The sequence below is a fragment of the Hippoglossus stenolepis genome, chromosome 22, assembly GCF_022539355.2.
Source record: "Hippoglossus stenolepis isolate QCI-W04-F060 chromosome 22, HSTE1.2, whole genome shotgun sequence".
Lineage (NCBI taxonomy): Eukaryota > Metazoa > Chordata > Actinopteri > Pleuronectiformes > Pleuronectidae > Hippoglossus > Hippoglossus stenolepis.
This window is the reverse complement of record NC_061504.1, coordinates 14,403,355-14,691,712: the sequence shown is the minus strand read 5'-3', so window position 1 is coordinate 14,691,712 and position 288,358 is coordinate 14,403,355. Positions and strand designations below refer to the sequence as shown.

Below are 288,358 nucleotides of genomic sequence, written 5' to 3'. Positions count from 1 at the left end.
TCCGTATTCACACTCTGGAGGTAAAATAAACAGCCGGCAAGTGTCCTCGTCTTCACCCTGGACGTTTCGCCGCTCCCTGCATTGTCCCGACGCGCCTTTGTTTTCCTCCGCAAGAAACATGTTGATGATGAAGAGCTGAGCGAAAACAAAGAAAACAGAGATTTATTGTTCCCCCCGGTCGCAGTTTACAACAGAACAGTCCGATTTTTGGAAGAAACAGATGTGTGTCTTCACAAAGTGGCTGCGCAGATGCTTTTAGTTTGATGGCACAACTACGCTCGACACACACACACACACACACACACACTCGCTGTGAAATGTGGGACTGAGGCTACATCCATACCACTACATTATCATTTTAGAACACAACAGCTCTGCTATGGATTTGCCAGGCGTCCACTCCAATCCTGAGTTTTAAAGCCACTTAAATGGAGTTTGGAAACGCTGCCCCGTTTTATTTTGAAACCTTCAGGACTGCATTTTAGGACAGGATTCAACAATGAGAAATAATTACACGTGTTGCTGAGCTTGTTGTCCTTGCTAACAGCTGTTAAGTTAAATTCTGCTTTTTACGATGATACAACTGCAATTTTTTCGAGCAATCTGCAATAACTTTTAGATAAACAGCCAAAACGCTCAAGTGGACCGAAATCGTTTTAGTGGGAAAATGGCCTTTTCCCACTAAAACGTATTTGCATGGAAGTAGCCTGAATGTTCACTGCTTCTTTTCTCCACCTCATTCAACTCCTTGTTTTTCTCCAGATCGACTGAACTTTTAACTTTAGTGTCACGGCGAGGGAACAAGTGGCATCTTTCTTCTTCCACAGTAAATCTATAATTTATATTTAATAAAATAAGAGCATATAGGATGAAATTCCTCCGGTGTTGTTGTCTGCTCTCAGGGAAAACCCGACTATACCCAGGAAATCCTCGTCTGCTGCAGCTTCAGAGACACGGGCACATGCTTCTCATCTGTGTTTCTGCTCCCGGTGAACTTTGCATTTAATCAAACAAAAACAACAAAACCAGCTAAAAAAAACTGAATGAATGAGAATAATCAACATAAATTTGATGGTTTATTAGCGTTGACCTCAAAACGGATCATATGCTTCATTTGCATTATTTCTCAATGAGCACTAATGCTGTGCATGGGGGCTCGGTGTGGCCGATGTTTTGAAATGTATGCAAGAATGTGCAGTCAATACAGAGCTGCCAATAAACTGGAGCTAGTATAGATATAGCTCGAACTGTAGGACGATTAATTGTCGCAGGTCTTTACCGTAAGGTCGGTAAATAAAAAATACCATAATCCATTTAAGTGAGTCGATAAAATCTGACGGTGCAGATTTGCACGTTATTTATTTGCTGATTCAGTAACACTGATTATCCTTGAGGCTCATTTATGCTCATTGTTTCAAACCATTCATTTGGTCCATATTTGTGCACGTCCTCTGAAAGTGCACGGATACGGAAGAAAAAGCTGTACCACCACAACTCATGGGGGGGGGGACGACAGTGTAGCCAATAGTTTGAGCGAGACGACCATCGCACACGAGGAAGACATTTCAACTATGGCGGAACTTTTGAAAAGAGACTTTGAAAAAGAGTTGGTAAGTTGGACCATAGTTTGTTGTCGTCGGAAACTCTCGACTCTAGCGCTGCCCTCTAGTGGATGTACTGCTTAACAACAACAAAGACTTTGAGACAATAACTTTACACTCACCCACACGATCAATGTGTCCATCAGATGCTTGTGGACGTCCCGAGGTCCAGATTGAAGCATAAAGCAGATCAGCTCTTAACCCTCCACATCAGGACTATGTCCTATTTTTGTCTTCTTGGCTGTTAGCTTTATCGTTTTATCTCTATTTTAGCTGAGCAGCACTTCGGTCAACGTGGCCTTTGAATGATTTGGTTTTTGAGTGTTTGGCAGATGCGAAAAGCTTCGAGGCTGCTCCAGATTATTTTGTTTTTCTCCACAGAGATTCGCTCGTGATCTGTTCTTACATAAGAGCGAGTGAGTGAAATTATGTCCAGGTCCCTTTAGTATTTCTTTAAATAATATTCAACGGCTCAGTCCGCATGTCAAAGTGTCCTCGGGCAAGATACTGATCCCCAAATTACCGGTGATGGTCGTATCATCAGCGTGTGTGTGAGTGAGTGAGTGGACGTCATGTCGTATGAAACACTTTGAGCCGTGGATTGGACGAGAATAGTGGGATATAAGTGCAGTGCATTAACCATTCTGTGGCATCGTGTTTCAGCTGGTAATAAACAACAGGTTTTCCCTTTGGAACAGGCTGCAGAGGCTGTCGGCTCCGTGAAGAGTCGAGCCGTCGAGCAGCTACCTCACGTCGGCTCCTTTCAAACGCAATTATTTCCCCCACACTTTGGTAGTTTTTGTTGCTTTTTTCAACTGAATATCTTTTTCTTTCTTTTCCTCTTCTGTTCTTCTCTCCACTTTCAGCTCACATGGTCGAAACGCACCATTGACTCCTCTTTGTGATGCTGACCGTGCATTTGTCTACAATCATTCCCTGAAGAAATTAAGCTTCCAGGCACTGAATAAAAGATTTTATTAATCAAATTCCTCCACTGTTCAATTTAAACCTATATCCACACTGACTCTGCACAATTTGAAATTTCAGAAGTATATCAGAGCTGCAGGACGTGGCGTTAGGAGATAAACTCCTTTTTCTTTAAAACCTGCTTTCTCGTGATCTTACCATATATTTAAATATTTAAATAAGTAATTGTTCAAATGTTTTTACTCTTTACTCATCTGTAACACTGTTTATTTCTATATCTGTGTTCCCATTGTGTTTTAAACTGCTTTCTATTGTTTGCCTTAAATTTTCAAAACTTGCACCTTGTAACTATGTTTTGAACGGTGCTATATAAAATAAAGTTTATTATCAATTTTAATATAAAGCAGAGTGACCGGTTCTCCTGCTCTAAGGATCGACCCACTTGCAGCAGACAGACGTCCGCACCCTACACCCCCACTCCTCCTGGGGAAACGAGTCCACTGGTTAAATGCAAGCCCGATCAATCGGAGCCTGGATTGGCTTTACCTGCGAGTATCCCTGATCTTTCACTCACCTAATTAGCACTATTCATCTACTTGGGCTGGGGACGGTCCCCTGGCACTCAGAGGATGGAACTAATTAAACATCTCGTCTCTAAACAGCCCTTTCGCTGCTGCTGCTGCTGCTGCTGCTGCCCTCCTCCTCTCTTTCTGGGACGCTCCCCGGAGGTTGGGGCGGTGCAGTTCTTTTGCTCTGCAGACGTCCACTGGCTTTGATTATTGATCTGGACCTGAAGTCATCCCCCCGCTTGAATGTTTAGATGTTCTGCAGGGGGTCACCCCGCGGAGGTAATCAAGAAAATGGGGAGTGACAGGTCAGAGACCCTCGTTGTAATTGAATTGTCGTGAGGCAGCGGGAAAAAGCAACAAACAACTCAGAGTGATACAGACGAGGGAGGGTCTGGTCAGAGTTCAGTGTTTTTACTGCATTTTAATAATTTGTCTTCGATTGAAACGATTGCTGCTGAAATGAAACAATAACTGACACTGATGGGAAAACCACCACATGTGTTTATATATTGAAATGGAGGGAAGCAGTGTTTCAGTTTTAAAAGCTCCGCCTCCCATCGAGCAAGGCAGTAAGGATAATTAAAAGTTGCAGTTAATCAGGTGACGTCTTTTTTTTACAACCAATCCTGAGCTTATTGATTGAACTGTCTGAGCAGCAATCAGGGTGTCACTCAGGGTTCGATTGGCTTGGTCTTTAGATGCATGTCAGCGGCCTGCACGGCTTCACTTCAAACCGCTCAATCTGAAGTTGATGTAGCTTTTTCTGAAATCACTGCAGCTCTAATGAATAAGGAGAAATCACACAGAAAGTGAGCCAATAAAATAAAATCATTTGAAACAAGCTGCACAGATCTGCGTGACTTTGTGAGTCTGTATTTCGAGCTTTGTGTAACTTTTGTGAGACTCGGGGGCGGAGAAACTCACAGGAGGAAAATTTTAAGTTCAACAAGACTTTAGTCGAAAAAACAGGTGGTCACACACAGGAAGTCCGTCCGGAGCAGGCACAACTCCAGGAACCTAAAGTCACAAACCGTGGAAAACAACGTTAACATGAGGTGAAACACAGAATACCGGCAGAGGACAAAAGAAGCAGGAGGAACGAGGTGGGTAGGTAAATTGATAAAGTGAAGGTGTGGACCATTAAGAGGAGGGAGACAGGAAATGAAACGACAACGGAATATACAGATACAGCTATACAGATAGCTCAGATACATCATGTGCAATATCATCATCTATTATAGGTTTTGTGGCAAAATTGCAAATTTTTATCCAAGGAGCAGAAATCAAACTGGTAAAGAAATATCAAAAATATCAAGCGAAGTCGAAACTACGTGAGCAGAGTAATCCACTTGTGATGTAACTCTTAGCAAACGCCACGTTTCCACACTTCCAGCTCATGCAGTGTTGGCCGAGTGTATATTTAAGCCCACCATTAAAAAACGTCATCCATCAAGATGAGTAACTTTTGGGGAAAAAATGTGAATCTTTACACACGAATAAAAAGCAAAGTTGAACTCTACTGTGCTGATGACAGAGCGTTTTCAGATGTTGATTTATCTTGAGATCAGTCACGCTCATCAGCTGACCCCTGACCCCCAGGACCCAGCATATAAAACAGCAGGAAGTTTACACAAGGCCCCAATTTGTAAGTGAAGGGTGACACAGGACAAGTGGAGCCTCCCTGTTTCTGCCATGCAGCCACTCTCATCTGATAAATGAGCCTTTGTTTCGCATTCATTTATTCGTTAAGTGGACGTAATAAATAGACGTCGACGAGTCTCACTCGTAACGAATCTGAATCCATAAAAAGTTAACGCAATTAACTCTTTTCAAATTGGAAAAGTAGTTTTCAGGCACATTTTAGGAACTTTATATTCTTGGTTTCCAGGAATAGAATTTTGAAGTGGAAATTGGAGAACAAGCTGCGATTCTTTGGGAATCTGAGTATCGCTTGTTTAAAGTGGAGTCTCCCAGTCGGGGGAGCAGCTGCGTGAAATCAGCTTTTATCCAGTAACGATGCAGATAACACATTGTTCAAATTCAACATCTGCTGCATTATGAAGAAGTCGTCCATCCATCACCGGAGCTGCAACACAAAGTGATCAGATTTGTGACTGTTGAACATGTTGAGTCATTTCTCAAGGTTTTCACAAAAGGTTTTAGTGAAAAGGCTGCAGAGTGCAGCGGTGCCTGTTTTTTAAAGGGTGTATTCACTAAGTGGCGAGCCTGTGTAGTGTTCCATAAATAATAAAAAGGAGCTGCTGTGCACCAGGTTTTTACAAGGCCAGGGCGCTGCTGGAGCCGTGACCTACAAGCTGCGACATAATTTCAACCCCTGCTTGTAGTATATACGCTCCCTTCCACAGGTGACTGGCTTTGGTGGGCGTCTGGGGGGCTGGGATTGAGGTGAAAGGCGGGTGAAGGTGAATGGAAGAAAGCGAGCAGCTCCTCTGGGATGGAATAATTTGAACAGGGGTATCTGGGATCTGGAGGTTCATGGTGAGCAGTTGCCTGGTTTGCAGTGAAGTGAGGGGGTCTCAAAGGGGGGTTTGCAGTCACCTTCCTGTTGTAGCGCAGGGAACTGACATCATGCATCTGCGTCTCGTGCCATGGCGAGGGTAAGGGATACAACTTGACCCTTGACCTTTGGTGAAATTCAGCCATTCGTCATGCATCGCCGGATCAGGGGCTCGGGCTCCTGGCACATCTGCTCATAATGCAGGTAGTGTGTGAGTGGGTGTGCGTGGGGGGTGGGGGGGTCGCAGCCTCAATGAATCCGAAACAATCTGCTGATGTATATAAATTGATGGCAGTTGAGCCGCTGCCTGTAGAGAGACTGCGGCTCTCAGCGTAATGAGGTTATATATCCTCTGGTTTCTAGCGACTCCAAGAGAGGCGGCGCCCCCCCTTTGAACCTCGACAAGCGCAGGAGAATCCCGACCAGACGCACTGAGGTGGTTTTGAAAACGTACAAAACATCGGGAGGGGTTGTTTCAGCCCGTCGAGGCTCACGCGGTCCAATCCATCCTCATACTTCAAACAATGCCATGATTGCTGCAAAGTGTCCCATTTAGCTGTCCGCCGGTGTTTAAAATGATCGTGAGTAGGAGCCTTTAGGGAACTTCAGGTGTTTACATTGTCCGAGATGGATGACGCTGGCTCTCTTCGGCTTAAACACTCTGTGGGCATTAGGTTTTTTTAGTTTGGACCCCTGTAATGCCAGACCCTCCTTGTACTGTACGCTCGCACAGCACAAGATGTTCCTTGGGCTCCGTTTAGCGAATCAAGCGAAGAAATTACATTAAAGGTCTTTTTTTAGTTTGGAACTGGCTGGTCAGAACACAAAGTAGTTTTGACTCCACGAGCTATTTTGAGCCCTGATGAAAGTCTTGTGAGGTCGAAAGCAGTTTGAACCAATCTGCCAATTCAATTAAAGATAAAAGGGTAATTTTATCTATATGACAATAATTAGACGCAGCCCTCAGGGACCTGTGTGCACGCTGGAAAAGCAGATGCACACAAAATGGAGAGTGGCGCGGAAACGACAACGAAATAATATCAAACAAAAAGCATTTTTAATGACTGTCAACAGTAGCACATTCGCTGAGATTAGCCTCAGAATGTTTTTCCCGTTGCTCGGCAGCACCGTCAGCTGCTCCGCTCTCTCCGTCTGTCTCATCGTCTGTTGTGGTTCCGCCCGGAAAGTACTGACATGATCATCCTGATTTTTAAATCCTAAATATAGAACAGTGTAGTGCGGTTTTAAGACGTGAGAGGAAAATGTCTGTAGCGTTCAGGAGGCGTCTGGGTTCAGCAGCAGGAGGACAGGATGTGACGTTTAATTTCCGGGTCAACACGGGCGTATAAGCCTTTATCACCGAATCTCATCAAATCACTGACATCGTCGTCGTCTTCTGTGAATAAGACATCCTGGGATATTCGTCGTGTGTGAGAAATGTCATCGACACGCCGGCTCATCGCTCCGACATCATATTCTCCCCTGGGTTAGGGTCCGGTCACGTCTGACAGCAAAGAAAGACGCCCTTCATCTCTGCTCGAGGCTATTGTTCCAACCCTACTCTCAGTATTGTGGTTGCATTGTGGGTAATACAGGTCCCAGAAGGCTACTTGGTTCCTTGAGCTACATGTGAACCTGACATCTTGGTCTTTTTTCCTTCTTCTTCGCTCTCCTCTTCCTCAAAACCACTCTCCCATTGACAGGCACTGTGTTTTGACTCGTCAGAATTGGCATCTTCTCCGTTTTCTCGTCTCGGTCACAGAGGTCAAACCTGTGATTGACACCAGGTCGATGACGGACAGGTGACCTCCGACCCTTTGATGACGGCTCAATCTGACAATCACGACCGTTCGGGCCCGACTCTGACATGATCTCCTTAAAGTCAGGTACGCCGACAGAATACATTTTGCAAATCGAACGCTATTGAGTGACCTCGTTGTTCTGAGCCGATTCAGGGGGGATACGCCCCAATAGAGCCCCCCCGCCCCCCCGCCCATTGACCTGATAGTAATGCATGTGGAAGAACCACATGGAGATCTGGACTCACTGAAGATATCCGCAGTGACAGTCAAATTACAGGAATTCAGATGGAGATAAAGGAAGTAGCTCCGCCTCCATCCTGGACTATCTACTTAACTCATTTGAATTATGACAAATGGTGCAGAGGAGGAATGAGCTCGTTGCAACAGGCCGGGGGTTTTGTTTTTTAGAATCTTTTCCTTTTGAGGATTTTCCCAGCTTGGTATGTGGTAACCCTGTATCACTCACGGAGGGTGTTTACTGTCAAAGCAATCGCCGCAGATCTTATCGCAGTTTCGATTCACTGGTCAAATCGGGCACCCCCGCTGAGCCGAGAGTTTAACTGCAGGTTAAACCAACACGGTCCTGACGTGACGTAACCAACTTTTCCCGATCAGCGGATTCTCCTCAGAGCCTTTCTTTGTTTGTCGGTTCAGTACGTGTGAGATTAAGATAAGATTTACCCATTTTCTGGTTTCAAAGCATTATAATCATTGGTGCTCGGTTGTTTATGTTTTTTGTTTGAAGACGCTGTCGTGTTTAATATCCCAGTTGAAGGATGCATCTCTTAGTGATATTTTCCCCCTGTTGGAAAAAAAAAACAAAGAGCGATGGAGGCAGTGACACTTCAGGGAAATGAGGTTTGAAATTTAATAAAATACAGCAGGAGGCAGAGTAACGAGACGGGAACTGCCGCGGCAAGTTAATGAGCTTTAGCTGACAGGCCGAAATGGATTCGCCTCAGCGATGATGATGTTCGACGAGAATGCAAAGCCGGGGAGGATGGGAGTATCTCGTGTGTGTGTGGCATAATGTTCCATCTTTCCTACTCGGTCGTCAGGCCCCCGTCTTTGTCTCGCTCATCATTTAAATAACTTATTTAGCTGATAACATCTGCTGAGTGGCTGTGTTCGCTCGGTGAACGGACGTCTTTCATGATGAGGGAGCGTGGAGGCATATGGAGGATTACAGAGTTCACACATTTTGGAGATGAGGCCACGACACACTTACGCACATAAAAACAACCTTATGAGTCATTTTCAAAAACGCTGGAGCTTGTAAAAAGGCAGGAGCTGCAGTTCCAGCTTCACTTACCTCCTCCTGATAGTTTGACGTGATATGATGGGAAAGGTGATTTAATTCAGAAACGCAGTGACACAAGGAAAACTAAACCAAAACCAGCTCCAATCAACATCGATCAGTGCTCTGCAGAACATGTAATTGCAGGTGAAATCCAGTCGGCTTGCTGTCTGTGCTCAGGCATGAGGTGGTGAACGGGTCCAAATTCCTCTGTGCCACACCTTTGTCTTTTCTTATCAAACAACTCGCCGGCGCTCAGTTGAGTTCACACTTTGAAAAACGACTAATTCAGCAGCATTGTTTTTGGATTAAGCCAAAATCGGTGGAAATATTCTAGAGCTGGAGTCTCTACTCAACCAGACATATCACTGACCCTCTGATGTAACATAGATTTTTGACTTATCACCATCTGCTCATAAAATGGTAAAACGGCCTCATCCCACCGTGGAACAATGACACCTTCTGTCTCCTCCAGCAGTGAGGAGGTCACGTCTTCAGTCTGCAGCATTTGGTTCAGCCAAGTGGATTTAAATCCATCCAAAGACCTCATGTAGGGGGCATGTAGCCTCCTAATTCTCCCCAGAGATCTTCAAGCTTACTTTTATCTTCCAACATTAAACCTGGCAGGACCAAGTGTCTTCGAGTGAAAGTCTGGACGTCAGTGTTGTCACATTTTCTAATTTCAGGCTCAAATTTACTTCCAACACTTCCTTCTTACAACTCCAGTCTGCTCCCAGTCCCTCCGTAACTGCCTCAGCGGCAATAAAACATCAGACACATGACAAACCTGAAATGGCATCCAACATTTTCTGTCTTCCAAAAGCCCAATTTCTCTACATCTGTCCTAGCCCCGTCCTAGCCACTGCCCCCCCATTGAGATAATCCCCATGCCTGTAGCCAGCAGCTCTCCTGGACCTCCTCACTCTTACAACCTCTCCACCTTCCAGCAACTCCATTACTCCAGGGTCTGCTTCCAGGACTCTCCTCCCAGCAGCTGTCACCCGTCCGAGTGCAGCCGCTCGCTCCAGGAGTGAAGTCTCTCGGGCCGATTGTCTCATCGCGTCGTTCCCCGAAGTGATTAGCCTATCTGCACCGCGAGCCAAATATCCACACACACACACAACACTCCCAGCTCTTTCTGTTTCAATTTCCCTGGAAATCCCTGTTACCCATGTTCTGTTATTCATCTGAAAACTGTCCAGCCCTTAGGAAACACTATTCAGACAAAAAGCTGCTGTATTTTTCATGTTTCAATTAATTCTGCCCCATGGAAAAGGGGCTGAATCTAATATCGTATTGTATTTTACATTAAACAATACGTCCGCTCACTGACTTTTAATCTGAAAGTACTATACTAGGTTATGTGTTTGTCTGGTAGTTAGCAGGATTACGCAAAAACGAATTACAGGGAAACTTGGTGGAAGGAAGCAGTTTGGGTCGGGGAAGAAACCACTGACACTGGGTGCAGATTCAGGAGTTTCTTTTCAGGATTTAGGGCCTTTTGCTACATTCTCAGTGATTTCTCAAATAGTTATTCATGGGTTTTTGATGAAAAACATCAGGCATTAGGGGAGAGATATTTATGAGGGTGAAAAACCTAAATCGAGTGCCCAATTTAAATGAATCCCATGCCCCTGGCTGAGTTACTGACTTACTGTTTCTTACCTCATGAAGATCTGCCACAGTATAAATAAACTTTAAGATCAAGCATTTTCCAAAAAACACCATAATGTGTCTACGGTGGGCTACGATCGATCAGATGTGGAAATCCTTACTTAAGTTTACTCTGTTTGAAGCAACTTAAGGTGAAAACTACATTTAAGCATTTGGCTGTAATCTTTTTGGAAGTTTTCCGCTTGATCTCTAAAGATCGATTTACGAGTCTGTATCAGCAAATCGGAAAGACAAGCGTCAATAAGTGATCATCACAGAGCGCCGCTAGGTCGTGATCTAGAGCTTTTGAGATTTAAATAGTAGAAAATAGCCTGGAGACGAGTTGAAGTCCAGATTGAAAAGCACGACAACTGTAGCAGTGGTTTATTAAACTGACTAATTAACTTGTAGACGGTGCACTGACGTTAAAAGATCTCACCGTGAAGCTCAGCATCACAAGCAGTACAGAAGCTGCAGAACACAGGAAGGAGGATAAATCATAACCAGATTCCATTAGTTACCACCGGTGGTGGAAGTTAAAGGCCTGAAGGAGAAAGCTTCTAATTTGATTTATCGTGTCCTCCCGCCAACCGACATGGAAGTGTGCAGGACAGGAAATGATGTGCAGTGGGGGTACTGTGTCAGGTAAAGCAGCGACATTGTCCACATTGGACATTTTCTGACCATAATGCTGGATTTCCTGGTCAAAAAACATTGTTTAATAAATGCAATTTAACCATTAACCATATTTACTCATTTTTAGATCCTCATATTATTTATTCCCAGATATATTAAGACCCAATAACAGATTTACCCTCATTTCATACCAAGTGGAATCAAGGATGGTTGGTGCAGTGTGTTGTTTTCTTTCTATCTAAGTTTAAAGTCGTACACCGCAAAGCTTGTACAATCATGTGTTTTAGAAATGTTCTAAGAAATATTTCAAAAACATGTTGCATCATAACTTTTAAAGACACAGACACAATCCTGTCTCCTGCATGTCTCCGTCGTGTCTGGACGTCAGCCATTTTACCTGCCTCAACCAAACATCTCCAGACAGACTGCAGACAGCTGCCAAATATGTTTTAATAGCTATGATGATGATTATATGATTTCTTTGTTTTAATTGCTGCCTTGTAATCTGTATTATTAAATGTGCTCTATATGATAAAGATTATAAGAATTTCTATATTATTATTGTTATATTTTAGAGAGTTCTTGTACTTTTAAAAGCCAAAATGAAAAATGTAATGTTCTTTCCTTGCCAAACTTTAGGTGGTTTTGACCGTCAGATATTTCTATTGTTTATTTGAGGCAGGTCTTTTCTGAGCGAACTGGGGTTTTCTATTCCTCTGTTGTTTTGTCCTTTGTTTAAACAGTGTGTGGCTTCGTACCATGTGACACAGTCAGACTGAAAACTGACAGAAACATCATTTCTGCACCACTGTTGTTGTTGCTCTTGGAAATGCATCGACCGGGTTTGGACAGAACTCAGCGACAACATCTGGGTCTAGGTGTGTTTTAGATTCGGAAAAAGTCTCGGAATAAAAATAAGTGAGTCACTTTGATGAGTTTTCCACTCATCACCAGCTCGTCTGTTCTGTTTGTCCTCTTCTCTGTACCGGACCATCACTTTCATCCGCAGCGTGAGACTGTGCACCGCCGCCGTCCCTCTCTTATGGAAATGAGCGTCTCACGGCGAGGCCACACTCCGTCTCACTTTCCACCCTGCGTCAGTCCACATTACCCGAGCCCAGACTCCATCACTGTACTGTTACAGTAACGTGTGAATTCCAGCTGATGCTTCGACAGCCGAGAGGTGCAGGGAAACGTCTCCGGAGCTGCTTTGACGCAGAGCGTGACTTTGGCAGGATTCCTCACCTCTGGCTGCAGAGGCGGCGAAAAACCTCTCCGATTAATCTCCGGGAGTGAGGCTGTTGAAAGTGAAGGACGCTGCCTGTTCCTGTTTAGCATTTATCAGATTTGCCCTCTGGTGCCTGGCAGCCAATTAGCGGTGCCATTATTCACGTCTGTGCCCCCTTTTCTTTTTGTTTTTCCTCCCTCTCGCAGGCTCACACAAGTGTCGGCCACAAGTACACACCAGCTGCACAGATGGAATGAACATACGTAAAAAATCACAGCAGCTGCCCTGATGGGAAAATATAATCTGTTATGGGTTTTCTTCTTCCAGAAGCATTATGGGAAGCACACAGATCGTTGAATTGGGGGGTTTACTCTCACACCAGGCTGGAAATCAACACCACCGGTCGCCCCTGATATTTCAATAATCATTATCAAGCAATCGTCAAACACGTTAAGTCACATGTCTCCCTGCATCGCGTTGACTGGAATCTGTATCAGCGCTCACTTACGGATTAAATGGAGCAACACTTTACTACTGTACAAGATAACCGCCCCGATGGATCATTGGGGACGAGATGGAAAATCCATTAAAGTGCAACAGAATAAACCTGTCAACGCTGAGACTGGGGTTTGGATTGAAGCAGGAGAGGAAACAGCAGTTTTGGATATAAAACCAGATTTGTGTTCACAGATATGGACTCTTTTCTTTTGTTTGTAAGGGCGGTGCAGGGTTTTAGGAACCCATAAAGTATTTTTACGTCATTTATCGAGTAAATCTACAACAGATACTGGTTCCAACCTCTTAAATATACATTTTACGACTTCTCATTTTCACCTATACGCTTTAAAGACCTAACCCTGTGCTCTGGTTATTTATCGAGCTTAGTTTGACCAACAGAACAATAGCAACTAGAATGACTCTCAGTAGAGCCCACGACTCCACCAAGGTCCAGCTGGCGCCTTAAATTCAATCACGTTGTACCAAATTTCACTTCTCTTATATATAAGTTCCCTTAAAGTGCCTGATTATTTGTTTTCATCAAGATCCATGAATTATTTCCTCGGAAAATGTTGAAAAACCTTCCAATGTTAAAGAAAATTCATGGATCCACACCCAAAATTCAATTGGTTCTTCCCTGAGCCATATCGCATTCATTCACCAAGTTTCGTGGTAATCTGTTGAGATGGTTTTGTGTTATCCTGCTAAAAAGCAAACCAACAAACGGACAGGGCTGAAAACCTCCTTGTCATTACTTGTGATCAACCAAAGCTTGAAGTGTCAGTGATTGTTTCCTTACATATCTTCGTCGTACAGGTTTCCCAGGACGACCGATGTTAGGCAAAGAGAAGCCGGATAATGAAAACATATCCTGGCTGTGTTCAACCTAACTTCGTGGCACAAGCCCCTGCTTCTTGAATCTCATCGGAAATAAACAGACTTCCTGTGTTTGGTCGATCATGTTTCTCACAGCGAGACTCCGCAGGAAAGAGCAGAACCGTAAAAAAAAAAGAAATGTGAGCAGTGACCCCGCAGTGAAATATTACAGCAGCGGTGGATGTGTATTAGTATGTGACGGTTACCAGGCGACTGAACACCGTCTTACAAAGTGCATACATGTGCACGTGATGTGGCGAGCATCACGGGAGGGCCTCCCCTGACCTTTTAACATCACTGTGACAAACGTGCAACATCTGCAGCGCTAACAAGCACAGATGTTGCATGACAAGAGACCACGCGGCGTCATTTTTCGGAATGAAATGGAAAAAACATTTGACAACACGTTTTCATTTAACTCGCCGAAAGACACAATCCTCTGCAATCATGTCTCCTGTCAGACGTCCCACCTGTTTGCGAGACCCTCTTTGCGGCTCACCACACTCATTAAGTGAATTTACAGCCGAGGCTCCGTCGCGGGGATAGTAAAGGATGCGCCTCGTCTCCATTTAGCGCTCACCCACCTCCTTTCCATTCTTCTCCTCCTCCCAACATGTGATGGGCATGCCAACGGGGCCAATGAATACCCTGCACCGCTCTGGTGGGCTGACATTTTAATTGAAGAGGCGTAAATCACGCTGCATTGTCAGGGACAGAGGTAATTATTTCCCTCTGGCGGAGACACCAGCGATCCCCCCTGTTTTCCCCTCTTTCTCCTGTTTCACACATTCTGATTTAACAATAAGCTCCACTTTTCAGCTTTGAGGCCAAAGTGCTAAAAGTGTAAAAATCCCTTCACGTCCCGGGCTCGTACCTGCAGCCGACTGACATGTGACACTCAGGCTCGGGGAGAAACACAAACGCACCCATTCATGAAAAATGCAAGCGGAGCATAATGTCTCCCTGCGGAGCTCAGCGTGGAAACACAGTTAATCAGAGACTGCGGCGATCGTTCATCCAGCCGAGCCAAGTCGTCCGAGACTCCTGACTCCTCTGGTTTGGGCTCGTGTGGAAGCTACGTCTGTTTTGGAACCAGGGATCGTGTTGATGCAGGTTTGGCTTGGTCCAGGATTTCATTCTAAACTCTCTCTCTCTCTCCAATGAGCCCATTTAAAGGGGGCTGAAGATTATATGTACAAGCTGGGTTTGCATGCTTCTGGTTTGTGCTTCGGTCGACAAAACCATCTCCAAATCTTCTGTTTTTCCTGGTTGACCACATCGGATGACGATTGTTATTACTTTTACGAGGATGACAGTTGAACGTACTAAATGGTTGAGGGGGTTTGAGAGGGAATGTCGGTAATATAGGGACAGATCAGCACTTTTTGGAGCCATGCTCGCTGTGTGGTTCTTGGGATGGCTGTGTGGTTTCTGATGGTCAGTCCACCACACTGGTCAGGGTTGAAAAATGTCAACAGCTACTCACAGCAGTATTGAACATTCCTTGTGCCCAGACGATAGACCCGACTGACTTTGACAATCAAGACCCCCTCAGAATAAAGTGTTTTAACTTTGGAGATCCCCTAATATTCCCAATGGTGTCGTCATCAGGCCAAAATATTTAATTTGTTTTGCAGTTTTGCAAGTATTTCGTCCCTTAAGTTCAAGTATTGCAAGTATTACTCCCTTATCTGTACTCTGAGTTTAGTGCTAATAAGTTGGCTAATGCCACGGATTTAGCATAGCATCCCTACAAAAAGGATGTCTTTTTTAATTTCCAACATTACCCATAATGCAACACTGACCATTTTTTATTTTTGTAGGGGGGGCATTTTGCCTTTTTGAGGAAGGGGGGGCAGTCTTAAAGAAACAGGAGCTGAAACCAAGTGTTTCAGACAGAGGCTGAACAGAGGAGCTGCAGCAGTGGACGGTCTGAGGAGAGTGACGTGTTTCCTGAACATTAGAGCAAGTAAACAGTTTTTGTTTAACAAGAATATGAGCAGAATTTTTATTTGTGGATGGAATTTGATGGAAAATCTGATTTCATTCATATCAAGGAGTGAAAATTAGATGTTGTTAAATTTGGCCTGATTGTGTTTGAACTCTCAGGCTTCACCTTCTCTCTCTCTCTCTCTCTCTCTCTCTGTGTGTGTGTGTGTGAGGTACGTGTCCTCCACCTCATGTTCTGAGCTGTACATGTAGTTAACAGGAGGGAGGGGGGGGGGGGTAGGACGATCATGTCAGGGAGGGGTAGGTGGGAGGAGAAGAGGGAGGCGGAGGGGAGGACGGGGGCTTGAGTTGGAGAGTGTGTAATAGGACACCAGCCCTCTCTCTCTGTCTTCTCGCTCTCCTCCCTCTCTCCTCTCCTCCTCTCTCCCTCTCTCAGTCAAGCCTGCTGTGTGAGCACTTAGATGGAATAGCTGCATTTTTCTTCTGTGGTGTCACTGGAGGAGACTGGAAACAAGGTGGTTGTGAGAGAAAGGGATAAATAAGGACCCAGGTCTGGTTTGATGCCTGGCTTTCTTCACATCTGATCCACACTGGAGCGAGCTCCTGGAAGGTGAGTCCCGGTCCGAGGACTGATCTTAAATCCCGTCTCTGTCAGGACAGGGTCTATCTGCTGTTCTGAGGCAGGATGCAGAGAGGCGCTGGTGGGCTTCAGGCTTAACAGGTGCAGGGTCCCACCAGTGAGGATAAACTGACTCAATCTGACGCTCTCACACATTTCACCTCAAAGATCTCGTGTGTTATTACATTCGTCTACTTGCTACACGGCTTGATTTCCCTCATTGGATGCACCGTCTATAAATGTCCAGAAAATGAGTCATGACTTTGTTGCAGCTGCTTGGTGATTGAACTTTTTAAAAGTCAACCTTTGTCTTCTACTATGAAAAACGCTCTTATTTGTGAATGTGAAAGAGGATTGTCTTAGATCACAGGGTTTGAATGCTGCCATCACAAGATCCACATGCTGGTTTTGAAGTTTTGATACTTCAAACACTCTCACACACACACACACACACACACACACACTCTTTGCTGTGCCTGGTATGTGTGTGACTGTAACAGATCCACTGACATCTGAATGACAGGGTGTGGTATGAACACACATCGTCCTCTCAGAGACGGGACAGGGAGCAGCTTGTTTACGATTTCAGTGTTAATTCTCGTGGGCAAAAAAATAGAGCGACATTACAGAACAATTTAATCCCTCGAACTTTCTCTCTCAATTTCCTGTCCCCAAATTGTGTTCATGTGTTTAAAGCATTAACACGAGCCAAACAATTACCGAGCCAGTTTGGAAAAATGAAGGGGAAGGGGAAAAAAGGAGTATTTGCTTGTACAGCGCTGCAGTTTTCTGCTATCAATATCAATCAATATTAGTTTTTGAGCGGCGCTGGTGGAAGAGAAAGTGAGATGGAAAATTAATTAGGCTGTCGACCAAGGGAATGCACCATAAACACAATTATCATTACACTGGAAATACAGCTCTGACTCTCTGACCTCCCTTGAGGAAAAGCATTTAATTACCTTTCCAGAGATGCTAAGAGTCGCTGCTGGAATTTCTGGATTTTGATGAACTCCAGACAATAATTTAAAGTATTTATTATCTTTTTCATTCCTTGGCAACAAACCGGGAAGCATCTCTTTAATGGGAGCCCATTACACAGGGGGGCTTCCCGAGAGGGGTGGCGAGCACGTTTGCGTCCTCGTGTGACGATCATCAAAGAAATCGAGGCGTTTGTGAAACTGAGGAAGTGTCAAAACCTGATCTGGTGGGGATGTCACAAGACGCTCAGAAGGCGACTAACTCCCCGGATGATGTGTTTAGCAGCTGTGGGACCCGACGTTTCTGTGCCAGAGCTTCTGCCGGGGAGATCACCCACCTTTCCCAGCCTGCATGGGGGCAATCCATGTCAATTATGCCATTTGTCACAAATCCCCACATTGGACTCATTTTTATTTTCTATAACGTCCAATTCCTAAAATCCCCCAAAACACACTTGGTTAGGATTAGGGAAAAGCTTGTGGTTAAAGTAAACAATGTGACGTGCCATGAAGGACAAAAGGGCGACCAGCCAGCCAACTTCAGCCCCCGGTCCATACCCTGACGTGTTGCCCCGATAAAAACAATAACAATACACTGTTTACTGCACTGGCACTGATCTGTGGCATTGGATATAAACCCGTGACATATGGAATTAATGAATACGGATGTCATTTTTTTATTTTTCCGGACCCATTACTGAGGATAATTCACAGACCACAGCGTTTTACACTGGAACTAATGTGCACCAGAGAAATTGGTCTTTTTCCCCAAAAAATGCAGAGTTAAAACGCTCGTCAAACTTTAAATGACCCTTTTGTTAAATGTGGATTTTGAAACGTGGACTTTGTTAAGTTGAAAAAAAAAAAGAGAGATTAATTTAAGACCTGGTAAGAAGTCTTGTATGGCCGCACAGCTCGGATATTTATCAACAACTGCTGCATCTTTTTGGAAGAACCTCAGCAAGGAATTCCTCAAAATGTTATCACACTAGAATCAGTGGAGCACAAACCTCCAGCATCAGTCCCCTTTAATTCAATCAAGCTGCAACAAATTACACAAACTCATGGATATCAGTTCTCTAAATACGCCTGATTTTTCACAATCTGTGAATTATAAAATGTTGCAATGGCAAAAAATCCTGCATCTGCACCAATATGTATTGAGTTCCTCCCTCACTCGCGCTGCAGCCTTCCAAGTTCTCTGGATATCTACTTATTTATCTGTAATCTCGCTTACAAACATACAAACTAACCAACAAAACTGAGACCCAAGCTTTGTGCAAGGACGAGACACCACGAGAGGCAAGTGAGGACATCAGAGACATAGGTTTTTTGTCATTTTTGGCAAACCAACCCCGTCAGAATGAGGGACAGAAGCCAGAACAGGACGAGGGCTGTCCTGAGCCTCGGGCTGAAGCTGCAGACGCCCGAGCTGAGGGAGGCTCTGGGGGAGGGAGGTGTGTGTGTGTGTGTGTGTGTGTGTGTGTGTGTGTGTGTGTGTGTGTGTGTGTGTGTGTGTGTGTGAGAGATGCAGTAAGACGGGGGCTGCAGTACAGCAGCCGGCTGGTTAAACCCCATGCTGCTTCATTCCTCCTCATGCAGCCAGAGAGAGATTCCTTTCCTCTGCACTTCTCCACATGTTGTCCTCATGCACCTGAACAGTGGACGTCTGCCTCTGCTGTAAATCAGTCACGCTGCACTTCACCACAAACGCCCATATCTCAACCTATTTGTACGCTACACCCCGAGACTGAAATGTTCATTGCAAACGTGCAGCTTTCTTATCTCCGGTGCCCATCAATTTTTCAGTGCACATCAATAAGCCATGAGAGCCGGGATCCGCCCTCTTGTTGAAAAACATGTCTTTTTCTTTTTGGCATTAAAAGTTAAAAAACAAAAGGGTCATTTTCAACTGTATAGTGCAAATGTCATTGTTGTAGCACTCGGGCAGCGCAGCAGCCAGTTTGGGTTGAAGCAGCCGAGCGTTCCTCCAGCAGTGGACTTTTGGAATCGCAGGAGGGATAGCGCCCCGCGGGCAGCACATTACCTGCCGCCATCAATTATTGAGCTTCTCCTGCCCTGATATAGAAAAGGAACCAGAGAAGGCCGAGGTGGAGAGTTTCTCCGGCAGCTCTTTTGTGCAGATTTAACTCATCCATTTTTTAAGAGGGGTGCATCTGCAAGATTTCTATCATGAAAGCTCTTCTGGTGCAAGGATAGTTGTGTTTTACATTCCCAATCGCAGAAACACTGAAGAAGTGGCTTGTTAGTAGTTAGTCAATTTGCAACAGTATGCTTGTTTGGACAAACTTTCAAACTAGGTCCCTGACTTTCTCTCCAACAGGCAGCGGTGACCGGTCCTAGTTCCTGAGTGGCGGCGCAGTCATGGGCAGGCCGGAGGTGAAGGCCAGGCCACCTCGGGTGTCAGCTGTGGTTCTCTCCCTCCTGGCTCTCTCACTCCTCCCCACCGAGGTCTCCTGCCTCCCTCAGCCTCTGCCGAGAGTCTTCCTCACATTCGAAGGTAAGAAGAAACACATGAAAATGATTGTAAACCGTCCACATGGCCTCTGTCCGCTTGTTGTGACTCGCCGCAGATGGAAGGAGATTACACTGGAGCCATGTGTTTAGCGCTAATGCTAAACAAATGGCCGATAATCAAGGTTAGCCAGGGGCTACGTGATAATGGAATAACGGCTTACTCGGACTTTGCAGATCTTATGAAACGATGCTGTTTTCTTGGATTGCAAATAGTTTAACTAACTCCAACTCAAACACACCTCAGGCCTTGACGCTTTGTTTTCGGACCTCATCCATTCGTTGTGGGTAAGCAAAGAGTCAAAGCTCTGCAGGAGGTGGAACTGCTCATCAGACCGTCCCTGGATCTGTTCCTAGTTAAACTTTAATCACAGCACTCTGCGCTATGTGCCTGTGGGTATTGTTGCTGCCTCTGGTTCGGAATCTCCTGTTTTATTTAATTTCTCTGACATGGATTATTTTATGAATTTTTGATGATCCCTTGAACTGAGAGTGTACTTTGGTGGTAAGCAGGTTAAGGTTTAGTGTGGATGAGCCGTGCAGAGTGTTGGAGAAACCTTATTGCAGTGGTTGGATCGTGTGCAGGCGCTGACGGAGACATTTGATCCCCTCCCTCTACCTCTTGCTGTTGATTAGGCCTGGAGATGTTCTGATAACAGTTAATGCTGAAGATTACGGATCAGGCTTCGGCGAGTATCCAAATCTATGGTCCGAGCCAATGCCACGTCTTCGGAGTATATTAGTTTCACCCAGATAACGCTGCAATCTTCTTTTCCTGGAAATTACTTCTACTTCAGGAAGTGATTTCCGTTGGAGTAGCGTTAGCCAGACTTAGCTAAAATGTGACGTATGCAAGACTCTCGTTTTGAGTGGTGGCGCTAGTGTTGCCAATTACAACTCCAGCAATAGGCCATAGAATAACAGCAATCATCACTTACATGCAGGGTTAGTGGACACAGCTGTTTTTAGTTGTTATTCTTATCGGATCGGTGCGCTGCGCAAATTCCAGGTATCCAAATCGGTATCCGGAGAAAATGGTATCTAAACATTTCTAATTAGGCCTCACGGAGCAGATGAGACTGTCACTCATCCATCACTCAATCAGACAGATAGAGAAGTCAAAGAATGTGAAGCTGAAGCAGCCGCACTCCTGTTTTGGTTTCCATCCTCAGACTGAGACTAAATATGCCATGTGCCACGTATTTCCCCAATTTGGAGCTCGTTCTTTCCTCGCACGCTTATACTGTCATTCCTGCATATTTCTCTTTTGTTCTTTTCTTGGATTATTGTTTGTTGTTTCATTCTGAACGTCTGAACCAGCCTGTCCTCACGGCCCACTCTGTTTCAGCTCTCCACGCCGTGTGAGTCATTAAATAACCGCAGAGGGGAAAATAAAAGCCCAAACCACTGACTGCCTAAAAGGGAAACCATCACTATCTTTGGTTTTAAGGACTCGAGTCACGTTATCCACTCTCTCCCCAGTTTCCAAATAGCCATTCCTTAAAGGTCAAAGGTCACAATGCTGAAAATACAATCTCTGTGATCCTGCAACACGTTATTCCCTCTGAGTGCAGATTAGATTTGATGTATTTACTGTAAGCGTGCATCTCCTCAGGGAGCACCATAAAAGGAGAGTTTGCCTGCAGAGCACCATTTCTTTTACAGACTCTTTGACTTCGGTCTTAATGAGAGTTTAGATGTGTGTTTGTTTTTATTGAGCTGTAATTAGAAGAATGCATTTAGCTGAATTTATGAGTCAAGACCCAGCAGACGATGGGTTGTAAAGTAGCAGGGTGTATATCCAAAGCCATAAACAGCCGACTTCCCTGTAAATTGATATTGTACTGCAGCTCAGGATCGAGCACTTGAGCTTAAAAAAATGCGACGTATGAGTCGATACCCATTTTCGAGCTGAGGAGGATGAGGGTCATAACTCCCGCTGTCTGCAGGGGAGAGTTCAGCATGGGTAAGCACCAGATGTATGGAGACTCTTAAGGCCTGAGGTGGAGGCTCGTTTAAACACCGGCCTCTTTACTGAGGGAAGAATTCAGGGAGTCTGGGCTCCGGCCAAAGCAGCCAGAAAGATGGACGGCGAGTCATAGTGGAGGACGGTGGGCGGTGTCCCTGTGGGGGAAGAGAGCGCAGGTGTTTTGGCACCTGCCGGGTGGCCAAAAATGTAGTCCCGGAGTGTGAATTCTTCTACCCGCCAGATGTGAAAACCCGAGCTGGAACTAACTAAACCAAGAAAATAAACTGGCGAGTCAGACGCCCGTGTTGTACATAGATCTGGACGCTTGGATATCCTCACCCTTTTCCCTCTTGTGTCACTGCTGAAATCCAAACCAGGGGTAAGGCAGGTTCATGGGACTCCCGGCGTAAAGCCCCCCGACCTGCGGAGAAGTTGCTGTCTCTGACATTCCTCTCTGCCTCGCTCTGCTTACTCGTGGGATCTGGAGGCGAACGCAGCCAGGCCACAATTAAAACCCGCATAATAAACAGGGAAAAATGCAACTAACCCAAATAACGAACTCTCAAGCAGTGCCTTGTCTCTTCCGTGCCTCGGATAATAAACACGGGCTCACAGCAGCACTGTTCTGATAAAAGATAATAACTCCTCAACATTTGTTTTGGCCCGTTTCATGGTATGTTTGATGTATTGACTGTTTAAGAACGAGGCCGAAATACGACACAAACATTCAGATTAATTTGAGAGATTGCGTAAAGCCTTTTAAAAGCTCTTAATATTTATCGATAATAACAGAAGTGGTCTCATCTTGACTAAATTGTCAGCGATTGTTTTATTGCAACGAAACCACAGCACACTCAAGAAGTCTGGCTTGTTTTAGAAATGGAGCAGCTTTTTAACTTTTTTATCCGGATTAGACTCCGACAGAAACTTGACTCAATTACACTAATCTGACAATTGAAATGATGCTTCCACATGTTACTTCTTAGATGAGTAGCGTTAGCATAGAGTGCTCATGGTCTCATGGAGCCTCGTCAATAACTAGCCTACCGAAAGCTGTTAGCAATTAGCAATCAAGAGTTTTCCAATGGTCTGGAGTCGGCTACAAGAAGGTGTAGCCCGTTGTACTTACTTGTCATATTCTATTGGACTGTGGGGACTGGAAATTTAACTTGATGCCTGTTTAGTACAACACAAAATCTGTGTTGTATCAAAAATCTATTATCGTCAATTATCGAAAGCGTCATTGGTTTTAGTCAATAAATTCCCAATGGTAGACAATTTAATTCAGGCTAAAGTTGAGGGTACAGCTGCTAACGTTAAGATCATGCTTTAACATTTGGCTTATTTTGTTAAATGGAAAAGTTTTGTAGAGGAAAAAAAAGGTTATATTCCTTTTTTTAAGAATATGTATCAGTCCTGAAATCCTAATATCGATTTCCGGCCTTATGAATCCGCAGCTTAAAACTAATAACACTAATAGTGAGTTGTGTCTGTGATGATAGTGTTAACATGGTACTGCTGTTAATTTTAACTTTTCCGATTTTTCAATACTTCTAATGTTTGCTCAGACAACGTACAGCTTCACCAAAGACATTAAGCTACTGTTCTGTTTTGGTATCGTATTAACACTGCCATATTACCTCCTGCTGGTCTAATACTGTAAGGCAATATGCTGCTTATTAGTTTTGCTACTGTATCCGCAGTTGGCCCCACTGATGCCAAAAATTCCTTTCTAGAAAATGTGGATCAACAATCCGGCCTCATTTTTTCCCCGTGAAGTTGGCAGCTGGGTGCAGTGGTCTGCGTTCAGGATCAGGATCATTTAATCTCATCAGTGGTCTCACCCTGCTCTGGCAAACCTCCAGTATTCAATACAGAAATACATATACAGTATGTGTGTCGAGCCCTTAAAGATGTTTATTTGAGAGTGAACGGGGCCATTCATGAGCTTTCGTGTGGATAATGTAGATTTTCTGGACACGCAGGAAACATTGATTAAGATGATGTGTGCGGTTCAATTAGCGCTCGCTCGCACCGGTACGAGCCACATGGGCCTCGATAGCGGCCTGAACAGAACCAGGCACGGGCGATCAGGAACCAGGCTTCGGAGAGAGCAGATACACCGGATCCCTCCGCACTTTCATCATGCCTCATTACTCCCGATACTCCACTCGCTCCCCATTATTCAAAGGGGAGTTCAGACGCTGCAGTTGGACGTCAGTCTTTTAAGCATGTTTACTCGGCGGTGAGGGTTTTCAGCAGTGAGTGTGTGTCAGTATAGTCTGAGGGAGATTGTGTGTGTTTGCTCGTACTAAGAGCCTCAATGTGCATTCCTTGACTTTATTGAATTTCGCTTGTTTAACTTTCTCCTGAGTCACTGTTGAAACTATGTGGTTTTTAGCTTTGCAAGCTACGTACAGTTCTGAAACAAAATCTACAAGCTGGTGCAGCAGTTACTTTAAATACAGGGTTTCCACAGATTTCTTACAGGATTTAAAGCACAACAGAAATAGCATTAACATAATTCAAAAATAATTAAGACCTACCTAAAGAGCTTTAAGACAAACTATAGGTCTTTAATATAGTTAACAATCAGATTTTTAAGACCCCACAGAAATCCTGAGATATCAGAATCTCTTACAATTTAATTGAAAGCATTTCTTTAATCTTAAAAAGGAGTCTTTGCTGATTTTACATCAACCTCTAGGTGATGTAATGTCCCAGCTTTAAAACCAAAATGAGCGGAAGACAGAATAATGTGATGCAAAACTCTTCTTTTCCTACTGGAATGAGTCAGATCGCTTCCTAGCCCCTTGAAGGATTCTTTAAACCGGCTGTTTAATGCATCCAGTGAAACAGGCAACAGACGTGGACGAGTAACGGTATGCCGTGGTCTTTTGGGGTCAAGACAAAGGTCAGAGAGTCAAAGATCAATGCTGCCAAAGGCCGATGAGAAGGTCTTTAGTCTGTACCTCCAGGTTAAATCTTTCCTACCTCTGTCTTACATTAGACCTGCACATTAGCATCTCTATTTTTCCAGTGGTAAACATAATTGAGCCTGTGAAGCAGAATCAGTGACGCTCTGTGGTTATGGAGAATTCCTGGGAGGGCAAAGCATGGGCCTGTCAGAGCTGTCAGCGAGGGCATACAGAGACATGCTGCAAATAGCTGTAGGTTAGCGATGCATGCGTGTCTTCTGAGCCTGAATACTGCTGTGTACATGGCATGAGGAGAGCTAGTTCTTGTGTGAATGAGTTTGCATTTTCCCCCCAGACCAATGTCCTGGGATCTCCATCTAATTACCTGAGTCGCAGCATGGAGGGTTTTCTGCGGGAGGCTTGGTGAATGTGATGAGCCCCAGCTTGCACCGCCTCGGGGCTGACAGCGTATGAGTTGTTTGACAGCCTCCTCTCTGTCAGCCTGTCGTCCTCCTGCCTCTGTGTTAAGCCATTCCTGCGTCTGACCTCGCTCCCCCTGTTGAATGTTTCATTATTCCTTCTCGGCAACATGTTGAAAGGTAATCAATGGTCATCAATACGAACAAAAGACAGAAACTCTTAGCCAAGGTCAACTGGAAAATCCTTGGGCTGGAGGTTGGCATTATCTCAAATCAATAAACTGATCCTTGAAACCATTTATGCAAGTTTGTTTGTATTTCAACCTCTGTTGTAAAGTGCATATATTCTAAACTGAGGTTATTGAACTGCTACTCTCATACCGAAGCTCTTCCATTGTAAAAGGCATTGATTCCATTTCCATTATTCCAAACAATCTTACGACCTGAATACACTTAAGCAGCTCGATCAAAACCGAAAGGAAACATCATTTTCCTGATGTCGACAGCCAACTCCGAAGGTTTCTAACAGGTGCATTTGTAATTGTTGCACTCGCAGCAAATCTTAACCTTCACTCAACACCAACAGAAACAAACCCATGACCTCAGTGACATCACGCCACATGGGAAGTGTAGCTTATTTTAATATATGACACAGTTTCAGCCTTGGAGACGCCAGACGAGTCGCACCTGGTGGAACCGGTGGTGAATCCCCTCGCACTGAAAGACTCGATGAGACAGTAGAGTCACAGATTTACTGTGAGAGGTAACTGGAGGCCCCTGGTGAGGGCAGGTGACGGGTCAAGGCTGAAAGCCAGCGGCTGAACGGGACAGTTCGATTCCGTGTGTCAAAGACCAGCGGCTGGTGACATGTGAAGGGGAGGCCAGGTGCTAATTGGGGCATCAGGAATGAGAACTAGCTGGCCGTCGGGCAGCATGATGAACAGGTTGTCATCTCGAGTTTCAGCTCCCTATTGGGAATATTATCCAACACCTTAGCAGGTCAGCCGTGCACGGAGACCAGGAGTTGACATTGGTGCTGGATAACATCACTCTGCCCAGACATATACACATAGCCGAGGGGGAGAATACACCCGGGGCTCACATGTCATATTTAGATGTGTCGTCTGCATCAGGGAAACCAGTATGAGAGAGAGCATGCATAAGTGGTTCGGCATTCGGTGTCATATGATTCTCATTATGAACGTCTGGATATAGATGATTGCTGATAGACAACAATTGGGACACGAACGCAGCATTTATAGTTTTCCTTTTTTAAGCTAGTGCTGGCGTCTGTCCACGACAAGTAGTGGCAGTACAGTTTCTTCGAGCATGCTGTTTCCATTTTGACTGCTGCCTGCCAGGGAATGTGGAGTATGTCTGTTGGACAGACAATCGGACGACTCTGTCAACCAGCGCCGGACGTCCTGGGTGGTCTGCTCACACTGAAACGGCACCTTAACTTCCCTTTCTGCCAAATGTATATATGCCACCAGTTATTATTGTATACCCTTTGGCTGAGTTCCCCCCCAGGAAAATAGATGGCCGCACCATTCGGTCATTTTTTATCTGGAGAGGCGCCCGTCAGTTGCTGGGATAGGGTCTTTTACTGGTGCAGCATGCATGAGCGGGCCAGAGCTGTGTCTCCTAAGTGCAGCCATCTAGAACTGAACCCAAGAGCTCTTAGCATTGTCTGGACAAAGAGCAATGGCATTTGGCACCGGGTTCGAAGTCAGGCCTCCACGATGAAACCCACTCCATCTTGTGAGGGTGGATTAATTGGGGGGCAGTATAAGCCCCAGCCTCAATATTTATCAAGACAGAGGGATTGGGGGTGCTCCCACCAGCTGCCCCTGACAACCACAGAACAGGTTCTCCTTGAGCTGAATAGAAATCAAACCTCATTAGCATGGAGTTAATTTATTCATGCCGGCCTTTCAGGTAGAAAGCCAATTGATGAGGGCTGATTTGCATCGGAGGCACTGAGGTCGGTTTGTAATTGGCCCACTGTCCGACCCTGAAGTGTTAATAAGGTGCAGGGACCTTTTTGGCTTGTGTTCAGGCACTGGTGTTAATCATAAAAACCAATACTCCAGATTCCCAGTCAAAGCTGTTCATCCCTGCTTCACAGTGGCTAAGCTACTGTTCTGACAAAGCCGTCCCACACTGTTGCACCACGCGGTTTTTATCACCTTCTCTTGTCGGGAGAAAAGTCTCCACAGATGGATTTTCACGAGGTTACTCCCCAAACTGGCAAACGGTTGGAGGGGAATCTTACAAACTACAGCTGTTTTTCAGGGTCAACCACTCTTCTGCCACCACATTTCCCTTCAGAATAAATCTCGTGCCACACTGTTTCCTTCCGTGTTCCACCACATCTAGCTGCTGCTTAAGAAATTGGAAGAAGACGCATGGGCTGTTCAAGTGACACCAGCTCAGTGAGTTGGCGCATGCTTCTTAAATGTCAGACCCGGGCCGTCCAAAACTACACTTGCCTCTCTCATAAAAGATTCAGCATACTTTCCAGCCACTGTGAATCCTCGTTTTATGGTGTGGCATTACAACAAAACATTCCTTGTACGGACATCCCGAATCGGAACCACAGAGGCGTTGTTTACTGGGAGAAGATTTATTGTAAAACCTGGTTATCGGATCATGCAAATAGTTTTGGAGGTCTAGACTGTCACAAAGTCCTGTGGGTTGAAAACCTGAGGAACGCTTCCTTGTGGTTGTTGCCTTTCCTCTCATGGCTGTATAATCACACCAGAGCACCGCAGTCTCCCCTGTGCTTTAATTGCTCCCACACAAACAGCGCCACAATGACAGGTCCCTTCCTGTTGCCGGCATTTCTTTCTATTTCTACTTGGCTTCTCACCACAGACACATAAAAGAGGATGTTCTTCAACTCTGTGGGACGCGATAGCGCGCCGCCTCTCTGGATTATCACACCCAGCATCCGTGTCCGTGACCAATCCACTCTTTCATGGTTTACAGGATGTTGAGTTACCTGCCACAGTGATCACAGCGTGCAGTTTTCAACAGATATCTTTTTTTCTTCCGAGGTTGTCGTGACAGCGCAAAGTTCACTCTGCTGTCGTGAAACAAAGGCTGCATTCAATTTTGAAAGTCCAAACTGCAATCAGCCATGGATCATTTCATTTTACATACAGCACATGTTTAAAAGATGGATGTGCCGTCATCAGGCCAACTGTGACAACACCAGACCGCCTCTGCCGATTTCACTTTAATCTATGGCTGCAACTTCTGCTTATTTTTATTATTGATTGATCACTTAATATTAAAATGTCAGAAACGTAGGAAAAAAAAAAATAGAATGGAAACTTCGAACATAATCTGTTGAGGAAAGTCAAATAAACTGAATGTACGCTGCAGATTAGCTACTATTGGACTTTAATGGGATAGTGAATGTCAAACACACATTTATTGTACTTTAAAACAAAGAAAGGCAGCATACATGTGTAAAGGGGCATTCCGCCAGTTTTACACAAAAGGATCGGTTTAAGCAGTAAAATAAAGTTTTATTCAGACTTCTGTCTCCCAGGAGGATGTTTCAGCCTCTTGATCTTCAACACTGAAGTGCAGTTTGTTCGATGGATGTTGTTTTTTTTCCCAGCAAGATTAGACATATACAACAGGACAGACTTCTATGAAAGTTTGGGGAAGGGTGGGACATGGGCCAAGAGAGACCCCATAAACTTTGGCACGGATCCGGACAAAAGGTCGGATCCAGTAATTTTCTGATGTGAGATAGGTTGTTTTTTGACTTTTTCACTGATTTCATTGAAACATTCATGGGTCTTGACGAGGGGATCAGGATTAAGTTTATTTAGAGGACTGATTTCAGTGTTTACAATTTGGTGCAGCTTGATTGAATTTAAAGGAGGCGGTTGGGCCTGGGCGAGGGCACACCCTTCTATTTTAGTTATTTGTATTCTTTAATCAACCCTTTTTTAAAAGAAAAATGTTGATATACTTGCTCTTTTTTCATTCATTTACTTCCCAGCTCATTCACCAACATGCGAGGTAATGTTTTCTGCCTTTTCTTCAGCAGAGAAAAGCAACGTGCTGTTTAATATTGAATGACTTCGGTGATTTCAAGGCAACAAAAGGCTTTTGTGCTGCTTCCGCTCGACCGCCTCACACAACATCAAAGAGAGGCAAAGCCTCGGTGCTCCAGACGCCACCTTGACCTTTGTGGCTGAGCCCGCCGTCCATCGCGTGGATCAGGGTGGATCGGATCACCGCTGGTCCGCCAGCCGACCAATAGGGCACCATGGGTCAAAGCTCAAAGTCAAAGGCCCGGCACTGGGGACTGCTGTGAGGTCGGAAGGGTGGTGTAAGGCCCACCTGCGCCCATACATAATAGAAAAGCCCAACTGTCGCCAACCCCCCAAACCCTGCCACCTTTGTACCTTCATTCAGTTTCTTTCTGCCTCTCTGCCTGCAACGAAGACAACAGGAAGGACAAAACCACGCAAGATAAGAGTGTAGACTAGTCTTTGCATTGAGGAGGACAGTTTTATTACTCCACTATCTTTATTTCATCCCTCAGCGTAGACAGATTATATACTGTAAATCTATAAACAAGATGCTGGAGCCAAAGTGATGATGTCCACACACACTTCTGTCTCGGGAGAGGGGCGATGTCAGCATTGAAGAATGCATATGAACTCATGACTAACAAGCCACATGTGGTCCAGAGGATTTCTTCATACACACACACACACACACACAACAACCAAAACAGTTGTGCTCCTGCTTTTGTTTTCTGTTTTGATAAATCGCCCTTCGTGACATTCAGTTTGGACAGTTGTGTGAAAACCTGATCAAAGTTAGACACTCTACAAAGACGTCATACGAAAGTTATGAGTCTGTAAACACTTTGTCTTGGAGCACATATTTAATGACCCTGAAAAATGTTGGTGATTGCTCCGAGCAGCTCCTCTGCCCGTGATCGAGCAGGTGCACTGGAGATGTGAACTTTGTCTACGATGCCGCAGAATCCACGAGTCAAAGATTGAAAGCAGAGCACAGATGAGATAGTGTTTCCAAAGGCATGTGGTGTCCCGAGGATTCTTCGGTTTGTCTTAAAACTCGACACGACCCTGCTGCAGCCGGCACTTCCACCCTCAGGAGGGAACATGAAAGTCTCCTGTTCCCGTCCCACTGACTAAACAATACAAAGTTCACCACAACATTAAACCGTTGTTTCACCCAACACCACGCCCCTCTCAACGATGCGTTCCCCTCGTGGAATGTTCTGGATAAATGCTGTCAGATACCGATCTGAGGAGTCAGGAGTGAACAGTCATGGCAGAGTCAGTTAACAGTGGGGGGTTAAAAGTCGGTGAACCTCATTTTGCAGAAGATAAACTAACAAACACACTCAGTTAGCGTCAAGAAACATTAGTCGTTAAACAATAGAGCAGAAATAACTCATAAGTGCATTTTAAGAATTTGAAATTATTAACAATTGCATTGGTAGAGACTGTAGCATCTATATTCACCTTTTTGTCATAAAATCTTGAATTATTAATTGATATTAAAATACTTACCTTTCTCTTGTGGTAACCGTGACTCAGCTAAGCTAACGGCAGCTCGAAAATCCTCTGTAGCTGTTTCCCATCATGTAGTTTGGATAAATACCTAAACTTCATAACGGCCACTTCCTCTCTCACCTCTCGCCGTTCTCACAGACTTGTGTTAGATAACTTAAAAAGCTGCGGTTCCCCTCGATTGCCCGTTTCGCTGCCCTCCGTGGTTTTGACTCAACCGCTCGAGATTCCTTCTGCCTGTAGGAGCTATAAAGTCGGGTTGTAAAACTCGAGTCGTGCTCGGATCATCCAATTAATGTTGTTAAACGACAGCTGGTATGTTATAGTGTAGAACTGAGGTGGGGTATTGTGGTCTGAGAAGGTTTCCTGAAACTGTCTTCATGGACTTATTCTGGGGGAAGATGGATTAAAATAGATTGGATTGGAATTGGAGCCCTGCGTGTTTTTGATTAGCTGTAAATGAGGATTTGACCTGTTGATGGTTTGCAGTCTGGCAGCGCGAGGCCTTAATAAATCTCTGCACGCTCTCTGTGATGTCTGCGATGCCATCTCCTCAGCTTTGAAGCATTAGACCGATGCAATCTCTCTTTTTCGAAGATTTATTCTTAAGCGCACATCTGCTTGACAGGACACCTTAACTTTTAATTTTGTTTCTGGCAGGTCAGGTAAACCAGAGTCGTGTCTGTGCGAGCGTTCTCCGCAGATGACGCTCTCGCCTCTGATGATAGAAACTTTTCCAAAATACCCTCAGCGCTCTCACTTGAAGACATTAACCATATTATTGCCTAAAGATGGCAAACAGAGAGCGAAGAGTCGTGGGAAACTCGCCCTGTGCCTGAAGTGGTTAACTTCTCTTTATTCAAAGTTAAACACTCCAGGCTTTAATGTGGCGAATGCGCCGGACAGCGGCCTGTGATCAGAGCGAGTGGGGGGGGAAGCCACTTTCCTTCGAGATAATAGGCCCCAGCCTCAAAAGCGTACGTCGCACAATAATGAAAATGTGACTTTCGCCCGAAGGCATTGAAGCTAAGCAACCTGTTTGTTGATTAGAGGAGGGAACACAAAGAGAGCTCAGAGAGGATCAGCGGAGGGGAGGAAACGGAGGGTGTGGATCCACGTCGCCCCCTGCTCTCAGCGCAGATTGGAAAAGTGATAAATATGCATGAGTTTGACTTCGACAGTGAAGTTCTTTGATGGCACGGTGGAGAGTTCTCTACCTCTGGAGCAAATAGGCTGAAAATAACTGTCTGAGAATGTTTACATGTGTGTGTGTGCGAACAATGTCGGCTTTTAATGAGTAGAAGAGACTCTTTTACACTTCACAGTTTCCCTTTTCCCAACGAGTTCTCCGCAGCCACAGGACGGGAATAAATAAACCAATAAATCATTGTGAGGTCAAATTCAGGGGGCCATTTATTTTGTGTTCGTGATGTGTCAGTCCACGATGTTTCGACCTGGCTGCTGGTATCATTTTCATCATCCTTCTGAACCGGAAAACATAAACATCTATTGGAGTTATTTGGAATTTAAAGAGGTAGTCCAGTCTGGAGATGATGTCTTCAGACTTATCTGGATGCATTGACTTGATCCTTTTATGTCCTAATATGTCTTTTCACAGGTTTATCACTATTTTACTTTGCACGTATTCGGTTTCATTTTATATTTCTGTATTTCTATTTATGATGTCCAACTCACCTTCTGGCACACACAGTGTTTAGTTGGACTGATCACACCACTCGTATCCTGTTCCTGTCATATTCAAAACTTGAATTGCACTCAAATACCTCTGTCAAGACCCAACATATCCCTGTCGTACATTTAAATCCACTAGATCCGGGCTTTTATTTGGATTCCGCACCAAATTGCACGTCATAAATATCAGTCCCATAAATATCCCTGATTATATCCATCAGACTCCTGGATCGTCACTAAGTTCAACTCAGGAACAGTCATGTGTTTTAAAAGTATAACAGTGTGGCTGTAGCTGAGCTTGATTTCCAAACTGGTCTGAATAACAAGTCTTTTCCTAATCGGTCAAGAGGGATAAAGGTTGTTATTTGAACTTAACTGACTAGAAACTTTGCTTATACGATAAAATATATATTGTATATAATAATGATAATGATCTGGATTATACTTGTAACTCCTGCTGCCTTGCACCCTAAATGTATATTTGCAGCAGTCCGAGGCATGTTTTCAAAAACCAGCGTCCAAATCCTTAAAGTCACGAAACGGTTCCCTCTGAGTTTTCTTTTCAGATCTCTTGGGCTCAACCCTGGGCACAATTTGGCGATCTCTTATTTTGATCTTGATGAGATTTATGCCGGCTTGTGGGGGGGGATTCTTCTCTCGGGTTTAATTTCGCAGGAACCGAGAGGAGAATGCCTCTCGTCCTCAGTGTGGATAGAAGCTTATTGGGTGTTTTTTTCTCTCAGACCTGCAGGCCTCGCAGTCCTTTGAACACTACAGCATATCGGACAAGGCCATGGACTACCGGATCCTGCAGATGGACGAGGACCAGGACAGGATGTACGTGGGCTGTAAGGACAACGTCCTCTCCATGGACATCAACAACATCACCCATGGCTCCCTCAAGGTCAGCGGGCGCTTATTGTTGTATTCTAATGCAACGCTGGCACCCGGGTTTTTAAATCTAGCAACATGTGCGGCCCATTATCAAACAGCCAGAGTACACATTATTATAATCTGACCGATCATATGCAAATTATCGTGCATTTTCCATCACCAGAACCATTTGGGGGTGTATTGAGAAGAGCCGTGTAAATGCTGGAGCTCTCTGGTGCCTGGTTGCGTTTGCAGTGAAGCAGTTATCTGCAGAGTAATTGACAGCAATGAAATGCATAAACAGATGGAAAAGCATTTAGGTTTCCCCAGGGGAGCGCTCCACCGCATCCATTTCCCTGAGTAAATTGCTTCATATGTTCATTGAGCTGGACCTTCGAGCACCTCTACAGGGTTTGATAGAAAAAACACACAGCGCATTTACCGCAGCCGACAGTCGGCTTCTATCGAAACAGAAACTTTCACAACGTTTGTTATATTCGCTTGCAAGAGAATTTACGATCAAACCTCAATATGCTGCTTGTAAACGTCCGAGCTTGTTTAAAATGTTTTGTTCTTTTGCCACCAGGTGTTTTGGCCTGCGTCCACCAGCAAGATAGAGGAGTGTCAAATGGCAGGAAAAGACCCAACGGTAAGAACGGACTTTCCAAAACCCTCCGATTGGATCACTTTTTATGACTCAAACAATAAATAATCATCCATCCATCCATTATCTTTCCATTCTTTCCCATTCATTACACCACTTGTCCTTTAAGTGATACATTTTATGAATGATTGCTATATACATCGGACGATATCAGGATCGGAAACTTTAAATATCATATGTATTACATGGGAAAATCTTTTTTAAACCACCTTCTACATCACTATCAATATTTTTCTTACTTTTCTGAAAGGTAAAGCAATACTTTATCGTCCCAAAGGAAAACTTTTTACTAGTATGCATGAATATAAATACATCAAACAGTAATGCTTTAATAAAAGAAAGAGAAACCATTTCTGTGGGCAACTAAAAGCACTGAAATACTGTACTCTGCATACTTATTCATGTTTTTATGTTTTCCTGATTTGTCGGATTTCCTCTCTTTAACCCAAGACTATGTTACATTGAGAAGAAATAACAGATTCTTCCTCTCACAAATGAAAAACTGATTTCATAACAACCCGAGCGGTAAGAAAACCAGGCCTCGTGTTGTTTTTTTGCCACTATGGTCCGGATGCAGACGGAAGGTTTTTGCCGGTTGTTTCCAGATCCGTTCCTCCAAGTGGGTCCGCCGTGGGGGGGCGTTGTGCGTGCGTGCACCTCCTGGGATTTCCCTCTTCCCATCTGTGGGCCTGTGTCGGCTCCAGCCACATGTGCGGCAGGCTGCAGATGTCCACAGGCCGGGGTCCTCCTGGCATCGGCGCGGTTGGTCAGGACCCGAGTGTGTGGCGTGGGAGGATGGAGGGCCGCGGTAGAAAAAACAAACCAGAATCAAAGCTTGCAGACGGGACGCAGCTCGTTGATGCCGAGGTTTCGCAACCGGGCCTGATTCTGAGAAGCACTTGTTAGCTGCAGCTTTAATGAAGCCACACAGCGGGACTCCGATTCCTCCTCCGTCCTCTGTTTGCCTCTAATTGGCTTGTTCTGAAACATGCACAGCTGCCTATAGACGCTGCAGCGCAGAGGACGGGGGAATAGCAGGATCAAATAAGGGGTTTTATTTTTAGAGGAGCATCTTCACATGCATCGACGGCCTGATTTCTAAAGCCCAAGTTAACACTAAGAAGTGTCTCACTATACGAAAACAGGCACTGCTCGTTTGTCCTCCGCCCCGTGACAGCAGCTGTGGTAATAGAGCCACACTGTTTTGCGGAAATAGAGAAGAAGCTGTTTCCAGTCAATGAGTGATTTGTGCTGCGCTGAGTCACCGTCCGCCTGCTGCAGACAGGCTCCCACAAATATTTGGGTGAGCCATCACCGTGTGGAGCCGCTCGATGGCCGCCCTTCCCCTTCGGTCATCCCGTCTCCTGCATACCGCTCCGTCAGAGTCGTGTCTAAAGATTCCACTTTTGGTCTTGGTTGCTTTTTTCAGTTTTCTCAAACTTCAGTTTTCTGCTGTTTCTGAGAACGCACATGTCGGTTGCTCTGGACATTCTCCGGAACGCTTTATGCCAGCCCCCTTGGAAAATGTCCGGAGAAATGTCCGAGTGGATTCAAAGTAATTGACGACGTTTAAGTTGCAAATATCGTAGGATGATTATCCTGATGTTGTGAACACGTCCGACCCACACAATCTCCTGCTGTGTTCTTTATATGTAAAAGGCAAACTTCAGATATTGTCCAGATCCAATTGTCCTGACTTTTACGTCTGCAATCGGAGTCTTTTATTGTCTCTCCTTCATTGTTCAAGTTTCTTCATTTTAATCCCAGCCCTCCATCCTTCTGTTATTCTTACCCTCCCTGTCTGTTTATATAAAGTTCCTCTTCACTGATAAAATGTGTGCCAAGTCTGGGTAAAACCAAAAGCCTGAAAAGGTTGATCAAGTGTGTTTGCTGCTCACTCAAAAGCTTCCACTTTAAAGTCGGCACGATCGCTGCTTGAACTCGAGGCCACGAGTCTGGATGCTGTTTATCCGGCGCAGTCGTGTGTATGGATAAGAAACGTGAGAGGAAAAGAAAGCAGGATGCGCTACGTAGGTATCTGTGAGGCTAACATCAGATACGGAGCGAAGGCCCCGAGAGACGTGACGAGATCGATCAGTGATTAAAAGTGAGGAGACAGCAAGACGGATGGAGGGAGATAGAGAAGAGCAAGATAAATAACGAAGGGGTGTGTGACAGTTAAAGTTCTCTTGTTTTTCCTCGATGGTTCCCAGCGGAGCAGCGCGTCCGACCGTGAGCTGCAGCAGCTGCCATTCCAGCAGCCGCGGCCAAGTTCCTGACGGCTCCCTGGACACGTCTTCCTCTCCTCCCCGCCTCTTCCCTCGCTCTCTCTCTTCCTCTATCCACTCGTTTTCTGTAAGCTCGGGCCTAATTAGCTCCTTTAAGCCCTGCACTGCGTCTTCTGCTGCTGCAGGGTTGGGGGGAAGTGGAAGCGGGACATCAGGAATCTGTCTCACCTCCACGTCACGTTCAGTAAAACACCGACACTGTTTTTCCACTGGCCTTTGATTCCAGACCAATGAGATCTGGGAACATGTGCGATTGTGTGACCGTCATAACAAGTGAGAAGTTTGAATTACTTCATCGCATGAAAGACGATACTGCAGGAGAGATAAACAGGTTCTGGATTTCTGGATCTCACCTTGGCTGCGAACCAGGAAACAGACTTTATCCTCTGCTACGTCCATTGTGATTGCTGAGATTTAGATAATACGAAAACATGGTGCTTTATGGTGCTATAACGACTCCAGCAGAATGGATGGGAGCATGTGTTATTCATATATTTTCCTTTTTTTAAGTTGTGATAACATTAAAGCGACAAGTGTGTTTGCTGAACAGTGGCCACAAGTGAAGATGATGAGAAACATCTGGATAAAGTGTTTAAAGGGTTGTAGCTGCAGCTCAAACGAAGATGACTCAGCAAACTAAGACACTGATGAACATTATAAAGCATCACACATCAGGTCAGGTGCAAAATAACTCGGATATGAACGCTGCCATCTTGTGCTTTTGACGATATTTGCTGCCAGAGTCGGGTTAGTAGTGATTAACGGATGGAGCCGCGGCCGGTCTTTACCTTATAATAAACATTTTACCTGTAATTATATTTTTATTCTCTTTATTCATTTCCCTTTTTTTCAGCACGGCTGTGGGAACTTCATCCGGGTGGTGCAACCTTACAACAGAACTCATCTGTTCATGTGCGGCAGCGGAGCGTACAGTCCCGTCTGCGTTTACGTCAACAGGGGACGAAGACCAGAGGTGAGCACACGAGGACACGTTCACTGTCACAACACCTTCTTCTTATCTGTTAAGATACTTATAAGATGACACAAGCATGAATATCCTCTCAATTTATAAGAATATTTAGCCCCTCCATTGCTAAATTATAAGAATTTATACATAATCTAAGAATGTGGTGGTATTAAAATGTAAAGGGATTTGTTGATGGGAGGATAAAACATCTCCATCGTTCAGAATCACAAAATACTGGATGTGTATGAACTGGATGACAACCAGTACATTTTATCTCAAACTATAAATATCTTAAATTAAACATGTTCTTTTACTTGTCTACAGATTATGATATGAAAAGGACAAAGTATAAGACTACATAACTTTATATGAGCAAAGTTTAGTTCCTGTGATCAGTCTGATGACACATTAGACTCAGGATGAGTACAAGCTCCCGTGTCAGCGATGGGCGGCAGATTCTCCGGCCAAACGGCTCTGGAGGCGAGTGCAGGGAAACCCTCCAGGAGAAAAGTGCTCACCGAGTGAACAACGTTTAGCCGCAGACGGCCGACTGCTGCCAAACACTAATAAGCCGAGTGGGAGAGCTCCCGACCAGGCTCTTTCCGCACCGCGGTGCCTTTTGTCATTTGGGGGTTTTGTTTGAAAGGCAGACTCCTCTGTTTGCAATTTCTGAGCTCAAACATGTCAGCGTCTGAAGAGAAGGGATCTGTTAAGTGTAACAAGCTGCCGCAGCGAGAAGTTGACTCTGAGCTCACAGTTTGCACCTTTGCCCCCGAGAACGTGCCCCAGACTCTCGTGTTGTTGTGGAACCTGATAGGACGACGGCAGCCGACACCTTATTCGCATTTGTCTGTGTTTTTGTGTTGTGATGTTGTGTCTGACCTTTGCTCCTCGGATGCAAAGTGAGACACACATGTGCACTTCAATAAAACATGCAACAATAATCTTCCTCTGAATTAATTTGACTTTATTCTCAACTGTTTTGACTTTATTCTCCAAAAGAGAAACGTGAAAACGGCCTAATAGTTTCACCTCTGCACATAAATGATTCTGCACAGGGAAACGTCCAAGTGAAGTAATAATAAGAAAAGGTCTTTAAGATTAATTGCAACGTTAAATAACTTGTGAGAAATAAACTCTGTCTACATATTAGAGGTTAAGGACAGAAGCTACCAGATGGAGTCGGTCCATTTCCAGAACCTGTTGGCAAACGGCAACATTTTCCTGTTAGAAATTCTTCTCGCCTGACGACACTGGCTGTTTTTTGTTGAAAAGAAGCAGCAGCAGCACCTTCGTGGATCAGGAGGATTTCTAATTTACCCAGTTTATTCTCAGAGGGGCTCGGACTGTTCAGTTCGCCACCATGAGGACGGGTGGAAGGGGCGGGGCGGGGGTTGAAACTTGGCAGTACATTTCCACCTGAGATGGAGGAACGACTATCCAACACATTAGCGGGGACATTCCTCCTCTCCTCCCTCAAGGAATGTTCTTTTTTACCGTCCCACATGGACCAGTTACCGTACACCAGACCTGCGCCGCCTTTGTTCCTCCCTAAAACCGAAAGGGATGGAAAGTCGAGCAGGGCCAAGCCATGGGACATTTGGTGCGCTCATAACATGCGGTTTTATTGTGGCAGAGGCCACTAGACGCACTAACGAATCACATAAAACTGTCTTCAAAGCCTCTGACTTCCTCTTCTCTCTGCGACAGGAACAAGTATTTCACATCGACTCCAGGACCGAATCTGGAAAGGGGAGGTGCTCCTTCAACCCTCAAGTGAACACGGTCTCCGTCATGCTCAGTAGGTGCCTCCTTCCTCTTCCTCTTAAAATCCCCCGAATACCTCATAAAATAAATCTCATCTTCAAAAGGGAGACACTTTGATGTCGTCCTCTGCAGTGACAGTACCAAACGTGGTCTTTGATAGTTGTCTGTTTATACCATTGTCTGTAAAGTGAGTCAAAGTGTCTTGATCGCCCTCTGGTGGCTGGCTGCAGAATAAACCCCGTCTCCTCCATGTTAGTAGATGGGACATGGGCCGAATTAAAAAAGTCTAAATACACCTCAAATAAAATGGTTTCTGTCATTCCAGATGTGTTTTTCTGCCAAGTTTGGTTTTTAATTGGTTGATTGATGCTATAGAAACGAGGTGAAACATCTTGATTGACAGCTTTAAACTGACTCGTGATTGGTTGAGCTTTTGTTTCAATGGCACCTTGATATAAAAGCTCCATCCCCCAAACACTACTGCACAGACTCTGGCCCAAAATGACGTCATTGGCTCAATTTGGCATCGTTCGTATTCTGGAACATTTAAGCTGAAACCTCCTTCAGGGTCAAGCTCAACCCCTCCCCCCCCCTCCCCTAATTCTCCATCCTTTTGATCTCTGATTGGCGGAGGAGTGTTGGGTTGCCGTCGACACGTCCAAAAGGTGAGACATTGCCCCCACAGCTCCGCTTTCCGACACCTGAACCCGAGCGCTGCCGCGTCAGCAGCAGCAGCAGCTCTGCCAGCGAGCGAGAGCGACCTCGGAGGTGCCCAGGAGGGGGCGAGAGCTGGGGGGGAGGACGGTGGATTCACCTAAAGGGCGGAGGAAGGAAGGAAGGTGCTCAGAGTTAGCGACGCAACACTTCACGCCTCCCGAGCACAATCACAGGCAGTGTCTCCTCCAGATGAATATCTGTGCTTCATCTCCCCCCCACCAATCCTTATGTTGTGGAGCCTCTGCGGCCGCCTGAGTACTGTCGACACTCACTCCTTAGCGAGCCAGGTTGGATGAGGGCCACATTCCTCAAATCCTCTCCTAACTTAACCCACATCCTCCCCGAACACATGGTCTGGAACACATGGATGGTGTGAGAAGCGAAAGTAAAGGAACGATGGAAAGCATGAAGCGTTATTAGTAGCAGACGCAAACCTGTCCTGAACCCCGACTTAAATATTCATGGTAGAGTGTTTTATCTTAGTTCCCTTAAGCGTGTTTCTTGGAGAAAATTGTTGATTTTGTTGGTGTGTGTTTGTCGGTGTGTGTGTGCGTGTGTGTGCGTGTGTCTGTGTGTGTCTGTGTGTGTCTGTGTGTGTCTGCATTCCTCCAGACCAGGAGCTGTTCTCAGGCATGTACATTGACTTCATGGGGACAGATGCTGCCATCTTCAGGAGCCTGACCAGGCGAAATGCAGTGCGGACAGACCAGCACAACTCTAAGTGGCTAAGTGGTGAGCACACACACACACACACACACACACACACACACACACACACACACACACACAAATTCAAGCATGTAAACCTTATCAAGTAATAACCCAAATTAAGATTAGGAAACTTAGCACAATATGTCTCCTTTAATTTATTTATAACTGCTGTAAAAGTCTCAGTTAACCGATGTCTTTCACTCAGAGCCCATCTTCATCGACGCCCACCTGATCCCGGACGGAACAGACCTCAACGACGCCAAATTGTACTTCTTCTTCCGCGAGAGGCTGACGGACAATAACGGAAACACCAAGAACATCCACACGATGGTGGCCAGAGTGTGTCCAGTAAGTGTCGCTCGCCTGCTGCCCAGATAAATCGGCGCTGTTTGTATTTGCGGCCTCGAGTTTCCATGAGTTTCTGTGTCTGCAGAGCGACATCGGAGGACAGCGGAGTCTGGTGAACAAATGGACGACGTTCCTCAAGGCCAGGATGGTGTGCTCAGTCCTGGAGGAGGACGGCACCGAAACCCACTTTGATGAGCTCGGTGAGGGGAAGCACCACATTTATATTTATTGCATTTCCTCCAGTTGTTGTGCAACTTCCAAGCTCTACAAAACAAAGTTAAAACAAAAAAAACATGCAGACAACTACCAGAGACCGAGCCAAGACCCTTTAATCTTACTATTTATGTTCCTCGGTTTCCAGTGATTTCTTTCTCCGCAAAAGATCCACAACGCTTCCTCTGTTTGGTCTGGATTTGGAGGATTTTAATAACCACGGCTCTGTTGCTTTTGGTTGCCTCGTGTTCCTCCGGTCCTTTTTTAGCCTCAGCTTTTTAAAACATTAGCTCACAGCTCTTAAGACTTTCTTTTCCAATCAGACTCCATCTGTCAGCGCGTGCACTTATTAACTCCTGCGCTCACTTCTCACCTATCTTAGCCTCGCGGTGTCGGTGGAGGGAGTTTGTTGAAAGAATTACACACTCCTCTTTCTCCCTTTCGCAGAGAACGTGTTTTTGCTGGAAACCGATCAGCCCAAGAGTCTGCTGGTGTTCGGGGTCTTCACGTCCACGAGGTAGGAGCGACGGCGGCGGCGGGGCCAACTGTAACATTCCTGCAGGCCTCTGTGGTTATGTTAATCACTGACTGGATACCAGCAGGGAGGGGCTGTGCCTGTCAAAGGGCCTGATACATAGAGACGTCATGTGTCATGTTTCAGAAACAGCTTCTTCTTCAGATGATCAACTATTGCTCACTGCATCTGCACCGTATCCTTGTGACCTCCTCTCCCCAGGGTCACATCGATACAGAATGTGTGTAACGTCTGGCTAATATGAGCCAAAAGGGTTTTTGAGAGCAGAAGGAATTTTATAGCTGCGTTTTTTAAAATAGCTTAAAACCTGAGGCACATGCATTTCATCTTTAATATAATAAAAAAAACACATATGGAGACCAAATGTTTTGTACAATTGAAAGAGGACAGATCTGCGCCACTCAAGTGGACAATATTCACCCAAAGGTCAAATTTGTTCCAATAAAAGAAAAAAAGTAGTTAAATAAAGTATAAAGTTCTGGAGAAGAGCTTCCAAATATCCAGCAGACCCACTGTTCAACAGATCGTCTCAGCGTGCCCCCCCCCCTACCTGCCTGTAGTTTCCTGTTTCCTCTACCTGTCTGCTCGGCCATGCATCTGTTTATAAGCCTGTTTCTTCAATTCATCCATTTCCTCCCTGAACTTGTGTGTGTGTCTGTTTTTCTGTCGCCACCTTTGGTTGAACAGTAATTCCTTCTGACGCTGTCACGGTTCCTCGATCCACTTGTTGCCTCAGGATCACAGAAAACCTCAAAGATCAAAAACCGAACCAAACAGCGAGCTCCTTGATTTCTCTTTATCTCATCGCCGTGTGTCTTCCTCCTCCACCTCTCACAATATCCCTGTGTTTCCTCAAAGCCTCTTTCATGTGTGAAGTCGTGTGGTTTTTAAACGACTCGGCCAAACCACAGCAGATCGTTGAGGGGGAAGCAGATGAGCTGTCCCCCGGTTGCACCCTAAACAGCCATCTTTGTGAGCACAGGTTCCCACTGTTGTGTTTCATTCACATTTTGAATCTCATTTCCCTCAGCTCCGTGTTCAAAGGCTCGGCAGTGTGTGTGTACAACATGGCCGACATCCTCACCGTCTTCAACGGGCCCTTCGCCCACAGAGAGGGGCCCAACTTTCAGTGGGTGGCGTTCCAGGGACGCATCCCCTACCCACGGCCTGGAACTGTGAGTTCGCTTTCTACGTCATCACGTCTTTATCGGTGATAAAACGTGCTTTTTTTTATTGTTGGCTTGATAAAGGCTTAAATATTTCTGACACAATAAAACCACTCGCTCTGTTTCTCCAGTGCCCCGGCGGAGCTTTCACACCCGACATTCACACGACCAAGGAGTTCCCGGACGATGTGGTGACCTTCGTGCGAAACCATCCGGTTATGTTCAACGCCATCTACCCGGTGGGGAGGAGACCCCTGGTGGTTCGCACCAACGCTGACTACAAATACACGTCAGTGGCTGTGGACCAGGTTATGGCTGCCGACGGCAACTACCACGTGCTCTTCCTGGGCACAGGTAAGAAGGGATCACTGTCAGTTAAAATGACTACAAACCAGTCGGATACGTGTGTTTTGCTCAAAAACTACTGAACTGATTTTTGATTTGCATTTTGGATCGGGATAAATAAAGATATAGGATTAAGGATGAAGGATGACGACATCGGGCGTTGCACTTTAAGGTCTTCGTAGTTTGATTTGTTTTTGGAAACTTAGATATAAGAAGATATTTTCATTCTTTTGAAACTTGAAATACGCTGATAACTGGAAAGCGAGTGATATGATCTCCCTCCACCCATAGTCCAGCTGTTGTTTGACTTTTTTTTTGCTCCTTCTCAGAAAAAACATTAGATTCTTATTATGTTAAAAATGCATCATGGCAACAGCACGCTGGAGTAATCATAGTCCACCGAGGTCACAGTGACCTGTAACAAGGCAGGGGAGGCCTCAGTAAACTGAAGACAAAGGCAACAACCTGATCCTTTTCACTGAGGCGGTTCAGAGGTAAATGATTGTTGAGGCGTTTCCTCTCCACAGTTGGTTTGCGAGATAAACGGATAACAGAGCGAATGGTACACAGTGCGTGTGGCAGACACCTTGAAAACAGGTGAGACAGCAGGAAGCAAAAATTATGCTGCAATTGGGTCATAGACAAGGCGACAAGACAAGGTCCTTCAGGAGAGAACTTTGACCCTTTTACGGTCTAATTTGATAAAATCAGGGGAAAGTGGATCGAGATAATTTAAAAACGTGTCTGCGGTTTGTTTAAATAACAACTTCATGTTGACACTAGATGTTCCAGATACTTACACGTGTTTTTGGAAAATCATTATCCCTCCTCGAAGATTTTTTAAAGACTGATTATGGGAGTAAATGTTGCTCCTCCGAGACGTTTCCACCGGACCTGCACCTGTTTACAACACTGGTTAATGTGTAATAAGTGTAATAATATGTGTGCGTTTACTTATTATGCATCCATTCGTGCTCGTGCATGTCCACGTGTGCACATGTTTGGGACTCTCTCTCACACAGCTGCCTGTGTTTATCAGGCAGCTCCTCCGTTCTTCTGCTGCCCCCGGATTCTTGACGCGGAGCCAGCGCTGCGTTTCCACATCTGGGCCAGAAATGAAGCTTTTGTCTCAAGGACGAGGAAGACGCTCTTATCGGGCGCTTGCAGGAGTGCTTACTGAAACTCTGCTGCTCCAACTCCCAGGACAAAGCAGCCTTATTAATCTTGGTCACTGCATTTTGTCCTCTGGTCTGAGGCTTTAATCGTTTTCATTCCCACTCCTGCCACAGTAGAGTTTGCTGTGGAAACTAACCGTGGCCTATCAGGACTAATTCAAAAGCAAACATGGGCAAAAGGAAAATAGACTGAGTTTATTTGTCTCACCAGCAGTTGTGCTCTCGCTCCAATGACGGAGCACATCACTGGGGATTGAGTGTTTGTGTGTGTTTAGGCACAAAAACCACTGAACACGTTATCATGAAACTTGGTGGAAGGAGTCAGAGAAGAAGCCATGCCATTATGGTGCGGATCCAGGGTTTTGTTTTCACAGTCTTTGATATTATGAGATATTTTTTCCAATTTCCCAGGGCATAAATGGTAAATGGTCGGTATTAACAAACCACTTTTCTAGTCTTGATGACTGAGAAAACTTAAAATACCCCCTGAGCCAAATAACTTGAGTATCTATGAGTATGTGCAATTTGGTGCAGCCTGATTGAATTTACGGGAACTTGTGCAGTGGCCGTGACAAACATGTCTTTGTACACAAAACTCTGAACTGGTGATTCTGTTTTTGTCGCTGGGTCAAAATCACACCAAATTCATCAGTGAACTGTCTTGGGCCTTTAACAATATCCAAGTGTGACAGCGATAAGATGAACGGTTCTCGAGATAAGACAGGCAGCGTAAGTGTGTGTGTGTCTGTGTATGTGTGTGTGTGTGTGTGTCTGTGTGTGTGTGTGTATTAACAGCTCATACCATGTCTCCACTCTGCCCCCAGACAAAGGTACGGTACAGAAGGTGATCGTGCTGCCCAGAAACCAATCCCTGCATGAAGATCTGATCCTGGAGGAGCTGGAAGTGTTTAAGGTCAGCTGTCTGTCTTCCTCCCCTCCTCCTTTCTTTTCTCTCTCTCTCTCTTTCACTTTCATCCCGTTTTTTTCCTCTGCCAAAAAAATCAAAGGAGTGGAGGCGGAGGGCACACTTGGCCACGATACAAAGGCCTGGGGGCAGCCAGGCGAGGGGCAGGGTGATGCTCGGGAGATGGATGTTCTGCAGTAGTGCGGCATAGGATGATGGGAAACATACCCACATGCTGCAGGAGGCTGCTCGCTGCCCCGAGCGAACCTTTGCACATGTCATTTTATCTTTGCTCGCGTCGCTAAAAACTGATCAACCTGCGATCGCATGTAAAGGCCGAGACCTTTCTGAAGCAACGTGAATCTGAAAAGATTGACCCTCGATTTACTGAATGTGTTTCTGTCAGGAAGGTTAAAGACATCTGGCGAGAAACTGATCCTCTGTGTTATGACTATTTCTTATTCAGGAGAAGTCTGATAAGCTTCTCTCCGCAATAAAAAAGGGATTCTTTTAAATATCCTTCCTGCCAAGAGTTAGAAGACGTCAATATCCCTTTCGTCTTTGCAGAAACTATCAGCACAACGATTTGTCGTTACTCTCCTGAACAAATAAGAAATGGCAGGAGATTTACAGTCTATGCTTTCAAGGAGCTGGCAGGCAGATGTCGCGCCTCTGAAACCTCAGCGAGCTGTTTACTCCTTTTCCAGGTCACTTTAGCTTCATATCCACCAAACAGGAACGAGAATGTTTTCCTCGGATTCCCGCTAATGCAAAATTTAATAAATATTATGTTTGAAAGGTCTGAACTTGCTTCGTGTATTTCCCATTTTTCAGAACCAAGCCTCTGTGACCAACTTGAGAATCTCCTCTAAGAAAGTAAGTATCCGTCAGCTTTGGTTTCCTGACACGTTTAGTGCAGTTTTATTGCTTTAATATGTCATTCCGTGTCTGTGGCTACCATGTTCTGCACGGAACAGGAAAATCTCCCGAGCACGATAAGCCTCCCGAAGGCCAGGAAATAATAATCCATAATTGTCTCGGTGCTCTGCCTCATTTTCCTGTCGGCCGGGGGCCACTTATTAAGACAAACAGGGCGGCTGACATTTGAACTGTTTACTTTTTGCAGCAACAGCTGTACGTCAGCTCGGAGTTCGGGGTCTCCCAGGTCTCCCTGCACCGTTGTCACGCTTACGGCTCGGCCTGCGCCGACTGCTGCCTCGCCAGAGATCCCTACTGCGCTTGGGACGGGCTCAGCTGCTCACGCTTCTATCCCACCAGCAAAAGGTACACAAAGGTTTTTACAGTGTTGGAGTGTTCAGTGTGAACACCTCAGTAATCAGAATCTTTAAATTTAATTCAAGGAGGTATTTAGTGTCCTCCAAAGGACTCTTGAAAAACTATGCATGAGCTTCAAGGCCCCAAAGCAAACTTTTCAGTGTGAGTAAGTGCTGACATGTGCGGATTAGGGAGCTCATTCACAGAGGCAGCGAATCAAAGCTTTAAAGTCTAAAATAAACACGAGCGAAGTGCAGATATTTTTAAAAGGCTTTGCAGTATTTCTGTTCAACTCGCATTCAAGTTTGCCAAATTACCTCAGAAATATGAAATCCATCGGCGTGTGACATCGCAGTCACAGTGAATGTGGGCGACAGCTGATGTCAAACGATGTGTCACAGAAGAGAAGCAGCTCACAGCTCTTCAGAACGCCGCCATCTTGTGCCGATGACGTCATTTGAAACAACAGCGTCCGCACGATCGGAGGATGAAAACCAAACTGTAGTTCAAAAGAAAACTTGTGAAATCTGGAATTGATTGGTTGAATTGAATCAAACACATTTGGAGCTTACTAGAAACACAACACTTGGACAAACGTCAGTTGAGAATTCCAAAAATTTGACTTTTTTTGCTTGGTCCATGTCCCATCTGCTAACATGGAGGCGGTACGTCAGCCACCACGGGACAATTGAATTCCTTTGGGAGCTATCATAGCATCCGGCTTTGTATAAAACATGTGGTCTCGTGCAAAAATGTGAAATCAATCAGTGTATCACAGCGTCGTGGTGAATGTGGGCGACGGCTGATGTCAAACAAGATGTTCCAGAAGAAGAGAGCAGCTCAACTTGTGAGGCTGAACGTGACTGGAATCCCCTCAGGGAGCAGCGCAGCGTGATCCGTGTCAGTGATTCTGCGTTCGTTGTCGCCCTCCCTCCGTCTAGACAAAACACAGACGAGGATGTGTGTGTGAGCGACACCTCGGCTCTGAGCCGACCGCCGCTCAGGTCTGGTCCAGGACCAGCTGTGTCTCCTGACGTCCCAGTCAGTCGCAGGTCGAGTTTAGTTTGGTCGCGGAACAAAAAGCGCGGCCGCTGTTCTCCGGTGGAAAAACGTGCCAGCTGCTTACATGCTCTTTTCCTCAAGCTGTTGCTCATGAGCAGCGCGGAGTGGAATAACACTGTCAGACTTTCCTCATGTTGTTCTGGCAGCGACTGATCCCTCCACGGTTCAATGGGAGGAGGAAGTTGGATGTATTTTTCTGAATTGGGCCACAGTGTATTCTTACTCATTGTAATTTGTTTTCAGGAGGAGCAGAAGACAGGACATTATTCATGGGAATCCACTCACTCAATGCAGAGGATTCAATCTGAAAGGTAATAAAAACTGTGCTAATCTAACTTCCCTGTTTTAGCTTGTTGTTTTTAATCAAAGTCACAGCAGCATGAAGCAGTTTTCAGTGAAAAAAGGAAAAGAACTAGAATGACTACGTGTATCTGGTCAAGAGAAATAAAATGAACACAGCTTTATAGAGCAGCAGAACTAGAAAGGCTGATTAACAGGAATAAATATGTGTGTGGAACAAATACGTCCAATTTCTTGAATTGAGATCTTTTCATTATTCCCTGACAATTGAACGAAAATTCCTGTATCCTCCCGATAATCTGCATCTGCATCAAAGTTTAATTGGATCTTCCCGTACCCCCCAGACTGTAGGCTTCCAAGTTTGGTGGAAATTAATGCTGTGGGTTTTTCCGTAATCCTGCTGAAAAACAAACAAACAAACAAACAAGATGTCCTCACAGTAGAGCTTCTCCATCTGCCAAGGCCCAACCGTCCCCTGATGAAACCACATTTACATTCACCAGATCCGGATATTTAATTGGACATCAGAAATACCTGCTGTGAATCAAAGCATTCATGGTGGTTTGGTCCAGCTCGTGCAGAGCGTCCTTCAAAACCCACCCAGTCGTCTGGCGCGGTGCAGTCTAATGGCAGGAGAGGATTTTTGCTCCCCCGAGTGCTTCACTTCCACAAACACGTCCCGTCTCCAAATGAACACGAGCTTGGGGAACCGAACCATATGGCCGTTCCCACTAATTAGCCACAGCCCTGTCATAGCTGCAGCTGAGTGATGAACCATTTAGCCGCATCAAAGATGACACGGTTAATTAGACGAGACCGAGTTAGTCCAACGCTCTGGAGGTCGTTCTGTCGCCGGAGGAACCGAGGGAGCGTGGGTGATGATTGGTTGAGCTGCAGGTGTCCGACTAAGCTCTGAGTCAACATTCGACTCTCACTGGTGGGACATGAGACAGATTTGAGTCCATCTGTGGGGCTTTGTATACATCAGCAAGTGACGTGTGTGTGTGCGTGTGTGTCTGACAGAGTACAGAAACGCAGTGGAGATGACGCAATATGGCGTGAAGAACAACACCACCTTCCTCGAGTGTCTCCCCAAGTCTCCCCAGGCCTCGATTCGGTGGCTTATTCAGAGGGACAATGACCGGAGGAAAGAGGTCAGTGTCACATTTAAGGCAAACCCCGCAAAAATATCTGTCCCCAAAATATCCCAAAACCATTTCAGAGAGGTCAAAGGTCAACAACACAGTTCATACGTAACAAATTAAAGTTACACAGTGGAAATCCCTGGAGATGATGACGGTTTAAAAAGTCTTGTGCAGCAATCGATGGAGCTCAATCAGGACTCGCATCGCCTGAGGACGGACGCGCTGAGCGTTTGTTAGCGTCCTAATGAGCAGTGACACTGATCAAACACGACATGGACTTTGACCAATGACTGGATCTCTCAGTGGGGATATATTCTGTCAAATATCTGACACCACTTAAACAGCGAGAGCCCTTTGAGAGGCTGTGAAAGATTAAATAAAGCCGGGCGAGAGAGAGGCCTGCGAGATGAAGACACATCTTTTATAGATTTAGCTCCCGCCTCCGCGGAGCGAGCTCGGAGTAATGGCCGTTTTACAGCCATTTCCTCATGAGAATAGAAGTTGGCCTTTCAAATAAATCACTTTAGTTTTTACGGTGTGTGGAGTCATTAGTCTCCTCCAAACTAAAGCCCACCTGGTTTCAGTCAGTGGGAGGGAGGATTTGTTTTGGATCAAAGCATCAGATCAGTGTGTTGCTTAATTGTAAATCTATTTTTAAAAACAAGATTAATGTAAACCATGAAAATCTGTCTCTGCACTGAATGAAGGATGACGCCGAGTGCTTTCTACAAATAAATCTGACACAGAATGAGATTATGAAAGTAAACTGACTCAAACTCTACTGGAGGGACAGAAAATCATTCTTCCAAAGAACATTCCCTCATTAAATGATCAGATAGGTGGATTAGAACCCTTTACTCATTTAGTTTCTGCGTTCATTGTGTTTCATCATGAATTCATTCTGGTTTTGCCTTTTTTAATTTGTCACCTCTTCCCGCTGCAGGTGAAGCTGAGTGACCGCGTCCTCTCCACGGATCACGGCCTCTTGATCCGCTCCATCCAGCTGTCGGACCAGGGGCTCTACTTCTGCCTGACCACCGAGAACGGCTTCAAACGCACCGTCGCCAAGATCCGCCTGCGCGTGCTGAGCGAGGCCATGGTGAGCGTTCTGACGGACAAGCAGCAGTCCCCGTGGGCGTGGGCCACCTCCCTGCACCCCAAGGTCCTGCTGTCAGCCTTCAGTCCTGCAGAGAGCCTGGCCGTGCAGCAGTACTGCAAAGAGAGGAGGGAGCTCCAGAGCCTGCAGCAGAGGCAGCAGCAGCAGCCGCAGCCGCAGCCGCCCGGACCTCTCAGGGGGGACCTGGCCAAACTGAAGCCCCTGCTGGACCGCAGGAAGAGTCGCAACCGGCGGAACCACTTCCCGGACGTCTGACACCAGGAGCTGGCAGCTACACAGACTGACGGGCGAAAGTCTTTCCTCCAATCCTGTATCACACCAGGCGGTTACAAAATCCCCATTTGCCAACGCTCATCTCAAAACTGCAGAGCTGCACTGCGGATGTACAGTCGGACGAGGAGGTGGGTGTGGGGAGCTCTCATTGGACGGTATCTCCTGCTGTTGCTCGAGGTGCTGTTACCAGGTGGCGGGGACGTACACCAACACACACGCACAGGCACACGCCACCAATAAACTCTGATATTTAAGGCTGATATTTCTTGTGATAATGCAACTTGAGACACAACAATGGTCAGTGATCTTGTCATATCGTACATTTAGGAGGGGGAATCAGAAGAGGATATTGAAAAAGGGACAAAAGTGAGACAGATGCATGTTGGACAGTGAGCTGTCTTTCTCTTTACGGTAGCGTTGTACTAGATTCTACTCACATTTGAATGTTTTGAACTAACAAAATTCTCTATTCAGTGAAATCTCCGGGGCTGTGTGTTTGTGTAGACATCTTCAGTGACACTCTAAGCACAGGTGACAAGAATACAAACAGTGCAAGTCAAGAATATATCAGTTTAAATCATAGAGTGTGAATAAAGATGGAGGACGTGTCTCTAATTCCTCTCGTTGTAAAATTCTAAATATCCCTGACACGGGTGCCACCATCTTACTTTTGACGTAATTGAGAGCACATACATCAGTGTGATAAGAATTACTTGAAATGACAGAAACCATCTTTGAGAAAAAAATGTGTTTATCGTGCACCTTGACGTTTTTTAATTCAGTCCCATCTGCAAACATGCGAGAGGCCACCAGGGGGCGATCAAGGTGATTTGGCTTCACTGTTGGGGGGAGCTGCCATGTTGTCCATCTTTATATACATGCTATGGCACAAAGACCAAACAGAAATGGTGGCGAGATGGTTTGAAATACAGTGCGAGTTGTTGCACACGTCTCACGCAATCCGTCCTGTAATGTATAAACGTACATGTACGAGAATGTGCCTCGATGTAATTCGGCTGCGTAATGTATTTGTATCGTACTTTCTCTTTTTCCAGCATGTTTATAGAAATTCAACAATAATGTTGAAGTCTTTCAAAGGGATAGTTGGACATTTTGGGGGGAATATGCTTATTTCGAGTTAGATGTTAGAAGATTGATACCACATGCAGTTAAGAAATCCGCCTACTAGCAAACAACACTTTAAGGTTTTACTCTTGATTGAATACCACGATTTACCAGACTGGAAATGGCCGAACCCACCACATAGCTCCCATGAAACCACTTTCTGTTTTTTGTGCTAGATTTTTTTTTCCTCTACCAAAGTCAAACCAACAGGTTTTTGACATTGTTAGTCTTTATGCTAAGCTAACGTGCTACCAGCTGTAGCTTTATACCATACAGACAAGAAAGCATATTTCCCCCAAATGTCAAATTATTGCTTCAATCCTTGCCTGGATTAGATTTAAGCAACCAAACTAAGAGGTTTGCACATTTCTTTGTTTTTGCCTTCAGGTAAATAATGTAACGTAGTGTAACACCCGGAAATACAGTCTACAATGACCGTTTCCTTCTTTGGATCCACGTTTTCTCCAGACTGCAGCAAAAGTGGACGTAGGTTTAATTCCGAAGTAGTAATTGTCAGTGAGATTGACAGTTCGACATATGTGAATACACCTTTTTAGGAGCATAGCTAATGTACAGTAGATTATTGGTCGCTTGTGTACAGAGTTTTTTTTTTGTTTGTTTCATTCATCCTGTTAATTTAATGTGCTGTGAAGAATTTCCTTTCACTGTGTATATAAATTCAACATGTTTCGCCCACTAACTCTGACTGTATCTGCAAATTGTGGAGAAATACAACATTATTTTCATTCTGAGAAAAGACTTTCACTCTAGTTGTGCCGTCCCTCGTTCAGATCTCTGCTCCGCGTCTAATAAACCCGCGTCACCACCGACATGTCCACTTCCGCTCAGTGTAATGTCCGTGTTATGTGTTTCTATTTATTAATGTCATGATAGCCTGAATAAACATGTTCAAATGAATCTCAATTTTAAGGAAAGTCCATAAATTTAATTTTCAGATTCTTTTTGCTCAAAATGTGAATTTTATATTTTTGCGTTACATCACGCATCTGTCTACGTATAATATTACATGTCTTATTATATCGTAAATAAATATTTCCAAATTTTGTGAAATGCACTTATTTGGTTTCTTACCTCGGACACAAATAAGAAATATGAAGCTACTGCTTGCAGCTATTCAGCGTAGCATAGCAAAAGATTGCAGATTTCTTGACTTTAGGCCGAAACTTGCTAGCTGTTTCCCCCTGTTTACAGTCTTTTGGCTAAGCTAAGCTAGCATGCTGCTGAAAGTAGCTTTAACTTTATCCTACAGAAATGACGAAGGCCATGGAGCTCATCTAACAAAGAAAGCAAGTGTATTTGGAAACTGTCAAACTATTCTTATTACGTCTAGAATTTTTGATATCTTGGAAAATGTATGGGTTTGATAATACAACGTTGGTGCATAGTGCCTGGGATACCCCACAGGCTGCAAACTGCATGTCCGCAGAAAGGGGGGGTAAGACCTGTCTGTTTTAATTTGAATGAAACACTCCCTCATATGTGTGAAATGTAAGATTGAGACCAAACAGTAGAATCAAAGACACCCAGGAGGCTGCTGACGGTAACTTAAAACCAATAAAAGTGAGAAGAGGTCTCCTGCTGCGCAGAAATACTGCTTTCTCACCAAACAAACCCAAGTACCATTCATAACCACAGCATAAATCGTGCCCCCAGTCTGTTTTTTATTGCTCTTTTTGATTTATTGACCGCTCAAGGTAAAGAGGAAACAGAATTACTTTTGCTTGAGCGTGCACAATGCAGAGGATTGTCTCAGCCTCGCCTGTATTCTGGGCTGCGAGGGGTGTAGAGCGTGAGGCGGGGTCAGAACAATCCAACACTAGGAACACGACAGCCAATGAAAAACTCACTTCTTAGCTTTTTATTCATTTTTGAACACTCCAGTTCAGCGAAGGATGTGAACATTTGATTAGATTAATGTGAATTTCTTTTTTATAGGACGTCAGAACACATTTCTCCTCTGTGCGGATTATGAGCCTGACGGTTAAAATGAGTACACCTGCTTCCAGAAATCCCTGATTGAGTTAATGTTACAGTGTTTGCACTTAAAATTATACTTGGCAAAGGAATTTAGCTCTTTAGCTTTAAAAAATCACAGTATTCCCCCTCCCGGTATCAAAGGAAAAAACATTATAAATAACAGTAAAGTTACAAAAAAGTGCAAGTCTATATCAAAAAGGTTTGATGTGCCATAGCAGCTTAAATGCACTGCTCCACAACAGCCACTTCCGCCTGATTCATCAGAACATGGACTTGCTGCGTCGCCTCCTCACCACACAGTAGAAGATGAGACACAGGGCGAAGACGGTCAACCCTGTGCCCAGCAGCGACTGCTGTATTATCTCCAACATCTGGATACGGGAGATGAGCTCCTTCTTAAACATGTCTGCCGTTGCTTCATCCAACGCAGCCGTCTGGTTACACAGGGGAGACGAAGGAAGACTGGTCAACATGCATCCCGGGCTATGACATGGTGATGCACTTCACGACAGCGAGGCTCGGTGTTTATCTTACCTCGTTCATCCAGAGGATTGGGAATACGGTATAATCCTTGACTTTCTCAAGCACCCTGCAGGGAAAGAGTTCATAACTTTCAGAGCATGATTCTGTCTCAAACTTTCTTTGAGGTATAGTTTGGCAATTTGGGAAAAAACACTTGCTGGGAGGTAGAAGTGAAGAGATTTAGACACTCTGATGGATCTGTGTGGTAAGTTTAGCAGCTAGCTTAGTAGTAATCTTAATACTCAATTCAAAACCAAAAATAATAATTTAAAACAAAACTCGTGAAACTACAAATTGATTAACTTTGAAACATATACAGGTTTTGTACGAACTAAAACACAAGATATATAGTGTTTATGATTTGCTTGTCAGATATTGTTACTTTTGGACAAAGCCAGGTTAACTCTGCCTACTCTCAGTCTTTATGCTAAGCTAAGTTAGCCAGCAACAGGAAATTGCGTCAATCTCAAAAGTTCTTGTCTATCTCCCGTCAAGAAAGCAAAGTGTATTTCCCAATATGATTTCCTTTTAAAGGTGAAACTGAACTTACGTGATGACATTCGATGGCCCGTACATCATATTCAATTGAATTCTCTTAGCGAACCTCAGAGAGAACCCGGTTGTCTAGTGAAAAAAAAAAAGCACAACAAAGAATTGCATCAGAGCTGCCGCCTCTTTAAGTCAAAAATCATTAAGAAGACTGTGACTCACAGGTTCCACGTCTAAGAAGGTTTGATGGTGCTCCTCGCTGGGATTCAGACCCAGTATGGCCTCTCGCAGGGATGGACTGCCTTGTAGGAAGTGCGGCAGAGAGATGTAGATAGGTCTTGCTGTTTGGATGGGGGAGGAAACCGTGAGCACAGGGATAGTCTGGTGATGCCTGAACTCTACCGTTCAGATCCCCAAATGCAAACTCACCGTCTTTACAGGGGCCGATATCCAGTACTCCGGCCAAGGTGCAGTTCTTGGTGGTCTTTGGGTTCTTGCAAAAGCACCTGTTGTCTGGGTTTACCGTAGGGGAGGCCAGGGTGGACGGCAGGAGGGTGTAACGGTAAACCTTAATCCCTTTCAGATCCATGGTCTTCTCATAGCTGGCTGACACGGACCTGAAGACAAAACAAACACATGTCATGAATCTTCAAGCAACTGACCTCATGTACCCAGTTCACTCTGCTGAGCAACTCAGCTCAGAACGGCTGGAGTGCAGTGGTTTTGGTACTGGAAAGCTCTGACCTCTAGTGGTCGCTGAGGGGAAACAAGTTAAAAGGTGGCAGGCCCTCAGAATAGGATGATAAATCATTTTAATCACCTGCAGATGTCTGATGAGAAGAAGTAGAGAGGCTTCTTTTTGTCCAGAAACGGAGGGAAGGAGGACGCATCTGAGGAAACGAGGAGATATAAGGTTATAATTATGATTTTTTTTGTAGACGTATGTTGTTTGTTTGTTTGTTCAGCTTCATATCGCTGCATGAGTTGTACCTGTTCCATTGATCATGTCACAGTACGTGTCGTTCCAGTAAGGCAAACTCCTGTTAGGAAAAATCAGACACAGCCAAATTATATTTTACATTTCTAAAAAACAGCCTCCTCACTTTTAAAAACCTGTACAACTGTACGACTCACCTCTCTCCTCGCCACCTGTCAATAATCCCCACTCGTGAGATGTCCTCCTTTCCAGTGTAAACAGTGTAGTAGCCATCATAGGTGTTATTGTACTTTAGGAAAAGATTAATTCATGTCAATTTTAAAGGCGTCGCTGTGTAGGTCTTGTCTCGTCTGTATATATGAGAGTAAAGCTAAAATATCGGATCACTTACGGGTACAAATACGCCCAGGGTACTTTTCAGCATGGGGTCTTTATAACCCCACAGCAATTCCTTGACTGTGCGGTACTGGAACAGGGAGGAGTTGCTCGACTTTATCAAAGCATTCAGGAACGGATGAACTTCTTCGGGAAACATTGAATAAGCTCCCTGAAAAAGAGCAAATGTATAATTTAGTCATTGTTGCAGGTGTGTCAGTTAAACAGTTTGGTTCCAGAACGATGCAAAAACACAAAAAAAACCCTGTGTGTTGTGTTGTGTGCTGTGTTGTGTGCTGTGCAGCTAGCACACAACAGCTGCAGCTGCTTCAGGAGTTAAGGAAATAAAAATCCTGCTTTATGACACAGGATGCGACATAAATTGTACACAACAATTTTTATAGCATCAAATAATGAAACCAAACCTACAGAATTGATCACAGTGTTGTAAGAACAACCAAAAACAGACAGAAATCCTCTTCAAGAGAAGTCTATTTGATGTATATTTTGACAAAAAATAAGGCTGAGTCACTGCAGGTTTCACCGCCAAGTGGGTGACACTCACTTACAGCCACAGCCAGGTTGAGGGAGGTGACCTTGTCCTCCTCTGGTCCCACCGACATGGCCGGCTCAAAGATGGCATTGAGAGGCAGCAGGAAGGAGACGGTATCATTGGGGTTGAACGTGATGTTTGCTCTGGGCAGATACCTCGTCCTGGACGGGGGGAGGTTTGAGTTAGATTCGTTAGAGCAGATTCTTGTCATCAGATGAGTGTGACGGTGGCACAACAGGAAACACAAGAGGTGAACGAGCCAACATTACCTGTAGGTGTAAGGTCCTTTTTCCACGACCACTGGTTTCGCACCGTACTGCACAACCTCAACTGGGTTTTTCACGTCAAAGAGCCAGAACTGCCTGTACACAGCTGCCCCTGTCGTCACCCAGTTGTCATAAGCTGTCGATCCAGGCTCAATGACGGACTCCTAAACCCCGCAGACACACAGACGGTCTATTTTTAACATTCCTCAAGACTGCCAGCAGGCCGGCTGCCCAGCTGATCCGTGCACAAGGTGGATGCTCTGTTAATAATCTGTAAATCGCGAAAACATTCTTCTCTACAGTTTCTCTAACAAAAATCACAGATGCTGATTTTGGCTCTGTGCACAGCTTCTTGTTTACCAGTTGAAGCGGCGCTCAGAAACACACACACACACACACACACATGCCTCTCTCCTCCCGTTTCTCCTGATTCACCTTGATCTCTGCGTGCGCACTCACACTCCCAGTCACTCGCTGCCCGGGGGTGAAACCGAGCACCATACCTTCTCCACTGTTCCCTTAATGATGCGGTTCCCCACTGGGATGAGGACCCCTCCCAGGATGGCTACCACAGCCCCAATCACGGCTCCGGCTATGAGTCCGCACTCCTTGTTACAGCAGCCCATGGTGCTGTGCGTTTTTCCCTCCGTGCGACTGTGCGAATGTTTTGTCTGCCTGGCAGCCGGTTCTCCGTCTGTCTCTGTGTCGGTGGGGTGTGTGTGTGCAGCTTGTCAGTGTTCGTGTCCCGGCAGCACAGGCAGGCTGTAGCATCAGAGGAGCTGACAGAGCTGCAGAGGCCAGGTAGAGGTACAGACACTGATGCACCTGTCTGATAAATGAAGTTATATAATGAAAAGGGAGGTTTAAAGTTCACCTGAGAGAAAGAGAGCGCTACCCCACCAAGCAGGTATCTCATATCTGACTGATAACGGCTGCAACAGTCTGAGGAGAAAGGTTGAATTGGTGGTTGACATTGGACTCAACGTACAATCCTGAATCCTCATTCAAGAGGATTTATCAGACATCAGTTCATGATGCGTGATCTCCTCTCCCGCATCTTTCCTCACTATCTCTATTCCCGTCTTGTCCTTGCTATAATTTCATCTGCTGCCTTGGTGGATAAAGCAGAAAACGAGGAACACACTAATATATATCAGGGGTTTCACAGACTCCTCAAAACCACTAATCTGTGCACCGTTGTGGACTAGTTATATATCTGTGGGTTTATCAGCAGCAGTGGCATCTACAGGAGATATGCAGCCGGGGGAGCTGTTCTTATCGACAGGTGAAATGCACATCGCAGGTGTTTTGCTACAAGCAGAAACTGCAGCAGGAGCTACTTGGGATGAGATGTTGCAAGTTTCTCCTCCGTTATGGTGGCATAGTTGGAGCAGTTGTTAGTTGGGAACCCTTCAGCATTGTCGGCAGGTATCTCAGGGTCACTAGTGATTTGCCCCTTAGCCTGTACGCTTCACCAGAGTGTATAGTTATAGTTGCAATGCAAGGCGTTAACACTTAATCACCTGCGATTAATTGACTAGTCGACCACTTTTTGGGAATAGTAGACGGCTGCTAAATTGCAAAAGTCGAGAAAATCCCCAACACATACACGTACCAGGCAGTTTGGAAATGCCTGCACACGTTGAAACTTTATTAGGATCTATAAAGGATCTCAGTGACAAAACAGTTTTAGCACTGACCGAACACACAGGCCTTGTGTGTGTGTGTGTGTGTGTGTCTGTGTGTGTGTCTGTGTGTGTGATAAAGGCTTATCTGTGTTGTGGTTGTGTCGTTTAATGGGATAATAAAATTAATAGCTCTTTATCTCTTAAGGTTATGCTTATCTTGTTTTCTATTCTTGGTATAAATGGTTTCTGATCAGCAACAATATAATATTTTGTCACAGACCAGGGGACTTTGATTATCATTTCTTTCCCTCTTGTCCATTCTATCCATCTATCCATCTATCCATCTGTCCATCTATCCATCTATCCATTTATCCATCTGTCCATCTATCCATCTATCCATCTGTCCATCTATCCATCTATCCATCTATCCATCTATCTATCTACTTCCTGTGATATTTATAATAACATTAATAATAATGTTTCAAACTCCTGATGTGTAATTTTAAATGACTAGCTTTGTAAATCCATGCAGTTCAGTACAGTTGAACATTCAGTGTTATCAGCCTGGACTCTGCCCAGCATGTAAAGCACGTCCCTGCAGCGCTGTGAAGTTACCAGCTGTTACCACTGGAGGGCAGCACCAGCACCAGCTCTTGCTCCAGTTCATTTCTTTCCCTCAGAGTCAAAACCCTTGTCTCCGTTCATTAAAACAAACAGACCTGTCAACCAGTCTCAACCTCACTGGGACGATTTACAACTCCACTGTTTGTCTTTCACCTTCACTGTCAACATTCGGGAATGGATTTCATTTTTGTGAGAGACTTCCTGCTTCTCCACCAGCTGCTCCAACAGTGGAAACACAGCTATTAATAAGAGTATTAATTAGATGTGTATTTTCCTTGACTAATATTTGTTTGCCTGCTTTTAAAACTAACTGTACCTTTAAGCAGCGTCTTGTCAGATAAAAGCTCACATAGTCGGGCCTCAATTTCTGAAAATGAAAAGTTCAAGAATTCAGGAAATATACTTTTCAGGAGAATCCCACTGAGCGACTCTGGCTTCCCAACAAGAGATTAATTTACCGGAGACTAACTTTAAAGATTAAAAATATTCAAATATCTTTTTATTCACATGTAAAACTGTACCAAAAGACTTACATAAGCATTGATTAACTGGACTTCATGCAAAATGTACACATATATATATATATATATACACGCACATGCAGTTACAATAACAAATTGTGTATGGTAAGTTCATGGTTAGAAGCATACACTTTATATAAAGATGGGCAACATGGTGGATCCCTAAAAGTGAAGCCGATGCATCTCGATCGCCCCCTGGTGGTTGGTTTAGTATAGATCATAAATCCCAGCTCCTCCAATTCAGCAGATAGGACATGGACCAAACTAAAATGTCAAAATACGTATTGAATAAGATGCTTTCTGTCATTTTAAGTAGCTCTTGTCCTACTGATGTTTGTTCAACAGGACATTGTTCGTATCCAGGATATTTTGGCTTCATTTCTGGATAAAGGGAGAAAGTGGAGACGCGTCGTCCATCTTTATTTACAGTCTCTGGTTTAGAGTCCAGTCAAGTCATTTAAAACAGCCAGAGTCGACTCTCGTGCTCTGCAATAAAAACATAGAGAGAAGTACAAGAGTAGATCAAATAAAATACAGCAGAGTTTTTCTACAGTAAACTTGTGATTAAAACACTGAAAACTCGTGAATGTAAGCAGAGATATAGTCTAACATATCTTTTACAATGGGAAGCACTGTCCTTTTGAAAGAAAATGAATGTGTTCAATTGTCTGTGGTATTTTCTGTAAGAGATAAGACGACATAACCTTTTTTTGTGTGTCAGGGATTCACCCTCTGTGTCGTCTCGTTATCTCAAACCGTTCGAGGGCCCGGGTGACACAGAGGGAAACCTCCAGCCGGCGCAGGATTAGAAAAGAAAGGTCAGAGCCTCACATTTGCATGTGCTCCCAAAGAAAAAAGCCAAATTTTAAATGAAAATGTGACGACGGTCGGTGAGATAATGTGTGAACCGTGGAAATGTTTGAACACCAGCAGCATTCACCCGGTGTCTGTTGACTCACACTTGACTTTGTCCAACAGGTTAAATTATTTAAACCACAAACAATGGTCGTGTAGCGTTGATTGAGCAGGTGAAGGGACTGACACCGTCATGGTTACAGGTTTAGTTTCCATGGGAACGATACATGTAAATGTAGGGTACACTTATCGTATATCCCTAAAAGGTAATGTACTTAATAATGTACTTAATATGATCAGGTAAGTGTTACGACTGTGAATATATATAATGTGTTTTAATATCTTTTTTTGTGTGTATAGACTCCTGTTAATGTTACCCACAATGCAAATCAATTATAAGTTGATTGTATATAATGATAAAAGTCACATATTCAACCTATAATGTAAAAATGATGAGCTGTTGTCGTCAAGCTGTGGGTCTGCAGGTTTGAAATGGTTTCTGCTGTTAAAAAGCTTCCGGTTAGGGCGTCTACCTTCAAAATAAAAGCATCAGAATACCCAAAAAAATGTAATCTTTGGTGTTTAATAGCAACAAACACCAAATTAAAACTCAGCTTCATGTTTGATTTGACAAGACCGATTCACACGCTCGACCAAATTGTGAGTCAGTCAATCATGACGTTTCACCCTGTTGTCATAGCATCAAATAACTTATTAAAACCAAACATACGTGAAAAATGAACACGTGAACATACGTAAAAAATGATAGAAGCCGTCTTTGAGAACATTTATTTTTACGTGGGAGGCAGGGTTTATGACCTGTACTGCAGCCAGCCACCAGGGGGCAATCGAGATGATTTGGCTTCACTTTTGAGGCGCTGTCATGTCGTCCATCTTTATAAACAGACAATGGTGTTTAATGTGTTGGGGGAATTAAAGGAAAGGCCCTCTTCAGGTGCATTATGGGAAGTGTAGGATCCAGCATTTTGGTCTGAAGTGTATCCACGAGCGAACGCAGCTCTGGAGGAGGATCACGGGGACATTTAGAACATAGTGTAAATTAATGTTTCGAGTCGAATTTGAATGTCGGGGCTTATGGCCACTTTGGCGACGCCACAGGAGCAGTGTGGAGGCATGTTAATGTTTTTTTAATGTTGTTTCTATACGTTTGAACGAGTGGTCACCATTCACTTCAATTGTATTGGATTCCATCGGCATAGCGTTGAGTAGATAATGAGGGAATTGTCCTTTTTGGACGAGGAAGGAGACAAATTGTGATTTGTGAATATGGGCCATACAAACACAATTCAAATTGTTCGAATGAAGTGTATTTGATTTGATCATGTTGACGAGTGCTGGGGACTTCCAGAATCACAGAGGTGTGTTGACTGTTGGTATTGGGGTTTGAGGAAGTGGCAGCTTTTGTTTTGAAGGATGGCTCCGGAAGTGCGCGCCTCACGGACCTCAGTTTCTTTCCTCCAGCCGCAGCTGCCCGGGCACAAGCAGCAGTCACCGCCGCAGCGAATGGAGGCGAACGGGTGCGAGAGAGAAACATCCCCGCGGAGACACACTCGGACCTAACGAGGATTTTACGCTATTTTTAAAAAAAAAGAAAACCCGACATTTTCCATCGGGAGGAAGAAACGACGCACACTTGTAATTTTTTATTTTTTAAAAAAGAAAAATAAAAGTCGCATCGCTTCCCCTTTTTCAATTTTTTTTTTTATTTTTTTCTCCTCCTCCTGACGAGAGACCGTAAGAAAAGGGCGTGTGAGCGGGTGAAGGCAGATCTCGAACCCGTTCTCACGTAGATGTTGGTTTAAAGCCCGCGTCCGTCTGTTTTGTTTTTAATTCACACCACCTGGATTCGGACGGTGTCGAGGATGGGTTGCACGCTGAGCACCGAGGACAAGGCGGCGGTGGAGCGCAGCAAGATGATCGACAGGAACCTGCGGGACGACGGGGAGAAGGCGGCCCGGGAGGTCAAGCTGCTGCTGCTGGGTGAGGAGCGAGGGGAGGAAGGGGGGGTGGTGGTGGGGACCGAGGAGGAGGAGAACTTCTCCCCCGACGGCGGTGCGAGCTGAGCGGACACACGGGGAGGAGAAGCACCCCTCACACCCCGTGGTACTGTCGGTTAATCGACGCCTTGAGTTTCAATTCCGCATCGCTAGCACACACACACACTCACACTCTCCCCTCGTGCTAGGTCCATCTGTCAACAGCCTTTAACTGTCACCTCCCTCCCCCCCCCCAAAAAAACACTTAACTTAACATTTTTAAGGGATTTTACACACATGGCAAGTTCCTTTTTCGTTTTGCTTGCTCCCCCTTCTCTGCTGCTGGCATCACGTCCATTCAGCCATTCGACCATTTGTTTCACTAAGTCCCTTCAACAATGGCACATTTCCTCTGTGTGGATGCAGTGAAAACAGGCCCCCCCCCACCCAGTTCATCAGGGGCCCCAACTTTTGCTGAGTCCAGGTATTTAAAGGTTCAGTCCCTGGTTTGGGACTCAGGTTTAAATTGTTCTTACAGCTGACACCAAGAATTCTCTCAGGCTCAACTTTTCAGATCGATATCGCGAAAAAACGATGAGGTGACGATTCCTCGATTAAATGTCGGTGACACACGGGGAGGAGAAGCCCCCATGTGGCCGTCGGTCAATGGTCAACGCGGTGTCGGAATAATCTGTAAATTTGTTTCTGAACGGGGGGAAATTCACGTGAAGGCCATCTCTTGTCGGCACAACAACTTGGAAGGTTGGCACGTAGTTTGTTACGCGAGTTGCTGACGTCCTCCCTTATAAACCACGCACGGAACTGATAACTTACGCACCCAAACACTAGCTAGTCAGCCAGTCAGCTGTTTGGATCACGATTAATCATTGCTGTTTGTTGGGTTACGTTTTAATTCCCGCATCCATGAGCAAAATCTGCATCTGAGTCACGTCAAGTAGATTTTTATCGGCCATGATAGGGAAGACAACACCTCCCACGTATCCCACGCTGATTCACGACATCATCAAACTAGGTCTCAGGTCATTGTTGTGATTGAGAGACCCCTAGCTGCCAAAGTTACATATCGTGCGTTCAAATACTTCTTAGTTGAGTTAATGTTGTGGTTTTAAACTTAAAAAAACAGAAAAAAATAATGATTGATATTGTTTTGTCGCCCAGCCCGGCTCCTTGTATGTTCTGTAAAGTAAAATCTTGCTCAACAACTGATTCATGTTGTGAAAAGGGGCAGGAATTACAGGAAATTACAATAATGTGGTGGTTAAATAATGGAGTCTGGTGTACATGAGCAGGAAATAGCAGCCGTTTAAACCAAATTGCCACAAAAACAAATAGCCAAGCAGCTGTTTGACGCTGTATACTGATGTGGAGATGGATGCCTCATGACCCTCTCAGCAGTTGCCAATTTTGACTGACCTTTCATCTGTTAGTTTCAGATCCTCTTTAAATCCCGGCGGTAGCGTCAGAATCCACCAAACAAAGGTTATTTGTGCAACCAGTGAATTGATGAATCACAAATCTACCTTGAGGACGCATCACGTCTTTTTATTGGAATTTTTAGTCATGTTCCCGGCACCCTGTGACGTATCTGTACGTACTGTCACGTCAGTCTCTCGCCTTCAGAATCCAGCAAATGCGCAAAAATTGACGTGCATGTGGAGAAACACTGTTATCCTTGTAAATAGAGACCATAGGTGAAGAACTTTTCCATCAGCCCTTCAGGTGGCTGGCTTTGGGAAATGTTGACATGCACACACACACGGTATGTGGGTTACCAGGACACAAACGCTGAAGCCAGTATCAATAGCAGGCAAACACCCGACAGAAGGCACAGTAGAGGAGCTGCTAGAGGCCTTTGTGGACAGGCTTGTAAGCCCGAGCAAGATAAACAAGATCTCTTCACGTTCTTTTACTTATTTTTGCACAACCCCAGCTCCACATTTGCTTCTCTTCTTGTTATTGTTCATGAAAATGGCACAATCGTTGCATTTCAAGGGCGTAAAATGGCATTTTTGAGACGTTAGTATTGCTCTGTTTCAACATGAACATACATATTTTCTTGTTAAAGGTAGACTACATTCCACAGGTGCTTGGGAGGCCAGGTGAGGGCTTGTTGATTTGAAAGCGAGCATGTTGGGTCAAGTTTCTGCTATGCTGCTGTAGGCTGGAATATGAGTTTTTATCAGCAGGCACGTAGCAGTAGTTCACCCGTGCTGTTGCTGGTCGGAAAGCTGTTTTTGTTGTGAAAGCCGCGCGCCAGGCCGTGTGGGCCCCCCACGCATGGCTGCTCTTGGCACAACAACCTGCCACTTGGGTCCGATCCATTCAGTGTGGTCGCTCTTCAGGTTACTGCCGTAGGTGACACACAGTCGGGCCAGAGACGCCAGGAGAAAGGAGAAGAGGGCCCCCGTAAGATGACACTCCCAATGACTGCAGCATTAAAGATGAAAAGGCTCCACTGCAGAGAGCCGAGGGGCCTTCGTTACAGCAGTTTGAGTTGTTCATCCTGCTGATTGGTCGCCGAGAAGATACTGTTTCGGAGTTGTTGATTCACAGGCATTTCTGGAGTAGACTCTCCTCTAAAGATAAAAAGTCAACAAAGTTTGTCTTGATGGGAAGGCGCTGGCAATCCTGTAGAAGTGTGTTGTAAGCTGCTAAACAAAGTCTCTTGTGTATCTACCAAATGTGCGGATATTTGTGTTTATACAGAAAATTTGCGCCGATTAGGGCTGTCGTGTTTATTCAAAGTTTTGAACATTCATTCGAACGTGAGGGGCAAGTTCTTATTCACATGGTTGAATGAAATCATTCATCTTGCATAAAAAAAAAAGATTTTGCCCGGAAAAAAGATAAGGATCTCTGTGAGTCAAGTCCAAACCTGCAGGCAGACTCGGGTTCCTTTTGTCTTTCTGTAGAAAGACCGAACACATTTCTCATTTAGCTCTCCATCCTTATTTGGCTCTCCTTTTTCCTTTCATCTCCTGGACCCAATTATCCTACTATTCATATCTACATGCTAAAATAGATTACAATTTCCGCAGCCTAATTACTCTTTCTATAGCTGTCGTGTAACAGTGGGAAGATTCTATTAATAATGTTCCAGCCTTTGTCTAACTTTTGTCATTGTTCACTCTCGAACGTTTCCCCATATTTTAGAAATTGTGTGACCAGTACGACGGTGTCACAGATCTTGAAGACAGAGGTGGCCCTGACAATAAAAAGTTATTTAATTGTCGCTGGACGCATTATTAGAAAAGTCGAGTCTGTGCCATTACATGTGTGAAAAAACAATCTCCCACGGATCTGCCACCAAGCAGATTGATCGCTGTGATCTCACACGGCCACTTCCCCTGCTGGGCAGCGCCGCTCGGAGCCTCCTGGACTCATGAGTGACTCATACTAAAATCCTGCAAGAGGACGAGGGAAAAGAAAAGAGGAATTAATCTATGAGAGGGACTTTAATTCATAAAAGAATAAATGACTTTCAGAGAATGCAAAAGAGGAAGAGGGACGTATGTGACTGAGAGTGAAAGACTTAAGATGGGGGGAATGGTGTTGGCTTCATGCCGCTAATGTGGCATCACTAATGTGGTTAGCACATTGTGCCAAACTTCATAAGTCCTCCTTCAATCCTCGGAGTGCTCTGCAAACTGTGGACGGGATGGGCCAGCAGCATGTCCCCCCCCACACACAAACCCCCAACCCATGCAAAGTTATCTTCATGCCAGTTATTTGACCTCAAAGCCGACATGACGTACGACTTATTGAAAGAAAAAAGTGAAATTGTGGTTGCCATGCAGGGATGTATTTCAGATTTTCCAGGTGAATTAGCAGAGATGTATTGTTAATCTATGAAAGGAAGATTGGTATCCATTTATCACATTAAATATTCACTGCTGCTGTTTTAAATCATTCCTCGCTGCCTTCGTACCTAGAGGAAGATCAACCAGAGGGAGTTCCAAGAGGGAAGATGCGTTTGCGGTTTGCAGATGGAAAATGCGCTGTAATCAGTGGGGAGGAGGAGGAGGAGGAGAAGAATGAACCTCCATTTTCACTGCAATGGTTTGCTTAGATTTTCCTAAAATAGTTTGAACAGACCAGAAACAGAAACCAGCTGTTCCAGTGGTTTGGAAGCTGTGTAGCTGTCCTGGGGTGGGCGTATCAAAGCTGAGGGCGTGTAACATGACTCTGCATGAGGAGCAATAGGTTAGGCCTGTGTTTCCATGTCTCCCTGAAAGCGCTACGTGTGTGTACGTGTGTGTGTGAAAGTCAAAATGAGGACAACTCTTGCGTTTTTGCAGCGTCCAACATTAACAGTTTTTCCCCACTGGCCCACTTGGCTTGAAGACCAGAGTTTTACCGGCCCCCTGTGTGTTTTCACTAGCTCGGCAGCCCAAGAATGAAAATAACCTTTTTCTCCATAATTTAATAATTACAGGGGCCACATCTTGCAACACTTACGGTCAAAATACATTTCAGACATTTCCTTACGCTATGGGACATTAGGAATAATTTTACATAATCAGAGAGTACATTACAGTACACAGTCATCGTCATTATTGTTATTTGCGAGGACCTTTTTCTGTTGGATTCCTTTTTTCGAGGTGTAAAAACATGCTGGAAATCTCACGAAACTTTGGCAGATCAGCAGAGTTGTGATTGTTCTGAACTTTGATTTACCTTCAACATAACACGCCGGTGATGTATTGTGATTCCTCGTTGGCTCCGCTCCTCGAGAAGAGCGACCTTCTTCTCGTAAGTGGTCGCTGGCAGTCAACCCAGCCTGCATAAACTTTTTCCTGGCCCTGAGCCGCCGGGCCATCGGCTACGTCCGACCCTGTTTTGTATTCCTCAGGCCTCGAGGCTTTGACAGGAGCCACACCCTGATGATATCCCTGGTGTTAAGAGGACGCTTACATAAACACGTAGCTCACATCTCATTGATTATAATGAGGGTTAGGCCTTGAATTCATAATATCTCTCCAGCTATAACCATTGAAATGCTCACAATGAGTAAACAAGCTCTTGGTGAATGTTTTTGGTTTTTATAAACTGTGTCTGTGAACAGATGTGGCAAAACATGTCTCAATTTTTGGTTTTATGTTTTTCGCAATTATATGTTAGTGTCGTGATTCATCAAACATCACTGTTGATTTTGGCTTCTTGACGCAAATTGTTCACAAGTATTTCTCAACAGCTCGAACTCGTCTGAATCATCTGTTTGGTAAAATATGAGGAACTTTCCTGTCTGATTACTGCATGTAATCAGACAGGAAGTTGTGTTTGACGGCCGACTATAGAAAAATACAATTAAAATTAACTATTATCTGATTTATGAAGATGGGGCTGCAGTTATTCGTTCCATTAATCTGCTTTTCTGAGTTAAAAGTTCAGATGTTTTGTTTTGTCCAACTGATAAAAGCTAAATGAGACTTTTAAAGTTATTAAAATAATGGCATTTTATTTTTCTGCTCAGAGATTATTCAAACAAAACCAAAATTTCCTCTCAAACAAAGTGGTAGAAACCCCTCAGAGACAAAGGAGAAGTCAGGTAAAAGTTTCTCTTATCATTTTTTATAGGAGGTTACTTTGGATTCGACGTGAGCTCATAGTCTCAAAGTGGGTTTTCCTGAGTCCCACTTCGAGACGCGCTGTGTCAGAATGCGAAGCGTCTCTGGCATCTTGAAGTGGGCCGAGGGCTGCGGCTGTGCCAGCTCGCCGCCCCGGCTGTGCCCAGTTGAGCAGCGAAGTACATCTGCCGCCGCCTGCGTGGCGAGTTCCACAGGGATTCGCACAGCTGAGTGTTTAGCCTGGGAGCACAGGGAGCTGCCGCTGTACCGTCACGCACACACACACACAGACACAGACACACAACACATCCCGTCCCTCCGGGCCGCTCCAGCACCCGAGTGGTGACACGTAATTAAAATAATGTGTCCTCAGGTGGATCTCATCCAATTATACTGAAGGTGAAGTGCCAGCGCTGTACTATCAGCACGCAGGGCAAGTTTGTGGGAATCCAGACGTGCACCCAGCTGTGGAATGCATATATATTTATTTATTCATTCTGGGTTAAATTTATTTTTACAATTACTTTCAGCATGAGTTGCCCTGTGTCAAAAATGCAGCGTTGCCATATTCTTTTTGTTTTTGCAGCATCAAGAAACGTGGAACTAGATTAAGGGGTGTGTGGGGGTCTCTGCTGACAGTTTCACGGGGTAAAAGATGTCGTTAGGTGTCATGATGTGATTCCAGTTTCCCCGTCTTCTGCGTCTAGCGCCCGGGGGGGGTGTTTACTGGGGGAATAACCACTCTCAAGTGGTTTGGAAAATCTCCCCTAGTGGCAACGTTACGCCACTAACAGCCGGCTGGTTGCCTCCCTTATAAGTCCCCTCTGATGTGAGGACGCTGAGTGCACATTAGTAGATGTGGTGTTTATTGTCAGGCACGTCACAGTCGGATCAATGTGGTTCATAAGGACATCACAGGTGGCTTTGGTCGGGAGGGGGGAAAAGAAGATTTTAGTGAAAGGGCACTTCCTAGTGAGCGGCTACGAGGGCATCAAATACAGTCGAGGAAAAAGAGCAGCAGATGCATAATACATAATGCTCTCTGTGGAAGCCAGCATGTCACACACACACACACACACACACACACACACGCGCGCAACCACAAAGCCTCCTCAGGTGACTGTGGCCTCACACTAGAGATGTCCTGGATATAACGAGAGCCGTTGCCATGGTGCGGTGACGTTTGAGAGATCCGCGACGCAAAAGCCGAGCCGACGGTCATGACTCCCTTTATGCTCTCCTTCCTCCTTCTCTTTCCCCTCCTGCTCTTTTCATCAAAGCATTGTCTCATTGGTCGACTCCTCGGCAGTCAATCTAATCAGTCGCCGGCGCTCCGAGTGCCTTCGCCATCCTGAGGTGACACCGCCGTGTTTCTCGGCACTTTAACAGCTCCACCCCCCCCCCGTCGATGATAATAATCCGTTTTACTGCTAAGTCACATGCCGCGCTATGGCCAAGAGCCTCGACGCAGAGACAGCGTGATGCAAAGCCACTGCTGATAACATTCCACACACGGTTTTCTGCTTATACAAAGTGAGATTCAGACACAGTGAAGTGAAGCAGGCACGATCACAGACCCAGCTGGTTTTAACTAATCAGTATATTAGACTGGAATTCCCTGGAGCGGAGGCCAAACCAGAACTGTAATAACTTCTTTTAACTTTAAAACACACTCGCACGTTTCTCAGTTCTGCTGAGATGAAGTGGTTTCATTGTCAAGGTTCCGCGTCATATACGTTTGGCCACACTTCTGTTCTTGTTGACATATGGGTTAAAACATTTTGCTTGTTGCAGGAGAAAATTAATTTGAAGTATTTTTCCAGTCTAATAATTGTCTTTTTTCCTTTGTCTTTTCCAGGTGCTGGTGAATCGGGGAAAAGTACAATTGTCAAGCAGATGAAGTGAGTCGCGTCTAATTCCTCGACACACAGAAACAATCAAAACAAACCTTCTTTTTTTCTGTCTTCTCCCAGCGTGTCGATAATGACTTTTGTCAATAATGACTATGTCAATAATGACTTTTGCCATCAGATATTATTGTCACAGAGCGTTTTTTAATTTCCACAACACAAACGGTGTCAAAACACCACTCGTGCTTTCGTAGCATCTCCCTCTGTATGATGATATGCTCCGTGAATCACAGCACAAACAGGTGCCACCTGTTAATGGACCATGAAGCAGAATACATGACTCCATCTCATCATACATACAAAGTGTGTGTGCTACATATGAATGAAAACACTCGTCGACCAGTACACACACACATGCTGGAGACATGGCTTTTTTAAGCAGCTGCTCTTCTGTGTTATTACTTCTCCTCTTGGTTTTCACCTGTGGAGGAAGAGCTGAAGGCCGCACATCTAGAAATGTTATTTTCCTCCTCTTAAACTGTTATAAATCAGAAGAAATATTTTAAATCTGCCTTGTTTTAAGGGAATTATTTAGGGGAGTTCATACTTATTACATACACATAATACTAGGACCTGACTGATGGGGATTTTTAGGGGCCAGTAACGATAATAGGGAGTAAGAAAATTCGATTTGATTGTCAGTAATTCCTCAGATGATGTTTTCAAACCCTTATGACAAAGAACTAACTATAAATTAAAAGAAACACAAATACGAACACTTCCCACTTCTTTCTCCTCACTTGTGAGAATGGACTTTTCTTCTTTGTCCTTCTTCAAGTAAAATTGCTAAATAGCTGGAATCCAACATTATTTTAGATTGTGTGCATTCAGCTGATGTTTTTCTTCTGAGAAACGAAATAAATCCTCTTACACGTGAATCTTGCTTCATCACTGTGAGGAAGACGTTCTTGTCTTTAACACAGAAGATTGAGGCACGAAATTCTCCCCTTGACGATCTGTGTGAGAGGAGCTTCTTCTCTCTGGGTGACCACATTTTAAAGCGTCCAGAAACCAAGTGCACGGAGATTAGGGAAACTGTGGCCTGACAATTATTCTGCAGACGTTCCAATGAGCATGTCAGGTCACAGTATTGAAAGAGATATTAAAATAAGAGCCGTGGAGAAAAGGAAGTCAAGGAAGAAGAAGTTTTATTTTACAGTGCAGAAAAAGGACTGGATTTCCTGACCCTGGTTTTTCCCCCCCCTCTCTTTCTCCAGGATCATCCACGAGGCGGGCTACTCAGAAGAGGAATGTAAGCAGTACAAGGCCGTGGTTTACAGCAACACAATCCAGTCCATCATCGCCATCATCAGAGCCATGGGCCGCCTCAAGATCGACTTTGGCGACGCCGCGAGAGCCGTGAGTGACAGAGAGAGGGATGTAATTTAGTTTAAAGTGAATTTGTGGCGTTGGACAAACAAACGTCTGCAAACATTGGATTCTCAGAAAAAAGGCTCATGGGACAGTAAATCTTAGGTTTGATTGTAGTCCCGAATTCAGAGGTTGTTTATAAGTTAAATTCAAATGAAATGCTTTGACGCCTTGTTGTTTTTGAGAAATGTCCCGACTTGCCCTCGCATGTGCACAAGAACAAATAAGTCTTGTTTCTGAAACGTCCTGACAGCCCTGCGACTGGTATTTCAGCTTGGAAGCAGATTAATGTGAACAATAATGGTGGTGTAATTACTTAGATCGTCACTCAAGTCGATATTGACTCCACCTTTTTTTTTTTACCATTCGCCAGGACGATGCCCGGCAGCTGTTTGTGCTCGCTGGCTCGGCTGAGGAAGGCTTCATGACGGCAGAGCTCGCTGGCGTCATCAAACGTCTCTGGAAGGACGGAGGCGTTCAGGCCTGCTTCAGCCGCTCCCGCGAATATCAGCTCAACGACTCGGCAGCATAGTGAGTCACACACACACAGACACACACACAGACACACACACACATCTAAGGACGCGGGTGCATCATCATTTTAACACCTACACACTTTGTAAATTCTGTCAATTACTTTTAATTGCGGACTGTAAATAAAGATGGAAGACATGACAGCTCCTCCCCTGGTGGCAAGCTGCAGTATAGGTCATAAACCCCGCCTCCTCTATGTTAGTGGATGTGACATGGACCAAACTAAAAAGTCAAAATACACTTTTCTGGAATGTGGGGTTCTGTCATTTTAGTTTTAAGTGTTCATGTTTCCAGTGAGTTTGGTTTTTATTAGTTATTTGAGTGAGCGTATCGGTGGGACCTCCGTCCGCCACACGTCGCAGCCTTTGGCCGTGCTCAGAAAACAGAGCGCTGCAGCGTCATGCATCTGTCTGGACTTTCAGACTGTCAATATTTGTCCTCCTCTGCCAGAAGAGCGGCGGCGGCTGGAGAGAATAAAGAATCTTTGACCTCGCACCTCAGCGCAGGAGCATTCGCTTAAAAAGTGAAAGAGAAATCACGTAAAACACAGAAACAAGATCCTCTACACTGTTACTTCTTTCTCGCCCCGGCTTGAATATCGTGCATATTGTGCATCGAAATGAGTGATATCATCACAAGGCAGCTCCTGAGCTTCATGGGGAGAAAAGCCTTTTCGACCTGTTCTGCTACAGAAGAACAAACATCAGCGTTGACGACACGGGCCGAGGGGAACCACAGTTGTTGGTCATTTTCTAATTGGTTCCTCTAATCCTGCTGTCCAGGGGCTTTTCATGAAACAAAAAGCACTATTGTTAAACCTTGTGTATTTTTTTTTTTCTTTTCTTCACTTAATACCCTGGAAGACAAACAACAGGCTTGTTTGCTGGAAGGAGAGATTACTGGTGTTTGTCTGGTAGAAAGTAGAGGTCACTAATCTTTCTCCCTTCCTCAGAAGTAACCTTGAGGTCGGGTCGCGGGAGTGTGAAGGCTCATGTGTGATCCTGTGTATATAATAATATAATATTATAATAGGGTTAACCCTCCTAATAATAGAAACAAATCATTCCTAAAAATGGATCAGAACTCATTTTGACGTATTCAAATTATTGTCGGGTCATCAGATCCAAACCCAAAGAAAGTTTAGTTTCATATCATAAAAGACTGAAAAAATTAATAAGGGGAAACTTTTCATTTAAGAAGCTAGAACCAGTTTGTTTGTGTTTTTAAAGTTAAAAATGAAATTTCCCAAGAGGATTTCCCAAAAATGTAATTGATAGAATTTAATTGATTCAGTTGCCAAATGTCATTCAATTCACTTTAAAGCGATTTAAGAAAAATGTTTCAGGTCACATCATCAGTTTGATAATTGAGGGACTTAAAAACAAACTATGCTCATCAGGTGATTGTAGTTTTCTGGTGAAAGTTCGTTCAGAAAAACAATTTTTCAAAACTTCTAATCTTAGATTGTTGTAATAGCACAACCATCAGCAAAAAAGAGTAAATGTTGTTTTGCTGTGTGGAAGTTTAGGGGATTTTCATGGAACAGTGGTTTTAGTAAGAGGAATAAAAGAATCCACTTTAAGTGCCAAGGCCCAACAAATGGTCCACAACTAATGCCTCTTTTCAAAAAGATGAAATCAGTTAAAAAGGTCAAACGAATGCCCTCTGTCACAATGTTAAAGAAAGTTTAAAAACAGATCCTGAATCTGCTCCTTTGCGTAATCCTGCTGACAAACACCATCCATCCTTTTCCTCTTTTATTCCCATTCACGAGCAGAGCTGTGGATAAGAGGAATGTGGAGCAGCCCCCTGGGCAGACGGTTTATCCATTACACCGCAGACACATTCACACTTTCACGTAGGAAGTTTTCCACTTCAGCTGCGTTTCCTTCGACCCGGGAAGGAACCTGCAGGGAATCCACCAAACACAGACAAATCAACAGTTCAGTCCCATCTCAGTGAAAAGAGCAGGAGCTGTTTGCTCGGAGGCAGCAGCTCCAACCACTAAACCACGGAGCCATCACGTCTAAATTTAACACAGAACGGTTCCTGTATTTTATGTCTTAAATGTGTTTCCAGGTTATAGACTGTATCTAAAGATGAACGACTAAAAAGTAAAAGTACACATAAAGATGTTTTCTATCGTCCCACTGATGTTAATTATTGGATGCAGTCATGATTGACAGCTGTGACTGACTCGTGATCAGCCTGTGTGTTGATGGGAACTCGCTGTCATCCGAAAATATTGCAAAATAACGTTGAAAGAAAACCTCAGATTTCGCAACATGAAGTCATTTTCCACTCAAACGTTGTTCCGACAGGAAAGTTTGAATCATGACGTGTTTTCAGTCTGAAAGGATCTAACCTGAGCAGTTTGAACGCACTTGCCCTTGATGCTTCTAACACAGTTTCTCCCACTCGTTTACCCTCCTGCTCCCTCTCGCCTCCTTTTATTCTCTTCACCCTCTTTCCCTCTCTTCTTTTCCCTCCTCCTCCTCCTTCTTGTCCGTCTCCTCCTCCTCCTCGCAGCTACTTGAACGATCTGGACAGGATATCCCAGGCCACCTACATCCCAACCCAGCAGGATGTCCTGAGGACCCGAGTCAAAACCACAGGCATTGTGGAGACACACTTCACGTTCAAGGACCTGCACTTCAAGTGAGAATTTACTTCACTTGAACAATCGCATCAAACTGTGTTGGGGTTTTTTTTTTTACACGATGGCTTAATTAAGTTTCCTTCCTGTTACTGACTCACTGGCTCCAATAGAAATTCCCTTTGTTGCATGTGCAGCTGTGAGTTGCGACACAGTGTGTGATGGTGTCGTGCGCAGCAGCAGCGATGACTCAGGCCGCACAGACACAACGTGGGGGCAGGCGGCTCGATGATGTCACGTTTGTCACATTGACATTGAAATTCATTCACGGCCGGAAAGACAGAAATCCCACTGTTGGTGTGTTACATAAACACAGCAGGGGGTTTCTCCTGGCCGAAACTCAGGTGGGTGTGGTACTGAGCCCGGGGCAGACACCCGGGGGGGGCAGACACCCAGGGAGCCATGCACTGCTCCGCTGCCCCGGGGCAGAGCGCACGGCTCCGGGGAACGGACCCAGGGACCAGGGTTGCTTACAGCCCGGCCACAGAACCACAAAGCTCGGGGCAGACTGTTACCTTTCCCTCAGGTTCTGGGACTTCATACTGAAGCTACGCATTCTTTACTATAATTGGTTTCCACTGAACTAGAATTTTGTCACCTCGCGATTCTCTGTACAGGAAGAAACCCGGCACACAAACACAAAGTTTATGCACAAACAAACGCGCAATGTTTTCCGTTTTTTGAGACTTACACAGTCATAATAACACAGCATTATTGTCACTGTGTATTTCAGCTTTCAACTCACTAACTCTGCAGCTGTGAGGGTAAAGAGAATTAAACAGAACTGATCTTCTCAGCCAGGATGTTGGATCTTTTATTTCGTTTCCAGCAGCTTTTGAGTGACAATATTATCTGATTTATTTTCCTTGACAATCTTCCTTTATGCTCTTGTTATCTGAACTTAAATTCTCGAATTGCGAGACGTGTAAAGATCAGCAAATCACCCACATAGCAGAGCAAATGGGAAATACAGTGTAAGAGCTAAAAGTCTGCTCCTCTCCCGAATCCTTTTTCCTCTTCGACGGTTACAGTCATTGTGGACATGGACTTTAACTGGGCCGATGAATATTCTCTCCATCGCAAAGACAAAGATTTGTTGTTTTCTTTCCCCTTCATCACGTCTCGTCATCAGTGAGACCAGCGACTCTTCCACACATTAGTTTTTGCCTTTGGGTTCCACAAACACTGCTCATATTGTCTTGTATGTTCTGTGGGATTCACTCAAGTGGATGGGATGTATGACAAGGAACATGCTCACACGGTCTTTCTCTCTGTCCCCCAGAATGTTTGACGTGGGCGGTCAGCGATCTGAGAGGAAGAAGTGGATCCACTGCTTCGAGGGCGTGACCGCCATCATCTTCTGCGTGGCCCTCAGCGACTACGACCTGGTGCTGGCCGAGGACGAGGAGATGGTGAGTCAGACCTGGAGGAAAGATAGTATCTGCTTGATGGGTCATAGATGGAGCCCCCGTGTTCATGGATCAGCGTGAAGCACAATGACCGACGTCGTCTTCCTTCTTTCCTCAGAACCGAATGCACGAGAGTATGAAGCTGTTCGACAGCATCTGCAACAACAAGTGGTTCACGGACACCTCCATCATCCTCTTCCTCAACAAGAAGGACCTGTTCGAGGAGAAGATCAAGAAGAGTCCTCTCACCATCTGCTACCCAGAGTATGCAGGTGAGACTGGCAGCATCTTAATGTCTTGAAATATCTTTTCAAAAATGCCACCAGGGGGGTGTTCAAGATGATTTGGCTCAACTTTAAATACAGTCTTATGATTGTGACCTCCCGCTCTTCGTCTTTTCCAGGCTCCAACACGTATGAGGAAGCCGCCGCCTACATCCAGTGCCAGTTCGAGGACCTGAACAAGCGGAAGGACACCAAGGAGATTTACACCCACTTCACCTGCGCCACAGACACCAAGAATGTGCAGTTTGTCTTTGACGCCGTCACCGACGTGATCATCAAGAACAACCTGAAAGACTGTGGTCTCTTCTGAGGACAATGACCACAAAGTCCCTTTTTTTCTTGGTAAGGAACTCTCCTCCTCCTCATCTTCTTCTTCCTCATCCCCCCCACGCCACGCCCTTTGCGACTGGCTCACATGCTGCGGACATGTGTGCGCACATGTGTGGCTCTGCGTCACGGATGAGAACACACGTCAGGATAATGACTGAAGGCGTGTTCCCTGTAGCATCGGGATGCGGTGGGAGTTGCTAAGGAAACAGAGGGAGCCTGGTTTTAAATGTCTGCCTCCAATCTGGCGTTTCCTCGGTCAAAATGTGTTTAACAAACTAGTGTTGAATCGTTCAGAATCCCAGAGGAGCTGGAGCTGACCACAGACATGCAGGCTAATCGGTCCTAATCAAAACTCATAATTTAATCACTGAATCGTTGGAATCAGTGCCATCTGTTATCAGGGGCCTAAATAGATTTTATGCTCCATTTAGATGTTTGTGAAATGTTAGCGACGAGGTTGAGCTCTGCAGAGCGTCTCTTTAAAAAAAGAAAACAAGCCATCCCTCCTCTTTCCCCCCCCTCCCTTCACGTCTCTCTCTGTGTCCTCAGGCGGTGGAGCCAGCTTATTGTGCATCTTTGGTGGGGAAGATGAGAAGAGTCGGGAGGATCAGTCACGGACCAGTGCTGTACTATACGCCACTTTTAACAGCTTTATTTATGTTTTTGTCTTGGAACATTTTTGAACTAGCGTTGAAATTTGTGTAGGATGTTTGTATCATTGTAAAAGCGTCACGGCAAATTCTCGCACAATTTCCCCCTTGTTTTTTTTGTTTCTATTCTCGTGGAGGAGGTGGAGGCGATCTCGTTAGTTTTTTTGTTTTTGCTGTTTCTTATGCCGCTGTCTCTGGAAAAGGAAACTTTGCAATTGGTGGACATTCTTCTTTTCTTCCTTACCTTCAACCGAAAGGGAAGAGAAGAGGCACAACTTTGAGTCCAGTTTGTTGGTACCTGTGCCTTCGCATGCCTTTTACTGCGGTCGTAGTCCTAATGCTTGTTCTGTTGCCTGCTGACTTGTTCTGAACATAAAGAGGTAAACTGTTTTCATACGTTAGTGTCCCTGCTATCTTCTATGTGCACACCACTGAGCTATCAGGAGGAGGAGGAGGAGGAGGATTTCCCTCTGGTCTAAACAGGTACATGGGTCGTCATAGTGACCGACATGTAGCCTCCACAGTCCACTACCCCCACGCCCCCCCCCCAGGCCTCGCTGGCCGATCCACACAGTACAATACTGAGATGTATATTGTGACCCCACAGATCTGGGGTTCGGGTTTTTAAACGGTGTATAAAACATCCCCTCTTCCCAACCATTCAGAAAAAGGCTCGTCGAGGCGCTGGGCTTATAATACGCTCACGTGTTTTTAAAGTACAAAGACCAGAGTTGGCACATGTTACTGTATATTTTAATGTATTCGGAGGAGGGAAAAAAACTGAACCACGGAAAAGATTGTTGTAAAGGTGAGGACGCAGTCGGACGCCGTTCTTGGATCTCATCCAGCTGCAGTGCGTAGAGGGCGGGGCCGGGGGGGGGTCGCTGTTTGAGGATCCGCGAAGAAGGCGATGATTAATTATGAGGTGACGGGAATAAAGAAGGTCAAGGGAAAGCTGGTCTGTGATTTTTAGATCAGTGCTACTTTGCCAAGAGGTGTGACACGGTCCTGGATCTGTTCATATAAAGAAACTGCCACAACTGTCGATGTATGTGTATGTTCTCCGCAGAAGGAGGATCTTTGTAGACTCATCTCCCTTATTTTGCTAATAAAAACCAATTACAAACCACGTGGAGTCGCTGTGTCCTTTCACACGTGTATCAACGGTTGCTGAAGCATTTTAAACGAGGTGGTATGATGGATATATTCAATCTGTTGACTGTTGCTTCTACATGTCCTGCTCTGCTGAAGCATTAATATATCCAACTGTAACTGAATCCGTTAATGACCTGAGAGAGTTCATGCTTAAATATGCTGGAGAGTATTCTTGCTTTGATCCCTTTTGTGTTGACGTGTTCGGACGCCGCCGCCCATCACCCACTTCCCATCCTCACAAATGCCGAGCACGCCGCCCCTCAGCGTGCGCCCTATGCATCGTGTGCATCTGTTATGAACGGAGACGCCTTGTTGTCTCCACGTTGGCAGGTACACACACAACGCTGTGAGTCGTCACACCGCCTCCATCACATTGATATTCCTGTGTGGCCTTTTAAAGGCTGCGTTACCTGCTGTCGCGCTCGATGCAGAGGTTTGTTCAGATGAACATTGATCAGGCCTGAACTCTTTGGCCGCAGCTGAAGGGCTGACGTGTGTTCCCTGATGCATAGAAGCTGCCTTGATCCTATTTTCCTATTGGCTCGTGACTGTGATGTAAAGCACTAATAAGGTTGTCTCCACAGGCTGATGTATGTCTGACTTGTATAAATACCAATTGAAAACATCCTAAACAGCTGATTGTTTACGTCACAGCCCACAATTCATTAGAGAACTATCTAAAATGATCGTTAGGAAAAACTGATTTGACGTATACTTTAACATGCAGTCTACTGATGACCTATACCACAGCCAGCCATCAGGGGGCGATCTACATGGTTTTGGCCTCATTTCGGTGGAGCTGTCATGTCGTCCATGTTTGTTTACATCCATTCAAATCAACGTTAGTGTAACAAAGAAATTAGATTCCACGGAGCTAGCTGCTCTCAACCTGACGTCAGCTGACATCGACGCACCAGTTTCCCCAGTGGAGGACGAGATACGGACGCTAGTTCAGCTCCATTCAACTTTACAGCAGCCATTTTAAATGGTGGTGGACCGACCATGTGGCCCAGTAATGCTCCACAGGCCCAGGTTAGAAACTGAACTACGACGAGTCTTTACAGGTAAGTTCTTTACATTCTTCTTCCCTGCTGTGCGACCTGTGTCAGCTCATTGTGTTAAAAGGCCGTTTACTAATGTAAATCTGCTGATTCTGTGATTCTTGCTCAATTTCATCAACCCATGATGCAAATTGGGGCATTTTGTTCATTTTTGCGTGAACCCCACTGCAAATAGGAATCGATATGAGACTAAAAACAACACCACACTTCAGCATGCAGCTCAAATACAGAGCCAGCGTAGCACCGGGTGGAGAAGCTGCATAAAGTGTGTGTGTGTGTATCCCCAGGATGCAAACACCCATTAGCTGCTGTTCACACCAGATTAATTGAGGCCACAGCAGCAGAACCTCAGTGTTGTGCAACAAGATGTGAATTTATTTTCTCCTAAGTTACACATGTTTCAGCATATTGTATTAAAAAAAGAATGTATTTTGGCCTTTGTGTATTTTATGCCATTTGTACGCAACAGGGTCGTTTACACACACACATGCACACTGGTTATTTGCGTGTGCTGATGCTCGCCTGTGCACCGGTGGAATGGTACAAAGTACATTTATCGTATTACTGTATTTATTGTGTATTCACCTGAAAGTTGTGTAGTCATCGTTCCGACCTTGGTGTGAGTCAGAAGATTGAAAAAAACACGGAGGCTGTGAACACAATGTGTTGTATTTATGTGTTTAAACAACACTCTGACACCTCTTTACAATATTTTAGCAAAATAAGGAAGAACAAAGAATAAGTATCTGGTGTGACTGACGTGTAAATAATTTAAAATCAGAAGTAGCGTCTGTTTGGTGGTGAACAAAAGTTCAACATTGGACAAGTTGACATTAACGGCTGCTGTTTTAGTGTTGACTGTAAAATTGGGTTAATGGGTTCATAGTTGCTGACGTCAGCGACTCATGACTCATAATTGAAGCTGTTTTCCTCAGAGTTGTTTTGACTTGAGTTCAGGGGAATTTTCTCAGTCAGGAGTTAATTTTTCATGTGTCTGTACTTGACTGAGATAGATTTCTTTTTGCTTTTCCACTTTGACTCCACGACACATATCAGCAAATATCTGCTCCACTACGTTTTTACAACACATACATTGATATTTATATATTTTTTTTAAGTAATCAATAATGAGAGTGGTTTTTAAAAACGGTTTTGGAAGTTTAGAAGTGAACAATTAATTGATTAATTAATTAATTAATATTACAGTGTTTGCAGTAGCATCGACTGCAGCATTAATATGACACAAATCTTGTATTTAACAGAATAGGCGTGTACTTTTACTTTCACTTGAGTACTTCCTCCACCACTGCCTGAGGTGCAGCTGCACCATCGCCGGCATCCTCGCGTTACAAGTTGACACTTGAAAGGTGGAGCGGGTCTGAGGGAGATAAATGAGAGTTACATTTGTGCGATGTCGGCTCCCACGGGTGCTGCCAATTGGGGAAGTTGTAGTGTGTGAATGAGGATGAGGAGGGTGGGGGGGTACATATGTTGTATTTATAGCACCTTTAAAGATGAGAGAGAGCGAGGAGAAGACGGAGCGAACGAGGGGGCGGCCATGATGTATCGGTGTAAAAGCAACAGGGGTGACACTGTTGAGGCTTCACTTCGCAATAACGAGAGGGTGGAGAATGTCTGAAGTGTGTGTGTGTGAGGAAGAGGAGGAGGAGGAGGGTGTAAATAGATGGAACAATGGAGGCATTTTCTCTCTGCTGTTCCATCGCCGTGTTGTCTCTGTTGTCTCTCTCCTCGATCACTTTCTCTGGGGGCCAGCGGTTGGCAACAGAGATAAGACGGCTTATCAGCGCCGCCGCCATGTCGGACAGGACGCATTGTAACAGCGAGCGAGACGCACTTTTCAGCCCCGGCTGCACATTCTCCCGCTCGCTGGGTCGTCTGTAGATGTCATGTCGTCGAGCCGGTTTCTGGGGCCCGGGCGTTCACTGCAGTCGATTTTTATCACATCACTCTTCTATCTAACAATTGATTTCTATTTTCTGCTGCTGAAGCCACACACTCTGAAATGGCCTCTCACCACCAGGGTCACGGTTGTTTACAGGCGGTTCGCCAGAGCTATTTAAAGAGCCTCACTAAAATTAAACAACAGAACTACTTGTATAGCACATTTTTTGTATTTCTGTCATCATGCCAAGTATGTACAGAGACACCAGTATGTGTACAAACCCGTTCTCACAACCAGGGGCTTTCATTTCTATAATCAGGGGCACAGATTTTTGTCGTCCAAGATCAAAGGTCAAAGCTGCTGTGATCAAAATATATATATTTTTTTTATCTGTGAACGTGATATAAAAAATTTAAAAAAACTCTGGAAGCTTTTCAAATTTGGTTCAAACGTTCCCTCGGACTCGCAACTGAACTGATTACATTTTGTCTGTGCAAGGTCAAAGGTCAAGGCCTGAAAATAGAGCATTTATACCCTTTTCAAGTTGTAACACAAAACATAAAATTATGAATCTGAAAATGAAAATGAGCAATGACCCTTATGAATAATAATTCAATTTTATAATATAATAATTCAAAGTGTAGTTATGTTTTGTGATTTAGGTGAAATTACTTCAGAAATCTTTGGCATTTTCTCTCAGAGAGAAATATAAAAATGTGGTGTGTGTGTGTGTGTGTGTGTGTGTGTGTGTGCTAAAATTACCAATCAGAATCCTGTTTGAAGTCGTGTGTCATGACATCTTAGAGACGGCAACTTCCGTCATCGTCATCAAACCCAATTAGCTTCTCCTTTTTCTTCATCTTCATGTATTTGTGTGGCTGAGAGTGTGACAGATTGAGTGTCTGTGTGTGGGTGGGAGGAATGTTTGTGTGTTTGTACGTGTGCATTTGTGCGTCGTTCAGGATGCTGTGTGTGTTTGTGTGTGTGTGTCTGCCGTCTGTGCTTCTGCTCGTCACCTGATATTCGCTGGCCATGTTCATTCAGTCCGCAGATTCCAGCTTTCATCTCCACAGACACGCAAGCGCGCGCACACACACACACACACACACACACACACGCTTTCCCCCGTGATGTCACTGATTCCGCGCTCCATGGCAACAGTGAGCGAGGAAGCGAGAGGAGAGAGGGAGGGTAAACGGAGCGATATTCCTCCATAGTGAGAGGATGAAGTTGTTATAAATAGCTCCTGATGTTCCTGGGAGTCGGACGCAGGGGTTGGGGGGGGGTCTTCGTCAGAGCTGAGGTGTCTCACTGAGAACATTTTGTCGTCATCAGGCGGCGATTTTCAGGCGCCAAAGAAGAGTGAACGCCCTGACTCGTCCTTTGGCCCTGCAGGAGAAACTTCCTGTCAGAACCACAGTGGAGTTATTTTGAGACCGTTTCAAAGAGGAGCAGAACTCGGCTCTGTGAGTGGAATGGCCTAAAAACGACTCACAGCTGGCACGGACGCGGAATAACTTTTCTTATTCTCGTCTGTCCTCAATCATCCCCTCCTCTGTCTCCATGTGATGTGTTAGAATTCCCTGCAGCTCTCTGAGCGTTCTTCCGTCTCATCAGTGGTTTCTCTGATCCTGCCGGTGCGAAGCGTCACTGTCAGTTAAATGTGTGAATGTGCATCTTGTGTTTCTATACCAGTTGTTTTTTAGCCCTGGAGGGGTGCAGGGGGGTCACAAGGTCATCAAGGTCATCAAAGAAAATGCATGTTGTGCTATACATGTTCTCTTTGTGTAGCTTTGCTGTTGTGTTCCCAGACAGCAGCTGGCAAAATCCAGTCTGTAGATCAGAGCAGGATTAAGAACGGACACGTCGTCTATCGGAGAATTCAACTAATCAAAGTATGAACGACTTGAGGAGATTTAACAGGTTGTCGTTGTGTTTTCTGAACATCTCTGCAGCTCTGTGCAGGGAAGGTTGTTAGGATGTTAAACGGAAAAGTAAAAGACAATTGACACATGCACTTTAGCATATGTTCAGCTGAGAGAATGAATGAATGAAAGCTCCCTCTCTCTCTCTCTCTCTCTCTCTCTCTCTCTCTCTCCCTCTCTCCTCTCTCTCCCTCCCTCAGGCCAGTGAGAACAGCCGTGCGATCTTTTGATGAGGATGTTTGGGATTAAACGCAGCGTTTTCACCCTCTTAACATTCCTGCCTGCCCACTGCGGACGGAACATTAAAGGTCCACTGCCAGTCACATGGGCTCTTTAACTGACGCCACATTTCACACGCCAACGTGTTGAAGCAGCAAACCCCCCCCCCACACACACACACACACACACACACATTCCTACATCATGTCCCCCGTCCCCAGAATAACATGTCGCTGTGGTCACGCTCAGAACGTAGATCACACTGAGTTTGAACTATCCAAACATTAATCGGTAGTTTCACGGGGCAACAAGGGGATGATTGTGTTTCGTGCAAACACTGTCACATTCATGTCAACACATGCTTTAGTTAGTTATCCATGTCTAATGATGAGGCGTGTGGCCAGCAGCCGTCTGGTTGCCCCGATTCATGCAGGTCAGAGGGGACATGTTTGGGAGGGTTTAGAAAAGGGTCAAATATTAGAACAATAAATGAAGAACACACTAAACAAATTTACACATATTAATACGTGTACACCAGGAAGTACTGCAAGAAATACAGTTCAGTCGAGCTTGTAGCAAGCTGTTGATCAAACAAGGAACATTCAAGGTCGACTTACTTTGCTTGTTCTGTGACTTCAGACCACGTCAAACAGACGACATCAGCAAATAAAGTTTCCTCAGTTGGCGTGGAACTGTTTTTTCTATTCTTCTCCGCACTTACAGGACTTCTCCCTTAAATCGTTTTGAAGATATCATTTTTTCCTTCGACTGTATTTATTGGTCACTCGTAATGGATCCCGATTTATTCGTTGACGTTTGCGGCGCAACATGAATACAACTGAAAGACATTAGCTCCTTCATGACATCATCGCACCGCAGGTCTTTGTTTATTGTTTGTTTGAGAGACCCCCAGTGGTTGAAATTACACATTGCACTTTTAATTAGTTATTTGATCCTTTAAAAACAGATGTTATGATTGACAGCTGGGACTGACTTGTGATTGGTTGATCACCTGTATTGAGGGAACCTCCCTGATGCTGCTGCACCTGATCGCTACCGTGTCGAATTTGGCTCCAAAGAATAAAACTTTAATACAAGACCTCATGCGTGAACATGATTTTTGTCTGTAATGACGGTGAAGACACCAACTCCCATGATCCCACAGTAATCATCAAATTAGGTCTTCTGTTATTGTTTTGACTGGGAGACCCCTAGTGGCTGACATTAGGCATTGTGCGTTAAAAGGTTTTAGAACAATGTGAAGTTTAAAAACATCGTAGACGTAATTTGCTGACGTAGGCTGTGGAATTCAGCCGAAAGCCACAGAAAACATGAGTAAGTGGACGTCGAGCTGTTCATGTGGACTTTAGCATCTAAAAGGGTCAGAAGTGGGGGGGAGGATGTTGTGCGTTTGCTTTTGGCTGAAGGAATCGTAAAGCTGACCCTCTCCTCCGCTACCTCGGCCCGTCTGTGGGCAGCAGCCTTCTGCCGCTCCCACTGCCAATGAATCACTTCTTATTCATAAAAATGATGCATGAAAATTACTGTATTGTCCCACTTTTGTTTTGCACACGAGACGAATCCACTTCCAGGCGCTCGTAGGTTTTTCCAGCGTGGCGTCATTTCCTGACCCCAGCACCTGCTCTGAGTCAGAAGAAGATGAGGAAGAGGAAGAGTGCAAATGTTCCGAGGAAATATGTTAAACGGGCGTCTTTCAGCTCGAGGCATGTTATGTCATCTGTATTCATCAGCTGATGAAGCCAAGCATGAGGAGATATGCAGCGGTTGTTAATGGAACAGGGAGTGGGGGCTTGCAGGCTGCAGACCGACACTCATCTATATTTAATCCTGTAAATGGTCATTTAGAGGCACTTCCAGTGGAATCCGATGCCTAATTACCAAAGGAAGAAACTTCTCCGAAAAGCAAAGCACATAATCAATAGGAGCCAGAATCATTGGCCTCTCTCTGCGTCTGTGTCCGTTCAAATCACTTCTTCTTCTTTAGGCCAGAAAACTCGCTTGAATTATTTATCGCCCTGTGATTGCTCACCTGCATGTGCGCACCTCCCATCATCACACAAACACACACACACACACACAGACCCACACACAACTCGTCTCTGTATCCGGAAATTGCTGTCAGACAAAGCAGTTTGTGATTTAACGGGGGGGGAGAGGAAGAGAAGGAGGAGCTGACTGTCGACAGTAAACCGTGTCAGAGTGGATTCACCACAGCCGGCGTTCACTTAATGGCTTTATGTGGTGTCGCTGCACATTAGCACTGCAACATTATCCAATTTAACCAACCGCTCCATCCACTCCTCTGATCTCACTTTTTTACTAAAAGGCCCGAAAGGCTCTGTGAGGCAGTTTCTGATTCTGATGCGAGATATCTTTTTATTTTTAAAACATACTTTTGTTTCAATCGTTAAAAATCTATTTATTTTGTTTTTGCATATTGACGCTCGTCGAAAAATGAGGATGACATTTATTTTTTCTCACATTTTCCTCTTATGTCAGGAATTTAATGCAAAGTCAGACATTTTCTTTACGTGGGACGTTTGTGAAATGTGTTAAAATAGTTCAATCATTGTTCTGTATAAAAAATGTAATGATTAAATATGAGTCATTGTGTCACATTCACAGTTTGTTATTCCCTCCCCCCCCCCTGCACATGTCACATAGTCAGCTTCCTTACTCAGAGCTCCCTCTAGAGAAATATGTCCCACACTGCATCTGTCTCACACCAATTAGTGCCCACATCCTGAGCTGTAACCTCGTTAGGAGGCGTGCTGGGCCGGTATCATGCAGCAGCAGCTCACCCATATTGGAGACTACTGGATACTGTGGTATTTGATAATAATAATGATTAATAATAATAACAATACATGCCACTTTTCTGAAATGACATTAAAAAATAAATATAGTACATAATCAATAAAACTAACAGATGTACAACAACATTAAAATGAGCCTTAACATTTGACAAAGTTGTGATTGTGAACCGCTTAACAAAAACTCAAAAGTCTCTCCTCAAAAAGTTCTGCCACTGTTGAACTTTCCTCCCCCCCCCCCAGAGTGTAAATAACTCAAGCTAACTTTCTCTTATCTAGATTTAATTTGCCTCGTCTGTTATTTGTTGCATCTATTTACTTTTTGCACAATCACTCTGCTTCACTATTTCTCCTTCTCGGTTATTTTCTTTCTCTCGGGTGTGAAGCTCCTTTATTTTGAAAAGTCTGCTATAATTAGAGGTTATTATCTCTGCGGTGACGACGCAGGACATTTCACGCTTCGTAAAGGTTGTCCTAATCATGTGAACCATCGAGGGCTATTTAAAGAACTCCTGCACTGGCATAACCCAGATCTCCGTGTGATGACGACGAGGACCCCCGTGTTGCTGTGGCAACAGCACATCAACCAAGGACACTCGTGGTTGGCATCCGTCAGAGGCTTCGTGTGTGTGTGTTGTTTATTGTCGTGTGTGTTGTCGAGCACACCCCACATGCCTCACCACAATGTCATCACAGCAGGAACACAAACAGCCGGGCGTTCACAGTTTGGAGGTTTTTTTGGGGGGAAAATGAGCAGATGTCCCCTTGAAGTGCGTCTACCGCTCACTTCCTGTTTTTCTCGGCGAGTTGACGGTTTGGATCGAGTTTAATGGAGGATTCTTTGTGCGTCCTCTTCTTGCTCCAGTGCAGAGCGGTGAGATGAGAAGCAGTGTGGTATCCAATAACGCCAAATCACAAAGTCACTATTCGAGAAATCAATATGTCGCATCTCAGGTATCTGATGGTCGCCCAAAATAACATCCCATTGCTTGCGCATGCAGGGGATCGAACCTGTGTCTAATTTCGGAGGCCGCATCTTTCGGAGGCTGCGTTTGAAGACTGTCCCGATGCGAAGGTTCCTCCAAATTCGTCTGACAATTCCAGGGTTCATTGCGCTTCTGTGATGAACTGTAGAACGTGTCCTCTGAAGGATGCAGCCCCTGAATTGAGACACAGCTCAAAACCTACTACCCACAATCCTCCTCGTGTCACAGGGCTGATGCCGAGCGCAACAATTTTTTGGCGTGGTGACTCACCTGTAGGGTTCAGCGTGTTTCAGATAAGATAAGGAAAATGGAAAATGAGGCTGCGTTACATTCCCTCCTCACACACTCCAGTAATTAGAGCATAAGTGGATTAAGCTGTAGGGACGGCTGTGAGATGTATCTGCAGGCAGGCGTCTGATTGGTCGATCAGCGGCCGCCACTGTGAGCGGACTGAGATCAATAAGAGGAACTAACTGAGCCATGAATCGCTGCAGGAGCGAGGAGACGCTTCTGAATCGATATGACAGCTGTGGTACTGTGTGTGTGTGTGTGTGTGTGTGTGTGTGTGTGTGTGTGTGTGTGTGTGTGTGTGTGTGTGTGTGTGTGTGTGTGTGTGTGTATTTATGTGGTGGAACTTCTTTCTTTCTAGATTAATTTGATGATGATGATGATGATATGACTTTTTTTTTTACATCATACACAATCTCCGTGACTGGATTGTCATCTTATTTGTGAGCGTCCCATCAGATCCATTCCAGGCTCCATTAACTGCTCTTTTCCACCAGCAGATGGCAGCATGGCAGCTTCACTCTGCTGCAGCTCAGACATGTTTGTGCCGAATCAGAAAACATGTCACTCAAAACTTCTTCTTAGTCTTTGGATCGTTCATCTTGACGAGTCTCTCTCTTCTTTTCTCTCTCTGCAGAGATCAAATTTAGAAGCTGTGCAGATAATAGTAATTTATTTTATGAAATGGTATCACCCTCTAACCCTGATAATAGAACATATCTGCTACTTGCATGTACTGTATGTTAAATCCACTTGAGATATACCATGCTTAATATAAAGAATATGAGAAATTGAAACAATACTCTACTTCTATCTGTTGTACTGTGATACTGATTCAAACCACACCACCTGATGCAGCAGCTCCCATCTCCCAGCACATGATGATGGGAGATTATAATGAAGTGACTTTTCTCTGCTGACTTCTCTCCAGTCTTCAGATCTGAGGGGGAACTAGAGGTTAGGATCTAGTCTGAGCAACAGTGTGTGTTGATGTGGAGGCCGGCCCGCTTGTCCACAGTGTTTTTCATGCTTCAGCGGAGCATGAGCAGAACACGCTTCCTCCTCATTGGACGAGCTCACACACACACACACACACACACACACTCAGAAGAAGTCTTTGCCGAGTCACACTCAAACACGCTGAGTCCAGTTCGTTGCTCGACGCACTCTGTTTAGAATCCGCCTCCGGCTGTAATGACTCTGTGATGAGCAGGAGTAATTTCCATGAAACAATAAGGATTTTCCCAGTGGAAGCGATTCAGACACCACAATGCCACTTCTGTGCCAACTACAGCAGCAGTTGCCAGTTTGAATCCCAAGACTAAGATCAGGAATTAATTATTATCCTTGTCTAGAGGTAGAGGTTTGTAACATCGACTGGAAACAAAGATGTTGACATCGTTTGGAACATCATATGTTTTGCACCATTTCTATATCATCAAATTACGAATTAAAACCAAACTCTCACCAACAAACATCAGTGTGATAAGAACGACCTAAACCGACAGAAACCATCTTTGAGAAATATGTTTTTGATTTGATTTGTTTCCTTAGATTTTTTTAGTTTGGTCCATTTCTTAACTGTTAACACGGAGGAGGCAATACTGCAGCCAGCCACCAGAGGGCGTTAAGGATGATTTGGCTTCACTTTAGAGGAGCTGTTGTGTCGCCATCTTTATTTAGTCGATGGGATAAACTAACAAAAACGCATTCAACGACTTCCTCTCTCAATATCGCCGTTTCTGAACTGCATGCACACAAACACACACACACACCCTCTGTTTGTGTATGTATTTGTGTGCATGCAGATGATTATGCGTCTCCCTGAACCGCACACAGGAGGGGAGAGGATGACGGATTTCTCTCCCATCGAGTGTCAGCGCTTCCAGTCTCTGTGTGGGCCGATAACACAGACGCCTCCTAATTAATTACCCACTGATGCAGTTATCGTTAAGGGCGGGCGTTCACAACAGTCCAACATCTGCGGCCTTCAGGATCTTTTTACGCCAACAATAGGTCAAAAGACAACGTTCACTGTGAGAGGAATTGTCTCACAGCGATGAACCAGCAGAGAGAAATCGGCTCTGTGGAGGTTTTCAGCATCTTTTCAGCTCGATGGTTTTAGTTTTTTAACAGTCTGCAACTTTAATGCGTGGTTGTGCTATTCTCGATTCAGGGCAGGAGTGATTGTGGAGCTGCGGCAGTATCAAGGCATTCGTGTCCCATCTTCTAACATGGAGGAGGCGGGATTTTCTTCTGTATCTTTATACACAGATGGTCGGTGATGGTCGGATTGACTGTTTTGGCCGTTTTGGACACTACAAGTTTCCTACGTGAGTTTTTAAAATGGGGATCTCCTGCTGTGTTCTTGCATCGGGTCCTCTGGACTTTCTGTGGACTTCATACGAGAGGGACAGCCGGAGGGTCCCAGTTGGACATTTGCGTTCACACACAGACCCTCTGGAGAATATCCGTTGACATGTACACTTCTGCTTTATTGGCTTTCTACTGTGAAAAGGGTCTATTGTGTTAAGAAAAACTAAATCTTAAGTAGAAAAACAGTCCTTTACGTCTAAACATTGTTTAGTCATTGTGAGGAAAAGCTGCAATTAACATAAACAAAACAAACGCTGTATGAAAGCTCTTTGAATTTCAGACCCTTATAGTCTCCGAGAGAAAGATTAAAGCGAAAAGGCTGATTTAAAAATCGTGTCATGAGAGGTTTCTGTGCTGCTCTTCTGCTTCCACGTTTTAATTAATGTGACATAAGCAGACCACTACAGAGAAGGGACCGGCAGCCTCTGTGGGACGCGACGCTACATTTCAACCTCCGCACTGACAGCCCGGCTTCATGTGTTTCATCCATCTTGGACTGCAAACTTTCAGCTGCATCGTTCTCGCACTTGGAAGGAGGAGAGTTTGGGAAATATGGATTTAATTCTGAAAAGCCCAAACAACACAGCATCTTTTAAAGTTTTATTTTTTCAGTGGTAGACGTTAAAAACACTCACAGGGGCCCAACAATCGGAAAAAACTCCACCTGACCCTTCAACATGAGTAAAATCTTAACTCCACCTGGTCTGCAGTGTAAAAAAAAAAAAGACAATAAAACCCGAGGACAAATGGCAGCAATTAAAAACCCTCACCTGCTGCATTTTTAATGAAGTGGAGCCGTGAGGACGTGTTGTAGAGCTGCAGCTTAAAGACGAGATAGAAGCATCGGTGACCTTTTAAAATCTCTGGAGGATAACAACACTGGGTTATTTTAACTTTTCCGAATCTAAATTAACTTTCAGGCCTTTGGCTTCACGTTAAAAACTTCACTTCAAATTCATTTTTCATTAATGGCTGTAGAGGGAGAATTACAGCTGAGGGCCAGTCTTGTTATTTACAGTCTTAAGCAGATGGGACATAGACATAACTACAAAAGTCAAAGTTGCAGTCAAGTGTTTCCTTCCTGTCCATTGCAACAAACACACACACACACTCACAGACACACACTCATTCATATGCACTTTCACATTATTTCACGACTCATACGTTATGCATGACCCTCTCCCAGTAATCGCCGTCCACTCTGCTGCAGACGGGAGCGGGATGGCGAAACACTGGGAGGATGTTTCTCGCTGTGACACAACAATCAGCTCTCTGGTGACGGGCTCAACGAGGAGCACGAAAGGACGGAGATGGAAGCAGCCTCATAAATACCTAACGTCCTCTTTGGTCTTTAACGTTAAAGGACGATGACAATTTATTACAACTTGGGTTTTATTCTGTTCTCCATTTTTATCTGTTATAGTAAAACCCACTTCTCCGCGGTGATTGCCAACACGACCGTTTGCATACGAAGAGAAAAAGGAAATCACTTCTTTCTACACACATTCTAAACCACTTGATTCCTAAAACCAATTGTAAACAACTGCAGAGTTAATCCAGATTATCTCAACCACTTCAAATAATATTTACTAAATACTTATTAGTACCAACAGTGAACGTGAAGTTAACCTGGAAGCCTATTTACAACTTAACTGTTAAATCATCAAACTGCTCGTGTTCATTCTCCCGTCAGACAACAGGTCTCTGCATTTAACTTGTGAAATAATACAATAAATTAAAGTAATGATGACCAACATTCAGAATTGTTATTTAAAAGTACCGATCATTTAATGAAACAGAAAGAAAGAAAAGCAAGAAAAGAATCTTTACAAAGAATAAAATTGGGCAATTCAATGTCCCCGACCCGGATATGCTCCAAATTTTAATTACTTCATCTTTGGATCATGCCCCACCCCTCCACAAAGTTTCTCCAAAATCGGTTTATAAAGTAATAGAAATTATGTGTGATATTCAGTCCTGATTTGTTTTAAAGCCCAACAGAAAGTTACGGTTTCAGAGCTGCAGCGTCCAGATCACCTCAGATATCTGATGAGTAAAAAAAACCCTCCACACTTCTGCTGCCGCTGCTGCTGCTGCTGCTCAGGTCTTATCTCCCCCCCGCTCACTGTGACACGAGGAGATAAGAGTCCAGAATAGAAATGTGAAGAGGTGAGAGAGACGGGGAGGGGGGGGGGGAGAGTGCAGGAGCGGTCAAGCGAGGCGTGATGGGAAGTGGGAGCAGTCCAGATACCGCAGGAGGCAATGTCGCTCCGTTCGAGTGAGACGCAGGTGAATAGACAAACAAAGCCCTTCAACACTCGCCTGTAAATGAACCGGCGCTCCGAGTCACTCAGACTGTTTGTGTCTGGGCCTCTCCGGCCCTCTGCAGCCGCCGAGACACCTACTCACGGCGCCGTTAGCCTGGAAACGCCTCTGCCCGAGCAGCAGAGTGCATTTCGCTGCTTCCAGAACAGCGTTAGTGACATAATGTGCAAAAAAGAAAAAGGGGGAACAGTTGTAGCCGCAGTCAGAGACAAGTTCCGGAGAGCAGAGTCGACCTTCAGGGGTCATGACCCTTGTCGACACCTTCGCACCATTTTACTTTTCTTCTAAATATGTATTGAAATGTGTTTTTCTTTGGAGTAGTTATTTAAATAAAAGGTTTGAAAGTTGGGATTGAAAACATACTGATAAAGTTCGCTGCAGTTCCAGGGCTCTTCAAGTGAACTCGTGGTTTATCAAAAGAAATCCCACAAGAAACTCATGCAAATTGAATATGTAACGAAAAACATAAACACACTCATATCTGTCAAAAAAGATTTAAATTAAACCCGAAACTGAACTTCTGCAAATCTATGGGCAGATTTAGTCACAGTAAATTCTTAATAACAAGTCTCATTCCCATAGTAATCTAAAAATACATCATTTCATTCATACCTCATTAATTCTTGATTCTATGAATGTTTTGTCGCCACAGTATCACTTTCCACCACCGAGAGAGAAAGTGAGTTTCCTGCTGAGATTTATCTGTTAATAACGTTTTTTTTTTTTTACTGGAGCGCTTAAAACATCCCCGTCAACCCTGTGCAGCAGCGTGTTCTGAGTAACGACACATCGCCGAGGAGAGTTTTTTAGACTCGAGTGCAACTTCACAGCACATCAAATCATGTCTTTGATCCGCGCCTAATATTCCCACTTAACCCCCCACCTGCAGGCGGAGGGCGAGACGTACAGAGACGTTCCTGCGCCGCAGACACATCTCTCTCGGCCTCTTGATGCATAATTCCGGCTTCTTATTACCACACCGTGCGGGGACATCAGAGCTGGGAAGGAGGCTTTGAGGAGCTTGTTTTGGCCGCAGTCCTAGTTCTGAATTTCTCATTGGTATTCCTGCTGGACGCTGTGAAGTCAAAGTAAAGAGCCATTGCCACGGCGAGGGCCCGGCCGTCCCACGGCACTCACAACAAACAGCGAGGGAGCTCATCTCTATTAGCCGCGGCAACAATTCCTCCGTTTATTTTTGATTCCGTTTAAAATCAGCTCGGACAAGCGGGTTGTCCCCCAGGGCGCGGTTGTTGGACCCCAGCAGTTTCCTGTCTGCGCCCAAGCGTTCTCCACCACCGCTGCTGATTTGTGTTAGTCGAGCACTTAATGTTGTCACAGTCTGTTTTTAATCATGAGTTGTGTTTGTCCAGAGCCAATTCAATTATTCATCATGTTTGCTCTGCCGCGGCGACGTCGGCGACGCAGGAGGCAGGAAACTGAAGCAGCCGCCCATCTCCGTGTCTTTGGTGGTTTGGTGTGAGAGACGTGTTGTGAGCTGTTGAATCTTCCAGAGTTCCATTTGTCGGTGACGGCAGCAGAACTCACAGAAATTAGATCAATAAAGCGGATTTTAGACGCTTGAGTTTGGCCTCTGGGGAAAGAAAGAGGAGGAGGAGGAGGAGGGAGCGTCGGACCAAAACAGAAAGATTGGAAGAAAAGGTATAAAAGGTTGTGAGGAGCAGCTGCAGAATCCAGACAGAAAATGTACATTATATGAAACCAGTATACCGTTAACACCCTGAGATGAGGGAGGAAGATTTGATCTCGCTGCCGCCGTCACTCGTCTTCACACGAGACGTCATTCATGCGTTTTCCCGTCTCCGCAAGTAGGTCACTTTAAAAAAGCTGTTGCTCTAATGAGAGAGGTGCAGTTTTATTGTGTCTTGTCACATTTCTTCTCTTCGAATGACAAAAAAACGACAGTAAAAATGTTCAGAGGACGTATTTGGGCATTAGCTTATATACATGTCACAGTCAGGGGTTGCTTGCACAAATCCGTGACATGGCTTTGCATGGAGTTACAGCCCGATTGACCCAATTTGGACGCCATCGGCCGTAGTTTTCATTGTGAGCCAAGATGGAGGAGACCCTGATATTATCTGTGTCTAATCGGTACTTTATGATGTCGGACACATCCTGCACCGCCCACTCTCGGCACGCAATGATACGTAATTCACGTCGACAGGCATTCGCGTGCATTTGCGTGATTTTTGAAAATGTCAAAGTTCCTGGCTCCGCCTCTTTGTTCAGGTCCACGCCAAAATGTAATGTGTTCTTTCTGAGCCCATCTCACATCCTTTTACCAAGTTTTATAGAAATCCGTCCGGTAACAGCTTCTTTTGTTCTGGTTACGTTCTGATTGGCTCATATTGCACCGAGTCAGATTGCATTGGATTTGCTAATCTCGTTGCATCATGCGCTACAACCAAAAACCCCCCCGAGGGTTCCCAGCCCCCGTCCTCCTCGCTCTCCGAGGATCCAACATCCAACCTGTCATAACTCGAGATGCGATTTGATAGAAGCAACTCTGCGCAGCGCACAGTCAGACAGTCATTTTCATAATGATATATTCAGCAGGCTAATAATAAAGTCCACCGGGGGCTGCTAAAGCTCATAATCCATCCAGAATCCCTCTCATCTGTTTGGGGGGGGAGAACATGCTCCCTCCACTTCCTCTGCTCTGAATAATTTTACTGTCGTCTGCAGCCACACAATTAACTCTGGTCCCAGTAGTTCAGTTGGGAAACGTTGGGAATCTGTTTCTCAAGAATAATGGTTTTGCTCCCGGGAGCCCCCTGGTGGCGCTGTAGTTACGACGTGCCGTAAACATAGACTTTATATAAAGATGGCTGACATGACGGCTCCGCAAAAGTGAAGCCAAACAGTCTGGATCGCCCCCTAGTGGCTGCCTGCAGTTTTCATAAAACCCACTTCCTCCGTGTCGGTGGATGGGACTTGGACCAAACGAAAAAGTCAAAGTACACATAAAAAAAAAACATCTTCAAGATGGTTTCTGTCAATTTATGTATCGCGCTCGAGTCCTGCAGTGTCAGTCAGTGGCGTGCAGCCTCCAACTCTGTGGTGTCACGATCACACTGGATTCTGTGGGCGTCGTGCGAGACTCTCACGACAGGCGCCGGCCATGTGTGAGAGTGTTTGGCTTTTGACAGGCATCACTTTCAGCTCCTCTGTCAGACTCTGAGGCTTTTCATGTCTTTTTGAAGAGGAGGGAGGGGGAGGAGGAGAAGCGAGGAAGATGAGCGACTCGTCACCACGTGTCTGACAGAATTAGCGATGGAGTCCTTTTAGGGACGGTCGCTGCTGATGCAGAAAGCGATTCTTGAGCGTGGCATTAGGAGAGGACGTTTACTGAAGCTGTTGCACGATTGGTTGTCTTTTATTGGGACCGAAGAAAAGGAGCAAGAGACATAGAGACAAAGAGAGAGAGAGAGGTTTTATATCTCTATCAGATTCGCTTTTCATTTCACCAAAAACAAAACCTTTATCAATGTAATGAATTTCTTCTGAAATCATAATTCTTTTTGACATACCAGACATCTGTGTTTGTTCCCCCCCCCCTCATTGTGTTTCACCCTCAGCTGAGGTGAAACCTCCGGTGCCCTGCGTCGCTCCGATAAGAGGCGCCCGTTGTTCCCTGGATCGACGCCATTCAGCCCGTAACTCTTGTCTTTATTCCACGACAACGATTCGGTTCAGTTTGGCTAAACGGTCGGACCTCGCCTCTGAGATAAGACACAAAGACCCCCCGAGGTGTCATATCTGAGCTCCTGGAATTAGGCTGGGTGGCGATGAGCTGGATCAGAGAGTAATCAGCGCTGCGGAGGAGCCAAGGATCCGAGGCGCCGGCGGCTGTAGGGCCAGCTCAGGTGAAGTGAGGCTTGATCCAGAATTAAAGGAATCGACTTAACAACTAACTGATATTTCATTTAACAGCTAATATCATATGTTTGTATCATAGCAAAAACCAAGGAGTTGTAGCGTAGCAGCAAAGGCGGCAGAGAAAAGATCAGATCACATGTTTCGTGTTTGGAACAAAGAACAATGCACCTATTGTACGACATCATCTGTAGAGAAACTAAAAAAGGAACCGAGCCTCTCATCTTCCGTGGATCCAGATGTGGGAGCGACACACAACACGAGAGCACAGCAGCTCATGACGCCGCACTAACAAGACAGGTCAGGCAGAACAGGAGCCATCTTTGTTTGAGCCCTCCTCTCAAACAAAACACAACCTAACAAGCTTGTGGTCTCACATCACCCTCACCTGTCCCCCCCCCCCCGAATGGCGCCATCTCATCGCCGAGCTTATTGGTAGATATAAAGTGAGTGGAGAGCACAGGAGGCTATCGTCTCGCTCTCACTCGCACATCAGCTCGACTGGATAAGAGAGGATCCAGCTCAGGAGCCCATTTCAGCGGGGGGGAGTGATGAGGGCCCTCATCGGCTCTGTCCTCACTTCACCCAGCATTATTCCATTTTCCTCGCTCGGTGAATCCCCTTCAAAGCTTCACCCCCGATCCCGGACGCCGTCTCCCACCCGCTGAAAGTCATCAGGCAGGGCTCTGCATTGTGTTTGCTGCTCTTTCTTTTGTTTTTAACTTTTCCTTCCTTCCGACTCGGCAGGAAAAGTTCCTCCCGTTGCACGTCCTCGGCTCTGAGCAGAATTTTAATCTGGTCGACACTCGAGGCTCGGGCACGACAAGGCCATAACTCATCCTGTCTGAATGCTGATGGCAGAGTTTAGCCTTGAATGAAAAACACCGGGGTTCAAACTCCGCCGCCGCTCAAATTATCTGCTAAGCTTTTAACAACCTTTTCCATCCCGGGTCATATGCAAATTTAATGACACTTTTAATGGACTTTGTTAAAGTCTGACACGTCTCACTCCATTTCCTGTCTGTGTCAGTATCTATCCTCGTTTAACATACGCCAGTTGTTTCACACGCAGCTGCCTCCGCGTCCTCCACCTCTCTGCCTCGGCTCAGGGTGGAGGCTCCTCCTTATTCACAAGATGTAATAACAACTAGCATAGTTCAAGCTTTTGACTTCACCGTAAATTATGAATTAATTTGCAACCACAGAATCTGCTATTGCCGAATAAGATTAATAGTCTCTTATTTCATCGTAAATAAAAACAAATTCATTCTTCCTTAGATCTTAAAAGCATCAACAATTTGTATTTGCTAAACTGCAGGAAAACAAACATCAGAAAGCAACATTTCTTTCAGTGATCATGAAGTTCTGGGCTCTGACTCTTACCCAGAGTTAAGTACTTGAAACTCAGTTTGCTCTGTTTTATCTGTCTGACATAGACTTTAGGAAATCCTCTTCACCTGCAGGGCTTTATTCCGACATATTCCTGCGGGAGTTATTCAAATCTGCCCGTAAATGCCTCAACCCCCCCTCCACCTGCAGCCATGTCTACCCACAACCCCCTGCTGTGAGTACAAACCCCCGATCCGCTCTGAGCCAACACTGCTGGTTCTGCGTTTGCTCTGCAACAGCAGGTCATCCTGTGTTTTAACAGAAGAAAAACTCCTGTGATTAACATTCATCAAGAGCTTATCGACTCCAAATTTGTTGTTTTAATTGCTTTTCATGAATATTTCCCCCCTGACTCTAATTGCTTTTCATGAATATTTCCCCCCTGACTCGCTGATTCATGGACAGTGGTTGTCAGCTGGATGTGATCTGCGGGTGATGTACACCTCCACCGGCGGCCTCCGGGCAGCTGCTCTGCTCTGAGTGACTGACGGCTCGGCCTGAAGGTAACAGGACGGTTAAATCTTCGCCGCTGCTGCACAACCAGCCGTTACTCTTCCATGCAGCACTGGGAGCATAAAGCACTGCTGCCTGCACAGCAAGGCTGCAGCTGGGCTGGATTTAGGGGAACACGGCCTCATTGGCATCATGGCATGAAGAGCTGCTACAACCCCCTTAACCCCACCTTCTTAAAGCAGACGTCCGCCAGCCTTGGACCATGATTACACCTGTCACTCAAACACGTGGTCAAGGTGAGGGCGGGATTACGTGTCCTGGGTGAGCGAGGGCGCACTGCGTTGCTGACATTCTCAGACACTGGATGAGAAAACGCAGTAGAATTCAATTATTATCTTTTAATTCAAATACACATTTAATTATTCACCCTGTAACTGTTTAGGGTCAAAGTTTATTCTCGATTTTTGGAAAAGGAAATTGGACAAAAAGAAATCTCATGGTCTTCATTATGAAACAGCCAAATCATAATAATAATAATCTGCTTAAAAAGTAAGAAATCATTATTCTAAATCAGTTTCATAATCAGTGATGTTCATTGTGCAGGCGGAGCTGCAGTTTGTCCTTTGATGAACCTTTGAACGTGGAGAAAATGCTTCAATGGAGACAAAGCTGAGCCCACAAACCTCGCCCTCATTGTCCAGCAGGGGTCACTAGTGCACCAAATCATCAGTTTGATTCTGCATCCCTCCTCCTCTCCTCTCTCTCTCTCTCTCTCTTCTCTCTCTCTTCTCTCCCTTCACTGTTGGAGAAAATGTTGCATGACAGAGCTGGAACAATAACTTGATTTAATATCTAGGTCATGCGAAATCTTCTAATCTTAGCAAAGAGAATATTTATTGACTGGGGGTGAGTGACTTGCAGTGTCGGCTGCTGTTAACACGTATATCGGGGCTGAATAATTAAGTTGTGGGCTGCATCTGCATGACAGAGGAGGTGCGGTGAGGTGGGTGCTACCTTGTCAAAAAGGCTCGAGGGAGAATGGGAGCAGGGTGATGAATAAAAATTAGGCGTGTGATTAATGTGGCAGGTTTTTGGAGAGGTGGTGGTTTTCGGTTTTTTAGGCCGTGGCAGTAAAAAGGGGATGTGAGGGCCCGAGGTGATGTCAGAGGTTGAAATTCTCATTTGTGCTGAGAACGCAACCTTCAGGTGAGTTAATGAAGCAGAGAAAGCACCAATATGTATATAGATATATACAGTTTGTATAAAACATAGGCCGTATATAAAGATGGACGCCGCCTCTCCACTTCCTCCCGTTGTACAAAAATAAAGCCAAAATATCACAGATGTCCTTTTAACGTAATTTGAGTCGTGATCAGGGGGTGGAGCCAAGGCATCAAGGTCCTGACCAATCACAAGCGAGTCTCAGCTGCCGATCATGATGTTTCACCCCATTGTTAAATCATCAAATATCTTAAATCTTTAGTTTGGTCCATGTCCCATCCTCTAACATGGTGGAGGCAGGGTTTAGGACGTATACTGCAGCCAGCCACCAGGGGGGGCTTAAGATGTTTTGGCTTCGCTTTTGGGGAGCTGCCATTAAAGTGAGCTCGTTCTAACCAAACGACCCCGAACACGACAGGAATTCCGTTTTTTGCATCCGAACCCGACCCGAGCTCGATGTTTTCCCAGATTACAGACACGTGCAGAGTCGAAAATCAAGTAGCTCCGCCAATGTGTCTCCTCTCCTGCCACGTTGTCCATCTTTGTACACGTTGTATACACATTTTTATATACGAGGCATAAAATATATATACATACATTTATTGTACCTGGAAACGTTCCACCAATTTCCAAAATGCTTCATAGCCACACATAATAACTTTTATTGCAGCTGCGCTTCAAATATAATATATAAAGATGTACATTTGTAAGATGAGGAAGTCACTTCTGCCCTCAGCCGGCCAGTGCCTCGTAAATCAGATGAGCATTTATCCATTTTGCCGTGGCAGTGATGTAACAGTGACTCCTCACTAAACGAGGAGAGAGGATCTTAAGGAGCCGCTGATCAATGGGGGTCTTTAGACGGGGCTTTGTGAGCAGAATACCCAAAAAGGCCTCTGGGAGAAGCTCGCCTGGGGTCGTCCAATCACGGAGCGAGGCTCGGCGGAGTCCATTAGCTGGAGGCGAAGAGATCTGTCTTTAAACACAAACTCCTCCACTGTGGGCAAAACAGGGTCCGGGGAGGGCAAAGGGGCACGACGCTTGTATCGCTGCAAGGTCTGAATATTAATGCGAAGGATACTGCTAACCTCTTCAACTCTGCTCTGCTGCTATTTCTTAAACATAAAGACCAACTTTCTGTAGGAAGCCTTCACAGAGGTGCCAGTCGGTGTGTGTTCGATGCCGCTGACCTCTCAGGCCCCCCCCCCTGCACGAACTCTGGATGCCCCTTCTGTCTCAGCTGTTGTCGGGGTTATTTAATACATACTTCTCTGGTGTTTGAATGCTGGATTAAAAAAAGGATGCTGCCAGTTGCCTGATTTAAATTTGGGATTATGCAAGAGTGTGATGAAACACCCACAGTCAAGCATCGCCGTTAAAGAAGAGTTGCATATACAAAAATATGCAAACGTTTGAAGCATACACTGTGTGTACAGATACATGACAGGAAGGTTTCCCAAAAGTGACACCAAAGGGTCTTGATCGCCCCCTGGTGGCTGACTGCTGTATAGCTCATAATCTGTGGGATATAAGCCAAACTAAAAAGTCTAAATACGAGTCAAATATATTTTTCTTAAAGATGATTAATAACAGTGTCTTTGTCAATATGCAGAGGAATATATGTGTGTGTGTGTGTGTGTGTGTGTGTGTGTGTGTGTGTGTGTGTGTGTGTGCTTTTATTGAGCCTTAAAACCGAACCCCTTGACTCGTACAGAGCGAGATCTACAACACCTTCCTGCTTTTGAGGAACATAAGAATAAACATGTCTCAAAACTTGTCACCGGCTTTATTCTCCCATTCGTCCGAAATACGACATGCAGACAAAGTATTATTAAACCAATCCAACATTTTTATGAGCGAGTAAAGGTTTATCGTGACAGAATGTGGATACTGATCTAATCGCTTTTCTTCCCAGGAAATATCAGACACAATCTCGAACAGACGGAGAGCCGCTGTCTTCTAGTCTGACCCATCTCTTTGTGATGGGATATGAGAGGCAGCTTGTGGAAGTCTTATCAAGCCGTCATCCTGTTGATTGCACGGCCATGGTGTTACCCCCCCCTGATGGATGATGGATGATGTGAAGAGCGACGAGGTGAAAACAGATGACGGACTGTGATAGTGCCAATGTAACTTTCCCCCAGCGAGAGGAAAGTCGAGCGGGTGTTTTTGCCAGAGCAGAGCTCAGGGACTCTGAGGCAGTTAAAAGCCCATGCTGGGGGAAAAGGTACTTATCTGCCTGAGCTGATAGGACGAGGAGAATGGCGGTGGCGAGGTGAGGTGAGGACACTGGATGTCGGGGAAGCGACTTGTGAAGTGGCATCCCGCTGGGAGCCAGACGACACCAGAATCCTGCCTGAATCCGCCCGTGTGAAAAGCCACAGGAAGGACATGAATAATTACAAATCAGAAAGCAGAGCAGGGAGGAGACAATCACGAGAGTGGTCACAACTGAAGGTAAAACACAGTAACAATCACACAGAGGACAATCAAATCAAACCTGGTGCAAAGAGGCCCCGGATCTCACCCGGAGCTTCTGTGATTTATTGGTAGCGTTGTTAAGAGCATCGAGACCAATTCATCAACGGACAGGAAGCAGCAGGAGGCTACTGCTCACTGTACAATATGTACCCTATACTCCTGGCTCTTTATAAAAGAAACGTGTTGTGCTCATATTCAGGTTGATCATTTTAATTTGTGTTATTACTTGTAAATGTTTACATGCTCTAAAGTTCAGGAAACACATCACTTTCGTCAGAGTGTCTGATTGCTGCAGCTCCTCTTTTCAGCCTCTGTCTGAAACACTTGGTTTCAGCTCCTGTCCCTTTAAGGCCCCCCTCCTGATAAAGCCCAGTCTGCTCTGATTGGCCAGCTGCTTCCAGAACATGTTGGAAATGTCGGACTCCGCTCTCACTCTACTTGGCTTTGTTGGGGGGGGCGTGTCGGACTAGCCGCTAGTTACGCATCATGCAAAAGTGAAAGCTTAATGGGATTAAGTGGAGACACATCGTCCATCTTTATTTGCAGTCAATGGTCCAAACCATGAAGTTCAGCAATGAAGGAATAGAACATGAACATATAGGTTCTTTGCCACATTCTCTCTTCTGCCTCCACGTTGTCTAACCTTGTACGATGTCCCCAGCTTCTCATCTTTCCTCTGCCAGCTCCGGTAAAGCCAGAGAAGTTGTTGGCAGCCCCTTCATCCCTCGGGGGTCAAGCTGTAGAGGAGACAAGAAGGACTGCACCCGTCCTGTCCTGGGCTGCAAGGTCGAGCAGATGGCAGCGGAATAAACAGGTAAATAACACGAAGTGACCACACGGAGGGTTTGGAAAGAGCCGCTTCTGTTCAATCGCTCTGCATCGAGCGTGACAGTATAAAAACGAGCAGCCTTATCGCAAACAATGGCTCGTTGGAGCCGGAGCGGCTGCGTTAGCTCTAAAACAAAGTGGATAATAAACTTCCTCTGTCGTCCGCAGTGGAAACCATCGTCGGGTGATTCCGCTTTATTCCCGACCAGCTTTAATTATCCTGCAATGGGGCCTATCGTAACCATTACATCATGTAGCGGGGCAAGTGTGGCAATCCCTGGGGCGGCATCACTGGCAGAGCCGATGAACTCCCATCTGGTCGCGTGGAAGTGACTGATGGGCTGAACGGAGTCATTTCCTGCCATATGAAATCTGCTGCTGCTGCGTTTGTGCCGCGTGTCACATTTTGAGGGAAAGTGACGGCTACACGAACAGGAAGGTTGAAAATCTCTTAACACGTACTTGGTGTTTAATAGGAATGAATTCTCATCGGCCCACGCTCGCCGGCTCATTGTGCCAGGCCCGAGCCGACCCAGCATATTTTACACAGTTTAATCCCGCTCTGTTTTTCCAGTCCTTTCATTCCCTCAGCTGTTGATATGCTCCTCTCCTCCCCGGCACTCATTCTGCCACGCGCAGAGCATTCCTGGCCTTGTTCAAACACTGCCTCCAGAATTCCTGCCCTTGTTAAAATACTCCCTGATTCTTTCTCCTTTTTTTAATTTGCCCTCCACCTCTGGAATGCACTTCTCCAAATGTCGCTGAGGAGGAGAGAACGATGCCTTGTTTGCAGCTTTGTTGTCTTCACGACTCGAGGGCGGCAAAATTGCTTTTCTGAGGAGAAATTGATTGTAACGCAGCATTGAAGTGGCTTCTGTCGTCTTGATTACTGATTTTTCTGTTTTATAAGATGCATAAAAGATTCAATACACCGAGTTGCAGGCCTGGAGCAGACACTGAGGTCATGTCTGTGGTATTTCTCTGGAAATCTGGGAAGTTAATCAATCAGGGGGATATTTCACAATTTAATGTTCCAATTAAAATGATATTATTTCCATTTTTAAAGAAATAGTTTGTCGTTTTTTGGGAAATATGTTCGTTCACTTAGCATTTAAGGATGAATACGAGAAATGGGGTGAAGCAGTTTGGCTTCTCCAGCTTCATGTTTAAGGTTCATGGCTTGAGCGTGATATCAAACTTCTTATCTAACTCTCAGCAAGAAGGAAGTTAAACCTTTTTCTCAAACTGTCCTTCAGGTTTGAGAAATGCACCTTTTTGATGCATCGTTTATCAGATACCAATATATCTGTGAGAGATTCAGATAAGTATATATAGAACTTGTATATATAGGGGTTAGGGTATATATAGAACTTGAAAATAATATGGACCACATCGCTCATTTTATATAATTTCCTAGAAAAGCAAAGACAATGATTTTTTTTCAAATCCTGCAGCCGCCTATTTGTCCAAAGTGGAATGACTTCTTTCTTGGTCCTTGTCCCATCCTTCAGGTTTCGTGAAATTCTGTGCGTCATCCTGCAGAAAAACAAACCAAAAACAGAAAAACAAGGCAGAATAAACGAGACCCGATGGTAATGACACACTGATCGTTCCTCTGTGTGGGAAACAAGTGCACTTATCTCAACTCATTATTCGTTTGTTATGAGAAAAACACGATTTAATGGCTGCAGGAGGATTAACGTGCTCTGACAGATAACTCGAGGAATTGCTGTTATCGCCGTGCATCTATACCGTCGTGGAGGTAAAGCAGCAAACTATCATTACTGGGAACGAGCTCGGCGACTGAGTGACGTCACAAAGCCGATTGAAAGTTTTAAACATGTCGACCCTGGGAAGAAAAAAAACCCCAACCTTTTTGTTTGAAGTCGGATTACACTCGCTCGCCATTTGTCCCCGTTCCTCCAGTTTGAGATAAACACAGGGGATTTTCCTTTCTGGAGCCCTTTCTTCTTGCACATGACAAAACTCTTACAGGCGAATGAAAAATATGCCTTGAAATCTCCACATCGTCACGAAGGAGACGGAGAAACGCTCGCCGCCCTCGAAAGTGTTTCATAAAACACCAACGCTTCATTTAGCAAAGACTTTGAGGGCGTTCAAAGGAATAAAATCTTCAAGTTCATCCAAAGATTTTACAATAATATTAATGACAATATGTTTTCCAAGCTCTTGGACTCAACCTTTGTGGGTCCTTGACCCCCCAGAGAAAAGTGGACAACATCCATTACGCTGATGTTGGTCCACGTTCAAGGAGAAGTAAATGATGGAGGAGTCTGGAAACAAGTGATTACAAGTTATGGTTTGATAATTCTTTACTGGCATCACTGCTTTTATCATGTGAAGTGTCTGGAGGCAAAAGTCACAGAGAAGAGAAATATTTTCTGGTATTTAAACCCTCGTTATTTCTGCTCTGCTGCCATTTCTGTGGAAACACCGTCCCTCTGCCTGTCTTCTCTTCTCTTCTTCCATGGAAAGCTGGATTTGGGGAAAACCTTGCCTCTCTTCTCCTCCTCCTCCTCTTCCTCCTCCTCTCTCTCCTCCTCCTCCTCTTCATCCAGCCTTCACATCCGGGTCAGTTGGGTTGGTTCGAGCTGGATGCTGCCTTTAAGTACTCTTCGTAAAGTTGTGTACTTTGTAAAGTTTGGGATTTGAAAACTTCTCCTTGAGGCGTTTGAACGCAGTTCCTTAGTTCATGTGCCCAGATCAGTTTTAAAACTTTTTCATATGAGCTTTTATTGTTTTTGTTTTTTTTATTGATGCCTTATAAACTAACGCTTGATGGATTGAAACTATTTTGGCATCTTAGAAAATCAGTGTTGCAGCCAAACTATAAAAAGGACAATTTTGTACTGATTAATTGATTTGTTGAAACTAATTATCAGACATATTTATATGCTTGAGCTCAAATTATACTTTTAAGTATCTGAAAACCAGCTGATATATTAACTTCCAACAAGGAGGTCATGTTCATATTTGTTTGTTTCTTGTTACCAGTCTGACCCGAGGAAGAACTCGGATCTCTGGGTTTTTCTTCACTTTCTTTAACATTGCGAGATATTGACATTTGCATTCTTACATACAGCCCTTCAGGAGAATGTCAGGAGACTATGCGGAGTTTAGTGCATGTCAGGAAACAGCCCTATTTCGTTTTCAGACATAAACTTTGGCGGGATGTTTGCACAATTTGGATTTTCTCCAATCAGCCCCCTGGTAGGAACTCCGGAGAATGTCCGAATGAGCTGATGTGAGAACACGGCAGGAGATCCTCCGGAGGGTTTTATCCAGAGGAGGTGCATGTGTGACCATGTCAGAATGAGACATGCTGCAGTTTCTACAGACTTTATCCTTCTTTCCTCCTATATAATGTCTGTAATACTCCACCTGGCTGCTCCACCTCCCGATGCTTTGTGCATGTGTGAAAGGAAAACTCTGGGTTAAACTCTTGAGCCAATTCTCCGGATTTTACCCGGAGGTCGTGTCTGAAAGCGGCCTTAGGGTCCTCCCTCTGCATTCACTCATGCACCTCCTCGAGAGAAACTGCTGATGATCTCCGGAGTTCAGAGTCAGCTCAGGGTGTCATACTTTTGACGGTGTGAATTCCCACATGAGAGGCAGCACATGAAGGCACCACAAGTTGAGCAGCTCTCAGTTATCGCGGACTGATGATCCAGCTGCTGTGCGCGCGCGCGTGTGTGTATGTGTGTGTAAATAGAAATATATATATATATATATATATAAGTGTGCGTGTGAGAGTGTGTGTGCGCGCTGACATGGAAACAACTGTGGTTCCCTGTTGAAACCGGACACATTCCGGTGTTTCACGGCGGCGGCACCGGGTGGTGGGAGGAGGGGGGGGGAACCGCGCAACGGAGCGACCGAAGAAAACTTCTCCCACCGCCGCCGCACTCATGTGATCGGAGCCATGTCCAGGAGCCTGAAGCGGAGGAAGAACCACTGGACCGGCAAAGTCCACGAGAGCGTCCTCCGCAGGGACGAGCAGGGCCGGCCGGGGCTGGAGCTGCAGGGCGGCGCGGAGCATGGACTCTTCCCCGTCGTCGGCGAGCTCCCCGCGGGCGGCGCGGCGTGCCACAGCGGCAGGCTGCTCCAGGACGAGCTGCTGCTGGAAGTCAACGACACCCCGGTGGCCGGGCTCACCACCCGGGACGTGCACGCCGTGGTCAAACACAGCAAGGACCCGGTGCGACTCAAGTGCGTCAAACAAGGTGAGAGCCCGCAGCAACTTTCCCCGCGTGTCCCCGCTTCTCGTGTCCGTCTGGTTTTCTCTGGTTTCTGGGGAAAGCGTCGGAGCTTTTCTGCGTTTTGACAGCGGAGCTATTGTCTCGAGAAACCCACACATGCACTTAACTTTTCTCCTTGTTTGTTATTGTCTCCATCCCCGTGAATTCACATTATGATTATTGTTGGTGTTTAAAGTTTATTCATGTAGATGCACGTTCTCTGCTCGTGTTGTGTCTGTGTTGTGTAGTTTGGGGCTTTTGAGGGGGTGTGTTACATTTCAGACAGTCAGAAAATACACATTCCAGGGTGAGGAATGCAATACTCCCATATTCCCACAATAATATCATTTATAATACACAAAAACAGATCAATAGTACATGAAAATATGTACAGTCAAACATACATGTTCTATATTTTCATATTGTAATAGATGTATAGATCCAAAGCAATTGATACATTTTAGTTTTTTAAAGTAGAAAAGATCAGAAGTTTTTGAATTTTGAACAAGATTTTCAAAGGTTTTCTATCATAGTAAACTGTATATTTTGGGATTTGGGTCGTGATCGATTTTAGACCCAGTGATTGATTCAGAAAATAAAAGTCAATGCACGGACCACGTATATTAATATAACACTTCTTAGTGTTTCTTAGTGTTTCAAATCTTCTGTGGTCAGACATTCACATTATTTCCATTATTAGTGTTGCAGGAAGTTTATTAATCCTTAGTTTGTTGATTCTGCTGCTATGTTGTGTAGTTTTGACTTTTGAAGGCGTGTGTTACATTTGAACAAGTCAGAAAATACACATTCCAGTGTATAAATATTGCTTCAATACTCTCAGACTCCTACATAACCAATATCATTTATAGTACTAAAGAAAATCCTGTTTCTTAATGTCAAGATTACAGAATTCCCGATTGCCTTTAATACCACTGACATAAACATTGGATTAGATTACTGGATTAGATTGGATTGCGCTTTATAGTGAAGCTCTTCTGAAATTGTACCAAGTCTGTCTCACACGCACTCACACAAAACTGTAAAATGTGCATGTTTTATATATTTTAATGTACATAGATCTAAAGCAATTGAAAGTTCTGTGATTGACTTAAAAAAACATTGTTGTCATGTAATTCTTAAGGTAAAAAATGACAAGTTTCTTTCTTGTGAACTTCTTTTATAAATCTGATGTTTAATACGTTGCCGTGTTGCATCCTCCGGGTTACTTGAGGTAACAAGTAGTTTGTTTTGTCCTCAGGAAGTAGAAAATTGTTTTACATTTTCAGTTTCACCTTTGAACCACACACACACACACACACACACACACACACACACACACACACACACACACACACACACACACACACACACACAAAAATACACACACTTACCCTTGTGTACATACATTTTTAAAGCGGGCATTTAAGTCCGTAATATTTATTATCCAATTTGTGCTACATTGAGTGGACTAAATTGGATTTGGAAAGGATATTGTATAAATATTAGAGCAAAATCCCAGACTCCCTATTTCAACATTATAGTGGTGTCACAGGAAATGAAAAATACCATAAATTATGATAAGGTCATTTTAACTCACTACTGAATGCCACAGCAGAAGTCCCTTTAGGAGTATTATGGGGGTGTGCGTTCAAGCAGGAAGTACAGTGCTGGAGCGGATGCTAAGACGGGGAACACCTCTGATGCCGCTTCCATTTAAAAATAGCAGATGTCATGTAAATTAGCTCTAACTTGCACCAACTTCAAACTCCATCTAATGCATGTCAACTGTGTCCAGTGGTCGTAAATCTCTTAAGTCACGGACACACTCCTCTGGTCGTCCGGGGCTTTGATCCTCGCGGCTAATGACACTGGCCGTCTTGCATTGTGAGCCGAGCGGAGGATCTGCGGCCTCTCGTTTGGGGTGAAAAATCAGCCTGTAAGAGGCTTTGGATCAAAGTCTTAGCCCGTGTGTTTGTATGTGTGTGACGGTGTGGGGGTGCGATCCAGCGCCACACCAGGGATTTATTCAAAACGGCGGCCAAGCCTCTATCAATCTAATGTGTTACGATAATTTCATGAAATATTTATAACCCGGTGATTGATATTCTCCCCTTGCTCTGCTTGTTTGTTTGATTGGCTGTTTACAGTGTCAAGTTGTTTTTGATATGATTGATGTTTATATTAAGTAAATATTATGAAGCAGAAACGCACATTCGCTGTGTCCTTACAGCAGCAAGTTCAATATCAGATATTTTTCTCCTCTCAGTGAAGGCACATTAAAATCCTGGGCACCATAGGTTGTCTGTGCCAGCAGCTTATTACAACCCTCAGTTAGGTTTTATTGTGAGGTGACCTCCAGCAGCTGTAGTAATTATGACAGGAGCGAAGGAGGAAGTCGAGTGAGGCAGCACAAAGAGCGACAACGTCCTTGTTAGGAGGAGGCTGGGGTTGTATGGACGGACTAAACAAAAGTCTTTCACAGACGCTGCTTGTCTCATTTGAATTTATCAGACAATATTGTTTCTTTTATCCGAGACCATTCGACAACTTTAACCCCATGTTTAATATTCTGACAAAGTATGAACCCAAACCACGACCTTTTTCTAAACCTAACCAAACTGTGGACATTCCATGAAGCCGTTTACAGCTTGAACTCTGGAAAATGTCGGTAAAATGTCTGTTTCCGTCACGTGTTAGAAATGTTATAGGCGTAGACAACAACAAGTTAATACACATCTTAAAGCGGCTGAAGACTTACAGTGTGCACCTCTGCAGGGGCACCACATCAGGAGACGCTCCTCTGGGTCGTAACAGAGGTTCGGGACAAACAACATGCATGTATGGTTGTTACGGTTAAAGGACTTCATGACAAAACAACGACCTAGTGTGACTGACTAGTTGACAAAGAAACATCAAATATTCCTACTTGCTGGAGGACCATTGCATAGCTGGGTGCTGTCATGTAGTAGCAGACTTCCTGTGATGCTTACAATAAAAGCTATAGAAAGTATTTTACTGTTGGGAAACTTGAATGAACCTTTTCAGTGTCTTTTTAATCAATTTCATCAGCTTTTCTTCGTTGTCCTTGTGTTTGACATTGATTTCCCACTCAGTCTTTTAGATGGTAAACAAATCACTTAGGGAGGAGGCCTCAGATTTAAATAAACGCCGTCTCTTGCTAGAACTGTTCACGCCTGTAAGCAGAAAATTTTCATTTTCTCTCGCAGTATTGGATGAACTTGGAAAATTTGCTGCATTTATAGTCTAAATTATGATTCAGGAGTGAATAACCAATGATAATGATGGGGTAATAGTGTTTTCAGTTCTGTGAGCTGTTTGTTGGCGTTGTACGTTGGCGGTGTACTTGAGATAAGGCGAAGGTTCTGTTCAAACCCGGCTGTAAACAAAAGTTTTTGTTCTCAGTGAATAGCTGCTTGGTGAGCTTCAATTTGATCCATGGTTACTTAGAAAAATGTGTTCAACTCTGCTCTGGTAGATTTTCCATTCGAGGACGTCACCGAAAGAAACACTTCAGGAATATGGGGCACGATACTGGGTCGCAATGGATCAGCTACGCTTCAATAAGACGCCATAAAAGTGGCTTCGTTTCCCAAGGGAGGGGGGGTCACTGACCATTGTATGTGCATGGTTGATCTCCAAAGGTTGTTCATGGCCTTGCTGAATAATGCATCACGTTTGCATTGGTCTGCTGCTTCACTAATGTTGCATCTTTTAAAAGAGCTGTCACTTGCTCTCTGGTTTGCCAACTTTCATGATGGTCTTCTCTGCAAGACCCAGATCATGATTTACACTTTCTTTTCTATTAAAGTCATCAGGACTCATGTTTATGCATGCATGCACTTCATTTCCCCATGTGAGGTAATATGACTTTCATTTCTCATGTCATCCGAAAACCTTGGGCACCATCCCCACTTTTATGTGCACACACATGCACGTACACAATATTAGGATTTTTACGAGTCTCCGAAGTGAGGATTAGATTGCCAGCAGCAATCAGGCCGGCCCTGCAGGACGTAATTAGGATCGCCACAAAACAATGATGGGTGTGTAGGAGAACATAGGGCGCAGTGACACAGAGAGTTCTCATTAGATGAAGACATTGTGGATAATGTAAGGATGGAAATGAGACCAGCTCCTGTGGCTCCTGTAGAGTTGATGACAGCGAAGGTCAAAGTTGTCATTTTTTTGCTAAATTTGATATATGCTTGGAAATAGACTTTTGCTTGATGACATTTTCATGTGTTCCCTTGGAGTTTTGCTTGTGTACGTCCTCCAGTGTATCCTGCAAGATCGCAATTAAGCCCATGAACAGTGGGGCAGTATTTCAAACTGCAAAGCAAGGTCGGCAGCAAATTCTGGGCGAGTGACAAAACAAGGGCGGGAAATCATTAGAGAGGCCAGGAATCCTTTTTCTCCTGTTTGTAATATTAACATAACAGCAGTGGTCCCCAAAAAGGAAGCGAAGCATGAATCCAAACCAAAAGCGATGGAGAGAGCTGCACTGGTTTGGCGGCGTGTTGTTTCAGATACTGGTGAGATGATGAAATATGATCCACAATGTCCAGTCAAGGCCAAAACACTGCACAGGAGTTATGTGGAACTCGCAAACAGGATTTTACAGCTCTGTTGGCATTGGTTTTACCTTTTGTTGCGTTTAGTGTGTTGTGCTTGTGTGTATTTGGTTTCCAGGCTCCATTGAAATGACAGAGAGGGCAGGGCTGGGTAATCTCATGAAGTAAGATGCCCTCGTGTTTCTCCAACACCCGACTGAATAATGCATAATACTAATATCATATAAAAGAATGGAATAATAAAATTGTGTTTTTAATACACAGTGTGGTGGAGGTATCAGCATCACGTTGACGCTGGGTAAAAATAAAATGTTTTCAACAAAGATTCTGGTGCCAGCAAAAGGATGATGCAACAGTTATCTGCCTCTGAGTGGATATCATTTAATCCCCCAGGTGTACATAAAGCTGCGAGATAGCATATGAACAATAAGAAGCCGCTCGTAAAAAAGCATCACCAGTGTAACAAATCCATTCTCTTGTCACTCAGTCGTACCTTTTGGATAATCTGCACGAGGAGCCGAAATTCAAATCTTTTTCCTGTAATTCATAAACGCTGCTGCCAAAACATCCAGATAAAATAGCTTTACATCTCACTCCCTGCTCTTTCCCCTGCATCGCTCCCTCTCTCACGCACACAGTGTAATGCCCCAGTTCAGTTTTTATATTTCAGCTCCAGTGAAGGATTAATGCAGCCGGCTACCGAGGCTGTCACTGCATCTTTCAGTGCCAGTATAGTGCGAAGCTCTCGCTGCAGCTGCGTGTGCGGCTGAGAAGCGTATTCTGATTAAGCCTCGTCGAGTGGCGCCGGGTGCAGGTAAGAGCAGACATTTCCAGGTCAGCCGAAGGCAATCAGTGTGCTCGCTGGGTGCCCACTTAGTGTAAGCTGGTGTTGTGGGAGTCGTGGCAGCAGCCGCGTGGGCACGGGGACACAGAAATGGCTGCCAACGCCAGAGTTAAAAGGTTGTTTCCCGCTGACACCGTGACTCGACAGATGACCCGTCAGCCCCGACTGACAGGAGGCTTCTCTCAAGGGTGAAATATCTCAAGTGTTGTACGGGCGGCCCTGGAATTGGCAGAGCTGTTAATTGTTCCCAGAGGAGTAGCTGGGCTGCAGCTTTTCTCTAATATCACATGATCATCCTCTGCTAATGGAGTTTGCCAGTTGTCATGGAAATATTTGAATTTGCTCTTTTCTCCTGAGCACTTGCAGGACTTCTCATCTGCGTTGGATTAAAAGTTGAGGCTTCATAGCATTAGCATTTTGTAGCTGGAAGCTGTGTTTCAGAGAAAATACGTAGGATGAAATAATGTATCCGCCATCAGCTGGTGTTTGCTCAAGCTGAAGGTTAAGGTCGGCCGTGTTGGACCCAGGGATCACAGCGTCTGGCTGACAGGAGTCCTGAGCACAAAATACAATCCACACAGCAAATGAAGGAATCGTAAAACGACACCACACACGCTCTCCGGCGCAGCTCAAGGGGAAAGCGGTGTGTTATGACACCATCAAGTCAATGGCGCATGCCCAAGTAATGGAATGACTGATGTGAGTGATGATGAGTCTGGACTGGTCACTGGTCTGTTGGGGGTATGAAAGATGGGACGGGGCGATCCCGGTGCAGTTGTGTTGAGTCAGACGCACACTGTTGCGTGGGAGTGCGGTAACGATTCTCTGTGCAGTCAGTCTCATCCGTCTTCTTGTCAGGGCCCCATTGAGAGTGTTAAGCTGCAACAGCAAGTGCAACACGGAGAGTGTGAAACACACACATACACACACACGTGCATAAAAAAAGCAGCTATCAGCCAGTGTGTGTGTGTGTGTGTGTACGTTGTACGTGTGTTTACAGTATGAGTGTATCCCTGGAGCCGTAGCACCACTTACCACATGCTGTCCAATCATGCTTGACAGAGGTTTGGTGGAGAGAACCTGTTGTCGTTGCCTCTGTTACACTGTCTGACTGCCAGGCTCACCTCTGGGGACAGGTAATGATAAGACACACACACACACACACACACACACACACACACAGACACACAGACACACGCACGTCGTCCTCTCCTTGTCAACATCAGCCATCTGTTGTGCCAAGTGGAAGAAACGGAAAAGCTGCAAACTCTTGCCTGTGCCCTTACATGTGTGTCGAGTTGTGTTGCGTGAACATGAACACGTCTAAACACGGATACCAGACTATATACAGGTGTGTGTTTGTATTTCGTAGCAGTGAATTAACATTAACTGAATGTATCGGTGAGTGTCTCTCCACTGCTGTTTCCCTCTTTTTAACGGTGAAAGGAGGTGGTGGAAATATTTATGACCTTCTTCTCCATTATCTAACTTCTATAAATAAATGGTATTTGGAGCATAAAGAAACTCTGAATAGAAAGGAGCCCTTTACCTTTTCATTATACTAAACTATAGATGAATGAGACTGTGTTGTTGTCGCCGTCCGTCCCACAAAGTGGCAAATTTGAATGCTCCTTTATATCTGTGGTCTTTGTGTGTCTCTGTAGGTTTTCCTGAGTTAATGTATGTTTTTGTACCTTTTGCAAAAAGCTTAATTAGGATTATGAACAACTGTAATATTTCGCTCCAGGAAAATCTAGATAGTCAAACATATTTCAGCCGAAATATCTTTTTTTTTTCTTGTTGTACTAAATGAGGCAGGATTAAACATCTCGTTCTTGTGTAACACTTGAACATCAAACGTTTCCTTTTGTCTGCATGGGTCTGTTTACATGTGCAGATGTGGTGGGAGTCAAACAGCTTGACAACTGATTGACGATTTTAGGAAGCCAACAATTAACGAGACAGTTTTTTTAACTTTTAGAATCTGTAATGAAACGAGACAAAGTCAGCGAACGACTCAGCTGTTCACTCGACACCTTGAATCCTCTCAGCTGGTGTTTTCTGGACATTGACTCATCAGTAGCATGTATTGTATTTCCAGCTCGAGATAGTGGATGATTTATTTAAGTCGTACTGTACACGTACACAGTTTTAGCTGAGTGACACCGGAGTCGTGTTCTTTAGTTTAACAGGAAAGCTCATTTATCATAAAATGTCACCTGTGATTTACGTTGTCAAGACTCGATGACGGCTCTTTCGTCCCAAAGAAGCTGATTCTTCTGATCTCTGCAACAAATCAGGGCTGTCACCTTTGCTTAAGTTTTATGTTTCTTGCAAGTAGAGCCGTGTTTTTTCCAGCCTCCTTTGGGCCTCTTTTATTTTAGATAAACAAAGCCACAAATAGAGGTGTTGCCGACCCAGCAGCCCCGTAGGCTGATGATGAACCAGTGTAAACATGGGATTGTGGTTTTGAAGCTGTGATGAATCAGAAAATACGCCGATGGACTGCTGTTGTGCAACCTGCAAAGTTTTATTGGTGCAGCCCCTGGATGCTGTGAGATTTTGTTGGAGGGGGGATTCTGAAAGATTTCACATTTCGTGCAGAGCAAAGTTAATATTTCTTCTTCTACCTTCAAACTGTATGAATATAAAGGAGCTCTAAATGAGGTGTTTTGGAGCGAAGGCACCGGGGAGGGTGAAATTGTCTGACCTGCTCACGGAGAGATGGGAATATTAAGAAAACTCCTCGGCCCACACTAGTTGTTGCTGATTCACCAAAAAAAGTAGAGCGATCGATACGGGGCGATTAAAGAGAGCCGCGCTGGTCGGTCTGTCCTTCGCTGCCCCGTCTCTTGGCAAGGATCAAATAGTCTTGTCTTCTTCTTCTACATGGTCGAGTGTGGGTGTATGAAGAGGAGCATTTGTATCCATTTGGGTGTTTCTGAGTGGATTAGGGGTTGGACCAAGATGGATTTCTTTATTTTACTGCTAATCGAGCCACAAAGCTTGAAGAATAAATGACTAAACATGCTGCTTAAGGAGAATATCTAATATAGGTAGGACTCTCACATCTTCCAGGTTAGGTAGGGGGCGCTGGTGAGGTAGTTCAGACGGGAGCTGTAGCCCTAAAAATGTGATTATGGGGTAAAAAAATGTATCCATGTCATTTGTCTTTTGTTTTTGACATAAGGAGGAACAGCAATAGATGTAGTTCCATTAGATTTATGCCTTTTCAATCATCGTGAAATACCTTCCTGTAAGTATTTGCGACGTTACGCTCAACGAGACGATTTACGACATTGACCAGTTAGCATCTGCTACATTACCGCTTCATTCACTTTCCTCGGATTCGGAGCGCCATCAATGAAGGTTGTGTGAGTCTCTTGTCAGACATGTTCTTCACCCACTTACCTTGAACAGCTAGATGTGTTGTCCTTATTTCTCCAGGTCAGTTCTGCTGTAGTCTGGAAGGTATTATGACGTGAGCGCAATGTTAGGAATTTGTGTTTCTGCCGTTCCTTGCCCTTAAGCCAAGTTGAAACTACACATCACACACATCAAGCTGGAGGAGATGCTTCAGTGGACATCAGTTTAAAGAATAGAGAGCAGCTTTGCATTGTTCTGTCCAATCCCCTGGCGGAAACTACACGAGCCCGACTCAAACACAATGGGTACTTTCTTTCTTTCTGAAACCGACCAGAGCCTGATGCAGTTAATGCAGCTGCACTGAGTTTGTGTCACCTTGTCCCTGCAACACATCGTTATTGCTTGATTTCCCTGATTCAAGACTTCTGCAGTGTAAAAAATCAGGGGTCACCTTCACCACCTTCACCCCGTCCTGTGCTCTGATTGGCTGGAGTTGTTGCTGGAGATCTAGTTGTCTGTAAATCAAGTTGGACTTCAGTGTATGTTCCTGTTCTGGCCTTAATGCTCAGCTAAGGTAACATGTTCTGGTTTTAGCTTAACACCTAAAGCACAAACTTGTTTTATTCCAGGCGAGAAGGCCCCAAAATGTTGAATTAGCTCTTTAGAATTTCCAGTAAAAACCTTGGATGATACTACAGCTGCTTTTGCAAAGAGCTGAAACTGTTCAAAATCCTGTAGGTGTCAAGAGTTTCTATTATTATTCACATTACTCTGTAGCCAACCATTTGAATACATGTAAAAAAATAAATAAATACACAATGTGTGGCTGATGTATTGATCGAGCGTTTACACTGTTAGAAGCAAGATGTGCAGCCCAGAAGTGACCGAGCAGCAGTTTCTGACAAGATGAAGCGTCTGCACTAACACTGGGAACCAGACATTGATTAACCGCCGGGCAGGACGGACCCTACACGGAACGATGACACGCATTATTATCGTGTCCATTCAATAAAACCTGCCACGGTCACTGCGTGTTAAAGCGTCCATGCATTGACCACGTATGTCCCTTACACAAGTGGATGGTTTTGTCTTCTTGTGGGACTCCTGTCAAGTCTCTACTAGCCTTTAGCTTCCCTTTGGCGGCCTCCCTCCGCCCACCCTGCCCTGCCAGCCGTGCCTGCAGCGAGGTCACCTCCAGCCGCTTCAAGGCAACTCACATCCTCACCTCCTGGGAGTTATTATATATATATTTTTTTACATATGCACCGCTGCCTCTCGCCCTCGCCTTTCTCTCGCCATTTCTCTCCGTCTCGCTAACACTCGCGCCTATTTCATCCCGTTTCCCCCTGTGGGAAGCGAGAGCGGCGTGTTCACGTAGGTTTCGGGAGATGAGGAAACCGACTCCGTCTGTCTGTCCCTGAGCTCGCAGACATTATTCATGCCTTTTCTCTCTGTGAAAGACAGGCTGGCCATGAGAGAGAAAGAGAGAGAGAGCCCTGATGCTCGGCAGATGCAGAGAGAGGAAGGGAAGAAGGGAGGAGGAGAGGGAAGGAAAGAGCATTGACAGGTGCTGTTCTGCTTTAAATTCAACTGACAACCGCAGCAGTTCTGTCGCTCGTCTGTGGGACACATCAGCTCATTCTCCTCCGACACATCTTGTTTTGTTTCCAGTCGTGCGATATTTAGAGTGAAATTACTTTCATAGCTGCTTTATTATTGAAATGAAGTGACGGAGGATACAGTGATAAGATTTGCTGTTTGACAAATGAGGCCTGATTTAATGTGCTTGAAAAATAATGAAATTTTATAGTGTTTCACAGAAAATTTAAATGAGATTAAATCGTCACCTCAGTCTTATTGTCTGATATTCAGATGAGTTGTGAAGAAGCTAACAGTTATTTTTATATGCTTATTAAGTACTAAGCACAAATCCCTAAAATATAATTTTTCATTTTTGTCATATTGACTGATCTATAAATAAATAAACTAATGAAATTACACAGCTGAGATTAAATCAGATCTTTTTCTTTCAGAGTTCACAGTCAGACTGTGCTTTGATTGATAGAGAATTGAAATCCAATTGAATTTAAATGTATCTCATAAATGGCAATAATCGAATAGTATGAGCAAAACAGGAAGAAGTAATGTTGAAACTTGATTTTTGTCTTTTTTTTGTTTTTATTTATTGCTTGAGCTAAATAAAATTAAATAAATAAGTAAATTCAGATTTCACTCCAGACTAAAGTTCCATAGATCGTCACAGATAGTCACATTCTAAAATATCATGACATTTAAAATCTGTGTTTTCTTCAGGGAATTGTTTTAGTTCGTCTTCTTCTTCTCACTCGGACACATGTCATTACATGATGATCAGTTTATCTATCGTCATGAATATTTGGATCTATAGTCAAACAATGCCTACATATATGTAAAGAATGAAGTATCTCAAACTCTGAATAGAAACTGCTTTTTGACTATAAATCTCCTGACCTACATGAAGCAGATAAAACACGTACGTTAGTCAGAAGACATCCTGCTCATATGTAATTAAATCTATATTTTCTGCATAATCAGACTCTTTGATTTAGATCAGATCTTCTTGTCAATTCATTATTTTTTTAAATTCAAAGACGGAGCTTTGTGACTTGGCACAGCCTCAGAGAGATCGTCATTTTATAATTTGGCGAGCAGTTGGACGACTAATCTTTCAAATGTGTCGGCGCGTTTCATTCTAAATCTGATCCAAACCCAGTTTTCTCGGCTCTTTCAACGTTTTCCGTCTCGACTGAGTTGACACATTCACGACTGCAAAGTGTCGCTGTCGTGTCGAGGATGACGGTGTGGAGGATTGATGCAGTGCGACGGGATCGTGCGTTTCCATGCAAATAGTCAACAACCATGGAGGAAATTGAGGATTGATGATTTGATTGATTGATTTGAAGGCAGCATTGGTGTCTAAGATGCTACAGGTTGGAAAAGATTAATCATCCCTGTGTCTTTCGTATAATCTCATTCAAGTCTAATTACACAGCTCAGTGTGATGCAGTGGGTTTGGTTGAGAAAACGGTTTTCGAGAGCATCGAAGACAAATCGATCCTCATTGATTTTTGCTCCGTTTGAGCTCAGGTGTGCTTGTTTTCGATTCCTCAGGCCCTCTTTGGACAAGCTAATTAATTATTTATTGGTAAGAAATAAACAACATATTGGTTCTTAATATATTTAATTGTTAGTTTTAGTCCTATGATAAACAAAATATAATGTTACTGAAAGAAAAACTTGGATGATTCAGTTCATGGAAGTTTAAGCTTTAATCTTCATTTCTTATTTCTATTATAAAGATCTACACCTTGGATATTATGCCTTGTATTACAAATGTAATATATTTTTATATATTTTTACACTTTTGTTTGAGTTGAGTACAAAGTTGGAGGTTAATATCGATCTACTGTGTTTCCTGCCGACTTGCTTGTTTTGATGTAGAGTAAAATGCAGAAGACGGTCTGGGTTGTCGGCCTCTCTGTGGCCATGCACTGTTCTCTGTAACCCTTGGCTCTCGGCTGTTGTTTCCCCCCCTTGTGCTTAGTTACTTTAAACATTGATTTTATGCTTCAGAGCTTCTTGCGAGCTAAAAAATATTGTGTCCAAAACCTGGCCTCTTTGACTCCGTCCTCCCAGGGCAGTTTGAGTTTGACACTCGGCGATTGTAGTAGAAAGCGTAACTCAGACTCGACTGCTGATTGAGAACTCATCCTGCTCGGGGCTACTGCGAGATCTGCATTCGGTGTAGATCTCTATTGAATAAAAAAAAAACCACTTCCTCTGTATCTCTATATTTAAATGCCAGGGAAGAGCGCATTTGCAACTCGTGATGAAGAGGCTGCAGAATGTAGAGCAGACAGATACACGCTTTCCCCACAAGTTCCCATCGCCCTGAGGCAGCCCAGCCATGCTGTGCAGCTTTCTGAACCTCGGGGAGGTGCAAAGGGGACGAGGCAGCCGTCTGGCATCGCACCGTCCTTCCCTCGTCCATGTGTCCCTGCAGAATCGCTGTTATTCACCACTAGGTATGCAGTAATTAGACCGAGGTCAGGGGAGTGTGTGGCCTCTCTCCCTCCCGCCCCAATGCAACATCGTCTAAGAAGTGGGAGCGGCGAGTGTTGTCTGACTTCCTACAACAATTAACACAACGCCCCGGCTCTTCACTGCCCTCACTCCTGCCCTGCTGTTTGCACACCAACTTCATTAATATCCCTCCCTCCCTCACCCCCCGTTCTCTCATCCTACTCTTGATTATTTTCCTTCAGTGTAAAGGCGTCACAGACAGAACTGACTAATGAAACGAAGAATATGAAAAGAAAATTGGGGACGCCATCATCTCGGCATCTCCTTCGCTCTCTGACTTGAGGCTCAGTCCTCGGGCATTAAAATGTGATTTGTTCTTTTTAGTCTCCTCGGTGGAACTACTGTTGAAAGGTCACCGCTTACAACTCTCTGGCTCCTGCAGAATTAATCCTATCAAACACATTTGAATACGACTTTGTGCACGGACCCCAAATGTAGCTTAAGTTCATGCCCTGAATAACAAGCTTCTTCTCATTGTCTCCCCCGGAAAGATTATTCCACCTACTTAATTTAATGAGCCCTTTGTACACTTTCTCAGGACTCTCAATTTCTTTTTGATTCCTTTACCTCAAGGGTGCGCGTCGCTCTTTGCATACTTTATATCCAGACTTCATTTTCTTGGGATAATTTAAGGAGTGTAACCTCTCCCAAAAACATGGATTCGCATTGAAGGTGGGAATTAAAGGTGAATTGAATCTTTCTGATTTCATTTTTAAGGGTTAGGGGGTACCCTGGGAAAGAGAAAATAAAAAAACTGTAATTTTAAAACAATGGTGTACTAATTTGTTACCATACATTGGCTGAAAAAGTCTACCCCCAAGAAACCACATTTAAAACCGCCAAATCAAACTGGGTTCCACCAAATATTTGTGGAAATCCATCCAGTAGTTTTTGCACGATAGTTAAAAACAAAACCGCAAACAAACAGAAGACGGTAAAAGCATAACGCCCTTGGTGGAGATGCCATGGCTGAAGAGTTGCTACGTTGTGAAGGGTGTCACTCTGGGCCGTGACTCGCTGTGTGAGCGCTTTCTAAGAAAACATCAAGTGTGAGAGCTGTGGTGGAATTTAATGCTGCTCCCTTGTAACACCGGCTTCTCTAAGCTCGTTAAACTGCCCAGTAGCCTCTGGCTTCACTCCACTGGCCCAGACCAACGCCTCTATTAGCCGCTCCTTCAATCCGCAGACCGACTACTATACGAGCCTCCCCTGGTTCCTGTGGCAGATTGTATGGGGTTTAGCCCCGGCCATGCTTCTAGCCATTATGATGAGTGATGGCCCTCTATTATTCTAACTTGAAAGCACCCGTTGTTATGCTAATAAGGCATGGCAAATGAGGGCTGCATAGCTTAGCTTTCTTTCTATCTCGATTTTCTACATCAACTCTCTCCGCTGCTTCCCGACCTTCCCTCATTTCCCTTCCCTTTCTCTCTTCCTGTGCCAGCGTGCATTGTGGGTGTTGTCATCCGGTCCCCGCAACACCGGGACCTCATGCAGAGAGGAGTTGTATGGTGTTTTTCTCATATCTGTGACGGAGCGCTGCAGGCAAAGCCTCGTCACCGAGTTGGTCCCAAATGGGAGAGCAGTGCCAGCCGCAGCTTCACCACCGCTGAAAAGACACCTGGCTAAACAAGAGCAAAACAGCCCAGCTGTGTGCAAGTGATCGGAGAAGTTTTTCCTCTTTTCCAAACGGCAAAGAATGGGTTGATTGCTACCCGGTGCTAGTTGGAGGGATATGACCAGAAATGAAGCCAAAATCCTTTTATATATGTCTATACGTCATAGTAGTTCTGTGAGAAGCTCTGACAGTGGAGCTATAACGGCCCGAAGTTTACGTCAAAAGCTCCAGTTCCTTCATCTGTTCCTTCTTCTTCTTCCTGAACCGGGCACATGGACGCTGTCGACATTCTTCCCGAGTTTCAGCAAAGTTGACAACATCATCCAAATAGACAGCACAAGCCGACGGAGCAGAGACCAATCACTCACGAGCCCTTGACAGGTAGCTGGAGCATTTTCGCAAACAGACACGGTGTAAGAATAAAGTCCAGATGGAGTTTTAAACGCACTGATCTCCGGGGCCCTCTGAGACGGTGAAACCTGCCAATAACCCTTCAGCAAGTCAAACTTTCTTACATACTTGGCTGAGCTGACATAGACTACACAGTCTTCCATGCGTGGTAAAGGAAACACATCTGGCTTGGTGATGGTGTTTACCTTCCAAAAATCCGTGCAGGGTCTGAAAGTGGAGAAGTTTTTTATTTTAACGCTAGTATTAAAGGGCTCTGCAATCAAGGGGTCATCACAAAATGTAGCCTCAGTTTGCTTCGACGATGTTTCAGTTTTCTCCCCTGTCAGTTTGTTTGACAGCAGGATTACGCAAAAACCACTGAACACATTTCCACAATGGCGACGACTGATGTGGTTCCAGGTCCTTACTCCACTCCCCTGTGTTACCTTTTTAAAAGATGAGCCTTGATTTTCACAGACTGTAAATCAGCTGGAACTGATCCACACATATTCGGGGTATGTCCAACAATACAGTGGACCATACTGTACCTAGATCTCCACTTCCTGTATTGTCACAGCAGATTTGACCTCCTCTCTCACACCTCCCTGTATCTGCCTGACTGGTGCACACTGGATGTGCCCTCTCCAGTTAAGTCATACGCTGACTCACACACTGAGGCATTGAGACATTTCTAAACGCTGCCAAACAGAACGCTCTCTTCTCTCTCCGCAGGGCGCCTTTCACGAGCGCCGGAGGATGAATACCAGCCCTGGCTTCTTGTCATCGCACATTATGGCGTAGCGTTGATTTTTATTATTTTTTGCACCGTGCACCTTTACAGTTTGTAACACTGGTTTTGTGAGGGAGATATGCAGGTCTGTGGGCACAGAGAGCAGTTAGCGGAAAGAATGTGTCTGTGCTTTAAGGATTTTATTAAGAAAACGAAGCCTCTAGAATACTTTTCACAGCCCGTGTGTCTTGCTAATATTTCTCACTTTGCTTGAGGTTAATATAATTATTATTATTAGTATGCCGAGGATGCTGTGAGTTGTGTTTTGGTATTTACTCCCGCTCTAACATCCAAATCCTCTCATCTAGCAACTCTGGTGCCCTTATCAACAGTGTGAGTAAATAAACCCAAACACTCTTTCTCTCCATCTATCCCTCGTTTTCGCAGCCACCTCCCCCCCCCTCCCCAATTCATTCTGGCCAGCGACCTTTCTTCCAGTGATGTGTGTGTGTGTGTGTTAAGTAAAAGTTCAGACTTGGCACATGGACTGTACAGCCCTGGCCCGCGGTATTAATTAGGTCAAACTGATAAACACAGTTCCCTAAACGGCCCCGTCCAAGACATTCCAGCGCCGCCACCGCGCAGCCCCGGAGGCATCTCTGCTCGCTGTAGAAAGGCCTTGTTTACTGCGGCCTGGCGAATTATCACAGCAGCTTGGCCCGGGGCATGTTGAGATTCACGTCCTAACACTGTTCGGAAAGATGAGAATTTAGTGTCATCCTGTAACTTATCAGGAGCCGCCTCCTCCTCCTCCTCCTCCTCCTCCTCGTCCTCCTCCTCCTGCTGCTGCAGCCACAGGGAGGAGAAACAACCTCTTCATGCACGGAAAAACTCTTTATTCAGGATCCGTGCTAAACTGTTTACAGCCAAACTCTCACAGCTCCCGGTCATTCACGGGGAAAACACACCGAGCCACACACGCTTTAACACTGGAGGGTGTTTGCAGCTGTTACTGGCAGATATGTCACTCGGTCAAATTTGAATAATCAATCCTCCTCGGATCCTTTTCTTTTGCATTTAGTTGAATTAAATGACCAAATACTTAAATAACTCACAGGGAGGTTTAAGGGTTTTGAACCATATAACTACTGTGGATGCTCTAAGAATAATTAAATGTCTTAAATGTTTGTCTTGGCACTTCTTGAGATTATTTTCCAGGGAAGTAGGATATTAGCAGACTTTAATTCTGTGTATCAACCTATTTTTCACAATATTGTCAGTGTTTTTCAATGAGAGACAATCTCTTAAGTGCTTTAATTAAGGTTATTTGTGTTTGATTTATATAAGTGACATTAACGCAGTTTAAATGATTCGAAGTATCAATTCACCAGCTTGTTGCTGTTGGATTGTGTCGGAGGTTTCTTCCTGTTAAAAGTGAATTTTCCTTTTCTCTCCACTGTTGCCAAGCGCCTGCTCATCGTGGGTTTCCCTGTAATATTATAAAGTTTTGACCTGAAGTGCTTTGAGATAATGTTTGTTGTGATTCAAGCTGAATATTTGTGCAGAAAGTCTTTTCAGACCTGTGGAAACTCTGAGATATGTTTGTAGAACAAGAGAAGGTTTTGCTTCCTGGTTGGTTTGTTTATTTGTCAGCAGGATTACACACAATAACAAAACTGCTGATTACCACAAAGCTTTTAAAGAGATTTTTACATATTTCCCAGGGAATAATTCATGGCTGTTTAAGAAAATAATGAGGCATATTTAGGGGACTGATAATTATGAGTATGAAATAAGGTTCAAGATCTGGGTATCGCAGATTTAAATGTGGTTCCACTCGATGAGCGATGGGCCTTAGCGGAGGTATGCGCTCCACAAATACCTCTTTTACACCGAAATTAACGAGAGCAGGTTTTTAAAAGTTAAGTAAACAGAGTTGGCCTTTCTGTTTTCTCCCTTCGTTTCCCCTCAGCTCACCTCGCTGTCTTGCCAAATTAGCGTGTTCACCCGAGTGTCATATTCCCATCACTGCTGATCCGAGACAGAGCCGATTAGAAACCCGTGTCCACTGCAGAGTCGTTTGACTCGGGAGTGGATGCTGATTGTATCCATTCCCATTACAGACGAAGCCAGATGTAAAGTGGGTGTTAGTCGTTTTTTTTTTTTACCGGAGGCTGAATCTGCCAAAGCCTGCGACGCGGTGGTCAGGTGTACTCTGACTGCGCCACAGCTGAGCACCGAGAATTCAAACATCAAACCAGCAGTTTCTGCCACAGCGAGGACATTTCCAGATGTTGCTGAACGACACCTGAGCATCAGAGTCGTCCCTCCTCCTCCTCCGCTGAGTCACAGCCACTGGAATGTGAGCTGGAGCAAGAACAGCGGAGAGTAAGTGCTCGTGACAGATGTGCAACCTCATCTGAGTGCGAGAGCGAAACCATTCAGGCGGCGCGTTGTTTGCCTTCTCTTTCCAAGGAGCAGGACCGGGGGAGAAATTACATGACAGCAGCAGCGCCCGCGCCTGCAGCAAAGATATCTTGAGGTTAAACAACAATTGCTCTGCGAGGTCTGTGAACAGAACCTCTGTTGTCGGAAGTTAGAGAAAAATCTTTCTGCTTCCTGTGCAGTTTTTAAGTTTTCTTTTTTTTTCTCCCCACTTCCTCGTATCTTAAGTCTTCCAGTAATGAATCTCTGAAATCCCGTCTCTGAGCCAGGAGCGAGTGATGACTCATTTTTAAACACACTGTTAAAAATTTAATGAGGCTTAACAGATTGGACTGTTTTTTTTTTTACTTTGCTGCATCTTTCATGTTGATGTTCAGACTTTATATCTGACCCAGAACATCATCACCTGTCAGAGCCGATGTTTAAAATCAGCTCTGATACAAAGACGCCGCCTCAGGCCTCTCATGCAATCTGTGTTTACACCGAGGACTTAAGTTAGATATCCATCTCTGATTGGGCGAGTGGGCCGGCTCTATATTAATTATCCTGAGGATAAATTGCTATTGTTTGATTAGTGGAAACTTTGCAGGAAGTTAAACTTTTGTCAGATGCTCTGAAGCAGTTTTAACAGTGGAAGTTGGGGTCCTGTTGTTTCTGAGCTGCTCCAACAACAGAGCAGTTTTGCCAACAGCTCCCTGCTCATTGTTTTAATGCTGTGGTTCACCCCCCCCCCCTTGTCACAGGTACAGTTTAAGTTTAGGTACATTTCCCTCGTTAATGTAATCCTAGTATTTACTGTATCTACGATATGAATTGTACCTCAGCAGGCTGCAGAAATCCCTGCTCAGAGCCCATCAGACAAATCTGCCAGAAGTAAAAAAAAAAAAACTAAACTTTTTTTCTCTCATGGATGATGAAAGTTCCTCTGGCTGCCGATGGGTGATCAGGTGGCCACATGGGGTCAAGCTCGCAGCCTCCTTCTGACTGATTAGCGCTCGTCTGGCCCAGATGGCCTCACCAGGGCAACAAAAGACGCCCGGAGACTGGAGAATGATCCATTCGGTCTGCAGCACCCCCCAGATGGGCGGATTAATCACCAGACCTGGAAGACACATCTACAGGCTGTAGTCATTAATAAGAGCTCCGCTGCAAAGACGAGCCGAGAACAATAGAACAGTCGCCCTATTTATTGTCAAACCCTCGTTTGTCGACTTATTTGTACGTCTTTTAAATTCTGCCATTGTTGACTTTGTTCCCAGAGTCTCAGAGCTCTGAAAACTTTCAAGGATGACTGCGTTGATTCAGAGTGAGTGACTGGCGTCCTGGGAGCCGGCCGTGTCAAAATAAAAAACCTGCTCCCTCAACTTTCCTCCCGTCTTATTTCTCTGTGCCGCCACTTCCCCCCCGTCTCTCCCGTCCACACCGGGGAGAGAAACAATGAGCCGGTCTGCGGGGATTTGGCTCGCGGGGAATCTGCGCGAGCAGGAGGGTTTGTTTTTGCTGTTTTGCCTGGGAAGCGGCACATAAGCCATTCATTTCCCCCCCGCCTCGCTTTTTCTTATTGGCTTAAAGCAATTAAAATCTCTTTGCAGCAGAAACTGCTCTCCCCCAGATTCAAGTTGGAGAGAATGGAGACAAAGGACCGTGCCCTGCTGCCTGGTGGTAAATAAGGAGACTTACCTTCGGAGCACGGTACAGTTTGACGACACAGCAGTGAATGCAGAGTGTCTTCATTTCCCTTCAGAGCTGCTCAGCACTTCTATCAATACACAGCCGTGAACGACTCCACGAGCTACTTGTTGAACTGAAACAAACCTTCATCGACCTCAAAAATACCTGGAAATCTATCAAGGACGCAGCGCAACTCCTCGCCTCTAAATATCCTCTGAGTTGTGTGCGGTTGACGGTGATTGAACATGCCGTGGCGTGCCCGTCGACTGAAGTGGCCCCGGCACATGGTTTCCATCACGTTGTATCATTATTCTTGTGCTCTCATTAAATCATTAGCGTGCCCTTCGGATCGGATGTTTTAATCTTTGAGCAAAGGAGACGGTTCCCCTTTCAAAACGAATATACTTCACAGTGGGATGACAGCAGTCTGTCACAATGGGTTTGTATTATCGGCATTTGCCTTTCCTGCAGGGGGGGGGTAGTGGTTTCAGCAGACTGAAACCACACAGAGATGCACTGGGTATGTGGGTTGATTGTATTTGTTTTTGTGCATTGGTTTTTAAATGTCACCAAGATTTTTTTTATATCTAGAAATCCCATACAGTGATATTTGTAGAGCTTGAGTCTGTTTGTGATGTTTTAGACACGAGGCCGACTGATATGGATATTTTGGGGGTTGATGCCTTTACCGATATTGGGGAGTAAAAACTTTCTGATACTGATATTTATGTTAAGGTTTCTTAACAGTGTAGTTTATCATGTTCAAGTTTTAAATAGTCATCTTTCTATGTGTGTGTGTTTCCTGCCTGTGTCCTGTTTCATCTGGACAAACATCCACTGGTCAGGTTTCAGGTTTCTGTCTAATCTGGCAGCTGAAAAAACAACATCCCAGACACTGTTACACAATCAAAGAAAATTCAAATGTGCGTGTTGTGATCCCGGTTCAGTGATTATGATTCACGGCGGTCGACCTTCAGTTGCTGTTCACCTGACAGCGCGGTGACGAGAGGCAATTATCACGCTGCCAAACAGTGCGAGGAGCAGATTGTCTGCTGCGGCTCGTTATGGCCCGAGATCCCGTCCGTTTCCTGAGGCTTTGAGTTCATCATCGAGCTCTGAACTTACACTACATGTTAATTGTCGTTTCTCTAAAGAGAACTCACCTCCGTGCTGTAAGGATTCTCAGGTTTCCTGCAGTAATCACCCTCTGACCACCTCCACTGCAGCTAATATGACAGGAATGCAAATGGGGCAAATCTGTGGGGACTCGTTTGGGGGAGGAGGAGATGCTCTTCTCCGCATCGGCCACTTGTTTGTGATTAAAGCTGATTGGATGCTGCAGAATAAAATCCACAAAGATCTGTTGCAGCCCCACTAACTGTGGACGGGGCCTCTATTGGCTGAAATATCTCAATAACCGCCAGATGGATGGCAATGAAAATTTAAACAGATATTCCAGAAACCGTTAGAAATCCAACATGTATGAACTGAAAACATCTTTTCTCAGGACGGGTCTTTGTGTTTTTGGGCAGGAAACTGAAGTATAACTAGTTTATAAAAAAACATAATATAATTAGAGTTGGATTTTCTTCTCCTTCACATCTTCCCTTGACCTTGTGTTGTTTTCCATCAGGGACAAAGAGTAGTGGTTAAGAAAAGGAGATTATTCTGACATTTTGACCGCAGCACGTTCGACTGAGCGCCGCTGCTGCAGATGTGCTCTGCTCTCGATGAAGGAGGCCGAGTCGAATGCTCCGATTAGATCAGTGGAACAATTCCACTGTGGCTTAGAAAAAATGTAGTGCAGATATTTGCTGACTTATGTGGTGGAGGAAGATTTAAATGTACCTACTTGAATCTGCTTGAGTAAATTACAAATAAATGAAACTTCAATTTAAGTACAGTATTGACGTAACTGTACTTTGCTACATCCCACCACTGATCTCAGACCACCTCAGAATGTCTAAAGGTCTGAACTGGGCCTTGAAGTCTTCTCTGGATCCTCTGAATTTTCCTTTAGCGCCACCATGAGGTTGACATATTTTGTTTTCTTGTTGTATTGCCAAGAAACTTGAACATTCACCTGCAGGAGGAATTGCAACGACTTAAGTTTCGTTTTAGTCCCATCATTAGTTTACCTCACTTGCCTCTAGCGCGGCTGCTGTTTCTTCGCCTTGTTTCACCTCTGTTCATTCAAGGAATGTCAAACGAGCCCGCTTCCCCCTTTTTCTCAGTTTCACATTTACACTTTCGACTCGACCAGTGCAGTCGCGCAGCTGCCGGCCAATTTCCCTCTGTGCCACAGTTGTGTCCTTTGGAAGTGAAATTTGGGTTTGGATTCAATCAAGTGGAGGTGCTGTTCTCAGCAGATCTGATTTGGCCGGAGCAGCGCATTCCAAATTCCTTCTGACACAGAGTAAGAGACGGAGAAAAAACAGGCTGTGAAGAAAGTGAAAATGGAGGTTGAGCGTTTCTCAGAAGTTCACAGAGAAGAATCAAGTTCTCTGAATAATGTCAAATGGCTGCAGGCTGTTATCTCTGCATGAATACTGCATCTTTGTAACCTTTGCTGTGGCTACTGTTTTGCAGGGCTGCAGGAAGGTCACGCTCGAAAGCTGCCTTTGTGTGGACGCCACACACACACACACACACACACACACACACACACACACACACACACACACACACACACACTAACACACAGAGTGAAGAACACTTCCGTCTCTTGATTCTGAATCTCAGAGAAGTGGCCAGTACACACCTGAGGCCATCCAGGTGTATTTGCATCTCTTTTTATTTCTACTTCTTCTCCTCTTTCCTTATGAAGTCTCACAATTCTTCAATCCCGACTCTATTCTAACAAATGTGAATGAACGACCTCGACCTGGAGTCAGTGTTCAGCTGCTCGCTCACGAGTTTGGAAACTTCGTCTCTGAATTTAAGTTTCATTTTATCTGCTTCCCTTGTTACTTGTATTGGTGGAGGAACAGATTTCAGGGTCACTGCGAGTCCTTATCGAGAAAGTTTTTGTTAATGCAAGAATTAGTAGCGTCTTTCAAGGTTTCAGGACAATGCGTCACAGTGCAATCTTTAAGTTTTCAGAATAAACAATGAAATAGTGTCATTACGTAGTTAATAATAAATAATAAATTGTAGTTTGTTATTATTATTATTTATATTTTAGATGTTAACAATTATGTTTAAAATGCATAAAAGATGTGAAATCATGTTGACAATTTACTTGAGAAATTTCTATATATTTGGTTGTATTTGTGCTTTATTGAATTTAAAGTTATTTAAAACTTAAACTGTAGAATATCAAACCTCAAAGTTACATTTCTTATTCATAAGGGTTTGATAACGACATCTTGGGAGTTGTGCGAGTTTATACATATCAAATGATAAAGTAGTCGTATTGGAAGCGCTTTACTCTCTAATATCGGTATCATCATCCGCCCCCAGTCGGGCGCTACTTGATATTCATCATTGCAGCTTTGAGAGTAAATACTCGTGTTGCAAAGGTCGACCTTTAACCCACAGGTTAAAAACTTTGACCCGTGCATGACCTGAAAGATTATTTTCCATTGCTCTGGATTTGTGTGGATTTAACACTGAGAGAGTCGGAACATTTATTTTTGAAACGTGAGGAATCTGCAAGTTTTACAAAATCCACTTTCTGACTCACCAAGCAGCTGGCACCATTACTCAGCTGCTTCTGGCCCATGTCAACAGCACGGCAAATCGTTTTAACTCGCTGGTGGAAGTGCTTCTTCAGAGCAGCAGAAACAGATGGGTGGTGAACTCACGCATGCACACACACACACACACACACACACACACTGTACCTAAGCCACACAAATGATGCAAGCTCACACTCACCTTCTCTCTGGGGAATCAGCCTGGCAGACCTGGGGAATCACAAACCTCAGCTTGACCTCCTCTCGACTTTACCGGGCACCAGCAGATCTTCTCTTAAACAGAAGGATTAAAGATCACAACCTCTGTGGCTCTTTCTGTAAGAAGATCTCCCTCATTAGCATTTTCTTTCTCTTTCACTTTGGGGCAAAGTTTGGAAACGTTGGCAGAGATTTCCTCCAATCCTCCCGTTGGCTCTGAAAGTTTCAGCTTCTGCTTCACGAAAAGCAGCCTTTTTTTAATATATTCCAGCTGTGAACAAATCTCGAAATAATCCAAATTACTCTAAAATTTGCTCTGATATTTTTCAATATTTGCAATTAATTGTTAAAATCGTAGACTGAAAAAAATTACATCTTTGAAAAATATTGATATAATCAATGTGTATTTTGACTTTTAAGTTTGGTCCTAGTCTCTTCCACTTGCATAGAGGAAATAGGGTTTATAACCTATACCACAGCCTGCCACCAGAGGGCGATCCAGACCCCTTGGCTTCACTTCTCGGGAGCCAGCTTATCTTCCATCGTTATTTACGGTCTATGGTTAAAACTCTACATGCATCACCTTTTTTAGTGCAAATGAAAATTAATTTGTTAAAATATACGAACGAACAAACAAGACAAGGGGAAAAAAAGTCCAAAATCTGCCTTTGCAAACAAATTGTATTCAGATTTTGCAGTAAGCTGCTCAGAATTCATTTTACGTCCACACACCCCAAAGCTCTCATCTGGTGTATTGCACACACACACACACACACACACACACACACACACACACACACACACACACACACACACACACACTTATCTATAAGCCTTCAGTGCCAATGTTTATTTTTTTCTGCGAACCAAACTCTTCAATATTTGCTTTGCGCTCCAACCCTTAACTGCTCCCTTGAGACCCCCCGCGGCATCGGAATCTAAATGTATAATGTCTCACTCTCCTCCGCCGCCTCTTGCATACAGCCTGGTCAGCCATCTCCATTTTATTTCCATAATCTCCAGCCATTGTGTGTCAGCATGTTTGCACATATATCTCCACATCATCTGTTCGAGCTGTGGGGGTTAGAGGCGATAGGAGGCTCTCGTTGCATTCTGACTCCGTAAGTCGTTTCCTGCAGAGCTGCGATGTGATGTCACTCAAACGTATCCAGCTGTTCTTCATGTGTGCGAGCGTGTGTTTATCGATGTGAGTGTGTGTATGTCTGATGGATGCCGACATGCCCCAGATGTTCCCATTTGCATAGTTGTGACTGTTGTAGCTCCGGGCTCGGGAAACATCAGGAGGCTTTTAGATGGCTACGGTTAATGAAGTGAGACAAGCGTTTTATACGCACTGATAATGGCACCGTACAGTGGGCACAGGTTTGTCTGTGTGTGTGTCTGTGTGTGTCTGTGTGTGTGTGTGTGTGTTAGGCACAGTGGCCGGTACAGAGCTAAAATCACTGCAACTGTGTCCATGTGTTTTCTGCATTTGGACTTTGCTTCCATCTTTAATCGTCGGTGAAACTCGGCGACAGAGATTCACCTGTCAAAAAAAATCTATGAAGTCATTGAGAAGTTAGAGAGCTAAACATTTTTATTTAGCAATATTTGAGCCCTGTGGTGGTTTTGAAAATACTTTAGGTGGAGTTTACCAATATATTAGTATAAGTTTAAAGTATCGTATAGCACAGTATAGTTTAGCATACTATAGTCTAATAGTGTAGTATAATACAGTGTTGTATAGCATAGTATAATGTAATATAGAATCGTTTATCATAGAACAGTATAGCATAGTGAAGTATAGTAGCCTTCAGTATAGTATAGTCTAGCACACTATAGTATAATATACTATAGCATAGTATAATATGGTATAATATAGTTTGGCATAGTGTAGTATATAACAGTTGATATAAAAAATTGTTTTTCTTGCCGGAAAATAATGCAGAAATATAAGTTTGTAGTTATTTATTTATGAAAATACATCATTATATCAATTTCATCTTAGACAAAATATGCTTTGTACCAAAATTTACCAATTGCTCATTTCAATTTGTTATTGATTGTAAAATAAAACCGCAAAATCTATCATCTCTACTACAAATGGACCAATAACCTCCCAACTCATGGTGTATATATATATAAAATACTGGCAGATATATAGATATAGCATTTTTTATATTGGCACCAAAATCCACAGCTCTATAAATTCCAAAATCTAAACAGATGATACCGACTAAACTGTGAACTGTAGTAAACAACATCCAGTTGGCAGCATTTCAGTGAATAATTCATCCCTGGTAACCGTCCAAAAAGTTTTCCTCCGTGCCACAGATCATAGATTTCTATTGTTGGTGGAGCAGTCGAGTTTTCAAGGGTCGTTAAGGCCTTAACTCTTGAATTATAATAAGAAATGTAATTCTTTTTAATTACTGCGATAAAGTAGTTTCTTATGATTTGTGTTTTTTCTATTGATTAAACCCCAGGTTATTTATTCATTTGTTGTTTGGGTTATTAAATATTGAAAAAAAAGACTGGACACCATTTATTTTCCAGAGGGTGAGATTTTATCATCATATTGTTTTTAATTTACTTTACACAGAGGATGAAGAGAACCAGGACTAAAAACATATCCACATATTGAAACTGAGAACCCTACACATCTTTTTTTTATCTCTATAGAACAATATCAGTATCTGCCCACCAGGCATGTTTACATTGGTGTGTTTGCTCATGTCGCTCCAACATGTCCTCCATCAGACTTGCACCACTCCCATCGCCATGGTTACTACCTGGGGGCGATAGAAGGGGGTCGGGGGAGGGATGGGGCGCTCATCATCTTTGTGAGTAATTAATCACCCAGTAGGATGAATCCTGGTCATCTAATTACACACAAATTACACGGAAGTGATGCCTCAAAGGGGTTCGGGAGGCTGCGACCGTGAGTTCTTGTCTCTCTGCTGCCTGTTTCCATCCGGTGAAAACAGGTTCAATGTTACAGCTGCTTAAGACTCGTATGAGTGTTATTTTACCAGTTTAAATCCGGCACATTTAGGAAAATCTGAAGAAAAAGATAATTTTGTGGCAGCAATCGTTTCCTCTATGTCAGCAAAGGCCTGTGGATGAAGGAATCGTGTTTTTCGGGTTGTCCGTACATCCATCATGTTCTTGTGAACACGATTTCTTAAGAACGCCTTCAGGGAATTTCTTCAGATTTGGTACAAACATTAACTTAGACTCAAGGATGAACTGATAAGGTTTTGGAGGTTGAAGGTCAAAGATCAAGATCATGGTGACCTCATGTTCTTCTGAATGATATATTTGAGGATTTCATTATGTTTGGCATAATCATTCACTTGGACACGGTTGTGCACTCGATATATCAAGAATACCAAGAGATGATGTCTTCAAATTTGGCACAATTGTTCAGTTTGAGTCAAAGGTGAACTGATTAGAATTTAGAGGTCAAACGTCAAGGTCTCCTGAAAAGTTGAACAGTTGAGATCGTCTGAAATGTCTTCTGGGAAATATCTGCCCACCACAACATCCACAGAAAAGGTCACGGCTGCTTCCACTTGTACGAAGCTGGTGTCCGCTCGTAACCGGAGCATCGACCGACTGCTTGTTTGTTTTTATCTCCACACAGAAAGACATATACACCACACGGCACACGTTCCTAGACAGAAAATAACTGAAACAACTTCACCCGTTACAAATTTATTCTAACACGACGACTTCAATTTTCCTTATGGCTGCGTTTCCTTCTTTATGTCGCTTTACTTTTTTCGTGGCTGTTCTGAAGCTGGCTCGAAAATGTGTTTGACAGTTTGGTGGAAACACTGTTGAAATAAGTGAAATAAGTTGAGACTCCGTGTGTGTGTGTGTGTGTGTGTGTGTGTGTGTGTGTGTGTGTGTGTGTGTGTGTGTGTGTGTGTGTGTGTGTGTGTGTGTGTGTGTGTGTGTGTGTGTGTGTGTGTGTGTGTGTGTGTGTGTGTGTGTGTGTGTGTGTGTGTGTGTGTGTGTGTGCGTGCGTGCTCTGCTGCATTTCTCTGCCTTGCTCACACACGCCCTCTCTCTCACACTGATTCATAATCGATTCCCAAATGCTTCCTTTTCTCCTACCTGCTAATTTCCGTGGTAGCTCTTCCTGCATTTCAGCTCAACTGGATTCCTGTTCCTGGGGATTTGTTTGTCAGTGTTTAATGATTCAGGAGAAAGGAATCTATTGGCAGAAATTGAATATAAAATAATCCTAGTGATGTTTTCACTAGTCTGTTTCATCTAAATTATATAAATGGCTGTTTGATTTACCCTAAAATGAGCGCTTTATATTTAAATACTTTATATTTACATCGGGAGCGGGTCCTCTCTACGGAGGCTGCAATGTTTTTAACAGTAGCCCAGACTGGACAAACTAAACACTGTTTGAGTTTTTATGACAACTGAAGGGGGCTACCACAGGTTCTTCTTCATGTTTGAAAGGGGAGGGTGAGGTGAGAGGTATTCAGCTGCAACATGCAACTTCACCACTAGATGTCACTACATTCTACACACTGAACCTTTAATAAGAGTCAAGGGTTCAGCTGCTGTGGCAAAGAGCCTGACTATTACAGCAGATCGTGTGTGTGTGTGTGTGTGTGTGTGTGTGTGTGTGTGTGTGTGTGTGTGTGTGTGTGTGTGTGTGTGTGTGTGTGTGTGTGTGTGTGTGTGTGTGTGTGTGTGTGTGTGTGTGTGTGTGTGTGTGTGTGTGTGTGTGTGTGTGTGTGTGTGTGAATACATGTGATTTGCTGAGCTTTTGTTTGTATTTAACGTGCCACTCTGCAATGCTCATCCCACAATGAAAACCCTGCAGAAACAGGGCAGGACGCCCACTCCCTCACTAAGAATAGTTTGCCGTCTCAGTGATGTGCCATACATTCAGCGAACGGTTGTTTTTCAGAGCAGACAGGAAATTAAACTTGTTGGTTTTGCATCTGGAGGAGCTGCTGCTGTATTTGCCTGGTTGTGAGGATGCAACAGAACGGCTGCTTTTTACTCTCAGTCTCCTGCCAAGTGTCAATGTTAGTTTCTTTTTACAATGATCATGATTGTAGAAGTAGAAGGATAAAAATGTGAAGAAATAATCTAATATTTATGCCTCACGAGTCTCTTCGATTGAGAAAAAAACAAGAAGAAAACAAGAACATATTTGTAGTCACAGTGAACACAAATATATATTTATGTCAGAATTTAAAAAACATTTCATTCCAAAAGTCCAGTACGTGAATCTGTGCACCCGCCCACTGTCTCCTGCTGAAATCATAGCAGTGCAAAGGTGAATGTTGCTGCTCACGGTCCTAAACTCTGAGAAATAAAAGCCATTTCCATCATTTTCATGTTAACTCTGTTACTAAGAGGATCAAGGTACAATGAAGACACTGCCTGAGTTTCTAACAGTGTTTCATCAACATAAGCAAACAGAGACGCGTGTTTGATCGATTTAAATTGAAGCGGCATCGTGTAATTGATTCTCCGCCGTTCCTCCGGTGTGGTACGGCGAGCGGCGCTTCCTTTATCCAAACAGATAATTATTCTCGCTCTGCAACATCTGACTTCTCTGTCCTCGGCAAATCTAAATGAAAAATAGATGTCATTAGGGCTGCGGTGCCGAAATTGAAAACTGTGACAATATGGAAAACTGCCTGAGACTGAAGTAGAGGCACATCAGTGTGTCATAATAATCAGGTGAATATATTATTATTGTGGTGATGTTTATTTTGTATCCGCGGGCTGTGATTCCCTCCAGCATCCATCTTACTGAAAATGAAGCTGCTTTGTTTTCATAGAGGAAAATCGCGGAGCTCACTTTGAGCCTAACGAGCATTCCAGATATGAAACGCTGTCAAAGACGGTGTCAAGTGTCATTTGTCTTGAGTGCACACACTCCTGCCTACCTGAGGACCGATAAACAACGCAGCCGCGGCTCCTCCCGGGCCGCCGGAGAGGATCCAGGCTGCTGCCGCTCCCTCAGGTGGAGGATTATGGGTCCTCAGAGGCGCCGCGTTGTAGATGCTGGGCCTGTGTGCGAGTGAAGCCCCGCGGTGCTTCGCTGCCGAAGGTGACCTGAAACTGTTGCTGTGTGATGGATAAAAGCCAAAGTGTCTCAGCCCACGGGTTTATGTCGTAAAACATACAAAGTATTAGTGTGTATGTGCGAAGCTGCATCCTGCACGGTGGTACAGTGGTTAGCAAGAAGGTTCGAGGTTCAAATCCCAGTTCGGTTGGGGTCTTTCTCTGTGGAGTTTACATGTTCTTCCCGTGTTTGTTTCTCAAGCTTCCTCCCACAGTTCAAAAACACGCAGGTTTGGGGTTTTGTTAACTGGAGACTCTGAATCGACTCTGTGATTCGTGACCTGTCCAGAGGATCCAGGAACATTGTTATACAAAATACAGATTTTCATGGGCAGTAATTAGTGGGTCTTGTCTGAAATCTGGCTTTTTTAGGGGGCATATTTTAGTTGGTGCAATTTGAAGCTGCTTGATTTAATTTCCTGGGACTGTTGTGCCTTGGCAGAGGAACACGCTCTGGTACCATCCTGGTTGCTGGTGTACCTCAAGCTCTTTATACTTCTTTCTGTTAGTATACATGTGCCAGTATGAGTATTGTGTTTGTGTGTATAAAGCTCTCTACCGTCATATTCATCAGGGTGTGCTTTGTTTATTAAAGAGTGTAGTTACCGTTCATGTTTTCCACTTGTTTAAACCCACATATGTCACGAGCCTTAAGTGCACGTGTATGAAATATGGCATTGACGATGAGGGTATGATTTCCTCTGTGTTCAGGGATTTAGAAGAGTATCTGGTGGAAGGTGGTGAGCGCCGAGCAAGTGTCTCGCAGCTTTTCCCCCGCCACCGCTGGGTGATGAATAATCTGTTGCAAGGCTACGAATATAAGCTGCTCATTTGTGAACTAATTGCGCCGTCACCGCTGAAAAGCGAGCCCGGGAGCGCCGCGCTGACTGTTTATGAGCAATTAGAATACAGATGTTGCACGAGGAGCGAAAAAACTCTTGCTTCAGGTAATCGAACCTGACAAGTTTGACACAAAAAGAAATGAAGCCGATGTCTGGGATGCAGGAGTCAGATTGAGATGTATAGAGCCTGGGAAATAACTGACTGTTTTATAGGTATCTGTCTTTCTCCAATAGAGAAGTTTTATATTAGATTTACCACCAAGCCCATTGACTTTGAAGAGAGATGTGTTGCAGAGATCCACAAGCAGGGAGTTGCCTCAGTACTTTCTGGGTTGGATCACTCATGCATGTGCAAGTCTGTGATGTAGCGGCCAAAATAAGCATGGAAAGTGATTATAAAGCTGCAGAGGGGAAGTCAACAAGAGGCCAGCGAGAAGATTGAGTCTTATTTTTATCTGAAGTGATTATTTCACTATTAGAAACTCACTTCTTCTCACAGACATCATTATGAAACCGAGTTGGGTGAGAAAGAAACGACATCAAAGTGTTTTTTGGGGATGGAGACGGGAGCTTTTGCGTTATCACGTCCACTCTGTTTTACTCTGTAAAGGCGCCGCTTTCAGAGCCCCTGCATAATTAAAGATATCTAAGAGTAGCTCCCTTCTAAAAGGTAGAAGTCTGTGAGTGGATACCGCCGCACTCTCTCAACTTTCCCCCTGTACACTGTCCTCAACTTCCATCTTAGCACGACTAATGGACATGTTCAGCCTTTTTGTTGAGTTGTACAATCCAGCCGTCATTGCCTATTTCCAGTGTCGGCGGCGGCGTCAAATTGTGTTGCGGCATGGGTTGGGAGAAAATTGCTGTGTTTATGGAGTATGAGCCATTGTTCCCCCCGCTTCATTCGACAGACTGTGATTACTGTCTTCAGCGCTGGCCTTATTATAACGGACTCAAGAGGTAATCCGCAACTAATGAGAAATAGACACAGGCTGGCTAAATGAAATGGCCTTCCCCGGCAACGCACTCGCACAAATTTACTCATCTAAAATCGAGTCACAGCTGTGATTTGCTTGCTCATGGATTCTAGGGGGGAAGAAGACGAAAAAAAAAAACAAGCTTTGAGTTTTTCCAGTTAAAAAATTGCGGGTTTGTTTTCCTCTCAATCGACCTCCTGCTGTGAGACGTGTGACTTCTGGACTTTCATGTTTGCCTTTGTCGAAAAAAAAAGAAGCTGTTTATTCCTCCATCGTGAAAACGCATCAATTTGCACTAAAAAATTGCATTTCAGTTCATGAGTGTCTCCTGAATACCTTCGCCTGCAGTGGTTATTTATTGCCATCCAAGTCATTTCCATTGATTCGCAGCGTTGCGAGGTGCGTTTAAGGTTGTGAAGACGTTCTCTGTTGAATGTTTTATGTCTGAACTACTCTGAACTGAAAAAATCCGATACACACTCGGTTTTCACCCGACATAAATTTCTGACCTTAGTGAATAAAAATGATCTTCAGTCACTGGCTGCGCTCCCAAAATGCTATATAGTATATTCTCTGAGTTTGATTATCTTTCTTATCGATGATTTGTTTAGTTTTTCGTCTCCGACATCCTGGTGAGAGCAATTTTTATAAAGATGTTTCACCTTGTCTTTATAGCATCAGATAACTTAATTAACTTAATTAAGAGTTGAACAAACAGCGTGACAAGAGAAAAATGTATCTGACGCACAGGATACTCTGTTAGTTTGGTCCATGTCCCATCTGTTAACATGGTGGAGGCCGGGTTTACAAACTATATGGCAGTTAGCCACCAGGGGGCGATCAAGATGATTCGGCTTCAGGTTTGTTTCGACTGTTGTCAGTCAACCTCATGACAACCAGTGTGGTTAGTTATTGCAATTATTGCAGCACAAAATTGCCTCCATAACACCTGTCAATCAATATACAAGATGGAGTTACAGTCTTGACGAATCTCCATGACAACAGAAGATGAATATACTCACATTTAGGCTCGGTGACATTTGGCTTGACCTGCTGTCAGTTAGCGGGATTTGATTTTCCTTGGTGGGAGTCACCTGCCTGTCCACATGACGGCCAATTGACAGCTGTCAATAAAAAGTCAGAACTATGGAGGATCTGAGCGTTGATAAAATCCAGTTTGTTAGAGTTTTCAGGTCCTTTAAGGTTTTTAGTCATGAAACACTCTCGTCTTAGGGGAATTAAAGTGGAAGGAAAACCCATTCAAGCTCTGTTTTATCTCCTATAGTGATCTGTGCATATTTGAGCTCCTCAGTCCCTATAGATGGCAGTCTCGAGCTGCAGTCAGCTGTGCCCCTATTACAGAGAGCCTCAGACTTGATGTAGACACACATGCACACATGCACACACACACTTTTCCTCTCATGCTTACACAGCCTTCTCTTACACACACCTGCTTGCAAAAATAGCATTCACCTAAAAACTGGAAAGAAGTGGGACGTGAAACACGAGGCGGAGGAGCCGCAGTTCGGTGGCCGGAGCAAAAAATCGGGAGACGTGGCTCGGGTCTTACTCAGCCTTCGCATAAATGTTTAATCCTGCAGGCGCTAACAACTTGTGTTCGGAGGCGATTGGTTTCTATAACAGGAAACGACGGTAACGGCCACAATCAATCCCTGCGTAAAGAAAGTGGGTCCGGCTTCCCAACATACATTGGCATTTTACAGAAAATAAATAGCTCCTCCGGGCCTGTGCATGTAGATTTTATTATGAGCACGGGGTTGCATAAGAAATCATGGCACCCCCCTCGAATGACCCAGCAAACATCTGCACCCTGCTCATGTGCCCTTGAAAATGAAGCCTTAATACTTACTCTCGTGTGCTGCTCTTTCTCTTTTTCTTTCCCTCGAGCTATAGGCGAAAAACGGAAAAGACAAATCTCTCTTGCAGAGAAATCAATAGTACGTAAACAGGGGGAAAGTATTTCACAGCCTTTTGATACCTGGAACTATGAGCTTCAATGGTACAATTGGGTTTGGGTTAAAAGCAGAATCTCATAAAATATGGATGTGCAGTGAAGGACGGCATTTCATATGTACATGTACAAAAAGGCCTTTATTATTCCCTGACCTTAGTTAAAGTGTGTGAAGCTGCTTGGTAATTCAATGCTAAGAGGGAGGAAAAGGTTTTTTAGCTCCACAGAACAAGGGCGGACCTTTGCTTGTCAAACTGCGCACGTGTACCACAGGCGGACACGGTTCGAGAACGCAGAGAGGAGTTGTAATTAAATATCTACACGTAGTAAGTGTTCTGATCCTTTTAGAGTGAGGAGTAAAATAAATACTAAATATAGTATTTGGACACGTTTGATCGGATGAAATAATTTTGGGATTATTAAAAAATATGGCGCAGTGGTGCAGTAGTTACATCACGGTAAGACTAATAGGCTTTATATTAAGCTGGACAAAAAGTGAAGCCTCCATGTTAGTGGATGGGACATGTAGTATAACTGTCACTCATCACACTGATGTGTGTTCATGTCTCCAGTAAGTTTGGTTTTAATCAGCTAATTGATGCTATAAAACTGGGGGGAAACATGATTGACAGCCGAGAGCGTGTAGCGGCAGGACCTCGATATATCTGCTGCGAAATACGATCACTACTGCCATATAGATATCGATATAATGGATGGATACAGCTGTAAATAGCTATTTATATATGTATTTATATATCAATACAAACTGTTGTTTTTGGCTTTGATTCTACTGCTTCTATTGCTTTAGCGACCTGGCTGTTTACTGCACAGAGCAGCAGTTTCTGTCTTGGCCTTGTCTCAGAAGCATAAAGAGATTTAAAGGTAAAGTATCTGAATAAATGAAAACCACTTGTTTAAGGAGAAATTGATATATTCTGCTTTATTGTTGATGCTTGTTCAAGTCATTTCTTGACACTTTGCAGCCAGTGAGATTTATCGTCGTCCGCTCTGCAAATGGCAGCCGGCGTTTTCCTCCCTCCTCAGTTTCAGCTGTTGACACTGCAGCCGGCCGGGGGGGGGTTGGACCCTTTAATTCCAGCCGCTGTCGCGTTGCAGGCGTGTGTCAGCGGCTATGACACTAATGTAATGTGATCGGTTCCTTGTAATGAGGTGAAATGAGATGACATTTCACTTGACAATCAATCAGGAGCCAAATACCCGTCGGTCAGAGCGTCCGGACGTCAGCGTGTCGATGGGTAACAACAGACCGGTAGTTAATGATGCAGCAGGATGAGTCCACTCATTCACAACGTCTTCATACGACTTCACAGCCACCGAGTAAATACCAGATTCTGTTTTACACTCGTTTTATTTGCTTAACTTCTTTTTAATGTTGTTTTAATGGGATATTTTTTTTCCTCACACGTGAAAACAACAGATAAGGCAGCAGTTTGGATCTGACCTAACAACTGCGTCTGTAACGACTAGTTAATTGATTCAATTAGTTATTAGAAATGTGAACAGTGAAATGCAGCACTATTAACCTCAGACCAGGCATTTGTTGGTGATTGGCATTTTTACATTTTTACCAGGGGAAGAGGGAGGTTCTGTCCTCCCGTTCTTTTCGATGAAGTTCGGATCCCATGAAGTTTTTGTCATTTGGGTTTAAAGGGGATTGCGTCCCCCTCTCGTCCTCCTGCAAATCACCTACTGTCAGTCGCATGATCGCTTTTCACTGCTTCCAGGCAGCAAAGTGCCCACAATGCACCTGACCGAGCGTCATTTTGAGTCCAACACGTCCATGGGCTCCAGTGCACTACATGAGGTGCTGGACAGGAAAACAACTGTTGTTCATTTATACCACGTCAACTTCGTCACCATGATGTGCTTCAACTTCTGTTTGAGCACTGCTGGTTCAAATGAGCCATTATATGTGTGTGTGTGAGTGTGTGTGTGAGTGAAGTGGAGTGCGAGGGGTTAAACAGGGCTGGGGTTGATCCTGTCTGCCCTGGGTTGGCCTGGCTCGCTCCTCTCCTCTGCCCACTGAAGCTGAAAATAGGACTGGGGCTTCAGGCTCTCTCCCTCTGCACAGCTCACTGCTGAAGCGCAGCACTGGAGCACTTTGGATTCACAACATCGCAGCACACTCTCTGCTGGACGTGCCCATTGATATGAGAAGTGATGGAAGCACTGACGACGAGTGATCTGATTAAATGTTAAGGGCGCTGATCCAAGTGCAACTCACTTAATGCTCTTTTATTTAGGCGGATTATTATTCGTTAAATCAAAACAAAAGAATCGCTGCAAATAAGCAAATTATGGGCTGTGGTGTTATGACCCTCAGCTCAATAATAGATTATAATAAATTTCACAAAATGGAGTCACAAAATATGCAATTTTGCATTCTTCTGCACCATCGACAGCCGTGACCAGAGGCATTGTGTTCTCAAGTTATCCGCCCGACCGTCTGTCCCACTCCCATGATGCAATATCTCACTAACACCTTGAGGGATAATTAGCAAATTTGGCACAAATGTTCATTTAGACTCACAGATGAACCGATTAGAATTTGGAGGTCAAAGGTCAAGCTAGGTCACCGTGACCCCACAAAACTCGCACAGGGCTAAAGAATCCAAGCACTAATTATGGCACAATTTAGCACAGCATACCAAAAATGAGCTTTTTTCTGCACAACCGAGGCACAAGCACACGGTGAAATGATGCAGGTTTCTGTCGGAGGTTTCTCGTTATGCCAGTTATGGACAGTTTGAGGCCAAGACATGTTGCCATGTTGGGTTGCCCCATATACGGAGGCTTGAGTCCTCTGTGCTGGCCGCAGGTTCGGTTCCGGCCCAGCTCTTTGTCGTATCAATAAAGGCTTGAATGCCTGTGAATATCTTTCAAAAAAGAGAGAAAGAAATCTCACTATAAGCTTATGTAAAAATTGTAGCTTTCAAAACATTCAAAAACAGCATTTACGAATAGTTCAAGGCTGTAGTATGATGGCGAACAGCTTATTAAAGCAGACAGGCATTCAGCCTGCGTGGCTCGTCCTTATTACACCAGTGACTTTCACTGTAACAGTTTTGTTTACAGCGTTTTCACGTCGGGAGACATTTTTGCTCCTGAAACAGGTTTGTACTGTGGCAGCGAGACAACAGTTCTGTTCCAGCTCAGACGACCGAACCCAACAGAGACTCTCTCTTTCCTCATTTGCTCTCTTCTTCTGTAACTCCTGTCCGTGGCACTCGAGTGTGATATAAATCCTCCTAATGCAAGTTGAAACGAGAACATACAGCCATGTTCGGCCCATTTATCACCCTCCACTTGTATTTACTCCATTAGCATGGAGACAGCAGCCAGCCAGATTCAAAGTGATTAACGCTTTCGCCTTAATTGTTGTGTGTGTGCCTGTTAACGCTCCTCCAGGTCTTTGAGCTAATGACCGTCACCTGCAGATCGATAGTGATTTGATCACACGCCTGTCAGCGAGTCACATGTACGAGCAGACATGGGGCGGTGGATGATTAAATTAGTTTTTCAAATGGAGGAAGAGTGTGATCAAAATGATCTGCAGAGATGAGGAGCTTTCCCTTCTTTTTTAATCCGTCCATCCATCCATCCCTCCACCTGTCTGTCCATCTATCCATCCGTCCATCCACCGATCCATCCCTCCATCTATTCATCCGTCCGTCCATCCACCTATCCATCCGCCCGTCCATCCCTCCACCTGTGTCCATATATGCATCCTCCCATCCACCGATCCATCCCTCCATCTATTCGTCCGTCCGTCCATCCACCTATCCATCCGCCCGTCCATCCCTCCACCTGTGTCCATATATGCATCCTCCCATCCATCTATCTGTCCATCTGTCTGTCCATCCCTCCACGTGTGTCCAGCCTTCCATTAACCCACCTGTCTGTCCATCAGTCCATCCATCCATCCACCCATCCATCCCTCCACCTGTCTGTCCATCTATCCATCCGTCTATCCATCCGTCCGTCCATCTACCCATCCATCCCTCCACCTGTGTGTTAATTTAGCCATCCATCTATCCGTCCATCTATCTGTCCATCCCTCCACCTGTCTGTCCATCAGTCCGTCCGTCTGTCCCTACCATTTATCCTTTCGGGACTGGAGCCAATCAACAGAATTGTTGTAGTTAAAAGCCCATCAGTAGCAGACCTAAAAAGAAGTGTAATCTTTATTTGCTCCATTCTTTCGTGATGCCAGGGCTTTGGGATATTTAAATCTCTTAATATCTGTATTCTGCACACACCCACACATCAGTGAATCATATCAGGCAGTCTCTCCCTCTCTCGTCTGCATTTCACTTCACTTCATTTGTTTGCTTTGTTTCTGGGGACTGTGTAGTGCCGCCTGTCTGCTCACTTAAAGCACTCGCTTCAGCTCTGTTTTGTCTGCGACAAGTCATATCGCCGAGCGAGCCTCTTGCCAATAGTCATACCTAGCACGAGTGATACAAGAACGCTGGCATCAATTAGGCAAAATACAACGAGAGCATGGCGGCACATCAATATTTATTTCATCTGCATATAAATGAGATTGGGTTTTCGGGAGCCATTTGCTGATGAACCGCTCCCTCTCCAGAGTTCTCTGCCAACACGACTCTACTCTCGTTATGACCGGGAGGCGTAGGGGTGAGGCAGGGTGAGGGCTGCGGGGGAGGAGAGCTGGGCTTTAGTAAGATTCAGGAGAGATTTCAATGTTTCCGTTTTTTTAGATCTCTCAATTTGCTTTCTGGCAGCTTAAGGTTTCACTTTATCTGCATTTGGAATTAACGCAGCGGCCCATCTGAAGCGATTTCTGTAAGACGAGACGGATTCTCAGGGGTCAGAGATCAAGTCCTGGCAGCTCACAGGCCCAGACACTGGAAGTAATAGTACGGGGGGGTTTGACACTGATGGTGGAAGAAGTCACGTCTGTGGAGGGCTCTAAGCTGGAGACTCAATCGCATGTCATGCTCTGTGTTTGCCACCCGGCCTCGGGACGAGTCGGGCTGGGACCACGTCCAAAGCCAGCATGGGGTGTCATGTGCATGCATTCGTGTCCCCGCCCGAGACTGCACGGGGAGGGGATAACATGGTTTGTGCTGAGGGAGACGTCGGTGAACCAGTCGATGGAGCTGTCCGTGGAAGTTTGAGTCCTCCGCAGCCTTCAGCTACTTGAACTATATGAACCAGCATGCAACAGTGATGGGACCTGACAGCATTTCCCCTCGTGGTTCCTAGAAAAGAACAGAAACAAACTGAACCTGAAACATGCAAGTGTGTTTTTTTTTTTTCTTCTTTTCATTACACCTGTGTAGAGAAGATGATGGTGAAAGAATGGCCCCCAAGGTTTTCAAGCTTCCGAGAGGACAATCTTTAAATGGTTTGTTGCTTTTGACCAACAGCCGATATTCAAACTGATTTTCAATTTCCAATGATGCGAAACAGAGACAAGCAGCAAATCCTCAGATGTAGGAGACTGGAACTATCAAGTGTGTACTTATTAAGATAAATGCACAGGCAAGCCTTTAAGCCCCAACTTACAAAGGCACTGCTGCACTCTCTCTTTTTTGATGAAATGCGATTTGAGGACCTTTTTAATTGTTGGCTTTGCTCATGCTGAGTTCAATGAAAATTGTTCCAAGTAAGATAAAACACAAATTGAGAGGCAGGGAGTTGCTTAAATTCTGAGCAGCATGCCAACAGAAGTCTCAAGCAGTGGCCACTAATGACCACTAAAATCCTCTGACTCTTATATCGTTGCCAGCCTCTAGATTTGTTGCTATAGTTGGAAAAGGAAGTTTTTTTCCGTTTTTATTGCCTTTGTTATGATTGTGATTTATTGTCTGAAATATTAGTTAATGTCCAAGCTGTCAACATGTCTTATAACGTGTTAAAGACCATTCAAGTTATGTCAGAAAACAACATATTTTTAGTAAACTTTAAGAGAGAATAAGCAGATTATTACGGAATGACCACATAATTAACGCTTTTTTTTTTTTTACAAGCTTCTCCATGTTTTGCTGTAGTACCACAGCATTTCTTTAGCCCCCACCAGGCCTCTCTTGTTGTGGGTTCTTACTCTGAGATCCACTAGATAATATCACCCGAGCATCAAATGAGATTGAGAACATGGGAAAACATCCGGCGCTCCAAATCCAACTCGAGTCTTGAAAGCCGCTCAACAAGGAGGTCCCCCCGACTCTGCTCCTCAAGTCTGAGTCGAGAGCGCCGTTCTCTCCTGCTAGAACCGAAATCAAGCACTTCAGGGAGCCCTTAACGGCAAATGGCCAGAATAGATCAATGGTGGGAAAACACAGTGTTTGTCTTTTCATCGGCTTTTCTGCTGTAGTGTTTCAAACTGAGATCAATTTCCCGTGATATACCTTCAGTGGGGCTGAAATTGGCTTCAGGTTTTTTTGGGGGAGAAAAAAAACTTCTCTCTCGCCTTTTTGTTGCTTAACTCACAGACAAAGTTGGGTTCAGTGCTTTGTCTTGACCTCGAGACGAGAATGCATGTTGCTGACTGCTGTCGGGATCGTAATTAACCTCTTCTCACTCACAGAAAAAATCAATGAGCTGCTTTGCGCTCTCATTATTGGGGAAAATAGACCGTGCAAACCTGAGGTCTGCTTAAATGTTGATTTTCTGATTTGCTCTATTTGAGAGTTTTACGGGTAATCGTTTGCCCTCAGAGTTTAAACGCTTTATAAAGTGTGTGGTCAGATCTGTTTATCACTTGGATCCTCAAATGACATTTTACATTTAGCAAATTGGACTTTTGTCGTCTGAACAACATAACAAACACATGAACATTGAATTAAATTAAATGCCATATTTTCTTTCTTTGAGAAAACATTGAGGATGTGATTGTTTGTTGGGGAAAAGTTGAAGAAAAACTCTGTAAATACCCCGAGAGAGAAGATTCTCAGCGAGTCTGCTGCTGGACTCTGGCTGCGAGTTATGGGCTGCAGCCTTTTCAGCAGCCTTTCATGTGTGCCAGCGCTGGGGCTCTGAGCCCAGTGCAGACAGCCACGGGCAGCCTGTGATGGGGATGTTTCCAGGGGGGTGACAGGGGAGAATTTGGGACGGTTGACCGGTTGCACTGTTGTGGCTGAGCTGCTGAGAAGGCTGACCTGAATGGGCCGGTCGTAGCTTTGCTCACAGGGGGAGCGTGCAGGAGCAACAGTACTCACTGAGTGTGATCAGTCTCCGAGGGAACTCCTCTTCAAATGTCATCGAGTTAACAGGAATAAAAAAGTAATGATTCATGAGGGTTTATTATGTTTTATTTGAATTAAAGAAAGTTGACTTTAGATTGACCAAATCATTGTATGCATGTAGTGTGCAACATTTTGAGTTTTAATATTTTCAGACATAAAATAACGTAAATAAACAACAGTTTAAATACCAAAATAACGGTTCTGGGTTTTTAAGTTGCTGGTTTTCCTCGTTGTCTATGATGGTAAATAAAATATCTGTTGGTAAAGTTAAATTTGACTCTGGTTATCCGTGAGGTAAATGTTCCACATGCTAAATATTAATCAACTTTTAAGATTTACAAGGCTACAAGAAATTATGAAAACAAATATTAGTCCATAGCTCGTAAAAATGTATCCTATTCAAATGAGGGCACCTATAAATCATATTAATACTTATTTTTTGTGGCCACTTTAGGACCAGTTGTACCAGATTTAAGTACAAGATTGATATATTATCATGTCATAAATTTGTCTTAGCGAACGTGTTACCAAAAGCTCTTTACATACTTGGCAGACACGAGGCAGCATTAGCATTCATTTGGAGTCGTGCTTCTGGCCACCTCACAAATGTAAGTGCAATATTCATTACCGTCTCGAGCTTTTGGTCCGACCTCAGCCAACTCCTGAGAGAAACACCTGGCTCTTTAGCTTCTAAGTGATACTCCGAGTTCAACAAGTAGCTGCAAACTTTATCTCTGTTTGGTGCCGGGCGGGGGTTTTACAGCTGTGTCTCAAAGCAGTGACACTTGTGTGGTGTAAAAAACAAACAAGGGGCTGAAAGATGACTGGAGGGGAACTGAGATACTTATGTCAATACACTATGAATGTTTATATATTTTCCATTTCAATGTAAACATTTATAATCATTGCCGCTTAAAGTTATTCAGGCTGCCAAAGCCAAACTATCTTAAATACAGGTGGAGCCATTTTGTAGTTTTGACAGTGATACATGCACCAACCATGTGTCAGTCTCAGCTGTCAATCATCAAATAACTGATTAAAACCAAACTCTGTGTGATATAAATTACCTTAAAATGACAGACACCAATTTTGAGAAACTATTATTCATGACTTTTTTGAGTGTGGTCCATGTCCCATCCGCTAACATAGCTATACTGCAGCCAGCCACCAGAGGGCGATCCAAATGATTTGGCTTCACTTTTGGGGAGCTGTCATATCGTCTATCTTCGTATCCAAACCATGGTTGAGACCAAAGTAAAGAATTCACTGCTTTGTATGTGATTTGATTTGCATCATGACCTTTTTAGCTAAGACGATGTTTCAGACACCAGATGCTTAATAATTCACTGCAGGCGTCCGGGCTTCGGAACGCATCTCCCTCCCAAAACGTCCTCCGCGCTCCAACATGATGCTTGTTGAGTGGTCCCTGTACAACCGTGGAGAGCTTTAGACGGATTCATGTTGAAATCCTGTTGAGATCTGACCTGACAAGGGTCCCTCTTGGAGTTTGATTACCTCAGATGATCTACACTCACTGCAGCTTCCAGTCGGCGCTGCACTGAAGACGTTCTCATCCAGAGGCTGCAGGCTTGTGCGTTGGCTGTTTGTGTGTATGTGTGTGTGTGTGTGTATGTGTGTATGTGTGTGTGTGTGTGTGTGCGCTGTATATGTTTGTATGCTTGTCTGTGAAACTCTCTGGTGCATCCCAGTTTTCTCTCAACGCATTGGTTTCTCTATAAAAGGCGTGCGGCTGTGGGACGTTGACTCAGATACAGTTTCCCCCACTTTGCTCAGTAAGCTGTGATCTGGAGTGGGGCTGCCAAATGCAATTGGGCGAAGAGGCCTTTGAAATGTGCCGCGATTGGCTGTGTGTGGCGGCTATTCTGACAGCGCAGGTTGTGATGAGGAGGCAGTTGTTGAAGCACCAGTCGCTCCGTTGGTCACACTGGGCTGGGTTTCCATACATCTCAGATGTAATCGTGTGTGTGTGAGTAAGAAAAGTTAGAGTAAATCACTTTAAACCTAAGTTTGTATCTGTGCACTTGTATGTGACGACCATTTTGACAAAAGACTTTACAGATTGAGGATGCTTTGGGACATTTAGGACATTTTGGATGGTCGTCACTTTTTCAAAGGGGTTGTTTGAGGTTTCCGACGAGCTGCTGGAGTTAGAATTAGGTTTAGGATGGAGTGAGGCATTTAGTTCTGATTGTCAGGGGCTGAACATGCACTGAACTCTGGATATTTTTCTGGGGGTTTATATGGGAACGCTCCCAACATTTTCTGGAACTTCTGGAACCACTGGTAAAATGTCCGTAAGCGAGCCCGTGTGAGAAAGTAAGAAAACGAAAGCAAGTGGGTGTGTCGATGACGTTTTACGAAACCGGAAGAATAAAAATATCTCAGGATGAAAAAAAGTCAACTTGGAAAGAAAGACAAGATTCGAGAGATGTCAATGTGGTGTAAACAAGTACACATGCTTTCCCCTGCAGAATCCAATACGTCATGTTCTGCCTCCTGCTGCTCCGCCCAGACGCCGCTCCTCGGTGGGTACGGTGTCCGTGTGTGAGTAGAGAAAGACTTGTGTGTTTGTGGTACTTTGTCTGGGTGATATCAGGAAGCCAGCATCTCTCTGACATTAAATTTCAGGCAAATATTTCATTAACATTTCCCCCCTGAGCCTCACATTGTCGCAGTTCATTAAAACATAATTGAAAAGGAATATTCAGCGGCTCACTTTGCACATACGCCACTTTACCCCATTACACTTGCTAAGGAAACATTTACATAGAACAGAACATCATCTCCGTTGTGTTTGCTCACAAAAAGCTACATGAACCGCTTTACACGGCCGCCTTATCGTTTCCCATAATTCATCTCTGACAGCGCAAATAAACATCGCGGGGAATGTGGGGATATGCAAAGCGTGATTCAGCAGCAGCGTTTTTTAATCTTTCTTCCATCAGCTTCTATTACCGACGTTGCCGAGTTCAGCAGACCAGAGCGCTCCGGGGCTCTGATTGGGTCAGTTCAATTAAACTGGCTCCAGCAAGGTGTAATGAAAACTGTGCTGTATCAGTAACAATGCGTCAGAGTAAACCCTGTGGTGCCCATTATGGTTTTTTGGCTATTAGCTTGTGACCTATTAATATCAATAAACTCCATGCAGCTGTGTTAGAGTTGCCCTGAGTCAGCCCTCGCTCAACCACACACACACCTCACATCAACGGTCAAGCTTCACTGAGACGGGGATGTGCACTACACCGTAAACAAAGCCATGTGTTTTTCACTTCTTCTAGAGAAATGAAAGTCTGCGAGGGTTGAAGTGAACGACAATCACTTGTGTGAGATTTCTCTCCTTCCGTTTTTGTCTCAAGGGCAGAAACGATTTATTCTTTTCATATCAATTTTGAGGAGAGTGCAATTTTTTGAAGTCCCAGAGCCATGATTTTAATTACTTAAAACTTACATCAGCATTAAGGTAATTCCAGTCAATTACAACTTGGGTCGTCTTGCCGTAGTTTTGGCGATCAGATAACCCTGAACTCACCAAAGTAATTTTTTAAAGATTCAAGAAAGACACAATATTCTTTCGTCCTCTCCACCTGAGTCGACCATAAACTGTACATAAAGATGGACTAGAACTCTTAACTTCCTCCCCTCTTCCTCCATCTTGTTCTTTTGACATCATTTGGAGCCAGTGTCTGTTCAGCATCGAGGGCCCGACCCATCTGCTAACATGGAGGAGGTGGGGGGGTAGATACAAACTCTGGCAACATGTCCACAGATGGATGTTGAACAGCACTGTGTGTGTGCAACTGATTTAATGTGAGTCAAATAAGACAGAAGAGCTAATAAACCGTTTTTTGTCACTGTTGATGTACGCAGCAGCCATTTTGGATTTCTAGGTCTGGGTTACTGAGGTGTACTTTTGAAGTCTGACCTCAGGGGATGTTTTCGGTTGAAATTTATCTCTGGGGATTCAAAAACGTCTTCTTACGGAACGGAACTCGCGATTTCATCGTGGGTTATCTCTGCTTACTGGATATGGGTCCGGCCTTAAAACAAAAGCCAGACTCGAATATATTCTTGTGGGTCTCTTTCCCTCCATCTCGTTCGTTCCCTCACAGGAGGAGAAAACCTCCGGCCGATCATGGCGTCTCCTCTTCGTCTGCTTTGTCGGTTATATTATTTCTCCTCGTCTTAGCCCTGATCACACCTACGACTCCAGATGTTCAGCATAGGGATCCAAATGTTCTTTCAGATGCTCTTATTGTTATAAATATAATGAGTTGCTGCCTGTGACTTTGGGGGATACATTTAAAGGCGTTTGTTATTTTCAATCTGGAAATATTTCTCTGTCTGGGGTCTTCATAAGCAGATAACTGAAAAAAAAACAGGAGCACATAAAATATAATTACATCACTGTGTGCGATGGACTTTCTCTGGGCTTCGGAGCAGTGTCTTAACTATGACAGAAGTAATGTTGTTGTCAAGGCAACCACATTGTAAAGCACCGGGCTTGGCCTTTTTACTGCTTCGTCCACTGCCTGAAAGCGTCAGTCTCTCAGTGGGGAGGATTCTTCTTTGTCTTCAAACTGTGAAAACTGTCGCGGCCAAATTATCCGTGTTGTTGAGGCGACAGTTTGACAGGAGATGGATCCTCGTCATGTAAAGCGAGGGGAGTTTTCCTCCTGACTGACTTGCTGGCACAGTTAGTCTGTGGATGCACCCCCCCCTCCTCCACCAGCCGACCAAGGTGAGGCTATTTCACACCCTCCTGGATCTCAAAGCCAACGTTTGTGAGCAGCTTCGATGAGCTCGCTTGGTTTTCAGTGTCGTCTCCCCCCCCGCCGCTGTTGATTCGTCACTGGAAGGGCACGTCCGTGGCAGTCTGCATCTTCATGTTGAAATCACTTCGTCTTTATTTACTTTGACGGTGCTTTCAGCCGGGCACTGAGGTGTGGACGTTTTCCAGAAATGTTTCCAGAGGGGCTGTGTGTGTGAACGCAAATGTCCGTCTGGGTTGCTCGGACATTTTCGGGAACTTTCGCTGCCAGAGTGAGCCCGTGTGAGAAAACATCAGGAAAATGTCACAGCGAGCGAGTGGACGTGTAGATGACATGTAGATGACACCAACTTGTAAAGACGATGAGATTCGAGAGCTTTATTGTCGAGATGGAATAAGTTCACAAAAGTTGAGCATGATTCAAAAGATTTGCACGGTTCTACTTCACCTCTTTGAATTTACTTCACTGCAGATTTATGCCGTGACAAGACCTTTTATTCTCGCAATCCGCATCCCAGCATTTTCCAGCCCCTTTGTGCCGGGACGAGCTGCAATGCATGGGGTGCAACGGCGAGACTTTCTGTGTCATCAGTCATTTTAAACTCATTTCCAGCGGCTTTATCAGGCAAACAAAGCCCTTTCCAGTTGCCCTTTTGCAGCTGACGACGCCTCAAATGAATAAATAAACAGCCCCATTTCAGGATTATTATGTTTCCACTACAAATATAGAAACAAGGAGAAAGGGGAGAAGGGAGGGAAAATAGCCTGAAAGGAGGGCGGCTGAAGAATGACTCGACAAAGAGATAAGCAGCGATGACTGAAAGGAAGGAGAGGGATAAGACTTTACACGGGCCGTGTTCAAACAGGGACTGACTCTGAAGTTTAATTCCATTTGATGCATTATTGGTTGGCCACACAGCAGCGATGTTTAGGCTGCTGCAGAGGGGAAGCTGGTTAAAAGCTTGGGCAGGTGGCCTGAGGCAGCTTTAAGTGATGGAGAGCAGAACTGGGAGACAACGGTTTGCTAATGATTAAGCACCGGAGAGGATTCGCGTTTCCAAGGAACATTAAAAAGGAGCTGTAAACATCATAATCGTGAATTAGTAGCTTAATGTGTTAATTGCCTTGTTTGTATTCAAGTGTTATAATTTCCATTTGCTGGTTTGGATGATGTCTTTCCGAAAACAAACAAATATGCACTTCTAGGAACTACCGTGTTCATGTGTTCAGCCGCTAATTTGAGAACCGTAGTCGAAAGAGTCGGACAAGTTCTTGGCCATAAAACCTCCAAGGAAGTTAGATCACATGAATAGATTTGGACTTGACATGATGTATAGATTGTCATCAGAAAGTGAGCGGAGGCTGTGTGGACACCTCTTATTTGTTGTGTCTGCTCGGCCACTTTGCCACAAGGGCACCGGCGGCACATGCATCCTCCAAAGACAACTCCCAGTGAACCAGAAAGAAGTAATATAAGGACTTTGTGTCCTTGGTGTCTTTCTGTGCCTGCATGGACACGTAACCCCCTGAAAATAGACCTGCTGCTAACCGCCCCCGGGAGATTATTGTTTGCATGATCCCGTTCAAATCGATCTAATATAAAAAACATTCATAGTTTGACTTTTCATTATTTTAGCAGCAGGAAGCCATGGCCTCTGTCGTCCACCTCATCTCATGGTGATGACGTCGTTATGGTTTGTGATGTGCGATGCAGAACCTTGATAACACCTTGTGCTTCCTCAAAAAACAAAAAATGCACATAGTTCAAATAATAAATTCATTGTCAAGAAATGTTTTATTCATGTTTTTACATTAAGAAATATTTTTGAATGAGTATGTTTTGTGTGTTAATGTAGCAAAGTTTTATGGAAAAACACAGATTTTTGTACTTGACTTGTGTAACCTTTTAGATGAGCTTGTACAGAGTCTTGAGATATGAAACATTTATGATTCTCCAGCAAAAATACCAATGTAGGAACTGGCTACATTAATTGAGGCCTTAGAAAATAAAATAAACAAAACATGCATTTATGGTGTGACCCCATGTCGAGGACGGATTTTGGAGCTTTACTTATCCAGATTTTAAATTGTTTGTTTTCCAATATGTGCTTAAGTAAGGTTTGAGTTGTCATCGTCAGGAAAGAAGCAAGGCAGCTTCCGAGGCTCATGCAGCTCTTATACATTCAAATTATGTTGTCAATGGGCACGTTGGACTGGGCAAAGGCTAATCCTCATTGGATAAGTCGGCATCAGAGAGGAAGGTAATCGGTGCCTGTTGAGGAGATTCAGATGGAAGAATAAGCAGCCAGATGAGCAGAGAGAGTCTCTCCGCCAAGGCAGGGGGTCGGCTGGTGATTTGATAAACTGTATAAAATAAGCCGGAGTCAAGTGAGAGGTACGAGGGCCGGCAGGATTCATGTTCAAGTGCGACCTCTGGTTCGCGTCCACGTTTCCAGAATCTTGCCCTGTGTGCTCCACTTTCTGTTCAGGCACAGCTTCTCTTCAGGATGGTGAAAGGAGCCGTTCTCAGGGGTGATAATAAGAGACTGAACCGAGTGCTGGAGTTCTCAGCAACAGCCAGTGGCTTTTAGGTAAAACTGCCAGTCAAGCTAGTGAGGGCAGCCAGATTTAGCTCTCTGCTTGGACTCGGAGATTTAGGTGCTCAAGTGTGGCTGAGTTGCTTGGATAGAGGGTTTCTACCTACCTGACTGTTCGGTTAACGTATAATGACACAGCTTGATATCTGCTGTGAAAGCTAATGACAGGTCAAGCCATCATTTGACGCTGGTATCCGGCTCTTATAAGAATCCTGACCCAACCTTTGGCACATATCACGCTGCGTGCGGATGAATACGCTGCTGAGTTGATTGATATTTTCTTTCTTCTATTACTATTATTTCCAGGCTTTCCTTTTGGATGATAATCTAAAATAGATTTGAAGCTCTGCAGACCATCTCTCCAGGAGGGAGCCATAAAATCTGAATCACTTGAGTCAATGATTTGAAGGAAATAATGTTGTGAGAGAGCAATTTTCCAGTGTTAACAACCACCCGAAGTGCTTTACACTACACGGCGCATTCAGACACACATACATCAACATCGTCTACTACACGCAGACTCCTGCGGTGTGTATTTACTCATAGTGTAAACGGTACAGTAGGTGAATCATCAGTTAGCCCAGTTCCGTGCCTGCGTGAAAATCGCAGCCGTTGCTTGCCCAGTAGTGTAAATTCATGCAAAGTAGTTTGCTCAGTGGAGGTAGAGCACCTGCTTTCAAGTAAGAAGAGGTTCAAATGAGGTTCGGCCAACTTTCTGTTTTCAGCAGCATCTTTCCAGCACGAAACGAAAAGATGTCAGGGTGCAGGCACGTTATGGAAGACAAGATTTCCTGTGGATACCAAAGGATAGCCGCTAAAAATCCCCCCAAAACTCTACTTCCAAAAAACATTTAAACAGGTATACACAGATCCTGATTATACGGCAGTTTCAGTGATAGGAGCTCTCGCAGGCTGTTCCCCATCAATCCACTGCTTAGCCAAAATCTGGACGGGCACATGAAGGATATATTTCATTTCCTTCTCCAGCAGCACTATCAGTGTCCCAATCCCCGGCTAGAATGGACCCGGCCTCCCACCTGCCAGAAGACAAATGCTGCACATCAGACACACGATCATACACATGCTCACACATGAACAGGCAGCTGGTGCGCTGGGATGGTCAGCATAAAGCTGCAGAAGGGAAGGTGTGCCACGTAATCACTTGTGGGTTTTGGAGAGCTGGAGACATTGTGGGTGTGTGCATTTCACGCTGGTGTCCTTTAATTTCAGGAAATGAGTGGGACGTCTTTTAGGGCTGTACACAAATCAGATTAGTCTGTTTCGCTATGAAAATGTAATTATTGTTCCCTTTTTTTTTTGCGTAGGCTGTCAAATTTAAGTTTTCACATCAGCAAACATGAACAATATGTCTTTGAAAGGTTGAAAGCTTTACTTCACATCTTATAAGGCAACAAATGTGGGTGAACAGATGCTTTTTTACTCCTTCATAGTGAACTTAAGAAAGTTATTTGATTCTCTGAAATACATGGAAAACAATGGCTGGAGCCTGGAGCTAAACATTTTAATGAATTAATACAAATAATCTAATAAGAAATTAATGTAAAATTCTAAATTGAGCCAAAGCAAACAAATAAAACTCCTTCACTGTAGCTTTCACTCCTCAACCATAATCCCAATTTGAGTTTTTATTGTTCTTGCATGAACCCCAGTGTTGAAGACAAAACGATGCTGTGACGATGAGCAGAAGAAAAGTGAACACATGCTGTTGCCACTTAAACCGAATCATGTTGCAGGAGCAAAATATTTGTGTTTCTTGGTGTGTGTCTGTGTGTTTGTGTGTCTGTGTGTGTTTGTGTGTGTGTGTGTGTGTGTGTGTGAGACTCCATCTGAAAGCCAGTTGGTGTTTATGTATTCCAGCACATTTCACCACAGACTTGGCATCATGTATGTTCATTGAAGACTAATCAACAGAGCGCAGCGTGTGTCTGCTGGAACTGGCGAGGTTTGAAGCTCATCCTGAACTTTTAATTAGTCTGATTATCCAAACAGCTGTCTGCTGGCGCTCCCTCCGACTTTAATGCACACGCACACACACACGGTGCGATAATGCTACATATGTGACCGCCGCCGGGCGCCCTCAGAGCGCGGCGTGATAAATATTGTCAGCGCGGCTCTGATGACGGCGCTCCGAGCTCTGACTGACTGTCAGCACATCCTCCATGCTGGATTTTTCTTGATAGAGTGGAAGGTTTTCAGGCTCCAGCAGGAGACTTTGAAGACTCGGCTGTCATAACGCTGCTGAGGTTTTGGTTTCATACTGCGAGTGTGTTACATGTGCAAGTGTTCCGCATGTATGATAACCTGGTGCGCTTGTTTCCTGTCACTGAACCTTGTCAAAATATTTGTTTACTGTACGAACTCTGTAGCTGCAGTAACATAATCATTCTCTGCTTTGAATTCGGTTTCTGTGCCTGGAATTTACAGCAATATCCATTTTCTATTTCTATTATTGCATAATGATTTTCATCAACAGCAATTTAACAAAAGTCCAAAGCTTTTATATTGTGAAAGCTCAGTGTGGTGTGGTTGCTGTTTAGCAAGTGTTTGTTGTTCTCCGTCAATATCAAAGAGTTTAAAACCACAACCTTCACTCAGGCACAAACAACAGTCTTTAGAATTATAGGAAATCATAGTGTGACAGATATGATGTGCTATGCTATGCTATCTTATGGTATACTATGGTATGGAGATATGCTATGCTATGGAGATATGCTATGCTATACTATGGTATGGAGATATGCTATGCTATGGTATGGGGATATGGTATATAATGCTATGCTATGGTGAGATAAGGTAAACCATGAACAGTTAATTGCGAATGCGATCATAGTTTAAATATGTGTAAAGAAATGAATTTGCAGAACACAGACCACGGGTTGAGAGTTGAGTTGAGAACTCGATGTGTTTCGGTGGTCGTCTGCGCTCCTCCGTGCAGCTCCTCCGGTTGGTGCCAGGGTTTGAGGCAGTTAGCCGCTGTAGCTCCTCTTTCTCCGGAGAACCAGCTGCTCTCTTGTTTTTTTGAACTCTCCACAGGCTGTTCCCTCTCTCTCTCCCAGCGTCTCAGGGGAGTTGCGTGGCACCTGCTGAGCTTAAATGGTGGATTCTCTTCTGCGGCAGAGGCAAAAACAATTTCCATTCACCCATCTGCTTAGGAAACTGTTACCTCGCCTGCTTTCATCTTGTGTCGTGATGCTTTCTCACGTCTTGTGTTTACAGTTACGTCAACGTTACCTCTCCTCAAGGTCGAAGTAGAATTATTAAGTGAATAGTTTGAATAAATGCACGAAGCGTTGGTGCCATTGGGACGGTTGTCGTGTTCGGCTGATTGGCTCAGGCACCACTGAGTGGACTTTGCCTGTCAGGCCGTCAATCCAAAGCTCTCCCCTCTTCTTCTCTGTCTCTATCCTCTCCTTCTCGGCGCTGCCTCTGTCATTCACCTTTCCCTGTCGGCGGCGTCACGTATCACTCCTGTCATGATAGCAGCTCTGTCGGAGCAGGAGGAGCTGATGAGAAACCACCTCCAGAGAAAAACGACAGAAAGTGAGCACCTCCCTCGTACACCATCACCAGACCGGTGGAGCTGTAGCTAGAGTTTGACCTTCTTTGCATATGCACAAAAAAAAAATCTATTTTTGGACTCACTGCCAAATATTGGTCCCCATTGAGGAGTGTGGCTGAGATCACGCTCATAAAACCTGAAACAGTTGAATTCCATTTAGATGTAGCAGCCATTCAATGCATGCTGTTATTGTAGGTTTTCAAAAGAACATTAATAAATATAGAAAAGATATAGTATAAGCCTGAACAGATATACTGGATCCTGTATTTCCCAGTAAAAAAAACCCTTTGATGTTGGTTTCCAAACACAGAGTAATCAAACTACAGCCTAATTAGTGGGGGTCGTGTTCTGTGGGAGAGAAGCTGTCGTTCTCTAGCGTTCAGTTTCATCGTGTGGTCGTCGATGGTGGAAGAAGGTCAGAGCCAGGCCATGTGAACGGGGGCTGTGGCATCATCATGTGAGCCAGATGCAGTGCCCTGTGCTGCAGATGGGGGGCGTTGTAGGACCTGAGAATCTGGATTGGCTCCGGGAGGAAAAGGGATCTCAGTGCGATCGGTCCCCACCGGCTGAGCTGCTCTTCAACGCTCTCTCTCTCTCTCACTCGCAGCATCACACACATCTTCCCTTCCCCTTCCCGTTCCCGCTCTCTCCATCTCCCTCTCTCTCTCTCTCTCTCTCACACACACACACACACACACACACACTCTCTCTTTGCCTCGGTGCCACTCATTCTGCCGTGCTCTCCTGATTCATCTCTCCATGGTGGAGTGCAGAGAAGAGGGGATTCGGCTCCCAGGCTGCCCTGGCTGAGGGGCTAGATTTGGGCTGACAGAGTTGGGAGCAGGACTGTACTTGGGGGATCCCAGTGGGAACAATCCGGAGCATAGATTTCCTCCAGCTGGGAGAATATTTGCATCACAAAACCTGTGGAGAAGGGAGACTCTGGCACCGGCTGCACAACCGCTGTCCGCGCAAGAGGTGCCATTTAGTGTGTCACTGTGTGTGTGTGTGTGTGTGTGTGCGCAATTGTGAGTCTGCTCACCTTTTCAGTATGCATTGGCTTGGCTTCTTTTTCTCATGCAAATACAGACGGCTGGTCGTGCCGCTCCACGTCTTCTGACAGAGACGCAGACGGAGCCAGTGATTCAGGTTTTTGCATGATTATAATGCACCCCTCAATGAATTAGTTCAGCTCTGACGGATTAGTGCATGTCGGTGTGTGTGTGTGTGTGTGTGTGTGTGTGTGTGTGTGTGTGTGTGTGTGTGTGACAGGGTTTCGACTGAGAAGGCACAACGTGATGAATGAATAAAATATCTCAACCCCAGATATGACTGTAAACTTCCAAACTGGGTTATCAGTCGTCACTCGTCAATGTCACCCACCTCCTGTCTGTCTGGGTGCATCTGTGTCTTCATGTGTGTTGCTGATGTGTGCGCTGCTCTCCCAACGTATCGCGCTTGGATGTCATTGCCTTCGGGATGACGGAGGGGAAAAAGAGGAAGGGGCCAGCTAAATGCTTTGTGGCGCCGTGCCAAGTTGCTGCTGTAAAAAAGGATGTTGAAGGTTAGACGAATGTCTTCTCAGCCTGTGCACCCCCCCTCGTCCGTGCGTCTCTCTGCTTCTTCTCTTGAAGTGTGTTGGTTAAAGCGGCATCATGAGGAATCCCATAAGTAACGTCAGCCGAGCCCCCCCACCCTTCCACCTTCTCCTCTCATCCGTCCTTTCCTGCCCCCATTTGAAATGTGATTATGTTGGTGTATATAGCAGAGTAGAAAGATGGAGTGTTTGTTGGGTGAAGGGGGGCGTGGAGCAGATGCTTATTTTAGCTTGTTGTCCCCTTTCCACTCCCCCATGGGATTTGCCCTTGCCTTCTATCTCTCTTATCCCCCCATACCTCCATTTCTCTGTCGCTTCTCCATCTCTTCTTTCCTGCTGAGCCAGCAAGATGTACTGGTTTCAAAAAGGGGGGGGTGGCGGGCGGGGGGTGGGGAGTCAATTCACACAAGTGGGAGGGAAAAGAGGGATGTGGGTGACTCAGGTGAGGGTGAGGGAGAGGAGAATGGAAGGAAAAACAACCCCCAGGGGGGGAGTTCGCCGGGTGATTTATGTGTAGACATTTCTCCACACATGTTTGGCCACGGCTCCACTTAACACCTCCACCAATCCGTGGCTGCACTTGACAGATGCTGGATCTGAGAGAGGGGCCAGAGTGTGTTCATTAGTGTTGGCTCTGTTTGTTTGAAGGGATTTAGCAAATTCAAATTGTTTACTGTGGTGTGCATGGATTTCTGGGTCATTTGTCGCTGCAGTGTCTGGAGCTTCCTGTGCTCGCTCCTGGAACTTTTGGAAATTGCACAGCAAGCGATGCTTCCTGGATAATGATTCGAGTTGTTTCCCCCCTTTTATTTCTTTACCTCTGCTGGAATGAAAATGTACAGCCGGACATGTCAGAGTGATTGATTTGGTGGAAGAGGTCTGACTCTGATTACTGATTACTGCCCCTTGTGTTCCTCCAGGGGGCGTGATAGACAAGGACCTGCGCCACTACCTCAACCTGCGCTTCCAGAAAGGCTCTGTGGACCACGAGCTGCAGCAGATCATCCGGGACAACCTCTACCTCCGCACCGTCCCCTGTGAGTTACCCTCCTCTTACCCTTCCTCACGTTGCACCCTTGTTGCCTCCACTCGTCTCCTTGAGCGAGACGCTTCTGGTGTTTTTCTCTGTCTGGCTGGAGGAAGTTGGCAACTGAAATGAGACCTGAGATCCCCAGGGTGCCCATAAGCTCCAGGTTCATTCAGTGCCAGTTTGTTTGTTGTAATTTGATTAAGTCGTTGATTTATGTCACTCCCATGACATTGTGCCACATGCGATCAACAGATTAAAGGAAGAAAGGGGAAATTAAAAACAGCAGCAGATGCCAGGATATCAGGATTGATTACGGGTCAAACCTGAACAGATATACTGGATCCTGTATTTCCCATAATGCAACTGAATTGTTTCTTTCAATCCAGCAACCTTCCCCTCTAGAAGACCCACTTGCTAAATCATCAGCTGTGCAAATCTGCTAATGCAAATAGTTTGATGCAGTGGAAAGCTCCTGAATCAAATGGACCTTGAGTTGAAATAGTTTTGTCATCACCTGTTTCCAAGGTCAAGAAAACATACCATGATATTTTTATGTTATTACCACAAGCCGACTGGCACAGAGCAAACCTGGGTTGGGGTACGTTACCTGCAGAGGAGCACTGGTTGGGTTTCTGGAGCTCCGGCAAAATAAATGACTTCCAAAACGCTTTGTATAGTCAAGACAAGTTATAGAAGCACAGACAGTTTGATGAATTGCTGTCATTGGGGACAACATGCTCTGGACATGTTCGATCTTCTATGTGAGTAAGAGCTTGTGATGAGGTTCTTGCTCCCCCCCCTCGCTGCTGTGACCTTTTGCCGTCAGTCCTGAATCTCTCAACGATCGTCTGTGATCGATTATCTGCTGGAATGTTGGTTTAGCTGGAATCGGGGCTCGTCTGGAAGTTCGACTCTTCAGAATCAAGTGTTGACTCCGGCGCTCAGCCTGTTATTTGCTGCATTAGCTGCTTCACAAGAGCACACAACCCCGAGCAAACTGAGAGCTACGCAGACAATCACAGATAAGATTTGGAGGGATTTAAGATATCGATAGTTGGTGTTTTTAAGTTCCGGGCAGCTTTTCAAACTCCTCTCTGGTTTGTTTGTGTGTGTGTTTGTCAGTCCTGTTAAGCCCACAGCGCCTGAATGGGCTCCGACTTGCAGATGTTTAACCCATATTCCTTTTTGACTCCTGTTTCCCATGTCTTTGCTGAATATATACCCCCATTATTCAAAAAGGTTGCAATGTGAATGGGTGTCTCTTTGTGTGTGTGCGTTAGCTTTTTATCTGTGTGTTAGCTTAGCTCCGTGCCATTAGGCCCAGCTGTGTTGGTGGCTAACTCTCCCCTGAATCATCAATGGAGGTGCATTCTTCAAGTCCAGTGGCATGGAGGATTTCACTGGAGCCAGGTTTCCGCCCGCCCGCCCCCCCCCACCCCTCTCTGAACAGACAACAGGATAGACAGGGGGGGGAGCTATTTGTTTTCAACAGAGGCGCAATTTTCTCTAACAACCACTCACAGAGCCGGTGGAGCTGGAGAAAGAGGTGAACAGTAAAAGAGTGAGAACAAATGCGGAGAGAGAGGCACAAAGGGAAGTGGATTGAGGGACAGGATGAGGCCTGATGATAGGACACATGCTAACTACAGAACTAAATGGACTGCAGATAAACTGTTGCAGAAAGAGTGGTAAGGGGAGGTTAACCGGTGCATGAATGGAGCTTCAACAATGGGCCTCAGTGCTGCTGAGAGGGAGAGAGCTGGACGTTTTATATCTGGATGGATGGAAGGCAATATGGCAAAACAAACCCTTTACCTGGAGCTTTCAGGTGTGCAGAAGGTTTGAATCCCAGCTTGGCCTGTTGCCGTGACATGCAGATTTGTTTTAGGTTAATCAGAGACTCTGAATCGGCCATAGGTCTGAGTTTGTCTCTGTACGTTGACCCTGGGATACGTTGTGTCCTCGCCTCTCACCCAGCCCCCATCCCCTGCAACCCTCAAAGGATAAGCTGTATAGATAATGGATTGATGGATGGATGGACGGGATACATGTGCATTTGTGAAAGTGCTTTTTTCCTCTAGTGTATAGCATCTGTGTTTGTGTTATTATCGGCACAGTGGGGCCGAAGAGCCTGAGACCAATTTCCCCTTCGAGTGGTCTCAGACTCTTTGGATCCTCCTCGACGTCTGTTGGCATTTCGGCCACGACTCCCTTGCAAATAAGAAACCTAGATCCCATTCAACCGAAAGGTCAATTGAAAAAATGTAAGTGACATAAAGCATCCGTTAGTACAACGACAAACAGGCTGACGGTTTGATGGACGGATAAGAGAGAATAGATTCGAGGTGCCCTGTCGGATGGGGAGGCACACAGACAAATAGATAAGCTGACAAATACACTAGAAGCAGACGTTTTGTCTTCACAGGAATCGTGTCCAGGAATCATTTTAAGAACTCAGACATTCTACCTGTGTTCTGACCTGAGGAACCAGGGTCTTAATGTAGTTTCCGGGCCAGACAGCCTGGAGTCAGTACTTTACAACGACCCCACAGCAGAGATGGCTGTACTGAATATTTCTCAGTGGACAAACACAAAACCTTGAGGTGGCCTTGTGTGCAGAATTCATTTATAACTTATCTTATGTTTTTGGGTCCATTATGTTAAAATACTCAAGTGAAATAAGTAATGAGGGTTTAAGAAGAGGTGTTTCTGGACTTTCCCGTCTTGCTTCCCACCTCTGCAACATTAAAGGAGACATTACAGTCACGCAACAGTAAAATATAACTTTCATCTTGTGCAAAAACACGTCCAAAGCCTCAGCTCTGCTTATTCGAGCTCAGGTCACGGAGGTATCTGAACAAGATCTCCTTCTCCTCACCTAAAATTCCCAGCTCTTCCAGGGGGATCCCGAAGCATTCCCAGGCCAGATAGCACCTGTAGTCCGTCCAGTCAGTTCTGTGTCTTCCCCTGGGTCGGTTCATTAGATGCTCCGACCACGTCAACTGTCCGGTTCTATACTTCAAGCTCCCTCTGGATGTCTGAATCCTTCACCAAGTCTCCAAGTCTGACGAGAAAACTCATTCTGCTTATGGATTGCACGTTCTGATGGGATCGAAAACGCGAGACCATTTCTAGAGATTGGTCCTGGTATTAATCTGTACAGTATAATACATGGATTGATAAGACACTTTACAACCATTATATGCCTCGATGACATTCAATTCACGGAACAGGATGAAGTATGAACACTATTCAAAGAAAGGTCATCAGTCATTACCAGGACAATGGACCCAGATACAGATCACATGTTAATGCCAGGTGTGAATTGCGCCTTTTGGTTCAAAGCGTTGGTAAAGTGCAGATTCAAGAAGATGAAACCAGACCAGGAAGAAGAAAAAAAAAAGTCTTATCTACAATTGAGAAACAGAGATACATCAGAGCCTGGTAGGTTTTATGATAAGTGATAAGAAACGAGGGGGCGAGAGAGAGAAAAGAGAATCGCAAGTGATAGATCTGAAGTAGATCATCACAGCAATTTAAACATAACCCCTGAGTGGTGCAGAGAAGACGTTCTTCTGGGGGATGGAGGCTGACGGGGCAGGCAGTCGGAGAGCTACTGCCACTCATACCAAATCACGGAGGCTGGACGGAGTCGGCCGGGGCAGCTCGGGCTCTGCCAGCTCTCAGACAAATTGCCTGGTTGAAATCCAAGGTCAGAGCGTTAATAGCCTGAGCCCATGTGAAATCAGGCCTATCGTCTGGTAATCCACATAGATTTGATGCGGGAGATGGAGAGCGGGAAGGAGCGAGTGTGTGTAGACTAGTCGCGATGCCTAAGTGGGCTTCACTTGATCCAGGATGGCTGAATTATTTAGAGAATTCTGAACTGGAAAACATGGTAATTAAATATGTGGCTTTCTATAATCTGACTTTTGCACAGTTTCAGACGTGCGTGTTTGTGTGTGTGCTTTTCATTTGGGAGACCCCAGAGCTGAGCAGAAAACTATTTAAAAACACTTTTTAAATATTTGAACTAATATCTGAGCGTTAGACTTCGCGGGCGTGTGTTTTAAACTCAGTCATTTAGAGTAAATAACTTGAAGGCTGGGCACATCAACCGAAAGATTAAAAAGAGAGTGCCTCAGGTTTTTCCTCCTAATTCTAAATCAAATATAAATATGTGCAGAGCCTCCGTCGCGGGGAAATAAATATGAAATATGAAGGTCATCAGGTTTATATGACTAATTTCCCAAAAGCCACAGACTCTTTCATGGGCTCATTATATTTGTTTGTCGTTATTTGCTCGGCTGCTTTACTCGCCTTCTTCTTTCCTTCAGTTCAATTTTTGTTTGCAGACATGAAAACTTTTACAGATTTTACATAATAAACAATGCAGAAAAGACGTGCACCTATATCTTAAGTCAGGCTCTATTTGGTTGTGTTGTTGTGTTTTCTATTTATTTAGAGTTATTTATAATTCACTTTATGATTGGTATTTCATTTTTAACATTTTGTAGGTTTCTAAATTTATGAACCACATAGTATCCATCACATTTAACCGCTATACTACTTTTGTCCAAATGCAAAATGACAATGATTCACAATTGAGATTAAACTTGGATTCTCTCCATTAATATTGAAATTTAAAGTAGTGCTTGCAAAAGACAGCATATTATATTAGAGCCTATAATATAGTCCAGTATAACATTGAATTGGATGTATACAGTAAGGTGAAATGTTGTGATGCATTAAGTTTACTGCTCACTATAGAGTAAACTGCAATGACAATAAACACAAGGACAATAAACCTGACACTGCACCTGAAGCCTGTAAATTCAAGATGTTGCCATAAAGCAGAGCTGCTCTTTGCTTTGCAACATTATCCACGATGGTCTCATGCAGCCTGTGGCGAATGGGCGAAAACTCTGCCATGGTTTTCGTCGCCCGTTCTGCTAAAAGCTCGGCTACCATGTAGAGAAAGAGGACGTGGTTTGATAATAGAGGAGGAACCTTTAAACACAACATCCCCGTCAACATCCGCTAATGGAGACGCTAAAGTTTACGAAGGGTGTGATTGCATGTTTCCCCGTGTCTGTTTTTCAAAGTGCGTATCTGTCGTACGGCTCTGTGAGCCTGCATGTCAGCCCCTCGCACTCACTGCATGTCTGCGTGTGTTTGTGTGCTTTTGCCTTTACATGCGTGCACAAACAACATATGCGCTAATAGCAGGAAGTGGTGGTTGAGCCTGTGAGTTAATGGGTATTTTGATGCCTACAGGGGCCTCGAGTTTGTGTTAATGGCTCGGGCAACTGTGTGCAATGCTGATGGTGTTTACTAATGAGAGTGCGACTGCACGTCCATCTGTCTATCCACAGTTGTTGGTTTGATCGTCCCAGAGTCTCGGAGCAAAGCAGGAAATATGAATTTCTGTGCGTCTCCCTCGTTCTCTCCTGCTGCTCTTTCCCTTTTCTGATGCTTCCTCCCTTCATTATCAGTTGTATCTCCCCGGAAACCAACCCCTTCTTTTTTTTTCATTGTGAATTAGTGTGTGTTGGTACTAACAAGATGTCTGACTGAGTATGCATTTCAATTAGTTGAATTTGGTGCTCATCAAAAAAGGCCAACATGCAACAGAAGGAGTCTGTTAAGAATTCTGCATGATGTTATTTACCTGGTTTCTTTATTTAAGCCGTTTTCAGACATGAGGTGCGGAAATCGTGCGGGAAAAAAGGAGGCAGGACAGGAAGTCAGCTGCATCGACACCAGCTCCTCCCCTTATCGCTGGACGCTCTCAAATCTCCTCGTCTTCGTCTCCTTTTCCTCCCGGGGATATTTGTATTCTTCCAGTTTTTTGTCCATCGCGTGGTGGAAAAGTTCCTGAAATTGTCTGGAGCATCTGACTCGGACATCTGCGTTCTTACATGCAGCCCCTCCGGAAAATTGTCAGGAAAGGGTAAGATAGTGGGCCTCGATGTGGAGCTCCGAGCTGGAGCCCTCATGCAGACGAGTGAGGAGTCGACTGAGGCTCTTTCAGATCGAAGGGGACTTGAGGTGAAGCTTTGTCGCAGGTAGATTTTTTTTCCTTGTCACCTGCTGTTTGTTTTGCCGGTGGATTAATTTGCCTGCTTATATTTCTCTGTCTGACAAAAGGTTAGACGGATCAGACAATTACCTCCAATCAAAAAGCTCCTTCTCTCTCTCATCCCTCCATTTATTCTCTGTTCTCGTTCCTCCTCTCACTTACTCATTGACTCATTGGAGGCAGGGTGGGGTTTCCATGGAAACTGTTTCCACTCCCCGTCTGCGTCAAAGGCTCGACTCCTCTTAAACTCTCAGCCCGCTTTCTTTTTCTTCCCCTCCGCCGCCGCCTCCTCCTCTTTTCGATCCCTCACTGTCCTCGACACTACACATAACGGGGACTCGTCCTCCATAAGGGTAAAAAGCATCATAGAGGTTAGTTTAAGGTAACGTTTAGTTGTAGGATAAAGTAAGGTTAAGTTTAAAGTTAAGGTTGGGTTCAGGTTAGGTTAAGGTTGACTTTAGGTTTGGTTTAGGTTAAGATTAGGTGAGTAGTAACCATGGTTAAGGTTAGAGTAAGGAAATGAGCGCCGATTTAATGTCGTCTGAAGTCATGGAGGTGTGTGTGTGTGTGTGTGTGTGTGTGTGTGTGTGTGTGTGTGTGTGTGTGTGTGTGTGTGTGTGTGTGTGTGTGTGTGTGTGTGTGTGTGTGTGTGTGTGGGCTGGAGGTGAGTGAGGGTGGGGGGGGGTTGACTGACAAGGCGGGACACAGATGTGGATGTGCCAGGTCGTAAGCGTGACACGACACTAGATGCTCAGCGGCAGATGCGAACGGCTGACGTGATGGGGAAGAGGTGTGGAGTTTTCCATCTAATTGGACAGCGTCACACAAAGAACCCCCCCCACACACACACACACACACACACACAGACACACACCACTAGACTGTCCTCTACCCTGCTACACTACACCCTCTGTGGGACAGACATATCCATCAGGTGGCCCGCTTGCGGTCACCTCATGTCGCGGGAGCTTCCCTCATCGTCTTTGAGAGACCTTCATCCTTCCCGAGAGAGTTCTGCAAAATTTAGAAAATTTCACACGACACAAACTTTAATTCATGTAATATTTTATTTCCAAATTTCTCTTTTTAAAAAGCATTTGCGACTCCTGAACCATTGTGGAGCCGCCTCCCCGCACGCCACATGATTAATTCTGCAATTTATTTATGGTTTTCAATAAGAACTAAGGCACTGACGGCTCAGGGGTGGGAACTTAATGGAGCTCATTTCCACTGAGCCTTTGTGCTCCCCCGACATGTGCCAGGCTGCAGGTAGTTCCAGGAATACATCTGTGAGGTGTTGGTGATGGAAAGTGACACCTTCTTTCATGTCAGAAACTGGAGATGATCAGACGTGTTGGCTTAGAGAGTAAAAAATGGACCTTGGTTTAATTGTGTCCACGAGGAGCAGTGCGAGTGTCTCATTCACACGCGGCTGTCACCGCTGAGACATAATTCAGCTCAGGCAGAACCCAGAGGTGGGACGCCGTCTGTTAGTCGGCAGCTTGTGTTCTGTCCAAACCACGAACTGATCAGTGTGGAATTGATTTTTTAAAAAAGGTGTTATTTAGTGGGTTTTACTGTGAAAATGCAACTAGAAGTTAATCCTCACACTTCAGCTGCAAATTCTCACACTATCATCTCATATTTGGAAGAAATAATATGTCAACACAATCGTTGCATATGTCAATTGAACTTTCTCGTCACTGCAGTTATTATAGTTGTGTCCATTCAGATAATGTCCGAAAGCAGCGCATTAGAAATTCTCATTTCTAAGCTTGGTATATTTAATTTCTTCTGTTTTCCAGCTTACACCTGACATTCTCTACAGTCTTTGCATGACACTCTTGTGTAAGCACGTGCACTTCCCAAGCAAGGACAGGACACGACAAGATGACCTGAAGTGCTTGGAAACACAGTTTTTATGCTTCAAGTGTTGACACTTAATGCTCAACTCGGGAACAGCTCCTTCTTCACTTTGCTCATTTTCTCATGTGTTTGTGGACGTGTTGTGTTGAGTGCATCTGCAGGTAGAAGACAGACCAGCGTTGACTTTTGCTCTTTACTCAACAAATTGCCGCCACACCTCCAGCCACTCTCACAGCACATGTTAAAAAGAAACCCTGCGGCAGGAAGAGAAATCTCATTCGTCTCAGTGTCCCTATAGTGTGGCGTTGTCAATGCCAGCACCAAAAGTCCAAAAGTTCCGACTGTGCTTTTTCAAACTGTTTCTCTCCGTGCTTGGTTTCCAATTGGCAGCGGAGAGAAGTGCACTAGATAAACTGTAGTTCAGCACAGAGACGAGTGTGCCGGCCCTTTTCTCTGGGAAGGTAAATGGAACCTGAGAAAACTTGGAAACCACTTAAAACACTGGATTCAGTTTAGAAAAGCGTTTTTCACTCGAGATGTCCCGATAGCATTTCTTCTTTTCCCGATACCGATTCAGATACCTGGACGCTGCAAATCAGCCAAAACCCCAAGTACCGATCCAACAGTGGTGCAGGATGTGATAAGTGATGTCATTGTTGCATGGCCTGTTGTGAGTGTTGTATTTTGCAACACAAGCGCCGCCCTTCAAACTGAAGTCTTGCAAAACAGCAGCTCTAACAATGATACTTGCTAGTTGAAGTACAGCACAACGGAGAAGTGGTTTCTGGGAAAAGAAAACTGCAGTTTTATCTGGAGGGAACTAATATCCCTTAAAAACGTGGTATCGGATTGGTGCCTATAGATCTGTGTACTCTCTGATGCAGTTTTTTCTTTTGGCACAATCAAGAGGATGAAGATGTCTGATGCTCGTATACTTATCAGAACATACTGAGTTTTCACCACAGCAAAAAAAAGAAGCATCATCATCTGGATTGTTCTGAAATGTGTTTCTCCTCCTCTGTAAACCACCTCTTTGTAAACATCCTCCTGGGTGGAAAGTCCCTTCATAAAAATCTCACTACTTCCATCACTCCCTCCCACCTGCCTCCCCACGGGCTTTAAAATGACACAGTTTTCGGTTGTAGCGATTAGCGCTATCCGTCGCCGAGGCCGGAGCAGTCGGTGAGGCCGGTGACGAGGAGAGGAGAGAATCCCGGGATCCGTCTCATTAGAGTCGCTCTCGCTGTCACAATCCTGTAGTCTCTGCCGCGTCGGGCTTCACCGTCCCTCGTGTTAATTACCGGGGCTGCATGAGTAATTGGCTCCTCTTGGATGTGAGCAAACAAGACAAAGCAGCGTTCAAGGTAAAAGACATCACAGGCGTTTTCAGAGCTAATTTAGATGCTCACAAATCAAGTCTTGAGTGTTTGAGGTAAAGATTACGACTCGTGTCTTGTTTCTCACAAGGATTTACTCTCCTGTTTATCATATCTGTTCTATTCGGAAGATAAGATGATATTTGCTCTCTTATCCTCCCCTCCACCGGTGTTTTTCCATCATGTCTGGTCAGATGAGCTGGTAGCACTGGGCGCAGCAGCGAGGTGTTCAGTCACCCGGGGCGACCGTGAGCGCTGCTCAGGGGGTTGTCGGAGGATTGTGCTCGGAGCTGGAGAAACGTCCTGCAGCTCTGGCTGAATTTTGCCCATCGTGCCTCTGTAATATACAACCAATAATTTAGTCTGGGAGGTCTCTGCAGAGATCCAATCTGTGCCGCCGCCGCCGCCGCTCTCTGTGGCTTTAGATAATAGCAGGACAACTGCTTACTCTGCTTCGTCGGCGTGCTCGCACAGACATATCAGGGCTCTGATTCTGTTTATCCAAGCTCCTAATGAAATATTCCATCTTCGCCACATCAGTGGGACGGGGATTGAACGTGCACGAGCCGCTATCTCCAACTGTGACCTGCTAAATGAGGAGAAAGCTATCAGAATGTCCGATTGTCTGCATCATTATTTGCCGCGATCAGCGCAAATAAGCTTGACTCCACAAGTATTCAATTTAGAAGGTAATGATTTTAGACCAGACCGTGTTTAAACTTATCTCCGATGGCAAAATTATGCAGCGACTCGGACGTGCCGCAATCGTGAGATGCTACTTTCTTATATTCCAATGTTCATGGTGCGATGCAGCAAACACCCTGGACAAGCACCTGGTCGTATGGTCAAGTTCTGGTCAACACCATGACGACTAACATCACTTTTTTAATATTATATTCAGCTCCTTTTTTACATTTTAGCGTCTGCTATCCTGTTTTTGCCTCTGCAGTGGCCTCGTCGCCCTACAGGGCTGATTAAAGTTTGATCTCATCTTCAAATCAGATTACAACATCATACAGTCGTTCTCCCACATGGTTAAACGTGCTGATCCGGGAGCAGCAGGTCGATCAAAACCACGACACGGCTGCTAAATGTGACTTTTGTTCTGAAAGAAGGAGATTAGGGTTTCTGCAAAAATGTGCTGTGATGTGATCGGTGTTTTCATTTATTCATTATGGTGAACCATTGCTCGGGGGATTTGAGAGGTCGTGTGTTGGAGAACAGATGGACTGTATATTATCACTTCTGAGTTGTGAGGAAAAAGAGTTTTTGAAAAGAGGCTGAATGAAGAATCAGATTTTGGATTGTTCCCTTAGGCCCCGAATCACCTTAAAGACTACAAACGAATAAAGAGGTGGAAACGCTCACATTGGAGTTTTAAAGTTGTTTAATTTTTAGATATTACTTATTATTTATTATAGGCTGTAGTTTCATTTTCATGGTATCACTCAAAAACTTGCTACACACAACCTGGTGGAAAGATGCGGTGTAGGTCAGGAAATGCGATCACGGGGTGCATCCAGGAGATAGGAATTGTTTTTGACATTTCACCAATTTCCCCAGGTACTAATTCAAATGATATCTATGAGTTTCATAGAGAGGGAGGATTGTTTCCATCCACTGTGCGTCAACAAAAAGAGCTAAAAACCTGTATTTTCCACCAACGTGTAGCCGAGATGATGTGGACTCAGGATTGTTTTGCATCGATAGTTCCATCTGACATCACTTGAATAATCTCAGATTAGTGGTGTAATAATACCAGTTTTCAAGTGTACATCATATTTAAATCCTCTGCAGAGCAATGTGCAGTGAATAAGCAGCACTCTACTGTTCCACAGGATTTAGTTACACTTCAGTCCTGCGTGTAGCAGAGAGTCTAAATGCTTGGGTCATGAGTCATGGTTCTCATTCAGCGATATGATGTTCAAGACCTCGAATACCTCGTGGTTACTTCACAGTTCAAACGACACCGGGCCAGCGGTGAATTAAACTCCCAAACCAAAAACGAGCAGCAAAAGCCGAAAAGCTTCTCTCACTGCAAATTAATTCTCTGTCGTCTTTTTTGTTTATCTCATTTTTCTCTGCCGTGCTCTGCTGTGATCCTCCCACAACCCGCAATCTTTCCACTGTACAGTATTAAAAGAGGAAAAAAACAAAAAGCAGTCAGTCATTGAATCTTTCACGTCATCACCCAGTTCCACAAAGTGCACGCCAGCGTTCGTTGGATTCCTGCTCACACCAGAGGTATTTCTGCACCGTCATTTTTTTATTCCTCGGCTACAACTCAAACCACAGAAAACTTCAGGCTCTTTTCTCGTGTTCTGCTCCCACCTATCAGTTTACCAAAGTAAAAAAAAAAAAAAATGCATTGCAGTTTATTCGGCCCAGATCTCCTCCACCTCCCTCCCTCTCCACTCTCCTCCTCTCTCCTCAGCCATGTTTGCTTTGATTTGCGGCGTGCTCCACTGCACAGAACGATGCTTCGGCGGCTCAAGGTTAGATTGTTGTACCGATCAACAAAAAGCGAGTACCTGTTTCCTTTTGTTTGACACGAGCAGCAAACCTCCCCAGACAAACGTACAGCACGTGGAATGTGCATGAGAGGCAGAGACACTCGGAGTGAAGAGAGTGAGCCGTCGAGAGCCAGCGTTTGATTCTGGCAGATGGTTCTGTTTTGGATTCGGTTGCACGTTGGCAAAATACACAAATTCGCTTAAAGAGACAAACAAACCTGGTGAAAGCGCCTGTGTATCTTGGGTCTTTTTGCTTTTCTGTAAAGACATTCAGGTGATATTCATTTCTTGGCGGTGACAGATATCGTATGATGAAGTGGTGACAGTATTTTTATCCAGAGAATGCGCAGTGGTCATGATGGTTTCGGAGCCGCAGAATCCAGGTCCCGCTGAAACACGCTCTTGACCAATCACGAGTCGGTCTCAGCTGTCAATCAGGATTGTTTTTACAGGACCAAATAACCAATTAAAGAAAAAACTTGGAAAGGAAAACAGAAAGATGAATAATTGAACATCTTAAGTGCGATAGGAACTTTTATCCTTTACTGTTTGGTCCATGTTCTATCCACTAACATGGAGAAGGTGGCGTTTATGAATTGTACTTCAGATAGCCACCAGGGGGCGAACTAGAGGATTTGGCTTCATTTTGTAGGAGCTGTCATGTCGTCCTTCTTTATTCAAGGTCATATTCCGTTGTCTGGTTGTCCCAAAAATTTTTTTTACATCCCTTTGAGTCAAAAGAAAACTTTAGAATCTAAGTCTAATATTTTTTGCTTTTTTTGGTCTCCACCGGTTCCTGATGAACGTGACTCCTTCATATTAAGCTGCTTCTCTCAGGTTGTAATTAACAACCATCAGACTTCTGCCTCCTCTGCTAACAACACTACAGAGTTGAACCTTTTACTTTAGTCACTTAACAAATCTCGAAAATCTTCACAGATTAGAGGAGGGATTTGAAAGGATTTGTTGTTTTTTAAATCGCTAGAATATAATTGGATTCCAACCACATTAAGATAAACTGCCGGAGAATCCCAACCCCCGGTGTTAACGTGGATCAACACGTCTGCTGCAGCGGCCACGACACAGAGTCTGTAATTTGCTGTGTGTAGATATCAGATCAGACCAAACCTGCATCATCTCAGCAGGAAGCGTGGGCCCCTGGTAGAGAAAGTCTGGCAATAACGTTGAGGCTTGAGTGATGGCATCTGTGGGGACTTGATGAGAGCCAATTATGGGCCAATTATGCTGATTAATGGGATTAGGGCTCGTGTCTCTCCTGGTAGATCCTCCCTCTTGTAAATAGATCCTTTTCTGTCTCAAACTGGAGCTGATAAGTGAAGTTCCACTCACAGTCCCCCCACCCCCCCACCCCCCACCCACGACTCAACAATGCACAGTCTCCTAATTAAGAATAGATGCTTTGTGAATGAAATAAACATGTTCAGTGTTTTTGAAGTTGCGCTCTGGGGTTTAATTCGGTGGTAGAGAGGTTTTCTTTGAACAGGAGGCCCTAAATGATCAGTCGGCGCCTTCTGGCTGTTTTTCTCGCGAGCCTTTTGACTTTGCCTCTTGCCTTTGTCACCTCAGGGTGCTTCAGAAACCTTGAAAGTCGTCTTGGTTCGGAGGAAGTGAAGCTGAAGAGAGAGTGACCGCCTCCTCACATCTCCGCCATCCACTCCCTCTCCCTGGGGTCTGCTTGAGAGGAGTGAGCTCTCGATGGTGCGACACCTCCCTCATACAGAGAGGCGTCTTAAGCATAGCTGCAGTCTGAACTTTAAAGTCGGGGGTTTGCAACAAATTAATTATCACGATACCAGCCGGTGCTTTTTCATATTCTGACTAATATGCCCAATGAGTGATGGAATAACAGAAACCGAACAATCTGCAAAAACTGCAATCGAACCAAAAATATACGCAAAAGAGGCCGGTAGTTCGATCCCATGTGCAATAGGGCCAGAGCGACGGACAAAGACTCGTGGGCAGGGGCAGTTTGGGGCTCAGCATCTTGCCCAAGAAAGCTTCGGCATGCAGAATGGGGAAGACTGGGATCAAACCACAGATGTTCTGGTTAGAGGACGACTCGCTCTGTCCCCCCAAATGAGTCTTAAGAGTGCAGTGTTCCTGCAGGAGTGCCCACGCCTGCAGCCCCTGAGGAGGTCCAGCTGCTTGTGAGGACAGTAAACCTTCATTCTGTTATTTATCTGTTACTCTAAGTCTGTTAAATGCTTTTGTACCATTAAGAAATGTGTCGTCCATCTTTACCTGCACTCACTGGTTAATACACATCATCAATGCTGCATTATGGGCCTGCAGAAGAGTAATGCATGTGGGAATTGGTGTGTGTAGTTAGCCTGTCGCTAACCATAAGTATCACGGAGAGTGTAACAGGGCATTTAGCTGCAGCTTTAATTTATTATTGATGCTTACATGAGGGCAGGACACCTCTCGGCAGGAGTCAGGTTTGACCTCCCACTACTCAGACACACGGATTTGCAAAGGTTGATGGGAGAGTTGACCTCAGACAGATTTAAAAAAACGAAGCACAGAATCTTCACCCGAACTTGTTTACGTTATAATTCGGCAAAAACCTCACTGGTCTGATTTCTGTGTGTGTGGCGGCGTGCGCTGTATTTCCCTCTGAGAGACCTTGTAACCACAGCGTGACTCATTTTGGCGCCGGGCAGCTCAGAGCGCACACACTCGCCCTAATCTCCACGCTCCCCGGAGCAGAGAAAATGTCTGCAGTTGCCCAATTAGAGCGCTGGGACTGGATTAGGTGGACAAGCATTGTGCCTGGGAAGGAGCCGCGCTGATAGGAGATGCACGCACATGTGCCAAAAAAATAAGTCTTACAGCAAAAACATGTTTCCAAAACACACGCACGGCATTTACTATTTATGCAGCCACATATATAAGAATGCAACGAACAGAAAAACCAATGCATGAAGCTGCTCCGAGTGCAGGAGGAGTGGTTTCTGTAAAGGGGGGGGCTAACAAAGCAGCAGAATCAATACCTTCGCTGCTCCTCCAAGTGAACAAGACGAGGAGGAGACGTCCTGCAGAGGACACTTTGATGAACCAACCAAAGCGTTTGGTGCAGTAAACAGGTACAATACAGCCTCCATCTGCTGAATGCAGCGTTCCCTCCGAGAAATGGAAAAACACAACGCCGCGCATACTTCAGAGGCCGTTAGAGGATGGCTGATGTTTGGAGCGGAAAAGACGAGCGAGTGCAGGTAGAAGAAGAAAAAAGAAAAGGCGTTGGAAGCAGGGAGAATGTGCTGCAGTCAAACGGAACATGACACGGAGCAGGCCACGGTTTTCTGTTTGCTTTTCTTCCTCGGTTTGATCCGAGTCGCAGCTAATAAGGCTGCGCTCCTTCATCCCTTTGTCTCGCTTTCTCCTCGTCTCCCTTCTTCTCGTTGTCCCCCTCCTTCTTTCTTTCTCTCAAAAAAGTGGATTCGTATGAAAAAGGCTTCAATGATTCTACCTCCTTTCCTCTCCTCTCCTCCTCCTCTTCATCTCCTCTCCTCTGTTCTTCCTCATCCTTTCCTTTCCTCTCCTCTTCCAGTCCTTTCCCTCATTTCTTTTCCACCTCCTCCTCTCCTTCTTCCTCATCCTCCCCACTCTTCACCCCGTCCACTCCTCCTCTGCTCCCGCTCCCCTCACCCTCTCGTCCTTCCTCCACCTCCACCTCCTCTCCTCCTCCATCTCTTCCTCCTCATTCTCTCCTATCCTCTCCTATCCTCTCCCCCTCCATCTTTCCTCTCCTCCTCTTCCTCTCCAGGTCCCCTCCCCTCCTCTCATACACTTCTCTTCTCTCCTCTCCTCTTCCTCCCCTCTTCTCCTCTCCTCCTCCTCCTCTCCTCGTACAGCATGTGTCAGGGCTCTGCTGAGGACACACTCAGGTTGAATCCTGGATCCAAAGATAAATCTCTTTGAGTCTCACTGTATTGCCGAACTAATCTCTGTCATTAAATCCTTGTTTATTAACAGCTGCCATGATACTCGGCCAAATCCAGCAAGAAATGACAGACAAAAGGAAGATCCGTATCCTGGATCTGCAGAGAAATCTCTGAGTGTAGAGCGGCTCCGAGACACGTTTACCTCTGTGAGGTTTTCAAAATGTCTCTGTTGTTGTTTTCGTGTGGGACAAATCCACTGTGTGAGGCTCCCATCATCCGCACAAACACACTTAGCTCAACAGAAGCTTAGTGTGTTACATAGAGGGAGTCGCATTGACGTCAATGTTGCAAGCTCCTCGTCACCGCTGAGACAAAAGCAAAACGGCTGCTGCTGCGATCAAGAAGTTAAAGACTCCAGGAGGAAAACAACAATATCTAAGTAGAATGGTAAAGTTCATATCTCTGCCAAGGCCCAATAGTAAATTCAAGCTGCACACATTCAGATATCAATCTCCTGAATATGCAACAGTACATGTTACACAGTTAATCTAAACACGCGTCACGTGTTTTCATGTGTCCTGGCTGAGCTGCTTTCGTATCAGATTAGAACCCGATGCCCGGTTATTGTGTTCATATTTAATTACATGGACGCCATCTCTGGTGAAGGATGTGCAGTCACGAGGCTGCTGGGAGTCTGACGTGACAACATGTCGGTGATGCAGCGACGTCTTTGTGTCGCTTGTTTGTCGTTGTTTCTAACTTCTTGACGCCCTTCATCACATTGAAGTGATTTTTCAGGTTTAGATGAAACACACAGACAAATCAACTGCAGGATAAATCAGCGGTACACCGACCTCGTACTGTTGATATTCATAAACATGAGTTTTATTCAAACTTTACAGATTTTTTCGGAGAATATTATGCCAAGTTAACATTGTACACTTACTCTCAGGAAAATAGTAAAATCTTTCTACTGTTTCCACATCTTCGTTCTTCCATCTGCCACAGCTACAGTTCCCATTCAGCTCACAGCACTTCAGAGGGGCCTGTTTGCAGGGGGTCAGGGTCACGGTCTCCCGAAACTAAATGAGCCCGATTAAAATTTTTCTCTCTGCAAAGATGAATCAAAGAGAATTTAATAGAAATCACAGAAAATGCAAAGTACTGGCTGGATTGTGCTTTACACAAAGACGTGTTTTTAAACCTTTTCAATGCAAAGACAAGTGTCTCGTTAATTACTCTGAAGCCGGGGGCAGGAAAAAACGACTGCATTGGAAATTTGTTAAGACCCAAATATGGCGTTTGTATAGTCTCAAAATTTGCACTCGTAAAACCATGCATATGATACGAGTGCACAGAACAGTATTCATGAGCGCGAAGCTACACTCGTGAGGGAGCATTTTGCAAACGTGTAACAAAATCTTTAAATGTGTAATTATATTTGCAAGTGTATTGACATTTGTGCAAGTGTAGACAAATCTGAAAACGCATCAGATCTGTGTTAGTGGCTGATAAAGTCTTTGACTCCAAGAGCTGGAAATCACAGATAAGTCATCAATCACAACTCGGACACGGGCCTCGTGTGGTGATTTGTCCGAATCCACACGGATCCAAGATGATTTCCGCTGCTGAATTTATACATCGTGTCCCACCTCCTGCTGCTCAACCCGTTGCAACCCCTCGCCTGAACATTTTCCTGTTGTCTGACAAAAAAATCTTCTTCGAGTTCATGTTTAAAAAAACGCTCAACAGTGATAGTGATCCTGAGACGTCTGAAACTCTGAGAAGAGGTTATCACATTCATCTATTTCCCCCCTCTCTCCCCTCTCCCCTCTCTGTGAGCTCTCTGTGGAGTGACCAGTCCAAACCTTCAGTCCAATAGGCTTTAATGTCACCGTTGGCTCTGGTGACATTTCTGCTCAAAGGCTATTTTTTCCACTTGATACCGACTGTTGACAAAACTGAGAGCGACACCGCGGCAGCCAGCACGCCACCGACTGCTGCGTGTGTGTGTGTGTGCGTGCACGTGCCCGCCTGTCCGTCTACAGCCACAGATATTGGTATTCAGAGCTGGTAGCTTCCTGACACTATGTTCCTTCATGCCTCTCCTAGAGGATTTCCGACACTCTCTTTCTCTCGGTCTGTCTCTCTCTATCTCCGTCTCTCTGGCTCTCCTCGCACGGCCCGCTCCCAGACACCAGCAGCCTACGTTTCCTCCACATCGCCATGGAGACAGACGTGATGTCAGTGCTGGTCTGCGGAGCTTTTTTCCTTTTTTTCTTTTTCAAACCATAAACTCATTCCACCTCTGTAATCAGCGTCAGCCTAAAGATTATTAAAACGCACATTACCTGCCTGGGCCACCTGGTGCAGAGGAATCACACGTTTTCTCTCTCGGACCCGCAATTGATAAACTCCCAGATGGAACAAGACATCTTATTTGGCTGCCGTTTAGCAGCGTGCACACGGAGCCCGCCGTTGGTCACTTGTTATTTAGAAACGTGCAGGAAAAGGGTGATTTGCACCAAGCACAGGTGGCAGAGCGTGATTATGTTCGATTCCGAGGAACAGAAGGCAGGAGAGACGCAGCGACACCGAGCAGGCTGCTCTTATTCTTCCATTCATTCTCATTCCACGGCTGCGAAACCTGCACAACCTTAACGGAAGCTCTCGCCCTTGGAGGTTACACACTCAGTAATGAATGGATCACAAAAACAACACCACATGTTTCCATTTCCAGTGTTGATTTACTTAAAGATACAATCCTCAATGTTATGTAAAAACCCAATTTGACCACAAGGTTTGAGGAACACAAGTCGTGCTCCTATATTTGCTGTTGGAAGAGTCTGATATATGATTTAAGACTGAAACCATCATAGCTCATCCATAGTTCTGACAATCTGCAGTGAGATTTGTCTCTTTTTCATTATCGCCCCATTTTAACCAGAGCACCTGGAATTTTAAGTCCCAGGAAGTAAAAGTTCTTTCCACTTCAGTATCATGACCAGGGGAGATTATGAAAGGCTGACGTATGAACAGTCGACAGCTACAACAAGCTGTTCCACTCCAGTCCACCAGGTGACGGTAATGCAGACTTTTTGGGGGTTAAAAAGAGTTCTTGCTCAAGTTCCTCGTACATGGGGAAAGTTTTTGAGTGTTTTAATTCATGACAGTGGGCGTGTCTGGCACTTGGTTCTGGTTAGATCAACCAATCACAGTTTCCCACTTGAGACGCTCGCTGACTTGAGAGTGATTACCTGCCGCAGTAATCAATTATCAATAATTCATCTCTGCTCTGATTTCAGGCAGGATCTTCACTTGCATCAGAGGCTGCAAAGTGAACCAGCTGAACCACAATGCAGTTTGGCAACACATGGCGTCACCCGGCTCAAAGTGAACGAGCAGCGTGTCGGTTGAAGCCTCCAACCCAGTTGCAGAGCGCGTCTCATGCATTTGGGAATTATACAACCCATTAACTGTCAAGTTATTCTTTAGATCACAACTTGCCCGGAGAGGAAGAATTCACCCGTATGTCTTCCCCAAAACAAACACTGTCTCATCCTAATATCTAAAATTAGCCGTCACGACCTAATCGTTGATATAATCAGCCGAAATGTCACGTAACGTCTCCCCGGCCTCAGAGAAGGTAATTGCATGCTCCGCTGCAGGGACTCAGGTGCAGAGGTAAAGATGTTGCTTCAATCAAAAAAGCAGAAGCAAACGCTCTCAAGACAAAATTAGCAGCTTGCTGCAGTACGCAGGAAAAAGTGTCTTCAAACAAGAAGAGCTCTCTCTGCTGAAACGTGACGGCACAGAGAAGCGGCTCCTTGTTTCGTTCTTAATTTAATGGTTTAATGGTTCCGCTAATGAACTCAATGCGTTTGCCGCAGCCGAACAGACCAATTTTTCAACAACTCTGTTTTGATCTCTGCACGGCTCTCCAACATACAAATTTGTCCCGCGCCCGCCCGCCTGTATTCAGACTGATAAAAGCCGGCGCGCTGTGTGAAATTGTCCCTCAGTCTGCTTTGTGTCAGGGAGCTTTTAGATCAAGCTCCGGCGCAACCTTTCACAGCACTTTGCAAACGTTTCTGAGGTAAATTAATTAGACAACAAGCGGCATTTTCACTTTTGAGGAGTGCACGTTGAAATTGTAAATATCCCTCCAACGCACGCGGAACATTTGCATAATGTCTGCGTTTGCCATCAATATTAATGCTGTTAACATGTGCGTGCATGAGCGAGACATTAAATGTCAGAGATGCTGTTGGGTTTGTTTAATGGGATCATAGGTTCACAGCAGCAGCCGCATTGTTAACTAAACAAGACAGAACACGCTTTACATACAGAGTACGAACTTGTAATACACATAAATAATGGACTGAGACGTTTCCCTCCGGAGCTGCCGATGGAAGCTTGTTTTAAATGCTTTCAACGGCCGTTCAGGAGTGAAGCTGGAGGCAGCGTAACCTCGGCCTCTCATCTATTACCGTTGCATTCAAATCACAGACCGGAGCTTTGCCAGGTATTTTCAAAAGACTCCACTCATCTCGATGAAAAAGAGTTGGGAAACAGAAGAATCACATCTCTTTTATTTTACACATCCTTGCTGGATTTGAATCGCATGAATCTGAGATTCAAAACATTTATTGTCAGGTATCTTTGTCAAAATTGCTGCTGGCACACAAAGTTTTTCTTTTGCAAAACAAATCCATAAAAGAGACACGGATATTATTGCACAAAACTAGAGTTGATAGATCGAATCTATGTACTGATCCGGTACCACGTCTTGGTTAAAACTGCGATTTTCTTTTCCCAGAATTTAGAACTCTGTATCGACCTGTACAAAAAGTCCAGATATATTTGAATCTGTATCAGGAAAGTAAAATGATGTCAGAACATCTCTACAGAAGACGGAACATTATTTCGTCATCGTGGTTTTGTCGGGACTCCTCGAGGTTTCTGGGAATGTCGTCAGAAAAGTGTTGAGTAAGTTAAACGACCTTCTGTGTTTCTCAAAGATCCGCGGGCGCGTTTCTCTCCTCCAGATAAAAAGTGGCTTAACTCGGCGACTCGGATGTAATTGTAATACATGAGATGTGTTGGTTACATAACTGCAGAAAAATGGAAGTTTCAACCATTTATTTCCCAACTCTCGCAACAATTAAACTTTGTTTTTTTTTTGGACAGTGAGAAATGATCTAACTCCAAATTTGAATTTAATCTTAAATTAACCACGTGTCTTAATCTGACCAATCCGGGCCCTGGATCACTGAAACGATCACTTTTATTGTGGTTAAGACATGAGGACATGATTCTGTGTGGACAAAGACAAACTTTACATATATTATATGTTATTATGTTATATATTCTTACATTTCTTCATGGTAGACACTGTTATCTTATACACGCTTCTACAGCCACACACTGAGCAGGAATTTAGGCCATTGCCATAGTGACGTAGCTCGCTCACTGCCTGAAGACGACTCTATAGGGTCCGTGAGGATTATTGTTTCAGTGATGACAGTGAGAGCAGGAGAGGAGGTGGTGGGAGGAGGGGAGGGCAGGCGGGGGTGTGTGTGTGTGTGTGTGTGTGTGTGTGTGTGTGTGTGTGTGTGTGTGTGTGTGAAGTTTTCTGGGTGACGAGCTAATGATGAATACATTGCTGCACGCCTCTCGACTTGATTTCACCCGGTGCTGTTCTTTGATGAGCCCACACACACTCACAAGTTTGATTGATTGTCTCTCACACACACACACACACACACACACACACACACACACACACACACACACACACACACACACACACACACACACACACACACACACCACGTTCTTTCAGACACAATGGCTGCAGGCTCAGATGTTGTCTCACGGTCAAACATAAATAAAAGGTGATGCAGACATATGGCTGAATACTCCAGTATCTTGATCATTATCTATAACTGGTTTACTTATGGTGAACAGGTTTATAGAAGATCAAGAGTGGGAACGTTTTCTTACATAAGTGATCCAGGTGATCTTCAGTCTTTTACAGGAACCTGTTGCAATGAGATGTTTTCAGTCCGATATAAAACCAACCAGGGTTTTGCAAACTCAAACATATAGATCAACATAAAACATTTTAGATACTGTCTGAAAACCTGTTATTGTAAATGTTAATCCATCTTTATATTATCTATACATTTAGGCAACTGGTGGTGTCAGGAAGCAGGACACGTGTTTTTGTTCACGACATATTGACGCCGCCGGACATTTTCATTTCTTCTCCCTCCCGTGTTGACATTGCAGCCGTTGTCGCCATCAGAAAAAATAAATTCTCTGTTTTCTTGTCACTGAGAATCTTGTAAAATAAACTCGAGTGTGATTTCCATTGCTCTCGTCAGCCTCTGCTTGGATTTCATCAAAGCGGTGGAACCCCGTCCTCTCACAGCAAACTGGTTTTCTACATTCAAACCGACGTATTAATGTGAACACAGCAGCAAAGTTTCGGGAGAAAACAAGAAGAGGTGACGCTCTCGCTGGGGAGGAAGTATAATATCTGCACAATTTTAACTTTGAGGGATTTCTTTGTAATTTTATCTGTGAGATTAAAAACAGAGTTTGTCACGATATCCATTATGTGGCAGGGTTCCTGAATTCCTCAGTCCTAGAGTGCCTCAGGACTGAAACTCAGCCAAAAACTCCCCCACAGGCAACGTATTACGAGTTCACCATAATACATACAGAAGAATTTCTCCCCTCCCCCACCCCTCGTTCGATTAAAGATTATTCAATCTCCCCGCCCGCTTTCGTTTGCAGAGTCTAACCTATTTATGCTCGGTATGGTCCTTAATTCAGTCTCCAATTAAAAACCAGGCTATCTCCACAGTAACAGAGATTGCATAACGGCTCCGTCATTATGTAATAGAATCCAGATGAAACGCATTGCCCCACAGTTTGATATGATTACTGGCACAGATGTCGCGCTGTATCACGCATGGTCATGAATCCCAGACTACAGCACCGTCTTCTCATCTTTATCAATGATTATTATACAGAATCTAATTTATTCTTTTCCAGTATTTGTTTTATTGCGTGTCCCTTTGCATCAGCATCTTTCGACCTGTAATTATAAAGTACATTTTGTGGATCTTATTCTCATATTGAGCTTTAAACTCTTTTATAAAATCAATAATTTCATTATCTCCTGAAGAGAAATAACACTTTTAGAGTGATTTGCTTATTTTTAGAGGTCAGAATTGTCGTAGAGTTGTTTATAAAGTGGATCCTCGTTGAAAAGCCCCAAATATTTCGACAATCGCATTCAGCAGATATCATTTTTGGCCAGAAACTATGATTTCTGACCTATAGCCTCGTCTTTGAGAAGCAAATCTCTGCTCGAGAATAGGCAGCGAGGCCGAAAATAATCAGTTCAGCCCTCCAGCTGCTCTTCACTGAGCCGTCTGCAACACCTCTCGGCTTTTGGGAAACTTCAGGAGGTTGGAAGTCTTCATCTGCTCGGCATTAGCGGCTCCACTCACGTTTTGCTGTCCCTGTTTCAGGGAAGCTCCACTTCCAGAGAGCGGCCCCGTCCTCATAACTCCTCCATCCACTCCCGCTCCCCAGGGCCTGCTGGAGAGAGACGAGCGCTCAGCTGCACGACGCCTCGCTCATACAGAGCGACCTCTGGCGGCGTCCTACCTGACTGTGGGAGTTTGTGTTGCATGTGCAGACACACGTTGGTCAAGCCTGAGCTGCATCTCTAATGCGTGTTCGTGCCAGGGAGAGCATGTTAGACCAGTGATATGTGGCCTCTTCTGCTGCCAAGCCGCAGCATCTGTGCCAGCGGTCAGTCCACCGTCAGTCCACCAAACATCCAAAGCTCTTGTGCCTGCACCACCTACTCCAATATTCATGAGAGAACCCTTTTATCTACTTCCTATATGAGCCTTGGCACATGTGCGCTGCTAAACAAACCAGTTTGGAAACACTGACCACAGGAGAGCAAACGAGAGCCGTCAAGTTATCGCTGCAGATCTTCCCTCCTCCACATATACAAGCGTCATTGGAAATTCTGTTTGAGCTGCTTCTCCTCGAGCTGTTTGCACAACCGCAGACTCCATGTGAAGATGGACGACATGACAGCTCCTCAAAAAGGCCAAGCCAAAACGTCCTGATTGCCCCCTGGTGGCTGGCTGCAGTGATGGTTAGAAACCATGTCTCCTCCGTGTGAGTTGATGGGACACGTTAAATACATTTTTACACTAATGACCAGCTAAGCAGAGATAGCAAGGCCAGCATGATCAGTTATTTTGCAATTCCGTCTTGCATGTATGCATGAATAAAATGCATTGGCTGTACATATTTAAATCTAAATGCTGTGTACAGATATTCAAGCTGAAGGAGAAAGCACACAACTGTCCCATTACAGCTACTGTGATTAAACTGTGCTGTGTTTTTTTATTTTCTCATCCAAAATGTGGTTTCCTGGAGGAAGAGACAAATCTAACAGCAGAACAATAGACTCCCATCAGTGTGTTCGCTGTGGAGTCTCAGTGGTGTTTCTCAGAAAACTTGAGGAAACTAAAAGACAAACACGTCTGCTCATCCTCAGCTGCTGGAAAATGCAAAAATCCTTTAGTCTCATTGTAGAAAAATGGATTTAAATGACAAGTTATAAACTAATCTAGACGCTACTGTTTTTTTTATGTTTAGCAAACACATCTACCATTGAAAGCTTCTTTTACCCTGTTTATCCTAGAAAAAGTAAAAACATGTGACCTTGTGTAAACTAATTAGACGTAATAGGTCAAAGTCTGCACCTGGTTTACTTCATAGAGCTTCGATTCATTCCTCACATCTTTTGGTGTTTTGAAGAGGAGAGAAAACAGCGAGCATCTTCAAACCCTCATTAGCAGAGATCACATTTTAGGTTTGTATTCGTGTGTGCAGCTGCAGCTCTGAAGCTAAAAGAAGAGGTTTTGGAGTTGAGTCCTTGTCGCTGCTCAGTTCACGTCTCTCCTGTGCTCCAGAGCCACTTGAGGAGGGAGACGAGCGGCGGCAGCGGCGGTGTTGGCTGCTGGAGCATGTAATAATGGTGATGGCAGATTGAGCTTCACCGTTGTTTTGCTTTCCTCTAGTCATTAGATATTCCGCTCAGAGGCATCCAGACTTCGCTCAATGACTGTCAAGGTTGGAGCGGCGACGTAAAGGGACACCACGGCGAGGACTATAAATACGTCCGTCCTGATACCTGGTGTAGGAGTTCTGTGGAACCTGCTTTTCACCTCCTCGCCGTTTACCCCGAGATTCAAATGAAAAGAGCTCCTCAGCCGTCAGGGACTCTCTGAACAAAGTGCAACATGAACACGTGTTCCCGTTCTACGGAGACAGACGCACTTAAGTGGTCTCTAACCCGCAGCACCTGCTAAACAGATGCATTTAATCGCAGCTACCGGTAGAAATCCAGGCAGCATCATTTTGTCTCAGGTCGGTGCCCACAACGTCCGCTGCATTGCGTAAACCAACACTGTCTGTGTTTAGGGACAGAGCGGAGACGAGGACGCCATCGCCAATAAGCCGCTGCTCCAGATGTACATGTGAGCTGCATTTGGACAAAGGACTGTGTCTCTATTTATGTAGCTCAGTGTCTCTGTCCTTCTGCTTTTGTGTGTTTTCTAGGAAACTCTACTTGTGTCTTCATGGGAACATTATAGTGTATCATTTGAAGGTTAAGGAGGTTTTGTTGGATGGTTTGTTTGTCAGCAGGATGAAACTGTTAAACAGATTTCTACGAAACTTGGTGGAAAGATCAGATAAATACAAATATACAAATGAGTAGATATAAAATGAGAATAAATCAGTGGAACATGAACATAGAAAACAGGACAATTAAAATGTGTTATCATATGATTAAATAAAAAAGATTAGTCGGCGTAAACAAGAGCCAGTGTCAATCACTTTCTAAAAGCTTTTCCCAAAAAAGAGAAGTTTTAACGAGGGATTTAAAAGAAGCTGGAGACTTAGTCTAAGTTTTCAATGTCTGTATTACTTCATCGTGCACGTAGCAATATCGTGACATTTGGACCAGATGAGATCAATTCGCTCGCAGGTGTTTTCCATGTGTTTGTGCAGATTGTGAAACGAGAACATTTGGCGCAGATCACAGGTCAACATCTGAAATTGTTGTGGTGGTAATTGAATTAATTGATTTGTCCACGTTTTAGTAACAACAACACAAGAGTTCTGTTTCAGATATCAGCAGACGTGAGGCCAGTGATAAACCACAGTGTCTTTGGATGGGAAAAGCAAAGCAATCAAGCAAAAAATACAACTTTTGGTGTCGGGTCCGGTTTCCAACGCAAAGTCTGCACTTCATTTTTCAATATTTACCAAAATCTTTAGCAGAGTTTGTCTATTTAGTCGAACGTTGCTGTAAAATTGTGCTTTTGTCGTCATGAGTAAATATTGTAGCTGCACGAAATGAAATGTCGTTTGCAGACATGTTCTGTCTGAATATTTTGTGTCGGATTGGAACATATATGTAAATGTTCCCTCATTATATTGCTTGTACAGAAAGGTAGTACTCCCTGGGCAATGAACAGTATTTGCTTATGCTAATTAGTTGTGTTTAACTGCATGTTTGTCTATGCACATGGCTGTCGAACATCTTCATTTTCATTGTGTGTTTTATTCTGTGTACTTGTTGTGCGATTGCAGAACAGCTTCTTTTTAATTGTCTGAAACAGTGAATTTGTAACTTCAGTGTAATTTGGACCAGAATGTTGTGAAACCTCTGTAGCTGTGTCCCACACGTGCTTGTTTCCTCTTAACTTAGCAAGAGCGTCAGTCACAGTGATCGGATCCCGGTCTCCTCGCCACTCTCTAAGTGCTTTGTGTGTGTGTGTGTGAGTGTGTGTGTGAGTGAGTCAGTGAGTGTGTGTGTGTGCATGTGCATCAGACCGAAGAGAAAAGGCCCGAAACAGACGTGCGAGAAAAGCTGAATCAAGCTGGAAAAGCAACAAGGGAGGAACTAGATGGCAAATGAAGTGAGCGAGGAGGCAGGTTAGTTGGCCACAGAGGGGAAGTAAAACGCTGGACGTCCATTGAAACGTCGGATGAAGGCGGAGGACGGTGCTTTTAGGAGCTAAAAGGAGACGGCGAGGGCCAGAAATATCAACTTAACATTTTGAGTATTGGTTACAGGGGACCCACAGTTAGAAGTTCATCCTTGAAGGTTTATATTTAGTTATTTATGGATCTTTCACCTGCAAGGAAAAAAACGCTTTAATTTGCATCTACGAGAGCAGCAGTTATAGAGGTAAAGACTTTTATAGGGGCTGTAAATAGTGTGCGATCCATGTGCAGATAAGGAAATGTCCTTTCCCTGTTGGGCTGTTTTCTAATATCAAGCATACTGTGTCCTCCTTCTGATTTTCTCATCCCCTCATTTTCTTAATTTTCTTAATAACATGCACTCACCACATTTCTAAAGCACGCATGAGGTCCCACATCCCCCTCAGTCACTAATTAATCTCAAATAATTCCTTTTATTAGTATTAAAAACCTTATATTTTCGTTGGATACAGATTTACTGAAAAGACCAATTAGTAAAGCTTTAGTTAATTTGCAGAAAACTGGGTGCAGAGATTTCCCCGTTTCGTTTGTCTTTTAAAATATGAAGAACGCAGCAGGAGATTTTTTCCGGGTGAGACGTGTTCACAATAACAGGAACATGTCAGGGACGTTCAGACGAGGGGCGGAGCCTGGGCCGAGCAGCAGGAGGCAGGACGTGTTGTATAAATACCGCTTCAGAAATCACGTGTACTGACGTCGGGCCTTAATGCGAGTTAGCGTCTTCGTTGGCGTCTTCTACGTGTACGGCTCCTCTTCTTCATCCTCAGATATTCATACTCTCTTTGTTTCCTCTGGACAGTTTACCTGGGGGCTGGCTGGAAAGGTTCCGGAAAGACCGAGGACCTCCTTGTTTATTGTGCGAGCCCAGGGAGTTAATGAGCAGTGTGTGAAACGGTGTCTAGACACGCTATTAATGAATGTGGCTCACTGATTGGCCCAGATAAAAGGTAGAAGATTAACGCCACCAGACAGCGCCAGATCAATTGGCCGCGTGGAAGACAAAGCTCGACACAAAATTCCTCTCGAGGTTGTGAAATCAAGACATTTTTTTCTCCAGTAGAGATTAGAGTTCTGGTCTCAGGAACATTTTAAGCCTTTATTAGACGCTCGACAGTCGGGAGATAACAGGAGAGGGATGGGTAATGACTTTCAAACGCCCCCTGGCTCGAGGTGAACCAGGGACAATGAGGAGGTTTGAAAAAAATCTGTCCAGTAGGAAGATATCACAGCGAATAGAGGAACTAAATTATATGTTACTACATTAATGCTGGTTTTGATATCACATTTATTGCCTCATTTATTAAAATAAAATCTGCATTTACAGGTCGAACATGGCTCCTAACGCCACCTAGTGTTTCAGAATATCTTGCTATCGTACCGCACTGTTTATGTGACATTTGTATATTTAAAAGGTTAACACCCTCTAATCAAAGACGGGCTCATGAGCTTAAGAGAAAGAAATTAATTTCCTCTTTCAAAAGTTGTCCTACATGATTCAAAGTTTCAGAATCCAATCGGAGACGCCATGTTTATGTCTCAACCTTCTCCGGTGATCTCTGCCTGTGTAACGACCACTGTGTTGATTACCTGCCGGTTGAGTCACATTTGATGCGGCTGGTTTTTCTTATTTTTTTTCATTTCGAAATCACTGCTTTGCCGAACGAAATCCATTGTGATGAAAAAGGCCTGTGAGGTTCTCACAAGAACTGCGTGACCCAGTATCTGAATATCTCCCATCAGCCGGGGCGAGAGAAGTGAGAATGAGGCAGCGGAAAAAAAGGGGAGCGAAAGTATGAAAGAGAGATGAGAACGCGAGTGAGCGAGAAAGAGGAATCGGAATGGGCATGAAAAATAGAGAGGGAGGTTATATGACACCTGGCTGCCTGCCCCATCCGAATCCATTTAAAGATAGTCAGTCAGATATCTGATAGCAGATAGTAGGACTGAGAGGAACTGGAGGCTGAGCTCCTGCAGTAAAATACTAAATAACAACGTTTCTGGCTTTTGATATTTGACCTAAAATTAGCTTTTGTTCATGAGAAACGTTGCCAAACCTTCAGTGACATTGCTGCCGGAGCCTCCATCTCCTCTGCTACGCTCTGATTCCAGCCGGGATGGGATCACCGGGCCGTCCTCGCCCTCCACTCCTCTGCTGCAACCCTGCCGTGCTCCCGTGCTCCTCCCCTGCCCGCGTCGGATGAAGAGAGAAACAGAAGAAGCAGCAGCGAGGAAGCGAGGTCCATCCAAATGTCAAGTAGTTTGCGCCTCGCTGAAAAATGCATGTCGAACCTCGTCTGCGCTGAATGCAGCCTTGGCAGTGGTTTCGGTTATGTCTCTCGACAACTGAATTCACTGCTCGCTAACGCTCTCCGACTCGCTGTCTTCTTCTTCTTCTTCTCTGCTTTTGCCGGTGACAGCAGCAGAAAAGGCCCCGGTAATTTGGTGATTTGACCTCGTCACATGTAATGAAGAGAGTTTCCTGTGAGAAATAAAAAATCTCTCTCTCTTTTCCATCATTTATATAAAAACCTTATTTGGAGAAAGTAATTGGCAGGTTGATAATCAGCAGCTTTGGGAAAACAAAACCAAATCTGTAGCTGAAATGCAATTCAGTACTTTTTCTGATTTATCAAATAATCTAAAAATAATAATAGTAATAAGTGCGTAATTGTCTCTGCTCTCTCATCTTAAACCGTCTGAGTCCATTATTTCATGTGCTCGGACTTGTGGGAATGAATTTGATTTGAAATAAGACCAATTGGGAAAAAAAGCACAACAACACACTTGATGTAATTTACAACAATGAAGCAGAATTTGTCAAAATGATAAAGTAGCAGAATGATAATGTTTCAGGTTTGTCTGTACTCTCTCTACCCACGAGGCAAGATGAGTGATTGTTGTTGATCAGCAGTATGGTTCTGCTCTTACAGTCTGGTTTCTGGTTTCTTATTTCGTGTTTTGCAGCCTCTTCCTGTCGCCCTTATTTTCCTTTCAGGTGTCACGTCAAAGCATTTCTGTTTTGCTTTTGTGATTCTGTCCAATATTTTTTTATCCTTGAGAGCAGAACCTCCAGTTTGCTAAATAACACATCAGTGCGTGTTTTCATCTCCATCTCTGCTGCGTGAGGGGGAAAAAATATCCTTTTTCTGCTTTTTGATGCTGTTTTGTTTGTTTGTTGGTTTCCGTCGGGATGTCAATTTATGATTTGGAAGGTTACGTGAACCTACTTCCAATATTCAAACCTTATCAAGATAAATAGGTGCAACGGACATCACTTCTGTTTGGTTTTTGCTTGATAAATATGATAAATGTGGCTGCAGCAACTTTTTTTCCTCGACTCGTCCTTTAATCAAACGAGCTCCGGCCTCGTCTGTCACTCTGCCCCGTCTCTCTGAAGAGTTGTGTTTTATCTAAAGCCTTGTTCATCAGACCGTCACGCAACACGCTTATAAAACCACGGCCCGTTTGATCAGCGCCGTTGGGAATGACTGAACCGATGCAAACAATCTAATTGCCTCAGCTCATGCAGCTTTTAGCGTTTGCTTGTGTGGAGGCGGAGGGGGGAATGGCTGACAAAAGAGTAATTGTGATATTAGCCAAACAAGAACTTTTGGCTTTCATCCATTTTAACCCCGGGAGCTGATGGATAGAAAAGTGCAGAAAGGAAAACAGTGTGTGGAGACAAGTTTTATCTTTTAACACATTTCATCCTTTGTTCTCTTTGAAACAGTCCAGGGTGTTTAAAGAGTTTTATGTGAGTGGGCGCTCAAGAAAACTATTTAGACACAACCAGTAAATACTGTCTTTTGTTTTAGGAGTTATTTTTGGGCGTGAAGCTTTTATTGATGGGACGGAGTTTAAGCGTGAAGGGGAGGGAGACGTGGAGCAAAGGGTCGGATCTGAATCTGCAGCCTCAATTAGGGGGCGGCTGTGGCTCGGGAGGTAGAGCGGGTCGTCCACTGAGTATCGACTTATACAGGCATCCTGTCTTTGCTTGGTTTTTAATGATGGACTGTAGTGACCATACACTGTATATATATAATGATAGACGGTGCCACTTCCTCCCAATTTACCCCCAACACGAAGGCTGCCATCTTGCACTGCAGACGTCCAGATACATGGACTCGACCAATTGCGAGTCAGCCTCAGCTGTCAATCATGAAGTCTCACCTTGTTTTTATAGCATGAAATGACTAAATAAAACCAAACTTACTGGAAAAACTTGTATAAGTGTGACAAGAACAACCTAAAATGACAGAAACAATGTATTTGACATGAACTTGGCCTTTTAATTTGGCTCATGTCCCATCTGCAAACACCATCAATACTGCAGCCAGCCACCAGGTGGCGATCAAGACATTGTGGCTTCACCTTTGGGGAGCTGTCATTGTGTCCATCTTTGGTAGTGATATATATTGATAGAGGCTTTTATTACTTTAACTTAAACGCACTACAAGGAGTAAAATCAAGCTTAGAATCGAAGAAAGTGTAAAGTTCCTTTTAGGGTCTTTAAAAAAAATGATTTGCATTGTATTCTAACTAAAATGTCAGGATATCAGATTTGTAATAACAGTTTAATAATAAACTGAACCCTTTGATCAAGCTCGTCATCAATCATCAGAGCTCTGTTCTGCAGCGGTGATGGAGGCTGTTGGATTTATCTCATAAATCAGGATTCTTAATAAATCCCAGTCACCTCCTCCAAGAATTTATACGTGATGTCAGACGTTGCAAATTGTTTTCCTCGTAATTATTTGTTCTTGGACGAAGCTCGACAGAGAGATTTACTTTCCTTCATCTCATAACGGCGAATATAAATCCTGTTTGGTCTTCGTGAGAGAAAAGTCATATTTTCTTTTTACTCTTTCTCGGCAACAACCCGAGTCCTGACAAAGATGAGACTGTTACAGTGGCAGCAGCAGAGTCGGGTTATATCTGAGGGGTGAATCAGGAGTCCAGCAGGTGAATAATTCAAGTGATGAGATGTAAACCTTCAGCTCTGAGACCCGGCCAAGGCTAACATTCATTTAGACCTGTCAGGGTCTATTCAACTGTGCAGTGCTCTCACAAGCTGCTCCCTGCCCTCTGTGCTGCCTCTTTCTTTCCTGGGGTCTGAGCTTATTACATTTTCTTTCGTTCGCCTTTTCATTCTCGCCCTCTGATCCTGCGCCTCACCTCCCGCGCTCACCTCGAGAACCGCACTGTAGAAGCTGCCAATCTTTCCCCCCGTGTTTTTTCCACTGTAAACTGGGCCTGCACTCACACCTGATGGATGATCAACATGCATGAGGAAATGTGAGCCTCCGACAAAGCTTGTACTCTGTTCTAGCCCCGAGTTATGTCTATCACTCATGGAGCTTAAAATACACCACTGCGGTAGTGTGTGTGTGTGTGTGTGTGTGTGTGTGTGTGTGTGTGTGTGTGTGTGTGTGTGTGTGTGTGTGTGTGTGTGTGTGTGTGTGTGTGTGTGTGTGTGTGTGTGTGTGTGTGTGGGGGTTGTTCGTCAGATCAAGATGAGATTTATCCTTGCCAAGGAGATTTTGACTCAAAGTTTGACCATTTGTACCGAGTAACCTTCCATTTCCAAATCCCTCCAAAAGTCTAAACTTTGTTTTAAAGTCTCAAAGGAGACGTATGATGCTTGTTCAGTTTCTGACAATTTCTCCAAAGTTAAAAAGCCCAAATCAATCATTAAAATCACGAACCTGAATATGAGCAGAATATAGTTCCTAAAAATTACAAAGTTAATATTGTGTCAGTGAACAATGAGAGCTCGTCATTTCCACTTCTAGGAACACAGACACAAGCAGGTGCTGATATTTCAGAGCGTCTGCTTCCCTCCAGCAGAAGGTCAGAAGTTTACAAAATCCAATAATCATCTTCAAGTCCTGTCTGCAGGTCCAGCGGGGGGGGGCGGCAGATTCCCCGAATGAAATCAATGGCTGCTGTGGCTTTGAACCCATGTGGATCACAATCTTATCAAACCGTGGGGTCGTCCACTCACATTTCAGACGTTACAGTTAATCCTTACCGCTGTGACACGACTCACACAAACCAACAATGTGTTCTTAAGTGGGAAATGTGTTTTTCTTAGTGAGAAAGTTCTCGGCAACACAAAATGCCGGCTGCATTTCAGGCGCATGTAAAAGATAGAATAGCTGTGGAACGTACACATTTCTGATGGGGAGAGATATTTCAAACTGTCTAAAAAGTTGATTATAAGCAAAAAACATTGTGTTATCAGAAGTATTTTCAGTTTCCATTTGCAGCCATTAAGTAACCAGTAAGAGGTAACCCACCGTTCCCACCTCTTTTAAACCAGTAGTGACCTTATTGTGACCTGAACCCCCAGACTCCTCTCATTACACAGCAGCAGCACTATTGGTGAAATGAAAAGGAAAAACTCGCTGTCCTTTTAAAATGTTTGCCCCACACTCTCATTTTGTATTTCGGTGTCGTTCAGTTTTCCGAGATTCTCTGTGTGCGATCTCCCCCCCCCGCCCGCCCGCCTTCTTCTCCCAGACACTTCTTCTGCAGGGATTGTGCGAGGCTCACATTGATCTACAGCACTCGCTGTGTGGTCAGCCCCATAGGAAATGTTTGTGTAATGGCTTCTATACGAGCGCTGTCAAAGCAGATGAGGATCCAGCGCTCTCGGCAGCCAGTGAGAACACTGTGTCGACAAGCCTCAGCAGGAAACACTAAGCCCCCCCCCCCTTTAACCCCTGCCGCTCCGTCACTTCCATCGGGTCTCCTCATTAATTCAACATGACTGTGTGCTTTCTCCGATGGTGAGTCACGAGCCTCAAGCTGCCAAATGCTCCGGATTGAAGGCTTGGATGTAATCCATGAAATATGCATATGAAGGTATTTAAGCCTCGTGCTGTGTTTACAATTGCTTCAGTGAATGATTTAAATGCTAAGCTAAGATTTTGCTGCTCAATATTTTATATATATATATGATATTTGCATCACCTGTCTCAACGTTACCGTGGTTTTATGCGCCTACTACTCATCTCTCTTTCCCTTTCTCGTCACATCCCGTGGTTCAGATTCAGAAAACTTTAACGTCTGGCTGCTGGCTCCCCAAGCTGAATCTTTTCAGGATTAAGCAACTGAGGAAAATAACTTTTTTTTGGAGGAAATTGAAAAAACAGAGGAAGACTCGAGCTGCTTTCAGACATGTGGTGAACTCCAGATTCAAATTTTCTGGAGTTTGACGAAGTGGTGAGAAAATTCTGCACATTTTCTCCCGAGTTCGTGTCTGACAACAGCTCGAGGAAAGATACCTGCTGGATAACAGGATTCATGCTGCGTTCTTCATGTGAGAAACTCAAGTCTGCCCCCCCATTGTGCGGACATTTTCCGGAGTTAATGTCTAAAAAACGGCTTCAGACAGGGATGCGAAGAGATAAGAGGATCGTGGGGGAAAGCATTGGTTGCCTTTAAGTATTTCTCATGTCTCGCTTTCAACCTTTTCACATCCGTCCTTCGGATTCCAGAATATTTAATGTCTGGCTAGTGGCTCCCCCGGTGCTGCATCCCTCTCTGCTGTGAAAAGGTTGAAAGCGAGACACAAGAAATACTTGAAGCGACCGATGAGTCCCCTCTTATCTCCTCTGTTTCTCATCCGCCGTGCATGTGTCTCCAAGTCTTCCTCTGTTTTTGTAATTGCCTCCCAAATATTTATTTTCTTCATCTCGGCTCCTTCATCCTGTTTTTCTTTCCTTTCCTTTTCCTGTCTATTCGAAGGCGATGGTAATACGCCGGTGGAGTCTTGCCTTGGCTCCGTCCGTCACTCCACATCAAAGCGTCGCTTGTTCTCCAGCTCTCTCTTCTTCATGCTCTATTACTCTACCCTCTCTTGTTGACAGAGAGATGCTGTTCAGTGAGTGTGTGTGTGTGTGTGTGTGTGTGTGTGTGTCTGTGCATGTGTGTGTGCATGGGCGTAGTTAAAGGGACTTCTCTGTCTTCATTTGCATCCCCTCAAGGACCGGTCCCCAGACTTTCGAGATGTTTCACTTCCACAGCCGACTCGTAGACTCGCCTCTCGGTGTGCAAGACAAAGGCGAAAATACGGCAAAAACAGTCAACACTGCTTTTTTTTCGCAGCTTTCACAAAACCCGAGTTGCTCATTTGGTCGCATGTCAAAGAAGAAACTGTGCCCTTGTGTAGTCAGTCGGCTTTGAGGCTTTCATTAGCTCTCCCTGAGCTCATTCGAACCAAAGTGAAAGAAAGAAAGAGGAGCGTGGTGGAGAAGAGGCAGCCCGAGTGAAACCAGGCTGAGCAGCGCTTGTGCTTTTGTTGATGTCGCTCTCCTCCGCATAATTCATGCTCATAGTGAAATCTAGGACATTATCTTCTGCTCCTTTCAGCCTCTGCAAGTCCAGATAGAGGCAAATTTACAGCGTCACCGAGCAGGATGCCACGATAACGTGCTGCCTCTCCGTCTCTGTCCAGGGGGGAACGTCACCTTTGTGGGTCTGATCTCGACACTTTGTCATCGCAGAAATACGTGTTTTTTATTCCGTGGTGAAAACAAAGCCAGATGCTGCTCTGAATGAGGCAGATGATGAAAAATGAACCTGAACAGGAAACACGTGAAGTAATCTTGACTTTCTTGTAGCTTTAGAACAAGCCGGGGATTTCATGGCCTTGAAAAATATGTTGATTCAGTTTACACATACTCATAACACAAGATTTATACAGGAGCCACAAGGAAATAATATTTTATTCACCTGAAATTTGTACATGGTCACTAAAGCTGTTTTCAGACATCAACTTTGAAAAATATCTGTAAATTTGGGTCTTGACATTTTCTAGAGTTTGCCTTTCACATATGAAGAATTCAGAATGGCTCCTCTTGCATTGTTTTCATCCTGTACCACCGTGACTGGCAGATCTCTATGACAGAGATGACATGAACAATGTGATTAACTGAGAAGGGCTGAGATAACCAGAATAGCCAGAATATATTGTTCTACTATTCTTTTTATTAGAGTGACAGTAATTATGATATTTCCCAGATCCAATGCAACGTACAGTAATTCTTGGTCTGAAGAGCAGCCGCAGATTTAAAACTCGAAAACTAAATTTGACGACTCATCGAGACAGATTTTATGATCGTTCTGCCACTTTGGTTTAAAGCGTCCTTCATACCAGTGCCGGGACTTTATGCCACATCTGTAACCGGGTGAAATCACCCCCTCACTGACTGATGCGGCCAAATAACAGATAACGATCATCCATCTGCCCTCAGACTTACCTCAGACGTTCACCCCTGCAGAGGTAATGACCACTTACAAGCCAGAGGACTATAATCAGGTTAAACACCTCGCCTTACAAAATAACCCCAGAAGTCATTGTCCCCTGCAGCCCACCGTCAGAAGCTAATTGGCTGATACGGGTCCATTTGCCTCCAGGGTCCATTTCACTCTTTTAGTGTCTAATGTCACAGATCCCTCTTTGCCCCCCCCCCCACTGTCTGGAAAGTTTGACCCATGTGGGCTGAATGGGGGACGGCGCCCCATCAGCGCAACTCAGCGGAGCGTCCGAGATGGCCCATCAGGACGTTTTAAAGTGTTCCGTCTTTTGTGACGGATCACAACCCCCCCCTCCCTTCTCTCCCATCAGTTGTCCAGATGTTCTGCCCAGAGGTTGTTTCCAGCCCTCGTTTCAAAAGGTGACGCTGGGGTGAGAGTAGGGGGGTGAGGGGGGGGGGAATACTCCTCAGAACAGAGGCACTCTGCAAAATGACATGCCGGCCCCTTAGCTCCTTGGAGTGCTTTGGCATAATTTGCTCTTTTTTCTTTGAAAGGAGATCCTCATCAAAGAGAGGCAGACAAATTAACAATGGCCTTGTCAACCAGAGGAGCAGGAGCCCACCCTCCTCTTTGATTCCTGTTCCTCCTTTAATGCAGCGCAGCAGGGCGGTGGTGTTGTGAGCAAAGAACAAAGTTTCCATCTTCATCTCCTCACCTGTCGTCCCACAATGCATCAGGATTAATGTATTCCTTTGTACAACGCTGTGTCTGTATGTCAGCACATGTGCAGCATCAAGGGGGAATTTATACTTTTTATTTCATGTTTTTATCCCCAAATTATAAATTGAAACTCAAAACAGGAATTGGATGGATTGCAATGAAATCTTATAGAGATATTCAAGGTCCCCAGAGGTTTTTTTTCAGTGTGGCACCATATTTCAGTCAAAATGACCCTTGAGGTTTGTTTGTTTTTTGTCTTACAACAAACTAAAATACAATAAATTGATTTTTCAAAAGCAGAACATTGGGAAATTAAGTTTCTTCAAGTGTAAACAGATGTTCTCTGGTTTGGCGGCTGAGGCGACTGCCAAGACGTTTCCCAAAAGCGTTTTCTACATTCTGTTGTTTGTTCCTCACCGGCTCGTGCACAGCAACACGTGCACGCTCACTTCGGCATATTCGTCCAAAGCTGGAGCGTCGCACGTGTTTATCGTAGCTCGCAGAGTCGAGCAGCATGTCAGAAGTGCGTCGTGCTCATGAAGGAATACACACATGTACACACACACGCTAAATTATCATAGCGGCGGAGCAGAAGACCAGCGTGGTGCAGCACAGGAAACGCTCCTGTCGTCGGGTTGATTCCGGTGCTGGAAGGAGCTTCCTCATGGTTGCAGGACGGTTTAGATGTTGTGATGAAACGGGGTCGGAGGGAGACATGGGATACGTTTGCAGCGGATTTGTCTTCCTCCCTCTCTCTATTTTTGTCTCCACATGTCTTCGCTCGCTTGCCCACCGTGTCCCATTTTCCAAACTCAATTCTTCTGCTTCTTCTTCACATCTTCTGCTAATTAAGAGATCAAAAAGAGGGGAAGCGACGCTAAACCGGTTCTCCTCCCCCGTTTGTCTCCCCCTCTCTCCCCCTCTCTCTCTCTCTCTCTCCAAGGTTATTTGTGCATCTCTCCTTGGCTGTGTTTGTGTGCAGCTTCTCCCGTCTATTACAAAGCCTTTAGTCCAATGTAGATTAATGGAAAATAATGAGGAGGGGGGGGGCATAAATATGTTTATGTAATGTAATGACATGAAAAACCCAACAGTGGTGCTGAGACATTAAATTGATTGATGGTTTTGTTGATCATCAGGAAATGAATCAACAGCAACGTCTGATACTGACGATGATTGACAGTGAGGAAGAGGTTAACAAAACTAACTCTGAAACAGAAAGGAAGTATAATTGCGAGACGATCATGTTTGCTGTTCGCGTGATGAAGATGTTTACGCACACAAGTCATAGGGCCGGTGGTTTGAGACCGGAGGTTCGCATGTGGTCGTGTTTGGCTCAGATGGATCGATAAGGTTAAAGATAGAAGCGCTTTCTGTTGTTGTTTTTTCTGTCAAAAATATAAACTCATCCTGTCACATGCTTGAAGATTTGATCAAAACCACAATCTTTCCCCGAAGTGCTTTCCGATCGCCCTGGACACAACAGTTATGTGGAACCAAATCAAATACTTGAGATATCAGTGAGTATTTTGTATGTATATGTATGTTCAATATCAATATTTTCTATCCATGAGCATTTTAAAGAGAGTTTTGACAATATCACATGTCGATCAGTCCAAAAATCAATCAACAGATAAATTGACAATCAAAATAATGGATTTTCAATTGTTGCAGCCTTGTCTCCTTCTCTTTGTGTGATGTGGAAGCACAAATTAATTAATTAACATCGGTTAACACTTTTTATTATCTCAATCATTAGTTTCAGTCCTTCTTCAATACAAACTCAATGAGTGACGTCACTGTGGTTTGATTAATTATTAGTGTAATAGCTGCTCTAAAACCTAAAAGTTACTGAACACAGGTTCTTTCATCTCTGTGCTGCAAAGACCTGGGGCCACAGTTTCAGATTCACCGTGCAGTGGTGGAAGGTTCGATCACCAATTATTCCACTTGAATTAAAATTGATTGCCGACTTCTCTCTCTCTCTTTGGCGCTCACTCGTTTCCTCTCCCCCCCACGAACATCCCAGAATTTGCCTCCACTGTTATTCTGGCCTTTTTTGTGTTGGAAAGCATCAGTGCGGCCCGGAGACGAGGAGTCGCCAGAGGAAGAAAAGACCGAACAACACACATCAAGGCCAAAGACGTGGAAACAGCGTGAGCACGACCACACTTCATGCACCTCTCCATTAATCTGAGTGTTCATCAAGCATTCTGCGTCCCACTCTTAATTTGCTCTGCCGCTCGTTTTCTTAAACTCATGCGGCTAAACAACCGTGCACTCACTTTAATTACATGCACACTACACATTTTTTAAAGCGTGCAGAGATCCCCCCTTTGATTTCAAACTGAGTGCACCCTCTGTCTCTAATTAGTCAAATTATTATTATAAAAATGTTATGTTTAATTGACCTCACATATTGTTGAATACTTATTAACTTAAAAAGACCAATTACGAACAGTTCTTTCGTTTAAACTACAGGTTCTGTATTTTCACGTTTTTACAGTTATAGAATATGCAAAGAAATACAATTCAAATAAACTTGAAATACTAAAATCTCTACTGCAATAGCAAGTCAATGTGTTTACTTTACATGTTTACAGTAATTTCCTCTCTAAATTGTAGTTTTCATTGTTTTTGGCGAGTATAAACAGTTTTTTTAAACTCTGCAATTAGTTTTGTTGTAACAAAACAATAAGAACGTAAATGTTTATGAGCGTTAACGCGCCGATGCTGGAAAGTTTATCACGCATCGTAAGGAGAGTTCTGGTTGTGTTCATTCCCATCGCAGACACAAGCCAGATGCTCGTGGGTGTTCATGGGTATTTCGACCAGTGGAGAAGGGGCTTTACTGTGAAGTGCACCGTTCCCACACCAGAATTCAGTTTCATATGGGATTTGGAGGAAACGATGCATTTTTACTGTTTGTTATTGTATCTCATTGACATCAGCCTCACCATTTACTGTGCTGCAGCCACATCAGAGCCATATTAACTTACTGCCAAAACAAACCCAACATTTTCTACTGCCGCTTCATATTAAGAGCGTAGGGATTCTGTTTTTCCTCCAAAGCACTAAAATATATGAGTTGCTGAGGTTTTCCATCGACTGACTGATCATCTAGTGATTGAAAAACAAGAGAATGTTCAGTATGTTTTTGGAAAATGTATCAGTTTGAAATCTAGAGACGATGCCAGATAGAAAAAAAACATCATTTGGGTTTCATTGTGTTTTTGTTGATAAATTATTAACACTGACATTTTCATTCATTTATGAGGCTGCAGACTTTTTAAAAAAATATTACAAGTACTTCAGAAAAAAACCCCAAGAGCTCGACAACGCTGCGCCTGAGAAGAAGCTTTGAGATACAGTTCCATTATAGAGTCGCTCGTGTTGTAGCCTCACCTCCGAGCGTTCAGTTTAACTAGTTTCTCTGGGCCTGTCACTCTGTGTTTTCTCTGGGGATGAGTGTTCAGCTATTTTTCCCACCCATCCATCAGGGTATTTTTTTTTTTTTCTAAGGTCATTCCCATCTGTCAGTCAAACGGAGAACCACCCATCACGCCTCGTGTCGGACTCCTCCTCGGTTTATCCTCTGTGGATAATCAGTGCAGGTGGGCAGGGTGTGGTATTTTCACGCCCCCCCCCCGGGCCCAAAGCTCTTCATCACTACCGACTTCTCAGTGAGGAAGACCGGTGTGATGTAACATAACGGATGTCACGGGAACTCTGATTTATTCTCACTCCACTGTCATTTTGTCGATTGTGTTTATTGACGACCCTGGAACATTTTTTGCAGCCAAATTCTCAAAGAGCAGAAAACCTCTTCATGTCGTCTCCATTTTCTTGGCTCTTCTTTTTCTCCTCCTTTTTCATTTTTGAAATGCCACAAACAGTTGCTGTGTCTGCTGAAGATAAATCCTCAGGTCTAATGAATCCGTCGCTTATCACCATCGTCTCTTCCCATTTGCAACCTGGACGTCTCTCTGTGAAATGTCCTCCATCCCCTCACCCCTGATGGGATAATGGATGATAAAGAAACCGCCGGACCGACCCTTCTTTATGTCTTGATCACGTCCCCGTGTCGTCTCTCACTTACGATGCCACCCTTGCATAAAGACACTTTCCCACGACTGACACTTGTCCCCCTTTTTTCTCTCAGTTTCATCATTTCTTCCATGAGAACTTGACTTAATTTCATTCATCCATCTTTCGAGTTCCCGCTTCCCCCCCCTCGGCTTTCGAGTATCATCCCTCTCTAATCCCTCAAGTCGCTCCGTAACCCCTCTCATTTCCACCCGTCCTGGACAATAAGGTCTACGCAGGTACACTCATTAACACACGAGGTTGCCTTCCACATCTCCAGGGGGGGGAAAAAAACATACCAGCTTTCTCCTCTTTTCCTGCATATTTAATGTGTTTCTCACTTCTCTTCAGGCAGTTTGAGTTGAGGGATGTGGGGCTCTGAGGGTCGGTGATAAGGGGACGGGTTAGATAGGTGAACACTAAGCTGCCTACTGCACACACACACACACACACACACACACACACACACACACACACACACACACACACACAGACACACGGAGGCCTAGTTTTCATACATTAGTTCACACAAATGCGCTAAGATGCACACACGTACTGTATATTCCCACTGACATAATATTTAATGAAAGTTAGTTTAATACAGAAATCAAGACATTATATTCCTCCACAGGATTTCGTGCACTTTTTGTGTCGTACATTTAATCAGACGTTGACAAAATTGGCCTTTTCACCCATCACCTCACATTCAATAATTCAAAATCAAGTTTTTTTTCAAAGTTTTTGTAAATTTGTGAAAAATCTAAACTTGAAAATGGGCAAAAATCTGAATTTATCCACAATTGAATCTATGACACATGACTGCAGACACATTACCTCTCTCACTCACACACACACACACACACACACACACACACACACACACACACACACACACACACACACACACACACACACACACACACACACACACACACATCTCTCTCTCTGAAGTGTAACCTTCATAAACTCTACAGCCCTTGTAGTTTTCCCACTTACCTGCCACTCAAACGTGTGTGTCACCTGTTCCGCGGCCCACGCTCTCCATTCACTCGTCATTAGCACCAAGACGAGGAGGCAGATTAATGCGGGAGGTTTTCCGGCAGGTGGGTCGAGGAACAAAGGTTAACTCAGAGAAGTGAGGAATGAATCACTTTGAGCACCTTTGTTTCATAACACTCGTAATGATGTTTTGCGTCACTCAGAAATTGTCCTTTCGTTCTTAATCAAAATGGATTTTTATTTCTGGCTAACCCGCCACCTCTCCACCCCCGCCCCCCTCAGCTGAACCGCTGTAGCATATGAATGCTCTGCATATGTTTGAATGTGATTAAGTGTATTTAATTAAGCCGCAGCCAGATGGTCCTGTTGGTGGCTTTACGCTGCCGTTTGGTTTATTGTATAGATTATATCCTTATAATGCATTTCGGTGTTGTGGCAGTGGGGTGAATGTAAAATGCTTTGTGTCATTGAGGAAAGTGCATCATGCGAAACGACATCTCCTTTCAGCTCTTTTCCTGTTTCTCATCTGCTCTCCTGTTGTTCCTGGTTTCCTCTGCTTCCCGTCTGTCCCCCTGAGGTGACGGTTGATACACAGGTGACTGAGGATCCAGACTCGAACCCGCGGTGTGTTTTCAACGAGCCGCCACACACGACTCCCTCTGTTGTTTCTGCTGCAGCGGCTGCTTTGAAGTGTTTCTGATGTGTTTCAACGTGGCTGGTGATTATCAGTTCCTCCTCTTAGTTACTTCACAGGAGTGTTTGACCTTCACTGTGCAGAATGATGTATGTGCAGAGTTTGACACTAGAGGGCTTTCACGTTAATTACCATCACCTTAAATTAGAGCCTGACTCAGATGGATGTTTTAGGGCCTGATACCAATATTAGGGAGTAAAAAACTTCTGATACCGATTGGCTGATTTATATCTATATATACAATGAGTCACTAAGAAGTTGTTGTCTTCGACGTTCTATTATCGACTCGGGGGGGAAAAGTCTCGTTCTTTTAGATGTTTTCTGGCTGTCCAAGCCTTTATTTATTGGAAAGAGTTTAAGCTTTAAAGTGGGAGAGAGAGCGGTGAAGGGCTGGAACCGAATCTGCGGCTGTTGCAGAAGCTCGAGCCTCCGTACATGAGACCCTCTCTCAAACAGGTGAGCTGTTGGGGCGCCCCTGCTGGCCGTATTCCGTAACAACAAGATGATCTGTCTTCATGAGAAATGCAGCAAAGACTCAATTTTCAGGTGTTAACAAATACTTTTATTTTTTTTAACTGCAGAGGTATGAAGTGTCAGAACAGTTAACCTACTCTATGTTCATGGTGTCACTGCTCTCTCTCTCTCTCTCTCTCTCTCTCTCTCCATCCCTCAGGGGGGGGGGGTGTCTCTTTGTATTTATTGTCATTAAGCTGCTTACTGTTCTCCCATCATCCATTCATCCCCGTGACTGTGCCACTGCCTTCTGATAGAGCGCTTATACATATATTATTCATTTGATTGACTCCCTCTAATCGCCTCACCAGTGGCAGAAAATTAATCATTCCAGAAATCCCATCATTTGCATTCAGTTTTTCTTCTTTTTTTTTCTGGTGCCGTCATTTAGGGATTTGAGTTTTTTATTTCCTCCTCCATGTGGAGCGATGCAGTTTCCAGGTTCGGACAAAACGGAGAAAAACCCGAGAGCAGAGGGGGGCGACTTTGCTCACAGCCCAAAAATCAATGACGCTGGATATTCAACACTACTGTATGGTTTTTATAGTGGCCCATAAAAACCCCATTGGAAAAGTATATATGGCATGAGATGATTTCTCTGTGGGTCAAATTGGATTAAGTCTAGTGTAAAACGAAGAGTGTGGCCTTTTCCCCCGTCTTTCACACACTCTCTCTCTCTCTCTCTCTCTCTCTCTCTCTCTCTCTCTCTCTCCCCTCCCTCCCTTCTCTCTCCACCATTGAACCCTATAGGAAGAGAAACCTAATTACATGGCTGAAAGTGGCCATAGTGAGCACTATTAAAAGGATCCAATTAAAGTTTATGCGACGCTGGCAGCAGCATTCTGGTGAGGGATTATTTGTGGAGGTGGAATTTGATCCGTCGCACAGGAAAGAGTCGTCCATTGGCCAAGCCACCACGGGCGGATGGCAGGTGGGAGGGGCCTCGGAGCGATCGGAGTAATTGGATCCCGAATCAACGGACACTTAAATCAAAGAGAGAGTAAAAGAAAGAGACGTGAGAGAAACAGAGGGAGCTACAGCAGAGGCAGAGCTTGAAATCTATTTAAGGGACACTGAACTCTTGCTTAGCGCTGGGATCTCACAGCAAGATGGTTTACGGCTCAAATCCCAGTTTGGCTGGAGTCTTTTTGTGTGTAGTTTGCATTTGTGTATTTTCAGGTTTCTAAGTATGGACGGGGATTAAAACCGATACGGAGCCGAAACGCTTGTGTGGACAGAGATCGCTTCAGTCAAACTCAGCTTTCAAACGTAAACATATTGTTGATGTGGCCTAACTTGACTGTCGGTGTGAAAGTGAGTGTGAACGGTTGTTTGTCTCTATACGTTGGTCCCGAGATGCTTTGGCCACCTGTCCTAATGGATGGATGAACTGTTGCTGCAGAGGAAGTCATGTTCTATTTGTTTCCAACAGGACTTGCAGAACAGATTCGGTGCACAGATTGGAGTCAAATTGAAAACTGTAGTTTTTGGTGGAAATCCAGAACAATTTCCGCAAGCCAGAGACAGTAAGAAATAGAAATTTGATTCCAAACTGATTCCAGTTTATTTAGAATCTGGGTCTTTTCTGCGGACTTGGATGAGAAGCATAAGTTTGTAGCTTTATGCTGCCTCCATCTCATGTCCGTTTACAACTTGTAAATATCTTTCACATCAACATTCAAGTCCTCATTACGACTAGAAAACTCAGATTTTACTGTCAGCGGAGATTTTTTTCCACTCAGAGCAAAATAATACACAAGAGCCAGAAAACAATGACGTGTCGCATCAGCCAAACTCCATCGTTTCAGATCATTAAATCAGATTTTAATGAACAGTCTGCTGTTGTACAAACACATGAGTCCTTCAGCGAGTCGATCAGAGGCTGAATTTGTTTGAGGATAAAAAAAAAACTACTCCACCATATGTAATGGACGTATTTAATTCAGAGAAAACACAGAGAACTCTGTATCAAAGTAATTCTTGTCGACACGTCTTTTATAAACCTCGTCTTTGTTTGTTGAACTCACCACCACCTTAAACCTCCACCTCCCGTCTGAACACTACCTTCATTATTATTTATGGGAACATTTCATGTAAACCATTATTTACTCCAAGTTTAGCTTGTTACTCTGGAACCTTCCAGGAACACGTTTTTCTTTTTTCTCTCCGCCTTGAGCAACTAAAAGAAAGAATTCATGAATAATTTGAGGTCATTTTTAAAAAAAAAAGGCACCTTTTATTATTCATTGCTTTGCATCAGCTCGGATACTTCAAAATAAAATCCTTCAGACGACGTTTGAGTGGGTTTTAGTTAAAGCATGAAAAACTCCCGATGACTCGGATGCAACACTGACAATGATTTCAAAACAGCAGCAGACGTTTTGTTTTTTTCAGCTGCAACACATCAACACAAACACTTTCAGGAAGAAACGAGGGACTGAGATCATAATCGTTTCTTTTATTACAATGACAGATGAGCTTCTCACAGCAGAATGAAACCGTGACAGCAGCACTGACATTTAAATATGATGCTAAAATGATTCACTCTGAAAACACATGATCCAAGACGAGACATGTGGTGAACATAGACTCTGTGTGAAGATGAGTGACATGAATAAATGTGAACACCCCCCTGGTGGCTGGCTGCAGTATAGGTCACACATTGCGCCTCCTCCATGTTAGTGGATGGGACATGGACCGAATTTTTTAAAATTCACAAAATACATTTTTTCCGAAACGTTGTTTGGTTCACGGTAAATTTGGTTTAATTTAGTTTTTCGTTGATATAAAACCGGGGGTGAAACATCATGATTGACAGCTGAGACTGACCTTAATGCCACTGCTCCTCCCCCACCACCACCACCACCACCACCACCGAGCAGACGTGGCTCCAAATGACATCATTGGCACAAGATGGCAGCGTTCGTTTCTGGGATGTTCTGGCTTCATTCCTGAATATCGGGATGAAAACTATGAGTACTGCATAATTGTCGCATTAGTACTACAGTATACCATCACCACCCAGTAGTATTATTTAATGTTTACTATTAAGCAAACATATATGTACATTTTTGACATATCTGTAATGAGCTGGACTCGCTACAGCTCAGACTTTAGCTCTAAATGATGTTGTCTGTGCAACAATGCAGGATGTTTCAGCTTCATTACTGGATAGTGGGAGGAAGTTGAGAGCGTCGTCCATCTTTATATACAGCCGAGTGACTATAGCATATAGGCTTGTAAATAAAGGGAGGAAAGCAGAGCACAAACAGCCTGTGGCTCAAAGTGGGAAAGTGTGTATATGTATAATGGGGTCACCATAGAAAACCCAGCAGAGGAAAAGACTTGCTGAGCACTTTCACACACATCTCTCACACACTGAGCGCTGGAGGTCCAATAACAGGGAAGGGGCAGAGGTGATGGGAGTATGAGATAGCTTAGCTCGTGGTATTAAAGGGCCAAGAGGTCTCGCTATGAGATGATTATCACCGTGCAGAGTGTGATGATTATTCCAGCCTCTCTGACCCAACCGGGCTGTCGGTTCAAATCCCCTCGCTCGGTGGTGAGAGGTTTCTAGGAACAGGGAAAATTGCCTCTCCTGACGTCTGCGGCCGATGACCCGGGGGAGGGCTGGCGAGGTGGGTGGAGAGCAGGGCTGAAACAGAGGGGTTGATGGGATACGTGTGGGGTTGTTGTTCTGGTGGGGCGGTTCGGTCTGAGCCCTCGGGCTATGCGGTCGTGACGGGGCGTTATAACTGAATGAGCGCGGGGGGCGTCCTGACAAACAGATTGTGTCACTGGCCGGTAATGTGCCGGAGCCAGTGTGGCCCTGGCTGGGGGGGGGATTAGGCTGACACAGCATCACGTTCACATCCCTGATCACTGCACACACACACACACATCCTGGAAAACACCCACCAGGGACACACATTCAAACGGATGACATCAGCTTTCCCTTAATCTCTCCATGTCTCTGCCCTCTCGTTCTCTTTCCTCTTCTTCTTCGGCTCTCGTCATACCTGCCCATCGTCGACTCTGCGTGTCCGTGAGAAGTTTCTCTGTGGATTCAGGGGAAAAGTGGAGTAGCTGCAGAGAAATTTCCTCTCTAGATTAAAGTTGCTCGGTGTAAACGCTCGCTCTGCTGCAGCCTGTCAGGAGTCTCCTCCTTTTTTTTTCTTTTTTTTTTGGTTGCTTCATTTCAACCTTCTCCTGCTGCTACTTCTTCCTCTTCTTCTTCTGCAAACATGACGGCTTTGATTCCCGTGGAAGTCGAGATGCGGAGCAAAGCCAAAGGCGATCTCTTTCAGCAGTAAATAGAGGGGAGGCTTGAGATGTGATGAAAGGAGCCATTCACATCTTCCCACGGGAGAGAGGAGCTCGCTCTGATTCTCAATGATAACAGATATCATGATGACATCCCAGTGTAGGGGTAGGTTGTGTTTCTTTTTACGTTGTATGTTTATCTTGGCTGCGTGTCTGTGTGTGTGTGTGTGGGATCGGCCTACAAATACTTGAAATGAGTAACATCCCGAACTGGACGCTGCCAAACTTCTAGGATTCATAACCACGTCTTGTTCCACGAGTGTGTTTGATCCTGCACTTAATCAATATGGAGAGCTCTTTGCTGATCTGTCACTGTCACTTTATCAGCGCTTTAAGTGGTTTCCTGCCGTGCACGGGCTTCAGAGGAGCACGTGCACCGAGCTGAGGGGCTTGATATTCACTCAGCATCAGCAGATGAAGATGAAGGTGTCATTACTGACCAATAACAGGAGGATGAGATGTTTTTTTCTATCCTCCTGCCTCATCATCAGAAGCACGACTCCTGATTATTTTCATTACACTCAGAACAATGTGCTGATATTTTCTCAGTTGAAAAATGATGAAAAATATCCGTCACAGTTTCATTAAGCTGCAGATGAACTCATTTCTTTGTGATGTGGGATTTACTGTTACACGACATTTTAAAGCAGCAAATCCTCGAAAGCCCAGAAGCTTGAATTCGTAAATATTGTGTATTTCTGCTTAATGTATCGATTTCAATAATCGTCGCTGATTCGTTTCCCCTCTTGTTCGTGGTAACTCTTCACAAGTTCATAGAGAATGTGACTGGATTCATATCACATTCATACAATTTTAAACACGATACATCAATTCTTTCACTAAAAGCATTCACTTTCATTTCCTCTGCTTATTTATTGTTTGTGTTGTTCATTAGCTAATTGAATGTTAGTGACACTATGGAGGAAAACTGCAATCTAGTTAATATGGATGTAATTAATTTCAGCTTTGTTGGTTAAATCTTGAAAATTAGTCTGTTGAGTATTTTCGAGTACCACATAGTGTTATTGCTGCACTTATCAGCCGGCGAGTGTTGGCTATACTGCGAGTTGACAAGCAACACGAAAACGGTTGCAAAGGAAAATATGCAAAGATGTTTTGCAGTGAACAAAACTCCAGAGACTCCGAACTCGCAGGAAACACGAGTAAAAATGATTTCTTAAATCTAAGCAGTGGTTCTCTTGTAATCTCCACTTTATCTTTGCTTGTTTGTCTCTTTAACGTCCATTAAATTTAATTATTTAAAGGACACTGTGGATGTGGTGGTGGAGATTGTAGCTTTTAAATGCCGAAAGATCCCCTCCAGAGTACATTACAGTTAAAACCCTCTCACACTGGGGCGTAAAAAGCCCTCTGATAATATCTGGCTTTTGTCTTCGGTCTGGAAGAGGACGATTCACTCCCAGGTCGATTGACTCTGTGGTAGTTGTGGGTGTTTATATTTTATATCGGCTACAGCTCCAATTAGCAGTGATGTAAACATGACACTTGTTTCACCCCAATATCAGACGTCTTTCACCAGAGCGGACTTTAGCTATAAGCAAGTTCAGCAGCTGCACGAGGCCTCTCTGGCCACTAGAGGGCTTCAAAGAGCACAAGAAAGCTTGAAATGTTTGTCAGTGTTAGATCGTGATGACGGCGATTCGTGAAGCTCGCTGACACGTCGCCTTTTTCCGACTAGATTTCCAGCAGGCTAAATATCTAGATGAGTTGGTGACAAATATCGCCAATCAGAGTGCAGGACGGAGTAAAGGTTTGGAAACCAGACATAGCTGTCGGGGGTTTCTCCTGATGAAAGATGGTGGACTGTGTGATCCTCTGTCGCCAATTCATCGTAGAGTATAAAGTTGCAAGACTCCCGATAACGAGACAACAAGTCGTGTAGAGTGAACTCGTCCGAACAGAAAGGCAAACTCTTCCAATTTAAAGGAATTCAATTGCTTTCTTTAAGCGGGTTTACACAGATTTAAAAAACCTGCACATACTCCAATTGTGGTGTGAAAATATATTAGTATTCGATCTGCAGCCCGTGTGCTTGTATCCATGTGTTTTTTTGAACAGACCAGGAGATTAGTTCCTTCTAAAATACCGGGCCTCCATGATAATTCTCTCCATGCATCCCCCCCTTTTTTTCCCACCTCTTTATCTCTTTATCATCCCTCTCCACTCGTTCTCCCTTCCTCTCGTCTCCCGTTTAAGGGGGAGGATGCAGTCATCAATATCTCTGGCTGTGTTACAGGCGGTTCACCCAGCACCTCCTGGAGGGCAGAGCTATTAATGGAATTCAGGAGAGGATGGCTGAGGACCAACAGGCAGGGGCGTGTGGTTCAGTGCCTGGCTTTCTCCAATCTATGCCACATTACTGGCTGTCAATAATCACGAGAGCGGCGCAGTCGCTAAACTCGCCTGAACTCAGATGAACCTGAAATCTCATCAAATCCAAGAGAAGGCACAAAAAAAATACGGATCTTTGGTCAAAAACTAACACTGAGGTTTTGTATCTGTTCTTTGCTGGCGAAGCAAATCATTCCCAGTCAATATGATTAAATTGCAAAGCGGTGAAATTAACTTTTCATCGTAAGCGCAGTGAAAACAGCAGGCTCCTCTCCTGCCTCCTCCTCTCCTGCTCAATAGACTTTATTACCGTTTAAATGATATGTAATCACCGCTGATTAAGACGCTGCTCCTGATCATCACTGAAAACTGTGAATAAGCGCATCACCACCCTTGCTGCTTGTCTGTGGAGGCAAAGTGCAGCGAAAGCAGCTTTCGGTGACGGGCTGCAGCCGCTCGTTGTCCTCCCATCAGTCCATTTGCCCACAGGCGGCAGGCCGGCGCTGAATGGAAAACTAATCCATCCCGCTAATGCAGGGGCATTACGGCTGCCCGTCACTTCCTAATTGGCTAATGGCGAGATTAGGGTGGTTACAATAGGCCGTGCTGACACTGTCTTGGCCAGTCATAACAGAGGGTTTAGGGTGAAAAGACAAGACCTGCGTGACACGTCCGACCGGGACCTTTGTTCACAACACTGGGCCATTATAACAGGGCCGCTGGAGGCTATAGTTGTTTCCAACCTCAGACCCATGTTCACCCTGATTAGTATTAATATATATTCTTTTAAACACAGTGCATGACCACGTCTGATGCACCTGTTGCACTGAGACCCTGTTGGTATTAACATCTGTCCTGAGGGACCTGCAGTTCGGCTATGATTTTGCTTATTTAAGAAGAGTATCAATCATTACACAGTGGTCAGTGTTTATTGTGGCTACAAACAAATCAGTGAATGAAACCATAGCAGGTCAGAGGTCGACAGCTGAGCAGGCGGTCCTTCATACGTGGCCCAGGACGCCATTACATTCACACGGATGAAAAGAATGTGGCCACGTGCATCCCGGACCACTTCCAGTTGTGGTTTGTGTAAGCAGATCACCTTGGGCAGATGTTAATACCAGGTCTGAACGGGGTATCAAACATATGTTTAAGGGAAATTGTGTCTTCGTCCCTTTCCTCAAAAGACAAACATAAATCCACCCAGACGAGTTTTGTGATTTCCAAACCCCAAAGGCACAGCTGAGATTGTGCAGGAGGGACCGCGACTCAATAGCCAGATGAAATTGCTGTTACTCTGCGAGTGTGAAATTTGTCTGGAGTCTGAGATGAAAGAAAGTAGGGGAAGATGAAAAGAGAAGAGGCTCCAGCCCAGATGATGCAGGAGACAGATGAACAGACTGTGTCCTGCAGTCTGTCACCTCACTGTGGCTGATACCTGAGACTACATATTCTCCTCATAAGAGAATAAAACCAGCATTTCTTTAAGACATGCACTTAATTAATGGATAACAAGGTCTTTATCTTTGTGTGTGTGTGTGTGTGTGTGTGTGTGTGTGTGTGTGTGTGTGTGTGTGTGTGTGTGTGTGTGTGTGTGTGTGTGTGTGTGTGTGTGTGTGTGTGTGTGTGTGTGTGTGTGTGTGTGCGTGTGTGTGTTAAACAAGAGGCAGGAAGATGGACACATTCATTCAGTGATGCCAACAAGCTGCTTAATGTTTATGTCCACCCAAAGCTACAGCAATAACAGTAAAATATATGCGATGCTCTGGCTGTTTAATTAATTTAAGTGTACAGACCAGATGTAAGTACAGGAGGAGGAACACTCACCTGTTGCCAACACGTTGTTTACAAGTCAAGATTCCCTCGCATTTCTAACAAGCTCATTAATTCACCCGTCAGTCACACACACGTAAGGAAACCTATCTTGTGTTATCTTTTAGAACTTGATTTTATTTAAATCGGACGTGTTTGGACCATATTCAGCTGTTCTGAGCTCCTAGAAAGCGACAGTGTTGTGTCTCACCAAACCTCAGGAGAGGTCACGATGACCTGAGGGAGACCAGGCACATCCTGTCCCATTTCTTACCCCAGCTAAAATGCCAAACACTTAAAAATGCACTTACGACATTTTTCTTTTTACAGAGCTCACCATCCTGTCCTTGATGTTTTTTTTAAATGAAAGGAAATTATTCATATTCGACATCGAACAAATAGTGACAGTGGTTTGTTTTCTGATAGTTTTTCTTTTCTTCCACGCTGTGAGGTAACTGTGTGTTAGCTGATTAGCTCGGATGCTCATGCTATAATCATTTCCTCCAGCTCTTCACACACGCTCCGGCTCCGTCATGAATGCACAGTGGAGTCTCTCTCCGCCTGCAGTTATCTCAGGTTCCATTAACACTCGTAGTATTCACTGTGCATCGTGCAAATGTGAAGCCGAACACAGAGGTCACGCGTTAATACAGTGTCTTTTATTAGCATTCGTGGCTTCGAGCGGCCGTATGTTAATGTGATCTGCAGGAGCACCGTACGTACTCCCGTGTATGAAACCACTGCAGGTGTTAGCTGTGACCGGGGCGGACGCAAGTGGTGCTTCGGCTGCACAAGTGAGAGTTGTACTTGTGGCCTGTGGTTGTGGAGTTGCATCGCGGCTCGAGGACGTACTGGAGAACAACAGGCTGCAGGCTACGAGAGCCTCGGCCCACGCTGCAGCTCAGGCTCTCTCATCCATTACACTCGTGCGGTGCCTGTTCTAAACCTACCTGTTTGTAATGGGCTCTTCTCCCGGCCTGTGGTGATGCCTCTGGAGCTGGAGATCAGAATTGTTCCTTGTCATCATCCTCAAACAGTTCTACAACCTGCTGTCACTTTTTATTGTTTGTGTGCAGAGCTTTGGAGCGGAGTAAAGGTATCACATACAACATTGTGCTCATCCTACCTGGTTTATCTGCAAAACATATTCAACAGTTAAGTTCGAATGATTTACTGAACGGCTGTTATTTTTTCCTGCATAACATATTACACAGAGAGAGATTTGTGGAACTAGTAGATAGACGATGTCATGCATCCTGTGCTCACTTTCAACTTTCCCCCTTTTCCATTTTCCGTCTCGTTCCTCGTCTCACGTCCCAGACACCAAACCACAGAACCTACAAAGCTCCTATTAGGTGACAAATGTCCTGTTACTACATCTGTTCACTATTCGCTGCCACGATCTGTTTGTTTGCCTTCGTCGTCTTTGGAGACTCTGAGCAGCTGCAGTAAAGTCTAAAGGTGGATTTATTCTTCTGTTCGCCGGTGCACGACGGTTCTGCCGCAGACGCCTCGAGTGCAGGAACTGATTCATAGTCCGGTGTCTGATTTCATCTGTTTATAACACCACGGCCCCGTGTTTATAGCACCTCGTTCGGACAGATTTTCATCCGCCTCGAAACAAGCCGGGGCCGATCACTACCATTTATCTGAAGAAGGGCGAGTTTGATGCGACGACTGAAAGAGGAAGCTGCGCCGCTGAAGGCCAAAGTGGCTTCCGCTGGTGTGGGGAGATCTGTAGAGTCACTTTGTCACATGTTTTGTTGCTCTGATTGGTTATTCAACCACATCTTTTGTCAGGATTCTGTCCCTGTGTTAAACTTTTGAAGGACTTTTCATTTATCTTTGTGTTGATGGACTTTTTCTTTGTTGTTTGGATTTATATCTTTGATGGCACCCAAACCTCTCCACCTCCCAAAGCTTTGCCTGCTTGCTTCCTCCATTTTTGTAGCAAAACAGCGTAACATTACTGACTCACTTTACTGACAGGTCAAGCTGACAGTGAGCGCCCCCTGCAGGACAGTCTAGTGGGCCTCTAGACTGTATATTTAGAAGTTTGAATATGAATTCTCCCCCACGTTTCAGTTAATGTTCGAATGTCGAATAAAATGGGACATCCTTTGTCTCCAGCGTGCAAAGGTGTCATGTCTTCACCATAACTTCCTTGCATACAAATCCAGCTTTTTAACGAATATTATTGAGTTCATCTTGTGCGATCCGTCTCTCTCTCTCTCTTTTGGTCTCACGACTAAAGCAGGAGCTTAGACACGACGTCTGTTCACAAAGAACAACAGGAGCTATTTTTAGTGAGGAGCTTCCCACACTCCTGACTGGGCCCAAATCCAGAAACACACCTGAGGGGATTTGAGAATCCCGGCTCCAGTAAGACACAATGATGGCTACAGTATTTAACCTTAATGAGTGTCCCAACCCTCAGTGATCAAGGAATTGTAAATACAGATGATTATACCCCCACTTGAAACCTCCTAACATCATTAGACTGGTGCCTCGGAAAGGTTGCTTCCCTTTGAAAATCTCTACAGGAGCGTGACCCACATACAGAGGATGGAAAATGGAGAATCGGCATTGTGGTTGCTTTAGATATTGTCACCCGAGAGAAGTCCCCACCAGAAGATGCTGCTAAATATAGTCCCGCAACATCAAAAGTCCTCTTTGAAATGTGTGTGTGTCTCTGCGTGAATGTGTGTGCTGCTCTGTCAGTAGCTCTGCATGTGAGGGAGGCTAATCTGATGGGTACATAAACCCCCATGCAGACAGACACAATCAGGAAGCTCTCCAGTGGAGGTGCCACACTGACACAATGTTCCCTGCTGCTCATTTGCTCTTATAAACTGGTACAAATGAGTCTGACAGCAGGTTGCTAGTTTGGGCGTTTCAGCTCTGAAGGTCGCCAACAGTAAACCTGCGTTCTGAGGTTTGTGCGAGCGGCGCTCCACTTCGTTCCGTACGATAACGGTTTGTTTGACAACTTGATTTCCACAGAACGACAATTTGTTTCCCGATTTAATGTTCTGTAAACAAACAACCAAAAAGAGCACAAGTGCTGATCATCGGGCCTTTTGTGGGTTTAGCTTCTCCACTCAAGGACCAATTAATCGGCGCATTAACGAGACAACATTGGAAGAGCTTGGCAAGCGGCTTAATGCCCTCATTTGGATTCATTTTCTATTCATCACATTGTCTGATGGTGTCTGGAGGAAGTTGAAACCATAAACTTGGACGAGGGTTGGGATTTTTTTTTGCCGTTCACCCGAAAACACTTAACCCCAGGAACGTTTATATGTATAGGATTTTAAAAAAACATTATTAGTCGTTATATCTTATTGATGGATAGAGTAGAGTAAGATAAGGGAAAGGAAGGAGGGAGAATCACAGTCGAATGGAAACCAAGAGCATTACAGTTCATAGTCAGGAGCTTGAGCCTTAAATCAACAGTAGGAAATTATTTTTAAAACAAGAGCTGCAGGAGTATTTTTTCGAACCCAAACTTTAGAGTGAGTTTCGATTCAAGACGTGCCGTTGCTGTTTATCCCCCCCAAAAAAGTCCATAACAAGTGTTTTCTGCAGCGAAGAAAAACTTTTCAAATGAACATGAACTCCTTCTGGCCCAGTGATGTGATTTCAACTTTATATAGACATCGAACTACCTGGATGATTGAAATAAAAACACTTCAGATAAAACATTTGCTGGGGATGGTGAGTAGCATCGGTATGTGAGAGCAGCGCTGTCTAACCGATGCTGCATTCAGTTTATCCCTCTTCATCCCCAACAGAAGACTGATATAAGAAAAGTTTAGAGTAGAGTTTGGGGTCTACGAGGATTTAACTAGTTTATTTGACATATTCTTCTTCCACCTGCACATCTGGACAATCCCAGAGTTGAGATTGTCCTGAATTTGTAAAGACAAGTGCTTTGTCTGTTCTAAACCTGCCTGTTTGGCATGGTATGCAATAAACCAATCAGAACACGATCTTCTATTCACTTAGAGAGCGAGATGCACTTGCACCTTGATGAATTGCTATTATAACTAGAAAGCCACTCGCTCATTTATCTGCCCAAGGCCCAACAAGTCCCTTTATGAAACCACTTGTAAATTCAATAATGTGGATTTTTATTTCGAACACTCATAAACCTCAGTCCCCTTAATGTGCCAGATGTTTTTCATCAAGTTCCATAAATTGTTCTCTGTGAAATCAATGAAAATGTTGAAAATATCTCAGTGGTAAAGATCCAGATCTGCTCCAAAGTGAAACGTATTCCACCCTGACGCATAACACATCCTTCCACCAAGTTTCATGGTAATCCATCCAATAGTTTTTGTGTAATCCTGCAAACAAACAAACAAAAACAAACACAGTTGTGTTTGACGGAGGTAAAATCAGATTTTCCAGGTGACTTCTCTGCAGAGGAAACTGATCTGTGTGTGAAACATGCAGAGGCTATGTTTACAATGCAATACAACTTAATTAACCCTAAAAGCAATTTGGTTTAAGGCAATTAAGCGAAAAACAAGATACAGACGTCCAACATCGTGGACTCTGGACGTGAAAAAGACAACTGTGTCCGTCTGAAACAAGCGGAGACACTTATGCTCGGTGCCTCTTTGCAAACTGTGCAATGAAACTTTTACGGGCATTTTTCCAGCCTCGTGCAGTGAGTGATGTCAGTTGGCCTTTAAAACAGACCAATCCCACCACGCCACCTACCAGCGAGGATCGGCGGCGCAGTCGCTCCCCTGCTGAAGTTAAAACGCACAGATGGATCCTTTAAACGCTGCGGTGAGGGTCTAACAAGTGGGTTCCACGGGGCTCCTCTATTTACTGTGAACAACCCCTCGCTCAGACGTGGAAACCTCGGGGGTGCAGTGCCTGCGCGGCGTCACAGCCGGGATCACTTTGAAACAGTCTAATTAGCAGCGAGGAAGTATTTAGGAAGTCATCTGTACCTCAGTGTAACGCTGTAAACTCTTATTGTTCTACCAACTGGAGGACAGACGATGGCGGCAGGCGGAGAACTTGACGTTTAATGCTGCTCTTAAAGTTGAGAATATTTTTCATTTCACTCTTGTGCTGCAGTCAGATGTCGGGGAGTCCTCATCGGGCCGTCAGCTCCATGCAAATGGACTTGATTTCTCCTGTTGGCGTCCAAATTGCATCACTTAGCCCCTGAAATGGAAACACCCTCCTCTCTTCTCCCGGGAAAGCTACGCTACTCTGATATTTGGTCTCAGATGTGAAAGATGGAAAAGGACAAAAGGAATAATGAGGGCATTTAATGAGTCAAGCAGGATCAACCTGTCTTAGATGTTTTTCCGATCACTTCTGAAACAAGACGACTTGGTCTCGGTCCGCGATGAGGAGGCGTCCACAGCTGCTGCGGCTCTAACTCCTCTTCTCTTATCTCCTGCAGGCACAACCAGGCAGCCCAAGGAAGGAGAGGTCCCGGGGGTGGATTATAATTTTGTGACCATTGACCGGTTTATGGAACTGGAGAAAAGCGGAGCCCTGCTAGAGAGCGGAACGTATGAAGGTAAGGATTTAGTGAAGTCACGCTTAACGACGTGTCTGTGAGAGATTGTGGTCATTTCCTCTTTTAGCTGCTCTCAGACGTCCACGGAACTTTGGACATTTTCCTGAAATATTCCGGCAAATCGCTCCGGACATTTTCCAGAACTTACAAAGACGCATACAAACTTTGAAAGACATCATGTCCTGCCTCCTACGTTCGCTACCCAGACGCCACTTCTTGTTTGAATGTTCCGGGCGTTTTTCCAGCTGTCGTGAACACGTCTGACTCCGACAATCTCCCGCTGCGTTCTTCGTATGTGAACTCCAGAAAATGTCCTCGCCCAATTTCGTGTCTGAAAAGGGCTTTGGTGATGTTTCACCAAAGCGTTTTCTTGTGGAATTTATGCATCAGTGTGGCACTCCAGGCATTTTTCTCTCTGTGTGTGTGTGTGACAGTGGTGTGAATGAGTGCTGAGACAGAGCTCATCACACACACACACATACATACCATCCATCTTTCAGCTTTGCGCAGACAAGAGCATCATCATTCATGAAGGACTGAAAGGAATCTGTAAATTCTGAATGAAGAGAAGCCTGCACACACACACACACACACACACACACACACACACACACACACACACACACACACACACACACACACACACACACACACACACACACACACACACACACACACACACACACATCCTTGCAGTATCTTCATGTGCGCTCTCTCGGCTCAGTCCTTCAGTCTGAGCTGCAGTGGCTCTTCAGTCGTCTAATCAAAACAAACAGACAGACACTCGCTCTCCTCTCTCTCCCGTGGTCAGACAGACCCGCGGCTCGGATTTTAAAGCAGTCCGGAAAAAAAGAGGAAGCCGCAGCTCTCGGCTCGCCTGGCCACCCTCCAGCTCTCAGGAGACCCCCTGCCATTATACAGATAACACACACTGGAGCCACTAACTTTCCTCTCTCCCACCTGACTCCAGGTCTCTGTTGGCCCGCCACCACTGCAGGAAGGAGGGAACTAAATTGCAGATGGCCGATTTAACGGTCGGTTGCCAGGAGCAGTGTTAGATCCTCTCGCCGATGGGAGCCGCTCTCCACAGCGAGAGAGAGGGGGGGAAGAGTTTCTTCTGCGCCGTCGCTCGGCCATCATTCAGTGTTTTATATACTTTAATAATTTAATGGCCAATTAGATGTGGAGGAAAAACGGGAGAAGGGGTGAGATTTAAGAAAAGACTGTGGTCAGGACGAGCAGCTGAGGTTTGAGTCGTTATTACATAGAATAATGTAGGAAGAGCTCAGGTTCACTTCCTGCAACAAGTCTCCTTGATAACGACAATGATGTTCTGACATCTCACTGATCCTGAGTCTGCGTTTAAATACGTTTTAAGACAAAGTGATTGGTGAAGTGGGAGGAATGACAACATCTGGAAGTATTTGAAAAGTTTTCCATGCAGATAAAAACGTTGTCCACCATCCTCCATTTTGCTCTAAAATTAAGGATAAATCAGTAAAATAGAAATAACTTTTACAATCTGGATTCAACTATAAATTCTCAACATGTCGTGGGGCCTTATGAAACTGTCACATGGGCTGGATCTGCCCTGTGGCCCCGTTGTTTGAACTCCCAGAGAAAATTAGAAATTTAGAACCAAACAACTCAAGTTAGTTTGTTCAGCTCACGTGGCACTAAAATCCTTAGGAGCGACATCTTTGGCTGCTGGTTGCTGTGCCAGAAACAGTTTGAAGGTTGATTGGATGTTTCTGTCTTAAACATCTTTCTCCTCTCACTCAGTGTTATTGTGCAGAAAGATGAGGATTGCTCTCTCATGAACCCTGGAAGTACTGCCCTCCACTTCACCTCCAATGTGCCGTGAGACTTTCATTTTTTTTTTCTTTTCTTTGTCACGACAAGTTTTATCCTCACGTGTACGAGACTCCAGACTGAAAATCAGCGCAGCTCTCTGATGCGACAGCGATGCCGCCACTTCAAAAGTGCAGGTTTCTGTGAAGCTGCAGGTTATTTAAGTTCACACGTGGAGCATAATTTCCTTCTCGGAGGCAAATCTCCGGTTCGTTAAGGCTCCAGGATTTGTGTCTGCGGTCGGGGGGGGGCTCTAATCCCGACAGTCCCCGTAATCTTTTTACAGCTACTCTCCTCTATTTTTCATTGCAGCCTTCATGTTTTCCAGATCGTGAACACGATGTTTCAGGAGGTCTTTCCAACGCAGAGGGAGACACCAGCTAATGTTTTTTTTAAATCTTCTTGGCTACTACTTCTTGTTCCCCTGCAGTTAATGCGGCAGTTTCTCTCTAATGCTCAAACCCAGTGGGTTGAAATCATCTCTGAGGGACTGTCACACGCGTCATCTTCTAATGTCTGATCATTCGGTCACGGCCCCTTGAGTGGAGCTTTAACGCTAATCTAATAGCAAACCTTACGTGACCCTCCAGACCTAAACTGTGGCTGTTGTCCTCCTCCTGGAAACCCATCCTGTGCCGTGGCCAATCTTTGTACCGACCACAAAGAACTTCAGCTGTCTTTCAGGGCTCGGATTTAAGAAAAGCTCAGAGGCAAGTTGAGTCAGATCACTTTTTTCTTTTTCTAAAGAAGAACATCGCTCAGACTTCGGGCCGACGTGATTCGACACCTCAACCCTGCACTTGAAGAATCACAGTCTAGTGTTCGGCTTTGACGACAATGTCTTCTGCAGTTATTTCACTCGCTCTTTTCTTTACAAGCCTTTTCTTTCCTCCTAAAATCAAAGCGGAGTATATAACGTTTCTAGTCAAAGGATTGGTTCAGCCCATCACAAACTCCCACTTAATTCCATTACACATTTCACTGGCGACATTACAGACTATAGGACACAAAAGCCCGAAATGAAGCCAAGACGAATGCTGGTACGAAGTTTCACCCGGTTTTTAGAGCATCCAAAAACTAATTAAAACCAAACTTACTAGAACATTGAGTACATGGACGTTAATAATTGTGGTAAGAACTACTTAGGATAGAACCCATGACAAAAATCTATTAACGTTCTTTTTGATTTTTTTTTTGTTTAGTCCTCATCCCATAAACTAACATGGAGGACGCAACTTATACTGCAGCCAGCCACCAGGGGGTGCTTGAGATGCTGTAACTTGCCTCTCAGGAGCTGTCTTGTCCGCCCATTTTATATGCAGTCTGTGGTTTAGCCCACGTCCCATCCACTAACATGGTGGAGGCAGGGTTTATGACCCATACTGTAGCCAGCCACCAGGGGGCGATTAAGACACTTTGGCTTCACTTTGGAGAGCCGAGATGTCGTCCATCTTTTTTTTTCAGTCTTTGGTTTAGCTCATGTCCCATCCACTGACATGGAGAAGGCGGGGTTTATGCCATTTACTTAAGCTAGACATGTGATTTGGCTTCATCTATAGGAGGCGTCATGTCGTCCATCTTTATGTTCATGACCCTTAAAGAAAGGAGTGACCGTGACTAATGGAGGCTGTCGGAGGGACTCGGCCGCTGCCACTAGACGAACTGAGAGACGGTGAAAATCTACACAGAAGACCGTGGAAGAGGCTGTTGACTCCAGGCCAAGTGGGAAAAACTGCAGCTTTGTTGGCTCTGACCAACGACTCGAATCTTAGAGGGAGATTCAGCGATTTGTTCAAACCAAGCAGAGCAGAAATACGCATCCAGTTCATTGACTGAAGTGCGGATGAGAGGACGGACGAGTCTGGCAACAGCAAAAATCCCCCGAACATGGTGGAATTAGTGCAGGAGGAGCACGTGTGCTTGTTTGTGTCACTTTTTATTGCATCTCCCAACTTGTCAGTGTTGTAAGACATGATGTGAAGTGGAGACCACAGCCTGTGTGCTCACGGATCAACTGTCTGACATGGAGCAGGATGTCAGGTGCACAGAACATGTTGTTCTCCCTGCAGAGGCTACACTGGTTTCATTTCGACCCACCGCTCCCACCTCTCTCTTCCAGACTGTCCCTGCTCTGTCGGCTTCTCTGCTCTTTTACTTTGTTTTTATTATGTGCATGTAACTTGGGTTTATGACCTATCCTGCAGTCAGCCACCAGGGGGCAGTTGAGATGAGTTGGCTTCACTTTTGGGGAGCAGTCATGTCGTCCATCTTTAGATACAGTCTATGGCCTGTAGTGCTGCTTTGATTTAAAGGCTAACATCTGGATGCTAATATACGGTTGGCATGTTAGCATCCAGGTGTTAGCATTGATCATGCTTGGTAAAATGATCGTTCACCATCTTAGTTTAGTGTCTTAACGCAAAGTACAGTTTATGCTAATGAGAATGTGATTTTTTTGTAGAAGAAGATGTACAAAAGGATCTCGGTTCATCCTCTGGTGACCTTGAATATCAAATGTCAAGTGCCAATGTTTCACTCAGAACCAAAAATCTCCACCTCACTGGGTCTTCAAAGGAAAGGTGAGAGGATTGAGTCATTAAGTTCAATCCTCTGGAGACCGTGAACATCTGCACGTCTCATGAAAATCCTTCCAGTATTTTCAGAGACAGACCAGCAGACAGACACCCCCGCCCCACCCCCCCACAGCCCTGACACGAGCACAGCATTAAATATAAGATGCGTGTTCAGTACATAAAAATAACTCTGGTTTTAAATGTCTCCCACGTCTCGCTCTGTTCCAGATAACTTTTACGGTACCCCGAAGCCTCCGGCCGAGCCCAGCGCTCTGCTGCTCAATGTAACGGACCAGCTGCTGCCGGGCGCCAGACCCAGCTCCGAGGGCAAGAGGAAGCGGAACAAGTCGGTCAGCAACATGGAGAAAGCCAGCATCGAGCCCCCCGAGGAGGAAGAGGAGGAGAGGCCAGTTGTCAACGGCAACGGCATCGCTGTCACCCCAGGTCAGCTCCCGACATCGACCTCCACAGACGCAGAGGCTCAGGTCTTGCTGTCAGGACGTCTAGGTTTGAGGTCAGGGTCAGGCCTCGTGTGCCATAACCAAACTCACAGCACCAGTCTCGGCTGGATCGGTCGCCTAGCAACAGAGAGAGTAACATTGATTTCACACAAATTTCTGTGGAAAATAATTTTATGGCAGGTAATGAGTTTTAATTGGTTACAAGGATGTCTTTATGTGCAGTTTAATGGGCTGATATGTAAAGTGTAAATTATAATTCACTCTGTCGGTGATTACCTCTGCGATCCAAACTGTTTATGATTAAAAGCTTCAGTGCAGTCGCTCCCTGGTCAGTCACTGGGTTTCATTATTAAACCCGGCTAGCCAAAGGGCGCACACACATACAACAACAGCAGCCTGCAGGCACTTTAAAAATCAGCCAAGACCTTTTTGTTAAGTGTTTATTTTTCCAAACCAGCGTTCCCCTCCATGTTCATTCTGAGAAATAGGCAGAAGTGACATTAAAACACGACTCGTATAACCGTTGTACGAAGACATGTCTTTATATGTTCGTTCAACGGGAACACGCAGCTCCTCGAGCGAGAAACGTCTGCTCGTTGTGTCCACATACGTCCGAACACACATACACATGCCCCCGCGCGCACAGAAACCCCTTTGAATGCATCCCATGATCACATGAAAGCAGAATAATAAAAGGGGCATTATGAGTTTGATTTCTGTGATTCCAAATCCAAAACCATGCTTCGGTCCTGTGACTTTCTAAGCTGGTTTTACAGCCCGAGGACAGTCGAGTCTCTCGCAGCACGGCAACAGTCACAACACCAGGAAAAAATCCAAAGCGTTCAGTTACTGATCCCAATCAGTGCCCGCAGTCACTTCTGCTTTAAACAGCCTCGCTCTTTTTTTTAAGGAACTGCGGCGTTTTGAGATGAGATTTTGGTTTTCCTATCGCAAGGAGCTCAAACAAGGTAGGGTCTGAATAATAATTACAAAGAAGTTTTAAAGAAATATATTCTTAATATCCTAGATTTCTATTCCAGCACAAGACAAATGAAATAATAGACGGAATTTTAAAGTAAATGCAAAAAATAACTGAATTAGTGAAAATGTGAATCTATATCTATCTATAAATGCTAAATGTCTAAAACTGAAACAAAATGTCAGGTTTACGTAACAGTCTAACAGTAACGACATTATCTACATATGACAACAACTTTCTTCTTGTTTTACAAAGTGATTTATGTGTTAAGAGTCATGAATGAGCTTTTTATATCTTTTAAGAGGGAATGCCATAAATATAGAAGTAAATATAAAACAGCTTTAGGTGAAAAGATAATGGTAATGAAATGATCTACATCATTTAGCATCTTTCTTTCTGTTTACAAAATGTTTTATTGGACAAGAGTTATAAAAATACTAATTCAATCAGAGGAAATCAGATCGAAAAAGATGCCATAAAATGCAAGCAATGACAAAAATGCATCAAATACAGTTAATAAAATTAGGTATTAGGAAATTGTTCAACTTTTGCATTTGATGAAACAAATGTTCATAACTGAACATTTGATGAAACTGATGCTACATATGTTTGGGTTCAGACCTGAAAAGAGATTTAAATACTCTTTATATCTCAAAGAATAAACTGTCACATTACATTGTAAGTTAAATGTTAATCGACCTCTTTGGGTTTTTAGAGAGGTAGAGTTGTATAAAGGTTTCACCTTTTAGTGAGTATATGAAAATCCATTTTATTAACTTAACCTTCTTTCCAGGAACCCAAACAGACGTCCTCAGGTTCCTTATTCCGAAGCGTTTACAGACCTAAAGGCGAAGACTGTACCATTTAAGTCATTAAAATTGATTTAGGAAGAACTAGCGAGCGTGTATAAGGATTTAACAGCAGTGCAGTGTTTTATGAAGGGTTAAAAGTTCTGTAAAGTATCCTGGAGCCTCCCCGTGTACATTTATGATCGTCATCTGAAGTGACGCGGACGACCCTGACTGAACGTTTTGAACTGATTCCTATCGGCGGCCTCCAGATGCTTGATAACGTTCGGGCTCCGAGCAGCTCAGGAAACCTTGTTGGGTGTTTGCGAGCCGCTCTGAGCTCGGGGGGGAGTCGTGTCTCTGTGGACGGACGGTGTGTGCGCTGACCAGGAGAGTTGAAGGGGAATCAATAGAGCACAGCGGGCTCTGTGATCTAAGCAGATAGCTGCTGCCTCACTCTTTCCCTCCCATAGATTATCTCTCAATCCCCAACTCTTATTTGTCCCATTTCTACTTCCCTCCACCGTCTCTCTCTCGCTCTCTCTCTCTCTCTTCTGGGATGTGCACACACTTGCCGTTTCTTTCTCTTTCTTCCATACACCCAATTCTTCTCACCCTTTAACTCATTCGCACTGCGCCACAACTCAAACTAGGGCATCCGGCTTCTCTCTCAATCTCTGTTGTCTCCTCTTCTTTATTCATCCATCTGTCTCGTTACCCTCAATCATTCCCTTTCTTCCCCTCACCTCTCCTCACCTTATTCAAAAAACTCTTTCCTGTATTTTCATCCTGCCTCCTCCCTAACCCCTGACTTTCAATCAATCTCTTCTCCCACCGTCCTACGTCAATCCGTCCTCGCTTCACCTCCCCAGTTATTGACGGCCCTCATCCCCCCTCCTCCTCCCTGAGTGATAATGACTCATCCTGCCCTGTTGTCACCTCAGAGTCCAGCGAGCATGAGGACAAGAGCACAGACGCCTCAGGGGACATCGCCCCGCAGAACAGCCCAGCGGAGGCCTCCACCGAGCCGCCCAAAGACGACGGACAGTCGCCAAATATCACGGTGCCCAAACTAGAGGAGAACGACGAGCTCGGGCCCCTGCCGGACAACTGGGAGATGGCGTACACAGAGAAAGGAGAAGTCTACTTCATAGAGTAAGTGGAAAGTTGTCATACGATGCATCATGTCCTCCCTCAGACATACAAAACATATACAACACTATAACTTAAGGTTTGGTTAAGATGGGGTTGGGTAATAAAACTTTATACTTATGTAATTTTATCAATATCAATATAACAAAGGTTATATCTATCGATATGTTTCTTATGCGTTGTGCAAACACAGTGAGGACATTTATAACATAATTGATTTTTATAAAACTTTTAACTTACGGGATTCAATAATGTGACTTTTATGGTGATAATTATCGATATCGACTGATTTGAACATTTAAATCTTGATACTATTTTTTTGCTGAATCATCCAACCCATGGTCAAAGTTATGTTAAAGGTTAAAGGTAGAGTTGTTCTGAGCAGGTTAATAAAACAATTTCACATCAGTGAAATTGTTTTATTAACGTTTTTTTGCTTCACATGTGGGAAGTCCTATTTTATTTGTATCGTTCTTCTGTGATTTATTCATTGAACACCTGAGTGACCAGATTAGAGCCGTCATTAGGCGAATGCATCATCACCAAGAGCGGCACGGCAGCGGCAGGCGAGGATTGGTGTTGTCATGCCGCCAAACACATGTTGCCTCTTCATGTCTAGGCAGACTTTGAATCCCCCCCCCCCGCCATATGTCTCCTCCCCTCAGACGCTGAACCTTCACGCTCCCCCCATCCATCAAGCGCCGTACGCAGCTAATGCAGTTAGCCCACTGAATTTGCAGCTTCGAGATTCCTCTTTTTTCTGAGCTTAAGTGGTGCCGTGCCAAAGTGAATGCCGTTGCCAAGAGGAGGCTTGTCTTTGATTGGCCTCCACACGAGATGAATTCGTTTACCTACGGCCCCTTGAAGTGAGGCGGCTGAGGAGAGGGATAGAAGCAAGGGAGTGGGAGGTGGGAGAGAAAGAAAAGTGATAGTGATTAAAAATAGTCGAGACGGAAATAAGAGAAGGTGAGAGGGGGGGGGGGACAAGAAAGAGGGAGAAGTAGATTTAGATACTGTAAATATGGCGATAGAGGGAAGAAGGGTAGGAAATGTAGAGATGGGAATGGTTGAGATGAAGGGAGGATGAGAAAAAGGAGAGAACAGGACGAGAGAGGTTGCTGGAAAGCAGATCCAAAGAGATTTGACCTTACCTTGAACTGCACTTTATTTGGCTCAGTATTTGGCGTGGGCCCTAATCTCTCACTTTTATCTACGTCTACTCTCCCAGTCTTTTTTCAGTCCTCTGTTTTTAGCTCAAGGGGAGACAGAGTTGGATCGGCCACCAATTGAATCCAGACTGAAATATCTCAGCCGTGGACTGCCATTAAATTATTTTCCAAACATTCGTGGTCCCCAGAGGAGGAATCCTAGTGATTTTGGTGTTTCCCCTGAATCCCCCCTGTAAATTGTCCCAAATATTGAAGCTAAATTAATGATAAACACGACTCCAGTGGGAGGATAATGTTGTTTTGTGTCTGCAGGATGTGCAAAAGAACATTATTTAACTTTAAAACGCTGGGTACCGAAATCCCACATGACCGGTACCTACCACACCCAATCACAATGCAGATTTCAGGTCCTGAGCTCCGTACTCAGGTAGCTGCCCTTCTTACAGGCAGCATAAACATCACTGCAGGTGCATAGTTAACAATACACTTAAGTCTGATGGCAACAGACTCTCTACGTGGCTCCAGCAGCACGTAACGTTAGCCTACAGTTAGTTAGCCGCTACCTCAAACTCCAGTCGACAACAAAAGGCCTAAAGCTAAACGGCTCGATTTCACGTGAAAGAATTCCGCTTAAAAACAATTCCGTGTATAGAGGGGAACCTAGCGACACGTGGGATACGTTGGAAAGCGGAGGGATGCTCCGTGTTTGACTCCATGCCGAGCACATCAGCCGGCAGTGTGGGTCCCCCTGGTGGGAAGACAATTAATGACGAGTTGGGAGGTGGAGTGTTTTAATGTATTTAGCACTGAAATTGTTATAAGGTGGGTGGGTAACTTTTTATTTGTAATGTGATTGTTGTCCTTTCAGCTTGTTGTTCTGCCCCCTAGTGGCCATAAAATAAATGAGTGCAGCTTTGACATCTGTATGGTTTTTGTTTTTTTCATAGCTGTAGTATGTTGATGTGTATAAGGCCGCCGGTGCATCCCCGTATCCGCTGTGTTTGAAGCCAAGTTGCACACAAACTTTTCTTCAGCAAAGCAAAGACCTCTTCACTGCATCCTCTTCCTCATCTGACCTATTTTTTATTTTATTTTACTGCAAGCATTTTGCACACCTCCCCTGCCCTCCCACTCCTCTGTGTAGTGAGGAAGGGAAGCCATTGTGGCTCCAGAGCTTCAGACGAGCTGCGGAGATGCATCGAGTTTCTCTGGCACATCCTCATATCTGATCTAGATCCAGCTCTGTGTCAGAGAGGCTCTGGATGAATCTGCCAAACCCACAGCTGTTCCCCTCCATCACTCCCTCAGCCCCCCTCTCGCCCTCTCCGTCCCTTCCCCTCCCCTCCACCGCCTCTGCCTGCTAATGAGCGACAGTAAGCAAATTAAAAGTATTGATTGCCATTTTGTAAACCCAAAGCTTTTTTTTTTTTTTTCTATCTCCACACCTTCTTTTTAAGAGGCAGGCACACGAGGGAGTCTCATCTTTCCTCTCTGAAATCATCCTCCAGCTGAATTAAGAATCCACCAACCTCCTTCTCTCTTTCTGCCAAGTCTCCTCTCTCTTGCCATCTATCGCACTCCCTCTCACTCCGGCTCTGTCGTCTCTCTCCACAGCCACAACACCAAGACAACATCGTGGCTGGACCCGAGGCTCGCCAAGAAGGCAAAGCCGCCCGAGGAATGCAAAGAGGACGGTGAGTACCGCGTCTCTATCTTCTAGCACCTCTCTGCTCCTCGCGTTCACTCCTTTTGATTTCCTCGAGCCTCCCACAGCTTTTTATTCTACTAGATTTGAGGCTCGCCTGTTGGTCTAACGCGAAGGAGACGGCGAGACGCTTTCGTCCTCGGCTCATCGGAGGAACGTTTAGTGCCAGGGTAGCGTTTCTGTTTATGAGGAGTTATGTGGTCGTGTTAACCAACGGCGGTCGCTGTGAGTAGGAAGTCTCATGATATGTGTTTTAAAAGCCCAGGTTCAGAGGCACTGGAAGTCACAAAGACTTCTTTATTCTCAACTGAGAGAGAGTGTCCTTCACCCGCCCACACACACACACACACACACACACACACACACACACACACACACACACACACACACACACACACACACACGCATTCACAAACACACACATAAGAGAAAGAACAGGGATGAATGTTAATGCAGCCGCTGTACATATACGGATCGATCTTTTCGGGCCTCCCCAACTTTCCCATTCGTCTTTTCTATACGTGTCAAAGCGAGACGAGGATTTATGGTCTGAGTTATAGACGGGGAGGTGGTGGAGATGAGGAGGAGAACCGGAGGTAGAGATGGACACTGACAACAGATGAGAAATGACTTTTTAAGTCTGCGTGCGTGGTTTGTGCTCACGGTGGGCGGATGCTTTATATTATATTTTCATTGTTTGTCTGTTAGCAAGATTCGGCAAAAGATTTTCTTGTAACGTGGCAGACGGTTGGATTATGGGAGAACTCATAAAACTTTAGAGGAACTTCAATTTCTTTAACATTGTGAGATAAGGCGTCTTTCCACATATCCACAGAATCAGGAAGTGTGCCAATATCTGTGAACGGGTGAAATTTGGTTTCGGATGATGATAATGATCTGAAATTTGTGAATCAAACATTTATAGTATCAAATATTCCTGTCGGAGAATGGATATTACTGCATTTGATAAAAGCAGTTTCGAGAAAACTTGTGTGTACATGGTATCTGATCTCATTACGTGTATATACAATATGGTGATAACGTGGCCTATAAGCCTTGGTGGGGGTGGGTGCTCGCTGAGTGCCCTTCAGGTTGCGTGTATTCATGGGTAACAACAAGGATAGAGTTACTCTTAAAATACATCCAGTACTCAGACAGAGAGACGGTGCAGTGCTGGGTCAAACTCTGTTTCCACATCACACCTGCCTGGTTTCCCTGCTTCGTGGGACATTAGGGCCTTTACACATATTGTTTCTATTATCTTTTATTCTCTATTTGTTCTATTATCGGTTTATAAAATGTGAAAATGTCCGTCGCGAGTTTCCAGAGTGAAACGCGAGCCTTTTGAAACTGCTCATTTCAGTCTGACCAGCCGTCCATCGGCTGGAAAACCAATATAAAACAAAGTCACTTCAACAATTTGGTTCAGGCTGAAATATCTCGTCAACTATTTGATAGTTTGTGATGAAATTCTGTGCAGACACTTGTGGTTCCCAGACGATGAATCCTCACAACTTTGCTGATGCTCTGATTTATCCTTCAGCGTCTCCTTTGAGGTTGACATTTGTGCTTTCGATTAAAATTTCTAGTAGTGACTAGTGAATAAGAGAGAGATCTAAGAGCATAACTAATGAATTTCAATTTGACAAAACACCTGTTTTCTTTCTCTTGGTACTCCTGCTCCCATCCACAGATGGTTAGCTGGACTTTTAGGTTAGCTGGAGACTCTAAATCGCCACTAGGTGTGAGTCTGAGCATGAATAATTGTTTGTATTTATTCCTGCGATACATTAGCGTCCTGTCCAGGGTGTAGCCTGCCTCTTGCCCCATATCAGCTATTCTTGGCTCTAGAGGAGAAGCGGTATAGCTGCTGGATGGATTGAACTATTTCAGTAGAGTGAGAGAGGGAGCGGTGGTATCCAGTCTGAAAGCATCTGCACTGTTCTGCACTGGTGGCATTAATAAAAACGGGCCCTCGTCGTGTTAACACTTTGCTCATTTTATCCTTCAAACAGAATTACCGTCCTGATCTTGTATTTTGCTCACAAGCCCCCCCGTGCCGTCGCTGAACATCCCCTTTCCCCTTCAGTCTGAACATCAAAGAGCAGAAAGAGCTCGGAGATGATGAGATGACACAGAAACAAAGACGGAGACACTTTTGAGGAATTGTTCCAAATGCGATTGCACTTTTATCTCCGGCTCGTTCAATCCCATTCATCTACTGGAGGACGCTCCAGCAGAGGAGAGGTGCTGGTGGTTGTTATCGATCTCGTTGGGCGACTCATCCACTTAGGTGGTCCCGTCTGAGGGGACCATGGTGCAATGGGGGGGCTGCATCTTTGTGAAGAAGTAGAAAAATATTTAGTTGGGCCAAGTTGATGTCAGTCAGTTGACAACAACGATAAATCATAAAAGTTAAAACTATGTTTGGTGAATTGAAATAAATCCGCTTTTTACTGCCACATTTTGTTATTTTACTTCCTTCTTGTACAATTTGTGATGTAAATTATTAAGGCAAATCTTATCTGCCATCTTGGGCCAATGACAGGAGGGAGTCATGGCATCTAAGTCGTTAGTTTGGCCCATGTCCCATCCACTAACACGGAGGAGACAGGCTTTATGACCTATACTGCAGCCAGCCACCAGGGAGCGATCAAGGCACTTTGGCTTCACACCAGAGGAGCTGTCGTGTCGTCCATCTTTACATACGGTCTATGTTTATTACACTGTCTTCTAGCTGTCTTTGATTAGTTGAGTTTCTCAGGATGTTCTTTTTCACTGCCAGGTCTTAACTATCGGGGGAAAACAGTGAATATTAGAGCGGAGTCTGGTCTTTTCTGGTCTTTTCTGGTCTCTTTAGCTCTCAGAAACTTTGAGCTGGTCTCAGAATGAAGGGGTTTGTGTAAGCAGCCAGAGAAGAGAAGTGTTGTTCACTTTAAACGTCCACAGCCGGGTGGCACCAGACGCCCCTGGGAGCTGAGCTCAGTTAGGGAGAGAAAAGCTGCCTCCGTAAATTCGGTATTGATTGGTGGAAAAGATGTGCGTTTTTTTATGTGTGTGTGTGTGTGAAAGTGTGTGTTTGTGTTCATTTTTGGACCTGCACCATGCTCTGATAAGCGCTAACAGGATCGCAGGGTGGGGTCTGTGAGCTGTGACGGAACAACAGGCTGAGAGGAGGAGGAAGAGGAGGACAGCACTAAGTGGGAAACACACACAGAGAAGAACAGATGTAGAGGAAGTGTTTGGATCCAGTGTCATACACCACAACGTCAACACAATTAAAATGATACTGGAATACTTTTAAATAGCTCAGAGTTATTATCACTTAGGTCTGACGCTTGTTACTCTGGTGGTTCTACAGGTCTCAAGTCCTCAGATGCTCAGAGAGGTTGTGAACAAGACAACACTTCATACAGATTATCTAACTTCTTTATAACTGGAGGTAAAACCAGATGTGAGAGAATCTGAAATCCAAAATGTTGTCTGCACCGGCCACAAGCTGCAGACTAGTTACTAGTAAAATGCATTTTCCTGCAAAACAAACATTATCTGAGGGAATTTAGTTGTCTTCCCTTATTATTTCAGTAATATTAGTGTTAATATTAGTAATAGTAGTGCGTCTATGTAATGACAACTGCTTTGTGTGTCTAAAAAACGTATATCTATTGGAATATGATGTGATGTCATGAAGAAGTCACAAAGGAGTCGAAAATCTATAAAATGTAAAGTCTTTAACGTCAATAGTAACCAGTGACTCCTGCTCTGATGTAATTATAGTGGAGTCAAAATGAAAAAAACAGCTGAGCCAACATACAGAATATTATGAAAATGAACCGTATACTTGAGAAAATGTTTACACCGCAGCTGAAGGTGAAATCTTTATCACATTCAAAGTCAGTTGTGAACATGAAGGTGAAAAACCAGGTGCTGTCAGAGAAGTGTATGTTTGCTTTAACGTTCTCGTTCCTGCTCGTTCCTGCTCCCGTGAAGACGGAGCAGACGACATCACAGAAGCCTTGTCGTTACATAACTCGTATTTCTCACCTCCTCTCTCTACCTCCGTATCCATCTTTGTGCTCCCCTCCCTCCCTCCCTCCCTCCCTCCCCTCTTCCTGTCTCCTCTTTTTGTTTTGGCAGACGAAAAAGAACGAGAACAGGCTCTTTACTGAACCTCGCTGTTGTTTCAAACTCTCTCAGCCTCTTAAAGTTTTTTTGTTTTTTCCCTTCCTGCCAAATGTTTGTTGGCTGGGAAAAAAAGAGAAGCTGAGGGGCCCCCCCCGCTGTCGTCTCACCTGAGTCTGCACTCAGCTCTGCCAGCGCAGGTAACGAGAATCCCCCCGACAAGCAAATTAAAAGCAGACAAAACAGTGAGTTGTTGTTCGCCACTATTTCAGCACGTTTCATCAGACAACAGTGTTTTCCTATTCAGAGCAGCACAAACGACACAGCAATGAAAACTTTGAGAGTGATGCTCCGGTTTGAAGGATTGTAATAATCTCATATTCTTTTATTGTATTTTTATCGGACCGTCTGAGGACAGTGATGTGTTTTCTGAACATTAGCGCACGTGAACCTTATCAAGTAATAACACACGCTAATGTTTTTAACCTGAATACGAGCAGAATACGTCTCCTTTGAGTTGTTATCGTCGCTCACAGGGAACCTCACAACTCTCTTGAGGGAAAATAGTTTTTATTTTTCACCCTCGGGGGGGCCCGAAAAAATAAATTGAAAAGAAAGAGAGAAGGAGAAATGTCACGTCGGCTGTTCACTCTGTTTTCCTTTTAGCCGCTTCAGTGGCACCACAGACGCAGACTTTGTCACTTCTGTGTGATGCTGGGAAGTTTTTTTTAAAAAAATTTCGGGGGACACTGACTTTGAACGTGCGCACTCTGTGTGCTCGCCGTCCTACAGGTGAGTTATTACACGCTGGGAGACGCGGCGCCCTCCTTCACCTCGAGACTCTTGCGGCAGTAGGGAGCGGGGGCAGTTGTAGCTGTCTGCGACGTGATTGATGGGTGTATTTTGAGAACATCCCCAGCAGAGCACGCCTGCGGCCTGGAGATTGGAAGGAGGATTCAAAAGACGGTGTGAGGCAGATGCACATATGTGTGTGCTTGTGTGTGTGTGTGTGTGTGTGCGTGTGTGCGTGTGTGTGGCCGGTACCTGGTGTATTAGCTGTCACTTTGCGTCTATATCAGCCTCAATGCATTTTTAACTGCACCCAAGTGAACTCATATACTATAAGTTGAACTCAATATCAATATTTTGATATTTATATGTTTGTCTTTGCGTCTGGGATAAAGTAAAAGAATGAGTTTGATGATAATTTTTCATTTTCTTTTCATTTCAAACCCCACGAATAGATTATATTCATGAATATTTCCTGTTTGTTGTTCTCCAGAAACCATTTAAAAGCCCATAAATGAACTCCGGGTGATTTGTGACTGTTCTATGATGAACATGGGGCTGTATTTTATTTTTGAATTAATCCCCTGCACATCATCCTGCTGCTCTGAATACTCACCAGAGCACTGAATGTTTATCAGTCCACAGCTAAAAATAGTCCCTAAGCAGATTCATTATTTACTCCTGTTTGAGCTACAAACGTCTGTGTCTGGCTGTGTTATTGAAATTATTCGGACTATTTAAAAATGAAAGCTCCACTTTTATGGTTTTAAAGGTTTGTATCCTCAGTGGGAATAAACAGGCCACAGACACAGTAACATCATCTTTTAGCTCATGGCTTATTCTATTTATTTGACTCTACCTACTCAACAAACAGCAAAAGGTAAAATCAGTAGATAATTCTACATGTTTTGGCTTTAAATTAAAAAAATATATATATATTTTTAATATTTGCTCGAGCCCCAATTTTGATCTCCTGACACAGTTTTATTAATATTCCAGTGCTTTTTTGTCAAATTTGCTTGAAAATGTATTAAAAAGTTTGATTTCTGTGGATTGATTATTAAATTAATCAAGATTTTTCAGCTCTAATACAAATAATATTCAATTCATTAGTTGTAGCACATAACTACGAATAAATTCATCCCTCTCAACACAATTTACTTCACAGACTTTCTTATTATTTATATTTTATGAACAAATGGACGACTTCACAAACTACAAAGTCCGTTTTTAATGAACTTTTCTCAAAGATGGTTTCTTTGATTTAACTTTTTATCACACTGATGAATGTTCAGGTGTTGATTTTACAAATTAGTAATTTGATGCTATTAAACATGGTGAAAGGTCATGATTGGTCGAGCGCATGTATCAGTGGGATCATCCATCATCATATACCGTCTATAATTCAGCTCATTATGGTGATATTGAAGTTTGTCTTTTTTTTACACCACTGGTCCAATAAGCAAATCGGATTTTCGTCAGTTTAGATTCTAATTGAGTTAAAAATGTGTTGAATCTAATTAACGTTAATTACAATTTCATTGCATCAACAAACCTATTACAAAACAAGCTCATTTACATAATTTTCATTAACATGTAACAAGAGTCTCGTAAAAGAAAAACGTCTCCGCTCCTGGAACCACAGGGACGAGGAGGAGGTTCCTGTAGAGTAATACTGCAGCAGAATTAGTGTGTGTCTGTGTGTGTGTGTGTGTCTGTATGTCCGTGTGTCTGTGTGTGTGTGTGTGTGTCTGTACTGTAATTGTTAGCCCAATAAAGCCGAGCTTCGGAGGCGAAAGAGGAGAGAATAAGTGCCAGGTCACGGTTCAGTACGTCTCTGTCTCTGTCCCCGGATCGTCCTACGAGCTTGCGAAGCCGTTTGATTTTGCATTTGTATTCCGCTGCTTAACTATTGTCTGCTCGCTCTGAGACACAGACCAGTGGGACGGGGGGAATCTAAGGACATGGTTTTCTCCACACGGCACGGGAGCATTAAACAGGAAAACAACGAAAAAACCAGCAGCATCGGTGAAACGGAGCCTAATTCACCAGACGAGTCAAACTCTGCCTCTGCCAGCGACTGACACAATTAAGTGATTTGTTGGGAAAGCCAGGGGTGTCACATTGACTTTCCCTGTCACAGTGGAGATGTATTGGCTTGTTAATCATTTTCTAAAAGACTTAAATCAAGAATCTTCCCCCAGCGGAGGGAAAATGTTCCCCTGATTAATGTGTGTCGGGCCTGTGATGTAAGAATGTAGCAGTCAATCTCAGCTCATCCATCTGCGTCAAGCCCTGCCCCAACTTTTGAGATTTCATCATAGTCTAAACAGATTCGGCCACATGATTTATCGGCAGCTATTAGTGTGGCGGAGCTTGTGCGTCGGAGTGAGACTTGGACCGCAGCTTCCTGTCCGAGCCCATCAGAGCTTGAGAGAAAACTAACCGAGCCAGACCCACATCCGACAGGTAGGTCTAGACTGCTTTTTGCAGTTTGTCCTCTGGGATCTGTAATATTCTAGTTATTTACAGCAGGTACAGTAACACAATCCACACAATCCTCATGTCAAATTTATTATGAGCGCCGTTTTTAAGTATTTTGGGGCAAGTTCAAGTCTTAAGTCCCTGGTTTCAAACTCAGAAATTGACCGATTAGTTCCAAAAGTTAATAATCCAGAGATACCCTGCTGAACATCAGTCTCACCATGTTTGGTTAAAATCGGTTCATGCATTGTTGAGTTATTTTGTACACACACACACACACACACGCAATGGAACAGGGTGATGATTTTGTATCGTTTTCTATTGACACCATGTCCCTCTAATCTGAATTCAACTAATACCCTCAAAATTCGAATCCCAGTTGTGTGTGATAGATTGTATTAGCCCCGTCTCTCTGAGTGTGACGTGCAGTAAACGTTTCTCTGATCCTGCACAGGAGCCCCGAGTCAAGTCATCGTCGTCACATTCTCAAATTCTCCTCTTCATCGATCGACTTTTACTTCAGGCAGATTTATAGCCGTGTGAATTCCCCCTCTCTTTTTATTTTGGCTCACACATCCTTGTTTGAGTCACATTTTACAGCAGCCCAGTGACTCTCACACACGACGCAGACTCTGCTCATTTAACAGCCTCGGCATCCCAGCTCCCCCCCCCTCCAATCCACTGAGACCGAGGCGGGTAAATTGCTCTTATTGAGATTTTCTCTTCCAAGTCATGTTTGCCCCTCAACAAGCTCCACGAGGCCGTAACAACAGTGTGTGCGTGCCGAGGCCAGCGGGCTCCACTCAGAGCGCTCAGTGTCCCCCGTCCTCACAACTTCACTTTAATGTGCTTTTGATTGTGTCGGACAAGACGGTGATTATCAGTAAGAAAAACATGATGAAATGTTTTCCCCCGTTGATTCGAGAGAGCGCGGAGTTCGTGAATTATAGTTTATGGTGGTTGAGGAATTGGACTTCATCAGAATATGAATCAGTCACAATCAATACATTTAACTCTGATTATATAGTTGGTTTCTGAAAAAGAAATAATAGAACTGCCAAGAATAAAAAGATTTTAAGGTGGAAGATTCAGACGAGGTTAGCGGAGGTTTCTGCTGATTTTCACAGAGGAGCTGGAAGTCTGGATAATATCAGATAAATCACTTTATTTTTATGCAAACACGGAGGGAATTGAATTCATGGGAGGTCTGCGTGTATTAATTTTCACCGGGTTCTGTCCCTGCTACAGAAACTTCATAATGACCATATCTAATACCTTATTTCACAAAGTGACGTCTGCTTGTTTTATGATAACAGCTCAATAGTGTTTAAATATGATAAATTATGACCATGGAAATAAATGCAGGCCTCATTTTCCAAATAATTTGTTATGTTGTTTGTTTGTTTTTGTTTTTTTTCAGCTTCTGTAATTTAATAAGTCAAAAATGACAAAAGAACCTTTTTTTCACAGTCACCAAGAAATTGAAGTTGAATATAAGTTACTGCTCTTTTGTTATGAAGTCAAACTATGTTTCAATACTTTAATACTGCTAACACTCTGTTATTACCTCCACCAAGGTTTTCACCGCTGTCCTGGTTGGTTGGTTGGTGAGTTAGTTGGTTGGTTTGTGGGTTGGTTGGTTGGTTGGTTGGTTGGTTGGTCGGTCGGCTACATGTGATTGAATGTAGTTTCATAAGGGATCTGTTGGGCCTTGGTGGAGATGCTCTGAGTTCCATAGTTGCCTCTGTTAATACTGGTTTTCATTGTTTAGTGGAGTTTTTACAGGACGTAATCGATTGCAGAATCCTGGGTGATTGATGACCAGCTTTCCTTCTCCCAGTTGTGGAGCTTTTCACTGCACAATATGAGAAAAATCCGGCCTTATCTGATTCACTACACCATCCTGATACAAAACTAAAAGTCAAGTTTGCTCAAAACATAATGAAAAACTCCCTCGAACTCTCACTGCTGTCTTATAACAATTTGAGTTTGTGTGGCTGCTGTAAACAAACATTCTGTGTTTGCTTCTCAGATCCAGAGTTTAGCAAATGAAATGTTGTCTGTTGCACTGATTTAGCCTTCAGGTCATTTTATCTCATGGGTTATCAAAATTGTGGTAAATGTACTTGAATGTATGTACTTGTACGTGTGTGTCTGTGTCTGTGTGTGCGTTTGTGACATTTCATAAACTCAGATAAGTAGTTTTGTTGTAGATTCTTTGTCTGCGTTGACATTTCCACTTTTCAGCTTAAGCTTGAGTTTAGATGGCCGTCAGCGATTCTTAACCCCTGCTCACGACAACAGCAAACAAAACTCTTATTTGTGCAGAAGCCTAACTTGTTGTGTATTTCATCGGAGTGTGCTGCTAATTCCTGAAAGTCGGTACTCACCAGTCGAAGTTTCCATGAATCACTTTGACCCCGGCACAGTGCAGCACCCCGTTGAAAAGGACTTTAATTTCTGGAAGGCTACAGGCACTCGAAATGATTCAGTTCAGCTGCTTTTTCTCCTCAAAGGAAAAGAAAGAATAGAGTAAAAAGAAACAGGACATGTGTAAATCCCTGCGGTGTCTCAGGGCTGTGTGGTTTGCCACCCAGACCAAATTAGAAATAGCAGAATAAAACATGCAGAAGCTGGTGAGCATGAAACTTCACTTCAAAAAGAGCCTTGTGTGAGACGCGGAAGGAGAACATGAGATCGGGAGGATACTTAGGATGGAGGGAGCAGAGATGGGAGAAGTCAGGGGAAGTAAGGTGAAGCAGAAAGAGAGAGACGTTATGGAGAGGTACCGGGGGTTGAGAGAATATGTGGAAGATGTCAGGATGCCTCCTGGTGGTAGTAAGTGGTCCTCCACCTGTGACTGCAGGACGAGAGATGCCAAACATTGTTCCACTCGCTTTCGGGCTCCGTCATAAGAACTCCTGCCCGTGCAGTTCACACCAGCTTGACATTTTCCTCCTGGACTCATGCGGCATGGCAGTGATAAGCAGTGTCGGCTTTTTACAGTGTGGTGTACACACACTCACACACACACACACACACCCACACACACACACATTGTCCCATGGAGCTAGGACTCCATTGCAGGCTGCTGACAGAGAGGTTATAAACGACGCTCAGTGGAGCCAAACAACAGAGAGCGAGCAAAGAGACAATCCTCCCAGGTTCAGCATTTATCAGCGCGCTGCTCAGTGAAAGAAACATTTCATTGTGTGTTTTTTTTGGTGGGGGGTGTGGGGGGGGGGGAGCACTGCAGCCATGACACCACAGGAACACACAGGACACGAAATTCTGCAGAATAGCGACCTCTGTGGCAGGAAGGTTATCCAACGTGAGCTAACGTTAATTAACATGAGACACAAAAAGCATCAAGAGATCATTTCGATCGACTACGACTAAGTTCCGAATATCGTTGGATGTTTTGGTCACATGGAAATGATTGATGCCACTTTCCTGATTGTATATTAGAGTGAAAATGTTTAGTTAATAACTTTTCTCACAAAGAAAGTAGTAAGTAAAAAAATAAAATCTCAGCATAATAACGCTGTTTTCTTTCTTATAAATAAACCAGAATTATGCTGTGGGTGTTGTTTGCGGCCTGATTTGTTTGAGTTTTGTCTTTTCTTCTTCCCGTTGGTGAGAGCAGAGACATTTCTGGCTCCTTCTTGTGGACATTTAAATAGAAAAGGCTCTGGCTAAGATTCATGACAGCCCTTTGATCTCTACACGTGTGTGTGTGTGTATACGTGTTTGGGCATATGCAAAACGATGGCGAGGGTGTGTGTGTGTGAAGTAACGTAATGTGTGTGTGTGTGCATGTGTGTGTAAAGGTGAGAACATGAAACGCTCTCTTTCATATTTAATGAGTGGAGATGGGGCTAAGGAACGTTGCAGTGTTCACAGGAGGTATTCCCGTGGGCTGTCAGCCTGCTCGCAGCGCTCTGTTATATCACTCACAACCCTGTGTGTGTGTGTGTGTGTGTGTGTGTGTGTGTGTGTGTGTGTGTGTGTGTGTGTGTGTGTGTGTGTGTGTGTGTGTGTGTGTGTGTGTGTGTGTGTGTGTGTGTGTGTGTGTTTGTAGTAGTAGTAGTAGTAGACATATCGGGTGTGTGTGTGTGCATCCCACTGAAAGTTGAATCATTTGTTTTGAGGGGATGGGGGCAGGGGTTCAGAGCAGCATATGGCACGTGCATTAGCATTGCACCAGCATTGTTTTGATACGTCTGCTCCGTGACTGCGAGGGATGGGAGCGTGCACAGTGCTAACTAGGCCAAGGAGTGATATTGAATATATGCAGTGACCACACAGAACAGTGTCTGTGGCGTGCAGCTCTTCGTTCGTCGTCTCTCTCGAGCTGCAGCCGTGCCTCGACCGGACCTGGGGATTTTTCGGGAGGTGCTCGATCGCTCCCTCTGCTCGCTTCCTTTTCTGATTAGGAAGCGTTTCCTCTGCCCTTATCCCCGCTCTCATCCTGATTCCCTTTGCCTCGTCACTAATCAAAGCTCGTGTGATTCCACGCTGAGCTGCACTGGAACACACTGTCCCCCGAGCCCCGAGCTGCACTCACCTCGGATGCAGTTTTAACGAGAGCCTCTCACACTGTGTACCCAACTTGGTTTTTGAATGATCATGCTATTATGCTAAACCCTGCATGTGGGGGAAAATGCTTTAAATGCTAATTGTAATGTCCTGAAAAGCAAACGGGAACTCCTTCCAGACCGAAGAGCTGCAGTGTCAGGGAGCTGTGGACAGAGGAAGGAGGAAATAGAGGAAACGGGAACTTTGAAAATCCCGTCCAGTGTGACTGACGACTGTCGGAAGGTTTGACGGCGGATCGTCTTTGATCATCGGGAACACAAGCTCGTCCTGCAGCACAGTCCACGTGCAGGAAGAGGCTGAGAGGGCAGAAATAATATGACTTCATGCACTCGTGCAGAAATATTAAAAAGTTTGAGGCCACTTTGAAAATACCAAGTTAAAGCTCTTAATCTGAGCGATGTGGATCTGGTCAGTGTGTGTTGCCCCGGATGGATTTGGACATTTCTGCTCCTCTCAGGACGAATTATAAAATTCTTCAGTGACTTTTCCTGCGATGACATTTTCATTTTGTCCTGTATAATTAATCTGCCTGCTCAAGGCAAGCTAACAGGCTGAGCTCAGGGTTCCGAGCATAGAACCACAGAGAACGTTAGGATGCTGCTGTTAAGACCAATACATTATTATATATTTGACTTGTTCATTTTGAATGCAGTGTAGATGCATTATATAAGTAGGAGATATAACACTTGTTCGGTTTGAACCAACTGAGCAAAGTCTCTGTTGGAAGGTTGTTGCAGATAAAGTTGTTAAAATAAAAAAATGTTATTCATTAATTCATATTTTTATGTTCATGATAAATATTTATGTATCTATATTTATTTCTACGGACCCTCTCATTAGTAGATGCCCTGTAGAGAGAACACGGATCTGTGGCAGTTTGTTGCCTCTTGATCATTTCAATGTGTGGACTGAAGGAGCCGGGAATCAAACCACAAACCGTCTGATGAGTGGACGAGTCGTGTGATGTTGTGTGGAGGGTTTACAGCGATGTAAGCACTTTACACATCTGTACTGTGAACCTGTGGCAGTTTAGTCAAAGTTTAGATGCTCATGTATTCAGTAAAAGTACTTGTTGTATTTAATAGAACTCAGAAAGTAGGAATAATGCATGTCTTGATAACAGCAGTTATTATTTTAATTGTTTGACTTTTTTCTACACACAGATTCTCTTCCTGTTTCATGTGTTTGTGCACATTAGATCATGGAAATCAGAGTTGGAATATCGATGCTTTGATCCGTCTGTCATTTGCCACTAATTGACTGTCATATGTTATTTGTCGTCGTGTTAACGCTTTAGCTGGTAGCGTTTTGAGTCGACGGAACGACACTGTGAAGGTTCGATGCCCCGAGGGTTTGTGCTCGCTCCAGTTCCTGCTGTTAATCTATGCAAAGTTCCTGCATCAAAACACAATATTTACAGCGCGGGAGAAGATGCGGCGCATAAATATTTCACCGCTTCAAATTCAGCCACCAGATCTTTCAATATTTGGGGTTATTTTGCAACTTTGTTTCTTTGAAAGGGGAGGGGGGGACTTTTGATGCGGAGCTTTAAAGAGCCAGTAGCCTCTTTAAATCAATCAAAGTGACACGCTGCCGAGAAAACACATCGTTGGGTTTTTTTTATCTCGTGTCTTGTCGCCATCAAATTTTCATAAAAAGATGAGATTGAAGAATTATTCACAAGAGCGAACATGAGGCCCGCTCTGAAAAAACAGCGAGACGAGCCTTCCAGTTAGCGTGTTAGTGCTCCATGAAAACCCTGGTAATTACAGACAGGGAAGCGATGCTGTAAACTAATTCTGCCGCCGCAATGTTTTCATGCGAGATCGATATGCTGCTGTAGGTGCTCTGAATAAACAAGTCCTTCATTACCCCTGTCTCACTGCTGTTGTTCCTTTTTGGTTTTTTTTCTTGCAGAGCTTCCGTACGGCTGGGAGAAAATCGATGACCCCATTTACGGCAGCTACTATGTCGAGTAAGTCGGCTGCATCTTTAATATGTAATGGCTTGCTTTTGATTTCTCAATGTTGCCCGCTGGTGCTGTGTTAATCATATTTATAAGGAAGAGCCAGGCGCTGCTGCTGCTGCCAGGAAGCGTTTGCTCGCTCTGTCTACCTGCTGACAGCTCACTGTTTGTTTGCAGGCGGAGGGGAGGGGGGGTGGACTTTATTTTGTCTGCTCGTCCAACATTTCTGTGTCAGAAATACTCACAGTGCAGATGAGCTCATCAGCGTCTCTTTTTTAAACATTCTGCATGTGTGTTCACAACGTCTCTATCGAGCTGCGACTCCCCTCGTGTTCTCAAGTGTCATTTCTTTGGCTGGATGCTCTGAACGCTGGGGCGCGGGGACGAGGACCTATTTTGAGACAAGAGGGCGGCAAAAAACCCTCCAGAAAGACACTTGACTATATGAACTGCACACACACAGACACACACACACACACACACACACACACACACACACACACACACACACACACACACACACACACACACCCCTCAAGACACTCTGTTGCGTTGCATTGCGGTCACGTAAACATCCAGACCTTGAAATTATGTAACTACAGGTCAAAATATACTCAAGCTGTTTTTTGTATTCTCAGTGTGATACTGGGGGTTGTTCATTAAAAAGGTAAGGAGAGAGAGAGTGTGTGTGTGTGTGTGTGTGCAGTCTCAAAGAGTGGGGGGGAAGTATTTAATGATGACTAATTATGTCACGCAGCCAAATTACAGTATTTGTAGTGGTTGACTATCTCCCCTCTTACAAACTAAATTAAGAACGACGTGGGACGCAGAAGGAAATCAGTGTTTCATGTGCAGGTTTCCTCACAGTCACTGACTCGCACAATTCTGCTCAGAAGATGGAAGAAAAGCTCTGAATCAGTCGTTTGTTCTTCTGTCTTTTCTTTTCCTTTTTTTTACTCAGCAAAGTCTTTCTGCAGCTCTGTTACATAATCTGGGGACCTTCCGTTTAATTAGTCATCACAGCGACAGCGGCTGAAGTGCCAGGGTTTTCAGATCTGATCTCTGTCGACAGGGAGGCCGAGTTCAGTGCAGCGCGATCCTGTGAAATCTAACGTCTCTTCTGTTGTTGTTGTGTCATTAAAGTCATATAAACAGAAGGACCCAGTTCGAGAACCCAGTCCTGGAGGCCAAGAGGAGACTCCAGCAGCAGCAGCAGATGCAAAGCCAGGGTCTGTCCTCACTGCCCCTCCCCACCATCTACAGAGGTGAGAGCACCTCCCTGGTGTCTGAGCTGATTCCTCAGTTTCTCTGTGTGTAGTCAGACCCATTATCTGTCTGTATGTGTATGTTCGGTTTCTCAAGCTACTTATATCTGTATCTGAAAGTGTTAAAGCTTCAAATATAGATTTATCAAACACTTATATGGAATAGATGAAGAACTGGAATGGCCCTTAGAAGAGCGCGTGCCTCTGCAAGGCCAAACAATCCCACACATGACTGTATAACTCTGCGTTTGCACAATCCTGCTCACAAACAAATCAAAGATCAGACACAGGAGAACATATGACCTCTGTGGTGAAGGTTAACGTTTGATTAAATGATTTATTTAGAATAACATTTTGCCCAGAAATAAATCAGTTAGGCTACAAATTGCATTTAAAAAAAATTCTGAATGTTATTTCAATAACTCACTTTCACTTTCTACTTCTTCCAAATTCACTTTCCCTCTTTCCAGAGAAACTATTGTTATGTTGATTGACAGAAACAGATCTGAGTGACGAGTCAGAGGAGACGTCTGTGTGTGAATAAAACTCGTCCCCGACTGAACATGTGGGATTCAATGTGATTCACTGTTTTGTTTAATCACTGGTTTGTTGCTGCCTGATTCCAGTGCTCACTCTGCACCAGCAGTAGGATGCACTGCTAGAAAAACTCTGTCTGGACTGGTGAAGAGGAGGTTTGTTTCCGTAGTAACGTAGTAGTCCAGAGTCGAGAGCCTGTCTCCGTGGTTACACTCTGTGTACGTTCCATTGAGGCTCTCTCTCCTCCCTCTCCCCACCTTCATCCTCCCTCCTCCTCCTCCTTCTTTTCTCTCGATGCCAGTGGAGGATGCCAAACCCTGTGCCACCCTCCCCAGATCCGCCCTCACGCAGGTCGGCCCGGTGCCCGAGCGCTGCCACAGCCTGGGCGACCTCTCGTGCTCGCCAACTCTGTGCCGCAGGGCCGCCGTGTACGCTACCTCCTCCTCCACCGATGTCTCCCCGCTCCGGCGTGTTCTGACTCGGCGGATGAATATGTGCCCCCACCAACAGCAGCGGCGGCAGCGGCGGCAGCAGCAGCAGCCACTTCACACCTCCGCCTGTGCTGTGGTGCTAGAGCAGCCTGTCTGTAGCCCCTACTCCCTGTGGCACTTCGTCAGTAAGTAGGCCAAGAGAGAGGCAACGGAGGCTGACTGTCGCCCTCATGGCTGCTTGCGCTCCTTTGACTTACTGTAAGCATGCTAGCTTGTAAGCAAGCTTTCCCCTGAAGGCTGCTGAAGGATTTGTGTGAACCATGACATGTCTTATCGGCTGGCAGAAGCAGGCAGAGAGTGTAATCACTCAGTCGATGTCTGGACCAGCGACGGCAAACAAAGGACGTTAACTAGAACACTAGCCGCGACTCTTTTCTGAGGTGAAACGATGGGAGACTTGTTTAAGTGTGACTAAGCTTGTTGGCTGAGATCCTCTCATTCTGCACAAGACGCTTCTCCTCCAGAGGTCCCCCCCCCTCTCCCCGCCGCCCCCAGCTCTCCCTTCCTCCAGTAATCTCCCAGTTCCTCCCTAACCCTCCCACGCATCTTCTCTTGGAACTGATCCCTGATTGACAGCATGTCATGTGCCCAATGTTGCTTCTTTTGGCTTCCTCTGGACGGGACTGAAGACCTGCACCTCTGATACCCTCTGCACCCCTTCACACCCCCAGCATGGGAGGAGAGGAACAGACGATTGTTTGGGGTTTTGCCAGGAGGGATTTTTCTTTCTTCTGTTTTTTAATTTCGACTCTGCACGGGAGCCAAATCTGCTGAAGCCCACATGCAGCTTCCAGCACCGCAGCCTCACCTCTGTCCAAAGTTATTTGTTTTGCAGCTAAGATCATACCCTGCCAGTTTTCCTGTGGCTTCACCTACTGGATAAGCTTTACCCATGCCTCCACCCTGTGACCACTGCCCTGCACCAAACTTCAGGCCCTTTCATCCTTTGCCTTAAAGCCTGTGAAGTATTGATGTTTCCATGTGGTTATTGGGTTTCTCTCTTGTGTCCTCAATAGAGAAGCCGCTGTTCACGCGGGACCCGACTCAGCTGAAAGGCAGCTTCTTGTCCACGCCGCTCCAAAAGAGTAACATGGGCTTCGGCTTCACGATCATCGGAGGCGACGAGCCCGATGAATTCCTCCAGGTCAAGAGCGTCATCCCCGACGGGCCGGCTGCAGCTGACGGGAAAATGGCCACAGGTGAGCAACAGAAACACAAAGCAGGGATGCTCACAAACGAAAATACATTTTAAGATAAGATCATTTATTTCTAACGGCCATATTCACAAATCAAGGTGCAACATCCTCTGTCGTCCTGCAGATGGAAAGTTCACATACTTATAAATATGATAAAAACATAGTTTTATCGCAGTAAATGTCGGCATTAAAAATTCATACGCTGATTTCTCCTTGAAAGTTTGACTCCTGCAGCATCTGGTCCGTACATTAGTGCACATCCACAGAAGTGAGGTTAAGTGCACGTGTGCAAACCTCCCATTTCACACATTTACCTTCTTTAATGCACAAGAGCCGACAATTCATCAAACCGGTGCAGCTCACACAGAGATGAATGCAGCTTCCTGTTCAAGATGAAATATCTACAAGTGCAGTCCCTCATTCAAACACACAAATTATACCAGTAATGCAAATGTGGTTCATGCGTGTGTGTGTGTGTGTGTGTGTGTGTGTGTGTGCATGTGTGCGTGCAGGTGTATCTTGCCAAGCCTGCACTATACCTACATGTATTTGTGTTTGTGCACGTGCACCAACTGCAGAGTTTTTGTTCTCCCATTAATCATGAAAGGGACTTTATGAGCACTGCTGGTTGAGGCCACATGGGGTTGGACTGCAGCACATGTGCACACACACACACACACACACACACACACACACACACACACACTAGAACACACCAGCTTTTGTCAGGGGAATAGCAGAAAGCAGGTTTTTTACGCTGTTATCAGCTTGTGATTATGTTTCTATCTGTAAACTCTGGAGCAGGCACGGAGGGTTTATTGGTCATTTATCAGACATTAGTGAAGATAGAACTCTCCTTTCAAAATAAGCTTGAATCGTTCTATGACCTTGAAGTTGTGTTAACACTCTTCTCTTAGAATATTGCGTCATAAATCTGCTGCAAATGATTTATCCCTCCATATGGACGATGGCCGTAGACGGAGGAATTACATTTTCAGGTCCATCCGTACACACGTCCAGTTCTTGTGAACGTAATATCTCACAAACACCTCGAGGGAATTTCTTCAAATTTGACACAAACATCTACTCGGACTCGAGGATGGACTGATAAGTGTTTGGTGATCAAAGAGTCAAAGGTCAAAGTCCCTGTGTTATCTGAAAAATACCTTTCTAGAGATAATTTAAAGCAACATTATGTAATTTTTACTGAGCAACAGCGCCCTCTGCAGCCAACATGTGGTGATTCATTCTGTCGTGCTCCGGGTCCATAAGGTTTTCATGGAAAGAGAAAAAGAAAGTTTGTCAATGTTTTGACTCACTGAACTGAAACACCAGTGACTGGTGAATATTACCCATGATCCCCTGGAAGTTGTATAATTGTGTGAGAGCAGGAGTCTGAAATAGATCTTGATGACTAATAAACAAAACCGCATATAAAACATTCTGGGTCTCATCCCCCCCATCTCTCTTTTATTTTCCTGTGTACTCTCCCCAGACTAAACTCCCTCACCTCCTGTCTCCTCACCGCCACTTCCTCTCCATCTCTGCCTCACTCCCTCCCTCCTCCTCCTCCTCCCTCCCTTCCTCCCTTCCTCCCCAGACTGTGTGTCCTACTTCTGCACTAACGATCACACAAGCCCACACTTAGGGAAACCCGGTCCGGCGAAGGTGTGAAATTTCCCAGACTCCAGATAGATAATTTGCGTCGCTTTCTCCCGTGTGACGACCTCCGGGCTGTCTCCGCCATCAGAGAAGTTTCTGATCTATTGCATATTGCAGCTCTAGCACAGTGCGAGCGTTCGGAATATTTTCAAAGAATTTATTGACTGCAGGATAAATGTTTCTCCACAGATATGAAATGCAGGGGTTCGTTATCTGTGACATTTCTGAGTTGTGTGTGTGCTTGACGTGAAGAGGTTTAATTTGGAAGCTAGAGGCTGTTAATGAAAAATCAAGTGGGTTAGTGTTTTTAAAACGAGTGGAACTGCTGCAGCACTCTGCTGTTCTGTATTCAGACTCTACAGTGTGTGTGTTCGGTTCAGATAAGACGAGAGAGAAACAGGCACCAATATTTCACAATTTGACTTATTCAGTCTCAATTTATTGAGTTTAATGTGCATTATTTCATCCACAACACCGAACAAAACACACAATTGAAACGACAGACAACAGAGAATGTGTGAATTTAATGGTTTGAGCTTAGCGTGTGTTAAAACTTATATGGGTGTTTACACTTTGAGCAGCAGGTCCTGTTTAGACTTTTTACTGCATGTCTCTCCTGCCTCTCCTTCACTTCGTCTATTGAAAGAAGTTATATGATGCTTTTTCAGTTTTTATTCCCTCTCGTGTATTATAAAGGTTTATTTGTGAATATATAATTCTGAAAAGACCAAAGTCAAAATTATTTTGGTTCTTGATGTCAGACAGAAGTAACACAACAGGATTTTGACTCTCTGTACTGAGCTAGTTTACCGGACACCCTAAATATCAGTCTTTAACAAATGCCGGCCCCCCTGCTGAGACTCTATCGTGGCCCCGTCTTCTCGGCAGGGGCCACAAAGACCTTTACGTCCGCAGACTCTTGAACACACCATTAGCTGGAGATGAATGTGTCATAAAGAATATGCAAGGATGGGACAATGAGAGATGAATTAGCTGCTGGGGCCTTGGTCCCGGCGAGCGTGGCGTTAAGGTCAGCGTGATTTAGAATACACAAAGGGACCAGCAGGAGCCGTTATAATAGATGGAGAGCGGATGTATGGCGGCCGTGAGTGTGAAGTTTTGTCTCCGCTCTCTCTGATGTGTTCATTTCTCTCCACCTTCATCCACCAGTCTGTGTTCGTGACCTGATCAAGGCTCATTTTTACAGCACTTACAAAAGCCACAGTGCTTCTGTAGCCATGTTGATTGCAGATTATACAAAGTGTCAAGAAGTATCAAGGAGTAACAAGATGGATCTTTTTTTACTACTTTCTGGGGAATTTATCTTGCTTTAATATTTAGTTTTTGTGCCTTTTTCTGCAAAAAATGCTAAACGGATTCTTCCTCTTCAGAAAAAATCAAACATGAGATTGCTTCGCTTGAAGTTCGCCCAGCCCTCGGGAATCTGCAGTAATATTTGAAACAATGGAGTTTGGATTAAAACCAGACGTGGAGAACAGTAGGATGTTTGTTTCTGTCTTTGCGTTTTCTGAGAAATATCAACGAGTCAGAACTGAAAACTGAACAACGCGAGCCGGTCGGAATTCTTGTAGGACTTCGTGTTCATAGAATCTATAAACTTTGATGAGGAGAAAGAAAATCAGGAACAATCCATCTTGAAAGAGATGCTGAGTCCTTCAGATGTAAGTGAATCTCATCTTCATCGTATTCACAATGGCATTGAGGCCCCGAGCAAAGAGGGCCCCCTCTAGAACAGCTGATTATGTCCACAGCATGTCTCCCCAGGTCCCTTTTGCCTGGGTCCCCAGAGACCCTTGAAACGATTGATTGTGTTCGAGGCAGAGACTGTTTTTCTAAGAGCGTTTTCTCACCTGAGGTCTGAACCAACGTTTGTGTCTTTGTTTACATTCGATGATTCGGCATCAACACGTCCTGTCGTCATCTCCTGCATGGTTTGCATCTCCCTCTGCTTGACATTGATTTGTTTGTAGACGGGCGTGCGTCTGACACCTGTGTGTTGGTTAGTATTCTCTCTGTTTGAGGGAAGAAGACGAATGGACTGATTCACTCCTTTAATTTTGTTGCCACTCTTATATCGTTGTTGTTTTACTACCTGCATCAATTATCTGAATTATCAGAATAAATGCAACACACTGCAAATTTCCGACTAAACTCTAAAGTCCGAAGGTCGGGCCCAAACAAAGTAAGCGTGAAAGTGCCGTAAATCCTGGCTGATAAAAGCACGGCTGCTGCAGATGATGATGAACTGATCCGTCAGGTACGATCATGCACGGACGCCTGTGAGTTTAGAGCTTTCTGTCTCTGTGAAAACAAAGAACTCGATGCCTCCTTCTCTGTCCTCCCTGCCTGCTCATAAAGAATGAGATATGGTCGTGGCCCGGGCGCTGTGAGGTCACGGCTCCATCGTTTGTTTTCTGCCAGTGTGCTGCTCGACTATTGATTCCGACGCCGGCGCTCAAGGCAAATGTCGGCCCGGATTAATTAAAAGTTCTGTCACGTCACGTTGCCTTGAGATGTGCGCTCGCTCTGTCAGTGCCGGCGTTTGTCTGCATCACAGTTTACAGTGAGAGAGAGAGGGGGAGGGAACATTTTGGTGATATCTTAACTTGGGTTTACTGCCGTCACTCAGCCGGGTCGGTAGCTCGGCGCCCGCTCAACAGTCAATCCAGGGAATCGATGTGAATTACCTTTACTGACCCAGTCATTAGTGCTGTAATAGTCTCCCACTCACGTTTTAAGAGAATTGAACAGGACGGGGCTGGTGGTTAGCGAGGTGAGGGCCAATCACTGCAGCACGCGCTTTGCTTATTAATCCTGAAGGATCTTTGTTTTCGTCAGCAACATGCGCGCTCACAGTCTCCTCCAGCCGCCGCTCTCTAAAGAGCACGACAATTATCCCTGCAATTAGAAAAATAATTGTTTTCATTATCAACGCAGGTAAATGCTGTTTGTAAGACTTTAGTGTGGATCTTGCCTCGTGTTCCCACTCGCTGGGTGTTTTTAAAAACCTGCATGGTGCCTGCACAAAACACTATATTTAGTCATCTGGATGCAGAGCCTCTTTGTGTGGGAACATTTAATTGTCAGCGAGGTTTTATCTACAGTGCAGTGTGTTGGAGTAAGCAAATAAAAAATCCCTGTGTGCCGTGAAAGACAAACGTTTTAGCCTCTCGTCATCTTTCACATTTGAAAGGCAGATAAGGCGTTTTTATCTGTGGACGTGTTTATCTGTGGTCGTGGTCGATGTCTCTGAGGGAGACGGCGCTGATTGAGATGTGGAAAAGTCCGGATCTCAGCTCCAGGCACTGGTTCACCACCGGCTGTAACTCAGTGAGGGTCGTACACAATATCTCAAGACTGCATCGAGGGAATTTCTTTAAATTGGGTTGAAGTTTGACTAAAGGATGAGCTGATTCGATTTTGGTGGTTGAAGGTCAAAGGTCAAGGTCGCTGCAATTAACTGATTCGATTTTTTGGGATCCTGGATCCATGTCTTGATCCAGATTCATCCAAAATGTAATGGTTTCCTCTTTGGGTCATAGCTCAGCCCTCGACTGAAGTTCATGGAAATAGATTCAGTAATTCTTTCAGTAATTAGTGGCTGTTAATATCGTTTCAGTTTGTCAAACCTTCCACGATTTACACCTGACCACCGTGTCTCTCTCTTCTTTGGTCTGCAGGCGACGTCATCGTCTACATCAACGACGTGTGCGTCCTGGGCACCACCCATGCCGACGTGGTTAAGCTCTTCCAGTCGGTGCCCATCGGCCAAAGCGTGACGCTGGTGTTGTGTCGTGGTTATCCTCTGCCCTACGACCCGGAGGAAGCTGCCAACACCAACAACAACACCACCACCACCACCACCATCATCTCCCCGCTGGGCATCATGGAGCAGCGGCCCATCATGGTGAACGGCAGGACGGGCTACGACAACTACCTGGAATATCTCTCCCGCACGGCTCGCTTCGTCACGGACCCCAGTCAGGACCAGGTCAACGCCCAGCAGCTCCTCCCGCCTCATCCAGGCGACACCCACTTGGACGGCTCCCTCCCGCCCACCACTGGCACCACGCCTCCCGACAGCGTCTCCATGGCGTCGTCGGGGGCGACCCAGGGGGAGCTGCTGACCCTCACCATGGTGAAGGGAGCGGACGGCTTTGGCTTCACTATCGCCGACAGCGCCACGGGCCAGCGCGTTAAACAGGTGCTGGAGCCTCAGGGCTGCCCGGGCCTGTGCGAGGCGGATCTGATCGTGGAGATTAACAAGCAGCCGGTTCAGGGATTCACACACACACAGGTGGTGGAGCTGCTCAAGGAGTGTGCCGTCGGATCCGAGACCAGCCTGGTGGTGCAGAGAGGGGGAACAGGTAAGACGGCGGCCGCAGGTCGAGATGGCGTTGGAGGAGTGTTGGCTCAGCAGGAGCGCTTGAATCTCTCCCCATCTATTTCCTATTTGTCTTTCTAGCTGCGGCTCTCTCTGCCTTTTCATCTATGTCATCCTTTGCTATTATTACTAAGTGTGTGAGTGTGTGTGTGTGACCCGGCTCAAAGACCACAGAAACCCATTATAGTTCTGCAGAGCTCCACAATGGCTGACTAATGCACAGCTCCTCTCTTCTCTGCTCAGGGAGAAAAACCCCGTCTTTCACCTCAGTTAAATAGACCCGGCTCCGCTCCGCTCGCTGAGCCGCGGTGGACAACATGCTTTTACAGCACTGAGCTATTTTCAAAGCCACTTTTTCATGTTTTTATCATGACAGTTTCATGCATGGGGTGGATTTTACCCAACATTTTATTTCCACTACGAATAAAAGCCCAGAAATGAGGGCATGTCAGAAACACCTGAGTTTTTACACCAAATACTGGCAGACTGCAAATGGCACAAAAGTGCTTCCAGCCCTGTGTTTTTCAGACTGTGGCCCTCTGACAATCATAATTATGCGCTGCACTCTGTCATGAGTCACACACAGGGTTGTTATTTGCAGAATCCACAGGTAGACGACTGTTTTCTCTCTGTGTGTGTGTGTGTGTGTGTGTGTGTGTGTGTGTGTGTGTGTGTGTGTGTGTGTGTGTGTGTGTGTGTGTGTGTGTGTGTGTGTGTGTGTGTGTGTGTGTGTGTGTGTGTGTGTGTTGGGGCAGATTATGTGCAGATGCATCTACATTCGCTCTCTAAAACAAGCAGAAACCTTTTCACAGTTGACTAGTGATGACTTTGACATTGAAAGAAAGAGATTCAGTGTCGCTTGTACGACTGATTTGACGAAACATAAGTTGTGCGTAAGCCTCCTGTGATCTGCCTGCAAACTTAAGGTGGTCTCCTTTTTGAATGGAGGATGTGCATCTGCCAGCGATGGCTCACTGAAGAGTAAAAACGTTTACGATTTTAATTAAATCTTGAATCAGCATCAGCGTCCCTCCGTCAACCGCACAGATAAGAGCCGTGTCTCAATTCAGGGGCTGCATCTGAAGACGCATTACATCACAGCGGCCTGACTAGACTGTCCTGTTTCGAAGGCTCAGACTAGTGTGGCAGACAAATGCGTCCCCGAGAAACAAAGGCTCCAACAGGTGGATCCTATCCCAGGAGTCATTGCGTTTTAGAGACAAACCATTTCAATCGAACAGCTAATCGCATGAATCTCAAAACACCAAAGCACATTAAAACGTTCGTGTCGTGTCCATCTTCAGCTGCAATAACGTTAATCCTCTGTAGACCAGACCTTGCTAGGATGCAGCCTCTGAATTGAGACGCAGCTTATGTCTTTCTCTGAAGCAGTTGTTGTTGATTTAACCTGTCCTCGATTTATTCGGTCGTTCTCTACGTGAACTCATGGGATGATTTGGGAAACCAGTGCTACTTGTGCTTCTCTTTGTGGAACCAATTTGTACTTCTGCATCTGGCCTCTTTGTGTCGTGTAATGTCACATACCAGTCATGATGCCAGCCGCCTGGTGCCACTGACACCGCTGAGACTCACCCACAAAGGTCAGCGGCGTCCTCTGAATGGATTTATTGCCATTTATTTCTTTATTAGTCTGCCCGTGTCCCCGTCATGAAGCAGCGAGCCAACAAACCCGAAGAGAAGAGAACACACAGAGTGAACATATTTATAAAAATGTAGATTTTTTCCCCCTGCTCCACTACGAGAGAAAATAAATATTTTTGTGGCCGGTACGCCTGTGACATCGTCAGCCATACGTGCACACATGGGAAAGGTCAGACGTTGTGTGCCACCGTCTCAAACATCACCAATCTGTCAACACACTCCCCACACACGAAACATAAAAACACACAATCTCCCATCTGCGCTGGGAGCTAACGGCGAAGCCCTCCCGCCATCTGTCCGGGGTCTTCACTCGCCACGGAGCTTTAGAAGGTCGAAAACAAGCGCTCCCTTCGAAAAAAATCCACCCGTTGGCCCGCGGAGGAAATAGCAACCTTATTTACGTGCTGTATTTCATCTCATTATTCCAAACCTGGATGTGGCTCAGCTCTACTACACACAACAATACACCAGGTTGCTGTGTCACATCTGTTTGTGTTGATTTTCCTGTGACGTGACAAGCTGTGGGTGCCAGAGGTGGAAAAAGAAGAGGCTGCTCGTACAGTGGCACGACTGCAAACATATGTAGAAATGAGCAAGGCTGAGAAAAACGTGCCAGAATATCCTGCTCGTGTCTCAGATGTCTCTCGAGAGTATTTTAGGGGATTTAACCAGTGTCAGACTTTAAGCTCATTAAGATCAGAGACGTGTGAGCCTCCTGGGAGAGAAACTGTCACAATCAAGCCTTTGTAATCTTTGTTTTCTTCTTTTCTCTTAAATAATGAGACGAGGAGCCGCGCAGAAAACCACAGATATATATTTATTATGTGGAAAAAGCCAATGATCTAGTTATTTTTGTTAAAAGTCTTGTGATGTTGGTTGTGTTGAGGTTCACCTCTGGTTGACGGGAGTGGGGGGGGACATGAGAAGCATTTTGCAAGATATCAAACCCAATTGTCAATATTTTTCGAGACATTGAATCGACTCTGGATTTTTCGACTTGGAACCTTGAAAACCCTGTTTCTCCTCTGGTGCTGATGAGAGTCGACAGCGTTCAGACTTTCCGTAGATATTTATTGCTCACAAGCCGCGGAGGAGCACGGGGTGATTGAGAGGAAGAGTCACTTCTCCTTGTACTCGAACACAATACAACACAACAGACAGTAGCAGTAACTAACACAGGAAGTGAGAGCCTCTCGTCAAGATGTCAACTCCACCTTGTTTATGACTTTCATTTAGTTTAAATCTCCGCTGTCTCCTCTCAGCAGCGCGAGTCGCACATCCTGCCTCAAACCTCCTCAACTCACCGACAAATGTTTTCCACGCTCCTCAAATCGTACGCGGACAGGAAGGAGGCTTCACTTCCCCCTCAGGCTGTAATTCTACATAATTAGTTTCCTCGTATATGAAGACACTAATATCATCTGGGGTATACTTAAAAATCGTATTAAAAAATGATGTAGCGTACAAGATACATCTCCTCAAAACATTGATCATATTAAAAACTATATAAGATACATGATTGCGACATAAATTTACCCCATACTCAGCTTTCTATTAATCTGTGAAATAACTGACTGAATAATTAATGATGACTAATAATCCCATTGAAATATGGAGCTCAGGAGGTTTATACCTTATGTCTGCTGCAAACTGGAGGATTTAAAAATCTTAACTGATTTAAAAACGTGGGAGACGACAGACACAACGACAGAGGAGACCGACTTTTAATCTTTTAATTGTGAGAACGTACAAACACTAAGAGACTCCAGAGACTTGGGAACTCACAGAAACTCACCTCATCAAACATGGCTGCAGGATACACAACAAACATGGAGGCGGACTGTTGTCAGCTGTTTGTTTGTGTAATGTTTTGTATGTAATGAAAGATATAAAAAACAAGCTCTCATACTGTTGCCACAATTCCACAAGTTTGTCCTTTTTTACTGTGAACTGAGCAAACTAACGAGAAGTGTCACCAAACTTGTGTTTATAACTAAAACATGGCTTCCTACAGTGTTAATGTGTCTCCCCAAACATGTTTGATATTCACCATTTAAGATTCAGGCGGTGACATTAAGCTGTCTGTGAACTCTTCACACTACCGACCTGCAACCGTCCCAATAATCCTCTGGTGGGCAGCAGGTATAACACGTGCCTGAATGGCGCTAGGCTGCGTAGTATCGACTGCACTTTCCTTTGCTAAAAGTTCATCCAGTTTCATTATAGTTTTGTTTCCAATTAAATCTGATGTGAGAGTGAAACTTCATTAGTGTTTTGAAATCAATATTTTTCATCAGCGAATCCACCGTAGAAACTGTTCGAATCAATTTCCTTTCATGATATGTCGACGAGGAAACTGACTTTATGGATTAAAGTATAAGATGTGTCAGAGTAGCTATCATTATAAAACTGTCACCATGTGGCTGGACTGATGTTCCACCTTCTCCCGCATCACAGGACGAGAGGAAACCGACTGGAATCCGTCAAACGACTGTCGAGCTCAGGAAAACTATTTGCCAGTTCAGGGACGAGCTCATCGCTCTGTTCTGAAGGACTGAGTGAGTGAGACGAGTCAGTGAGACGAGTCAGTGAGACGAGTCAGTGAGACGAGTCAGAGGAATGTGAGTGAGCATACTTCTCTGTGACTGACACTTTTTACAAATACTTTCCCTTTATCCTTCGGACGAAGCTACGACACACTCAAGGAGGCGGGACTGACGGCATATACACCTTCATGGTGGATATTTTACATATTTGTTGCTATGGCGACACACTAACTACTGTTAAACACATCTCCTTTGAAAAGTAAATTCAGGAGTGGTACATAATCAAGTGTATAGAGTGAGAATTAAACACAGAGAAAGACACCGTCATGCTTGGCTCGGTGTTGTCATGGACACAGGAAGCAGGCGACGGCAGAGGGTGCACGTAGCTTCCTACCATCAATATGTCATCACCAGAATAATGTTGATACCCGTGTCTCATCATTTTGCTTTAGGTTTGTTAAAATCCTCGTTAACCAGACGCGCAGTCAGATAGAAGCCTTTTCCATTCTGCACCACACAGAGTGATCTGGAGATCTGCTCAGTGCAAACAGAGCAGAGGCTTCACAGGTGGTTGTAAAAGAAGATGGAGCCTTTCATTTAGCCGGCCACGCTAAAGGCTGTGAGCAGAATGTGATATTTAATAGTCTTCAGCAAAGTGAACCAGGAAGACGGATCTTAAACTGGAAAGTTACACCTCCTGCTGGCTAGTGAATGTATTTTCTCACAATAATAATGGTTGTGATAATGACACATAACCTGATATTCTGAATCAATTACACTTTGGTTAAGTTCAGCCATTATCAGGTTGGTAGTGAGGGTCATTTACTTTTAGTTTAATCTTTAGTCAGTAATTTACAGTCCACGTCAAACTCACTGTAGCTGTTGCAGCATTTAAAGCTTGTATGCACAATATTTTGCCACCAGATGTCACTAATGCACCAGCAACTTATACCAAAATAGGTTTTTCGTAGGCCACACTGTCCCGACCTTTTGTTTATCAGCAAAATATAGCAAATCCTCAAAAGAGTAACCGTTAAACCAGTGTTGCCAGATGTGCGATAATTATTGTATTTGTACGATAATGTGATCATCCAGTCTTTTTCCGAGCTCACTGGGTTACTCTAAGTAGCCTGTGTCTGTCGGGATATTATTTCTTTGAGGGCCACTTTTAATCTTGAGCTAAATCTATTAGCTGGGGTCAAATGGCTGCACTGTCCCACACATAATTAGTTTTGGATGTTAATGTAATGATGTAGATCTTCTTTTTTTAAAAACACATTTTTTGTGTCACGACTCCCAAAGAGCTCGCCATCAAATGCACGTCATTAGAGCCAAGTTGACCGTCCCCAAAATTGGAGCCATTTATGATCAAACTATCCACTCAATTAAGTCGCGTCTCCTTGACAACCCCACGCTCGTAACAAAGTTATACTATTAAGCGTCCCTTAAATTTGACTTTGACTCCCGGGCCATTTTTGCCAAGCAAATGGGGGACCCTGTTTCTCATTATCTGTAATTATTGTGGGTAGGTGTGTGTGTGTGCGTGTGTGTGTGCGCGTCAGACAGCCTCATTAGCAGCTATCTGACCATTAACAGTCTGTGTCGTCGCTGAGCCGACCAGCAGAGACGCGGCGCCGTAATTAGCGCCAGAGACTTTCAGCTCGTTCACTTGCTCTCTCGCCCATTTAGCTTTCACTAACACGCCGCACTCTCCCCTCGCCGCCGCCCGCCCACACACTCACACAGAATCTCCGGGCCACATGGTTTGATTCACACAGGTTGTACGCACACCTACACGACGGCCAGGCACACTTGCCTCGTCTTGTTCGCACATATCCTGAGGCGGCGTTCTGTGCACCATCCTCCGCACACTTACATAAACTCCCCTCTCTTGTACTATCATGGGTAACGTGCGCATTATGAATCAGCCGCGCGGTTCTGGCTTCTCACCTGAGACGGGTCTCATGCACTGAGATGACCAGAGGCTGCTTTAGAAAACATGCGGCCCTCAGGTGAAGGTCAGCTTTGTCGAGAAAAGACGAGAAGAAGAAGAGTTTGACTCACAGAGCCTCCTTCAGCCTCTGAGGGAATCGCTGTGCAACTAGACAGTGATTCATTGGATATGTGTGTGTGTGTGTGTTGTGTGTGTCTGTAAGATAGTATAGTTGGAAGCAAAAGAGAGAAAGAAAAATGGAGGAGAAAGCAAAAGAGTGATGACTTTGGCGTTCTGCCTGTGGACCGCAGACTGTCAGCCATGTTCACACTTCTGTCCCCAGATGCTCCAAACCGTGGAGGAGCTGCCTGCCAGGGATCGATATTCCACCCGGTCGGCCCCAGGGAGACGTCCGGGGGCCTGTGCATTAACGGCCAGACGCTGAGCTCAGATCTTTGCAGCACTCGGAGCGGTTAGGAAAACTGGATGTTTGTTTTTCTGCCTCGTTGCCGTCAAAATTAAATCACAGGAGCTAAAGATGGGCGCCCATCTCCTCCCCGTGTGTGTGAGGAGGAGAATTACTAACCTTGGTTGCCTCTTAAACAAATCAAGCGCTCCTATTTGGGTTTTAATGGGCTGGAGTGATTACGCAGTGATTGCATTCGCGTGATTAAACAAATTGTTCAGTTTTCAGCTTTAATATCATCCATATTAAACTGTGCAAACAATTTGTTTTGCACACAGCTACAATTTTTTATTTAAACATCTGGCGAACGTGGAGCAGGCGTTTTTTTAATTGAGCTGCACAGTTTTCTGCTGTGGAGCTGCCAGTCTTCCCCGTGAGGTGCAGATGCATATTCATAAAGGTCTGAAAAATTCATGTGTGCTGCCACAAATTCTAGTGTTGTCGTAGCCTCATTTGAATAATTGAAGGGCCAGAGGTAGCCTCTCATTGTGGAATTAAAGAGATTTGTGTTTTTTTTGTCTCGGTGAACAAATGCAGCATCATGTGTGTCAAATGGTTTTAAACGTGTGTGTGTGCGTGCGTGTGCGTGTGCGTGTGCGTGCATTAGTCTTACGTGTCAGTCGTTGCTTTCTTTTCTTCTCCCAGAGCAAATCTTTTGTCACGGTTGGCTTTTAGAAATTTGATGATGAGTAACCGTGAACATATTTTACAACTACTAAGAGTTGTAAGAACCACTCAGCTAATAAAAAAAACTTCACGGTCAAGTCATCAGCAACCCAACTGCCTGGTTTGAAGTGAATCAAATAAGCTTTTGAGAAAATCTAAAATACAGACTTTCTCTGTGAGTCTAGTCTGTGCACGTTAATGCAGCTGAATCATACAAGCATATATTTATTGAGGTACTTTGTCTGTACACACGGTAAACAATACTTATTTTATGGCATTTAAGGTTTAAGTATAAGTGAATATGCCACATATCTTGAGTTTCTATGTTATTAATGTAAGAAAAACGGAAAATAAACATACAAGAAATAGCCAAAGAAACAATTATGTAAAAGCCCTTCGGTAAAAGGACGTTTTGAGAGATTATTTAACATTTCAAGCAAACAGCAAATTATGATGAGGTAAAAAGATTTTCTCATTTTTCACTCTTTTACTTTTTGAGTTTTCTTCTCGTCCTCCCACATTAATCTTTTCCCTCAGTTGTCACATTGCAAAGTCTGTGTGTGTCGCTGGAGTCTGATCACAACAGCACCATTATCGCCACAGAGAACCTGGAGGACTCTGCACCCTTGGAGCAGAAACACTCCCCGACTCAGAACTCTTTAATTGGACTTTTTCTGAACTCAAATTGAAAACGAGGCTCGACTGCAGCCGATCTCATTCATCACTACCTGAAGCTGTGCCGGGGGGTGTAAGGGGCGGAGGGTGAATCACTGTGAAGATATTTGAAGTGGGATAATCGGCTCTCATTGTTGGTGTTCTACTGGTCCTGCATGTATCACACAGAAGACTAACTGTGGCATCAGGGCAGCTAACCAGTATGTTTACTATCTTGTCTTAAGAGTGTGGTCTCTCAGTTTGAGAGCAGGACTCATTGATTTCGCACTCGGGGGTATCGCACAATGGGGCTGATCTATTCACTTCAATTCTATTTTTGCGTCGCATGCCGGTAGACTTGACTCACAACAAACACACAGAGCAACAACATGGAGTGAGCCAAAGAGTCGGCTGTACGGAGGTATTTCACACTTCCTACTCCAAACAACTTCTGCGGCTACTTGCAATATCTGCAAAGGAAACGTTGCGAGGGGGGGTGGCGGCGGTGGTAGCACCTGACATTTTATTGTCTTGGGGAAGTTCGACAGACTTGCACACCAAAAAAAACCAGAGAGCCGACATTTCACGTGAGGAGAAGAGCTGAAGCTGCAGTGCAGGACATCTTAAGTACGAGCAGGGTATATTCTGGGGTTCAGTCCATGTCTGAAAGCAGCTCAATTCAAAGATCATGCTCTTTGAATGAAGGAGATAAAACGTAACCGGTTAGCGTAGTGTGATAAGTGTGAGTTGAACTCCACAGGGTTCATGTATGAGCATTCAGGCTCTGGGCTTTCAGCACCACGGACAGCTCCTTTCACTCCCTCTCTCTCTGTCTCCTCCTCTCAGTCTTTCTCTCTGTCGCTCGCCCCTTCTCCACTTCCAGCCGTGGGGCACAGTGACACCCGCTTCCGACTAAATGCTTGGTCCGCCTGAGTTAACAGTGACTCTACCCCGAGGATCCCTGCGGTCAGCGATGCCTGGTGGTGCCGCTCCCTTCTGTCTGCACCGCTCAGCTCAGGTTTCAGTACGAGGGCTGTTGTCGCTGTCGGTATTTTAGCTTTTCACTCAAGTGGCCTCTTTGGGAATAAAAGAAAAGGTCCTTTCTGTGCTTCTTCCCCTTATTGTACTTCCTTCTTTCTTGTTTTGGGGCTGATAACATATCTCCCCCGTGCACTAAATGTGAAATTAGCATTGAGGCTTTTTTCGTTTTGATCTTTAAAATTTTAATTGGCTTATTCTGGCTGCGAGTCGCTAACATTCTGAAAAACTGCCAGATTTCACTGTGTGGTTTTTATGTGTTCATTTCCGTGTTGTCACCGTTTGACTCGTGAATCAGCGAGACGAATGTTGTAGCAGTGGGACTGGAGCCCGGCCAGGCCCAGACTGGGAAGTCTGGCTCATAAGTCAAGTAGTCACCCTCATAATTTGATCCGTCCATATGCAGATGCTTGTTCCCAGAGGGGAGAGGATGGCAGCACGTGGAAATCAAGAAGGGGAGAAATTGAATCAAGAAGATGGAGAATGCTTGTGTTTTTTTTTACACACTCCTGTAAATTTTACTACAGAAATAGTGCTGGATCATGTTTCATTACTGTGAGAGTGTGTGTGTGTGCATGTGTTTGTGAATGTACTGGTGTCAGCTGCTTCTGTCCAGGGTGGAGATCAGGATGTTGTGCTTGTAAACAGCAGAAGTGACGTCCCTGTTTAAAGTCCACTGATAACTGAATGGGGAAGTCAAAGGGAAACTCGCGGCCTTTACTTTGCTGCTTTGTTGTGTCACATTCATCCTGAAGCACCTTAAATGAAAATCAGATCAAATCCCATTAAGAGCTGCAACGCATTTTAAACTTGGAATCGTTTCAAACAAAAGAAATCACACGGTTTATGAAAATCCTCATCACTGTTGAAAGATGAATCTGTTGCTGCTTCCAAGACCATAGGTTTATTTTTTATCACTTTTCGATATGAAGATACTTCACATTAGAGAAGCTTTTTTCTGAGGTCTTAAATTAATCCCTCTCTCCCCTCACAATAAGTTTGTGCCTCATATATTTATTCACCATCTTCCGCTTTTTATCCTGTTTGAGTGAGCACTTCTTTTTCTTTATCATTTCAACCATTCTCGCTGTTTTCATGTTACTTTCTTATTTTTATTAGCTTTCTCTGCAATTCAATAATGGGATTTTTTCTTCTTCATTCTGATATCTGCAAAAATCCCTCGAAAAAAAAGAGGCTCCATGGCTAAAATTAAACCTCACATTTCCTGATCTGTCTCTGCCACCTTTTCCCTTTTCAGTCTAAATCATATTTTTGTTCTCTCGACATTGCAGGTCACTATTCACCCTGGAAGATCCCTAAGCAGGTAACATGCATCAGCTTCCAAAATCTGGACCGTCCCCAGCTTTTGAAGCATCGATATAGATTTTAGTGGCAGCGGCTGCAGACGTGCTGTAATCACATCGACTCTTCTGCTCCCCAGAAATGACTTTTCTGTCCCTCCATCGTCGTACTAACTCTACTGATGATTCACTCCATGTCCGTGGCTTTTATAGCAGCTAGCCCTTGATAGCTGTCCCTCCTTTATTGCTGTGAGATGGCAAAAAGGTCAAGTAGCGCACTCATAACACCCTGAGACTATTGATCCCGCTCGTCAGACTTGATTCATGGCCCCGACTCGGTGCCATCAGGGTTATCTGCACATCCATGTTTGAATTATGCCACAGCTGTAGTGCTGCTGTCTGTCTGTAATGCGAGTGCTTTGGCGCGGCCCAGATGCATTTGCGTCACTTTTTTTAACCTTCATTTCACAACATCTTTCTGATTTCTGAAAGCTTTTTTATACCTTACACTTCCTTCCCGGTCATTTATCTTTCCTTTCACCTTTATTTCCTTTTATCACATTAAAGTAAAAACCCCTCTTGCTGCTTCCTGTGCTGCTACAAACACATTCCTGTAGTATCGCGCTCTCCCGAGGCTCAGCAACAACTCCGCCCACCAAACATCCTCTTAGATCAGATTCCCTCTGTCTTTTACATTTCTCACCCTCACATGCCCACACATGAATGTTTCTGCTCGTCGTTCGTTGTTTCTCTTTGTGCAACTATGTGTGTAATCCATTTCATGCCTGGACGTCCTGCCAGCGCCGCTCTGACCAGCCCCTGACCCCGGATCATGTTGTCCCCGTCCTGGATCGCCACCAACGGCCCAGAAACAAACCTCCATTGTGCAGCTTTAAAGTCGCCCCGTCCCTTGGAATCCCCCCCATTGTTCATCATCTCTGCTCCCTCTCTATTTTATCAATCTCCTGCATCTCCCTCGGAATAATTGTGATTCTGAGCTCTGAGGGAAAAGCTTTGAACATCACAGTGCAGCAGCCAGCGTGCAGAGCCTCACTCTTCTTTTTACCCCCTGGTGGTAATTTGTTGCTGCCCTGCCCCTCTCCCCCAGCTGCTGTGCACCCCCCCTACACACACACACACACACACACAGAGTTCAGCCTCAGTTTAATTGGATATCATTTGTTACAGGAAGACTTCCACAGCTATGAGAAGGAAATATGGAGGAAACTCGACTAATAAGGGAAGAACAGGGAATTGATATAATTGTCATATCGACCTGCAGCCGAGCGCAGCCCTGAGCCACTGAGAGTTACATTTGCAAATGAGCTCATCAAGGTTTATCTGTCAGATTCAGCACCTTCTGTGTTCTCACATCGGACTCCACGGACTTAATGTGGACTTTATGCTATTATATACAGGTGGAGAAAGTCCTCAGATAATCCGGAGGCTCTCGCTCGGACATTTATGTTCACGAATTCACCTCCTCCAGAGTTCAGTGCGTGTCTGGAAGCAGCTCTAGTGTGTGCTTGCTTTAAAAGTCTTAAAACAAACAGACATTAAAGAGACAGACAGAGCGAAAGAGAGATGAGGATGCAGTCGTCTCATCTCAGCCGTAACAAGGTCTCCAGTCTCTGCAGCCCGGCCCCCGTGCAGACGTGCTTCACATCAATGGCTCGACTCAAACCATAACGAATGGGAACGCTTTTGATTCTGGCCCGGAGCTTTTATGGAGCTGATATTTATTCTCAGTACATCTTGAACCAGATGCCCCCATAATTCTCGATATTAAAGTGTGCCATATGCAGCCGGTCTCCCGACTCGGTTTCAAACAGCTTATCGCTCCCTCCGGATCCATCTCTCACACTTCCTGACGTGTCCCTGTGTCATCCCGTCGCGCCGCGGCTTATCTGACACATCAAGGCTGACACTCTGACTGGTGTCAAAACTGATGCTGTCACCACAAATACTTGACAGCACATACATACATGTTGTGTTTTGGAAGCAAAATTGGTCAAAATACACAATATATCACCTCATCAAGATGGAGTAACCTATGTGCTGGCCATATCTTTTAGTTTTTTTGCATATATCTAAAACTCCCATCCAACATCCTTCTATGTGTTCTTCTTCATGTCCTTTGATTTGTTCAGCTTGTTTCACACACTAACCTCACTAACTGTCTGGCTTCCTGTCTGTCCAGCGAGACTTGACCGTTCACTAAACCCCGTCCCAGACTGATTCTCCAGTTATTGCTCAGTAACAATAACTAGGCATGACAGGCCCTGTCATGTTTGGGGTTTCTCTACACGGCCGAAAAACAGACAATTCTCAGTTTCTAAAGAGTTCAGAATGTGGTGTCGTTTCTTCTTAAGCATCTTTTCTGAACCCAAAACACAAAGGCAAGAGAGTAAATCTGGATTCAACTGTTCACCTGCTTTAACTTAAGCTGCAAACGTTGATTTAACATTGATTCAAAGCCAAAACACATCTTTCTTACAAGTTAGAATTAAAGTGATTTGAGGAAAAACAGCAGCTCTGCCCTGCTCTTTATTTAATTTGGGACTTTTACATCCAAACAACATTAGCTAAACGTCAGCTTTGTTTCAAAGGCAGGACGCTCGTAATTAGTTATTAAGCTAGAGTTAAAAGAGAGTAAAAACAGCAGCTTTGTTCTTTTAATGGATTTGGGAAAGTTTGTCCTCTAACAACATTAGCAAGATGGTTTCACATTAGCCAGACACATTGATTTTGGCTTATCCTTAAATCCCGAAGAAGGCTAACTAGCTTTATTCTGAAGTACAAAAAACAATGGCTCCTACACTGATCATTAGCTGGTGAGAAGCTTCTGTTTCTAAACATTTTAACACTAGCTTCAGCTTATGCTAACTTTGAATCTGACAAAATCTGTGGTTTTTGCCCATAAATAAGCAGCATTGTCTCAAACAGTTCCCTAAACAATGTGCTGTTTAAGAACAGAAACCTTGACAGGCATAGCAACAGTGGCTACGGGTTTAGCGAACGGTCAAATATCATTAGAGCGAACCCTCCTTTAGTTTTGTTTTCATGCTAATCAAGCTAACCGAACATCGGGACTGGGAAATACTGACCCCTCATGCCGCTGTGCTTTACAGGTGCTGGAGCAGTGGGAGTCCCAGCAGGGCCAGAGCAGCCCCGCTCAGACCAGCCTGTCGGCCCCCGTTATCCCCCACAGCGCCCCCTTCCCGACCCACCATCTTCACAGGGCCTCGGTCCCAGACTCAGCCTCCGAGGCCCTGGCTAAACCAGACCCCTATGACCTTTATGAGAAGTCCAGGTCTATCTTTGAGAGTAGGCGTAAGTACCAGAGCTGATGCCGCGGGTGTAGTAGCACTGTGGGTAACGACTCGACACTGGGAGGTGGTGCAGTGAAGATTCATCACTTCAAAATGTGTTTTATTTGTACAGCCCATATTCACGAATCACAATTTGTCTCACAGGGCTTCACAAGGTGCGACATCCTTTGTTCTTAACCCTCAACAAGACTGGACAAACAGAAACAAGGAAACTTCATCGAGAGCCACACATTAAAGAGCTTGTTGAAATGATTGACCTCTTTCTATCAGAGATCTGACGCTGGATCTTCAGCACAAACACTTTAAATAATCATCAGAAGCTTTGCAGATGTACACCCCCCCCCTCCCATTAGCATTTGCAGCTACTTATCCTCGTGTTATCTCCTTTGATCCTTGTTCATTAACCGCACACAAACAAAGCAGCATATTCACTAACGGTCTCTTTATTGACTGGTGGGATCTTTACGTGGAGGCGGTGACATCCTGCCACCTCGCGCCATAAACACAGGATGAATAAACCCTGCGCTCGCCAGCTGAGCGTTTTATTTCTGGGACATAACATTTCGGTGCCGGCGATATTACCTCCCCATCCATTTGTTAAGAAAGTGTTTTTTTTTTTCTTGGGAGGACATTATCATCAGGACGCATCATTACTCTTCCCACAACACTGCGGAAATGTTAGTGGGTTGTTTTTATGTGTGTGTGTGTGTGTGTGTGTGTGTGTGTGTATGTGTGTAGGTGGGTGGCTGTTGTTAGGATTTTAGAAACACTGAGGTTATAACTCAAACTCAGCACAATCTTTTAGTCTTTTATCTACTGGTCTATAACATTGACTGTATGAAGATGGATGATGTGAGAGCCGCCCCAAACTGAAGCCCCAAAAAATCTTGATCGCCCCCTGGTGGCTGGCTGGTATAGGTCATAAACCCCTGACGCCTCCATGTTACGCAAACTTACTCCGATTATGTTGATTCAGAGTGAAACTGTTTCTGGAGAGATCTGCTCCTGTTCTGATTGACAGCTCGACCTTGATCTGAGGTTAAAACTTTATTCTCTGCCCTTCAAAACAAATCCATCCGAAAATTACCTTGACGTGATAACGATGTTTTCTGTAAGTACTTTCAAATATTGCCTGGGTAACATCCTGTATTTACCAGCTGGATCTCTGCAGCACTGAATGTGGTTTCTGTGGTAACAGCTGCGTCACCGCTCTCGTCTGTAGTCATGATATCATCTTCTCCCATCATCCCTGCTGGGTCCCAGCAGAGCGCTCGCTGTGATTAAAACAGTCGGAATTGGAATCAATTTTTCATTCGCCGCCACTTGTCTTCGGTTGACTTCATTTTGCTACTTTGCAGATCATGTTGTTGTGTGAAGCCCCTGATTGTAGATTAGTGCTTGCATCCCACCTCACGCTGTAAATAAAGAAGCGGTATATTACACACCGTAAGCACTTCCTGACGTTTATGGATGATGCTGAAGTTCTGCGGTGACAGTAGTGCTGAGACACGGCCTTTTCTGCCTTGTTCTAGTCTTTGTGGAAGTTTGTGCATTTTCCGTTGTGCTCTCCGAAGCGCGTGCTGCCTGTGTGTGAGCAATATTTGTGCATCTGTTATTGTTTATTGGTGAATTTTTCTTTTCCTATGTAGAACCCGGCCAACCAAGGACTGTGTTTCCTGTAGACTTGACAGGTAAAAGTCTGATCCCTGCATGGACACTGTTAGAAAACAAACTGTAACCATTGTAAGCTAACAGAATTTTACGTTTGTCGTCTGTGGTTGTGTTACTTCAGGAGCGGAGTACCAGGACATCGAGGTCCACCTGCGCAGGCAGAAATCTGGGTTTGGGTTCCGGGTGCTTGGGGGCGATGAGGCCGGGCAGCCTGTGAGTCCGGAGACGCGTGAGAAGGCTCGTATGGCGATGGGCGTGGAACCCTGTCATTTCCTCCTCTCTAACCCACTACACACACACTGTGTTCACCTAACCCCCTGACCTCTGACCCCCCGAGAGTGGTGGCTCTGGCTGCTTTAGTGTCTTCTGCTGTCTGTCAAAGTAACAAAACAATATTTCAATCGTGTTGTTCAGCTGATTATTTATCACTTATAACAAGTTAACACCCACTGCATGTGACAGTTAAACAAGTCCAGCATCTAAACCCGTCGGATCTCTACTTCCTATTTGTAACAGTTTACGTTTTGTAATAGATCTTGATCGGGGCGATCATCGAGAAGAGTCCGGCAGATCTAGACGGACGCTTGCGGCCCGGTGATGAGCTGCTGTTCGTGGACGGGATCCCGGTGGTGGGGAAACCTCACCGATACGTGATTGACCTGATGCACGGGGCGGCACGAAACGGTCAGGTCAGCCTGGTCATCAGGAGGAGAGTGCAGGCGCCAGGTGAGAGATCAGGGATGGAAGTTCGTTATTATCATCAAATCTTATAAATTAATCTATGATTTGATTGATCGTTAAGAGTAATTTATGGTCAAGTAATAAATAAAGTTCCAAAGCTGCTACTGGAGAGAACATGATTGTAAATATTCACAGTTTTATGGCTTTGCCTGTCAAGTTGACTCTTTAAAAGGTTGAATGAGGTCGTATATCAATCCATCCTGAAGACCTTCAGTTTTAAATATGTGTTTTCTGCAGAAAAAGTAGTTTTCAGCATTTGCAAATCGTTTAGACGGGAAACAAGAGCAAGGGAAGACATGCTGATGTGACCAAGTATTACAGGTTCAAGTCAGGCTGCAATTGCATAATATGCATAGCAACTGCTTGACCACCTGGATAACCCATTGACCAATGGGCTGTTAGTAATGGAGAGATCGCCACTTTTAATTTCATATGATGAACAGTGTCTTGAAACACCAGTTAGTGCGACTGGGACACATCCACAGTGATGAACCCAGAAGACAAGAAACGTCCACGCACCGTACGGACATTGCTCAGTGCAGGGACTTCCCTGCAAAGCCCCTGCAGCCCAGACCTCAAGGTGCTTGCAGCAGGCGACCAGCTCTAAATTTAGATTTCCCTCGCTTGCGCTCGAGGGCCTCCTCTAACCAGACTTCCCAGGGAACAGTGGGTTCCAACATGACAGCTTAAATAAAACTGTGATTTAGAATAAATCTGTGATGACTTTAGTGGCTGGATGTCGCAGCTTGTTAAGTCTCTCTTTCCCAACATGTGGTGTGAACACTGGTGGGACATATTTTTCTTTTTGTCCACAAATACAATGAAAAGAGCAAAACAAACAATGTGTGTTGCCAAAAGCCTCAGTTTAATTCTTCATGGAGCTCAACCCACACTGCTGCACTGTGACATGTTCCTGCAGCATGATGAACGTGGGCTCTGCGGTTCGGTCCCACGTCGTCCTGCTGCTGTAAATACTCACACACACAGAGTCTCATCCTTAAAATAGACGATGGATGAACATTTTAATTTGAGACGTAGCGACAGCTCGGTCACTGAAAACATCTTCGGAGGGACACGGTTAACGCTGCACTTATCAGCTTTCAGATATGAGGTGACTTGATATCACAGGCCGCTCACATCTCCACAGTTCTCGTCCTGTAATGATTAATAAAGCAGGATTTAATCAGTGAGAAAACTGAAGCTCTAATTTCACATTAATTGCACTGAAAACTCTCGAGATCGCACTGTTTCTTCTACAAGCTCCTTCACCTTTGAGTCTGCACACTGGGACGACACGTCTCCTCCTGTGAACTCCGGCCTCCTCCGTCCTCATTATTACCTCTCTCACACACACACACACACACACACACACACACACACACACACACACACACACACACACACACACACACACACACACACACACACACACACACACACACTGTTCTCACCAATCCAATTCTTCCCACTCTCTTTCGCCTTCTCCGTCAATTTCTGCTCACCAAAGGCTACTGTCTGACTCATGCCTGGCCTCTTCTGTGGCCCTTACTTCCGTCCTAATTGTCTGGCTCCCACTGGCACTTTGCGAGGCGTCAGACTCGGCTCTCTGCTCCGAGCTCACACTTCCTCCTGCACCCAACTCCCCACATTGGACTATTTTCTCCCGTCGTAAAAAATATTAACTGTAACTGACGTTACAGTTAATATTTCCAACTGTTAAACTACAGCAAACCGCAGCTCTGCTTCTCGATGAGCCTTCAAAACCGCAACATCAGATTTGATCTAGAAGCTGCTCTCAGCCTGGATTGTCACGGTGCTGCATTTTAATGATGTGTTTTTTTTTTATCGTGTTTGCTTCTCGATTCTTCTCGAGACGATGAGACTCGGCTCCAGCTCGTCCAATTTTTAAAAGATCGGAGAAGAAAAACAGCTCCCGCCTGTCAAATTAATTGTTTTCTTTGCACGTTTAAAATTAGCTTAGGATTCTATTGAAGAAAATGATTTTTTTGTGGAGAAACAACATCAAGAGAAAGAGAGAGGAGAAATCTTAAATTACCTTCATCTGTAGAAGAGAAAACATTGTGACTGACAGACGGGTACATTTACTCAACTTAAGTACAACTAACAGGTACTTTACTTGATTGTTCTACTTCACAACGTATCAGACGGGAAATATTGAGCTTTTTACTCAACTACATCAATTTGACATCTGTAGTTTAAGAGTGTACATAAAAAACAACTATAAAAAGATCTGGATCTGCTCCAAAATTTAATGTCTTCTTCTTCTTCCGCCAAAATTGCATGGAAATCGGTTCAGTAGTTTCTGTGTTATCCTGAAAGTAATAATACACCTGTCACAGGGTCCTACTTTCTGCCTTAAGTACTTTTACTTTTGATACACCAATGATATTTGTACATTCTGTTATTCACAGTTATAATAGTTATCATATCCGACCACGTTACTTATTCCACCTCCCTCCCCCTCCAGGTGAGCCCTGTCCGGAGAACGGCCGCAGCCCCGGCTCGGTCTCCACGCAGCACAGCTCCCCGCGCAGCGACTTCACGTACGGCAACAGCACCGGCACCAACCCGGCGCCCAACACCTGCGTGGGCAACGCGGCCTCTTCGGACGGGACGTCGACTCCAAGCGCTCAACCCAGTGACGTCATCATCAACAGAAAGGAGAGCGAGGGCTTCGGCTTCGTCATCATCAGCTCGCTGAACCGTCCCGAGGCGGCCGCCGCTAACAGTGAGTCCTGTGATTGTTTCCGTGCGGTTTGATGGAGGGAAGTAGATTCTCGTGCGTCATCAGTCATCATCTCTACACTGTTTAACCTCGGGGGCTAAACCTCACGTGAACCCTCTCAGACACATCTAAGATGACAAGTAATCTTTATTTAGTGTCATGATAAACCTCAGTATAAGAGGAGGTCACGACTCATTAAATAGTGAAGCACCTCTCTTTTTATCTCCTGAATTATGCACACCCGCCCACGACACGTCAGTCACACACATCTCTGCTGCTGCCGAGCATCAGTGCATCGCCCACACACATGGGAGAGAAAAAAACCTGGATGCCTTACATAAGCCTGGGGTGAATCGTAAAACCAGAGAGACAGAGACATACTCAGTCAGTCAGGGAGCGAGCGAGCGAGCGCTGTGTGAGCACACACAAGTGTAATCCGCCAATCTGCTGCAGAGAGCGCGTCCTCACCTGCAGCGTGTTGCGTTCGATTCCCCCCCCCGACAGCTGTGCCCCACAAAATTGGCCGCATCATCGAGGGAAGCCCGGCCGACCGCTGCGGGAAGCTGAAGGTGGGAGACAGGATCCTGGCGGTGAACAGCCAGTCCATCGTCAACATGCCACACGCCGACATCGTCAAGCTGATCAAGGATGCAGGCCTCAGCGTCACCCTGAGGATCATACCGCAGGAAGGTGAGAGAGCACGTGCACACACACACACACACACACACACACACACACACACACACACACACACACACACACAGAGGAGGATCTGAAACTGCAGGACTTTGCGTTGACAGTGATTTATGACAGTAATTGAACTGGCTCGGTTAAATCAAAGTTGTAATATAAGTTTTGCAAAATCGGATTCTTTTTAGATTAACTGTCACTTACATTCACTTATATTGGTTTCTTTAGGTCTCACTTCAAATCTCCAATTCATATAAACTTAATATAAATAAAACAATTAACAGTGACAGTATAGATTAAAATGCATAACATATTTATTTGATTAAATGAGAATGACGGCTTGTTTGCGTCTGTATGCTTTGCCAGTCGTGGACATTTATGACCTCAGTCTTTAGAGCTACATTAAAGGAATCCCATGGAGATTTTGACCACGAGGGGCACTATTGAGCAAAGCATTTATTGGTAGGTCAACACTGTTTGTATTGTGAGCAGCTCAACCAACAAGACTCATACAAAGATGGATGACATGACAGCTTCCCAGAAGTGAAGCCAAACCGTCTCAATCGCCACCTGCTGGCTGGCTGCTGTATAGGTCATAAATCCTGCCATCTCCATGTTAGTGGATGGGACATGGACCAAATTACAAAGTTTTCTTAGAGATGGTTTGTGTCACTTTAGGTCGATGATACCATGGCTCCTAATACGCCAAAATGACAGCGTTCATATTCAGGATTTTTTGGCTTCACTTTTGGGTTGTGGGAGGAAGTGGAGACACGTCATCCATCTTTATTTACAGTCTATGATCAACTTGGCTTTACAGTTGTTTTACAGCAGTTATGAGCTTGTTGTTATGTCTCCAGGTTGCGAAACAAATCCAATAACGTAGGTTTTACCTTTTTTTAAATGGTTGAAAAAAGGATGACGATACTTGTGATATGATTTTTCTTTTTTTAATTCTCATCCCAGAGATCAGCAACCCCCCATCGGCCCACAGCTCGGAGAAGCAGAGCCCCATGGCGCAGCAGCACAGCCCTAAGACGCAGCCCAGCATCGTGGCCTCCGAGCCCAGCCCAGCAGCCACGGAACTCAACCCCTCCGTCAGCCAACCCAACCCGGTGCCCCATCAGAGCCCTGTGACCCAGCTGCCCGCCCCTCCGCCGCCGACCTACATCCACGAGAGCAGGTGAGACGCAGGTTCACCAGGAGGCCGGGTTACAGAGCGCGACACCTCCAACAGTTATATAGAAACCTGTCTCATCCTGGTGCTGCGTTAAAGTGTCATGTTTTGATTTGCTGACACAGGGAAGCTTTTTTATAGACTCGCCCTCTATCTGTCTCTGGGGCAGAACACAGTCGAGGGAGTCACTTTCCTCCCTCTGCCTCCATTCTCTCTCACCTTTCTTCACTTTTTCATTCTTTTCGATCCCTTGCTGCAGTACTTTCCCCGATCTTTCTCGAACTTAAAATGTCTTTTTCATTCTCCCTCCAGTTTGTTGTATAACATCACTTAACTCTTAAGGCGCTAAATTATTAACCGAAATTGCTTCTTTTATTGAGATCTGTTGAATATTTTACAAAGAAGTGCAGGTGTCCAGAATCCACAGTGTCATTGTCTTTTCCCTCTGCTTCAGACAATGAACAGAGTCTCTCTGGACTCAGTATCAGCAGCAAATCAGTGACTGCTGTATCCCACACACGGGCGCTGCCATGTTGTGCTTTTGACTTCATTTGGTCACGGTATCATAACCTGCTGATACATCCCCTCGACCAATCACGAGTCTATCTCAGCTGTCAATCATGACGGTTTTTTATTTACTAGAAAAACTAACACGGGAATAGACAGAAACAATCTTTGAGATAAATGTATTTGACATACAACTTATAACTTTGATCCATGTCCCGTCCACTAACATGGAGAAGGCAGGGTGGATGATCTATACTGCAGCCAGCCACCAGGGGGAGATCAAGATGACTTGACTTTAGTTTTGAAGATGGTTAAGTCTAGTTTGATGGTTTTCAATCTGACAATCTGTTAAAACAAGCCGACTCTGTCCCGGTGACCCAGCAGCACGAGAGTTAACTATGACAGGTGTAGGAATCCTCATAGACGTTCCTCTGATCCTCTGATAGTTACAGGTCAGAAGTGAAAGCGAGGCAGGACGTCAAACCGGACATCCGACAGCCGCCGTTCACGGATTACCGACAGCCGCCGGTGGACTACCGGCACCCGCCTGTGGCCGACTACCGGCAGCCGCCCACGCTGGACTACAGACACCCGCCGCTGCTCGACTACAGACAGCTCGCCGCCGACACCAGGCAGTACATGCCTGATTACAGAATGCCACCAGTTCAGGTAAGGAGGTTTTCCATCCTTTCATCATTCTGCTGGTTCTCCTGTAGGGTCGCAGAGGAATTGAGTTTTTTCCACAAGCAGGAACCAAGACTGGATTTCTGAGACCACTTAATTGATAGTTAAAGGAGCACTGGTCAATGTGTTTACAGTAACAATAGTGTGTTGTGGTAAATGTCTATGAAGCGTTTTATCAACCGTTTTTAAAAATACACTTGTCAGCGCTCTCTGCTGGACAAACAGTGTAATCATTATATTGTTTCAATGTTTCTGTATGTTCTTACTGCATTGTGGTATTTCCACATTTATGCCAATAGATTCTGAGCTAAGCTGAGATCTGCCGATGTATCAGTCCACCTCTGCTCTGCTCATAATTTATACAGCACAAAATGTTTGTACCCAGTTCAAGGCTTTTCAATGTACTGCCTATAATGAAGTTGCTGCATTCCAAAAACTGCCATAAATTTTTATAGCGAATGCAAGTTTTTATTTTAGACTGATTTTATTCATGTCCTCATAGTTTTTGCAGCTATTTCACTATATTCAAAGTTCTGACTGCCAGCTTCCTTCTGATTAATCATATACATATGTCTCATCGTGTCTCAGCTCACACAGGACTTCGACTTCTTCACGGTGGAGCTGGACAAAAGTGTGAAGGGCTTCGGTTTCAGCATCCGTGGGGGGCGGGAGTACAAGATGGACCTGTTTGTCCTACGACTGGCGGAGGACGGACCGGCCATCCGCAACGGGAGGATGAGGGTGGGTTTTGATGACGTGATTTCTTTTAAAGAAAGCCTCTATCACCCCCCTTTTTAGAGGTTAAGCTGCTTTCTATCTTTGTGGATTACATGGCAGACGCTCACTGTAATTGTCTGATGTTATCAAAGCTGCGAGAGCAACTTCTCACTGCCGCTTAAGAAACAATCTGCCAGAATAGCTCAGAGAGGGTTTGTCCTTTTGTGGTTTTTCAGAAGTTTGTCTCCTCCCAGAAGTTCCTAAAACTCAGTGCGTTTAGTAACAGATAATATTCAGAAAGATAAAGAAAGATAACGTGTTTAAGTGGGACGACTTCATCTACTTTGATGTTTGCAGATCTGCACAATTCTCTGTCTCCAGATGAAGTTGCGACTGTGTTTGGTGAAAGAACAGACACAGGACGTACTAAAAATGCAAAAGAGAATCAAACAAAGCGCAAGACTCCACTTTTACATCCCCCTCATTTGCTCCATGTGCTTTGCTGCCAGAAACATAAACTACAAATTCCACAGTAGCTTTTCTCTACTTGTCGATGCCGGTTCAATCCTGCAGCCGACACATCGCTGTCGGTCTTCTGCTTCCTTCTTCTCTTACTTGTATGTTCCCCGATCTTTATGTCTCCGGCTCCGATAGCTTAAGTCTGCTCAACATTCCTTATCTGCAATGAACCTGTACAAGATAATGTGTGGGAAATGCCCCCGGGGGAGATATTAGTTCACCTCCTCAGTGGAGTAGTCGATGGAGTACACTGAGCCCAGATGCAGGAGGAAGAAGAGGAGGAGGAGGAGGAGGGGGAGGTGGGAATCTATCTTCAGCTTCACTTCAAGTCAGAAAAGAAGCTGCCAAGACGTCTGATCAGTGGTGAAAAATTCTCCAAGTCCTAAATCCTACTCAAAGTAAAAGTAGTAAAAGTAAAAACATATAACATACTTGAGAAAAAAAAACTGAAAGAACATTTGTAAGTTTTGTAAAATATGTACTCGTATGTTATTTAGAAAAATCTAAATTTCACAAGTAAATCTTTCCAATAGATAAAGCGCACAACTCCACCAAGGACCAACAATTCCTCCTGTAGCTTTTGCGAAATCCTGCTGACTGACAAACGCAAACAAAAACATAATTTCCTTGGCGGAGGTGATAAAGTACTAGTACTATATTTACTGTAGTACTCGTACTATATTTTCCCTAGAAATGTTGAGTGTTTGAAAGTACAAGGTTGTAAAGGAGTAAATGTACGTAGCTGCTTTCGATGAACGGCCCGACAGGAGCCGCCTGCTGCTCAGATACAGAAACTCCACTGAGTCTGGAGCAGATTCCAGAGAACAAGGTGCTGCGAACACTTTGATCTCTCCTCCGACATCCCTCTGTGTGTGTGGGGGGGGATCAGTCTGTATTTAACTTAAGTACATGTGAGACGCTGGTTAGAAAGCACCTGACACGTCTGTCACTTTGGATCTGAGCGCCGCTGCGACGCGTATTAACGTGCAGAAAGCCCAAAAAACCCACTTGTGCTGCGACTCCCTGCCGTCGCTCTGACATTTTGAGTTCAGGCCAAATCGTTTCTCCTCAACCGGCTCAACAGGTTCTTTGTCACATCTTCAAAAGAAATGTAATTTGGCCCGAGCTGCCGTAAACTAATCACAGAAGGGGAGCACTAACAGTTTCTAACAAGCTCCAAGTGCCAGACTGGATCGTTTTAAGGAGATTGTATGAAGTGATTGGTTGTTGCACATCATCGTTGAGTAGATCTAATTACCCCCTCTAAGCTTTAAGAAGGGAGCAGCCTCCCCCCGCTCCGCATTCACACGTCGTCCATCCAACTTTATTAAAGATGAAAATGGAGGCTCGCTCTCCTCGGCTGTTACGAGGTGAGGATTAATGAGGGAGCCGTCTTCCCTCCCACCTCTGTACAGACCACTGTAACGACACCTAATGACTCCCCCTGTCTCGACTCTAGTCCGCTCCTGACTTTCAAATTAGCCCGACCATTACCGCAGGACTTCTCCATTTGTTAGCGTAATTGGAACGTTTTGTCCCGTTACCCATGAATCCCCCCCGTCTTGAGAGCGTCTGGAGGGAGGGATGACACTTGACCCGTCCTCATGTACGTCCGGTAGCGTCCACGGGAAAAAGGAGAAACTCTCCAGTTGATGTTTACATTTGCAGCTAACTGTGCGGGTTATTAGAATTCATCAGGGCGTCTTAATATGTTTCTTAGCAGCTCCACAGAAAGGGATTCGCCATAATTCCATTCAAATGACATGTCGGAATTACCGCTGAAGTTAATTACAACTGACGGCAGCTCCTGACGGGTAATGCTTATTAATGCTCGCAGAGGCTCACGGGAAAGCCAATGAATTATGGATCCATATTGATCTTTATAAATCACTGTCGTCCGCAATAAAAGAAGCTTGTTAATTTTCTATTTGGTACGTGCCGCGCTCGTCTTCAGACCTGCTCCGTCGTAATTGGCTCGGTCCTCGGTTCCTTAAACAGCTTCATTAATTTGCTCATCTCACTGGTGGCCCTGTGTACGTCCCCAAGAGGCTCGTGCAAAAAGATGGCAGCTAATATAGATGTAATGTTATTAATTGGGTGTTTCTGTCAGTCACACCCTGCTCAAATAAGTCGGGCGACAGTTTAAAGGACCAGTGGTGGCTTGGATTTAAGAGGATTTATCAGCAGAAGTGAAATAATATTCATTACGATGTTTTTATTAGATGATAATCCCCTGAAACTAAGAATCACTCTGTTTTTGTTACCATGGAATGAGCCATTTATATCTACATCATGAGTGGGGGGTTTCTACAGGAGCCCAGAGTGGACAAACCAAACACTTTCCTTGTTTTTACGTTACCTGAAATCTACCATAAACCCCCTAAAATTATATAATGGGCTATTCCCCTAATGAGGCCGCAAAATGTTATTTTAGAAATTTGATTGAAGACTAGAACGTCCATCATATATAATAAGTTCCTTGCGGTGGGGTTCCCTTGTGCATGGGGACTGCAAAAACCCTAGAAACGCTCCTGTTCCTCCCACGGGTTTCAGGTGCGGGTCAGTCAAGTTCTTCCAAACTCAGAAAAACTTCATCTTTATCCATCTCATCCTGCCGAAACTGTAAAAACAGCTCCGTCAAACAGTTTTCCACAAAGTTAGACAAAACTAAAAAGGTCTAAAACTGTCACCCGCCTACTTACATCCAGGTCGGGGATCAAATCATTGAGATCAATGGCGAGAGCACCCGGGACATGACCCACGCCCGAGCCATCGAGCTGATCAAGTCCGGAGGTCGGCGTGTCCGTCTTCTCCTAAAGAGGGGGACAGGGCAGGTCCCAGAGTACGGTTAGTACCAGACACTTTCAGCAACTTTCTTTGTCCTGACGATCATGTCTTTTAACTCTAAGATGAATCACTGTCTTTCTAATATCACTCTATAATAACATTATTCTAGCATGTACCTGATCTTTTATACACTCATTGTATTCTGTGTCTAATTCTATGTCTTTTCTATCTGTACTAACACTCGTTTATCTTCTGTCCATTTCAGTGATCTATCACTAATTGATTGGTCTAGGTTGTTACTTCCCCTTCTATAGGAATGGTATCTTCCAGTCTCTCCATGTGCATGAAAAGTGACAAGCATGGCTCCCCCTATTTCTTCCTAATGGGCCACTCTAAAGACACGGTTTGTGACCATCCCAACGTTTCTCTCTTCCCTTTAACCCGGGCGTTTTGTGCTGTGGTTTGTGTGTTTGTGTGTGTTGCTGTTTTGCTGTGTTGGTGTAAACAACTGTTCAAGATGCACTTTCATATCCAAACAGCTTGTTTTATGACCTTGGACGCCTCAGACGGTTGAAGACTCTTTTGCCTTTCCGCTCTCAGATTTCTCTCCAAGCTGCAGGATGTTGTAAAAATCTCCCGTCCTGACTGGAAGATAAATCAGCAGCTACCTGCAGCCCCACAGATAGAGCAAATCGAGCGTTCACCCTGAGTCAGCCGGAGGAGATGAACGTAAAATATCCCGGCCGATTATTTACCCTGTGAAATTTCCCCGTAGCTCGAATTGAGCCCGGAAGGGGACGTTTATTTGTGTGACACTGCGGGTAATAAAACTCTTAATGCGTCACTCACTCCTGTTGCAACCTCCCACTCGAGGGAAAGCCATTTTAGGCAGGAACCCGACGCCACTAAAGCCCAAAATGACACATGTTCATGAGCGATTGCCTTCGGAGTCCTTAAACACAGGAAACGCAGTTTGGTGAGGTCGTCTCCCTGCGTCTGCTCCTTTTTTTGTCAACCTCCTTCCGGCCCGAGATTAAATTTGTCTGCGTGAAGTGCTTTTGTACTATTTGCCTTGAGGAGGCCTTGAAATGTGCACACGGGGAGTCTTACTGTGGTCATCCAGGAGACACAGTGCTCCATCATCGCAAATCTTCTGTGGTGTTTCGGCAGCTCTCCAAGTACAGGCAGCGTTTTTTAACCCACACGCTCCGTTCTGCTCCGCTCTGTTCCGCGTGGGCTTGATTCAGCATTTCATCACTCGTAGTTTACAGGCACTTTATTTGCATACTTGAAGGTTAAGCAAATCATCTATGGAGATTAATTAGGCCATTTAAAACATTAGCATAATAATGTTCAAGGGAGCGAGTTATTTTCGTTTCACGTTCTCGTGCTGCGCTTTTCAGGAAACGGCTAAAAGCGAAAACAAAGAGCAGTGTTTGCATAAAGGCATACGGCTGTGTGCACGTGCATGCCTGTGATTGCGTTGCCTGTCTCTGTGTTGCATTGTGTGAGGTTTTGTGTGTCTGTCTCGTGTGAGATCTGAACCTGAAGGGCACGTATTTATCAAAGTCCTTCTACTCTACATCAAATTGACACGACAGCAAACTATAGAGTGACATGAAATAATTAATCACGGCCGCACACGGTGATAAATTCTGTTGGGCTCCGTTGTGTCGCCCCTGCTCACTGAACTGAAACACAACTGAACCGTGGATATTACCCATGAGCCCCGGCTTCCTGAACACAACTGATCTGCAGTTCAGCTTCACTCAGTCAGTTCCACATGTCTCACAGGAGATCAAACCCACTCACTGAAGTTACATAGAGCAAGGACAGACGTTGAGGGTGAGGACTGGGAGTGAGAGAGGAAACATTCTCATTTTCGAACAGATTTTTCTTTAATCGTCTGTCTGATTACTGTGGTCGATGCAAGAAGAACAGACGGATTAAATAAATCTTTACTTTAGGGGCGATGTAGCTCAAAACCAGATCATAAACTTCCCATAATGCAACTTTCATCTTCCGTTAGATGATCCCCGCCGAGTAAACATCTGTCCAACTCAGGGCCTGAAGTTTGTGATGCTGTCGATGTTACTTGATTAATTTCCTCAGACTTCAGAGGCTCCTTTAAAGCAACATAAGATATTACATATATATTTCAGATATTACAGTATCCCTGTGACTATAGATTCTCTCCTTTAACATATGGAATTAAAACCAAACATCTTCTATATGGGTGAAAACATAAGAAACCATCAAAATAAAACTCACTGAAGACACATTCTAAGGTGAGTATTTAAAATCTGTTTGCAAGACGCCATAATCAATACATTTTAACAAAAAGACAATGGAAAATAGCATCTGTATTTTTCTAACAAACCTTTTACCAGGCTGTGACTTACAGCTGCACACGACCTCCCAGACACACAGTTAGCGTGAAGCTGGGGAACCTAATGGAGCATTGAGCAGCTGAAGAGCCAGATGTTTCCCTCGGGAGTCGCTGAAGTGCAAACTGGGATTAAAGGAGGAGCGCGTGTTGGGAGTTGTGTTCATCAGGTGGACACAAACACTCCAGAGGAATCAATAACAACAGATCAACAACTTTTAATGAGGATATGTAGGTGTTAAGGTTAAAGTTAGTGTCCCAAAAAAACAGAAAGCTGTCCAGACGATTGGGTTCAGACTCTCTCTGGCGTTTTTCTTTTCACATATGAAGAACAAAGCAAGAGATTCACAACAATGGGAAAATGTCCAGGGGCTTCTGGGTATTATTTCCACTGCTGAAATCGCGTGTTTTGATTTACAACACATCGATACCAGCATCTGCTCTTATCGCCAAAAGCTCTCGTATCTCTTGGTAATGTTTTGTGAAGTCCAGCAGGGGACACACACATGGGACCAAATGGCTCTAATGTCCCTCCCCGTGCAGGACAGAAGTTCCTGTGTCCTCAGAATGACCAGGTTCCCTTGTTTCTCCCTCTCAGTCCTCTATCTAGTCTGCTCCCTCTTTATAATTGGGCCTCGCGGTGCCAGTGTAGTTAGCCCTGGCCTCTGCCCCCTGCCCAGCCCGCTGAAAGTGACCGATGGCCGGGACTCATCAGTGCAGAAGCGGAAGCTAACAGTCCGTGAGAGTGGAGGGCCGAGCTGTAGATTCACTGCAGCTGGATACACTCCTCTTCAGGCCAGAGAGAGAGAGAGAGAGAGAGAGAGAGGCACTTGGCCCCTGAGGTTTTTCATTCTCACTAAAGCACCACCCTATTGGGCACATCATCCATTTCATTAAACCTGTTTTCGATTTTCCGCCAAGGTTTTAGATTGGCCGAGGCTTTAAGGAGAGCAACGGGAGGCAGATTGATGTTGTCTAAAAGTAGAGTCGTCCTGTCACACGCTCTGAAGTGGGTTGTCGTGCTGCGCTGATATTTACTTTAATGCTTTTAGCTTGTAGAATAGGAATGATTGCTGTGGTGATTATTTTTTGTTTTGATTTAGTGTTTGGTTTTGGTTTTGCAGTGGCATGCATGCAAGCTTTGAACTTTAACTTGTGCATGCGCGTGTGTGTGTTTGCGTTGCTTTGGTATTATTGACTGTGTGTGTGTGTGTTCCAGACAATGCTGCCCCATGGGATGCTCGCCCTTCAGCCTCCCCAAGCCTGTCGGAAGTAGCCCCTCCCATCGACAGCCTTTCCATGTCATCGCCTTCATCTCATCTGGCCCCGGCCCCCGACCCATCTCACCTGCTGCCTCTGGACATCCCTCGAGACGCGGGGGCACGGGACGGCCGGACGGAGCGTTCAAAGAGCCCCCAGAAGGCCGAGCTGCTAAACCCAGATCCGATCGGCCAGGGGAGGAGAGCGGCTTCAACCGGCGGCAGCGGCAGAGCGAAGAAAGAGGGCGGCAGGTCCTCCCACAAGGGGCACAGGGTGCAGCCCACTACTGAGGGGGAAGGGGGCAAAGAGGGGCAGAGTGGGGAGCTCAAAGCTTCCAGGAGCACCAGAGGGAGGTCCAAGGAGAGACACACCGGGGAAACCAGAGAATCCACCCACTCTCCCAGCTGCTCCAAGCTCCCACACACCAACGGAAACAGCAGAGAGGACGTGGAGCGCTACGGCGTTGGGTGGCAGCAGCAGGTGGAGTCGGAGCAGTGCAAGCCCAGGCCCAGGGACCGCAGCCTGGGAGAGAGCCGGCCCAGCCTGCCCAACAAGAGCACCAGCAGCGGCGGCGGCGGCGTAGCAGGGAGGAAGGTCACGGTCTCTCCCGGGCCCTGGAAGATCCCCGGGTCGGACAAGCTGCCCAGCACGCTGCGCACGGGCACGTCCACGCTGAGCAGATAACACCGCAGCTCCGGCAGAAAACAAGTGGCCACACTCATCTGAGCTACACCACCAACATCTGGATGACCCCACCATCCCCCCACCCTCCTGTGCTTCTTTATCTCCCCCCCCCTTACTCCTGTTCTCCCATGAACCAGAGTCAAAACCACGGGCGGGGGCCAGGGTGATCTGGACCACGTGTTTTTAGAAGTTTATTTATGATACTGTACTCTAAATTATTTTGAGAAATATTTTACACCCACCACCTTAAGAACTGGTAAATCATCCACTTTTTGAAAAAAAAAAAAATGGAAGAGCAAGTAGAATGTGTGTGACGTGTGGCAGGGTGGAGCGGGGGGATCATTCTGGGAGGGGGTACAGACTTTAAAAAACCTCCCTGAACATAACTTGGGGACAAACATGCAAATATAAACCAACTCGACAGGAAGTTGGATTTTTTTTATATATCTTCCCAGTGGAGTCTATTTTATGAAGCAGAATGTGCAGAAGACGGTTTGCCTGTTTTTGACGTGAGCGAATGGAACAAAGCGCGACAGCGGAGATGATCAACAGAACTTTGCCTTAACAGAGACTGTGTGGGCCTGGATCTGTCTTGAATATTCTATCAGATGATTATAGACATAGATATATTATAATGAATATGAATATGTGGGATCATTTTTGTAAATAAGATCATCTTTAAGCGAACAGAACCTTATAGCTGAGCCGATGGAAATTCTAGTCCAGGATTATACGAGCAGAACCAGCGCGACACGGACCAGAACTCTGCTCTCAGCGAGGGTGTCGTCTCCATCCGCTGTTTTCTCGTTTCTGTGCTTAACGAACAAAGCAATCCACGGCGGTGGCGTCCGGTCGGATGCTGAGAGGAGGAGGAGGAGGAGGAGGAGGAGGAGGAGCAGGCGTGGCACCGACACAGAGGCAGAGTGCCTTAGACTGACAGAGTCAAAGGTTCAACTCCGAGACACTTTGGAGGGTTTGAAACAGGCTGCTATACCAACACTAACTTTACAGAACATCAACAATAAACTGTATTTTTTACATGTGACGAGGTGAAATGCATCGTGTATGGAAATGAGTCCATTACCAGAGATATTAACGCCCCGTGTTTGTGCACGCAGTTCATTCCGGGTCACTCTACTTTTCATTACTGATTTCTTAATGAGGTCTGACACCGGTAATTTCCATGAATTATGGCTTATACAACGTGGCATAATTAAATGTCAGCTCATGCCAGAGCTCTGCACCCAAACCAAACAGAATTAGTACGATCTGATATCGAGTCTTCGAGGAGAAAGCTGCCTCACCCATCAACCTGGAACCTGAAGCAATGAAAGGCCTTGATTTTGAAAATGCAACATTTCTATTTGGGCTGAGACGAGGCCGCTGAATATGATTCATTTCCTGTGACTGTGTGTTGTTCCCTGTACGTCTTAATTTTATTATCTTACGTTTGCATTTTTTTATACAATAACCTGACAAATGACCGCCTGCTGAACCTGTCGCCCTTTGTGTTGCTTCCTTTACTCCCGTCAAGCTTTTCTTTCTTTGCACGGCACGTCTGCAGCTTCTCGATTCTTTGTGGAAACAATGGCTGCTGGATTTCAGACAACAGCCTGTCACTTCAAAGCAGCGACTGACAAAGGAGGCTTCACCCGCTCCACAAGTTTTTGGGGATCTGTCATCTCCTCCATCTTTGTGTATCAGTGTGCGGCTGATTGGTTGGAGTGGATATTTGAAGAGCCGGACAACAGCTACAAACTGAAACCATGCTACTTAAACCATGCTTACATGAGGTAGTAAACCAGTAGGAAAGAGTTTCATCCTTTGAAACTCTCGGTACTTGTGTTTCTACCACTCACTGCTGCTCAGCTATGATTGGATCCCTGTGGTGGGGGGGAAGGGGTTTAGTGAACAGTCAGCGTTGAGGTCGGCAAATCTTCTCCCATCATCTGAATCTTCTTTACTTACATGACATTTATGAGCGGTCATCTCCCCCCACCCCCTTTACAAACAAGCCAGAAACAGAAAATCATTACAGCACATAATACCAGAGCAAATGTTTCCTCTGCCTCCTCCGGCTGAGAGAGGGTCCAGCGGTGTTTGGATAATGAAAGAGCGAAGGGAGAGCAGTCATTATGTTTGCCATTGTAATCCGTAATTACACGAGGACTAAGCAGACTGACTTTAAAGCACAATCGCACACAGCAGGTTTGGGGATATGAATTATTATGTCACAGAAAATCGTCAGCCAGGCACAGAAGGCCCAGCACAGCCCCCCCCCCCTCCTCAGTCACGTGGAGACTGTGGAGGGTTGTCGCCGCAAAACAAGCCCCCAGACCTCAATTTCACACTTTGTCAGACTAAAGGTAGAAAACTGTGTCATCCTGGACTGCTCCTTTATTTTCTGACCTCTTCTTTTGAAGCGAGAAACAGAAAGATGCGTGCTGCGCTGCTCCCCACGTCCGAGCCGTCTCCTTTGAACCAAACTGTCTGAGTGGTTTGCTGTGGAAAGCTGAAAGAACAAGAACAGAAGTGTGTGTGTGTGTGTGTGTGTTGGAAGAAGAAGAAGAAGAAGAAAACAACACAGGCTGCATCATAAACTCTGAAACGGCTCAGCATCACTGTGTAGTGTCATGGCAGCGTGTAGACCCCCCCCCCAAACAAATATCTCTATAAATATGACTCCGTGTACTATGGACGGTCACAAAGAGTGTAAGTGGAGCAATTATTTTTATGAAATGCAACGCTATGGATATATTAACTTTTGCAAAAATCTTGTTTACCTGTAAGATATTCTGAAACGCTGTCAAAAATAAAAGAAAATATTGACACAACACGGAAGATTCATTGAAGAGATGCTGCTGTGTGATTTATTACGGATGCCTGGTTTTTGTTTAAAGCACATTACATGGGGAGCACTTGACTTTAAAACCCCTGTTATTCATTTATACACCAAATACACAGTTGATTATGTACAGCACTGTAGTTTTAAGCAGTAATACGGACATTTTAAGAGCTTATTACTGTACAAGTATAGTTTATGTGACATTTCTGTATCAACCAATAAAGAATGATAAAGTAACAGCTAGAATTGTTTGACATTTTGGGAAATTTGCTTTCTTGTAGGATGTTTACCAAAATGAAAAACTATTCCTTTTATTTTAAATATGATTACACGCATAAAGAAAATCCTTACAGTATTTTACAAAACTTTCCCCTGGTCAGTTCTTGGCCTTGTCCACTTGTTGGGTTTCTTCCAGGCAGCAGATTAAGTTTGAAAAACGTTTTCAATAAATGAAATTTATCAATATTTCATATAAACGTGAATGTCAACATCCAAGTGTTGATATATTTTACTGTCACATATTCAATATTTGTGAAATGCAGATGCTTCACGGAAGGAGTATACATTTAGAACTAGATCTGTGTATCTGCATAATTATGGTGTGAAGTGTAATCCTGTAGTTAGTTTGTTATGTTGTGTTGTAAATACTGAACAGGGGGTTTGGAACACTGTGTTTTCAGAGCATGAATAACCTCAGACTGCTTCTTCCTCTGCAGTGTCGCTATCTGGCCACACAGCGGCCGTGTGATGGTGAAGTTGAATCCTGCAGAAAATACTTCAAAATTCCCTGATTGTATATATTACTCAAGTGTATATTTCCTGTAAATATATGTTATAACTGGTTCTTTTCTACTTTGAGGCTTGAATAGAAGATCTCAGGGGTTTACAGCCTGTGTGCACATCAGCCATGTCTCCACTGGAGGGCAGCACAGTCTAGGGTTTATAGTTTAATTCTGCTTGGTTTCATAATTTCTGAACTTACATAAAGTTATTAGTCAGACTCTTTTAAAATTGGAAAGGGATTTTATAAATTACACAACGTCACACATTCAGTAGTAAACAGCAGAATAATACATTTGTAGCAGCTTTCAGAAAAGTCGGTCACCGGTGTTCACACATCCTCTTGCTGTGGTTTTGTGGTGCACACACATCCTGTTGGAAAACACATGAAAACACGAGGTAACACTGATTAGCATCTTTATTTATTCAAGAGTAGATTCAGCATATGAGCAAACCTCAGATTTGCATCATGTGTGTCCTCAGTATCAGCCCAGTTCTCTTTTATCTGATCCTGTGAACTAAACGTTGAATACACTCCAGGCTTAAAGAAGACATGTATGCACGTGCACAGAGAGATGAAGCTCCACAGGAGAACGACAGCACGCTCCCCTGCAGAGGCAGCGCAGGCCGGGCCGGTACCTGTACCTGTACCTGTGCTCTCCACAGGAGCGAATCAGTCCTGAGCTGTGTGGGTCTCCACCGAGGGGCTGAGGGGCCCAGGGGCCAAGTACAGGCCTCAACACACAGAGGAAGTCAGGGCTGAAGAACCTCCTCTGACATGTTTATTAAACGGAAGTCACTCACATTTTAGAGATTGTTGGGCTCAAATGCTCAGAGATGGAGAGTTCAGATAAACACAGGGTTTTGTCTAAGCTGCACAAAAGACTGTTTACCAGTTTGACTCTCACACACACACACACACACACACACACACACAGATGTTTATTGGCAGTAGACATGACTCCGATTTTCTCAGCAGTATTTGATGGACTGCTTCACCTCCTCCGCTGATGTCTCACTGAAGAGCTTCATGTTGCAAAACAACTGCAGTGCTGAGAAAACATATAATATCCCGCGAGATGAACTCACTGTGCTGCGATGTAACAGAGTACATTTACTTCATTGCTGTACCTGAGTACATTTCTCATGTATCTGTACTTTACTTAAGTAGGGGGTTTTTTCAGGTACTTTTCCCTTTCCCTCCACTACATGTATAAGTAAATATCTGTACTTTCTACTCCTATATTTTTGTTTTATCACAACAAGAAACAAACTATTTATATTTTTTTGTTTGTAAGATTAGAATTAGTCAAAGATTGCTGAAATTCAGAATCTGAAAAACATCCTCATCTGTTAAAGATTTTAATTCCTCGAGGCTCCTCAGATCAAACAGCTCCACTGGAACTTTGTTTACCTGTAGAAACATTGATTCCCTCTAATCTCACCGTCGCCTCACTTGTGCACTTTCACGTGGGAAGAAGCTGCGCATCAAAGGTCTGCCCCCCCGACGTTTGTTAGCAATATTGTCTGAGAGTAGCAGGAGAAAACAACCAACTCATTTGGGAGCAGCGCAGGTTCTACAAAGTCCTGAGCATGCACAGTTTCAAAATAAACACATTACAGCTCCAAGAAAGTGAACAACACTCACAGAGTAGCAGCCACGACTTTCTACACTAAACATTCCTGCAATCAGAAAAGTATTACAACCTGAAACACAACAAGGATTACCTGCAGAGGAGGATGAGGGTTCCCATGTTCATGTTGGTCTTTTATTTAACAAAGAACTAGAAATACTCTTAACCTGTGGTCTTGTAAGCGAGATAGTGACAACTGGTGAAAATTTGTAGAAACTCCCTTAAAGCCAGACTTGAGATATCATGGTCAAAAGGCCTAATACATATGTTATGAGGCCACCTTGACCTTTGACCTTTGACCCCCCCATATCTTATCAGTTGATCCATCCAAGTGTTCTTAGATAACCTAGCTGCTGTAGCAACAGAAGCAGAGTCTGTGCCCTTCAGCTCAGTTGAAACTCTGCTGGACTCGTGGTGGAAGCTGTGAGATGTGGAGTAACGGCACCGACTGGAGCTTTAAAGTGTTCTCCAGGCAAACGGCTGGATCATAACCGACATGGTGCTATTTGATTCCTGCCACTTGATGTCGTTAATTATACATGAGCAGGGAATTAAACGATCCCCCCCCTCGTGTGTTGTTATGTCCCGACACCAGGTCTCAGCTGCAGAGGAATCGATGGATCATTAATGTGCGGAGGTCAATAATTTAAAGACATGGTTTGAGTGAGCGTGAAGGATCTGGGTCATTAGGTCACTTTGATCTCGTCTTGTTATATAGATTATTTTATGTGCACATTATATCAGGTCACAATAAAGACTGAGATAATTTACAGGCGGCCGTAAACTTTCTTGGCTCCGTAACAAATGCAAATATGACAATATCCCAAATC

The 288,358-nt window shown here is 44.7% G+C and overlaps 4 protein-coding genes across 18 annotated transcripts; 3 read left to right on the top strand and 1 right to left on the bottom strand.

Annotated features, from left to right (window-relative positions):
- Positions 1 to 15,956: 15,956 nt before the first annotated feature.
- sema3c (sema domain, immunoglobulin domain (Ig), short basic domain, secreted, (semaphorin) 3C) lies at positions 15,957 to 52,305 on the top strand. The gene is made up of 18 exons (XM_035147087.2): positions 15,957 to 16,165; positions 19,499 to 19,675; positions 33,004 to 33,164; positions 33,720 to 33,782; positions 36,939 to 37,058; positions 38,763 to 38,853; positions 40,149 to 40,268; positions 40,453 to 40,595; positions 40,681 to 40,795; positions 41,256 to 41,325; positions 42,374 to 42,518; positions 42,641 to 42,863; positions 44,854 to 44,942; positions 45,768 to 45,809; positions 46,060 to 46,217; positions 47,514 to 47,581; positions 48,594 to 48,724; positions 49,659 to 52,305. Exons 2-18 carry the CDS (start codon positions 19,540 to 19,542, stop codon positions 50,085 to 50,087), a joined length of 2,304 nt encoding a protein of 767 aa, XP_035002978.1. The 5' UTR covers positions 15,957 to 16,165; positions 19,499 to 19,539; the 3' UTR covers positions 50,088 to 52,305.
- Positions 52,306 to 52,902: 597 nt separating this feature from the next.
- On the bottom strand, positions 52,903 to 57,139 carry cd36 (CD36 molecule (thrombospondin receptor)). The gene is made up of 12 exons (XM_035147088.2): positions 56,874 to 57,139; positions 56,374 to 56,534; positions 56,121 to 56,265; positions 55,568 to 55,723; positions 55,374 to 55,465; positions 55,230 to 55,279; positions 55,060 to 55,129; positions 54,669 to 54,856; positions 54,462 to 54,580; positions 54,301 to 54,374; positions 53,763 to 53,817; positions 52,903 to 53,662 (listed from the first exon to the last, which is right to left on the bottom strand). The coding sequence occupies exons 1-12, from the start codon at positions 56,994 to 56,996 to the stop codon at positions 53,489 to 53,491; spliced, it is 1,407 nt and encodes a 468-aa protein (XP_035002979.1). The 5' UTR covers positions 56,997 to 57,139; the 3' UTR covers positions 52,903 to 53,488.
- A 4,345-nt stretch (positions 57,140 to 61,484) lies between these two features.
- gnai1 (guanine nucleotide binding protein (G protein), alpha inhibiting activity polypeptide 1) lies at positions 61,485 to 77,856 on the top strand. The gene is made up of 9 exons (XM_035147636.2): positions 61,485 to 61,999; positions 69,442 to 69,484; positions 70,711 to 70,852; positions 71,238 to 71,395; positions 73,928 to 74,056; positions 75,337 to 75,466; positions 75,582 to 75,735; positions 75,867 to 76,089; positions 76,627 to 77,856. Exons 1-8 carry the CDS (start codon positions 61,882 to 61,884, stop codon positions 76,055 to 76,057), a joined length of 1,065 nt encoding a protein of 354 aa, XP_035003527.1. The 5' UTR covers positions 61,485 to 61,881; the 3' UTR covers positions 76,058 to 76,089; positions 76,627 to 77,856.
- A 27,886-nt stretch (positions 77,857 to 105,742) lies between these two features.
- Positions 105,743 to 282,543, top strand: magi2a (membrane associated guanylate kinase, WW and PDZ domain containing 2a). Of its 15 annotated transcripts, none has more exons than XR_007032345.1 (24): positions 105,743 to 106,312; positions 160,622 to 160,738; positions 217,789 to 217,908; positions 222,561 to 222,776; positions 225,505 to 225,715; positions 228,496 to 228,575; positions 242,498 to 242,555; positions 243,690 to 243,811; positions 244,650 to 244,964; positions 245,856 to 246,038; positions 251,399 to 252,085; positions 262,360 to 262,391; positions 265,500 to 265,701; positions 267,350 to 267,391; positions 267,493 to 267,608; positions 267,905 to 268,097; positions 270,601 to 270,861; positions 271,363 to 271,548; positions 272,515 to 272,731; positions 273,679 to 273,901; positions 274,505 to 274,657; positions 277,861 to 277,999; positions 278,205 to 278,342; positions 281,545 to 281,583. XR_007032345.1 is itself a non-coding variant. In XM_047338598.1 (24 exons), exons 1-23 carry the CDS (start codon positions 106,012 to 106,014, stop codon positions 278,291 to 278,293), a joined length of 4,236 nt encoding a protein of 1,411 aa, XP_047194554.1. In that variant the 5' UTR covers positions 105,743 to 106,011; the 3' UTR covers positions 278,294 to 278,342; positions 281,545 to 281,683. The 15 variants fall into 15 exon arrangements, 14 of the variants coding, with proteins under 14 accessions (XP_047194554.1, XP_047194552.1, XP_047194555.1 ...); XM_047338598.1 differs by having other exon boundaries at positions 278,232 to 278,342; positions 281,545 to 281,683; XM_047338597.1 differs by having other exon boundaries at positions 105,744 to 106,312; positions 278,254 to 278,342; positions 281,545 to 281,749.
- Positions 282,544 to 288,358: the final 5,815 nt, after the last annotated feature.

Coding starts and splice junctions, on each gene's coding strand:
- sema3c (XM_035147087.2), top strand. CDS start 19,540: ATGGGCAGGCCGGAGGTGAAGGCCAGGCCACCTCGGGTGTCAGCTGTG. Junction 40,596..40,680: donor TGGTGGCCAGAGTGTGTCCA/GTAAGTGTCGCT, acceptor CTGTGTCTGCAG/AGCGACATCGGAGGACAGCG. Junction 48,725..49,658: donor ACAATGACCGGAGGAAAGAG/GTCAGTGTCACA, acceptor TTCCCGCTGCAG/GTGAAGCTGAGTGACCGCGT.
- cd36 (XM_035147088.2), bottom strand. CDS start 56,996: ATGGGCTGCTGTAACAAGGAGTGCGGACTCATAGCCGGAGCCGTGATT. Junction 56,266..56,373: donor AAAGGACCTTACACCTACAG/GTAATGTTGGCT, acceptor CCCCCCGTCCAG/GACGAGGTATCTGCCCAGAG. Junction 53,818..54,300: donor GGGCCATCGAATGTCATCAC/GTAAGTTCAGTT, acceptor CTTTCCCTGCAG/GGTGCTTGAGAAAGTCAAGG.
- gnai1 (XM_035147636.2), top strand. CDS start 61,882: ATGGGTTGCACGCTGAGCACCGAGGACAAGGCGGCGGTGGAGCGCAGC. Junction 71,396..73,927: donor CTCAACGACTCGGCAGCATA/GTGAGTCACACA, acceptor TCCTCCTCGCAG/CTACTTGAACGATCTGGACA. Junction 74,057..75,336: donor TTCAAGGACCTGCACTTCAA/GTGAGAATTTAC, acceptor TCTGTCCCCCAG/AATGTTTGACGTGGGCGGTC.
- magi2a (XM_035147729.2), top strand. CDS start 106,012: ATGTCCAGGAGCCTGAAGCGGAGGAAGAACCACTGGACCGGCAAAGTC. Junction 244,965..245,855: donor CTCCCTGTGGCACTTCGTCA/GTAAGTAGGCCA, acceptor TGTCCTCAATAG/AGAAGCCGCTGTTCACGCGG. Junction 274,658..277,860: donor TCCGCAACGGGAGGATGAGG/GTGGGTTTTGAT, acceptor ACTTACATCCAG/GTCGGGGATCAAATCATTGA.